General features: G+C 45.1%; 1 protein-coding gene across 1 annotated transcript; it reads right to left on the minus strand.

Moving 5' to 3' along the window:
• Positions 1–14,171: 14,171 nt before the first annotated feature.
• On the minus strand, positions 14,172–151,605 carry GDF6 (growth differentiation factor 6). The gene is made up of 2 exons (XM_069621396.1): positions 151,202–151,605; positions 14,172–16,416 (listed from the first exon to the last, which is right to left on the minus strand). Exons 1-2 carry the CDS (start codon positions 151,503–151,505, stop codon positions 15,548–15,550), a joined length of 1,173 nt encoding a protein of 390 aa, XP_069477497.1. The 5' UTR covers positions 151,506–151,605; the 3' UTR covers positions 14,172–15,547.
• Positions 151,606–288,358: the final 136,753 nt, after the last annotated feature.

Raw genomic sequence — 288,358 nt, forward strand, 5'->3', positions numbered from 1 at the left:
AACTGTGATCGAATCTTTGAGGCATCAGGAATGAACATTGGAACAGCAGTGATCATGGATCACTATTGGGCATGTGGATCTAGAGCATATATGAGGCTCCCCAAAGATTGGAGAGGAATATGCACACTGGTGAATGTTCATATTCCGGCATTGGTGATTCCTAAAATGATTTAAACCTTGACAGTTTCCCGAAAGCAGATGCTCATCTAAGGAAGAAGAGATCTGTGGAACTAATTAATAGAATGAAGAGGGAGAACTATTCTTCTGCCAAGTCAATAAAAGCCTTTGACTCCATCCCATATGAGCACAGACTGTTCAGCCAGACTTTGTCAGTATTTACATTGATCTTCATGCCAAGAATCCAGGTTGGAGCAAATACCAAATGGTTGCAGATTACCAGATGGGATTGCTGCAGACGATCAACACAACCATAAAGCGTTTCAATGATATCAGAGAGGAGAAGAGCGGAGAGCCATACGACTGATGACTCTTCAGAATAGAAACTTCCTGGACATGATCACAGCTATGGATGGAGGTGTTTCTGCAAAAGCCGGAGAATCATGTTGCACATTCATACCTTCTCACAATGACGAGAATGGCACCTTGACAGAGGTCATAGAGATGCTAACGAAGCTACACATCCAGATGATAGATGAAGTGGAAGACATTGTTGATGACAGCTGGTTTGGAGCACTCTTTTCTTGGGTTCAACAATGGATGGCAGGTGTGTTCAAGTTCCTTGGAGCCCTGATAGTGTTGGTGTTGCTTGGGTTCTGTATGATCAAGAGAATAATCACACAATGCAAGAAGACAGCAAAGAAAGCTATAGGGATGAAAATCATGATCGATGTTGAGTCAGGATGGAAGGCCAGAGACTTGACAGATGCAGAAATAAGAGACTTTGTGAAGGCCAGTATCCATGCACCTGAGGGGACGAAGTTCTTGTATCCAAAGAACCATAAGACGTATGTGGGAAGATGGATCTATTGCAGTCCAAGTGCACAGTGCATGCTCATGACTTGAAACAAGGACAAGCATGTAAAATTAGCTGGATGCCTGAAGGGAGTCATAAAGATATGGGGAGTGTAGAGAAGGAGCTAAGTACCCCCACCTCAATCACCTCGCCCATCTTGCCTATATGTTGGGAACCAGAGTGTGAGACACGTGCAGTACCAATAATGAAAATGTTACATGAAGCTGGCCAGTGTCGAAATACTTTAAAGATTTCAGGCCTGGACAGCTCCATGTAATGTTTCAACTGGGAAAATAAATGCATCTAAATGCTATCTTTTACATTTAAAAGTACATATCCATTGAAACTTGTCCATTCCTATATTCGATTGACAAGTTTCGATGGATATGTACTTTTAAATGTAAAAGATAGTATTTCGATGCATTTATTTTCGTTGCATTTTCTTCAATGGTTTTCCTTTCCGATGGTTCTTTTTCGATTAAAAGACCATTAACCCTAATTCTCCATACAAGATATATAGACTGAGGAGGAGGCATCAACCACTTGACTAAATATGTGAATCAGTCTCCTTAGCTCACCCAACCTTGGTTATTGCTTGCTGCATCTGTGTCACATGTTGTCTCGTGTAAATAACCCAGCACAAAGTAAGTGCATTGTCATTCGCCTACATATTGAAACATGTGCTTTAAAAGGCACCCTTTTGACCCATTATTTTAACATTTTCTAGAGGGGAACAACCCTAACGCCTCCCACTCAAGTTAAAGGGGTTGGGCTCACTGAAATTTCTGAGAACATTATGGGGCCACCTTGAAAGAATAGTCGAGGGCCACTTTTGATTCCCAGTCCACCACTGATCAGACCCCACAATGCCATCCCACTTTCACAGCATAGGACACATGTGTTGGAGCAGTTGGGGGGCTCCCTGCCCAATGGACTGGGGCAGCTGTTGCCTCAGTTCCCTCACAGACTGGGCAGTGCTCCCCAGCCTAGGAGCAGAAATGGTGGAGGGCACAGTAGGCACATTAATAAAGTTTGGTTAAAGAAAGAAAACTAAGGGTGGCCCTACTTTTCAGCCAGCAAATGTTTCTTTACTATGGCAATTTGTGTTTGTGAATTTACTTTTGGGCCTATTGGTGCTTGCAGCAGAAGCAGAGAGTTTGCAGCAGTTGCAGCTGTAGGAGTCAGCAGAAATGAAACACAAGTGAGAAGGTCAACAGGCAAGGGGCCGTGCTGCCCCAAATGCCTCACCACAGCCTGGCAAGAAGACAGTGATTTTGCTGATGAACTTTGCTGTCCCAAAGACAGTCCCTGTAGCCCGCTGCCCACCGACTCTCATCATGCTAAGCTGGACTGTGGTTATAACCCTCTAGGAGACGTGGGCATCCCCCTAAAAATCTGTAAATTCCAACATGAGTAGGTACGTCTAAGAGAAGACAGTGAGCAGATAGAGGACTCATTTTACAAATTGTGATGCCAGACTACTGACCACCGCTGTAAAGGATGGTCTAGTTGGGCTTACTGGTATTATGTGGGCTTACTGGGAACTGCAGAGTTGCAGTCTGTACTAGCTTTAATGAGATAATTTGCAAGTGGAAGGAAATGTAGTTCTGAACTGTGCTTAAAAGATACCTAGAATATCTATGCAGGCTGCTGGATGCTGCCTTTCCAGGTACAGCCATTGGGGGTTAATTATGAGTATGGTGGTGCAGGGAAAAAGGTGGCGGTAATGGAATTACCATCACTTTTCCCGCTCCGCCATACTACCAGTTTGGCCCTGGAGTGTTGGATTTACCTCCAGCATCATGCTGGAGGTAAATCGGCCCATGTTCCGCAGAAAATGTGGCAAAATGGGTGGAATTACTGCAGTAATAATTCTGCCAAAATCCCCAATGGAGTCCTAGGGACTCCGAATTAATGGGGACTAACATCGCCACCACCACTTGTAATGTATCGGTAAATCCGCCAGACCAAGTGACGGTAATGGTAATTTCATTGGGTGGTATTCCTTTTGATTTACGGCCAGAATACCACCCAACTGGTAATGAGGCCCATTGTCTTTTAAAGCTTGGTTTTATCAAATGTGTGTACTTGCCCTTAAAGAGTCGTTTTTGCCCATACACAGGTTCATTCAGTGCCCTCAAAAACCTTTGAAAGTATTTGTGTAGGTACTCTTCTAAACGTGGGCAGAACACTGGATTGTTAACTTTTATTTAATAGAAGCATGAGTAATTCATTGGGTGAATCTTTTTTTCAGCTTGTGTGCATCATGGCAAATAGAAAGATATTGGGGGTCATTACGGGTATGCCGGTAACCCAACTGTAATATTGGCCGGTTACCGGCAAACTGGTCTTACAGTTACCAGTGCCCGCTATCCAAGTGTCACTGCAACTGTGGTATGTTCCCATTCCATGGAGTCCTAAACTCCTAAAGGACTCCATGGAATGGGTTTGCTGCAATCACTGGCACTTGTAGTACTGGTGCCGGTGATTGCAGCAATTATTTGCCATTAGGGACCTGAACTCTTGGGATGTCAGACCTTCCACTAGTTCACTGCCCCTACCGGTAATCTTGGAGTGTGCCAGCCCGGATAAAAATACCAGAGCTGGAATAACCGGCATTCTTTCTGGCATTTTTACTGGGCTGGCACACTCGTAATGAGACCCATTACCTGGGTCAGAGTTTAGTAAACTAAGAAATAAAATGGAAAAAGAAAAAGCAAAACAAGAATAGTCTTTTCTTAAGTATTTTCGAGGTGATCCAGTGCAAGTTCCAGATGAAGATCATTCAAAAGACCCACATGACACTGGAGTTGAGATGGCAGATACTGCCTCACAAGTCGAAGAAGAATTGGAAGTATAAACTCTCAATGTAAAAATTGAAACAAATAAACAATTGGATGTTCAGGATTTGAGAAGATGTGAAAGTGCTGCTGCCTCCATCAACATGAGCTATAGTGATTCTGCTACTTGGGACAATTTTCCCTCCAAAAGCAGTGATCATGTCTGACAAATCCTGGTATAAAATGGGCCAGTACAGGATATGAGGTTTCTTTTACCTAAGGATGGCAACAAAAGAAAGTTTTCCACAAATCATTGCAAAAGGAGGCTTCCCAACAGAGATGATGTGCACGGTCAGTGGCTACAGCATTCCACATAAAAGGACACTGTGTGGTGCTTCTCTTGTGAGCTGTTTAGCAGTAATCCAACCAGTCCATTATATCCTGGTGCTTAAGGGTAATAAAACTGCAAAAAACAAGTCTGCAGTTCTAGCAGTGCATCAAAGAAGCAAGGAGCATTTAGACAATAATCAAAAGTGGAAGGAACTGGCACTGAAATGAAAAAGAAGAGAACAATTGATAAAGAAAACATGTGCATCATTAAGCAAAAAGAGAAGTATTGTCAGCTAATCTTAGAACGACGTATTGCTTGTGTAAGAGTTCTTGGTATGCAAAATCTGGCCTTTACTCAAGAAAAACTGCATACATTTGGTAAAGGAAACTTCCTGAAATTGGTTGTACATCTAGAATTGTTGGCCCACTCATGGATGGGCATCTTCAGAAAATACCAGACCAAAAGACACATATTCACTACCTCGGGAAAGATAAAGAAAAGAAAATTATTGATCTTTTAGCTACAACCATTATAGAGGTAATCCTTACCTCAGTTTGCGGTGCCAAGTACTTTTCAATAATTCTAGATTTCACACCACATGGCATCCATGATGAACAAATGACAATGATCGTTCCCTAAGTAACCACCATGTCAGTGTTGGACTCTGATCATTGTGAGCCTGTGTGCATGAAAGAAGGTTTCTTAGGATTTGTGCCAAAAGAGACAACTGGAGTTAATATGACAGACACCATCCTCCACCAATTACAAGAAATGCCATTGGCCATTGAGAACTTGCGTGACCATGGCTATTATAATAGAAGCAATATGAAGGGGAAAGAAAAGGGTGTACAACGATGTAAATCCACATGCTTTGTTTGTTCCTTGCAGTGCACATTCTTTAAATGCAGTTGTTAATGATGCAGATAAGTGTTGCTTGAAGGGAACTGCTTTCTTTCACATGGTACAACATATTTATGTGTATTTCTCTGGTTTGACACACTGTTGGGAAGTTCTAATGGGCCATGTTAAAAATCTTGCATTCAAACCACTGACTGACACAAAATGGGAAAGTCGAATTTATGCCTTGAACCCTCTCCGCTATCAGCTGGGTGATGTGTACGAAGCACTAGATGATATATCAAATGACACTACGGAAACAGGATCACCTGGTAATATCTCCCACATAGATGCCCAAGGTCTTGCAAAGGGTATTTCTAGCTTTGTAGTTTCCCTTGTTGTGTGGAATAACATCCTCTTTGAGATAAATGTGACAAGCAAACAACTTCAGGCAAAAACATTTGATGTTCATGATGCCATGAAACAACTGGAAGAAACAAAGAAACAAAGAAGTTTCTTAGAGGTTACAGGAATGATGAAGGGTTTGAGAAAGGGTTTGAGCAGGCAATTGTCAATACATGTCAACTTGCGACTTGGAAATATCTGTATGCTTTGAACCTGATCTTTTTGTCTGTATCCGAAGGAAGAAGAAGCAGTTCACATATGAAGCAGATGATGAGCCCACTGAAAGCCCCATGGAAAAATTTAAGTGAACATTTTCTTTGCGATCATTGACTCAGCCATTCAATCTGTAGAAGAGAGATTTACTCACATACATCACATTAGTTCTGTGTTTGGCTTCCTCTATAAACATAGTTGGAATAGTAAGGCAGCAGATCAAATCTTTTACCAATGCTTGAGGCTAGAGAAAGCTTTACAAAATGGAGACTCTAAGGATATCAATGCGTCAGATTTGTGCAATGAATTGCAAGTCATTGCAAAAATGGTTTCAAAATGCTCATCACCACAAGATGTAGTGAAATGCGTATAGAACAATAATTTGTCAGAGAGTATCTCCAACACATGTATTACTCTCCAGATACTCTAGACCCTGCCTGATTCAGTGGCAAGTGGTGCCAACCAGCAATATGCCTGGTCTAAGCTCAGGAAGGAGGATGAGCAGACTGGGAGCACAGCAAGACACATTGCTCTTAGATGGGTACATGTGTGGGCCCCATAGCTGCCGGTGCCACATTGCTGCAGCAATTGGTGAGGAACACTCTCTGACCCTACATGGAATTCAATTGAAATCTTCAAGAAGGAGATAATTTTGGCTTCTGACATTTCCTCAGGCATACTGAGGGCTATGGCCATGGGGGATATCTCAATCAACTAAGCCATGAGGCAGTATTGGCTCAGGCAATGTAACGGGGATGCCTCTCAGAAGGACATCTTAACGCTTTGCCTTTACTGGATCAGAAGATCTTCGTCTCCCAGGTCCATTATTTGATCAAGCAGGCCAAGGAGGACAATGCACTATCAGAACCCAAGCAGAAGCAGGACCAGCATATGGCACTGCATCAGTACCAATCTCAAGCTTCCTTTCAGGTGCCTAGAGGCTCTATTTGGACCAGAGTTAGTGGCAGAGGTGGGTTTAAGCACATCAAGCCAAAGGTTACTCCCCCGGCCACATTCCTGACTCAGCGAGCACGGGCCCCACATGTCATCTCCAGTGGGGAGCCACCTGCAATGGTTCAGCTCTTTGTGGAAAGAGGATGTCGGAGATTCCTGGGTAATGGTGACCCCATGGCCCAAGGATCCAGTGAAAAGGGTGGTGTCCGGCAGCTGCTGCTGAAGAAAGCTGTTCAAGCACTGCCCAGTTGGGAGAGGGAACTTGGGGTCTACACTATACTGTTTTTGTTCTTGAAGCCTTTGGGAGCGTGGTGTCCAATAATAGACCTCAAGAGGATGAACAAGCATGTCTGAAAGACCCATTTCAAAATGGAATTTCTTCAGGGCCTCGTCCCATTTGTGTACAAGGGTGACTTCCTCGCATCTTTGGATCTGATGGATGGGAATTTTCAAATCCCTATTAGAGAATATCACAGAAGATTCATCAGCTTTGATGGGGGATGACCATTTTCAGTTTTGGGTGTTGCCTTTTGTTCTCTGCTCAGCCCAAAGAGTTTTCACACCCATTTCCACACCCAGGACCCCTGTCTTTACCTCTACCTGATGACTAGCCAATGCACACCCTATTTAATACTGTAGTGCTCCAGAACATGATTGATGTATGGAACCTCTTTGAGTGGTACAGGTGAGTTAGGAATCTGGACAAGGCCCACTTGGCTCCACTCGGGTATTGAGATTTGTAGGGGGTCTTTTCAACACCGTGGAGGGAACGGTCTCCCCACCATAGGGCAACAAAGATACAGAACAGAGTGAGAGTCCTTTTGGACATAGAGGAGGCTTCAGCCCTTCAATGGTTGGAGGTTGAGGGAGAGGGAGAGTTGGCTGTGATAGTCTTTGTGGTGCCCTGATCAGGTTCCACTTGAGCCCATTGGTATTACACGTCATGGCGAATTGGAATGCATCTTCCTTGAACTATTCCGGGGTGATCAGGGTATCTCCTTATATCAGAGCGGAGTTACATTGTTGGATCGATGACATTCATCACTTTGGAAAGGTTGTCCAATTTTGCACAATCAGGTGGCCTAGGTGTATATAAATCGCTATGTTGGCACCAGGTCCCACTTTCTCTACCTGGTGGCTGATTACATTATAGCATGGGCCGAGGCCAATCTCTTGTGTCTTCAGGACTCTTATATCCCAGGTGTGGAGAATGTAAGGGCAGATAACTTGAGCATGGTATTTTCTTTCTCTGTGGGGTACTCTCTTAGTATTCCTGTCTTCAGGGAATTTGCAACAAGTTTAGGACCCTGTCTGTCCACCTGTTTGCCTCCTGTCTCAAGGGTTTAGGATCCGCTTGCACTGAGCGTGGATGCCCTATCTTCACAGTGGCCTCCTTGTCTGATGTTTACATTTCCCCCATTCCCTCTTCTTCACAAGGTACTATTGTGAACCAGGAGGGACAGGGCTCACCTGATTCTGGCTGCACAGGCATGGCCAAGTAAGTCATTGCGTCCTTTCCTACTACACCTCTCCAGGGGTTCCCTGTTCCTGGGTCTTTCCCCCCTGAAATGGCCCCACCTCTTCCAGCCCTGACTCTTGCCCAGCTGGGCTTGGCTTCTGAATAATAAGGCCTTGAAAGGGGGTGTTGGAATTGGCCCTTGCACTGGCTGTTCAGGTTTGCAGATGGTCTTCCACATTCAATGCCTCTGCGAGGCACTGGATTCACCTACTGTGTCAAAGCAGTGGTTGACACACTGTTGTGCAACCCAGTTAGGGTGTTAGAGTTCCTGCATGATGGTTCAGGATTGCGATTACCCATTTCACTCTTAGGTCCCAGTTTGCTGCAATCAGAGCTTTCAGAGCTCTGTGGTCCCCATTAACCCCATAAAGGAATTGGCATCCCACCTCCTTTGTGGTTGAAATTTCCCAGCCAAGGGTGTGCTCTCCATTCCCAACATGGGCAGTTCCTCTTGTACTTCAGGATCTCTTTGTGGCCCCGTTTGATCCTTTGGAAGAGGTTCCTATCAGTCTCTTGTTTTACAAGTGTTTGTTGCTGGTCACTATGACATCTATTTCTAGGTTGGGGAGTTGGGCCTTTGGTCGCTTATGATCCTTGCCAGGTTTGTGCTGGAGAGACTAATCATGCACCCCTGCTCCCCTCTTTCGGCCCAGAGTGATCATAGATTTTCACCGTCAAAAGGATCCTGCCCTCCCTACTCTTGGTGATCGTGATGGTGACCCTGGCCCTCCTCAGCCACCCGCCTCGGACTTGGGCAGGGGGTGAAGTTATACTTGGAGAAGAAGGCAGCCTCCAGATAATGTGGTTAGTAGTTTGTCACGTCTTGTCCGGGGCGTGCTGGAAGGCCACCGTCCATGGCTACCTTGAGTAGGTGGGTGAGAACGGTTGTTAAGATAGCACACATGCCTACGGGCATTCCCCCTTCTGAATAAGTACAGAATCAGCCCACCCATGCTACATCAGCCTCCTGGGCTCCATTCAATCTTTGTGTGGATATCTGCAGATCCACCACTTGTGCCGCCCCAGAGACCTTCCTTTCTCACTATAAATTGTATGTGGGTCTCCCAAGGCAGTCATTTGGTTTGGCGGTGTTATATTGTGTTAACGACTGAAATTGTTTGCTATTCAAATGTTTGGTATGTTGCACTGCGCCTACTTGGGGCCTTTTAGTGTGTTACCATTCTCCCTATTGATATTGGGTATATTCTCACGGTGTAAGGAAGGGGGTGAGAGGTAATGTTCATATTACTTTCTCCCATTCGTGTGAGTCTTTCTCTTTCTCGTCCTAGCTCTGGAACCGCTCTGCCCCACCCTTGGGGTAATTGGGATGTTCTGAAGTTTGACTATTGAACAAGATGTGTGATTGGTGGGGAGGCTCTTATCCTCGCCCTGCTTCAGCGAAGGGGCGAGGGTTACCCCACCCAAAGGGCAACTAGAAAGAATCCTGTCTCAAGTGCCGGAAGCCTTATGGTGTAAGAACTGGGGCGAGAAAGAGAAGAGCTCAGGGTACTAGGATTATCAGTAAGCAATCAGAACATGCACACGACATTAGTTAGTTTATCAGGGCCCACAAGATGGCCGACGCTAAACCTTCCTGTGGCAGCCCAGCACAAGGCCAGCCGGGGCATGCTCGCTGCACAGTCCATTTTTCATTTCAAAACGTAGCAGCCATTTTAAACACATTTGGTACAATAATCAGTAATTGTCTTCTATTGTTTCGTATGAACGTGTGTCGAATAAAGTAAAGACACGTTTATCTATGGGTATGGTTTATTTTAAACCTACTAATAATAACACATTTTGAGCCTGTGTGTATTCCTCCAGAGCTTTCTGGAAAACACGACTTTTTCCTTGATCTCTTCTGCGTAGCCCAGACTGCATCCCCTGCACTGTTCCTCATTGTTTTTTTAACTCCTTTGACACAGATCATAATTCGTATGTTTTGCGGTTTTGAAAAGAGCTTGTAACTGACCTTGTAACTGATTTTAAAAGTAAAGACGGGCGCCAGTCCTAAACGCGAGGAAGAAGATCTGGAGACCCCAGAAATCCGCGCAGGACGACCCCATCCCCTGCCCCTACACTGGCACGCTCCTGCTACGTCCTCCCGTGCACACCGGGCCCCACCTTCCCACTCTCCCTCGCGTGTAATCCTCCTAAAATGTCTATATTGTCTTCCTCACCCGAATTCTTCCAGATAATCTCGGGTGAGATATCACGGCCAGCGACTGTTCTGGTAACTCGCCCTCTATTCCCTTGTCATCCCGCTCCGCTCTCCCCCAGGCAGCCCCCCACACTGGACCTTTCCTTGAGTCGCCCTTTCTCGTTGGCAATTTCTTGCGTTGTTCTCTCCTCCTCTGACCCTTTATCCCTTTCCCCCTCTCTCGGCCTCTCCCCGGAGTCCGCCTCTTCCTTCGTGCCTTTTTGTTAGCTCCCACTTTGGTCTACTTTTATGTTTGTGACCGTCCCGTTTTTTAAAATCTGATCTCCCATCCTTAGGTGGACCCCCCCCCCTCCCATTGCTCTACCCCCTTCTTCCCATGATCTCATTTTCCCCCATCCTTATCCCAGTCTCGTCACCGTATGCTCCCAGGGGAGCCCACCCAGGGGAGCCCACCACGACCACCTAAATCCATCAGCAGAATTGCACAGTGTAATAGAAATGCGTGGATAGAGATGAGGTGGGTGATTTGCCCAGGGTCACAGAATCGAGTTAAGGAAGCAGGGGCCCACTGCCCACTGTTGATATTCGGTGAAATCCCTTCTTGGCGTAAAACAGCCCTTACCCAAAGGGTAAGCCGCCAGTCCCCTGCCCCTTCCATCCCGCGCGCCACTGTCTCGACATTCGTGATATGTATACCCATTGACTTTAGAGGAACTGTGCCCCTGGCATGGTGGGGCACAACTCAAAAACCGGGACAGGGCAACTAACATAAAAGTAGGACTAACTCTTGAAGTGGCTGTCAAGGCACTACACTTCAGTATCATTTAGAGGAGAAGGCGGTTTAAGTGTTACTGTTCAAGTAAACACATTATTGTAAATCATGTATCACAAACTAACACTATCTTAAAGTGTAAAATGCAGCATTTCTTCTGTGCGAGATTGTACATTCCTGCCTGCCCACCACGAAGACCTACTACCAAAGACTGGGACCACTGCAGTTTCCAATGGGAACATAATGTTGAGAAAGGGGGACAGAGCACCAGAACCGGGAGGTCTGGTCACCAAAGGCTCTCCAGATGTGTTGGACTACACGTTCCATCTTCCGCTGCCATTCGATTCAATGGAGAGGTGTTGTGGCGGTCGTAGTCCAAAACATCTGAAGATCCTGGGTTGTAGACCGGTAATAAGCCTCCCCCACCACCCAGCAGGAGTCCCATTGATGGGAAAACAGTCACACCTACACGTTAATCCCTGATGAAGAAAGCCCTGGCCCACAGGCCCATTTAAGCTTAATGCGTTCAGATCAGTGTAATGGTATATGCGCAGCCATTAGAAGCGCGCACCTGGGGGTCTCGAGCACAGGAAAGCAACTGGCCTCATCTGCAAGAGCGCTTTTCAATGGGAAATGCCTATTGACGGTACCGTGCGGTTCGAATGATGCCGGCTGCCTATGGGTATCGCTATAAGTGGCAGGTGCGTTTATCTCACAACCTCGTGATACTCATTCTCATGGAAAAGGAAAGGTCAGTTCGGCCTTGCGTCTCCCTCTGAGCCATCTGGCCACCCCTGAAGCAGGTCACATATCCCCTCCCGCAAGAAAAGGGGAATTATTTGAAGTGGGAGACGGGGCAGTTTCCTAAATGCACTCAAGGGTCTCCCAGGCCGCGTCCACGTTAGAAACAATCCCAGCACTGGGCGGGGAGCAACTGGCGAGAGTTGCAAAAGCGTCGCGTTCTTTAAAGGGGAAACATGTTTATTAACCAGCCAATGGCGGACCAGCGCCCCGAAGGAAAGGTGTGCTGTAAAATGCTTTATTCTTTCACCTCATATAACATTTGAGCTGCGGGTACTTGTATCATGGTGAGGTAGACAGTTAAACTCTTCGCAATAATTAGCACAATGGTGTCATATTTGCACGCATATTAAATGAAATGATATAGTGGAACATAACAATGTAGAAACTGCTGCTTTACCCTGTACAACACGAATATAAACTTTAAAAAAAAATATTACACATGATATAATTTCCGAGTGCATAAAACGTGTCCTTGGTTTGCGTAGGTTGAAGGCAGGCCTCCGGTGACCTACAGTTTGCACGAGCAGTCCGTTTAAATAAATATATACAGGCTTCAACTTTAACAACAGTGCATGAATAGAAAAATAGGTGCATTTTAAATTATGACGGCTGCTTCACTTTGTGGCTGGCAATAGCGCCTCTGGGTCTGTTCTTGCCACCGGATGTGAAGGTTGGGGGCCAGTTGTGCTGAGTGGGGGCCAGTTGTGCTGAGAGGGGGAGGGGGAGCCCCGGGAACAGCGCCTGGGTTTCCACGGTTGGAAGTGCTGTTTCCTTGGGTCCCAGTTAAGCCCCGAGTGGGAGGCGCTGGTGCCGGGGAGAGCGCCGGGCTTGCAGTCGGCAGTGCTGTCTTTCAAGCGCGCATGTCAATACTGGTGGAGCGAGGTGACAGCCCCTTCTCTGACCCTCTCCGAGGCGTCTGTGAAGTCGGAGTGGGGGCCGCTTCCAACCGCCCCTCTTCGTGCATTCTGTAACACTTTGCTCTTTTCACAGTTTTTCATTACTAAGTCTTAAAATGTACCTAACTGGTAATTACAATCTCCAACAATCCCTTTTCCCGTGTCTTTTTTTTTGTTTTTGGCCCCAGGCGCTTTCAGGCTGGTAATCTTGCAGGAATGTGAGAGGGTGAAACGAAATAACCCTTTTTAGTGAAACATCAGAGACGGGCAGGATCCTGCGCTCGCCTGCCTGCCCTCTGCCCCCCCCCACTCCCCCCGCAACCCAGCCCTCCCAATCTCACGACCTCCCTGTCTGTCTGTCTGTCTTGCATTCTGTCTCGCGCTATCCCTTGCTCCACCTTGCTGCATGCTCTCCTCTCTTCACTCGATGAATAGATATATATAGATTGACAGACCGATATAGACAGGTAGATATATAGATAGCGATAGATAGGTAGATAGATCGATTGATAGATAGACATAGAAAGGTAGGTACATATATACATAGATAGATAGATAGATAGATAGATAGATAGATAGATAGATAGATAGATAGATAGATAGATAGATAGATATAGATCGATAGAGATAGGTAGATCGATTGATAGATACATTTATAGAGAAAGCCAGACAGACGAAAGACCGAAAGATATATAGCAACAGAATATAGATGGATAGATAAAAACATCATTGATCTGATATACATGTACATATATATATATATAAGAATATATATATGTATATATATATATATATATATATATATATATATATATATATATATATATATAGGTGCGTATATGTACGGATAATTAAACAATATGTAGGCGCAACATATGCAATCCACACATGGATGAATACATACACAAAATTAGAAAAAGTGTGGGGGTATAACCTAAGGTGGGTGCACTATGACCTTAGTCTTTATGTTGTGTGGTATGCAGCAGCGTCAACTCTGTGAAGAAATCCCCAAACCTCCCTGGTCAAATTAGTACAGAAACTATGCTTATGCTGACGGCTTGCGCTTCACCACTCTACAATAATGACACTTGGGTGTAAACCAATGATGAAAACAAAAATCGAAGGTTTCTGGAACTATTTAATGGTGGCATCAATCACAGCCGACATGTGTTTCGACCCTCGGTCATCCTCAAGGCAACTCCTTCTGGTTGTTGGTATCCCTAAAAAAGCTGGTGCTTCAAAATGTGCACGCGTGTTTTCATCCTTTGGAATAGTCGCTCTTGTTCTCCACAACGCCTAGCAGTGCGAGCTGCAGATTTGGTTCCAGGGTATGTGAAAAAACACATGTACATTTTGAAGCACCAGTTTTTTTTAGGGATACCAACAACCAGAAGGAGTTGCCTTGAGGATGACCGAGGGTCGAAACACGCTTCGGCTGTGATTGATACCACTATTAAATAGTTTCAGAAACCTTCGATTTTTGTTTTGATCATTGGTTTACACACAAGTGTCATTATTGTAGAGTGGTGAAGCGCAAGCCGTCAGCATTAGCATATTTTCTGTACTATATATACACAGACATTTCAAATCCCTCCTAACAAACCTCGAACAAGAGAACTCTGCACCTGTAACATCCACGTGCATACTAGCACCACGGGTACACAAGACTCCCATCTGGGCACAAATGCCTCTATGCCCTCGACACACACCACCTAGAAACAATACCCGGCTACGACTGCGCGGCAGGCGTCAACACAGCAGCAAAGCTATCTTGCGTGACTATATCCCATTGCTAAACAGATGTGCGCATGCATGCATTGGTGAATAGAATGGAATATATAGACAAAGCTTGCACTGCATGCATATGCACGGATAGATTGATTGATAGCTAGACAAACACAGAGAGCTAGCCAGACAGACATAGATAGACACAGATAGATATAGTGCACACACAAAGATGAGTCCCATTCGCTCATCCTTGCGTGCCTGCTCCCTCCATGTTTACCCCCACCTCTCTCTCTCGCTGCGCGCGCACAGCATTTCCCCCTTGTTGCGTTAGTTGTTGAACACGTTCTCTTTTAATTGCTTTCATTTTTATAGGCCGAAAGCCCTCCGCTAAGACAGACGATAAATAGTAATACAATGGGCTGAGGGTCTTGACCTCCTGCCCCGCCGCTCGCAGCGCTGTCCGCCTGTGAGTCGCTGAAAGGGCCGGACCCAGCCACCCCTGGGACCTTCAGGGTGTGGGGGCTCAGTTTGAACAGGTGCCTGTCACTGCCTCCTGTGTACACTCCGAAAAACCAACACAGCCAGCAACATAATCCTGCTCTGTCCAGACAAGGCTCTGGTGACCTGATCTGAAGGGCACTGGTGCCATCGCACAAAGGGGGGAGCCTCGCCCCCATCCCCCACTCCCCAGCGCTGTGAGGGCATCCTTGGGCAAACGGAACATAACATCCACAAAGTAACTTATCAGGCGGTCGGATCAAGGCAGATAATGTGCGTGGCAGTGATCCTATCCAAAAGATCTCAGGGCGAAACGCTGCCAAAAGACTGCCCCCAAATCAGTGGCTTGGTGCACTTTATAGAGTCAGACTGGGGGGGACCAAATTCGAGTTATCAGACGAGTCTGTTTGATTTGCGGCCAACCGTGTTTTTAAAGCACTGCTGTCGACGTAGCTGGCGTGCACGTATTCTCTGTGCTCAAGGATGTGTTTCAGTGTCGTTGGCCACAGTCCACCCAGAAGCACACATCCTGGGTGTCTCCCCACTGGGCCAGGCGTCAGTGAGCCGGGCTCCAGTGTGTACCGTCTGCATTGCCTCAGAGAGGACCAGCCCGCTCCTGCCTTCACTTCATGTCGGCCTCCAGCCTCTCTGCCGTCCATGGCAAGCCTCCCCACTGCTACCTGCAGCCGCAGGACTCCACCACCATGTCCTCGTACTGCTTGTACACCACATTGTTGCCGGCATCGATGTAGAGGATGCTGATAGGGGTAAGCTTAGTGGGCACGCAGCAACTGGGCGGCGTGGAGCCAGGGTCCATGGAGTTCATGAGGGTCTGGATGATGGCATGGTTGGTGGGCTCCAGGTGGGAGCGGAGTGGGAAGTCGCACACGCCCTCACAGTGGTGGGCCTCGTACTCCAGGGGGGCTATGATCCAGTCATCCCAGCCCAGCTCCTTGAAGTTCACGTGCAGGGGTTTCTTACTGCAGCGTAGCCTGGACTTCCGGCCATGCCTCTTTCCATGCCGGCTGCTAAAGGCAGTCCTGCGCTTCCGGCGGGTCTTGAACTGCAGCCGGGTCTCCTTCTCCGAGTGCTGGGAGGAACTGGCCTGTTCCCTCATCTCGTGGTAGAGGTTCTTCCTCTTGGACTTGGTGAAGACCACGAGGAGCGCTTTCTCCTGCTGTGGTCGCCCCTTCCTAGCCAGCCCCAGTGCCCTGAGGTCCACTTCCCGGCCCAGGACGTTCCCAGAGAGTCGTAGCTCTAGACAAAGCTGCCTCCCGGCCCTCTTGGAGTTCTGGAGGCTCTGCCAGACATCAAACACCTCCCAGGCCGGGCTTCCGCTGTCCTGGAGGTCCAGAGTCCTGGAGTCCAGGAGAGTCCGAGACATACAGGGAGATAGCTGCAGGTGGTGCAGGCCCGGCCCGGGCATCTCTCCGGTGGTTCTGCGAAGGATCCTCAACTCGGCCCCCACCAGCTCCTCCTTGTCCGAGAGAGTTGATATATCAAAAACATACTTCTGTCTCCTGAAAGGATTGTGGGAGATATCATCTGCAAGACAAGAAGAACATAATTACTGTCAGTTTCACTGGAGGGTCTCCGAAAGACAACATCTACTGGCCAGATACTGATAGTGATAGTTGCAATAACAAAAGGACACAGCCTCCAACATTCTATTCCAACAGTCAACATGTGTCTTTTCAAAGTGATCAACTCTACACTTGACTGCTAAAACGAAGTAGACAATGGCTTCCAATTCCAGATAAACGTTATTTGGTTAAAGTGGAAGACCTAGAGAAAAGGAATGAAAGAAAGAAAGAAAGAAAGAAAGAAAGAAAGAAAGAAAGAAAGAAAGAAAGAAAGAAAGAAAGAAAGAAAGAAAGAAAGAAAGAAAGAAAAAGAAAGAAAGAGAAAGAAAGAAAGAAAAAGAAAGAAAGAAAGAAAGAAAGAAAGAGAAAGAAAGAAAGGAAAAGAAAGTAAGAAAGAAAGAGAAAGAAAGAAAAAGAAAGAAAGAAAGAAAGAGAGAGAGAGAGAGAGAGATCGGGATAAACTGAACGAGAAATACAGAAAAGGAAAATAGGAAAGAAACAAAGGAAACTAGAACTAGAATGGACCATCACAGGGAAAAAGAAAATGGGACAGAAAGACAAAAAGGAGAACAAGAAGCACGACAATAGAGATGGAGGGGCAGAATCAAGGGAATCCTAACTATTCTGAACTCTCCATGGGGTTACAAGCAACCTTCATTTATCTGTCAGCATACCCGACTGCCTTGAAATGTGTTCCCATTGTTAAATGATGGTAAATGACAGATCCTGCACACGCATTCCTTGTCCCTTTTAAAACCTTCTGTGGACACAGCACAGCATCACCTTGCATGAAGCACGAACAGCAAGCACACCGGATTCCCATGGCCTTTGCAGCCCGGGTAAACACACGCATTCCCAAAAGCCTGCGCTGCCCAGACCTCGGGGACGGCCGCCTCGGCCGGGCAGTGAACGCGTCGGTCCTGCGCCAGTTTGAGCTCATTTAGTAACTGCAGAGTGCAGTGTTCCTTCTAATACACACACGCAGGGCAGGGACAATTTCCCCAATAAAGAAAAGGCCTTTTCTGTGAGCAAAGGGGCGAGTCATTGGAGGTAACTGGGACCTGACGCGGGGACGCGTTTTCTGACCCAGGTCCCGGGCCGCATGAAATGCGGGACGATAGAGGGTCTGGGAGTTTAGGCGCGGGGTGGGGGAAAACGGCGCAAAAGCATAGCGAGGGGCGTCCAAACGGCCCCACAAGAAACAAAAGCCCAGGAAAGGGCAGGAAACAGCACCTGGGAAGGTGCGAAATATAACAGCCAGGGGTCAGGGGGGTAACCCGGCCACCCCCAAGAAGGAACAAAAGGCCGGGGGTGTATAAGTAAGCCAGGAAAAGGAGAGGCGGCACAAACCAGGTAAGAGCTCTCCTCTCTCGGGTAGGCTCTTAGTGCCTGGATAAGGGGAAGGAAAAATGTTTGCTCTTGCGGGCTCACACATTTTTCTACTTCTCTGATTTCATTCTAGACGCAGTGGCTACGGGTCGCCCAGTGGTGCCGGAGCAGGAGCGACCCAGAAGTACCAGCTGCGAACGAACAAAGTACCTTCGCCGTGGTCAAACGAGAAGCGTGGCTGACAGAATTCAGACGAGAAGGATGGCGGAAGGAAGAGCAAAAAGGGCCCAAGAATTCTCAGAATGGGCGAGAAAGGCAGAGAAGGAATATGGGGCACAATGGGTGCTGGAGATAATGCAGAAAGAAGAAAGGGCGAAGGCTATGTCACCTCTGCTGTTCATAGAGCACAGCAGCAGCGAAGGAGAAGACGAGGTACCGCAAGGACAGAAGAGGGGAAGAGCGGAGTCGAAGAGATCAGAGGAATGGACAGAGGCACCGACCAAGAGAAAGAAAAAAGATAAAAACAAAGGTACTGTGAATAATAATGTGGGGAATAAAATCGTAAAAATGTTAAAAAATTGCATCACGGTTTCGGGTAGGTCACCCAGAACTAATGGCAAGAAGAGTAGACGGGGAAGGGATCCAGGGAGGAGCAGCAGGGAGTTCCTCAACTGAAGCAAGCAGCGATGAAGAAGAAAGGGATCATCTAAGGGCTTGGGTAAAATGGAGAGGACTGGTGAGCAGGGAAAAACAGAGAGGGGCAGGGGGGGCAGGGGCAGAACCCAGGGAAACCCTAGTTCCGGCAACACAAAGGGCACCAGTAGTCCCGGTGCCGCAAGGGGCACCAATAATCCCGGCACCACAAAGTGCACCGGCAGGGCCAAACACAGTGGCAGGGGACACACCACCGGGGGCAGCACCGACGGTGGCAGCGGCAGAAAATGGGGGGCCACTCATGATGAAATATGGCAGGCCAACCATGGGTAAAGATGCACAGGGCAGGTCAATGAAATCAATGGCTTGGTACATAAATGACAAAGTAAAGGAAAAAATATGGAGGAAGGAATTGATCGACATATTTACATTGTTAGATTGTCAAAAGAGGGGGATGAATGTGGCCCCAGAGGACATGAAGGAGGACGAGAAAAGTTTACAAAAAAAGGGGCCAGTAGTAAGGAATTTTGACAACTGGATGTCGACCTTCACCATAATGTCTACAATTATATTACAAAAATTCCCGGAAGACGGGGTAGCATTAGTTGCATATCAACAGAGGGTGCTGAAGGTACACCAGCGTTTGGAGGTGACGCATGGCTGGAGTATGCTCACATATTCAGAAAGGAGATGGACTGCTTTCCGGATATGGGTTGGGATGAAGAAAACTTTAACCTCTACATATTTAATGTGCTAAAGGAGAAATGGGATTCCAAGGAGCGGAGCACAGGGGGGCAGCAGAGAAGGCAGTATTGGCAGAATGATTACAAAGCGGATTATAGATACAATAGCAGAAGGTACGAATCCAGCTATGACAGAAATAGAGACCAGAGTTCTCAGAGCAGAAGTTATGGGTCACAGAGAGGGTGGCAGAGCAGCCTGCCCCCGACAGCACGGGGGGGGCAGCGGGAGCACGGGGACAACACAAGCAGAACCAGGACGATGTCGGAGTTTCGAAAAGGGGGTACCCTGTAGCTGGGGATGGAAGTGCAAGTTTAGCCACAAGTGTGAGAGATGTAAGGGTGACCACAGCAGCGCCAAGTGCACAAGGGCCGTAGCTCCAAGTGGCAGAAGCGATGAGATGCAGAAATAAGAACTGGGGCGGGAAGGGGGCCACGCCGGTAAAAATTGAGAGGATGGAAAGGTGGCTCCAGAAATTCCCAGGCCAAGAAATGGCAGACCAGATCAGACAAGGCTTTAGAGAAGGTTTTACCATCCTGTTTACCGGGCAGGGAGCGCAAGACATTCCTAGGAATCTAAAGTCGGCAACCGAGAACAGAGATATAGTGACCAGTAAGATCAGGAAAGAGGTAGAACTGGGGAGGGTGGAGGGCCCCATTACGGCCTTACCATTCGAAGAATTTATATGCTCTCCGCTGGGGCTGGTGCCGAAAAAAGATGAAGGGGAATACAGGCTGATACACCACCTATCCTATCCCCCGGGGGCCTCGGTGAATGACGGCATCGCCCAGAGCGATGCAACAGTATCATATTCAGACTTCGAGGAGGCAGTCGAACTGGTCAGGAAAGCGGGAAAAGGGGCATGGATGGCAAAAGCAGACATTAAATCAGCATTCCGCCTGTTGCCAGTCAACAGCAGATCGCAAAGATGGTTATGTATGCATTGGGAGGGGGAATACTTCATCGACAAATGTCTCCCAATGGCGTGTGCCATCTCATGCGCATATTTTGAGAGGGTAAGTTCATTTTTGCAATCGGCGGTGACAGAAGACATGAGGGAGCCCATGATGGTACATTACCTGGACGATTTTTTATTCGTTGGGCCCAAAGGTTCAGAGCTATGCAGGGCAACCCTGGATACATTTGTGGAAATAACAAGCGAGTGGGGTTTTCCTCTGCGGAGGAGAAAACGATGGGCACAACGCAGATTATCCAATTCCTAGGAATAGAAATTGACTCAAACAAAGGAAGGTGTCGGATCCCGGAGGACAAGGTGACGGATCTGCTGAAGACAATAAAGGAACTACAAGGAAGAAACAAAGCGACAGTGAGAGAATTGCAAGCGTTGGCAGGAAAGCTGAACTTCGCAGGAAGAGTCATACCACAGGGGAGGGTGTTCCAGAGAAGTATTGAGCTGAAAACGAGAGGTGCTACAAAGGGGCTCCACAGAGTCAGGCTAGGGGGAGGAATCAAGAGAGATCTGGAAGTGTGGGCAGAATTTCTGAAATACATCAATGGGTCGGTGATATGACGCTCACCGGTGAACGAGGAAGGTAAAAGGGTGTTGTTCACTGATGCAGCAGGTGGCCTTGGTTTTGGTGCAATACTGGGGAAACAATGGTGTGCAGGCAAGTGGCCAAAAACATGGCAGGTGGCGGAATGGACAAAAAACATAACGCTGCTGGAGCTCTTCCCGATATGGGTCGAGTTATGCGCATGGGGGCAGAGCTAGGAAACAAGGAGTTGGCAGTATGGTCAGATAACATGGCGGTGGTGCACGTGTTAAACAAAGGAAATGCGTCATGCATAATAGTGTTGGAATTAATGAGGGCAATCACGCTGGAAAGCCTAAAAATTAATACATGCATAAAGGCGAGGCATATCGCTGGAGAACCAAATGTGGTGGCTGATGCAATCTGTCGCTTTCAGTGGGAGAAATTCAGGGAGCTGAGACCGGACGCTGACAAGGAAAGAACGCCCACGCCACGGAAGGCATGGGTCCCGTTGGAGGCACTGGAAAGGAAAGCATGGTTGGCCACAAGGTCGACTCAAAACAAGTGGAAGAAGAACGGAGAAAGGAAAGGGTCATTGACAAACTGACCAGGAACGCCCTAACGTACAAAACGGGTAAACAGTACGAAAAGCATGTAAAAGATGTGTTGGTGGAAACAGGTGGAAAAGAGGTGGAAAAATTTAAATTGAAAAAATGTGTGAATTTCTCGAAGGGGCATTTGCCAAAGGAAAAAAGAAAAAGCTGGTAAAAGATGTGTTGGTGGAAACAGGTGTAAAAGAGGTGAAAAAAATTCTATTGAAAAAATGGGTGAATTTCTCGAAGAGGCATTTGCCAAAGGGAAAAAGAAAAGCTGGTAAAAGATGTGTTGGGGGAAACAGGTGTAAAAGAGGTGGAAACATTTAAATTGAAAAAATTTGTGAATTTCTCGAAGGGGCATTTGCCAAAGGGAAAAAGAAAAGCTGGGCGGCGGCGCACCTAGCGCCGGTGGCAGATACCACAAAAGTGGCGGGCATACCGGACCCAACCGACAGCGCTAGAATAAAATATGCTTTGAGAGGATGGGCTAAATTAGAGGGGAAGGAACCAGATAACAGAAGGCCGGTGAGCTTTGGGAAGTTGATAATTCTGTTAAAAGTGTTGCGAGATACATGCAGCAGCACGGATGAAACCGCGCGGTTCAGGGCGCATTTTGCACTGGCATTTACGGGGCATTCAGGGTAGGGGAGCTGGTGGCCAGCAATACGGTGGCAGGAGACGGCCTGGCAAGGAGGGATGTTAGTATGGGAAACAAGGGGATGTCTATAATGCTAAAGAAAGCTAAAACAGACCAAACGGGGGAGAGCAATAGACCTCAATTGCATCAGAGAGAAGGACCACTGTCCCAGATGCATCACTCAAGAATTCCTAGACCTCCGACCAGAGGTCGACGGGCAGCTATTAATACATAGGGACGGCAGCGATTACATCCTGGTGGGGCCTCCCGGGGATGCATTGGGGGGACATTCACGACAGGCTGTCGACCTGATAGGTTTCAGGGACTCCCCCCGAGTACCTGGTTATACATCTCGGAGGGAACGACCTGGTGAGCACAAAAAGGGGTAAATTACAGAGGAACATTTGCGACTCGCTGCATAGCATAGCCCGCAGTTGGGGGAAAACCGAGATTTGTATGTCAGAAATAATACCAAGAAGGGTCTGGTATGGGCACAGAAGAGGCACACAATCGAAATAGCCAGAAAGAAACTGAATAAACCAGTAGAAAAGTACTACAAGAGCACAGGGCTGCACTTCATAAAACATGGTCTACACCGGAACAATCCGGACATGTTTCACCAGGATGGGGTGCACCTATCAAGGAAAGGGATGGGGATTTTTTCTGACAACATTTTTAGGGCACTCCAAGAACGGGGTTGTAGGTAGGGTGTTTTTGGGGGGGACCTGAACGGGCGTGAGGAACATCCGCTCAGGTGTGGCGGCATGTGCCCAGGAATGAAGGCCCAGGGATAACAAGGACTCAGGAGGAGCCTTGGGCAACTTCGGGACTGGACACAAGGTGCCCAAAAGCATATGGCAGTGTATTTATTTTGTTGTGTTGTATTTTCTGTAAGAAAATAAAATGCCTACGGCCTACAACTTTTCCATACACATAAGTTGTCTGTGATTTATTACTTAGGTAGGGATCTGGTAAGAGGAGCAAAGCGAGCCCACACTACACAGCCTATGACCCAGGCCCCGGGCCGCATGAAATGCGGGACGATAGAGGGTCTGGGAGTTTAGGTGCGGGGTGGGGGAAAACGGCGCGAAAGCGTAGGGAGGGGCGTTCGAACGGCGCCCCAAGAAACAAAAGCCCAGGAAAGGGCAGGAAACAGCACCTGGGAAGGTGCGAAATATAACAGTAATGGATCAGGGGGGTAACCCGGCCGCCCCCAAGAAGGAACAAAAGGCCAGGGGTGTATAAGTAAGCCAGGAAAAGGAGAGGCGGCACAAACCAGGTAAGAGCTCACCTCTCTCGGGTAGGATCTTAGTGCCTGGATAAGGGGAAGGAAAAACGTTTGCCACCCAACCCACCCTACAATAATAACGGAAGAAGAGGGGTGCAGGCAGGACCCGGTACGCCGAGTACTCTTTCGGTACACGGTCCAAAAAAGAAGGAGCAGGCAGAATTGAGGACGCTGAGTACTCTTTCGGTACACGGTCCATGAAAAGTAGGAGCAGGAAGAAGTGGGAACGCCAAGTACTCTTTCGGTACACAGTCCAAGACATGTCGTCGGTAGCATGTGCCCAGGAACGAAGGCCCAGGGATAACAAGGACTCAGGAGGAGCCTTGGGCAACTTCGGGACTAGACACAAGGTGCCCAAAAGCATATGGCAGTGTATTTATTTTGTTGTGTTTTATTTTCTGTAAGAAAATAAAATGCCTACGGCCTACAACTTTTCCATACACATAAGTTGTCTGTGATTTATTGCTTAGGTAGGGATCTGGTAAGAGGAGCAAAGCAAGCCCACACTACTCAGCCTATGACCCAGGCCCCGGGCCGCATGAAATGTGGGACGATAGAGGGTCTGGGAGTTTAGGCGCGGGGTGGGGGAAAACGGCGCAAAAGCGTAGGGAGGGGCGTCCGAACGGCACCACAAGAAACAAAAGCCCAGGAAAGGGCAGGAAACAGCACCTGGGAAGGTGAAAAATATAACAGCAAGAGGTCTGGGGGTAACCCGGCCGCCCCCAAGAAGGAACAAAAGGCCAGGGTTGTATAAGTAAGCCAGGAAAAGGAGAGGCGGCACAAACCAGGTAAGGGCTCACCTCTCTCGGGTAGGATCTTAGTGCCTGGATAAGGGGAAGGAAAAACGTTTGCCACCCAACCCACCCTACAATAATAACGGAAGAAGAGGGGTGCAGGCAGGAAACCGGTACGCCGAGTACTCTTTTGGTACACGGTCCATGAAAAGAAGGAGCAGGCAGAAGTGGGAACGCTGAGTACTCTTTCGGTACACAGTCCAAGACATGTCGTCATTGGCATGTGCCCAGGAACGAAGGCCCAGGGATAACAAGGACTCAGGAGGAGCCTTGGGCAACTTCGGGACTGGACACAAGGTGCCCAAAAGCATATGGCAGTGTATTTATTTTGTTGTGTTGTATTTTCTGTAAGAAAATAAAATGCCTACGGCCTACAACCTTTCCATACACATAAGTTGTCTGTGATTTATTGCTTAGGTAGGGATCTGGTAAGAGGAGCAAAGCAAGCCCACACTACTCAGCCTATGACCCAGGCCCCGGGCCGCATGAAATGCGGGACGATAGAGGGTCTGGGAGTTTAGGCGTGGGGTGGGGGAAAACGGCGCAAAAGCGTAGGGAGGAGCATCCGAACGGCGCCACAAGCAACAAAAGCCCAGGAAAGGGCAGGAAACAACACCTGGGAAGGGGCAAAATATAACAGCAAAGGGTCTGGGGGTAACCCGGCCGCCCCTAAGAAGGAACAAAAGGCCAGGGGTGTATAAGTAAGCCAGGAAAAGGAGAGGGGCCACAAACCAGGTAAGCGCTCACCTCTTTCGGGTAGGATGTTAGTGCCTGGATAAGGGGAAGGAAAAACATTTGACACCCAACCCACCCTACAATAATAACAGAAGAAGAGGGGTGCAGGCAGGAACCGGTACGCCGAGTACTCTTTCGGTACACGGTCCATGAAAAGAAGGAGCAGGCAGAAGTGGGAACACTGAGTACTCTTTCGGTACACAGTCCAAGACATGTCGTCATTGGCATGTGCCCAGGAACGAAGGCCCAGGGATAACAAGGACTCAGGAGGAGCCTTGGGCAACTTCGGGACTGGACACAAGGTGCCCAAAAGCATATGGCTGTGTATTTATTTTGTTGTGTTGTATTTTCTGTAAGAAAATAATATGCCTACGGCCTACAACTTTTCCATACACATAAGTTGTCTGTGATTTATTGCTTAGGTGGTGATCTGGTAAGAGAAGCAAAGTGAACCCACACTACTCAGCCTAAGGGATTGAGCTAAAAATCTGGCACTGATTTTCATTAAACCAAAAAGATTTCAGGGACCACGAGGACCTCTAGTTACAACACGTAGGACAGTCTGTGCTACTGCACCTTTTTTTTTATTTTTATATATTAGATGATACATGTTGGCAGGAGTCTCCAGTTACAGTCTGTTGTACTGCACCCATGCATATCAGATAATATGTGTTCGACAGGACCCTCAAGTCTGTGGTACTGTACCCTTGCCAGTCAAATGATACTAGTTGACCAGGAGCCCCCAGTTACATTCTGTGCTACTGCACCCTTGAATATCAGTGGATTTGTGTTGGACAGGAACCTCCAGTTACAGTCTGTGGCACTGCACCCTTGCACACTAGAGGATATACGTTGGACAGGGGCCTCAAGTGACAGTCTGTGCTAGTGCACCCTTGCATATCAGATGATACGAGTTGGACAGGAGCCTCCAGTTACAGTGTGTGGCACTGCACTCTTGCACATCAGATAATACGAGTTGGACAGGAGCCTCCAGTTACAGTGTGTGGCACTGCACCCTTGCACATCAGAGAAAACATCTACAGCCAAACCTGTTTTTCACAGAAATGTACCATGCCTATATGTATATTATGTGTATCCTAATGTATATTTACTCTATATGTGTTCCTCCCCGTGTGCCCGCTCCCTGTAACTAAGCTCCCTTCAAGTAACAGCGCCTCGATTCCCAAGGGCTGCTGTGTGCTATAAAAATGAAATAAATAAATAAATACATGATATGATAACTCATTTATAATGCGCCTGTACCAAGTGTTTCTAGGCGCAACAAGACAAGGGAGAAAAGACAAAGGGAGGACAAGACAAACAATCTTACTAGTCCTTATGTCATTCAGATCCAGCAAGTGCGAGAAGGAGAAGTGCAAGGGGAAAGGGAGGGGGTGAAGTGCAAGTGAGAGGTGAGGGGAAAACTGGGCAGCAATGCTCTGAGCAAGTGCAGCCAGGGCAGCGCCGCTCAGGGTGGTGCAAGTAGAACAAGGGACTGTAGGGTTACAGTTACAGGGCCTAAGTGCGTGGTAGGCCCGGAGGCAGTGTAAGGGTGACTGATCAAGAAAGAGCCTGGTACCCAGTGAGACTCTGAGGGTAGCCAAGAAACCAGTCGGTACAACAGACAGGTAGGTGATGTAGGTCAGCAGGGGTGGGAGAGAGCAAGCAGCGGAAAAGAGGAACGTTTGAGCTGCTTCCGGAACTTCAGGTGGTCCGGCTCAAGTTTGAGAGGGCCAGGGAGGCCATTCCAGAGTGAGGCACCTGCAGAGGCGAGAGATCTAACCCTCAGTTAGAGGAGATGGTAGAGATCAAGTGGGCCAAAGGTGGGCCACATGTTGGACAGGAGCCTCCAGTTACAGTCATCTGTGGTACTGCACCCTTGCATGTCAGATGATACGTATTGGACAGGAGCCTCCAGTTACAATCTGTGGCACTGCACCCTTGCATATCAGATTATACTTTTGGAAAGAGACTCAGAGTTACAGTCTGTGCTACTGAACCCTTGCCTATCAAATGATATTTGTTGTTACATGACCCTCCAGTTATAGGCTTTGCTACTGCACCCTTGTTTATAAAATGAGCCTTGTTATACAGGAACCTCTGACTACAGACTGAGGTGTAGGGTATTTACTCTGGAACAAGTTGCCAACTTAGATCATACTGTCACCCTCCATCCTACACTTCAGGATGGAACGGAATTCGATTATCTTCGAAGAACGTCTCACCAATCACTGATCTTTCCGCTGAAGCCTACTCCTCCTCTACCATAATTACCCGACCCATTCTAGCTACCTCTGCTAGCCCTGCATCCTCCCTGTAACACCTAGGTTTGCCCTGTATACAGCACTCCATTGTTTCGTGTCTAGGTTTGTGATTTATTAAACCAATACATCCATACATTCATACACATATGAAACCCCTAGTCTATATTTCTGTCTCTGATTGGAACATTCATGGTTGCATGCCATGACACAGTTTGTGGATGTGTCCCAGTTTTACATGCGCTATGTTCCATTTGCATACCCCATTACCAGCAATGCAATTCGGCTGAGGGTGGTAGATGGACCTCGCAGCCGGGGTGGACCTCAAGCAACAATGGACTCTGGAACAGAGATGGTCCTTGGGGTAGAGACTAGCCTTATGGCAGGGATGGGCCACAGGTTGGGGATGGAGCTAAGGCAAGACCTGATCTTGGAGCAGGGACAGACCTAGTTAGGGCAGGGATGTGCTTCATAGCAGGGATTTTGCTATTAATCTAGCAAGCGTATTGATGGCCTGTTTTGAGGAAGAGCACATTTACCCTTTGAATAATCCAATCTTCAGGAATGTGGACATTTGAAAATGATACATTGATCATATTTTGGTCAGGAAAACAAAAATGTAAGAATGCCTCCATATAAGGCTACTTTACATTACATTACATTTGGCATGGTAACCTAGAAAGTTTCAAGGATTTATTTGGACTGGCTCAATACTCAAGTAGAATCTCGGGTGTACGTTTCAGGAAAGAATAAAATCAGCATTCCAGGAGGGTTGGTCAGGGTCTTATGAGTCTTGGGAAAGAAAGAGCTGGTCTTTTTGAAAGATTTTTTCCATATCAGGTAGTACTTCCTCTACATATGCCAGATGTCTGGGGGTTACTACAAGCTTACCCGTTCAGCTACCCGGCCCCAACAACCCCTCCCCCCCAGTAACAAATGGAGGACTCAGCCAAGGGCAAGTTAGATTTGTCATTTTTTACACAAACTGACAGGGATCATACAGTACATTTGAAAATTCCCAGGCTCACCACTCCCAAGCCCGTGTCGGGCCCTTTTGTTGTCCCTTTTCGTCACAACATGGGCCCTTCCCCGAAAAACGTATCAGTCTTTTTGGCTGGGTGATTAGAGTGGTATCCCTTATGGATAAGCCCTATAGATCTTAGTTGATTGGTCCTTGCATGTCAGGTGGCTTGACCCTTCCCCTATTACATTGGTGCAGGATCACAGGATTACCATTGGCCCTTGCCCCCTGCTATCCACCCCTGGATTTCAGTCCCCTGATTGGCCAGAACTAGTCTGCCCAAGCCTGGGGCCCAGCTCTGTTCTCAGTGCTCTGTGCACCCCTTCAAGGTGACGAGAATGACTATGTTGTACCAATGTAACTGTGAGCAATACTACTTTTGCTGGGGAGAGTGCTCTTAACGTTGCAACGTTGTTAACAAGTCCATGTTTCACTTCATGTCTGTGTTGCTGGGAACGGTTTGTCTTCCCACAGCGGGTGAATGACCATTATCTAGCCCGGCTGCATCACGTGGTTGAGGACCATGAAATCGAGCCCTTCTGTTCTGCAATTTATGAAGATTTATTCTGTTTTTCTGCAGATGGCCCATTGTACTTTTAGGTTTGGAATGTGTTGCTTGTCTCTGACATTGGCTGCGAGCCCTGGCCTGCTGTGCATCCTGGTTCTGCTTTCCCTCATCTCTCATCCTGCAGCTTGTGGCCTCATGTAATCCTCCTTATGCTTATACTATGATTTGTACATATCTCTACTGTACTATGTTTCCCATAGGATAGTTGTATTTGGTCCTTCCAGGCTCCTTATGTGATCATGTAGTTCCATAGGGTTAGTTGCCATAAGCATCTGCAAGCCTGCTCTGCATCTCTTCGTTGCCTTGCATTCAGCGTTTCTGCCCTTAGCTAATGGGAAAACTAATAACGCTTTTGACAGTATATATGTATGTGTTCTATCTACAGAACTGTGTAAGCATGTTCTTTGTGTGTTCACGTGTATGTTTGTGTAACTTCGTGCATGACTGCAAGTGTGCTTCGTGACTAACGTTGCTATGATGTTAGTCACAGTGGTTTCTCGGCATTAGCCAACATCATCCATTGAGGCATTTAGGTCCATGACTAATGTTGATTGGATGAGGTGTGACTGGCTGTCTAAGAGAATATCGTTCCGCATACATGGATGTCACTTACCCTCCTGGGGGCTGTCTGAATAGTCAGTGGCTTTGTGCTTTTTTGACTCTTTAGGACATCATGTTCATGGGGATGACGAGGGGCATTCCAGGGGCCCTCTCTTCAGTCCCCCCTCTGGTCGACTTGTTGACCAAACCTCCATACTTCACCACTCTTGCTTTTGGTGTCCATATCTTTGTTACGCCTCCAAGATGTCCATAATCAATTGCATGGTCATTGAAACTCCAGGTTATATAACTGCAGTCCCCTTCCAGGTTGCACCATACCTATTTCCCCCAGTATCTGTTGTTGTCAAAGGGATTGTTGAATGTTATCATCTGAGACAGAAACAGTGGACACTCCTTTATCCTTGCACTCAGGTTATTTATTTCTTCTAATATCTTGTCCTTTTCTTCTTCCATGTTCACATCCACTAACACTTTCATCCCTATTCTCTTCTCATCAGGTTTGCAACACTGTGGAATGCATATCTTGACCACACACAGTCCTACTAGTACTAGTATTAGTGCTCCTAGTAATACTTTCAGTCCATCTGCTAACCATGCCGGCATCCACAACCATATGTATGACAACCAGCTCTGGTCTTTTCCTGTTCCTTCAGCTTCCTCCTCCATTTTGGCATGCATTTTCGATAACCTTGTCCCTGCTTCTGTCAGTGTGCCATTCTCTGCATCATTTACAGGCACGAACGTGCAATAGGAACTCCCGATCTTGGCGCAAACTCCTCCTTCCATTGCGGTGAGGAGATTTAGAACATATCTGTTCTGTAGTGCCATTAACCTTACTGCTCGGAGCGCTTCTTTTATCGCATTGAAGCCATTTACTGTAGAGTTTATCATCTGCATCAGCTCCCACCTTGTTATCTACAACCATTTTGCGTTTCTATATGTCTTTACGGCTGGAACTACTGATGGGAAAAACATCTCTGTCCTACTGAACAACCTGTGGTACATTGCCTAGTAATGTTTCTGGTGAGAAATAGTGGTCTCTTTTCACTCAGCTCACTTCTACTGACTGTTTCTTTCTTCCCTTATTGATCTCTCCTTTCTTTTATTAGTGTCCACCTTAGGGAAGTCGTCTATTTTCACATCCTTCTGTGGCCCTGCTAGTGCTGACAAATTGATGTGCACCAGCGAGCAAACTCCTCCCCATTTGTGTGGTAGCTTCTTGTATGCCTTGGATCCACATGCCCAATAATGATCCATTAATACTGCTGTGCCAACCTTCATTGCTGGATTCTTTTCTTTGTACCTACACTCTGTGTTTTGTCCAACCTTTACTGCAGTGTCATTTTGATAACATAATGCTGGTTTCTTCAGTGGTACTATGGGCATTGGTCCTACTTCATTGTCCACCCAGGTCAGTAACTTGGTACTCACATCCCATTCTTTCAGGCACTTGTCATTTCATACATATAATGTGTTACCGGTGCTTGTACTAGGGTGTGTGCCCTGCCACCTACTACTCCCTCTTTCTATCTCTCTGCTGTGTATACTTGGCCATACACGAGCATTTGTTGTCTTTCCCAACATCCTAGTTCTCCTCCTATTTCCTTGACCCCCCTCTTCAGGCAGGGTAATTCCTACAACATTATTGTTCTTGTCTCTCCTTTCTGTGGCTCTTCAGTTATGTAATGTATAGCCTGGTCTAATTTACAGTAATTGTTCATCATATCAAGGGTCTTTATATAACTGTCTTCATAGGGGAATGTTGCCTTGTACGTCCATCTCAATGTTGCCGTTTTCCCTTGCAATCTTCCTCGGGTTGGTACCATGGATAGGTACATAAGGCATTGGGCTCTTGCTGCTGGTATTTCAGTTGCTATACATGTTCTGGAGGCACTCATGGCATAGGGGATTAGTGAGCAGACATAGCAGTGGTTTCTTTGTCTACTTTGGTCATGTGTTTGTACCACATGTTGTTAGACACTTGAGCAGTGTCAGTGAGATATAGTTCCACCCCTCCTATGTCTGTATCAGCACTGCACTTACCGCTCCTTACTGTGTTCACAGTGCTCCCCTGTCCACCTGACATGGTCGTCCCACCTGCTGAAGTTGGGGCAATGTTAGTAGAGGCTACAGCGGTAGCACTAGATACAAGGGATATTTGGCAAAAAATGACAGCAACATAAGAGACAAGAGACAAGACAAGATGAGCACTTTTTTAATAACTGTCTCCATTACCTATGCTGCTTGGATTCTGGTGCAGCTTGAAGATATCAGTTGCCCGTCTGAAATGCGCAAAAATGGGTGCTATAGGATTAGTATTGTATTAATTCAAGCCCCGCGGACCATGTAGTCAGCCATGGCAAAAATGAATATTTGTTCGCACAGAGCTTTAAATCTAGGGTCATGGAATACTGCAACAACAGAGGGATTTTCTCTTTCTAGTTGTGGGTAAACCTGGGCCAGATATGCTTTGAAGACATTGAAATACAAATTAGGGTGACACCTCCGAGTTCTGTTGGATCTTCTAACAAATAGGACAAATTGGCCTTGGAATGTTTCAGGATGGGGCACAGTGGGAAGCATGGAAGAAATGCAATAAAACAGTCACACTTTCATGATGAATGTGTGCGGAAAGAAAAATAACAAACAGACAGTGTGCCCTCACTCTGGATGTGTAGGAAGTCCTAGCCCTAACTATGCTGCCAGTGAGCGAGTAACCATTGGGTTCCTCTGCTCAGCGGTGCTGATTCCAGAGTGTTGTTTTGCTCTTCCTGTTGCTGATCATTGGCCCTGTCGATGTCAGTGCTAAGAGAGGCCACTGCTTTGTAGGGCTTTATGACACAGAGGTGATTCCAAGTGGTCTTCCCAACTAATGTGACTGTTCTCTCAGTCACAAATTCTACTACATGTGGGCCTGTAAACCGTGGGGCATCCCACGCCAGGAAAAGTTTCTCAGGAGAACTCTATCACCTGGATAAAAGAGTGGCTGCTTGAGTAAATCCTCGTTGAAGTCAGTGCTGTCATTCTCTTCACCGGCTTCAGGCCTCTCCTGTTGTTTTTGAAGCTGGCGAGAAATAAATGAGGCACTAGCAATCAAGGAAGTTGTATACTCATACATTTCCTGACCAAATACATCAGACATATTTTCAGCATCCTTTATTGCCCTAGTGGGAGGAACAATGGGAAGTCACAGGCGCCATCCTGTCACCACTTCATGTGGGGTTAAATGGTGGTCAGACCCGGGCTTATTGCGCAGTGCAAACAAGGCTAGAGGAAGGCATTGTAGCATGTTTTTATTCAGGGTCTCCTTAATCCCTAACACTGGAGCTGTGCATATTGCTTCCTTCAGTTCGTTAAATGCCTGCCATTTCTGTTGTCCATTGTAATGTCCTCTCTCCTTTTTGTGCTTCCTTCATGCGCTCAGTAAGGGCCCATTTAGGTACTGCAATTGAATACCCATGCCCTGCAATAATTACATAGTCCTAAAACCTGCTGCACCTCTCTGACTGTTCCACAACAGGTTTTGCTGTCTTGCGCATTGCTTCTGCCCTCTCTGGTGTCACTCGTCTGCCATTTTGGAATATCATCTGTCCAATGTATAACACCTTTGCCTGGCAATATTGTAGCTTGGCTTTGTCTACTTTGTACCCCTTTTCTGTGAGTACTGTCAACATGTGTACTGAGTAATTTCTACACTGTTCTTCGGTCGTGCCGCAAATTCATGTCATCTACGTACTGTAGGACCGTGCTCTCCATCTCTACGTTGCCTAAGTCCATTTGGAGTAACCTGTTGAATATAGAAGGTGATTCACAGTACCCTTGAGGAAGTCTTGTATGTTTCCACTTCTTATTTCTATATAGAAATTAAGTTAAGTCCTGTGAGTCTGGGAATAAGGGTATAGAGAAGAATGCATTCTTCAAATCTATGACCGTGAAGTAGGCAGCTTCCGTGGGGATACTACCCAAAATTGTCACCGGATTCGGCACTAAAGGATATTTTGCTTCTACAATATGGTTAAGAGGGCGTACGTCCTGTATAAAATGCCGTTACCCCCTGTCGCCTTTTTGACAGGGTACACAGCAGGTTGCATGGTGATTCTGATGTCACAAGGATGTCCTGCTTCACTAGTGCTGAAATGGTCTCATAGATACCTTCGCCTGCCTTTTTTGAAAGTGAGTATTGATTAACTCATGGTAAAATGGCTCCTGGCTTCAGTTTTATCTTCACTGCTCCTATCCCCTTAAGAAGTCCCACCTCATAGGGGCTTGTGGTCCATAATATGCTGGGAACCTTTGCCAAATACTCCTTGAGAAAGGTCGGTAGTGCTTTCAGGGCCATCTCCATTCTCTGTGGTACCTCTCTGTTATGTATCCTCAACCAATGTGTGATGCTCATTTGGAACACAATCTTGTGATCTGATCTATCGTCTTTGAATAGTTCTTCGTCTTTGATTGTATACTTCTGCTGTGGTGATCACTGCTCGCCATGGTCGCCCTGTGTCATCTGTCCCATGCACTGCTATCCAGTCATCCCCCACGGTCACTTCCTATAATTCTAGTGGCACTATTGTCCCTTCCTTCACATCTAATGGGATCTCTAATCTGAATAAGTGCTCATTTGGTAGGAGCCACATTTTCCCCTGAATCCCTGGAGGCCATGCAATTATTATTTTAGTCCCATACTGAAAACAGCTCCTTGTCTACTGGCAACCCCTCTGTACACTTTTTTTGACAATAGCCTTGAATGATTTCTCTCACATTTAGAAGGTGTACCCCTGGAACACACTATCCCCTTGTCAGTAAATTAATGTTGAGGCTGCTAATGATGTCTCTCCCCAGTATGTTTACAGATGTCTGTTGAGAATAAAGTAGGGGTAAAGATAGACCATGCTCGCCTATAGAAAGTGCAATAACTTCTGTAAAAGGAACCACTTCTGTTGCCCCAGAGAATCCTTGAGCATTCATGGCATCGCCTGACATACTATGTTTCCCTTCCTGGATGCAGAATTTAGTCGCCCCTGTGTCTACAGGAAAGGAAAAAGTTTTGTCACCTATCATCGCCCCTATACATGGTTCCTCCGCTGGGTTGGGTGTGATCAATAGGATGGAACACGTCAAGTCCATCTGTGGGCTGTCTTATTGAGGCTATAATGCGATTCTGTTCCCTAAAAATTGGTTGCCCCTGCTTCAGTGACAGCCTCCCCAGTTTCCTAATTGGAGTCGTCATCATTGAGTCAGTGCATGCCACTGTCCAGTCGTTTGGTTGTGTGCTGTTCTGCATCTGCAGCATTTGCTGTGGAGTGAATGTATGTTGTGTGTTACCCTGCATCTGTGGCATCTGTGATGCCTGTGAATACTGCTGCATAGTTGCTTGCATTTGTGGGGCCTGTTTCATGGGCTGGTGTGTGTGTGGGTTTGTGTTTGGTGTCTGTTCTTGGTGTTGTGCTTTGTACTATGCATATAATTAACACTGTTCCCCTTGGTATGCTGGCCGGTATTGCATTTCCCCATTTTGCGGTGTCCCTACCCTGCTTCTGCATACCATCGAGACATGCCCTATCTGTCCACATACCCAACACTGGGGTGGTTCACTTCCTTGCCTCTGAAACCCCCCAGGAGCCACTTCTGGGCCCCCCTGCATTGGTTGCCCATATCCTCGAAACACCCTGGAAATCCCCCTTGGTTCTGCTGCATATGATGCCTGTACCTGCATCCCCTTGGTGGACTGCTCTTACTTGGAACCATGCTGTGCATCCACCACCCCATGAACCCCCCCCATGGGCAGTGGTGCATACTGTGTCTGTGGTGCCCCTTGTCCACCCAGTGCTTGTTAATATTGCCCCTTTCATGACGTATTTAGATAGCTTCTTCTGTACTAACTTTGCCTCCTCCAGCTTCCTTTCCTCATTCTTTTTCCTTGCATTCTCTTGCATTAACCTACAGTAATGTACTATCATGAGTTGTATTTCTGACCAAGTCTTTGCTTCCATACCCACCAACCTCTTAAATTGCCTTTGCACCTGTTCTGGCAACCCGTGGCATAGGATATGATAGAATAATGCCACTGTTTTGTCTCACGGTTCTCACGTTTCAAGGCACCAAATCTCTTGAATCATCTGAATATAGTGTAAGGGATCTTCGTCTTCCCCGATTTTGCGTGCCATGATCACACTGATGTTTGATGTGTCTGGGTACTGTGTCCGTAGAGCTTGCCATACGGACGCTCGGCAATAAGCGAATGGTAAGCCATCATGCAACATGTCCTGGGTGTTACTCCTGGGTACCCCACCCTTTTCCATACATCATCAGCGGCTTCCCCGAGGATCACCACTAGTAACCCCTTTATGTCTCCTACTGCGAATTTCTGTCGATCTGTCATCCTTTCCATTTCATATATCCATATCGCGCACCCGCGGTTAATGAGGGTAGCCTACATCTCAGGTTTTCCTTGTCTATATGCTTCCATGGTATGTACTGAGGCCGACCTGCTCCCTTTTCCAGTCGGGGCAACTGTGTAATCCCAATCTCCTTGTTTGCCCCTCGTGTCAGCCTGATCTGCCTATCTGGTCTCTCAGCATCTTGAATGTCAGTGGATGCCTTCACCGGCTCTACCTTCTTTCATCCTGGAAGGTCCCTAAGCCTCTGTACGTATAGGATTAGGTTATCCATACTGCGCAATGCGTCCCTGGACTCTCGTAATCTATTGTCCTTGTCCACCCTAGATCCCCTGTGTCCTTTCCTACTTCACATGTCAGGCTTCTATCTGTGCTTCTCCCCATAGATCAACCCCTGGGTCGCCCTCTTCCCTCGTCCTGACTTCCTTCTGCGTCCCAGTCTGAGTCGGTGTCCCCCATGTCACTGTCAAAATCGTCTGCGAAGCTTAGCCTCCTTGAGGTCATGTCCTCCCTTAGCTTCCCTTCAAAGTCAATCAAGTTCCCACTACCCCTTCTCCCGGAGGACCCCACGTCTGTCCTGTCCGATGGTGTAGCAGTCCTTTCCTGTGTGGTGCCACTCTCTTGCTCCATTCACCTACCTCCTCCCACTTTGTCATCTATTATGGCCATTTCCAACTTTGTCCTCATGTCTCTCACTGCGTGCTCTTCCTCATTCTTGCATTTGCACTTCTTTACAAGTTGCTCTATTTCCCACTTTCTCCGTTCCCTTCTTACTAAAACTTGCCTTTCCTTCTCGTCTTCCTCCCTTCGCCTCTCTAACTCTTCGAAATCCCTCCACCTTATCATATTTCGCTGCTCCCGCTAGTTCTCTTCCTCCATTTGCTTGTCTCTTTGCACTCTTTTGTGTCCCTCCTCTTCTTCCTTGTCGTTCTTTCTACTTCTTCCATTATCAACGCCCAGTCTCGCGCTTTGCTGCTCCCCTTACGGTCCTCTATTTTGTTACTCGCCCATGCTGATTCTCGCATTGTCTTTCCATCAAATTTCACAAGTATCTGCCCTCCTACCAATTCGTTCAATGCTATGCTGTCTAGCCCCTCCTTAGTGTTTGTCTGGATCTTGCTGCATGCTCCCCTCCCACCATCTGTCTGTCCAATGGCTTTAGCTCCTTTATAGGGTATAGCCCCTGTGCTTCTGCTGCAGGCCCTTCTTTTTTGTACTCAGGAGGAGGTGGGGGAGTGGTGGGCAGAGGGCACTGTGCTCAGTGTCTCTTGCTGGCTCAGCATCCATTGACACCTTGCTACTCCCCTCTCCTTCTCCTGGAACATTTTCCAGAGTTCGAATATCGGCATGCGACTGGACAACTTATTTCCCTTATAGGTGTCTTGTATGTGTGTCTGTAATGGTTTCTGCAAATTTTTGGATAAACTTCTGCATTGTGGCTATGGCTTAGTCAATTTATCGTCTGTGCTTTTTGTCCATTCCGTGCTATATTTACAAATCTTGGCCTTATATCGCGGAAGGGCCTTACATAAGTTCTGTAGGGGCATATCCCCCAGCACTTCCCTTGATACATTGCCTTATACTTACTTGACCTTAAATCAAGGCTTTCAATACTCCCATTATTATACAGGCGCAATGAACACTTGCAACTCAATATTGTTTTTAATTTCTCAAATACCAGTTCTCGACAATTCTTCTCGAGCCTCTCTGGCTCCCAAAACAACCTGTCAGGCGTGCTCCGTGCACCGCCCTTCTACAACTCTCTGCCTCCTCAGGCACACCCACCAATGTCACGCATGCGCCTACCATCCACCGCCACTGAACAACCTCCTCTGTCTGTTTTAAGTTCTCAACACCTACCTCTGTAACTCCTTGTGCTCTCCAAGACCTGTGCACAGACCTGATGGGTGACGTCACCACTTCCCTAACCAAGGAAGTGCTAGAGATCACTTACAATGCTCACAATGCTAATGTCCTGTTACACACACATTTTTGCAACCCCAACATAAACCCACTGCTGTCTTCCTGCCTCCTAACAGGGGATACCAACATTTCTCATGTTCGATCTGTACCAACAGCGTCGCCTTGTAGATAAAACTCCTCCGCGAGACTTAACCAGTAGGACACTTTTCCGCAATCTAGGCTAGCTCCCTTTTCTAAGCCTTTATACCGGGATACCATCATCGGCGACATGAACAAGTACCAAATGCACTATCACAGAATGTGTATATTGGATAAAAGATGGCCTTGGGCATCATCATCACCATTGCTGGCACTCAAGACCAGATGGTAAGGAGTGCTGTGAAGTGTGAGAGGAAGAGGCTACATGGAAGGATGAAGTCAAAGTGGGTGCGTTGATTCACATCAAATCAGCTGTAGTGGGATCGAGGAAAGGGAGAAGGAGAGGCTACAAGAAGATGTGGTGAAGTCAAAGCAGACAAGTTTTACATAGTGGAGACCAGAGTAGGAGCAAAGGGGATAAAGTTCCCAGGAGAGAAGAAAGGATTGTGCCAAAAGCCTGTGAGGGGAGAAGGTAGAGGTGAGTAGAACAAGAAGAGAGAGAGAAAGAGATAGAGAGAGAGAGAGAGAGAGAGTGAGAGAGAGAGAGAGAGAGAGAGAGAGAGAGAGAGAGAGAGCGAGAGAGATAGAGAGAGAGCGAGAGAGAGAGAGAGAGAGAGAGAAGAGTGGGGTGTATCGAGTGAGACAGAATAGGGTTCTATGATGGATTCTCAAGTTTTGACCAACACACACAGTTCTTCAATCTGGATATGTCCGAACAGGGTTTTCCTGGTTAGTTCCATGTTGTTTCTACACTGCCTTTGTCTCAAAATCTTCTCTCAATCTCCTCTGATGTTTCTGGGTATGTGGTCAAATGAAAATGTTTGGAAGTGGGATCACTGAAATCATTGTCCTTAATGTCATGCAAGTGTTGATCTTTTCTGGATTTCAAAGTACACTTAGTGCTCCCAATGTACCAGGGTTGACCAGACATTCCACGTAAACAACGGGGTCACATAGGGAAGGATACCTCTAACTTTACATATGGCAATCCAAAAAGGCTTGTCTCTGTACGTTTTATCTGCCTCCCCTAAACGTCACCAAATTTGGCAGACAACTCATCTGTCAAAATCCAAACATACATGCCATATTTTCATGCCTGCAGAAAGAAAAACATATTTTGCATTGGACTTTCTGTAGAGACTGAAAGATGCTCCATTTAGCCTAAAATACCTCTAAATTGCCGGCTTCTGTTTTCAAGATACTTGGCACACGCCTGGGACCCAGTCTGACGTACTTTGAAAAATCACATCAGACAAAATCCAGATATTCCTTTTCTAATGCCAAAAAGAAGTATTGATTTTTCTGGACATTTACAGTAGGCCTTTACCTCCGGAAAACTGGCTTTGTCTTATAGAGTAGAATTATTTTGTACATAGCTTTTTCCACCTGAGACACAGCTCCTAAAACAGCTCTCAAAGATGCAGAGTATAGGTATCCATTAAGAGTGACATTATTGATATCTGTGATCATGGCAGCAGTGAAGTCACAAGTGATATTATCAGTAACAGGATTAATAATTCCAATAGTCATTTTATATTTGATGTCATGTGTGATGACATGAGCAGTGCATGATGGAGCGATAACAATACTGACGAATCAATTAGCACAATAGTTCAGGAAACACTGCCCTTGTTAACCTTCAATGCACTGTGCTGCATATATATATATATATATATATATATATATATATATATATATATATATATATATATATATATATATATATATATATATGTCCTGCCCCATTACTACACGGGAGCAAATCATGAAATGTTGGCTGCGCTTTTCCCTACAGTCTACAGTTGGAATCATTGCGGGATAGGGGCGAACCACTGTTGGTATATAGCTCTTGACCAGGGAATAGAGGCTTACTGTGCCGTTACTGATGGGACTCAACTACAGCACCATATTTCCCATGTGTGTATATAGGGGCCTGTTCTCAAAAGCGTCCTCCATTTGGATGTGCTAAGGGCCCCTGTAAAATGGGGAAAGTTAGTACCTTCACCAGGTGCATCAATTTAGAAGTGTCAATCTCTTGCACATATGTGTGCATGCGGATAAACTACAGAATGTGTGTAGGGGACATACTGGGGGAGGACTCGTCCCAGAAGCAAGCCCGACCCTGATACACAGAGGGATGTCCTTCCAACTGCACCAGCCATAGGGCTCATTCCCGGTGCCCCGTCTCCCCTGTCCTGAATGTGCAATGTTGTCAGGGATCTTTTCAGGTTCAGTGGCTGCATTTTCATGCACAAAATGGAAACGCTCCTGCTTCACATAAAAATGTCTATTGTTTTACTACATTTTCAACTCCCAAACAGGTGAAACTATAATAACTGCATTAGGCAGTGTTCTGCTCTTTAAATCCCTATAGCTGTAAATGTGCTCATTGACCCCACATGGGTGAGGTCAGATCCCATGCCTTCAGTCGGGTCGAAACATTGATCCAGTGCAAAGCTAGGTGCCCAGAACATGCCAAAGCCTTAAGTATGCATGGAGAGGCTGGCTGCAGGTTCCTTGCGTCCGCAGGTAGACCCCCTACACCTGTTGCTAGGTGGGAACCATGGAAGAAGACTGCACCCACGTTTCTGAACGAAAAAGCTCTATAGTCCCAAGCTATGTTTCTTAAGGACCAGTCCTATGGGTGGGATATTTTAGCGTGACACGAATGTTTCTGAGATAGTCTAATTAAATATTTCACAGGTTTGGAATGCTTCCATATCCAAGCTATTGAGATATGTTAAGGCTTTTGAAGAAGCCCACGTGGCCTTCCGCTCCCTGACTGACACACAAACCCACAGGGACCTTTCAGCGTGATGCTAAACTGGCCCAGTGCAGGGCCGTTCATATCATAGGGAATGAGTGTCGCCCAAGACATATGATTACCAAGCTTTGCGAGCATTATGGCAGCTCCAGGATGCTTGCCTGAAACCTAACTTCATGTTCTTTCCAAATAGATGGGCCTGCTCTGCCAGAATCCTCAGCAAGAGTAGGATTTAGAATGCATAGATTAGTATTACAACATTAAAAGAATCAAGCAGTGCAGGTTTTGGTCCCCTCTTTACTCTGTCTCAGCATTCTGCTTGTGGCAATGTCATCATTTTTATTAGTAGTAGTAATAGAAGTAGTAGTGGAATGAGTAGTAGTATTGATAATAATAATTACACCAGTGATGCAAGCATTACTTAATAATTCTATATTGTTATTATCATGTGTTATATTTACTTGATAGTAACACTGCCGCTAATTCTCATGACATTGCAATCCCCGCTGCCAGCTGTATCAAGGGCGTGTCAATTTCACTGACCGATCTTCTGTTTTACAAAGGTTGAGTTCTGAGGTTATCTGGGCGCTCCGCCTTGGCCCCCCCATTAATTGTTCACTCTCGTTTTGTTTTCTGGCATTACATTTGCTGACGCGTTGCCATTTTCTGACTGTGAGCCAGGCAAAGGCAGCAGCTGCCATACCATACCCATGTATGGTGAATCCGACCCGAAGAGTTACTGATCACTTGGGGTCCAAACTATGGCTTTTTTAGTTAATCATGTCTATTATCGATAATTCGATATTTTGGAATAGTTTAATATAAAATTAAATAAACAATGGAGGAGAAAGAAATCGGCTCAGGAAAGGTGAATTCCTAAACATGATCATCCCGGTTCATAAAGGCTGCCTTTCTTTCATGTTTCCGTGTGATCCGGCGAGCACCAGTCTGGGCCCTGCGGGCATCTGTTTGGCTCGCCATTAAATCAGGCCTTTGACAGATCAGAACCTGTAATGCTCGGGCAGTTACAAGAGGCGGCTTTGGGCCTTTAAGATCTTTATCTGCTTATGGGTGAACAGAGTTAGCAGGTCTGCAGTTTCTCAGCAGTCCCTGGTGTGTTTGTAGTATTTTCATTTGAAGAGACCTCCATGCCTCGCTGGGGGTGTACTTGCGTGGGTTCCCAGTCCTCACATCACCCTGCCCAGGTTCTAGGGTAATGTGGATACTTGATGGGTTCATGTTTGCATGATTTGTAAATCCTGTGTTCTCAATCCTTGGTTTTGAGAACCCTGCATGTGTTGCTGATGTTATGTGAGAGTCACATAATGACCCCACAGAGGAGGCTGTATGTTTTCTATGGCTTTCGCGGCTAATATTTTGCCAGTTCTAGGGGTTTAGAGGCCTGTATATTTGTATTGATGTTCGGTTATTGCATTGCCCGTCCGCGTTTTTAAGCGTGCTCGTGTGGATTCCATGATTTTATATTGTAAGTTCATGGTTTTTATTGAACTGTTTTTTTGGGCGGTAGGGGGTTTGTTTGCATCGGTTCTCAGGTTTTATACTAACATTGCTAAGTTCTTAATCACCTGCATGCTGGATGAGCTTACATTTATGTGGTTCTAGTTCCTATTATTGTCAGTCCCTAGTTCTAAGTGCTTGGTAAGTTGCAATGGGTTCCAGGTTTTGAAGTGCATTGCATGTTTGGTAACGATATGTTTGCATGCATTCTAGGTTCCACTGTTGCTTGCACTGGGTTTAAATGGCCTTCATATTTGGTAAGCATTCTCTTTCCATGGGTTTGTTTTAGATTCCATTAGACAATTCTAAGTTTGTAGTGACCGCTATATCTTGGTAGGTTTCTTTTTGCATGCCTTCTAATTCATGTTATTTCTAATCTAATGGTTTTAATTCTATTTTTGTTTTGTATGGGTTCTAGTTTCTTATGTTTTTGCAGTACTGTACGTTTTTGAGTGTATGTTTGCAGGAGTTTCGTTTTTTTAATGCCACTCTTAGTAGTTTGGTGATGTGCTTTTGCGTTAGGTTTATGTTTGTATGCGTTATCGGTTCTTATAGTCCCAGGATTAGGTTTTAGTGGTCTTTGTGTACTGATGAATCTGTGTTGGAACTGATCATAGATTTATATATTTTGGGTCCTAGATTTCGAATCACCTCTATGTTTTGATGAGTTCATGTTAGCATGGAACCGTGATTCTTAGATTTTCCTTCTTAGGTTTTAAGTCTCTTATGTGTTTGAGCAACCTAATGTTTGCATGCTTTCTTAGATCTTGAGTTGCCAATTCTGTGTTGTTAATAGCCTGTACTGTTTGGTTCTTTCATGCTTCCTGCGAGTTTCAGTTCGTATTCTGTCCGTCCCAGTGTATTAGCGGTCTATATAGTTTGGTGAGATTATTGAGGCATGGTTGTTCATTTCTTGGATTGCCAGCCTGTGCTAGTTTAGTGACCTGTATGTTTTGCTGCATTATATTTTGATGTGTTTTAGTTCTTATATTGCAATTGTTAGTTTGTAGTGAACTGTGTGTTTTCATGTGTTTATGATTGCATAGCTCCGCCCTTCATGTTACGCCAGAACAGAGGCGTAGACAGGGTAGGGTCTGAGCGGGCAAGGCCCACCCAAAACCTGTAAATGCTGAGCATTCACAGAGGTTAATGTCACTGTGGTGGGCGCCACTACATTAGCTTCAGGCCCCACTTGCTAGACAATCCTGGCTATGCCTCTGTGTCACTCCCAGGGGTTTTAGCTGCCAGATACACTCATTTGTCAGCCAAGCATTGAGGTTGCAATTCTGCAGGGCAACATTGCATTTCTGTGTCCTGTAGGACCTGGCAGCAATAGCAGGTCTGGGCTGCCACCCTGCCCGGTCACTTTAACACACTGAGTGAACAAGTCGCCACAGAAGATTAATGAAGGGCTGGTCTGACCTATTAGCCTAAGATTCAAAATCACTTGCTGCTTAGCAGTTCTTTCAAAATGGCCAACCCATTAATTATCCCTGGAATTATAGCCTGATCTCGTTTATCTTGTGTTGGACCACTTGATTTTTATTCAGTGTCTACACATTCCATATCTACAGGTGCCACCAATTCCCAACTTTTTCATTGACTCCACCATCCCAAAATGTGTCCCAGCCATTGGTTTTCCAGAGGCAGGAGAAGCGGGCGGCTGGCCAGGGCTCAAGGCAGGGAGAGGCGTGAATCAGTCCCCCACATCAGACAGAGAACCATGGTTTGCCTTTCCCCGCTGGCCGTCTCCCCATGCATCCCTCCCTCGTGGTAGGCATTACTGCTCACACAGACGGCGTGAGAGATGTGCATTGCACGTGTGTGGTTGGGGAGGATACACCAGGAAGCCTTTTGCAAGTTAGGCATTATTATTTAAATCACTTAACGAATGCAGGATTCAAACTCGAATCTCCCGGCTGCAAAGCGCTCAGCTAACCTTTGTGCCACCGTTTTTTTCAGGTTAAGAACGACCATAGGTGTGTTCAGGGAGTGGCCTGGGGTGGCGCGTGCTACCCGTCAAATCTGATTGGCCACCGCATGTGCCACCCCCATTATGGGTGTGTGTGCACGCACTCATACTTCATGCCACCCATACATAAGTCAGTGCCCCACTTGGGCCACCGCAGTCAAAAGAGTCTGGATAGACCACTGAAAACGACTGATTCCCTATCAAATTAACATCCAATAGTGGGCAAAGGCGAGCAGCCCATTACAGCCCCTGCCACATGCAATTAGCACCTTTTAACATGCTAAATGCCTTATTATATGCAGGGCGCAGCCTTCCTTGGACAAGTTCTGACCATTAGGCGGCACACCTGATAAGGGGCAGGGGAGGCGGGGGGGCGGGGTAAGGGAGTCGTGCACATGTTGGGAGTGCCTTTTAGCTGTTGGCCTGGGGCACGATTGCAAGAGCAATCATGCGATGGACTGATGGATGGACGGATGGACGGATGGACGGATGGACGGGTGGGTGGATGGATGGACGGATGGACGGACGGACGGACGGACGGACGGACGGACGGACGGATGGATGGATGGATGGATGGATGGATGGACGGACGGAAGGACGGACGGAAGGACGGACGGACGGACGGACGGATGGATGGATGATGGAGGGAATGGACGGACGGATGGATGGATGATGGAGGGAATGGACGGACGGACGGATGGATGGATGGATGGATGGATGGACGGACGGACGGACGGACGGGTGGGTGGACGGAGGGATGGACGGATGGATGGATGGAATGGATGGGTGGGTTGATTCGTGGACGGATCACTCCTCTAGCTTCAGTGGAATTGCCTCGGCAGCAGTCCTTTCCCTGTTAATGTCTGCAATCGACGGCAGCTTAACCTTCTCTTGTCTGAAGCTTAAAGCAGTATTTTTATTACCACAGCTTTTTTTCCACACTGTGTCTTTGTCTGGCTCCAACAACTTTACACTCGCTCTGAACATAAACTCGCAGAATTGACCTGCCAAAAGCATCCGTTCTGTGCCTTTCTATTGTCTGGAACCCACAGCCGTTTCTGCACACTGTTCTCGCCGGGCTCATCAAACCTAACTGTCCAGGGCCCACTCTCTCCCCAAGATATGGCCTCCGAGGTGGAATCATTCAGTGTTCCCCCCTTTCCTGGACACTCCACAGTCTTCTGGAGCAATTTCTTGTCCTTATCTCAGAGTGGAGCCTGGATTTACCTCAACACATTATGTGGCACCTGCAGTCACTGATGGGCATTAGGCATGCCTGTCAGATTAGACCATTCCTACACCCGGCTATTGGCTACTGCAAACCCATGCATGTTCTTTGTTTAAAAAACAAATCCTGTAAGGCAGAGATGGCAGACTGGTGTTAGGCTTAACGCATGGTCATTGGCCAACACCTGCTTGGGCGGATTAGGCAGGTCCTTGTGAACTAGTTTTATGGAATAGAATGGCCCAATGTGCTTTAAAAAACACCATTTGTAAGACATTTTTCCAAAAATGCCACCCAATGCACTACCGAAATGGCTTCTGGCAGAAGCCCACAACTCCCTAGTATATGGATTACGGACAGAAGCAAGCCATTGGTACTCTTGGAGCTCCCTTTGGCTCACATTGTGGTAGCAATGGCCGAGCTCAAAATCTTTAGTTAAACAGAGGTGCTGCAATGTGCAAACAGTACAGATAAAGAGATAAAGAACTAAAGGTGGTGGAAGTGATATTTAATAAAGAATGCATTTTCTAAACCACCAATACTTAACACAAAATGAAATATGGGGAATGATGAGTAAAAAATAGTTTCCATTTACTATCCGGTTCACAGCGTACTGCAGCAGTCGCAGATTATGGAAGAAACACGCACTGTCATTCTTGCAGGGGCAATAGGCGGGGAAGGTCCGGCCTATTTGGGATCAATTCTGTCATTGAGCTGTGCCGGTTGGACAGGACACTTGTCCCAGGGTCTGGGCATGGGGCAACGTAAGTTACTCATAAGGCGTCCAGCGGGACACACATGTCCTGGTTACTAGTAGAACAAGGATAATTGCTCCTGAGTTGAGAAAGGGGCACCCTAAGCATGATGCATGGCCAGCAGGTCCAAACCAAAAATGGCCGACTTGCATTGTTGTGGTCGTCATGAACTGCGCAATGTCCCTAACAACCACTTGCATTCAAGATCTGCTAGAATAAGACATTCCTGAGACGAAGACCTCCTCCCTTCAGGGATGAGTTCTGAACTCATTTTTAGAGGAATTCACAAACCGCGTCTACGTGGTTTCATGTCAACACTTTAAAAGTGGATTCCTGGATTGTGACATTTTTATCATGGCCATTAAATCATTTTCACGTTTCGCAAATGGGGTCTTTCCCCAAACGCCCATATGTGCCCACCCCCTCTCTTACCTCTCCATTCCCCCGCCTGTCCCCTATCTATATATCTGTTTAGTCATGGCAATCAAATTGCTGTGACAAAACTGTCCACTTTATACTTGTAGGCAAAACAACTGCAGGCCAACACATCTTTAGGGCCAAAATCATGGAACATATAGCGTGCTGCATAGTGACTCTGCACTGCTCCAAAAGATCCATGAATCAGGCCCTTAACGCCCGATTCATGGACATTTTTGCACGGTTCACAGTGACATTGCACTGCTGAAAAGTGACTTTCCACTGCCGACACAAACCCTGATTAATGGAACTGTACAAAGTGTAGTTTTGCCTCGCAAAGTCAGTAGAAAGTCATTTGTGCAGTACAAAATGACTTTGCACTGACTTTGCACTGCAAAACTACACTTTAAGATCACAGGAAGATAAAGTTTGAGCTACGATTTGAAGAGCTCCACAGGAGGGATGGCTTTGATGGCTGAGGAGAGAGCATTCCAGTGGAATGGGGCACACTGGGTGGAGGGCTGATTGCTTGAGAAGAGATGAGGAGTTGCGAGTGTGAGAGGGAGAGTACAGTGGGATGCAGTCAGCAAGGTAGTGGGTAGCGAGACCATAGATAGATGTATAGACGAGTTGGAGGAACTGAAAGAGACTGTGTTTTTGCATGGGAGCCACCCATTGCAGTGACAGCAGCTAGAGGCGGATGGGAATCTAATAAGGATGAAAAGAGTGTAAAGTATACAATTGAGAACTTTGTTGAGAGGAGCAAAAGAGTAGGGGGTAGATTAAGAAGTAGGCTTACGCAGTAGTGTAGTCTGCTGTGAACAAGAGTAGAGAACAGTCTTTAAGTTAAGTGTGCGAGGTGTGGGCAGATTTTCCTAATGTTTAGGAGGTTGAGTCTAGCTGTGGTGGCAGTGGTCATGTTGAACAGGAAGAATTTCATGTTGCTTTCACAGTGAAACCCAAGTTTGTGAGCCATGGTTGGGGGGGGGGGTGAGGAGTTGGGGGAATAGATGTATTCAGCCTGTTTGCCAAGGCATCTCTATATATCATACCTCTGGTCAAACTCCAAAATGTTCATTCTGTGCCTGCCAACACTGAGTCAAGTGGGTCATAGCCAATAATAGACTGTGTATAAAGGTGAATGTTACTGGTAACAAAAGTTACGCGAATGGAGCAGACAAACTGGTATGGTAACATTGAAAATGCCTGGCACCTTGATGGCAAAGTGGATATCATTAAGTGTGTGATGCTAGACTTTATTTTAGTTCCTGGTGAGACAGAGTAATGCCTTCCTTGGCAGCAGGTGATCAAAATATAGTATACTGCAGTAAGGCTAACTCACTGGACTGAGAAGCAAGGTGGGGAGCTTTCAGGCTACAAACCAATAACATGAACACCAACGTGCCCAAAGATCAGCACTGAGTGGACTCTCAGCCAGCTAGTCAAAGTGGAAAGAATATGCAGGAAACACCAGTGAATGTGCTCCAAAATGGACTCACAAACAAGAGGAATTGGTATCTGGGAAGCTTGTATCCCTGGGATAGTAAAAGCCAAAGGAGGAAATAAGTTTGCAGAGGGAAGATGTGTTTAGGGTGAAGAGAAGTGGACCTAGGACTGAGCTTTGATGAAGACTAAGTGGGAGGGTGCTTGGGGCATGCTTGTTTTTAGGGACAATTGATAGTTGTCAAGCCACCAGCAACATTGTGATAGTCTGACTCCACTTGCCAATGAACAAGTTCCAGAGAACTTCCTCTCAAGTGTCATGGCACTTTCATGCTTAGAATTCCCCAGGGAGATCATTCCAATTGGCAATTCAGCTCACTAACTACTCACAGATTTAGTAATAGTCGGCATAGTTATCAGGTCTTCAAGGAAAGGCAATATACCTTCCGCTGTTACGCAGTCTCTGGTCTCTAAGACATGGCAGACCACCCCACAGGTAGTGTGTGTTTGGGTGCTGTCTTGCACAATCATGATGTTCAGTCATCAGAGCACAATAAACTAGCATCGCATCCATTCTCACAGTGAATCTTCTCCAAGGATTTCAACATGATGAGATGGTACATCTGGCATTCATGCTGAGATGGTTTTATGTGATTGGTGCATTTTCCAGCCTTCCGACTAACCAATGTTGTCCATTTCTTAGCTTGTGGTGTGCTGTTTTACAATCTACCTCAAAACATTGAAAAAATGACTATGTGTCCCGTTAAAATAATTATTTTTCTTTTACTCCTTTTCCTCGCCAATACTTGCAGGGGGAGACGCCCTGCACCCTACTCCTCTCCACACACCCCCTCACTTTAACTAAGAGCCCAAACGAACCCCCAATTTATATTTTCACTGAAAAGCAATACAAACAAACATCTTGTGGGATTCGCAGTAATATGATTCAATGTTTTGGTATGATACCCTGACTCTTATGGCAGGGTGGAACCCCACCAACTCTCTCTGATGATGGTTTCAGGCCACCCAATTTTAAGGGGCAACTTCAACTATAACCAAAATGACTATGGAGGGTATCCCCACATGTTCTGCTAGGCTACAGGGTCTCCTACTTGGAGTGGTATGCAACAGTAGACCAGGAGGTACTCAGTGCAAGCCCTCTCCTGTCTTTCCACCAGTGAATGTTCACACTTCCAGGAATAACTAATACAGACTCTAAAACTTGGGCTCTTCCCAAATGCACAGCTTTTGGCTAGAACTTTCCGAAGGGCCTAATACACCATCCTAGATTGGCTGGAGACATTGCAAAGTAAATCATTTAATATTAAAATCCCTTCTTGAATCATTCCAATAGATCATTCATTATTTGTGTCTAGCCTTGCTCCATTTCAGGGGCAACTTCTTGCTGACACCACTTTCATGATTGCAATCTTGCATTAAAGTTCACAAATGAATTTTACGTACACAGCACAGCCAGCAGGCAATGTGCTTCCAGCCAGTGACATATAACCGGGTCCATGTTTCAGCAGATATAGGCTACTACTGCATAGTAGCGTGACACAAAATACCGCCATCCCCAATGCAAGCCCTGCTGAGTATGTCCCTCTCAAACTCCCCCCACATAAGTGTACCCCATTAACCAAATTAGACTGCCCACCCCGACACTTATTCTCCATCCATAGTCATTTGTCCCACCCATACCTTGATGAGCATCTGCACTCATGCACAATGTAGTAACTTCAAATATCTAAGCATTGTTGTCAATGAATGTACAATGTATATAATACAAAATGTATACAGTAAGCATATAATTCATTTAATGACTTATGCTGTCCTATGTCAAAAATAAATGAAGCAAACAAACATAGAAGGGGAAGAGATAAAAAGTCCCTCCCAAGTCAAGGTCAAATAGTTATCATGCCAAGGTCAAGCACTGCTCATACACAGGGACAGAGATTATTTCAAGATGACCATGTAGAAATCATAAATTGAATCCAATCTTAAAACGGCCCAAAAAGTCTGTAATAACCCAGAGGACCTGAAGTCAATACAAACCAGACTCAAAGACGAAGTAGACCAAACGTGAGGCAGAATCCAGCTTTATTATTAGTCAAATAAAGCAGGGATAGCATACAAGCATTAACTTCTCGTCGCCCTTGGAGCATCCATTACAAACAACGATTTAAGTAGTACAACTTCATCAAAAATGATGTCATCACATTTGATCAGTTTCCAAAACCTAGGGGCAATGGGGATTGGTTAGTGGTGGTGGCTACATACGTACTCTATAGGGTTCAAACATCTAATTGGGTTATACTTGTTTGATGGCTCCGCCTGAGACCACCTCTATATTGATAAAGGTTAACCTATGTCAGTTCAATGACAAGGGGTTGTTTGGCACATATCTTGACGGGTGGCATAACACCAGGGACCCTGATACATTTGCTTTCTGCTAACCAACCTTGGACAATTGGCAGGTCATCAAGGCATGAGCCAAACAGGGAGTAGGGGGGACAGAGGTCCACTGATTACTTTCCTTCCAATAAAAAAAATACCATCCCTTATTTCTAGGCCATGAGCCATGGTGATCTCTTTGTATGTTTAGGGAGTACGGCAAGTGTTCTCTTCTAATTAATAGACAGTGTCTTCCAATTAAGGGTCAGGTGTGATGACACCGTGTTTCGAAAAGATTTATCCTGTATTTATTATTTATTAAGAATTTAGCTAAGTGTAAAGTAAGTGTTGTGTTTTCTGTTATCACCCGTCACACTCTTGAGTTATTTTTCATGGAGTCTATTGGCTTATAGTTTGACTGCACCAGGCTAAAGAAGATTGGTTGTGCTCTTTATGAACTTTAATTCATCTGGCAGTATACTGCTTGTGTCCTGGGAATTGCTATCTCATACCTGTTGTTCATAACTTGCCTTATTTCACTGTAACCTTGGCTCCGGTTGTTAGCTACTCTCTGAGCTCTGCACGGATCTGTATTTCTGTGAATTTAGCATTTTGAGTTCTCTAGAAGTCTCAGAGTCTTTAATTATCTAAAAGCATGCCACAGCTTTCATTTTTGAGACGATGGCTGCTTCATTATGCTTGTTTTTCTATGTTAGTGAGCAGTATTCATGTGTCTTTCATGTTGCATTCAGCTCATACATTGGTTATGTTAGTGTTTATCATGTCTAGTGGATGCTATGTTTGTAGTCTTCATGTATAAACGCATATTTTACCTATTGTACGTGTTCTTCATGTTGAGTGCACATTTGCTTCATGTCTAAATGCATGCTCATGTAAGATTATAATGTTAATTTGACTACTTTTGCCAACTTCAGCTTAAATTGTCTCGATGTCCTGCTGCACCTGCCTGTGATAAAGGTGGTACATTGTCTTAGTGAGTATTGTTGCTCACCTGTGTGGTATTGGCCCAGGGAGGGGGCAGAAGCTGCAGATGAGGTATTCTTCTGCCTCCCAACATTACCCCCTCTGGTCGGGTCCTCAACCACACTCTCCCTTCTGTCCTCCCCTTCATAGGGCTCTTTGGGTATCCATATTTTAGTCACCCCGTCAAGCTGCCTGCATGTCTCACATGGTTGTCCAAACTCCAGCTCATATATCAGCATTCCCTATTGGAGTCACAATATACCCAGTGCTCAGTATAATTGTGAGGGTCCTGAGAGCATATACATTTTGACCCTGCAGCAGTGATAGGGCTTTCCACGGCTTGGGTATGGGGTAAATCATCCTTTTGGGTATACTTGTGCATGTGAAGATCCACATTCGTTCACTGTTTTCATTCCTACTGCCTTCTCAGCTTGTTTTCTTGCAAGAACATATTGCCATTCTTAGAACACAGAAAGCTAGTAGTACCAATACCAATATGACTACTAGTATTTTGATGGCATTAGCCAACCAGGTGGGTATCCATGAGAGCAGGTATTAAAACCAGTCATTGTCTGCAATTTCTTCCACTTCCTCCACCATTCTTGTGTGGGTTTCTGTCAAGGTGGCTTTTTCCTCTTGGAGAGTCCCATTTTCCACATCGTCGGTGGGTAGGTATGTGCAGCAAAAAAGAAAATTGTTCGCACACCCACCCCCACCATGGCCGTTATCAGATCAAGAATGTACATGTTTTGAAGGGTCATGAGTCTTATTGCTCTCAACTCTTCCCTCATGGCATTAAAGCCTTTTATAGTCGTATATATGGTCTGCAACAGCTCCTACTGGGTTATTTGCAACCATTTGGCATTTGTATTGGCCTGAAACCCAGGAGTAAAGAATGTAAAGAACATCTCAGTTCTACTGAACAATGTATGCTCATCTGGTATGTTGTTATACGCCTTTGCCATTTTGGCTGAGTTATAGTTCTCCCTTTTTGTGCGCTTAGGGTTAAGGGACCTCTTGTTTCTTATGTGTGCATTCATCTTGGGGAAATCACCAATCTGCACCTCACTCTGGGGTACAACTAAAGCCATTGTACTTATTACCACCAGGGAGCAAAGGTCTCCCCAATTTGAGGAAACTTCATATAGAATTTTGTACTACAAGCAAAATAGACGTCCAATAATACAGCTATGCCTATTTTCATGCCAGGCACGTCAAAAATGCACTTGCGCCCTTCATTTTCCCCTACCTTTACTGTGTCATTATTCCTGAAGCATAAAGTGGCATTCTTAATGGGTATTATGGGTAGGGGACCTGCTTCATCCTCTACCGCCGTGAGTAATTTGGAATATTCAGTTCATTCTTTGAGGCATATATCATTTGCATTCTGCAAAGCCTCTCCAACCTCTATGGCACTGATAGGAGTGCTTGTGCTTTACAACCCATCGTTCCTTCGACCCAGCCTTCTGAGGTGAAAACATCTCTGTATATTAGTAACTGGGGCCTCTCCGAACAACCAGGATTTTCCTTCCCTGCTGAATGTATGCATTGTTACAACTTATGGCTCATTATTGTAACCTCTGCTCTATTCAGGGTATATTGGACCACCTTATTGTCTGTACTAGTGTCATCCATCATGGAGCTTTGTTTTATGTAGTGTAAGCAAGGCATGGTATCAAACAGTAAGACAGGGGCAAGTGACTACAGTTCAAGGGTGTTTATTGAACTTGAATTGGGTTTGAAAAATGCCTTTCTAAACCCAAATCTAAAGATGGGAGCAAGCTGCAACCATCAAATAATAATAATGTAGTCCTAGTGGTGTCTTGTCAAAATAAAAGGGCCTATACTAATAAACCTATTGCCAATCCTTACTTCTAAATACAAATAGTGTGGGAATCAATGTTATGCAAAAGAAAAGTGTTCAAGAAATGATATGTCAGGATATACAAGCCATTGGCTTCCTTTCCCCACGTTTACACCACATTAGCACAGTCTCTGGCTTCTATAGCACAAGGATGCAGTTCAAATCTCAGTATTAGGGCCTTCTGTGCCAACGTCTCTTGTCATTCAAAGTCTTTTACTTCAGAGGGCCTGATGCAACAAACAAACATTCAAAAGTTCCTTTCTCCTCTGGATTCTCATGTACAACTTCTTGGGTGATTCACCGGGCTCAGACCCCCTTTAAAACACAAAACCTTCTCGGGTGATTCACTGTTCATCCCGGATCCCCCTCTGCCGAGTTCAGACCCCCTTTAACACCAAGCTTTCAATTAGTCTCCCTGCACCGGGCTCGGACCAACTTGCTCTACTTTTTACAAACTTTCTTTACTTCAGAAATGTAAGACTTTCGATTGTGCGCAGGATTTTGCTCAATCCACCACAGGACCATTTTGATTACTCACTCTTTTCTTGATATGCTCTTGATATGCTCTCTTTATTACTTTCACTTAGCCAATTCTCAGCTGGATACCTTACAGATACTTTTGATTGAGAACACACGTGGTGCTGGACCAATCTGTCAAAGGTATTGTATCTTGGTTTCAAAGTTCAATCACTCATCAGCCATTTAACTTCACTTGCCTTTCTTATCACATGCGTTTTAGCAATGTTCGTTCCAGCGCTCTCCATACAATGTTGCTGCTTGCAATCTTGGCTTCAACACAGACCGGTTTTGTATCAGTCTCCTCAACTCACTGGCTGTGTTGATTTGCAGCTTTAAACTTGGATCCAAAGACAGTACCACAGAGGCTTGTGATTCTCCCTGCCTTGATTTCTGATGCTGGAGGGCCCCGGGTATCTCTGACACACAATGCAGGATTCTTCAGACTGTTTTCCTGATATTACAGTTTCTATCTCCGAGGTCTCTGGAAAGTAATGATCCCCTGCTGAAAGGGTCAAGGGAACTTCCCTACATGTGACCCCCTTCTGTTTCGCCATCTTTCTCTTCTTGTTAAACTGCCATCTTCGAACTGCTGTTTCCTCGTTTGCTTTGCTTTGCTCAGAGTGTGCTCTCATGCTCTGCCTTTTTTCCATGTGGGAAAGTGTACTTGAAGTATTGTGTGTGTGATGATCCGTAATTGCTTGACCTTGCCTGACCATTGTATTGGGACACATCAGGAAGATGGCTGGGTGTTAGTCCATTTTCTCTCATAGTGGGCTGTCTGTGAGAAAGTGTTGGTGTTGTAAAGGGGGCGGGGTAAGGTTCCTACATATCCTACTTGGTAGGATTGGGAAAAGGTGCTACAGGGAAGGGGATACTGCGTCTCAGGATCCAGTGTCCCACTCCCACTCACTGGAGACCCCTCACCCAGGTGACCCTCCCGCACTGGACCACCCCCAGGAACTGGATCCAAAAGCAATGGCCGTGTCCTGGGAACCTGGAAGACAGACCCCTGGGGACTAGCGGGTGAGACACCCTCTGGTTTCTCACAGTAGCCATCCTCATAAGGGAATGTTCTTTTTGTAATCCATCATAAGGTGGCACATCTTCCTTGAAATGACCCCTACTAGTGCTAAGTGCGTTAGGCAGTGTGCTCCGTGTGCATGTATTTCTGTGGCCACAAATATCCTGGAGTCACTCATGGCTTAGGGTATGAGGGAAGACACATAACAGCTCTCGTCACACATCTCTCTCCCTACTTTGCTCACGTGTTGATACCACAGATGGTTGGCTACGTGGGCAGAATCATCAATATACTTGCTCCGTTGCGTTGGGTCATTTAGCACATTTCTTTTTGCTCTCCACGCTGGAGTGCTCGGCTTATGGTATTTCCCAGGGACTGCTTCACTTAGTATTACTATATATATTTTACTGGTGTTAGCATCAGTGGTGGAAATGAAAAAAATGTGGTGAGGGATCCCTCAAGTTCCGGGTGGGGGTGGAGTTTGGGGGGGTGGTGCCCAAGGAGGCAGGGTTGGGGGGGCGGAGCTGGCAGTTGAACTCTGATCAAAGGAAATGTCCAAAATAAAAGTTTAAAACAGCGCAATTTCTTCATGTATCAATTCCACTTTAAACCACTTCCATGGCACTGGTGATGAGTTACTTCACTGTGCGGATAATAGTTCTGACCAGTGTTGCTGAGTAAATATTATTTAAAATACACAATTTGCATCCCATTTAATTAAAAAAACTCCCCATTGGGTACTATTCAAAAAGGGTGATTTCTGTTCACCAGAAGCAACGTTTGATTTTACTTGAACCACATCCGCAGAGCTCCTGTAGCTCCCCTCTGAAAGCAGTTGGGTGGCTGCATCGTGTGTAATTGTTTCAATGTTAATAGGGCTATTTATTTATTCATGCAATGTTTGTGGATACCTGCATATTTATTTATATATCACGGATACCTGCATATTTATTTGCATATCACGTCCTTGTGTGCGTCACCATTGGTCAACATCCATTGGTGACATCACATGTTCCGCAGAACACCAATATCATCGTTTTTATGTTATATGATTGAGTGATCATATTCTTCAAAGTGTTATTTGCTGAAATTTGAGTATCAAGTGGTATGTGCCTGAAATTCAGGCCATGTGTTTATGTTTGTTGTTTGTGTATCTGAGAGATAATTTAAATCCTTCTACCACCTGACAAAAAGCCCACCTTTAAAATAAAATGTTTATATGTGGTCCTTGAGATGTAACTCGAATGTCCATTACTCCATAAACCTGGGAGATCTGTGAGGCCTTTTTTTGGAGGAAAATCCTGCGATTACCAAATGCTGTACCTGTTGTGGTGATACGATTTGAATTAAGACTGCAATCTCTAACATCAGTTGTACTCTGGAAATCTCTATCATGTTTCGGAAATGTATCATCGATAATCCTCATGCTCTTTTTGAGGTCTTAAAAGGGATGGTTGCAAAGAAACACAAAAACCTCTCAAGATGGAAAGATTGCTGTAAAGAATACCTGATAAATTTGGGAACTGATTGTGATACTCTAAAGAACAACCCAATAAGGTAAAAAAGGCTATCTTGATAAGAGACTGAATAGGAACTATCGAACAAAAACAACAGAGTAAATTGTGTTTGCCTATCACCTGGGAGCGTCAAATGGTCAATGAAATACCGGGCTATTTGATGAAATTTCCTTTGCCCTACTTTAGAGATCTGCTTTAAAGGTGCAGGCTAAACATCGAAGCAACTGCTCCTAGCCAGAAAAATGATAACAGCCAAAGAGGCATCCTGTCATTTCTGTGTAAATCCTGATGCTATTGAAACTACTAAACATCTACTGCTGCTCTGCCCAAAACTAAGTCAAGAATGATGCACGGTTCTACACCATCTACAACCGGATCTTGATCGATATGGGGAAGACTTCACCTGGGAGAGAACTCTGCCGGCCACGAAAATAGGGCTAACAATTGACACATTGAAATTTCTTCATAAAATATTGAAAGAAAGAAAGGAAAAAACAGTCTTAAACTGCAATGATCTAGGAACAAATGTTTAAAGGTTGAACTTTTGGTCACAACCATTCAAAACATAATTTTTTAAAAAATGACTCCATAAATATGGTACCTAGTTTGTAATATTGATAGTGACACAATTGAAAAGTGTATATGGAGTTACTTGAGGTTTAACTCGAGTGTCAATTACTCCATAAATATGGTACCTTGTATGTCATTGCTGTGTATCATGTGCAATCATAGGGATATTTTCAGGTGTCACCCTCCTTCCTTCTTTCGATATCAGCTGCACTATGTATAGAACCTTGTAGAGGAGCAAGTGGGTATGCCATACTTAGCTCCTGCCACCTCACCTCTGTCGTATTGGAACAGCAGGAGAAGGGCCCTATGTGGGACACCAGGTATCATACCAACACCACATTGAGTGTATGAGAAACAATACGCACTCCGACAACCGTACTGAATGTACCCTTGCACTGAAAGGGTGGAAGGATGGCAGCATACACCATTGGACATCATAGAGCTATACATGAAATCTAACAAGGGCAGAGTGACACCATGAAGGGAAGACATGAAGATGCACTGAAAGGATATGTTAATACTTAAGAATAAAGATGTAACTGAAGTAACAAGAGAAACATGTAAATCAAATGCAAAGAAGTAATCTGCTGACTAATAAGTGTATGTACACAGAAACGCAAGGTAGATGAGACATATAGAAGTTTGCTGCAAAGGAAAAGATAACGTGGCTAGAGAGGCCACGATGGAAAGATGGACACTAGACTCGTATTAAAACCAATCAAGCTACCTCAGAGATAAACCAGGGCTGCAGAGTCAGGAGATGCTGGAAAAACAGCTTTTTTTGAGGAATAAAGAGGAGTTTATTGGCCTGGTATCATTGATGCTACTTCAGGGATTAATTGCAAGGCACAAGGGGGGTCAAAAGTATAAGCCATGTACATTAGACATAGTTCTCTTAGATTAAGCAAAGAAGAAAACATCTGCAAGAGACAAATATTGGACAAATAAAAGTGCAGAAAGCCTATGCAAGGTGGAGTGAGCAAGTGTCTAGAGGCTGAGAGGTGTAATGAAACCCCGTACAATTGAATCAAATAGCTGTAATATAGCTGTAAACAGAAGGTCGAAATGGAAACATTCGTGGTCTCGTCACATGTGATTCAGTAATCTCCAGATGAAGATAATGATGCTATACAATGTTGCAAAGACCAACCTGCTGCCATTTTTCCACTATAATCAGTATTATACCTATTTGGAGGTAGTTCGAGGTCTGCCTAATAGATAAGGAGCAGCCAACGGTGTCACTAACACTTATACATACTATAGGTATATATGTTCCCTTAACCAATCCCTCCCTTTAATAGTTTTTACAGTTTGCCACTTAGGATGATATCATAGCTGACGTACATTGAGGAATAAAACCTTTGCATCTACCTTGATCTACTATCAATCAATTTCATATAGAACTTCAGAAAAGCCCAAGTGAGCGCCCACCCACGGTGCGGATGGTCGAATTCCTCACAGTCACCCAGTTTGCTGCTGCTACAGCTTTCGGGGGGGGGTTGGTTGTCTTTGGACTGTAGGCAGATAGCAGACCTTTATTGTTGCCCAACTCGATTGGTACTCAGAGACTCCAGTGAGACTTCTCTCCACTGTCACTCCACTCCACCGTACCTGCCCATGTTGTCAGTCCCAATGTGAGCAAGTGGACAGAGTCAGGGGAACAGAGTGATAGCCGAGTCCTCTCCTAGCCCTAATTTGTCTATAGTATTGTTTTGTAGGAGAAAAGTGCTTTGCTGTTCTCTCTTTGGCAATCAAGTGTGCACCTGGGCATTATATGTCTATCCCTGGACATGGGTTTACCACCTGGATGGTTGACAAAAATCCCTGGAATGAGGTGAGTACTTGGCATCTCATGGACATCTCTGGCAATGGTGTCAGTGCCTTGCCAGTGCCTTGCCATTCAATGGCAATTCTTGTCAACGGGAGGAGTGCTTAGGCTTTGGATGAAAACAATGCTTGACAATGGCACCAATACGTGGGTATGTGATGGCAATCCCTAGCAAAGGTCTAGGTCCTCTCACTTGAGGGCAGAGCAGGGCATCAGGAGAGTTCCTGGAAATGTGATGACTATAACAGGCAATCTGGTGAGCACTTGACATTAATGGCAGTACCTGTCAATGGGCCAGGCACCTCAACGTTTTCTCCCAATGTTGGAAATTACCTGGGCACATTGCAGAAATACCTACCATATCAAAGAAATTCTGGACAATTGAGTAAGACTTTATGCATTTTATGGCAATTCCTGACTATCGTGTGCGTACTTAGGCATATGATGCTTGAAGTGGTGAGAGTACTTGGACATTTGGTAATATTATCTAGAAATTGAGTCAGTAATTGGAGATTAGATGTGAATGCTTGACAGTGGCAGGTGTATATGGTCTTGTAATGGAAATGACTGGCAATGGTGCTAGTACCTGTGGTTTTGATAGAAATGCCTAGAACTTGTATGCGTAACTGGGCTTTTTATGGAAAATAAATATCAATGGTGTGAGTATCTGTTGTTGTGCTAGTGACACTTGACAATGGTTTGACTACCCTGGGTTTGATAGCAGGACCTAGCAATGATGTTGGTACCTGCCAATCTCAGGGTGATATATGAGAGTAGTGCCATACAACAGCAATACTTGCCATATGATGTGACTAACAGAGCATATCATGGGAGTACTTGACAAATGACGGCAACACAATGGATGTATAATGGTAAAACTTACAAACAGTGCGAGGGACATGTAATATGAATGCATGGCCAAAAACCTCAACAAACCCAAAGCTATTTGTTTTTGCATATATGCTTTTGTTGTAGAATAGTATGTAAGATGGGTGCCCTTGAACTTTATGTGAACCGAGTAGTTCTGGGAGAGTTGTAGGTTTATATGGACCATGAGTGCTGCATAGGAAAAGAGGGCTGTAAGAACTGAGTGTAACAATCTGTAGAGGTTGAAAGGCTGCTGTAAAGCCCAGGGGTGGGACTGTGAGGTCGGGCGGTGGGTGGAGGATGTTAGGATGGAGCTGGATATTTGATTTGTCTGGTACAGTGGGGGAGGCGCAGGATACTCTGGACCTCACTGGGGGTTGGGCAGAGAGGCAGAAATGTGGTGGTAAGGAAATCCTGGGTGGACAGCAGGAGATTTACCTCCAGCTTTGAGCTGGGGGTAAATCTCCAGCTTTCCGTCCATTTCCGGCGCTATTACTGCAAGCGGTAATAGCACCGAAAAGCCCCACAGAGTCTTATGGAATCAAAAGAAATGGGGAATTACAGTGCCACTGCAACTCGGGATCCAGCGCAAATTGCACCGGACTGAGTTGCGGTAACGCTTATTGCATTGGCGGTATTGATTGATTGATTGATATTTTATTTCTATCGTGCTCGTACACAAGTGTTTCAGAGAGCGACAAGGCAAGGGAGGGGAACAGGGAAGAACAAAATCAGCGATCTTACTAGGCCCAGTGACATTGAGAACGCGCAAGTGCATGGGAGAGGGGGGAGGGGAAAGTGCGTGGAAGGGGGCAGAGGTGGAAAGTGCGAAGCAGAGGAGAAACAGATAAATAACAATAAATAAATAATAAAGGCAACAAACAGTAGTACTGCAGCTGGCAATTTGCAAGTGCTAGGTTTAAGGCAGCAGACAGGGTAGGTCTGATAAGTGCAGGAAGAAAAAGGGGGGCTGTATGGGTACAGATACAGACCCCAGTGCAAGGAGTGGCCCGAAGGCAGTGCGGGAGGGTGGCAGGATGAGCAGGAACCTGGGCCCAAAGGACAAAGGGTGGCCAGATGCACGGTGCCAAGAGAGAACAGATCAGCAGGGCAGAGGGGGAGCGAAGGCAGAAGAAAAGAGGAAGGTCTTCAGGTGCTTCCGGAACTGGAGATGGTTCTCCTCAAATTTTAGAGTGGCAGGGAAGCTGTTCCAGAGGGAGGCCCCAGCCGAAGACAGAGATCTACCCCCAGCTCGTTTCGTAGAAAAACGACTGACCCTGAGTGAGTTGGAGGTAGAGGAGCGAAGAGCTCAAGAGGGGAGGTATTTGCGGAGGGATAGCTGAAGGTATTTTGGACCCAGGCCCCAGAAAGCCTTGTGGACAATGCAGAGGGTTTTGAATGTAATCCTTGCATCCACTGGGAGCCAGTGGAGTGATTTCAGAGCTGGAGAGATACAATCCCAGGGCTTGAGGCCAAGGACAAGTCTCGCAGTCCTGTTCTGGATTAGTTGCAGAGGGCGGAGAGTAGAGGCAGGTAGATTTAGAAAGAGGCTGTTACACTAGTCCAAGCTAGAGAGAACCAGAGCTTGAGATACCATGAGCTTCTGGCGGAAGGAGAGGAAAGGCAGAGTACCTCTGAGGAGGTGAAGTTGGAAATTTGACTTTTTAGAGACTTCACAAATGTGGGCGGAGAAGGAAAGGGTGGAGTCAAAGATGACCCCGAGGTTCTTAGCCTCGCAGGTGGGGGTAGGAGGAGGGCCAAGGGAGGCCGGCAGAGAGTGAGTGGAAAGGATGGTGAAGGTGTGCCGATGAGGAGGAATCCCAGCGCAATTACCACCAGGATACCGCCAAGGCCCTGATGAGGCCCATTATCTGTTAGTTTGCTGTTAATGGGAATATTTGCTGTGTAGGTTCACATTTATGAGGAATTTGGTTATTGAATGCTTTGTTTTTCTAATGAATGGGCCCTTTATTGAGTCAAAATTGTGTCAATGTCAGGGTTCTGCCATTACACTCACAGAATAAACATTGTGTATCTGGCAGTTGACCGAATATTCCATTAGGAATTTGTCATCTCAAACGACCAGATAATGGCTGTCAATGGTGTCTCCGGGCGTAGTTCTTCCAGATGAAGGGGCAAGCAAACATGATTCTACTAGTGGGAGTAGTTTCATACAGACAGAAGGTGACAGAGAAGGCGGATGCAGAAACACAAACCTACATGCCAAGGGCGGGGACAGTCTGCTAAATCAGATGGAACCAGGTCAAGAGTGTAAGTTTCTAGACCACAAACTAGGATTGAACCTTGTTTGCACTTTATTAATTAATTCTTTCACAATTGCCCCTATGTTCTAGACATTTGGGAATATTTTACTTCGATCCTAAAGTAAAAACCGAAGTTCATTATCCATACTTTGCTGTCTTTGATTATTGATATTGAATTTTAGTTTCTGCATTTAAGTTGTGGCAAGAGATGTGTTTTCCAAAGGGTTCCTGCTCTGGCTTTGGCCGCCTTCCCATTTGTTCTTCTTGTAAGAGGGGGCAGCTTGTAGTGCTCTTTGTGAGGGAGAAACTGACTATGTTGCTCTATTGGCATTGACTCATCCACCTGGAACCAATGCTCCTTGACAGTGTAGGACGTAATGAATGAAACTTGTCAGCTGAGGTTTCGTTGGACTTCCTTGCGTACTTCCTGTGGGTGTTTGCTTTTTTCCATTTTCATGAGTTTTTGGAGATTAAGTAGCCTAGTCATCCAAACCTTACTTCCATCCCAGTTCTCCGAATGGAGTTGGAGTTAACACTTAATCAGTGAAAAGGTGACTCAGAATTATTGGCCAAAGCATTGCGCAAACTCTAATAGTATATTCATAAATTTCACGTTGGAGATCATAGAAAGGTTCCAAAGGGGTGAACCTAATGAGTGGAAGATGTTCCATGTACAGTTCCAGTGAATTGTATGTGAATGATGTGATGAGCTTTAAACATGCCCAAATAGGGAAGAAAAAGCTCCTGGGTGAAATACAGTGATGGAACAGGTTTCCAAATGAGTCTCATGCTCATATTGTACTTGATTGACGTGATACCTAAGTGTGAATGGCCTTATTTAAATAGTAAATATTAAAGATTAACAATATTTAAACAATGAATATTCAATATTACATTTTGGGTTAACTTCATTAGAAAAAGTGATAGTGCCTGTCAATACATTGTGAAATCGATCAGTTCAATATGTTCTTCATGAGCATCCAGATTAGGAATAACTAAGCAAGAGCATGTATTCCTTATTTGGCACAGATAATCAGTATAGTGCAATGTGGCAGATTTTTAAAATACTTTAATTGAAAGTATTTTGATATCTATAGGTTCACATTTCATTAAGTGGGTGTTTAAAATGAAAGATGCTTATTTTATAAATTATGAAGTTCAAAACATAATTTCTATTGAAAGTTTATAGATGTATATTCTGGACTATTTTGTCAATCAATTCCGTCTTTTATAAAGTATGACCATTTTTTCAAACAATAAAGTGAATAATTGCTTCTTGGTGTTTTCAGGTCTTCTTTTCCTATCTAGTCTTTGCTAGGCAAGGCAAAGTGCACCACGCAGCTGTGGCCCCTTACCCATGATGCTGCTCTCTAAGACGTTCAGCGTGATAGACCACAACTGCTCTGTTTTTGCTTATGAATCTGACTTAGAATTTGGTATCTGTTTCAAAAGTTCTGGTTGCAGCACTGTCTAATGCAAAGGTTAGACCAGTGTCAATGTTTATTGGAACTGTCACCAAAGAATAACTTGACAGTAAGAACAGGTAATGGTTCTGTAAAGGGCTGGGGGATAGAGGGTGCTGATTCAGGTCTGAATAGGTGGTGGCTATTGGTGGAAACTGAGGCTTCACAGGAACCCATCACCTGCCGGCAGCTGCAGCCTTTGCCTCACATCAATGAGATAGTTGCCATCCTTCACCTGGAGAACAAAAACGCACCTCGCACGGGCTTTAACAAAAGGCCCCGACCATTGCAGAGACACCTGGAGAAGTGTGGGCACTGCCCGCTTTCAGGAAGAGGGGATCATTCCTCCGGTTTGAAAGGGAAATGTGAAATCAGAGTGGGAAACTAGCAGTGTGTATCTTGATGGACAGAATCTTGCCCTGGGGCCCGTTATGAACGTTAGGACACTGAGATGGTTCATTCCCACTCACATCTCTTCCCTATCTTTGAAGGTTACCGTGGGCTGTGCCTGAACAGGAGGACAGGCCTGAAAATTAGAAATGAAATATTGGAGTCACACCAGCCCAGAGCACCCGTGTCCTGACAGTTTCAACCAACGTGTGAACCCGTTCTGGTGCCCACCACCAATGCCCTCCCAATGAGTCATCATTAATGGTGGTGGGTCCAGTGATCCTGGAATGCCTTCAATACTCATGACTGAGACCCTGATGATGTATCCTGAATGCAGCCCTGAGGAGGACGTCTGTCTACTGCAACCGGAGCTATGGCAATCAGGAGGATCCCATCCTACTCTGCTAACAGTGTGCCCCTCCACCTGGCCCCCATGAAGTTTGGAAGTAAGGAGGCACTGCCACTTTCATTGTAGCAGTGCATCATGCCTGCAGGTGTGGAGGTGTGCTAATACGCATGCTGTGCAAAGGGCTTGAGACCGTCTCTCTACCTGTTGAAACAATTGCAATCGACAATCACTGCACTCAGAATTAAGCCACCTTTCTGCCAACAGGATGTCTGAGTGTAAAAAGAAGATAGGATACAACTACCCTTTTTGTAGATCCTAGAATCACTGCGCAAAAGAATGTGATCTCCATAGAACGCACAATATCAAAGGACGATGGTCTCGTACACAACAGAACTAACATCATACGATTATTACAAGCGATTCCACAACTAAAAACGATACACTCAGCGGACATCAATCTTGTGGAATTCACTCACGTTGAAAGAACCTATCAAGTTCTTATTCATTTTACGACAGCTGACCTTTTAACAAAGGTCCTGGACCAAACAGCACAATTATTTAAACTGGGTTTCACATGTGTCATTGTCAATAAGAGAGATAAAAGAGGGTTCCCTGGATTTTTGGGGTAGACTCCCACTTTCGGTGGCCGGACGGGCAGGCCTCCTCAAGATGGTGGCACTCCCCCGCCTCTTACACAACTTCACCAATGTCTCTTTCAATATCCCCTCCTCCTTTTTTAGAGACATACACAAACTCTGTAGGAGATTCCTCTGGCAGGGAGGCAGGCATAGAGTGGCGCTAGAAACACTTCAAAGACCCTATGAGAAGGGAGGATTGAAGGTGCCCAACTTCGAATGGTACTACCTTGCGAGCCAGCTAAGGCATGTGATGCAGTGGATGGCTGATGAGGCTACGACAAACACCAGACTCATCCAACCCGCCCTGCCTCGATTATTACTAAGGGACTTACTTTGGGTCGAGGAGGGCGCAATACGACACTGCCCTTTCTTGGCCAAGCTGCGGATCCAGCTCTGGAAACGGGCCTGCAGAACAGTGGGAGCAACAGACCCATACTCCCCGCAAATCCCCATAGCAGCAATCATGGCCAAGCGTACATGGGGACAAGCGGAAGTGCGCGCCCAGTGGGAACCCCACAGCGTAGCTACATTAGGGGACATGGTTCAAGAACAAGAGATCTTAACGTTCGCCGAACTCAGCGAGGCCACAGGGCTACCCGCCGGACAGTTCTTGCTCCACAGAGCAGTAGTACAGGCCATGATGAACAGATGGCCAGAGGCCATCAATCTTACAACAGAACAGGAGACTATCAAAACAATGTTAGATGCGGCTGAGGGAGGCCACGAAACTTCAAGACTCTACAAAGCCCTAATGCAAGGCGCGACCAGAGGCGAACTCAAGAGCAGAACTAAGTGGGAAGGCGAATTAGGCCTCGAATTCGAAGATAAAGAATGGGAGAAGATATCCCATTATCACAAAAGAATCTCCAGAAATGCCCGTTTACAACTTATCCAGCTGTATATCATCAATAGAGCCTACCTTACACAGGTAGCCATATCGAAATTCAGGGGTGCAGGAACACAGGTATGCCTCGAATGCAATGAACCCGAGGTTGGAATGACCCACATGTTCTGGGGTTGTCCGGTGATAAAAGACTTCTGGGCACAAATAAAGGAAAAAGTGGCTGGCGCGGACATCGAATTGGAAATACATGGGCCAACGGCCTGCATTTTGGGCAGTTACAAGCGCAGCACAAAAAACAAGCCCCTAAACAAACTCAAAGACCTAATATATATAACAGCGAAAAGACGTATAGCCATGGGATGGAAGAGTCCCAAAAGCCTGAGCGAGGCACAGTGGTGGGGGCATCTTAAGAGGTGGATAACTGCCGAGACTGGAGCATGGGAAACTGCAATCCATGAATGGAGGCTGGACTCTAGCGGTGAACTACAGCGCTAGATAGCGCTAGCAGTACTGTTGCTTCATCCCAAGATGCCAGATAACACCTCAGACAGAATGGACAGTCCTGACCCAACAGCCGGCACTACGAGGACTGATGAAACGCCTGTGTTCTTGGGGGGGGGATGGGAGGGGAGGGAGGGGAGGGAGCGGAGGGACAGAGACTTGATGCATAATTGAGAACGCTTCATTGATTATGACTATGGTTTGCTTAAACTGTTAAAACCCAATAAAGATGTTTTAAAAAAATAAAAAAAGAGAGGGTTCCCAGAAAGAAGTGATCAAAGCTTCCCACATGATGAAACGCTTAGTCGAACATCAAACACTGAAAACAAAACATTAAAGCCACAAAGGTACCGTACTCCTATTAACCATCCAATTAGACGTGAATATGATGAAGTGGAAACTCAGGGATCCCTTATTGATAAACCGTCAGAATAACAACTAAGTAATAAAGGAAATTCAAACATATCCATCTGTAGTTGGAATACTAGAGGCTCAGGACATATGCTACACATCGAACACAATGACCTACAAGAACATCAAATTATATGTTTACAGGTAACGTGGCTATCAACTGCCGCAATCTCTGAAGGGTACGAAGTACACATGAACCCCGCAAAAACACAACCAAAGGGTCGTCTTGCCTCTGGACTTCTGACATTGGTCAAATTAGATGGGACATTTGAAACAATCCAATCAATAAATTCTAACTATTGGACCCAAATCACCATTGTCCAATATAAAATTGAGAACCAAACCAGGAAGCTGAGATCACAGAAGATAGGAATTTTCAACCTCTACTGGAACCCTGCTGCGATCGCACCAATTAGCTTCATTGATACTGTACTATCTGCTATAGATGATATCTGACTGAAATATAAAGAATTAGAAATCATTATTTGTGGAGACTTCAACATCCAGTTATATGCCCAGGACGGTGAACTGTTGGATCAGACAAAATGAACTTCACGTGCCAGAACATGGGCCAAAGAGATGGCTAAAAGACAATTTGTGCTGAGAAATTAACACCACATAGAACATCAACATCCAAAGCCAACATGGAGAGGAACTGATTCATGTGCAATGTTGGATTACATCTATGCATCTGACGGTATTACCGAAAACATAGTGAAATTTGTAAATAACCACAGTGATCACAGCGACCACAATAAAATATCAATTGAATGGAATGCGAAAATAGCCCAGCCGTACAAAATACAGTTGCCAAATTTGGAACTGAACAGTGGAATAACACGCCTAAGAATCTCTGGAAATCAAGTTGCAAGTCTACCCGACATATTCAAAAACTCACTATGACACGAAAGTGAGAAAATAAACTATCAATGAAGGTTGAAGCCATTTATGTATCCCAAGAAACATAACAGAAAAACATCAAACCATCATAACCACGCTTATAATATGCTTATCGTCTCAAAGAAAAGAGAACTTTGTAAAAACTTAAGGAAGGAGAGAAAATCTAATCCATACTTCCTAGTAAACATCAAAAAACTAAAGCAACAATATCATAATTGGCTTAAAAGCACAAAAGCAATTATATTGCGTAAATGACATGGAAACTATGCTCAAGGCAATCTGGAATCAAAATACTAGAAATGTATGGACATTGTTAAATGAAAACACCAATTGAAACGAAAAAATGATCCAGAATGTTCCAGAAACCATATGGATAAATCAGTTCTCACCAAGAGATAAAAACCAAATTGAGCAAGATCAACCAAGCAAAACTGTTCAATGGACAATAACATGGGACAACACAGACATTGTAAACCATATACAAAACCTTAATCCTTCAAGAGCCCCTGGCCCTGACAGGCTTAGCAACGCCCAACTCAAGGAAGGCCCCTTACCATGGGCAAATTTATGCATGTAAATGTTTAGAATAATTAACATCACCAACATGATTCCTACCACTTGGATAACAGCTGTCATTGTACACATTTATAAACAAGGAGATCGGACAAACCCTGGGAACTATCACCCAATAGAGTTATTAGATCCCCTGGGGAAAGTCTTTGCCTCCCTACTTTTGCAGAAACTTGTAGCATGGTCAAATTTGACCGGAAGATTTGACCCGAGACAACCAGGATTTGTTAAAAATGTGGGGACAAATATCAATTGAATCCTCCTAAATCTCCTAAAATTGGAAGCATACAAAGACAGAAACGTGACCCATGCAGTATTTATCGATCTTGAGCTTACATTCGATGCCATCAGCAGAGCCAAATTATGGAAGAAACTAGAAAACTGAAAGCTGTCCTGCGAATTTCCTGCAGCCTATAAAAGCACTATACACCAACATGTCTATTAAGATAGGTTTATCACAAGCAGGTCACCTGACAAAAGAAATCTCAACCGCTAATGACTTGAAGCAAGGCTGCCCTCTTGCAGCAACCTTATTCAGCCTCTACATTACAGATATAACGTACTCACAACCCCTTGTCTCTGCCAACCCCCCCAAACTTAACAACACACAAATTGTACATATATACTCTACGCAGATGGCCTACTAATCGTTGACAAAACACAAGTCGGATTGAAAAAAAGAATTAATGCACTAGCCTAATACATTGCCGCAAACAATCTTAAAATTAATGTTAAAAAAAACGGGTCATGACCATGGTCCATAACCCAAAACCAAGATCAAAACGATTAACAAAATTCCTCGAAGGCAAAAAACTTCTGGGAGTAGCAATAAACCAGTCAGAAACTGAAAAACAATGGGTCAACACCCTGAAAGAAAAATCACAATCCCTTTCCCGGGAAGGTTATATACTACATCGTAAATACAGTGTCTACTCGTTAAAACTGGTAATAACATTCCACAAACAGAAGATCATGGCTATCTTGACATATGGCTCTGAGACTATGCTAAATGCACCTCAAGATATGTGGATTAGTTTAGAAGGGATAATTTGGAGCAAATTTCTGTCCTTGCCACCAGCTTATCTGGCACCGCAAATACGCCATGAGTTGCCGCTACAATCACTAGAAACAGAAAAATCCTGCAAGTCTATAGCCCTATATAGAAAGACTCTGCTACAAGATGATATTCCATCAATCGACATATTACGTGAAAAGGAAACATCAATAAAAGCTGCAGTCCTGAACCTACAGACAGATGCTTGCCAGAAAATACTGGAACGGAAGGACATTAGCACGGAGATGTTAATACATCGACCACAAAAAGCAAAAATAAAAATGCAAAAGAATGATTGGAGTCGAACGATCCAACAGAATGCACAATACAAACGGTCAATAAGACATGTGATTGATGTCAGAGCATTGAATCAACTCCTACAATATCTTCAGCAATTTTCAGAACGAGCCATGAGGGACACTTTTCTGAAAATGTGTCTAAACATACTTCCAACTAGAGAATTCTTGACAAAGACAAAACAGTTTCCGGAATCCCAGCCTACTGTAGATTTTGCAAACTTGAGAACCAGATAGAGACTATATATCATCATCATGCAATGCAACGCGTTGGACGATAAAAGAAATGTGTTCAGAGACGTGCTGCCACAAGCAAAAATTCAATGCCACCCAAACCATCGATGGGCCTTAATACTGGCAGGAAATGATAACCTGTTAATCTTCCGGGTTATTCAATTCTGGAACTCAGTAATGGAATGAAATTAAATGGAACTGTAATTTTAGCCAAGGAAATGTAAATATGAGTTCAAATTTGTTCTTTCCCTTTCTAACTTTTAATGGACTAAAAAATGAATAAGGACTTAAAACTAACCTATAAAAGAAAGGAAACGAAATGTGAATGTAAAGTTAAATTAATTTACTGTCTTGTCTTCGAATGTTTTATATTAAAACTTGAGTGAAAAAGTTTATAAAAAAAACTAAAACATTCAATTAAAAAATAAAAAGTATAAAGAGAACCATCCCAGTGAATCTGGGCTGTGAGGGTATTCAACCTGCCCGCATCCTCACCTGGGTGCCTCTCGCCAGCTCCCGCTGATGCATTTACTCCATGTGGATTCATTTAAAGTACCAATGCAGGAATGGAGTACCTTCTGACAAACCGGCAGTACCCGTAAGCACATGGCTCCAACCAAGAGTTAAGGGGTTTCATAAATGTGGCGTATGCACACTGTGCAGATATGCACATACAAGTACTACAATATTCACAGACAAAAACGAACACAAATCTGAATCAATGACAACATTAACTGCAAATCGAAGTTTGTTGTGTATGGAATAATATTTATATGTAATTGCTTATATATATATATATATATATATATATATATATATATATATATATATATATATATATGTATATATATATATATATACATATATATCATATATATATATATATATATATATATATATATATATATATATATATATATATATATATATATATATATATATATATATATATATATATATATGCAGCAAAATAATAGAACTAAGAATCAGAATAAGGGAACATCTTGCAACCATTGGCAGCCAGGATCCTAAATTCCCTCTGGCATACCACTGACAAATGGCCCATCAAATGGGTAAAAAAATGATATTAGATTTATTAGTCTAAAGATATCAATATGGGAAAGAGAGGAGGTGACATAGAGAGGGAGCTAAGGCGAACAGAGCCTAGACTAGTCTGCTAATTAAGGGCAACTGAATTTGGATTGAACCAAGACAAAGAGATTGTCTCTTTCCTTTAGTAGCTAACACCCTTGCACGCACACTGGGGAATACAGTTTTCAATTTGGATTAAGTGAGGACCTTGTTTCACACAAGGAGTGGCCGACGCTTACATAAATAGACCTGAGGAATAAAGAATAGGCTATACTAGCCGGATACGCATAGCAATTGCGAGATATGATAATGTGCAAAAGATTAGCTCATCAAGTGTATGTAGGATAGAAGATAGCTTTAAATAAGCAGCACACATACATTAACACAGAAAATACAACTCACTAATTATGGCACATCCATAGAAACGAATTGGGTGCCAGTAGTAAGAGTTATTATTTTCTAAAGCGATACTTTTTAAGGTCAGATACTGCATCTAAATTGTAGTTAAAACAGGGGGAGCGAAAAACGAATAATGGGCTAGATATACGACACTGTCCGTTGGGATGGCATTCACACGTAAGGTATATTTGATAAGGAGGGTTCCCAAAACATGGCCGGCCATTTTGGAAGCGCAACGTGGATAGCAATTTTACGACGGGGTTGCTTAGCAACGACTGACAACATTAGAAGATGGCATCCCCTACTCAGTTTGACAGCACGAGTGCTGACGCCAACACGAGGGGACATGAAAGTATGCACGATGCGAAAGTAACTAAGGTAGGATATGCAACGCGATCATAATATCATCAGATGGGTAACTGCGTGCATAATAAGAAATATAGACTACAGAGATAGTGAAATGTCAAGGATGATGCTATACTTACCTATTTTTAAAAATGGGGGGCCAATCAGCAATGTAGTTAACGCTAATTAGATGTATCACTGGCTTCTAAATGTATAAAAACACTATTATTCCAGGAAGGGTTCATCACATGAATACTGAGGGCATTCGAATTGAGTGAGACGGGAAACAGACCGCAGAAGATTGCAAGGTGAGCACAAAGAATAGTACTATTAAGAGTGTAATAAGGGAAGTACACACTTTGGTGGAATGAGGTCAGCTTGTTGAACATGGTTATGTTAATGTAACGTTAAGATGAGAAACCAAGTTCATTAATAATTAATATTAGCTAAAGGAGAACATTTGGCAATAAGGACTATGAAATGAGATGACAATGCAATGGATGTATTTTAAAATATGGTTTTTGTTTCTTTTCAATCCCTAATTTTTCCTCCCTATCACTAACCCCTTTATTATCCGTCTTGCACCAACAATGCAAAGCACAATCTGTATTAGTTTTGGGTTGGGTAATATGTACTTATCGTATTTGCTACCTATATGAGCCCGGTTTTGGAAAAGGCACATAAGCCGAAACACGTGTCACCATGAAGAGCTAACAAAAACAACAAAAAACGAAAAGATTATCGTGTGGTGCATCCTTATGAGTAATTATAAATTACTGTTCTTACAGTAGCCTCAGCACTGGCATTATTGGGCAAAGCCATCATGGGTGTATTCTTCCAGTACTGGCATTATTGGGCAAAGCCATCATGGGTGTATTCTTCCAGTACTGGCATTATTTGGCAAAGCCAAGATAAGTGTGGTATTATTATTGTTGTCAACACTGGAATTATGGGGCAAAGCTATCACTGGTGTGTTCTTACAGTTATTAGGCCAAGGCAGTGACTGGCAGTAAAAGCCTTACTGACCAACGTGATCGTGGGTGTGTTCCTCCTGCACTAGCATTTCTAGGCAAAGCCGAGACAAGTGAGTTCTTACAGTTGATGGCATTACTGCCTTATTTGGCACAAGCATCATTGATGTGTTCTTACAGTTACAGTACTGGAATTATTGGACAAAGACAATTGGGTTTCTACAGTGGCTGGAGTCCTGTGTTATTAGGCAAAGCAAAGACAAATTTGTTCCTACAGTTACAGTTGCAGAGCCTTTTACAGTTACAGTACAAGCATTATTGGTGAAAGCCGAGACTAGTGCATTGTTAAAGTGATTGCCATAATGGCCTTACTGGGCAAATGCTTCATGGGTCTTTTCTTACAGGACTGACATTAGTGGGCAAAACCAACACAAATTTGTTTTTACAGTGGAAATACTGGCATATATTTTGAATCCTGGCATCCTGATAATAGGTTGGACAATGGTTCCATGTAGAGAGGGTGGCTTTAACACTATTGGATGTTTTCATGTGTTACCCTATAGAACTGATAAAGAAAATGTGTGTCTTTTTACACAATGTTTCAAAGAGAGTGTGGTGAACATTCACAATTTGAATCCCTTATTTTAAAGAATTGTCTTAGGCATAACCCCACACAGATCCACCCTTGGTTGTTTTGTGCTTCATAAGCAAGCTCAGTAGTTTGTGCTGATTATTCGGAAACATTTACACACATCCACCTTGAAATAATTTACCAGTCGTTGCAGGTGTTTGCTTTGTATCCCGTCTCATGTGATGAATCTAATGCAGGGGTCGGAGTGTTAAAATAAGGAGTGGAGGTATGTTCCCCTATGCCCTGCCCCTCTCCTTACCTCCACACCCCACAGAGCCCATACCCACCCTCACTACCCCAATACAAACCCCATCCCCGAGTCCTGACTATCCTCCATACCACCCCCCAACACTCTGTTTTACAGCAGTACTATCAACACTGGAATAAACTGGGAAAAAATGTGCCTTAAACGGCCACCATTAGTTTCAGTCATTAATCCCCACAGCATGCGGCTTTATGCCACTTCCCCTTTTTAATCACCCACCCTTCACACCTCTAAGGGGGCATGCTAAAAACTAAAGTCACCCCCACCCATTCACTACGCAAACAGCTCTGCCTGCAGCAATTTCATGTTAACCATTCTTAATTGCAGACGACAAACGATGATCACCCTTGTGCAGTGCTATTTTGTGGTTCGAGTATGGGTGTCATGCCCCAAGCAGGCCATTCAAATAAAAACAAACCAGCGCCTGGGAGAAAGCTGAGCACAATGTGAGACTAGAGTGTTCTGAGCAGGACCCAGGTTCAAATTCCCAGAAGGGGCTAAGCAAAAAGCAAAGGTGCCCTGCCCGTCCATCCAGCTAAGGTCCCCTTGGTTACAAAAGGAAAGGGAAAGATGGCAGATTTTCACAAAACGTAGAGGAACATCATACCCGTCATATCCTGCCCTCTTTGACCTCTGTGAAATCCTTTTACATGTCTGCATTATTTTTACTTTTGGAAAAAAATTAATACGGCTGATCACTCTATAGTTTGATAATGAGACTCTGCCTCATTTGAAACTGCTTGAGTCGGCTGTGTCCATCCCAATGGTGATACTACTGTACATTGAAGGCAAACTTGTTAGACCATGTATAGCCAGCCCAGCTGAAGGCCAGTTTCCTTATAAAGGATTCTGTAGATTCCCTTTGTGTATTTTTTGATGATGGTTCCAGAAACAATGCTTTAACTTTATATAGAACTATGTTTGATGATTAAAAGATCAATTTTGTTGCAATTACTTTTGATGCATATTGTTATTTTTATTTCTGTGTTGGTCTGGAGTGTCATACTGTACTTGGTGGCCTGGTCCCATTCGCGGCAGAGATGTGACCACGGGACTTGCTTCCAAGACACACACTGACATATAGAAGGGAGTTAAACAAACACTGTGTGTGGGGTTTAATCAAAGGCCCCAAACCAATAGAACTGAAGGGCCCACTGGATAAATGACCTGCCAGCATTCAAAAAAGAGAAAGCAGAAGAAAATAAAATGCAATCCATGTGCAGATTGGAAAAGCACATCACATTGCTGGCTGAGACATAAATGCTGCATTCTCACTGAAACTGCCATCCATCAAAAGGTGGTGCAATGTGTCAACTCAGACCCACATTTGCAGCATAAAAACGAATAGCAGATAATTAAAAATGTATTTTATTAATGACTGAAAGAAATCGCCCTGTACTTTCAACTTTCATACTTAAGAACCAATACTGTGTGAAAAGAAAGAAGAAATTCACTGATGCAAAAGCAAAATGAACCATGATCGGTAACATACACAGTATTTCAATGAACTAAGGCTTATGTTAGGAAATGCAATATGCAAGTTCTGTTCAGCCAAGGGCAATCAGTGGGTCTCTGGGAAGAATTCGCTAATGGCTTCCCCCACTGCAAGTTTGGCTCTTGTATCCCAGCTATTTATCACTGAAATACAGTGTGGTGTGCTCTTAAGGGTGTTGAAAACAATCTTTCCCCAGGCCTGTTGTCTCTTAAAGCTCAGTAACTTCAAACAACAGAATAGCAAATGGCCAAGCCAGTGTTTCACTGGAATGTGGGCGGGATCTATGTAATAAAGGGAAGCTGAACTGTGAAATAAATACAAGAAAATAGAAGGTTTTCAGATCAAAATGGTGGTCTACTTCAGATAACAGGACAGGATGCTAGGTGTCAGCAGTGCCTCGTGACATCACAGGACTGGCCTAGCTCATTATCTGCAGCGGGATATCTCTGTGTAGTTGATGCATCCCTGGTATTTACGACCTGCAGCCTGTCAACTTCAAACAACAAAGAGGCTAATAAAAACACAATCCAGGAAGCTGTGGTCACATGCTGGCCAGGAATGGCAAATGGCCTAGAGACAGGAACACTCCAATTTGCATACACATGAAGATTTCCCATTAGTTTAAATGGACTATATTTATGCATTTTACTCAGCAACCACAAGTCGTACTCCATTCATTTATGTGTCATCTTTAAGATGTGTTGCAGGCAAATTTGTTGAAATAAAATTCATCCACATGTGACTTAGGGAATTGTAATGGCAAGCTAAAATGTGTTCCTGGCTGCACTGAAAATTTCTGGAATTTAAAATGTGCTCGACTGGTGGACGATAATATTAAGTATTTGGAGAGTAAATTGTATGTTCATAACTATTATGCTTTTTGTATAAACGGTGGAAAATTGCCACAAGCCCGTAATATATGGTGCTGACCCGGCTGTCATTTTATTAAATTCCCCATGAATAGCTGAACCAGGATATACATTATGGCAGTTATTTGTAAATTATGAAGGTTTGCCAAATAACTACTTTTTGCCAAAAGGTTGAAATGGAAAAAAAGGGGATTTCAAATGGGAGTTGCCATATTTCTGTTTTACACTCCTAAACCAGTCCTTAGAGAGAGGCTGGGCTAAGGAGGAGAGAGAAGGGTAACTGTTCAATCCTGGTTGCGAGAATGCGAGGCACTGTCCAATATTGAAATATTGAAGGTGTCATTACTGGTATATAAAGTGGATAGACTTAGAGAGAAAGGGAAGCTGCTAAAAATGACCAACTGACAGCCGCAAGGAAACATCAAAGGTGATTTGCTGACATTGCATCTGGGTGGAGCTGTCTCTTGATGGGGAGGCCGTAAAGCTGAATGGGCACTATGGTGAAGAGCCCGGGAGCATCCTTGAGAGTGGTGTGACCAGACCCCTGCCCTGTCCCCAAAAAGGGTCCTAAAAAACAGCTGGATTTCCAGAACTTTAAACAGAGGTTTTCAATGTAAGTAGAATCGAACCATTTGAAAGCAAAAGGTGGGGGAATCTGCTTGCCTGACATTCTTTGCCTTTATAGTGTGCAAGGGTGAGGGGGCAAAACTGTATTTGACTGAATATTCATTTGATTAAATCCCATTTAGCAAAACAATGTGGGGTGATTTTTTGTTAACATTCGAAATTAACAAAGCTCATTCCCAGTGTACCCTGAAAACTATAGCCTGTAATTTAAATGGGTAATCCTATTTGTCCTGTTGACTCTGTAAGGAAGGGGGTGTCCTTTTCCCTAAACTAGAACAATTCCCAACTGTCAACTTCCACAACACAGGCCTTTAAGTGGAGTGGGGTCTGATAACCAAAATTCCTAACTCATCCCAAATTTTCTGTCGAACTTCCCCAACACAGGCCTTTAAGTGTGAGGAGGGGGAAGAGGTCTGAAATCCAAAATTCCTATATCACCCCAATTTTTCTGTCCAACTTCCCCAACACAGGCCTTTAAGTGGAGGGGGGTCTTAAATCCAAAATTCCTAAATCATTCCAATTTTTCTGTCTGACTTCCCCAACACAGACCAAAGTAGGTGGGTCTGAAAAACAAACTTCTGAAATGTCCCCATTCCCTAGACCTGGCCCTGGCCTTTGAATGGAATGGTGCTGCATGATGCTTGGGGTGGGGGAGAAGTGCTTGCAACAGCAAGAACTCAGGTATCCAACATTGTAAACCAAACTGCTAGCCTTTTTAAGCATGCAGGAAAATCGAAATTACACAGCACTGCACTTGTTCATTGATTGTGTTCATGGACCAGTGTTGAGTATTCCTTGAATTGAAATCTGGACAAAGTATAGTGACTTGTGTTTTTCCCAACCAACTTGGGTGATTTATTTATGTAAAAAGAAGTTTATTGTGTGCCACAAAGAAGGTAGTGTGTGTAGTTTACATGTGAGTCAAATAAAAATAAATATATTTCCTGTACACAGTCCTGGTGTTTGGCTCATTGGTGGCCCAGGGGGAGGGATCCAAGGGGCATGAGATGAATCTAAAATAGGGCTGAACAAAGAATTGACATTAAACGGTTTGTTGTGTGACACCTTGATTGGGGAGGCAAGGAACTCCCTATGTTGAGGGGGCCTCTCAATAAACTGTTACATGTGCTACAACACAGAGGGATAAGAATCTGAAAAGTAACAGTCTTGGAGGCAATGGTGTCTTGTATCGACCTTTACAGAGTGGGGCTGAGAGGACTGCAGACTTACACATCACAGGTACAGTTGTACAGGCCAGGGGATGTGGCTGTAAAGACAGTTCTCAAAGCCAGGGCCATCCTTGGTCATGGAGATATGGGTGTTTGCTCCAGGTGCCAAATTCATGTTGTCATTTACTAAGGGTGCCTTAGCCGCCACCAAGCCATCATGAGCCTTTGAAAAGCTTCTTTGTGGTGGCGCAGCAAAGGCACCCTATCAAAAATAAAGGCTCACCCATGCTGGCATGGGAGTGTCACCCTAATTAAATGGGGGAATATTTTACTTAAGTAGGGCATCAGTGCCACGCCAGCACTGGGGAGCCTTCGAAAAGCTTCCCCCTAGCTGGTGCAGTTGCGGTGCCCTATTTAAGTGAAAAGCTCCACACTCATGTGCTAGATCAGCTGCGTTAGCACAGGAGCAGGGCGCTTTTCTCTTGTAGGGCCTACCGCAAGGCCAGCGCGGGGGAGCCTTTAAAAGAGCGCTCCTAAACAGGAGCGGTGACACCACCCTATTTAAGTGACAAGCTCCCCACTCTCGTCCTGGCGCCGGCCACGCTGCCATGGAAGCCGGGAGTTTTTCTCTTATGTAGGGTGCCATTGTCACGCCAGCACTGGGGAACCTTTGCAAAAGCTCCCCCAAGCTAGCACAACAGTTGCGACTTATTATTGTCGAAAGATCCATGCACCCGTGCTGACACCAACCGAGAGAGTACCGAAGTGAGGAGCTTTTCTCCAGGGCTGGCTGAAGATGTGTCAGAGTTGTTGGCCCATTTCAACATGACCTTTGGACTCCCCCCTTGCTTTACACCTGGGAGGGGCCCGTGGGGTGTTTATATTATAATGAAGTGTAAAAATGCAGCAGGTGGTTAATAGCTGCAGATTGCTTTGTGACATGCAGCCAGCAAAGGACAAAAACGCGAAATGTCTGACTAATAACTATTAATTGCTCTTTGACAACAAGGTGCTAACTGCAAATTGGAGGTGAAAGGCTGATGGTGCCAGCAAAGGCAGCCTTTAACACCTGCGCTGCCCACGTTTAAGGTCCTGAATAAATAGAATATTTTCCTGTGTCACAATCCTGCTAACAAGGGACAGAAGCTGGGGCCCTACTGTGCCCCGGGGCCCATTTCAACTGAAAATGTTTAAATGCCCTGACACCATCCTTGCTTTTCTCTTACAAAGGGTGGCACCGCCACGCCAGCATGAGGAGCCTTTGAGAATCTTCCCAGAGCTGCCACAATGCCATGTTTAAGTAAAAATATTCCTTGGTCCCGTGCTGGCCAGTGTGGCCAGGTCGGAAGGAAAACATAGCTTTCCTCTCAAGATGTGAAAAATAGAACTACAGTGATATTCATTTAGCATAACATGTTTCTGTAATGATTTAAATGTTGTCAGATTGCTGCAATGTGTGTACTTTGCAAATAAACTTGATAAGACAGTATTATTGTAGGCCTTGAAATCTCAAACTTAAATTTTTGTATCAAGTAAAGCTTGGTAAGGGTGTGTACAAGTGTTTGAATTGAAAAGCGAGTTAAAATCATTGCTTCCCTGTTTAGCCAAAGTGTGTGATCCTCTGCAAATAATTTAAACTCACCCTGACTTAACTTAACAAAGTGAAGTCCTTATAAGTGACACTATGTGAATAAGACACCGCAACAATGAGGCAGATTTTGTGATTTCAGGGATAAAATGGTGCCCTCTCATGCTCCTCTGTAACCGGTCCAAGAGGCGGCCACCTGGAATTGCATTGCTATTGCATTATCCCTCCCTCAGTCCCATATCACTTGCTTTGGCAGGAGGATATATAGTCCAACCAATCATTCAGTGCACCAGAAATGTGCTGCAGAACCAACATTGGGTGTGGGTCTCAACTTACAATACCTGCTCTCAGCTCTGGGAAGCTCTTCCGCACATCCTTGTTTGGCAGGTCGTCAGAATACACTGCATACAATCAGGGATGGTCTCTCGCCATGAAATAAAGATTTCATAGACGCAGAACATGCCCCCTTTAATAGACAAGATACTAGTCCAGTCTTTGTTTTAACGTTGCGTTCTGGGACTTGTAGTCCTGCATTTCCCCATAATAAACCCAGGACCACAAGTGCCATGATGCAAAGTAAATTAGTTGGGTAGTATTTCCTCTATGGAAGGGGGCATGTTGGCATGTATGCTCTTATATTACAATTCTCTCACCTGTGTCGGGACAACTGGGCCGTACACATGCAGAAATCAGTGATGTTCTCTCTGTGATGAATCAACTTCCAGGGCACCAGTGGTCCAGGGGTGAATATCAGCTTCTTAACCATCAATTAGCCTCAAACCTCTAGTACACCAGATGGGATCCGAACAGACTGGAACACAAGTAAATGATACACATCCTTGTCCCATTTTTGGTAACGTGGGTGGAACAGCAGGCTTATCTCCGCAAGGTTATGGATCGTTGGTTAGTTGCAACACAGCGAAAATACAATTACTATCCAATGATAAAAGGGACTGTCAAGTCAAGGTTGTATAAAAAGATCTACTTTATTATTATTACAACACAGTTCTAGCACAATACAAAATACAACTTATCCTGTAAAGGAAGACAGAGGACAGACAATTTCACAAAGGAAAGGGATGCACTCTGGGTACTGACAGGAGGGTAATCGGTAAAGAAATCAGTCTTAACTGTTCGAGGTTATTTGGTTTCAGAACCAAAGGAGCAAGGGGTTGAAAATGTCACTAGGGGCCTTTGGAGAAGGACCAGGGGTACAGAACCACAGTATACCTGATGCTTGAGATGATCTTGATGCTCGACAGCGTCAAGTTGGTTCCAGGATGCTTTACAGCTCCTGCGACAGAGTTCAAGATGGGAGACAGCTGCGGGTATCAGACGGCAGGCAGTTCGGCAAGCGAGACTGGACGACAGCTGCAGGCTGGCCTAGACAGCATCATGGGGTCAAGAATTGTTGTTTCTGTGCTGGTTGGTGGATCTGGAACGCTGGTCGAGGCGTCTCAGACAGCTTTAGTCACTACATCACTACAGTCAGTGGTGCAGACGATCGTGGTTCGAGAGCTCGGCTGCATCGAAAAGGTCATTAAAAGATGGATGCTGGTTGATTCTTGTTTTGGCACTCCTCTTAGCTTCTTTGCAGGGCTTGTGTCATCCTTTAAGGCGCACAGCCCAAAGCTGAGGATAGTGTTTGCAGGCAACAACCTTGTCCTTTGTTCACAGACTCTCTGGCACATCCCACCTAGGAAGCTTGCTGGCAGAACCTAGCAGGGCACGCTGTGTGCTGGCTGGGTACCAGTTCTGGAGCTGCTTGATGGGTCCTCAGTTCGGTATCTTCTTCTGTTCCCTGGGCGATGTTTAGGGGAGGGATCTTGCTTCCCACTTGTAAATCCTGGCCTCCCTTCACTGGCAGAAGCTCTAAGGCAGACTGTACCTTCAGGCAGGGTCCAAATGAGTCCTTCTTCTTACTAATTTCAAAGTCGTTGGATGATTTGCTAATTGAGGGGCACAGCACTCTTTTAAAGCCAAATGGGCCCCAGTGATTGGTGCATGCTAAGCCTACCTCAAGCAACCAATCCTGGATCCCCACCAACAATCTTCTGTTATGCGTGAGGTCAGGTCCAGATGTTTTGCAACAGGAAAGGTAAGGGGTGACAACATGTACTCCTAAGTTCCACCCATATTGCTGTCTTTTGTAGATCAAAGTGTCTCTCTGGTTAACTGAGTCCTCTGTGACTACTGATCAAAGCGCAGGTCTCCCTTGAAGTTTGTGGCGAGAACAGTCTTTTTGTCTCCATTAAATCACATACTTCTTCCCTCTGAAAGGGGTCCTCTCTGCAGGGGTTGCCTACTGTAAACAGTAGTCCCAGCCATGCCATTCACTGCCAACAGAGGGATGGGAGCTAGCTTCAAGTTGACACATTGCATACCAAAAGGCTGTTAGGCCGTAACCTCTTTTGTCAGTGCTGCGATCAAGCCTGTTGCACGCCTGTTTCAATTAACTCTTATCAGTATGTGCTTCCACCAGCAGAACTATACAATAGAGAGGCAGATCCATGGAGCCTTTGATATATTTATTAGGCTGGCCATGCCCGAGGAAGGTGTCGCCTTCCACCTCTGAGGTGCTTTTGATGTACCCATGGCTGTCACATTCCAACTGAACATGACAGGGGAGGACAGCGCCTGCAGGCTGTGGCCTCCCGGAGTACACACAACTATGCTATGCATTTGTTGTGCAGTGAGCAGGGAAAATGTGTGCAGTATGTCCCACACATTTTCGGAGGTTGATCTCCCATCATTCATTTTCATTTCCAAAATTCAAAAAAGCTTCGGCGAGCGTACACTCCCTTTGTGGATTTTCAAATTCCTCACACTCCTCCTGTGAAATCTTCATTTCAATTGTTTTTGTTTGTACCTGATTTACAGTTTTTAATATACAATGCTAAACATGTGGTGATTCATGCACACAAATCATATATTTATTTTTTTACTTTTTATGTACATTTTTAAAGAAAGTATTACAACATCTTCCTAACTCAATTTGGGCTGTAGATGGTTCTCCTTTTCTGGCAATGCTAATTTGGGGAGCTATGCTGCCATTCACAATTGCCAAAGAGCTGCACTTTGACATGCACAGAGACATTAAGGCATTTGCATGGCCTTAATGCTAGATTTCAGTGAAAAGTGCTTTGACACAGTATCCTTCTATTAGATGTTCTGAAGGTGAATGAGGGCTGAAACACCTCCTCCAACCGCACCCCAGCAGAATACATACTTGGATAATCCCACAAGCAATATATGACTTCTGCAGGCCCAATTAAACCAACTTTTTTTCGAATTATTCTTCTGCCATAAAAAGTAGCCTAAGTCCGCCCACAATTGGGCAACTCGCACAAGCTTGTTTTTTCTTAAAAACATATTAGGGGGACACCACATTTAAGGCCTGATTCACAGAACGTTTTCCTCTGGGATTACACCATTATACAACGCTTCTGTGAATCAGGTCCTTTGTTTTTTTTTTTTTGTACACTGCCAGACCTAAGACTGACCCTGCTCAAAGTCGGTGGTGAGTGAGTCATTCGAATACACTCCTACAGGGTAGTAGCTGGGGAGGGAGGCTACGCATGCACCATTCTACATATCAGCAGAGGGACTTAACGACCACAATTGTACAGGTCGGTGGGTGGTGTAAAAAATGCCATGGGCCATGGGAGAAGCGGCTTTGCAGAAATGCTCATTCTAGTGGGGAAGAAGGACATACACAGTCCTACATGGGAGGGCTGAACTTCCACATAAGTGGAGGGTCTGTGTAGACGCAGTCCTGTGGAGACACACACCTGCTGTTCCGTGTTGAGTGCAGAGCGATGTGCAGGCACATCCCGGAAGCCTCCAGAAAAGGGGCCCTTATGAAGACAGTAGAAGACACATAGACAAAGTGTTGCCAATAGGGGAGCAAACACAGCCCTACTAGTCAGGGGGTTAGCTGTTCACGCATAATCATACAGGACAAGCTGTAGGTGGATCACACAGTCCTGGGAGTCAGGGGCTAGCTGTGCATGCATAATTCTACAAGTCACAGGTTAGGCGGATCACGCTCCTGGAAGTCAGGGAGCTAGCTGTGCACATATTAATTCTACACGCCAATTGGTGGGTGAATTGCACATTCCTGGGAGCGATGGGGTTAGGTGTGCACACAATTCTACACATCAGGGATTAGATGGATGACACAGTCCTGGGAATCGGGGGGCTAGCAGTGCACAGATAACTCTACAAGCAAATTGATGGGTGAATCACACAGTCCTGGGGCCCAGGGGGCTAGCCGTGCACACATCCTACAAGCCAAGCGGTAGGTGAATCACACAGTCCTGAGAGCGAAGGGGCTAAGTGTGCACACAGTTCTGCAAGCCAAGGAGTACATGGACAACACAATCCTGGGAATCAGGGGGAAACCTGTGCACATATCAATTTTACAGGCCAATGTATAGACGAATCACATAGTCCTAGAAGGTGGTGGGCTAGCTGTGCTCACATAATTCTACAAGCCAAGGGGTAGGAGGATCACAACCTCTTGGGAATCAGGGGGCTAGCTGTGCACACGTAAACCTACAGGTCAAGAAGTAGGTGGATGGCACAGTCCTAGGATTCACTGGACTAGCTATGCACCCATAATCCTATGAGCCATGGGGTAGGTGAATCACACAGTCCTGGGAATCAGGGTGCTAGCTGTGCATATGTAATTCTACAAACCACAGATGGGCTTATCACACATTCCTGGGAGTGAGTGGGGTAACTATGCACACATCATTCTAAAAGCCATGGGGTAGGTGGATTACACAAACCTTCGTGTCAAGGGGCTAGCTGTGCACACATAATCCTAAAAGCCAATGGACAGGTGTGTCACACAGTCTGCGAGACAGGAGGCTAGCTGTGCACACATAGTTCTACAAGCCAAGTGTGCAGTGTTTGTGAATCAGGGGCCTACCTGTGATACACATAATCCTACTAGCCAATGCATAGGTGAATCGCACAGTCCTGGGAGTCGGAGGCTACCTGTGCACACATAATCCTACAACCCAAGGAGTAGGTGAATCACAAGCTCTTTGGGGTTTAATGGCAGCCTCAGGATCAAATGAACCGAAAGGCCATGTTAGGCCCAAAATGTGCAGAAATACCTTCTTGTAATGGGAAGGCAGACTGAAAAGCCAGCATCAAAAAATTGCAGCACTGCTAATGTGCATAGTGAATTCAATGTACATACTTCTACAGTCGAAACAAGGAAAATGTGAAAAATGAAACCAAGATGTAGAAGGGAATTGAAAAGGCACGTTTGTAGTTGCCATACAAAAAGGCAGCATTTCATTTGCATCTGCCACATAACATAATGCTGTTTGTAAATAAAGAGGAATTCACTTACAAAATGGACCTTGCATGTGAAATTCAAAGCCATGTAAATACCTTTCATTACAGGTGAATGAGGGCTACTTTTATGACACTGGCAGCCTTGCTAATGAAAGAAAGATGCCTTGAAAATGCGGGCATTCTACGGTTTGAAAAGAAATGAACTGTATAAAAGTGAAACTCCCTGGCCTGAGCCATTCAAATGTAAATCATAAAGTGAAGGGAACATTGATGTCATGAGGAGAGATATTAAAAGGCTTCACATGAAAAGTAAATGCAACAGATTGAAAAGACAGTATTTCATTTCAGCTGCCACATTAATAAGCACTCATGTGCCCAAGGAGATGTAACCTTCACAAGCATAAGTGTCTGTTGCTAGAGGCATGACAGTACGTTTCTATTTCCTGAAAAGGGGTCAGTCTCTATTCAGGACACTCTACTGACCAACAAGGTATTTTATTGGGGCCCGTTCTCTGAGATAAGCATCAGGATCATCAATTAGCCTTGAGAGAACAAAGGCTAATGATTTTTCCCCAGGCTTAAGTCAACAATGAGGCAGCAGAGCCTGGAGCATATGTTTCAAGCAAAATGAAACCTCGAACAAGAACTAAAACGTAAACCATAAAATGAAGTTCAAAATCATTTGTATGTAAATATATGGCCATAGATTTATATTAGAAATTACATTTGGCCCATTAATTTTGAAACCATGATGCTTACAGAAATGATACATGTATTATTTCAAAGCATATTACGAGCACATTATGTTGATTTCAGTATTATATTATACAAATCCGACTATTGGAAACCCTATAACAATCTAAAATGTATTTCTAGCTCGTCAGAAAATGTCACAAGACCAAATGTTGGGGGGTAGTCACATCAGGAGTCATGTAACTGGGTGTAAAATTTGGTGATAATAACTTTTAATTATTGTGAGTAAAGTGCGAAAATACTCTAGTCAGACCTGCAACCTCCTGCTGAGATGGGAGTCATTTTTATAAGTCTGCAATGATTAGCGGAATCTAAAATACATATATATTACATGGCCTGTGGTAGCGGCCATGTAGTTATGGTTAAGTTGCTAAACCCATAGGAAGAGCACTTTCTGGGCGCTTATAACTTCGCTCCCCCTGGACAAATCCTCACCAAACTTTGCAAGAAAAGTATATGGCCCACTCTGACTTTTTTGCAAAGTCTGGTGAGGTTTGGTCAAGGGGGGAAAAGTTATAGGGGGTCCCAATATTTCTTTTTTTCCCCATAGACATAATGGGAAAAAACTTTGCTCACACCTATAGGCCAAACTGCTGGACGCTGCTTTTGTTAATTTGGTGTAAATCCGTCCAGTAGTTATTTTTTTAAAAGACCAAAACGTAAGGCAAAATAATTACTGATATCTATGTCCGGTCCGCGGACTCGCTTCCCTGTTCGGTCCGTGGACTGGTCTCTGATTGGCCAGAAACATTTTTTGCGTGGTCTGCAGACATCCGGCCGCGGCCGCTGATTGGGTGGTGAGAAACCATGAAATGCGTCGGTTTCCGCGAAACACCCACCATGTTGGATTTGCAGACTTTTTTGGGGACCGCAGACAGCGCAGCAAAACCATTAAAAAAAGGCAACATTGCACTTGTCAAACTCACAAACAATCTCTGGGGAGGTGGGGGAGAAGAGGATGGGATGGGATATGGCCATAAGAAGCCAAAACACGGGTTGTTTCACCCTTCGACAGTCCGCGAACACTGCAGATGTCCTGGGGCACTCCTCTGGTGTTCGCGGACACTTCAGATGTCCTAGGACATCTGTACCTTTTTCTGCATTACAGGGTTGGGGAAAAGTGATGACATTTGTGATGTCATCTTTGAAGTCCTGGGTGTTAGTCTTAGCAGTGCATGGTGGTGGCGCGAGTTATGGTTGCTAAGCTTACCATAACTCGTGAATTTCTGAGGTTTTTCAGTTTTACTTGTAACCATATCGTCCCTTTAACAAAGTTTTTTCATTGAATTTCATAGGTTTTCATAGGGTTTTATTAGTGCAACTTAACCATAACGTCCCTTTAACAAATTTTTTTCATTGAATATATATATATATATATATATATATATATATATATATATATATATATATATATAAACCCACGTACAGGAAGAAAAGTGGAAATCACAAAAACCATTCTGTGTAGCACAAAATTTGTGATATATGTAATCAGTTGCAGCTGTAACCTCTGGTACATAGGAAGCACTAAATTGGAAGTTAAAATTAGAATTTTGCAACATCTGAGAGCAATTAAAAACAATGATCCAACATATCCTCTAGCAAAACATTTTGCAAAAGTACACAAAGGAAACATTGAGTCGTTAAAATATTTTGGCATTGATCATGTCCAACAACATCCAAGACGCGGGGATAGAGAAAGACAGTTATGCCAATTGGAAAGTAGATACACAATTGAATACAACACCAAATCCCTGGGAGGACATAACAAGGATGAAGAGCTCTACACGTTTATAGGAGAATAAGTTTAAAGCTCACTCATGTACGGTCTATTTTAAGAGAGATTTGACTATGAGATGCTAGAATAAAATATGGGCAATTTACAATAAGTGGCTTGCATTATGAAAAGAAAATCCAATAAGGAATGGGGCTGCAAACTGAACAATTATTGGCATCATACCTAGGATTTAATAACTTTTTAAACTATAATGTATTTTTTTTATATATGAGTCCTTGATAAGTTTTTAGTGAGTGAGAAGTAGGTATATGCAATAATCCCGAGCACAGTATATGTTTTTATCACAACCATTTTTGGATACAATGGATTCCACAAATACACTAGACTCCTCTGGTAATGGGAAGACAATTATAATCCAGGCATGATAACCAACTGTGTTATAAAATTTGTGCATTGATGGTTTTCTGTATTTTTTAAAAAAATGTGATATATAATATGCATTATGATATCTTAATAGAACTATAGCAACTTTGCATTTTATTATATTTGATGCACTGAGCACTTTATAATATATTCTAGAAACATTTTTAGAAAATCATTGCAATTTTGCACTTTAAATCATCTAAGGCACTAAGCATTTTATCAAATACAGTAAGGACAGTTAGGAACATGCGCAACATTTCTTTAAAGTAAACAAATTAATATTAATTTCCATTACCAAAAATAGTAAGCTTAATTGGTTGCACCTTTGGCAGGTCTCAATATAAAGTCACATGGATTGTAACAAATAACATCAAGCTGCATAGCAAATATCCCGGCAAATATAAATATTCAAATTTGCATGCTGATCATTGCGTTTTTACAGATTAAATTCTGTGCATACATAATAAACATTCTAGTCTAGCAAGCACGTAGCACTTTATTGAGTTCTAGCACGTTGTACTTTATTAAGGTAAAGCACTGAGCAATCACATTAGTACAGCTACTATAGCAAAATGGACAATTTCGAACTGCAATATTTGCACAATGATAGTTCATTCAAAACGAATGATAGTTTATTCAAAACAAATGCGTTTGAATATATATTGTATGCACAATGTAGCAATATTATACAATTCTTTATATCAGCAAACAAAGGGATTAGAGCATGTCATTATGTTTATATTAGAGCCTAAGGGACATCCAATATGGCGGCTCTCAGAGGATAAGGAGAGTGCAATTAATTAGTAGTCTAGTGCTGTTAACCAAAGGAGAGCACTGATGAGTCATGGGTTAAATGCAAAGGAAGTCCAATGTTCCATTCACAATCTGACGAAGCCCATTTTGGGTGAAACGCGTAATTGTGTGTTTGTTTTCTTTATATGTCCACTTACTGATTAATAAAGGACTTTTATCACAGAGAAGATGGCCAAACGTGATTCTTTGGATCCAAAATGGAGGAGAGCCGCTGTGAACCGCGTAATTGCAGTTCTTGTTTTTTCTTCATGTTAACGTGTCCCAACATGTAAAACAGCAGGCACCCGTGCAGACCAATATCAGGTATTTATTGAAGTTGAGCGTGCTATTAGCAATTTGGGAAACGTTTTTTGTCAGAGGATCGAAGGTAGCGTTGCCGCTCATTTCTACACGAATCCCAAGGAAAAACGAAAGTGCAACGAGATAAACAACGCGGCAGACGGCGGATCACTTTGCCAGCAGCCTTTCAGCTTCCGAGTCGGAGGACCCGAAAGAGGGAAAGCAGATGGTAAATTGTGGCGCCTGTTTTGTTCGCGCTGCAATAGAAACATCAATTTGGAAGCACTGATTTTTCCTTTATAAACGGGTGGAGTAAATTGAAATGAAATGCACGTCAGATGACCCATTCAAAAGTGATTGAACACAATCCAGCAGTACTCACGCGAAGAGCCATCATTACCATTGTTAACATGAATAACCAGTAATAACTATGGTGGATAAAGAAAGCAGTTCGGATGCGGAAGCTTCTGCTTTGTTCAGTGGAGCGATAGGACCCCAAGTAACAAAAAAGCCAACACAACAAGGGCAACATAGTCAATCCAAATCAATACAACAAATCATGTATACATTAGAGAAACTCATAAAAAGGAAACAAACAAATGGTGGGAGATTAAGTCCCTCCAAAATTACATAGACAATAAAAGAATACCGAGAGGGCTAAGGATTTTAACTATTCCCACATACGAAGATCCTGACCCAGAAATGTTACAAGAATGGAGGGAAGCGACCAATGAATGTTCTTTCAAAATGCTGGGTACATTGGTTAAATATGCAAGAAGTGATAGAGTCAAAACACTAAAAAGTATAGAGGAATTGGAAACAACAGTCTACACAGGACCAGATGCGAGCATAGCTAAGGAGCTAAAAATACATATGGATAAAAACATTTCCAAATATGAAGATGAAATCAAAGACAGGAAACAAAGGAAGTTTTTACGTGACAAAGAGGATTACGCTACAGGACGTATATACACTTTTGCCAAAAAATATGACATAGTAAGAAAAGGCTTCCAAACTCAACAACAAGTGCAACAATCAGGAAATGTGGACCCAAACCAGAATCTGAAACAAGTGCAGGCTCTTCGACAGACGTATCAATGTCAAGCAACGGCGAAGAAGCACCAACAAGGTTGAATTTTTTAGAAGAGAAGAGGCTGTTGCACCAAGTGGGAAAAACAACACAATGAAGAAATCAATACAGGAAAAAACAAAAGCCAGCAACACAAACAAGAGGAAGAACAAACGAGGGCGAAGAGGACAAAGGAAATCCCAAAAAAAGAAGCCAATCATCAGGCCGTCAGATGCGCTCTGGGAAAAACAAGAAATAATACAAATGGATCAAAAATTGCAAGTGGTTAATTTGTCAAATAAATTATTAACCAAAATGGAAATGAAAAAGGACTGTCTTTCAGTTTGACGGGAAAGTATGACTATACACAATCAAGAATTGATCTGCATTGCTTTACCAGAAAACTAAGATTAGCAAAGTTCTTTGCAAATGTGGATGAGTCAAAACATTATGAAGAAGAAAGTAATGAGATCCCGTCAAAATTAACAATACAAGATATTCCAATGTTGCACACATTGGAAACATTGTATTCAGGAGAAGATGAAGGGTCCTCTGGTAATGGGAAAACAATTATAATCCAGGCATGATAACCAACTGTGTTATAAAATTTGTGCATTGATGGTTTTCTGTATTTTTTAAAAAAAATGTGATATATAATATGTATTATGATATCTTAATAGAACTATAGCAACTTTGCATTTTATTATATTTGATGCACTGAGCATTTTATAATATGTTCTAGAAAATTTTTTAGAAAATCATTGCAATTTTGCACTTTAAATCATCTAAGGCACTAAGCATTTTATCAAATACAGTAAGCACAGTTAGAAACATGCGCAACATTTCTTTAAAGTAAACGAATTAATATTAATTCCCATTACAAAAAATACTAAGGTTAATTGGTTGCACCTTTGGCAGGTCTCGATATAAAGTCACATGGATTGTAACAAATAACATCAAGCTGCATAGCAAATATCCTGGCAAATATAAATATTCAAATTTGCATGCTGATCATTGCGTTATTACAGATTAAATTCTGTGCATACATAATAAACATTCTAGTCTTGCAAGCACGTAGCACTTTATTGAGTACTAGCACATTGCACTTTATTAAGGTAAAGCACTGAGCAATCACTTTAGTACAGCTACTATAGCAAAATGGACAATTTCGAACGGCAATATTTGCACAATGATAGTTCATTCAAAATGAATGATAGTTCATTCAAAACGAATGCGTTTGAATATATATTGTATGCATAATGTAGCAATATTATACAATTCTTTATATTAGCAAACAAAGGGATTAGAGCATGACATTATGTTTATATTAGAGCCTAAGGGACATCCAATATGGCCGCTCTCAGAGGATAAGGAGAGTGCAATTAATTAGCAGCCTAGTGTTATTAACCAAAAGAGAGCACTGATGAGTCATGGGTTAAATGCAAAGGAAGTCCATTGTTCCATTCACAATCTGACGAAGCCCAGGTTGGGTGAAACGCGTAATTGTGTGTTTGTTTTCTTTATATGTCCACTTACTGATTAGTAAAGGACTTTTATCATGGAGAAGATGGCCAAACGTGATTCTTTGGATCCAAAATGGAGGAGTGCCGCTGTGAACCGCGTAATTGCAGTTCTTGTTTTTTCTTCATATATATATATATATATATATAGTTATGTTTGTTTGTACAACACACGTTTTTGTCACTTAGGAGTTTTTACATGCAAAACTGACATGTAATCAAATGTCCATGCTAGTCTGTGGATTCAGCCTTCTTATCAATTCAACTTCATAACTCCAGGGGCCTATCCACAGAGAGGGGCTGTACCTTGGGGAGGAGAAGAGAATATATGTCCAATGAAAAGTCAGGGCTAAGAAGTTAACAACTCCTGATTTTAATATTTCAGAGGAGTGTCTTAGAGGGGAAAAGGGTGAACTGCTTAAAAATCATCTAGATGAATACTGAAAGAAGGTGGCAAAATTTAACCTCGCCAGGACAGCTGTCTAAACATCACCTGGGCACCACTATTGAAAGCTGGATGGAGATTTAATATTACCTGGGAGCCAGCAATTGGGAAAGACTAAAGAGGTTCAGATGTTTGCGAGGAGAGCAAATGTTGGTGGTTATCTATGACTCAAGTGCCTCACCAAGTCCCACTGCTTCTCCGAGAGAGGGTCCTAAAACGGTGATGTCTTTTCCTCGGCGCCAAACCCAGAGATTTGCAATGTATGTAGCTTGTCCAACAGAACCAAGTGTGGGGATTTGTTTAATACCTTACCCTTAGTTAATGGGGGGTGAGAATAAGGAAGCAGATCCTTAGCATATTTGATAAAGAATAATTCAACGAATCCCCCTAAAGTAAAATTCCGCTGGGTGATTTTTTTAAAACATTTCATAATTAACAAACTTCATTACCAGTGTACTTTAACACCTTAAATGCTGAGCTCTATGAAAGTCTATGCTAATGGGACAAGCATACTCGTCCTTAACCCTTAAAGGGTTCAAAACTGTAGTCTGTTATTGCAATTGGATACACCTCTTTTCTTGTCAACCCAGACTTCCCTAAAGGAAAGGGGTGTCCTTGTCTAAAAACGAATTTCCTAACTGTCACCATTCCTCAGACCTGGCCATTTAGCAGAGGGATGCGGAATGTAATTGAAATCTGGATTTTCGGTCAAGGTAGAGAAATGCATTGATAAGTGAAACCAAGTTTCATTTCTAATTGAAAAATGCACACTCTTTCCCGAGAGTGAGAAAGTATTGTATTGTTTTGGAGGCTCTATCCAAAGCAGTTTCAAAGGTCTCTTGTGCTTTGAAAACTGCTAGCATTTTCAAGTGTGAAGGGAAATTGGACATCCAAAGTGCTGCATGTCTGAAATAGCTTTTGAAACTAAAGATATTCTGCAGTTGTTCTAAATTTAAATCTTATCAGCGAATGCTAATGCTCATGGGCCCTCATTACGACCCTTGCGGAAATCGACTGACCGGAGCGCCACAGCGTAAATAGCGTTTCCGCCATTGCACGAAGGAGCAAAGTGCGGCCCATTCCGACCCATCGGGCACGAGCACCACGGCATGGCGGAAGTGCAAAGTCCGCGATGGCGGAAAAGACCCCAAAACGGCCCACACCGCCGCCGTACGGCGCCCCAGGTGCAATACCGCCACCCCTCTTAGCGGTCACCGCAGTGTGCGCCTACCGGAAAGTACGGTGGCCGGAAATATACGGAAACGGAAGTTAAAACACGGGCCCGGAACGGGAAACATCCCGGCGTACACCTATAAATACACTAAAACCACACAACCACTAAAAACACTACCCTGAGACACACCCCACCCCGTCAACCACCCTAGCGAAACCAAGAAAAATGGGAAAAGCAGCGAAGAAAGCGTGCGACCGCAAGCGGCAGGTCCACTTCTCCCGTGAGGAACTCACCGTGCTAACAGAGACCCTCCAGGAGAATGCTGCCGTGGTCTTCTCCACGCAAATGACCAGGACGGCACTTGCAAACAAGAAGGCCATATGGGCTCTGGTGGCACAGCGGGTAAGTGCGGTGGGGACCGCACCCCGCACCCCACAGCAATGCCGCAAGCGATGGGACGACCTGCGGATACGCGTCCGCAGCATACTCTCTGCCAACCGCAACATTGCCACAGCCACCGGGGGAGGTCCTGAATCACCCATCAAGTTGACCCCCTGGGAAGAAATCTGTGCCTCCACCATCGGAATGGAGAGCATTGAGGGAGTCGGAGGGATGGAGAAAGGAGTGCAGACATCCGAAGATTCAGGTAGGTGGGCCAGATAAAACAATCCACACAGTCCATCCATGTGAAGTACCATGCGTCCACATAGTGCAACAGAAACACATGTCCAGGAGAACGTCCACAGACATCGGCCTGATAGCGCACGTTAAAAACCACAATAAATACATAAATAATTAAAAACCCCTAAAACACGCACTACACGTGCAGCAGGCACACCCTAACTGCAGGCTGCCAAACAACTGCACCCTCACTCCACACACAAATGAAAGCACCTCCAAGGCCCCGACCCAAATCACCCTCAGGTACCACCCCAAAGCATGTGATACTATGCCATTCCAATTCCCACAGACCCATCAATGACCCTCGCTCTCCTTTACTCCACCACAGGGTCCGATCCAAACGACGAGCAACAGGACACCCCTACCAGCACACCTGCAAAGAGGGCCAAGACCAACGGCCAGAGACCCTCCACCTCAGCTGCACGCATCAAGACACGGCAGCAGCACAAATCAGGTGGCAGCACACAGGAGGGAACATCAACAGGCACCCCAGCAGCCAGCATGCCCACAACACCACCACCACAGGTCCCCCCAATGGATGCCACAGAAGGCACTGCCTCTGGTGGCAGCAGCACCATAGGTGACACCCCATTGATGGCAGCATGCTCGGACACAAAAAACGGGGATGCCGAAGTCAGATCCATCCATGACCTGTCCCAATCCCCCTGTCTGTCCCATCCCGTACAACATGAGGATACCACGCAGGGGCACCCACAAGACGACGACTGGCCATCCCCCCCAAGCCCTGTGGGAAGGCAACATGAGGTCAACAGCCCCTCTGCGACACCCCCGCAAATGGCCATGGCCCAGCAGAGGCAACAGTTCCTCGACCAGTTGATCGAACAACAGCAGCAACTGGCCACACTCCTCAAGGACCATGCCGATGAATGTGGGGGCACCAAGGCAGACATAGAAACATCAACTGAGACACTCAGGGCAGAAATGGAGAGAGGCACAGAGACGCTAAGGTCACAAATTGAGAGAAGCACCGAGAGCCTGAGGGGGGAACTGCATGCGACGTCCAAAGACGTATGTGCCGAACTTGCCGCAGTGCGCCGTGTGCTCACTGAGCTCTCGCAAACCCTTAGGGACATGCATGGACGTGAGCAGGCAGACACATCATCCGTTGCAAGTTCCGTCCAGGGCAGCCCCCAACGTAGATCTGGGAGGACCCGGCGCTCCACAGGCAGGGGTGCCCCTGATACCCGCAGAGGGGGCATGCAATAGCGACAGCCCACTGACAATGAGCATCTTTGAACACTGGTGTTCGGGGGGGAGGTAGGAGGGTGGAGGGGGTGTGTTGGGCTCACTTGGGTGGCGGGTCGATAGGGTGTACAACATGATATCACATATGCCATAAACAGTGCACGATCAACCAATGAGATGTGTGGACATTGATCTTTGTGTACTAGGCCATCATAGGCGTACAGTCCATTTCGTGCATGTTCCAGACACACACAGTGCCACGTGTCCCGTGTCCATGTATCAGCCACCAGGCATGAGTGCTAGAAGCATACATCAATGAGATGCTGACGAATGTCACGGGCCTCCGGTGCCTCGCAGACTCCTTGAGGTGCTGCCACATCCCCACCCTCATCATGACCATCATCCGGTGCTTGCAGTTCTGCGTCAGGGGGCATGGGCACATTTCTACGTACGCACATGTTGTGGAGCATGACACATGCCATCACCATCTTTGCAACCTTCTCATGGCGGTACAGGAGTGCCCCGCCAGACCTGCTGAGGCAGCGGAAACGGCCCTTCAGTAGGCCGAATGCCTGCTCAATGACTACACGGGTACGTGAGTGGGCATGGTTGTAGTCCTCCTCATGCTGGTCCCGTGGGTTCCGGACTGGTGTGAGGAGCCATCTCTTCAGTGGATATCCAGCATCACCTGTATGTGGACGAGAAACGTAGGATGTGGGATGCCATTGATACGTACGCACACCCCCCCCCTTCCTGCCAGTACATTGCCAAATCACATACCCCACATCATCATGCATGCAATGAGACTCACCGAGTAGCCAGGATCTGTTCCCTGCGTGTCGCTCCATGTAGCGTGGTATGGTAGAGTTCCTCAAGACCATGGAATCATGGGTTGATCCAGGGAATCGGGCACAACAATGCGTAAAGATCCTGTTGGAGTCACACACCATTTGTACATTCAGGGAATGAAATTGTTTTCGGTTGCGGTACTGGGCCTCCATGGCATGTGACACGACCAATTCAACATGGGTGCAGTCGATGGCACCAATGCAACCCGGTATGCCGGCAAGTGCATGGAATCCCACTTTTGTGTTGGTTATTTCCTGCTCCGAGCGTGGTAGGGAGATGTAGTCGTCTGCGTGCTGCAGGAGGGCATCGAGCACTTGGAATAGTGTCCGTGAGAACAGTGGCTGAGAAATGCCATGCAACTGTCCGGTCCGACTGTGTGCTGGTAGGTGCCTGTGGCCAGGAAGTGGAGTACAGACACCACCTTCAGTAGGGGTGGGATTGCGGTTGGGCTATCTATCATGCTGACTAGGTCAGCCTGTGTCATGTCCACAATGGCGGCTATGGTGTCCCGGTCCAGACGGTAGAGGGTGTGGATCTGCTCATCAGTGAGGTTGAACGGATGTGCTCGGAGGCGTGGGATTGCGGGCTGCCTGCGTGGTGGTAGTGGCTGTGCTGCTGGGCCTTGCTGGCCCTGCCTTGGCCTCCTCCTCCTCCTGCGTCTCCTCCGTGCGGCTGGTTGTAGTTGTTGTTCGTCTTCTTCTTGGAGTCGGAGCACTTGCAGTGCTATCAGGTCCCCCAGGGCCAACATCGCGAGTCCTGCCGGTAGCATTTCGCTGTGGTTGTGGGAGGAGACTGGGTGTGCAATTTATGTGTTTCCAGGCTGTATGGCCTCCACCTGTGGTGATTGATTCCACCTGTGCAAACTGCTCTCCCCTTTGGCCGAGCATGTCCCGCGCACTACGCTGCAATTCGGGGAATGGTATCTTGCTATTGCAATCATGTATTTGTACCCGATGGGCGTGTAAGATTGGTTGATATGTTCATTCTGCTGTGGTCCCATTGTTTCCCATACTATCTGTGCAGTCGCGAACGGACTTGTGAAGGGTCAGTGGAACGTAGTACTCGAGTAACGGTGGGCCCTCATGCATCACTGTACCGAGTTGCAACGACGGGTGGGGCGTCCCATTTGTGGGTGAAGGCAGTTGCCATTTTCACACACAGCCGCACTCGATGGAATAATTAGTGATTTCAAACGGCCACAGATGCCTTTTCGACGTGATGTTGCAAATGAGGAATTCGAAGGGCGGCGCTTTCGGTTTCCAGCTAGCGGCGAGGAGATGCCCACAGGTCTGACTGCAAATATAACGTTCTATTGTTCTATGTCCTTGAGACAGGGCCCATGGCGAGGGAGCAATGATTGATATGAATAGTTTGGGATGCGCAATAGCTACGTGGGCGATGAGGCCGGCCATTCCCAAATACATGTTACTTCACAACACTGGATTTACGGGCTGGGGCACTGTGGATTTAGCAGGCTGCATTACGCACAGACTCAATGGACGTTTCTAATGTCATGTGAGTAATTATTCAGGCGATTTGATCCCGGGATGAGGGAATGATGAATGGATGCATGGGCAGGTGATTTGATGCAGAGTTTGCCATGTACAGGGCTTCTTGGGATCTATCCGCCTCCCCTACGCTATGTGATGCAGGGCTGCCATAGTGGGACCATCGTCTATCTGGCCTTGTTGAGCCCTCCCTGTCTCGACGCGCCCTCCGACACTTGTGTCCATGCACGTTAACATTCCCATCTGATGGATTCTGTTTTGGCAGACGCATGCACAGGTACACTCATTCGTGATGGTGTTTACACCTAGGTATAGATGGTTATGAGTCGCAAGTGGCTTTGGGGTGGTGATGATCCTTTGGAGTGGGCTAGCATGCATATGGCTGTGGATTTCGTGTGCTCATTGAAGTGAGTTGTTCGAATGTAGTTCTGATGGCCATTCTGTTCTTGTTCTTTTCTTTTGGTTGACAGGTATCTCCTCCCCTTTTGCCACTGCCATCTGTATGCCACTCCTGCAGATGGATTTTACTCCCGACACCTGCTGCTTCGTGTTAATCGGTGGAGCAGCATTACGATCTTATGGGACGATCGCCAGTGGCCCACATGCCCTTACGCAGTACTGGTGGCTCGGAGCAACATTTCGGCCTTTCAGCTGGACTAGTGCCTCCCCATTGGGACGGCCCTGCGGTTGTGTGCGCTTCCTTTTTGCCTTTTCGTACGTGATTGTGGCTCTGTGTACCATGATGGGACAGGGCGTCACACAAGTAGTGGCTGGTCATTTCTTGCGGATGCAGCCCACAATGGTGAAATGTGTTTTGGAGTTCATGGCCTGATGGCTGTATGGGCTTGGTGATTTTGTTGTGCATTAAATTTCTATTCTGATTTGGCCCGTGTAGCGTTTTTCTTTGCAAGTGATGTGGCATGTGCCTATATGTGGGGCGATGTATTGTGAGGAGATCTGCATTGGGTTCCTGCTTCGGGGTTTAGTTGCGTGGTACTGTGCTGGGCGCGTTTGCCTACTGAGCCCGTGAGGTCAGGGATGGGGGCTGCCTATATGACAGTTTGGATGTTGTCATGCTCAGGGGCGGGGGATTGGGTTTTGTGTGACAGATGGCGGTCAGCCAGGTGGACTGGTGGAATGATGTGATTTTCGGAATGTTGCTGGTCACAGGTGCCTGTGTTTGCGTGCGTTTCTTGGTGGGGGACTGTGGTCATGTCCATTGGGATGGCTTCTGTATTCGTGCCATCTGTGACCTGCAGCTCCCATTGGCCCCTCTTGTGTTGCTTTTGTTCGTTGGCATGCATGGGTGCTTTGTACATTTCACTGGTTGCATTGTGACTTCATTGCACCTACAGGGAGTTGTACTTTGTGGGCAGGGAGCGGTGTACAGGCACTCAGTGGGGCCGTTTACGGTTGATTCGCGATGCCGTACTTCTCGCCATGGCGGAATGGTCCATTCCGCCATGCCTGATGGCGTTAGGTACATGTCCGCTAGGGTCGGAATTGGCGTACCGTTGCACCATGGTGGTGTTTGCGGTTTGGCATGGCGCGCGCGCGCGTGCTTAGTGCAGTTAGCGTTGGCGTTCACTACGGTGTCGCTAATGGCTTCGTACTTTGCGGTGACGGGTCATAGTCGCACCGAGCGCTATTCGATGGCGGTATTGCATTTCCGCCATCGTTTTCCCCTTTCCGCAAGGGTCGTAATGAGGGCCATGGTCTTATAATGATCGAAGGTATTGGTTTAATTTTGACATAAAGGGGTTTTCGTAGGACAGGAGGGGTGAACTTTTTATTTAGCCTGTGCTCCATGTACATGAGACACAAAAGAGAAGTTCCCAAAAGGGAGTTTTTATATTGAAACTTTGTTTTGTGTCAAAGAGAAGGTGGTGTGTGTAATCATTTAGTGCAGATATTCATTAACTCTGTTATTTAATTAATATATATATATATATATTCTGTCTGTATCCCAGCCTGGTTCTTGGAATATTGGTGGCACGGCGGGGTGGAGAAGGGGGGGGGGGGGTCTATGTGGCTCTATATGAGTCATAGTCAGGGCTAGCCTGAATCAAAATAACTGATGTGTTGTGTGGAACCTTAATTGGCTGGAGGGGCTCCCTGAGTTGAAGTCTGGGGAGTCAGGGGGTTAACTGTGCAAAAATAATCCTACAAGCCAAGGGGTAGGTAGATTACATAGTCCTGGGAATCGGGGGACTACATGTGTACATATAAGTCTGCAAATAAAAGGGGTAGGTGGATCACACAGTCTTGGGACGCAGGGGGCTACCTGTGTACACATAATTCTACACGCCAATGGGTAGGTGGTAGGTGGATCACACAGTACCGAGGGCTAGCTGTGCACACATAATATGACAAGCCAGGCAGTAGGTGGATCACACAGTTCTGGAATGCAGCGGGCTACCTGTGCACGTATAATTCTATGAGCAAAGGGGTAGGTGTATGACACAGTACCGAGGGCTACCAGTGCACGTATAATTCTATGAGCAAAGGGGTAGGTGTATGACACAGTACCGAGGGCTACCTGTGCACGTATAATTCTATGAGCAAAGGGGTAGGTGTATGACACAGTCCTAGAAGTATGAGGGCTAACTGTGCACACACAAAATCCTACATGCCAAAAGGTAACTGAATCACACAATCCTGGGACGCAGGGGGCTACCTGTGCACAATACATTCTACAAGCCAAGGGGTAGTTGTATCACACATTCCTGGGAGTCAGCGGGCTTGCTGCGAACACATAAATCTACAAGTCAAGGGGTAGATGGATGGACAGCCCTGGGAGTCAAGGGGCTGCCTCAGCACACATAATCCTACATGCCGATGGGTAGCTGAATCATACAATCCTGTGGCGCACATGTGATATGATATTTCTTTTATTTATTTACATTTTTAAAGCGCTCACACGAGGGCATCGAGTAGCTGTTATAGGAATATGTCTTAGTTGCGTATTTATAACGCGCTTAATACCCAGAGGTTTCTAAGCGCGGACCAGGGATCGAACCTGTCTTGCTTTGTGTCGTCTTGTTTCCAAGGCGAGCACGTTGCCGCTGAGTTATCCTCCCTAGACGATGATATGATAGTTTATTTATATAGCGCCTATACACAATGTCTTTCAAAGCGCTGTGTACAAATAATTCTACAAGCCAAGGGGTAGGTGGATCACACAGTGCATGGGAGTATAGAGGTAGGGCTACGGGCTTATACTTCTAGGGACCAGGGGGTAGCTGGTTCACACAGTCCTGAAGATCTAGTGGGAGGGGCAGGGTAGACGCAGTTTTGTTGGCCTTGTGAAAGGGCCGTGCACGGTCTCGGGCTGTGCAGTCCAGCGTCCGAACCAGTGCATGGGACGTGCAGGCAGTGTGCAGGCAGTGCGCAGACAGTGCTCCTAGTGACGGAAGGCTGTTCGAGAACTGGCCTTGGGGGCCATCGAGGAGAAATGTTGTAGTAGTTGCGCAGCCCTCAGGTCTGAGTCCCCTGGGATCCATAGATGTGGCATTTTCCAGAAAGCACGTTTCCTTAATTGCGTGTACCCCCTGATCTATCGCTCCAATAATGCCCTGTTTAGACCCACGCTCGTAAACGCAAAGGGAAAGTCGGCGCAGCATTATTGGGAATCGTGGTTATTGTTGGTATCACCCCTGCGGGGCCTGGTCACAGGAATGCCCTAACTAGGCACGCGCAGCATGTGGGGAGGCCAGCAGCGAGGCCGGCCTCGGGGAGAGAGCCGAAGGGCACGCTGTATGCCTTTAAGTGAATATGGCTCTAATTATTCCAAACAAAATTTATTTGAGCAGGTCCAGTGACTAAGTAGAATTTAAGCAGCGGGGATGGCGGCCTCCTTTCTGCCCGTTGCGTTTCCTTGGCTGCCACCAAACAGTGATTTACTCTCTCTCTGCAGCTAGATATAATTGCCTGGGGGGGGGATGGTTTATTTTAGCTCCCGGTATTATGGAAGGGGTTTGCTGCTTGCCTGCTTCCACTAGCAAGCAGGCCTGAAATTTGACAAAACCGTGCAGTTAATGACGGTTACAGAAATGGCCTTTCCCAGGCCAGCTGGGCTGGGGGCCAAGTCTTCCGCTCTGCCACCTCGGCCTTACATCGCTTCTCGGTATAAGAGAACCGCGGCTTCCAGGGCGGGGAGAGGGCGAGGGCCCCCAACCATAAGCAAAAGCTACAGCCAAGAAACGTGCGCTTTTAAACTTTACACACAAAATTAGGTCTAGTCCACGTAGGGCCTGCTCCAACAGAGGCATGGACTAAGTTGCACCAGAACCAGAACGCAGAGAAGGGATTTGGCGCCATTTTGGTGCAGGAGAAAATAGGCCATATGTCGCAGTGATGATGCATCCCTGGACCATACCTGAGGAAAAAGCAGCGGCTCCGCCACACAAGGGTAGTAAGAACATGACCTTCTTCGTTCTGGTTTCACAGCTTGGTCTGTTGGCAGCAGGTCTCAGTCACCCAGCGGGGACTGAGGGAGGATTGCACTGGAGGTGGTATTTTTTGGTATGAACATTGTTTTCTCAATTTTAGTAATTTTAATCCGTTTGAAATATCTTTAAATAAATGCTCCACCACGCTATATCGCGTGCTGACAGGATTTGGGAGGGGGACGGGGGTGCACCTCGGTGAACCTTGAAACCCTCGCTAAATGTCTGCTTGGACCCTGCTGTCAGATGCAGAGTCAGCATATGTGCTTCATCAATGTTGCAAACACTTTAATGTTAGGGTGAGTATTGTGAAAAATGAAATCTTCCCAGTGTGCATTATGTACTTAGTACTTCAAGCATATAACCATGATATCACAGGTGCATTCATCAAATGTCCATCTTATATTCCAAAAATGTTCTTTGCTTTTATGCAAAGCATGATGGGACACTTACTGGTTTCATGTGACACCTTCCCCTTTCTGAAAGGAGTGTTTTGAGAGTTCAATAGGAGAGTAGCAAAGCTTTCGTCTTCGACTGATAACCTTCTACCAGAAAATAACGGATATTGTTATTCTAGATTTTGAGAATGAGCTTTGCTCAGTGAGAGAAGTGTGTCCTATTATGACTCAAATATATATTGGAATTTATAATTATGCCCTTGAAAGAATGTGTATGTGGACAAGACAAGTAGACAGGTTAAAATTTGCATTACGGTGCATTGGTCACGTATTACAAATCAAACCACACAGCACCACTTGTTGAGCATTTCTTGTCTGAAGGACATAGCGCAGATGACATAGTGTGGTGGGCAACAGAAAAAATGGTGGATTACAGTCCAGATGCAGTCGAAGCTAAGTTGCTTAATCGTGAACAGTTTTGGATATACCATCTGGAGAGTTATATAGATGGATTGAATTTACAGGATGCGTGTCATGAATTAGGCCTGAAGAATTTGCACTGTAGACCCATCACGAGATATATAGAAAATCTGGGTTGATATACATGAACATGGTGGGATAAGTAGTAGCTGGTCAAGTGGCACAGCGAGTAGAGCGCTCGCTTTGACCGCTGGTTCGAATCCCGGTGGGGCCAAACTCAGCCTTCCAAGCTCGATAAATGAGCACCACACACCGTGGGTAATAATAAGCAGCGCGTAGCGCTATATAAGTGCCAAATTATTATTATTAATTAGTACCATGTATTTTTCCAGCATATTTCAACATGAGACTGTTTATATACATGTGGCACACTTCATTAACGTTCATATGTTGAAGATAAACTTTGAAATTAAATCAGGTGACCATTGGAGATTCCACATGTATTCATTCTCTTGGGGGCGGTGATCATTGAGAGGGGCCTTCTGCCATGGCGAGACCAAAGTCTGTTGTTTATTTCGGGGATGCGTCCACACAGAACGTGTCCTGGGCATTGGTTTGGGTTGACGACCCAATGGAATGACGTGGGTACGAGCCTGTGATGCCCTGGTGTCATTATCAGAACACTGAGCGCCTCCACTAAGTTAGCAGTGTCCGACTGAGAAAGACGGTAGAGTACACAGGCTTGTGGTTGCTCCAAAACAAATCAGCACAGAGGTAAGCAAGCTCCTTGAGGAAGTTGTGCGCTTGTGGACGCGTGCAAAATATATAGCACAGTTTTTGTTAAAATAGCATTCCAAATTGCTGATAAAAACTCAATATTTACATGGAAATTCCTTATGAGTAATGTGGTGACACAAGTGAGGTAGCGCTCACTGACAGGAAGTGATGCGCTTTTTAGATTTGAGAGATGGATTTCTAAAATAACATTTGTTTTTGATTACAGCACATGGAATTGGGAACAAAAGCCCAGCATATGGACGTATAATGTCTGTTGAGTGATGGGACAATGCCATTGAAAACCAGTCCATGTATCCATTGGGTGGATCGACTATACTTTTGTGATTTCAAGGATTCATATCAACACAAAGATGAGAAGGTAACGAGGCATGTGTTTTCAGGGACCCTATGTTTAAGTGTATGCTCATAGATACATTTACATTGAGCATGGCACATGTGGTTACATCTTCCAGGTCATGTATACTACTTGGATAAAATACTTATCAGTGATTTAATTAAATGTGGGAATATACCTCAGGATTCATTTGCAGAGGTATGTGAACCTTCTCTCCCCCTGTATGAGCTGTTCTGAGACATGGAGCTTTTTATGGATTATTTGCATTGACATCTGCTTTGTTGTTGTTTGTGATGAAGATTTCATTATAACTGTCTTGTTCCTGAGGAAGACTGATGATAATAGGGATGTATTCATTGTGAAGTCGAAATTAGAACAGGAAGGCAATCTACTATTGGAATTTGGTATTCCAAAAGGACAATGTTGACTGGCTAGTAGACCAGTATATGTCTTGATGTAATTAGGCCGCACTCATGACACACGATGGTCGATATTATAGATGTGTTGATTTAAGGAATTATTAACACTATCCCTCAGTGAGGTCGTAGTAGCATTAGCACTTTATATGTGTGATTATGTTTACTATTGGGGGATGGTGCTTCTTAATGTGTTGTGTGGATGAATGGACGCACGAGTCAGGTGAGATGATGTACACATATACATTTGAGTATGTTTAACAATAAATTACATTTTCATGATGTATTGTAAGTATTTGTGTATGCTTTTATGTGTTTTTTGTTGAAGAATTGCTTAATGAAATATTTATTTATTTATTGTGTTGACTCCGTTCCCCTTGGATTGGCCCATTGTTATGAGAGAGGTTAGATTGATGGTTCAAATGTTGTATATACTAAAGTGAGGTGTTACCATTGATCCATATGTGACACCATATTAGTTGTAATTTATATGTTAGCCCAATCAAATAATTTTCTTTGCAAACCCCACCCCATCAAGATATCTGTTTTTTTTCCATCTGGCCAGCAGCGGCCAGCAACGGCTGGGCTGGCACTAGCGAATGGAAATCTGACAATGCGACTCTTGCACAAATAAAAAGAGACTGGAAGACATAGAGTGAGAAACAGATAGCCTGCCCTCATACTCACATTAGTGTATGGCCCATGCTCCCAATACTAGTGTATGACAGTCTTAGCACCCATATGGGTGATGAGAGCACATTTCTCAGTGGCGGGCACTTAAATCTCCTGTCATTGTAAAAAGTGAAATGCATAAACATGAAAAAGAGGGATATAAAAATGCTAGTGGGACAGTTTCACATGAAAAATGCATTAAAGGGTCAAGGATGACCCTCTTATGCATTGCACAATTCCTGTATCTATTCCAAACCAGGAATGGTGAATGTGTTTGTTTTCTGTGCACTAAAAAGTGCAATCTGTTTGGTAATTCCTGCTGTACTTTCAATGTACAGCAATACCCAATAGAGCAAGGGAGGAAAGGGCATTTGAATATGTGCATCCATGATGCACACATTAACATCTGCTTTGAGAATTCTGCACAACATTTTGGGGCGTAAATCAAGGATTTGTTTGTGCAAGCCCATTCCATAAATTGCATCAAAAAATGCTTTCATAATTCCGTCCAGGTCCACGTACACTGAGCATTTCCAAAAGTGCAATATCCAAACAAACTGCAGCGTTCTGAACAGTCTGACAGGTCCAGCATTTTCATACAGAACATGCAATTTAGCAAGCTATTCAGACTATCAAAGTCGTTGATCAGGATGTTGCACAAGAAATTCTCAAAACCAGAAATTTCCATTGGATGCTCTGTTGAGGGACAGATGAATATGTCATCCGTAGTAATTGCCCCACCCCCGTCCAAATACTGCACAGATGAGAAACCCCATTCCTTAAGACAACTATATTCCCCCAATCCTAGGCAGGTACAGCAAGGAGTGCACACGATATAAACTGAAGATGGGGAGAATAACCAAATTGTTTGAAAATCAGAATGAACACAATACCAACCCGCTTCTACCTAGACAAAACCAGACAAATTCCTCCAAAAGAAGACTTCTGCCGCTTTTGCTCAGATATCCAACAATCAGAAACCCTCTTCCACTTACTAATGGAATGCAACAAACTGTCTGAACAAAGATCTAGATTTGGCACCTACTATAAGATCGGAGAACAGACGATGGAGTCTGAAGAGAGATGGATGGAGATGCTTAACGGCAGATCGCATAAACTCATCCTTACAATATGCCAATTCCTACAAGAAATTCTAAGCCTTGGGAAACCTGTACGAATTAAACTTTTAAAAGTAAATCTCAGAAAACTGGAGACAAATGAAAAGTTTAAAAAAATTAAACTATAACATTTTAATAAATGCTAATGGAACCATACATATGCATCCACTAGACATGAAGCACATGTGCACTCACCATGAAGAAAACTCACTAGGGCAAATATGCATTTATACATGAAGAATATTAACACTGCAACCATAAAGGCATGAAGAATACTAACATAAGCAAGGTATACGCTGAAGTGTAAAAGTGTAAAACCTATAGGGTACATATAAAGTTATTAATATTATGCAATCCCATCACCTTGTAAGTTTTGTATTACAATGTTGTCATTCTGATGTGTATTTGATTTTAAAAATGTTTGTTTCCAATGAACATGTTGACAGCTCTGACCCTTTTGCTAGTACGCTGTGCCCGCTTTATTTTGAGTATTAATAAAGATGGGATTTGCCTTTCACTTTGTCTATCTCCGTGTCTGAGTCTATTTTTCTAGCACCTCATCCTTTGCATAATATTGGGGTTACAAGACCATCTTATCAGATTGTAAAAGAGCATGGTTGTCTAAGGATCTCAGATTGGTTAGGATTCCCTGCTGTGTCCTGAAGACTACTGGGTGACCTGTGGAGAGCAGTATCATGTGGTAACAGAGAGAGGTCAACATGAGCCCCTTTGGAGAAAATTCCTGATGGTCGACACAGGACGCCCCATAGGGAGGAGGGCGGCTGGTTGATTGAGGGAGACTCGAAACCGAAGGCCCTCAGCTGATCTACGGACATAAATATAGCAATGGTCTGGCAAAACGAGGGGGCATTTTTGTATATTGGGGGAATTGTGGTGAAGTTCAAGATGATGAGATAACGTCTGACAAGGTCAGGAAAGAATTTGCAGTATAAATCATTACGAGGTAATGATAAAGAGAAGAGTACCTCACCAGGAGTTGGAATGACGGCGTAGTGTATTTATCTGTGTATTGATTGCTGGCGCCAGCTTCAGGTTGTAAGTCAGTTTAGATTTTGTGAAGAGTGGATTTTTTGTGTATAGTGGTGTATATTGTGGAGGATGTGAAGTTGTGGTGTGCAGCAAAGGGTGTGGTCCAGTGCGGGAGCAGTGAACTGGTGCTGCATTGGGGTGTGAGTGGCGTATGTGGTGTCACTTTGGCGCATTGGGTGATGGAAAAGGTGTGCTCTCGAGGAGGGACACAGAAGTGTTAGGAATAAGAAAAGCATTGTTAGGGGAGAGTGTGAAAGGAAGGTAAAAGAGAGTAAGTTAGAAGTGAAATAGAGATTTTGTAAGTAACTGTCATCATAGGAGACACTCTCATTATTCACATACGTAAAGCATTATAAGGATAAAATAATGAAATGTCACACCCAATGGATAAGGGACACCGCGGGCAAGATGTTTATGCCCTGGCCGCAAAAAGTCACTCATTCGAAATCAGTACTGCAACACATGACAACATATTTACATGCCACATGAAGAATCAATTAGCCATTCTGGAACTATGGAAAATGTATGGGGAGGAGATGGAGGAACCACCTGTAAAAGAATGCATGCTTAATTAGCATGAAGGGAGGGGGCACAACACCCATGGATCTTCCTCCTCCTCCCCAAAACAATGATATGCCCTCAGAAGAACGGGGATTATACCCATTACAAGAATTAAAGGCAGTGACAGGATATACTAACCCCCACATATGTGCCACATGTAGATCAGTGATATTATACATGGAGAAAAAAAAGTAAGCAAAGATCAGTGTCTATACATGATGAATATAACGAACATTGTGAGTTACAGGCAAAATTGACAGAGGCAGAGGAAGAGATTCAGAGGCAGAATGAAAGGGCAATTGGGAGGAAATGCTGGTTGCCCCAAATTAATGGGTAGGAGAACAAATAAAGCTCAAATTAGATGGAAAGTGCATGGATGACTTTAAAGAAAGAGAAAGGGAAGTCAGAGAAAGACAGAAGAAAGAAGAAAAGCAAAGGGAACAGGAAGAAAGAGAAAGAGAACGGGAAAGAGAAGCCAGATAGAGGGAAAGAAGATATGAAGAAGAAAAGGGGTGAGAAAAGAAATGTGAGGCAGATAGAGAAAAGGAAAGAAAATGAGAAGAAGCGAAGGAAAAGGACAGACAGAGAGATGTAGAAAGCGAAAAGAAAGGAAAAAGGAAGAAGAGCGGGCCAGAGAGAAACAATTAGTGATGGAAAGAAGTAAGGAAAGATGAGGAAAGAAAATAGATGAGATTATCCGGGGTTGTACACCCCTGGACAGAGAGAGGGACAAGAGACAAGAACTGAGAGAGAGAGAACGGAGTTTAGAAAGATGCAATAAGGGGGTAGATGAGATACTTAAAAAGCATACTCTTTCAGATGAGGAGAAGGGGCCACACGAAGGAGGATTGACAATTTGTACAGAAGTAAGAGGGCTGGTGTAAGCAGGAGGTTCTCTGCAAGATGAGGGAAGGAATGTGTTGGAGGAGCTGATGAGTGGAACATGTATAACAGGTCCCCTTAGAAGACTAGATTTTTAGGACAGAGAGCACGATGAAGGAGAAAGGAGTGATGATACAATGTTTATAGATGAGGAGAGAAAGGAAGATGAAGAGGAAGAAGCCGCACAAGCCCGTTATACAAATAGGAGGATAGGGAAGGAGACCGCATAGTTAGATTTAATGACTTAGGGGTGGGTGACATAAAAATATGCTTGCTGCCAAATTGGGATAGTGGGAAGATTACATTTGGAAGCGGCAGGCTATTCTGGAGTGACAGCAGAGAACATCAATCATGATGCAGCACCTTTTAATAATTGTCAAGCTGACGTATGGAGAGCACTTAGGGTTCAGTACCCAGATTCATCAGACATGAGCCAAATCATGACTGGTAAGATGCACTTGCCACATGCTGGCCGTTTATTTATTTACGTATTGTTATCATTTTCCCATGTACTGGACTGTCCCTGCCCCCTTCCCACGCACTTGCGTGATCTGAATAACACCTGGCCTAGTAGGATCGTTGTCCGTCCTCCCTCTGTTCCCCTCCCTTGCCTTGTCACACCTTGAAACACTTGTGTATAGGCGCGGTATAAATGGCATATCATATCATATCATAAGATGCGGGACGAGGAAGATTCGACTGCTTATATTCAAGAGATTCAGGAAAAGTTATAAACGAGAGAACCGTGAGAGAGAAATATAACTATTTCTATCATATATTATGCCTGGGGCAGTGCAATGGCAAATGAAAAAGATTTTGGGAATGGAAGCAAAGCCATGGGCAGAGATTTAGCTGATAATAGTTCTCCATTGTCGGTTAAAAAAAGAGAAAGACAGAAAGAAAATTGAGGACAGGCAGATGGAGGAAGCAAAATTAGTATAGGAAATGTTTTCAATGTTCTCAGTGGAAGGGGCAGTGTTAACAAGTGGAGGGGAAGGGTTTACTACACAAAATGCACAGCAGGTACAACCAACAGCTAACGAGAATTTTGCAGAAAGGAGAGAGTATCTTTTTTTTGCTCGTGGGAGAGGAGGTGAGCCTAGAGGTAGAGGGTTCGGATTTCAGGATCCATAAGGCGAAGGATGCAATGGAGGGCAACCTAGGTTTGGAGGACAGACACAGTAATGTTGGACCTGTGGTAAGATGGGACACATTTCACACATATGTAGAAGCAGGGGAGGGATGCAACAACATTGGCCAGAAACTTATCTAAGAGAGGAATGAATATCCCTCATCATATAGTGCAGAGCCACCTGAATATTATGCCCAAGATCACATGCAGTACCAGACACAAGCACCACAAATGCAACCCAAACAGCAAGGAATTCTGACCCAAATGCAACAAGAACCAATGCAAGTGCAGCAAGCCCCAATGCAGACACAGTAGGTACCAATGCAAATCATGAAAATCAAGCACCAGCACAACAGAATGTAGTGGTGCCATGGAACGTGTCATGGAACATGAACATATTCCCACAGGAATCCACACCTAGGATAGTCGGTGTGACAGTAGTGTGAGGGAACCCTTTCACCAGCACAGGACTGGACTTATGTCCACAATAGGACACCCCATAGGAAGACGTGATGTGTTCCATCCTACCAGTTACACCTGACCCACAAGAGGAACTGAGATTCGGAGTAACCATAGATGACAAAACATTTTCCTTTCTTGTAGATACGTGGGCGACTCAATCTTGTGTTAGAGAAGGGATATTCCCAATGTCAGGCATGCCATGAATGTACAAGGATTTTCTGGGGTGACAACTATGGTTCCTTTCACAGACTCCTTACCTATCACCATGGGGGAACATGACATTTCCATGCCACTATTGTATTCCCGTAAAACACCAGTCAACATATTAGGGAGAGATTTGATGAGCAAATAAAAGATCACAATATAATTTGCTGATCAGGGAATAATATGTTCCACTCTAGAGATTCATTATGTAAATGCACAAGAATTCATAACGGGATTCTATGGTCAGAAAGTACAAAGGGGTGCGCCATTAAACACAGAAGTATTCATTCATCGGGTACACATATTATTAGCATGGCTTCCAAGAATACAAGACAGATTATTATGGTTACCCAGAGAGTTTTTGTTTCAACCAGAAGTACCCATGGAGGAGGAGGAAGGCCAGGTAATTACGATACAACTGGAAGCAGCAATAGTGAGGGGAGACAGAGGAATTTTGCACAGAGTTCATGACGAAAGGATAAATTGGCGAACAGGGGTTGCAATTAGGATTTGTTGACAAGGAGCAAAAAGCAGCTCCTGGGTATTGGGCATTAGGCAGGAGCTACCTCTGGGGAACAAGGAGCTAGTACATAGCAAATCTAACTTGTGCGCAAGATGAAACAACCATTCTTTCTATTAAATATTATGGAAAATACTTGATATGTCCCTTAGGTGGGTCCTTCATTCTTTTTTATACACATTCCCTGACCCTCACAAATAATATTACATAGCTATATTTGTATAGCACAACTTGCCAGGGGAGTCAAAAGTAGCTCCTGGTAGATGCTGGGTTCAGGCAAACCAGGCTCCCCTTGGCTATAGCCAGGAGCTAAATAGTACCCACCTTTTGGCAATTTCAAACCTTGGAGAACAGTGATAGCTCTTGAAGATGGATGTAGACTAATTGATTTAACAGATAAAGATTTAATTACAGACGATGATTCAGTTGATGAAGTGATGTTTAATATAAGTCTTACATTTCAGCTAATAATTGAAAACACAGAAATACCTCAGAGAATGTTGTTGGTAAAAAAGGTACCGTCTTTTCACCAGGAAGATTTGGCACAGGTACAAAGCACATTGTGGACCAGAAGTCCATATGATGCGGTCAATTGAAAGAAGTAGGGGCAGCCTAAATTAAATTGAAGCATGGAGCTATTTTGCCTCAGGTGAGACAATACTCAATGTCAAAAGCAGCTGATGAGGGCATTTATGACACTAATGCTGCCCTAATGCAACAAACATAATGGTTCCATCAGAATCCCCATGCATCACGAATCAACACGGCTGTGTACCCAGTGAAAACGTGACGGGGGTTGTGGTGATTTATTCTGGATCTACTCCCTGTGATGAATCAATAATGATTCCTCCTAGAAACTTGACCTGGGACCCTTCCCATGTGGCTAGGGAAAGGCAGAAGCTTCCTGATTCTGGGGTGGTGTACTGCAGGTGGATCACATGGGGGGACAGGCCAGGAAACCCCCCTGTTTAACATTCCCCGTAATCCCACACTTTGATGGCTATTTGCCAAACAGCAGAAATTAGAAAATCTCAAATTGTTGTAAAGGACTAGAAGTCCCATAATCCCAAGTCCTGTGATGAGGAGGAGGACTGAAGAGTTATGCTGTAGTAGTAGTCAGGCAATTAAGCCTAACAGCACACACCCGGAGGACCCTGGGAGGTATGAAAGGCCCCCTAAGGTGCAGGCAATTAGAAGGAGCTGGAAGTGTGAATTGAGTGTGTGCAGAAGTAGAAAGAAGAAGGCATGGTATTGGCAATCCAGAGAAGAGAGAACTGGGAGAACCAAAGGGATGTCAGACCATGAATGCAACAGATTTCACCTGCTTGTTCTGAGAACGTCCTGTCCCTTCAAACTCTGAAGTGCAGAGGTTGTGCAGCAGAAGGCCTGCAAGAAGGATGCCTTTCCCCATGTAAGCCTAATTACAGAGGTTGCCAGGCAAGAAATGTGCCAGAGACTGGGGTGAGGAGCTGTTGTGAAGCCATGGGTCTCAGGCACAAGAGGGGCTCCTTAATTGCCTTGCCAGACTGGTGACAACTTCAACGAGGAAGGGTGTGGGTCCCAAGGGAGGCCACAAGCAGAAGTTGTGCAGCATATGGAAAGTGGAGCACAGAGGCCATTGAGTCAAACCTGCCATTCTGATTCCTTGTGCAAGCATTGCTGGTAACAGTATCCAGCTCAATATTCACTTGCGTATGAGCAGAAGTTATTTGTTGAGTCTTTAACAAGGGAACAATGGAAAAGTAGCAGTTGTCTGTGATCAGGTCATTCTTATTTCACTCGTGTGAAGAGCAAATGCTGCAAAGGCCTTTGTTAAACCCTTAAACCCTACAAACCTTATGAAGAAGTAGTCACATGTCTCTCATTACGCAGAACAAGCATTGCGAAAGACATTCTTAAACATTGAACTTTTGCAAAACCTATTAAGAAGTGGGCAACTGTCCTTAATTTTGATATTCAAGGGAAGAATGAACTCTAGCTCTTTATTCACACGAACAATCATAACTTATGAAATAAGTTAAGTGGTTAAACATTTTATCTGCAGTTGAAGGGAGAGCAAGCATTGTCCAAGCCAAGAGTCATCCCCTATTAATACAGAAAGCAGCCTTTCTCAGAGCCAGAAAGCAATCGAATCAATACTGAGAGCCCAATAGAAGTTCAACCTTACCTATGATACCAGTGTGCAAGCATAACCTGAAGCCAAGAGAGCGGCACCAAGGCTTCCGGGTAATTACTTTGGCTAACAGTTGGCAGAGAGGTGAAGGCAAAGTTGGGGAAGTAAAACCTGCTGCTTATAAAGATTATCTGAAGTTGACGCAACCTATATTTTCAAATACTGTGAGAGAAAGAGAGAAGTGGTTCATAAAGGCAAACGTGGGTTGTTATTGTGGCAGACAGACAAGAGAGGCAAAGAGGCTGCCCCCTTTGTAGAGAGCTATTTAGAGGAAGAGTCCATTGCTTATTTGAAGGTGTTGAAGTACCTTAAAGGGAATCTTGTCAGAACCTGTCTTGAGTCACAAATTAATGAAGCTTTGGTGATATCACAAAGTACTGAAGCTATAGTGGTATATCTGCTTGTCAGTGGATGCAAGACTTCAGTGGTACAAGTAAAGTGGAATGCTATGAGGCAAAGGAGAATGTCCTCATGGTAACCTCTAGTGGAAGTAGAGTTGTTGAAGTAGAAGTAGCAGTACTGTGAAGTCATCCTGACAAATATACCTATTGTGAATCCTAATCTAAATGGAAGAATACTGACGGCTAACCAAGACGTGTATTTCACTGAGATTCTAGAAGGTGTATTTCTTTTGAACTGTGCTAGGTCTTCTTGGATAACTGAAAGTGGTGAAAAAGCATTGTGACTGGGAATAACATTGATGCTATTCTGAGGAAGTGGAAAGTATGTATTTCACGAAGAAGAAGAGCTCTGTTGTTGTTGGAACTTTGGTTAACCAACTTTATCTTAAAGATTGGAACCTCAAGAACCGAATTAAGACAGTGCTATCTATATGGAGTTCCTTCTTTTCTTTTGATGAACATTGGAGTTGAATTAACTTTGAACCCTGGGGACAGGATTTCACTCAGGTTATTGAAAAGGTTACCAAGAAACTGTGAATATCATTGTTTATGTTGATTGAACAGCCCTCTGAAGAATATTGTTGAAGCCGAGTTCCCATTGGTTCCGAGCCCAGCCACAATATTATGTAATATCCCATCGTAAGCTTAATATTTTACAGTGATTGATTTAAAGAATGCTTTCTTTTCAATACCACTATATGAGGAGTCTCAAGATTTGATCTTGTTTACTTACTGTGGAACAAAACTAAAACATACTCCTTTACCCCAGGGGTACTGCAAGTGCAAGTCACCCTCAGTCTTCCATTGAGTGTTACAGATGGACTTGGGAAACATACAATTAGACAGCACAGTAATACAATATGCAGACACCATTTTGGCATGCAGCGAGACAGAAAAAGAGTGCGGCAGAGATTCAAGAATGTTGATGACAAAATTAGCAGAGAAAGGGTACAAGGTTGACAGTGAAGAAGGCCTATACATAGGTCAGCTAATATCACAGGAAGGAAGGACAGCAACAACTGAAAGAGCAGAAGCAATCACGAAGAAACCCAAGCCAAACATAGTGAAAGGGTTACAGCAATAATTATTGCAGGGCATGGGTTTTTGATTATAGCACATATGCAAGGCTGCTTTTAGAAGGACTTAAAGAGGCATAGAGTGAAAACAATGGCATAGCCTGGACAGGCGAGATGATAGATGCCTTTGATTTGATTCAATAAAACTAGCAATCAGCATGGCACCCGTGTTAGGAATCCCTGATCATAATGAAGAATTCTTTCTATTTTCCCATTCAAACAGAGTAGTGGTGACAGTTGTCCTAGCACAAATAAAACACCATGGGGCATAATCCACTAGCATTTTACAGTGGGATCCTATATCCAGTAATGAGAGGTAATTACCCATGTCAATAAGCGTTGGCAGCAGCAGCCTTCACTATTGAGAAATCCCACAGTATAACGATGGGCTGTGCAGTAACATTATACGTTGACCATGCCCTATTTGCTATCCTTGTAAAGCCCAAAAGCACATTAGCCACACAGAGAGTCTGCAGTTATGAGGTGATTACAACAAACCCATTGATCAAAATTGTCAGGTTCAGAGTATTGAACCCAGCCAGATTAATAGCGGAGCCAGTATAAGGACACAATGTGCATGACTGTGCAACATATACTGAATATTATGATGAATTACCACATGTCAAAGACAATGCTGTAGAAGGGTGGATAATTCTTTTAATTTATGGGTCATCGTCAATAGACCAGGACACAGGTTAATGTCATAAGAGGACAGCGGTAGTAAAGGCAGAAGAAAATGACAGCTTTGAGACAGTGTTAAGTATGAGATTGCCATCACATTTCTCAGTACAAGCAGCAGAATTGGTAGCACTAATTTTGGAACTTGAAGCACATGAAGATGATGCAGTAACAGTGTATTCCGACTCTGCCTACATGATGTCAACGGTACACGCAGGACTGTCACGTTGGAAGAAGCAGGGCTTCTTACACGCAGACGGCATGCCAATGCAGCATGCGCCACTATTGGACAGGTTCATAGACTCACTCCAACTCCCATCGGACATTGCCATGGTGAAGTGCGCAGCGCACACTAGAGGTGCATACTTAATTTCTCACAGCAACGAGGCTGCCCATTTAGAAGCAAAAATAACAGTGTATTTTTCTGAAATATCTGACATTGTGACTGCACCGAACAAGTACATATGTGCACTCAATATGGCAATGAAGGAAGGCTTTAGTACACTACCCATCACTCAAATAACAGAATTACATAGAAGAGCAGCACTAGAAGAGCAAGAATTATGGAAACAAAGGGGGTGCTCATTGTCCCTGCCAGATGCAATGTGGTGGCAGAACCATATCGGGAAACCAGTCATGCCATTAGGACTACTCAAAGTAGCACGAGGCTATTGCACCACCCAACACATACATCAAGAGAGTGTCTTGCAGTTTGGATTTGGAGTACTGGTTTGTCCCAAACCTGGCCGAAACATGTCACAGAATTAATTGTAAACTGTCTGACATGCCAGTAGTTCACTGCTCGACATACTTTGCAAACAGTGAGAGGAGGAATGCCCCATTCTACTGAACCCTTTCAGCATTTGCATACAGACTATGTGGATATGATCCAAATTTGAAACAGCTAGTGGTACATGTTAGTAGTCGTATGCCCTTTTTCCCGATGGATTAAAGCAGGACCATGCACACATCCAGATGCCCCAAGTGCAGCGAAGTTCCTTGTACTCTAGTTATTTCCAAGGTGGGGAGTGTGCGAAGTGCTCAGATCTGATAATGGACCACATTTTGTAAATGAAGTATTACTGTCTTGTTTGGTATTAGACACACATTTTCCTCCGCTTTTCACCAACAAGTGAAAAGCCTTTGCGAGCCACCTCAACAACTTCCTAAAGAAGCAAATTGCCAAATTAAAAGTGACCCCAAAGAAAGCATGCTCCATTGCTTACCTTTAGCCCTATTTGCAATTCGTAATCAGCCGGACTCTCTAACCATCACTTGACTCTACATGATGTGGTGACGGATGCTGAATGCGCATACCCCGTGCTGCTCCCACTCAAGCTCAAACTGATGCACATAATATTGCTACTGTATTGAGAACAGAAATGCATGATGGTTTGACTGCTATGACAGAGTCAATTAAATGTATGTCTCGACAGCTAAGAGCGTGGCAGAGGGAGTCAAAGAAGACTGATGAATCAAATGAACAAGTTGATCCAGCAACAATACTAAAACCTTTAGCCTTGTACCATGGGGAAATGGTCCTCTCTAAAAGTTGTACTCGCCACTGGGATAGGCCACGGTTTGATGGTCCCTTTGTTGTTGCAGCAGTTACACCAAGAGCTGTGAAGGTGTACGGGAGGAGGGTCTGGATGCACCTAGGCAACATCAAGCTCTACAAAGGAGAGGCTGCCCTACCAGACAACCCTGAGCCTGAAGACGAAGAGGAGATGAGACAAGTTCAGACGAGATCCATGACAAGGAAAAAACAATATTAAAAAGACTTAGAGACACTGCTTTTACTCACAAACACATAAAAGATTTAGTCAGTGTTCTTTCGATGATGCTTGCCCAAAAAGTGAAGCGTGACACTTGTACAATGAAAAAGAAAAACAATAAATCTTTCCTATAACAATTATATTTTTTATTATTTTATCTTCTCTTATGTGCACTTATCCTTTGTTAGGGGCCTCGAATATAACGCTCACTGTATTGCTGTTCAATATGAAAGCAAATCTTATTTTTTAAAGAATTATTTTTACAAAACTAGCACAGTTTTTCTTTGAATATTTACTTTTTAACAAACAATAGGAAGGAATCTCTTTTGGTGAAAAAGATGGGATGATTCAATCATATTAGATATTTGCTTTTAGCAATTTGAAGAAATAACACTTCTAGCTATTTGCAAAAGGTGGTCATGTTAGCTATATTGCTTATTGCAGCATTGTTTACATTTAGTAGCCCTTATTTTATTATTCTCATGGCATTAAAAAAGTTGGTGCCTTACAATGTAGCTAAACAAGTATACCAAAATGTGACTAATATCACAATGGCAAGTGAAATCATAACAAAGGAACTCCCTGTAGTAAGCACACAGAAGAAAAGGCTGAAAAGAAGCATAGTAGAAAACTATGTATCTGAGTAACTACATGACTGGTACTGCCCACGTCACTAATAACATGTGGTACAAAACATGAGTATGGTGGGGAGAGACACGTCTGATGAGAGCTGCTGCGTGTGTTCCCTCACCCCCTTATCTCATGACCCCTTCTAGGACATTTGTAGCCACAGAAATACCAGAACATAAGAAACACTGCCTAATGCACTTAGCACTTTGTATGATCAGGGGGCAATTCCAAGACAAGTAGGTTACCTTGCAGTGGATGTAAAAAAGGATGCTCCCCTATGACCATAGCTATATAAAAACAAAAGCTATGATGGATGACCCAATAATGAATAATAAGGTGATACATTATACATTAGACGGCACGAATAAAGGAAAAGCCAAAAAAGTGCATCCTAGGTTATTACTCTTTACCAATTGCGCAAGGATAGAATTCCCTGGGAGGCCTGGATGCTGTGAAAAACCCCAGTTGCCGTATATGGACAGGTATTTACTTCAGAAGGATGGGTTACAGTAATGGGTGCAACGCACAAACTATCCTGTCAGTATCAGTAGGGGTGGTACAAAATGCAAATGATACGTGTCTTAAGGAATGGACTGAATATTCCAAATGACTTACATGGGCAGAAAATGAAACAGGTCCCGTAACCATAATACCCATAAAGAATGCTACCTCATGCAAACACATTCTTGATTTGCCAGGCATGAAAGTAGGAACAGCTTTATTAATGTACCACTATTGGACATATGGTTCAAAGTCTTGTATGCAACTCCCTCCCAATTGGGGAAGATTGTGTTCCCTAGTGGTAATAAGTACACCAGCTCTGGTAGTAGCCCAGAGAGAAGTACAGATTGGTGATTTCCCCCAGATGGATACACATCTGAGAAAGAAAATGTCCCTTAAAATCAAACGCAGTAAAAGGGACAATAACTTTTCGGTCAAGTCAGTACAAGCCTATGATGACATACCAGATGAGAACAAGTTGTTCAGTAAGATGGCAATGATTTTTACATCTATCATTGTTCCCAGATTGCAGACAGCTGTGAATGCAAGATGGCTAGAAATAACAAGGTAGGAATTATTGCAAACAATCAATGCAACAGTGAAAAGGCTTTAACGCCATAAAAGAGGAGCTGAGAGCAATAAGACCAATGACCCTCCATAACAGGTATGTCTTGGATTTGATAGCCATGGAGGGTGGCATGTGTATAAAATGTAGCCCGTCTTGCTGCACGTACATACCCCCCCCCCACAAACAGGAGAATGAAACCCTCCCAGAGGCCATATCCCTCCTAACAGAATTACATACAAAAATGGTGTAGGAGGCAGGAGATGAAAATGATGACTGGTTGTCTTACCTGATCTCATGGATCTCCACCTGGTTGGCTAACGCATTCAAAATACTAATAGCTTTTTTAGTACTAGTACTAGTTGAACTCTGTGTTTTGAAGATTGCAATAAACAGCTGTAAGAAGGCTGCCAAAGGAGCAGTTGGAATGAAAATAGTGATAAATGTGGATGCTCATGTACATGAGTATACCCAAACAGACAACCTACCTGGTGTCTGCATAAGGGCGAGCCCTATTGCCCCTCCACGATCAAAATTCACGTATATTCCCAGGACCCTGGTAATCACATTGGACGATGGGTATATTGTGATTCCAATGGGAAGTGCTGCTTATGGAGCGTGGATCAGCACATAAGATGTGCAGGCTCCTTGAGGAATGGTGGCTAAAATATGGACCCACAAAATACCTTATACAGTGCAGGGCAAAAAGGAGGGTGTGGACAAGGGCTTGACCAGAGTATATGTCATCCATAGCTATTGCCCATCCTCCGGCCAAATACCACACAGGTGAGAAACGCTACTCTGTACGATAACCATATCGCCCCTGTCCTAGGCAGGTACAGCAAGGAATGAGCATGATGTAAACTGAAGATGGCGAGAACAACCAAATTACTAATGGAACCATACATTTGCATCCACTAGCAAATATGCACTCGCAATGAAGAAAACAAACTAGGTCAAATATGCATTTATACATAAAGAATATTAACACTGCAACCAGAAAGACATGAAGAATACTAACATAAGCAATGTATACGCTAAATGCAACATGGACGACATGCAATTATAGATCACTAACACAGAAACACTATTATAATGGGCAGCCATCTTTTTCAAAATGGAAGCCTTAACACACAGCTAAGTAAATGAAACGTCTCAAGGCTTCATGAGAAATCAAAACACTGAAATAACAAAATATAGATCCTTGCAGAGCTCAGACAGTATCTCGTAGCCGAAGCCAAGGTTACAAAGAAATTATGGAGGGTCCGAGTGTCACAGGAAAGACACGAGATAATGATTCCCAGAAGTTTAGAAGAATACTCCCTGTTTAGTTAAAGTTTAAGAAGAACACAACCAACCATTGTTAGTTAGGTGCACATAAATTAAAAGCCAAAAAGTCAAATGAGTATTAAGCTCAATACTCTCCCCAGTGGTAGAGAAAACACTCCTATCAGTATTAGCTAAAATACTCATAAATGCAGGGTGAAATAAGTCCAAACGTGGTCCTCTCACACGTGACTCCTAATTCAAAAACACTGTCTATTCATTAGCAACAGACACAGATGAGACACTCGCTTCACCCCTCACACATATTCCTAGACACAAGGTGCTGCACAAGGCTAACTACAAAGGCGATCAGCCCGGCTCATGGTCTAGGAGAGGAGAGATGGTATTTTCTTGAACTGTAAAGCAGCCCATGGACATCTCTTCCCCTACTGCCATTTGGCTCATGTCTTGATGAACTGTCAATTGCACAAGGTTGGTTAGTAGATGCCAACCAATCGAAATCCTCCATATCAGGCTGCCCAATACGTATTAGGCAAACCAATGAATTATTGTACTTATGATGTGTTTTTGTTCTTATCAATTTAGAGGTGTTCCCTGGAGGAGCCAGTAGATAAGAGTTACCCAATTAAACATATAACACCTATAGTGTAAATATATCATTACTAATATTATCCAATCCCCTCACCCCATAGGTCTTGTATTATGATATCTTCATTCTGACGTGTCTTTGATTTAAAAACTGTTGTTTACAATGAACATGTTGAGAGCTGTGACCCTTTTGCTTGTATACTGTCCCCACTTTATTTTGAGTATTAATAAAGCTGGGTTTTGCCTTTCACTTTGTCTATTTCCGGTACTGAGTCTGAGTTTTTCTGGCTCTTTGTCCTCTGCGTAGTATTGGGATTTCCCAGACCATATTCTTCAGCAGTATTTGGCCATTCTTTTTATAATTGTTATCTGTGGTGACCAGTGTGTGAGAAGGTGACCTTTGAAGACTAAACCAAGGCTGGCTATGTGTATTGAAGGGTGCCTTTAGACCCCGCCCAATCACGAACTGTCGACCAATAAACTTAGACCTTTCTGATAACTAGTGTCCTTTACCAGACCACCAAAAAAGGCACAGAGGCAACGTTTGCTATTCACACCTTTGGCCATGTGCAATACGGTGTAGGCCTTGGCCAAAGGTTTTGGTCCATTCAATAATTCCACAGTGCAAATTCTCTGCAAAATTGCAATATGGTCACAAAAGTGCCCTAAAGCCTTGATATTGTAGGTGCTCCAAATCCCTCTGCAACAAGTCAATGCACTGCATATCTAATATGTCTTGACTGATGAGCATCACCAGCTCCTCCTCATATTAGAAGGGCAAAAAAACAGAGGAGATCAAGTGGCTGGAGAGGCAACCCTGTCCTCTGCTACCCACAGTTCTCTGTGATCACAAAAATAGAATAGGGAGTTACTCCTCAAACGTCTACAATAGAATCCCTCTGTGTAGACCACATGCCAGTGGTTATTTCTTACAGACTACTTTGTGTACACTGCAGCCTTGGCTTTAAGTGGGCAGGTGCTAGTCAGGCTCAATTCTAGCAGGGTCCAACAATCTCTCTACAACCCAGGCTCCCTGAACTCACTTTCCTCGCCTGATTTCTCTTTGTGCTAAAATGAATGAAAAGATGAGTGACAACACTCCTCTTGCCCACTAAAGGTCACTCTCACCCCATGTTCATAACCACATCACCCGTTTCATACAATTAGAGTTATCTTTTTTGTTTTACAGCACTCTGTAGTTGAAATATAACATAAAGAGTACAATGTTTGCTTTTTGCAGCATATTATATTAAAGTGTTGCCATTAAAGTAGATTAATAGATTTCAAAAACTACACTGAGAGCTGACGTATTGGTACCTGCATTGAACTATGTTGATTTGATTTCGTTTTTATATTTAAATATTTTAATTGTAGTCACTTTTTGACTGCTGATTAATTCTATTATATTTAATATACCTCTTAAAATAGATTTTGCTCTCTTTTCTGTAAGGTCTAAACACTCAACTATGTCTGTTAGGCCATGCCTATCATTGTATAGCCCATAGGTCTTTTAAAGATTCCTTAGGTACCTGCGAATCGTAGGCCGTGCCAGACTCCTATTGGGCCCCAGTCCCCAAATATTGTTCTGTACACATAAAGAGCATTGTTGATTTGTTTGCCCACATAAAGCACTGAATGCAGCCAACAGTAGAGGAGGGGTTAAGTAGTTCCAGCAAGGGCTTTATAAGAACAATAAAAACATGCAATGTGTGGAATGGAGGAGGGGAGCAGGGCACGGAATACCTAGAATTGGATGGGTGAATGTAATAACGGAGTGGTGTGGGTGCACTGATGGATGAATGGGAGTGTGCATTGCAGGATGGGTGCAGGACGGACAAGTTAAGAGATGAATGGGGGAATGATTAAATCAAGGAGGAAGTCTAAGGCAGTTTTTGGGCCCATACACAATTGGTGGGTTTGCAAAATAGAACACGTCACTCGATGAAAAATGCTACTCACTAGTACTACATGAGAAACCGTCCCCGCCGGGCCCTGGATGCGCATGGCCATTCTCTCTGCATGCCGCCCCTCATGTTATAAAACCAAAGGCAACACAATCAGGGCCATTTTGGGAGGTGCTCGAATACAGCTGAATGCACCACGGAATCAGCAAGAATTAGGTGGCAGAGCCACAGTCACTGCTGAAGGAAATCAAAAAGTGCATGTTTTGTCTGGTTGGTGGTCCTGGAGTTCCAGCATCAGTGTTTGCCATTGAGGTCTCCTCCGATGATTGTCGGAACAGTGGAATCCAGCAAAGTATCTAGATCTCCAAGGTCCAGCTTTGCTTTCAGAGGGCAGTAAGTTGCTATCAGCCAGAGTGGTCCTGCCACAGTCTTGACTTGCACTCCAGTGGCTTTGATGCTTCTAAGGGGTGGGAGCACAATCTCATGGTGGTCAAATGCAGTCTTCACTAGCCTTGCTGTTCCCCCTCTTTTGCCTCCTGCTAGTCAGTCAGTCCGGCACACACTGTGGATCGTTAGGCTCAGATTCTGGTTTCCCTACAGGTGGGACTCTGACAGCACGGCGCTACTCATGCTTCTCGTTTCCATCAGGTGAAGGAGTTCATTTGTCTTCTTCTGGATACGTTGGCGTTCCATATCACAATGGCAGAGCTGGGTTCAGATGCCATGTTGGGTAATTTCTTCTTCCTGGAATAGGCTCAGGACAAGCCTTGCCACCATCTTCACAGTAGAGTCCATGTTCAGCTCTACGACAACAGCTGCAAATTTTGCAACAATGGTCTTCCAGTTGATGGAGCTCGCTTCTCCCTCTTCCTGGCTGGGGTGGCAGATCGTGGAGAGTTGGGTGGCATCTTTAGGACGTCAGCATAGCCTGGATGTTGTGGGTGTCCTCTGGGTTTTTGCTGGGCCTTGGCCTGGTCGCGAGTGAGGCGAGTTGTTTCTCTGCAGGTCAGTTGTCATTTCTGGGTGCCAGTGGTGTGTGGTGCCTTGGTGTGGTAGGTGGGTTCTGCTGCTCCTCTGTATGATGGTGTTCTTCTGCGAGTCCTGTGCAGTAGCTGCTGGGTTCTGTGCTGTCTGCAGTGGTCGTGGTGCCCTTCTCTGCTGCTCAATCTGATTGGCCACTGGTTAGGGCCTGACATCCATGGTAGCTGGCAGGGTGAGGTCCGTTGCAGTTGGCGCAGTTTGCCGGATCGCTTTGATCTCGGGGGCTGGGTTGTGATGTGTGGTTCTCCCCACACTGCACGCAGCATGGCTCCTGGTGGCAGAAGACAGATGTTTGGACGACTGCGCTGGAAGTTGAAGCACATGATCGGTCCTCGTCTGCCCTTTGGTACTTCTGTGGTGACTATGCAGCTGCATAGCCATGCGGCCTCTGGAAGGTTGGTGGGTCTTCCATCATTGGTGGCAACAAATGGAGGGAATTCCCTCCTATTGTCCACCGGTGATGCCAGCAGTATGATGCTCTTCACTGGGATGCTAAGTTCCGCAAGCTCCTGTGGGATGTCTCCAGCGCTTGGGAATGGCTGCAGGGGTCTCCCCTTATTCAGGATCTGGGATGGAGTATCCCGGGACCACCAATGGCAAGGATATGCAACATTTAAACTGACAGGGACAGTCCAAGCCTGGACCACCTCTGCCCTGCATCAGACACTGGCACGAATGTGGACCTGGTTCAAACAGACCCACCCCCAAAATCTGGCCACACATACACACCGCTACTTAAGCTGCTGCTTTCCCCAGTAAGAGATTAATACATATGGAAAATCTGGCCACTCCAGAAAGGTCAAACTACAAGATGGCCGAAGGACAGGCAGAAAGCTTTATATAATGTTAGTATATATGGTACTCTAAATGGCATTAGGCAGCAAAATGCAAAAGCGCTGATGCTATAAAAAAAAAAGACTACATAAGTATCTGCTGCCAGCAGGCCATCGTGGACACATTCAAGTCACCAAAAAACTGTTTGTTCTGCACTGCATCCTTAAGTTTATACTTCACATTAAGGTGAAGTGCAGGAAAAATACATCAAACTTTACTATGCAGCAGTGTTCCCCTGTAGTGATGGTCATAAGGACGGATTGTGCTGCTAAAACAATTTAGCTTAACAAGGTAAGTGGAGCAAAAAGGCTCAACTTGCCTCCAGAAATCAAGAGAGGTACAACACAATAGCAAAAAGGGTATGCCATTAATGTCTATGTAAGGAAAGCAGTAAAAAGACAAATCTTTCCTAACTGTCCCTGCGCTATGGTACCATTAATTGGCCAAGGCACCCCCTTCCCTGTGGTTGTCCTTCTCCCCATCCTCCATTGTCAGCCAATCAACTAGCCCCTAATGGTTGAAGACTCAAACTTAAAATAACACAGTAGTAATTCTGGTGAATAAAGTATTGTGGTGCTTTTAGGCACAGTTTTCTACAGCATTCTAGTGAGGTGCCAATCTGAAATTTGACAAGTCATAGCTATGGCAGAATGGTTGGCCTTAAATCAAGGGAGAAAAGAATGCTGAGGGTTAGGTACAGTCGGTCACCCAGCAGACTGCTTAAGAGCGTGCACTGTACAGAAACTGAAACAATGCTTCTAAGGAGTTTGAATCTGCTTAGATTCACATGCTTTGCATAAGCCGGCATCTAGTGGTTGGCTCAGAGTATTCAATCTTGTTTTTTCAAATTGGAAAATAGGGCATTGACGGGTCATTCTGCTCACGCACCCTATCCTGTGTATAGGGACCCATGATCCTTCATGCGTGCACATACTTTGATTCCTTTTTTCCTTCTGCCATCAGTTCGGTTCAAGTTTGAGGGTTGGAAGAAAAATTGACCACCAAATGCCAGATTGCTCTTTCGAGGCTTAACAGCTGATTGACACCAGGAAGAAGCAGAAGAGAATTGAGATCGTTAAAACACTGGTGCAGTCATTCAGTATAGTGTTGGGGGTATTTTACACTATTGTATGGGAGAATGGTTGTATTCCCTTCCCCCTCCTTTCCCAGGGCTGCGCTCTATTCCTGCATCCCTAATAGGGAACACCCAGTTTAAAATCTGTCCTGGTCTAAATTCATTTTGAACGACACTTAGACTGTGTAGAACAGCCTTCAAAGGTACAATGCTGATGGTCGGGGCAGGGCATGCAAGCAATTCCTCCCCTAAACCATTAGCGAGCACCATCAAAAACACTGGCCGGCATATGCCATGCAATCTAAATTGGCCCAGAGACGGTTGCTTTGGTGCTGGTGCTTGACCTAGATGTTTTGGTCACTAGGGTTGACTGAGATCCTCGGCAGAGCCACGCAGAGGTGCCAGCAGGCAACACCTCACAGCCAGCCCTGAAGGCTTGACACCATGTACTGCGAAGAAGTCCCCTTGGCGACCGAGAGGCTTCACTTTCACAGAGGTCCAAACATACACTAACATAAGGGAAAGCTGCTCAGAGCGCCGGACAATCTGGGTCTACTCCTAAGCAGAAGGAGTCAGTGCTAGGCCCAGGCATTGAGTGTGGTTGGCCAACTGCATCATGACCTACGCAAAAACATGTGGAACCAGAAAAGGGAGTTCCAAAGGATTTCCCCCACTTCACAACCCTAACAGAAAAGACTGCATTCACTAACAGAGGACCTACACCTTTTTCGACCATGCAAATCAAGGGCTTCCTTGAATTATCTGAATCTGAGGAGGATTGGGGTGATGATGAAGGGAATGATTCCATAGACCCAGATAATTATCTGTTGGTGTCTCCAGGCGATTAAGAACTACATGTAACTACAGAGTACCAATCTCAATAGCTAGACCTACAAAAAAGGGCAGTAGAATGCTTCAGTGTCAGAGCCCTGGAGTCTGATGAGGACATATATATCATATATGTACTGTAGGAGAAGGTGTCCAACTGGATCTACTTACTGGTCTGTTATGAAGCGTATTGCACCTTATTTAATTAAACCAGTTTCAAAACTGGTTAATATCTGGATGGAAAGAAAATGTACAAATTCCCCAGGTTACCCAATGTACATGGTTGGCCCCTCAATGCCAGGCATTTCTCCAATAGGAGGAAGATTGACTTTGTGAACCCACACCTGGGAGGGGATCACCTGAGACAAGTGGGTGTGGATATATATGGCCTAAGGTTACTGTGTGGAGCTTGCGGGAAAACCACCCAACCTATCTCCAAGACAGATAATGTCCCATGAAAATCTAAAACATTTTCTAAAGGAAGTTGAGCCAATACTGCAAAAGAGTGCCATTATAAAGCAACCATGGCCTTTCTTAGCTTGGTTTCCTAGTACCTGAAAATAAATAAACCAAGGCAGGTGCTAGAACTATGGGCAGTTAAACAATCTGACTGCAGGATTTCTGGATGATCACCCCTCAAGAAGTAATCCCACTCCTAAAAAGAATGACTGGGTTGGTTAATATGGTGACATTTGGTATGAAAGATTCATACGTCTTGCCACTTTCATTTCAAGGGGCTTCCTTTTGAAATTGCAGTTGCAGTGGCACCGGTAGAATATTCTTGTTTACCCTATTTCTAATGGATTGTGTCCTCCCACAGATTCCTCATTTTAGATCTATTTGTATACTGCTTTGAAGTCTCATAAAACATTTTTGACAGTAGGGGGTGCTGTGTGACATCAGTGTCCATGTCCCACGATGGTTATCATTCCTGTGTCGGCACTTGTTGTCAATGATAGTACATATAGCATGCACCATGCCCTGTTCCTGTTAACTTCTGTTTTTCTGCATGCACAGAATAGTTCGACTCATCAAAAACCTTTCTTTGATGCATGTCGTACTTATGACGCTGTCTACACCTAAAACAGACTTCAAGAGATGTGCAAACTGTGATTCGAAGATGTTGATCACTCATCCGCACAGAATTTATCTCTGGTGCCTGGACAAAACCCAGGACTTCATAGAATGGCTCCTGCCAGTCAATGACTGGTAAGGCTTTGAAGGAGAGATCGAAGCTCATCTTAGGTTGGTATCCAAATCTTGCCATCCACACCTTCGGAAAGAAAATCCTCCGAAGCTAGGAGTTCTGCAGGAGACTAATACCCTGAAAGGATTTAGATCCAGGAATCATTTTCATTCTGCTATTCTGCTAAGGAGCAATGTCATCGATCTTACTCGTCTCACCAGCGTGTTTGCCCAAAATGTTTGCCTCAGTGGTTGAATGGGAGAGTTTTAGGATGGAAATGTTGGAGGTATTCTAGAAGGCGTTTCTATTGAACCCTCTAAAGAGCCAAAGAAGGCTGTAGATCCCATTGCGTCCTCCAAGAACTGAATGGAATCAGGGCTTTGATCAGTGATTTGACCCGCATGCTTAAAAGCCAGAGACTGAAAACCTCTGAGATAGCTACCCAAGTGCCATCTACATCGTTGACCACCAGCTGTGCATCAATGCAAAAGGTGGCATCGACATCCTCTATGAAGTAACCAACACAACGAAGGGACCGTCCACATCGGAGTCTATGTCCAGATACAAACTACAGTCAAAAACTGAATTCTTCACATCTTTAAGGTTCCCTTTTTGAAGAGGATAAAGAGTAAAACAGTTCCCTTTAGGTATGAGCAGAAGAACTTACGTTATTCATCATTTGGGCTCTTGTGGCTGCTTCCCTTTCCCGCCCTCTGCCCGCTGATTGGCCTTTGCAGCCCTGCCCCTGTGACCTGGAACACCTTATTTACGACACTCCCAGAGCAGCCTCCTGCCTGGGCATCCCCAGTAGCTAAGGGCCCAGAAGCAAAGGGCAGCTTCTACAGAAGCAGCCCCAGATGTTGTCTGCCGGGTGTCAGCCAGGGAAGCAGGAAGCCTGCAGCCGTCAATCAGCAGTGACAGACAAGGTAAGTGTGATGTGGACAGGGAGCCTGTCAATCACTGCTCCCCGCAAAACTGACCCACCTCTTATTTCTTACTTCCATGGTAGCCCACAGTGGTATGGTAATCATATCTGACTCTTAAACCAGTATGTTAACTAGCCATCCTAGACAACTCCTTAACCTACCCCACCTGTCTCACTACCTAATCATCCTACTCCACCAGGCACTCAACCTACCTATGTGTATCTGCCACAGTTAGCAATGACCTCACTTCTACAAGGTAGCCATCCTGTAAACAGCCTCATCTAGATAGATTTGTGGAGATTCTCATGTGTCACATCTAGATAGAAATGTGGAGATTATCATGCGTCACATCTAGACAGAATTGTGGAGATTAACATGCGTCACATCTAGATAGAATTGTGAAGATAATCATGCATCAAATCTAGAAAGAATTGTTGAGATTAACATGCGTCACATCTAGATAGGATTGTGGAGATTAATATGCCTCACATCCAGATAGAATTGTGAAGATAATCATGCATCACATCTAGATAGAATTGTGGAGATTAGCCTGCGTCTCAGCTAAACATAATTCTAAAGATAATCATGCAGCACATCTAGATAGAATAGTGTAGATTAGCATGAGTCGCATCTAGATAGTGTTGCCACTTACCAACCCTACTAGAAAAAATCACCCCTCTGCATACACCTCTCAAACTCTAACTAAACACAACCATACCTCAAAAACACAACAAACCACACACACTTCACTACAGCGCAACAAAACAAACCACACATAGCCTCACACAACAGCACATGACGGCTGCCAACTGAAAAGCACACCTAAGCTCAGCAAGCGGTGTTAACCGAACTGAAGTTGCCAAAAGCACATCATAGTTCTCTTGTACTTTTTCCACTCAGTCCCACTAACCCATCCTACCCTCTTTCCTTTCAGATTCACCAGAGCGCCAGGAGACCACTCCGGGGGGTGATAGCGCACAGTATAAATATCGGTTGCATGTGTTTACAACTAATCAAGAAATAGTAAATGAAATAATACAGAAAAGAATAAATATCACATTTTCTTTTTTTAAATTGGGGGGCACCTCCAAACCACCTGTTTCCCCATGCTTTTAACCCCATCCTGACCCCCCACACTTTATAACGCCTTATCCCCATGCCCCATATATTTATTTTTCACAATGTATTCAGTATTATTGCATTCGTTTTTTCCCGATATAATCACTGCATACATAAACATCCTTTAACATAACATAACATAACATGTTTGTGCAATCTGCCTTTAAAATGGTTACTTTGGCTCCGCTTTATTTCTGGTTCTGGTCATGGCTGGGAAATATAATGTTTGCCTTCAACAAGTGAGAAAGGGGTGCCTGGGATTCTGCCCCATCAAAGAACATGCGCAGGTGCGGTTTAGTGGGTTGAGAGGAGAGGCCGGTTTCGCAGCTTCATCGCCATGCTGGCAGTGGGCTGCGGCCACCTAAGACTCGCTGGGGGCCAGTGCCAGTCACTTTGACAAATGCACCCAGTTCAATCCAGATTAGAATGCAACAGCTACACCGAGGGCCGGACGACTGCACTTATCTGAGATACTTTCTTTCACCCAAACTTTAGATCTTGTAAACTACCTTTCGGGGTTACTGTGTGCTGCATTATGTAAATGCATGCAATATTGTGGATTATGTGATGTCATAAAATAATATATTATGTTGTGTCATTTTATTTTATGGTATGTCATGTTGTGTTATGCTTTCTTATGCTTCACAATTTTATGTTACTGAAGAGAGGCTCCCTGGAATGCCCCTCTTGACCCCCATAAGCATGACAACCGGAAGAGTCTGAGATGCAAGATGGCAGTCCCTGTTTGGACAGCCCCCAGGAGGGCCAGTGACAAATACATATGCAAACAGATATTCTCTCAGACAACCATTCAAACCCTATCCTGCTAACATCATCATGGATACAGGTGCTCCAACACTGGTCGTGGATCCAACCACCCCGATGGACATGATTGACTAAATTACAAATATCCTGCCATACTGATGTCATTAGAGACACCACAACGTAGTAATGTTAGCCATGAAGCACACTCACATCCATGCACAAAGCTACATGGACACACACGTGCACACATGAAGACAATGCTTACACACAGTTCTGTAGATAGAGGATCTATATATATATATATATATATATATATATATATATATATATATATATATGGTCGAAGGCCTTTATTATTTTTCTCATTAGTCAAAAGCAGAAACGTTGAACGCAAGGCAAAGAAGAGATGCAGAGCAAACTTGCAGATGCTTATTGCAACTAACCACATGGACTACAGAATAGTATAAAGAACCTGGAAAGACCATGATACTACTAATCTATACAATGAATAGCACAATATAGACATATAGCAATTAAAGCATAACTATAGTAGAGTTACATGAAGCCACAGGCCGCAGAACGAGAGATGAAGCAAAGCAAAATTAGGCTGCATGAAGCACCAAGCCAAGGCTCACAGTCAAGGTCAGAGACGAGCAGCACATTGCTAAGTTCAGAGCCAAGGAACCATCTGCAGAAAAACAGAATAAATCCTCACTAATTGCAGACCAAGAAGGCTCAGTTTTGAGGTCTTCATCCAAGTGGTACAGCTGAGCCAAACAATGGCCATTTACTCGAGGTGAGAAGAAGAGCAGTTCCCAGTGAAGCAGACACAAAATGATACACATGTTGTTTGACAATGTTGCATCTCTACATGCACGCTCAAAGTCAAAGTGGTAATACTGACAGTTACAATGGGAACACATCATTTTTGGACTTCTCATCAACTTGAGAAGGTGCACTGAGCACTGAGAACAGAGCTGGGTCCGATGCCTGGGGTGATCAGCTCCAGCCAGGGGTGTTGCTAGGTCTGGAAACGATACAGGGCTATGCTAATGTCAGGATTGTCAGGACTCGGGGCTAGCTAACCTTTTGGTTGTAGTCCCTGAGCTTCTATCCAAGGCTATAACCAAAAGACCGGGGCTATAGCCCCCTCAGACCGCTCGCATAGCAACGCCTCTGGCTCCAGCCAATCAGGGAACACAAATCCAGGGGTGGATGGCATAAGGCAAGGGCTAATGGTAATCCTGCAACACTGCAACAATGTAATGGATTGTTTTGAGGAAGGGTCAAGCAAGCCACCTGACATGCGAGGACCAGTGGAATAACATCTTGTGCCCGCTATAGCGGATAGCACCCCAACCACCCAATCAGGGGGGCTCTGATTTGCAATGTCACAACGTAACAAAAAACCCTGACATAGGTTTAGGAGGTGTGATTGCTGGAAACATTTTTGTGTATGATCCCTGTCTGTTATGGAAAATAAAGGACAGTTCTAACTTGCTCTTAGCTGAGTCCTCCATTTGTATACTGAGGGAGGGTGTGTTGGGCTGTGGGTGCTTTGAACGGTGAGTGCATAGTGTGAACCCTGGTCTCTCTGGCATGCCCATACACATCTTTGTATGACTTTCTTTTCTGCTGCATAATGCTGTGTGATTGTATCTAATTATGATATGGCAAGTGCTGCCACTGTTTGCAATGTGTTGTAGTGTTGTGTTCTTTTTAGTGTTGGCTTGTTTTATGTTGGTGTCACTATGCCAACTAAGTGTTCACTCTGCTAGGTTTCTGCTCCAGGTCCATTATGTATCTACAATGTTTTGAGGGCGTGGCACTTTAAAATGGAGCAGAGTTCTATTAGTCTCATGTTTTCACAAAACACCTACAGTGCTTTGAGGCTATGAACATGACAGGCGATATACAAGTGTGACATAATATAACACCATTGCAGGGAGGGTCCCGTGCAGCTCTAGGCCAATCAGTATGGATGCACAAGGTAGAGGCATGCCATGAGAATAGGGGAAGTGCTAGTTTGAATGGGGTTACTGGTCTCTTGGTAGAGCAGTGCATCTCACAGTGAGGGCCAGAAGCCCAGGTCTCACCTTATCAGTGGTGGGAGAGAGGGGGCAGGAAAGGGGACAGGAAAGGATAGGAGGCACTGGTGCATGTCCTCCGGCCTCTTTGGCTCATTAGTTGATGGTCAGGGGTGCTTCCTTTGCTTAGACCACCCACCCATTCTGTCAGTGAATTGTGCACAATTACAGAGTTGTTTTAATTTGTGGGGTGCTCAGACTATAGACACCTAGGTCTTAAAGTCTTGAAAAAAAAAAGTTCACCTGAAGAGTGAAAGGAGGATAGTCCATTTGAGGCAAGTCACACATTTCACAGTGCCACATATTAGCTATCGTGGAAAGTACTAGGTGGCGTTGTGGAATGTGTGGCTTGGCTCAAATGAACAATCCTACTTTCACATTTCAGGTTAAAGGGTTTTTATCAAGCCTTTTTAAACCCACCATGACTTTATTTGTCTTTTGTATACATGCTGCAACACTCCAACCAAAGACTGTCAAGACTATACTGCACCGATGATCCCCAATAAGGGTGAACCCAGGTATGTCATTTTCCTGACAGCCTTGCAAAATGTCTGCCTTGGGTTGATTAAACTATGCATAAAGTAGCACTGCCCTCTAAGACAAAGACAATTTCTTGGAGAAAGGGGGGAGCATTTGGGCTAATTTGCATACCCACAATGCCTTGCTGATGTGGCTCTGAACTGGAGGTGAACTTCCATCGATGGCTACTGAGTGGTGTTGTGGATTGTCAGCTCGGCTCAAATGGATTATCCTACTTTCACATTTCAGGTTATTTTTCTTTTTTTCACGCCCTTTTTAAGCCACCATAACTTTATTGGTGTCACACACACTCTCTCCCTTCCTCCCCCTCTCGCTCTCTCTCAGAAACACATACAATGTACTTCAGCAAAACGAATTATGGATTATCAAAAGCAACAAGATAGTAAAGCAAAAACTGTGCGTAAACCAACATCTATTTAAAATACAAGAGCAAAAGTATCGTACTCCTACAATCTGCTTACGCAATATTGATTGTGAAAAGCGTCTTCTGTAGCCTCTCGACAGTTCTAAGTCTCTAACAAGTCTCCAGTGAAGCTACAGAGCACGAATATTGAAGGATGTCCAGCTTCAGATGTGGATGGATGCCTCCACAGTGAGTCAGCTTGATCTGGTGCCAAGAAGAAAGCGTGCTCGCAAGCCAGAGTCCAAGGGTTTTCAAAACAAAGGTCACGGAAAAATCCAGGCATGTACTTAGGTATTCTCTGTGCCATTGAGTGAATTCCTATTATTCAGCAACACCTCGGCCAAAGGTCCAAAGCAGTATTCACAGAAAAGTGAGGCAGTGCACAGGCCTCCCGCAAGACTGTATCCATATAGCACAGCAAGGGGGTCGGGGAGTGCAAGGGATAGCATTCTATGTGGGCGGATCACGCTTTAGGTGACATTCAAAGTGAGGAAATATCTCACTAGGCACTTCAATGTCCTAAGCAACTTGTAAATGGGTGCTCGGTAAGGCAGGGCTCTGCACAGAGACGATTTTGCAAGCTCACCAATCGTCAGAGCGATTCAATTGAACGGCCCTTTAATAGGAAAACCAGGAGATGACTCTTCTTCTCCAAAGCCTTTCACGGACAACTTCAAATTTAAGAAGGCTCTCATAGGCAAGGGAACAGCGGTCAACAAGACAGACTTGATCTGAATTCTCAATATATATTCAGCCAGAGTTGTCTTTCGAAGGCATATCCGAAGTGTAGAGGTCTGTCCATGGCCAACTTCAGGATGCTGGCCTTCCAGAACCAGAGGAAATGCTACCACAGATCCTTGTGAACAGATGATGAGGCAACTTTGATCAATTTCAAGTCTTAGGGGGCTCTCATTGCTGTGGGAATGGAACACACTCATGAAGAAGCCAACCAATTAAACCTCCCCCATGAAATAATCATCATATCATAACAAGGGATTTTCCAGATAGGAAATGTCACTAATCACTGTGTGCACAACTGGATCACTAACATCCGTACATAGAAACATATGTAAACTTCTGACTGTGCAGTCTACTGGCACCAACAGCTGTGGCCACATTTCAGGAAAGTTTACACAGATCAGAGAAATGTGGACATGAATGACTGAATAGCCGTATCCAGGTACTGCATTTTATATGCATCGAGGTATAGGAAAACTGAACTAATATTAAAGCAGAGAATCTGCCCATCTTCTGAGGCCCATGCTCCACCAGGAACCACAACATCGCCAAACTAGAAACAGAACAACGCCGATGCAAGTGCTAAAAACTAGGAAACACCCTTTGAGTTGGTATGCACCCTGCCTGCTGAACATATGAGCAACACCGATCGGACTTCCACCTTCCATATTACACTTCAGGAAGGACCTGTAGACCCTTCCCTTCATGGAACATCTTGATAGTTGAGGACTTCACCATCCTTACGAGTTCTCTTCTGGGGCTCATCCTCTTCCTTGCACTCACTGCCTTTCCCAGCTATCTCTGCCACTCCTGCACTCTACCCGTAGCCGCTGGTTCTTTGCACTGCGTACAGCACTCGATTGCTTTTCGGATAGATTTGCACGTTATAAATCGCATTTGTACATAAATGCATATACAGTTGATATTTGGCTACACTGGCATTATTTGCACCGGGTTTACTAGGGGATCCAGTAGGGGAGTGCTACGCCAAGAAATGTGCCTTTGCAGAATGTGGTTTATTTCAGCCCTATCATACACTTCTATTGAAACGGTGTGCATTATGCTATATCTGAGGACAGGGCTATAGCTGCAACATGACTGCTGATTTGCAGATTTCAATATAATACAACAGATCTTCAAAGGATGTTTCTGTGATATGAGCAGAACTAAAATAATAGTAGCCAATCTCCTGCTTATTATTTAAAAGTCCTAAAATGGTCCCGTCTTTGATTGGAACTGAGCTAGTGTGAAGACGAGTCATCATGCATCCATTCCTCACAAAACATACCCCACGTGGCTTGGGCACAGCCCTGAAGGACCTTTCTTATCCCAGTGAGCAATTTTATAGTCTTCACGCACAGGAGAAGGGGGCACTTCTGAGTGTTGGCCAGGAAACAAAACAGACAATTCAAGTGTGACTAGTTCATGGGTGATAAAGGCAAAGCAAGGTCTTTGCATTCATTGTCGTTTTTTGCAAGAGCTGCAGAATATGGGTGAGGGTAAACCAGAAAGGGAGCTCCTGGACATGAAAGAGCCTTCCCCCATGTTATGAACCCTCTGCCTGCCTAGTTTCCGCTCTGAAGTGACTCCACTACGTTGTGGGAATTTCTGCAAAAGAGAGAGAGAGAGCACTCTGTTAGGGGATGCCTGTATTACACTCTAGCAGGAGATGTGTAAGCCATTAATCTCCTGCTAGGATTCCCTAATACATGGAGTAGGAGACCTGCACTCTCATAGTCCACTGATGTAGGTATTGATCGCTCAAAGTCTCCTTCCGTGGAAGTGAAGATACCTGCCCAGGGTAGGGAGAGAGGCTGTTCCCTTAACATATCTGGCCAACAGATTGGGCACTTGCTGTAAAGCACCTGGAGCTTGGCTGCAACTGGGAACCAGAGAACAGGAAACCTAGAAACCTCGAAGGCGACAGTGTGCCTGGAAGGGTCTCAGTGATCTTCGGTCTGACGGGAAGACGCGAGAGCAGACTTCCAGCACTCTGTAATCCTTAGGCGGAGAACCCCAGTCCCCAGAAGCCCCAGGTCAATAACTCTGCCAACTATTGTTACTTGGTAGACCAACCTGGAATTTGACACGACATGGAAATGTGTCAACATGCCTTCAAGCCACTGTTGAACCAGCACATCTCATGCAGGAACCCTCTGACATCATGCCAGTCTCAGAGATACCACCATGGCGGCAAGCTTGATGAATCACCTAATCACTTTTTAGACAACCATGTCTAGCCCATCAGTATGCACCAGTAAACCATCAAACAATGCCATCAAAGGAGAACATTGATCCTCCTGGCTCAAAGACAACCACTGCATCAAGCCATCTACTCAGAAGATGCATGCAGCAGTTACTGAGTGGTGTCCAGCCATCAAGCCATCAAGCCATCTACTCAGAAGAGCATGCAGCAGTTACTGAGTGGTGTCCAGCCATCAAGCCATCTACTCAGAAGATGCATGAAGCAGTTACTGAGTGGTGTCCAGCCATCAAGCCATCTACTCAGAAGATGCATGCAGCAGTTACTGAGTGGTGTCCAGCCATCAAGCCATCTACTCAGAAGATGCATGCAGCAGTTACTGAGTGGTGTCCAGCCATCAAGCCATCTACTCAGAAGATGCATGCAGCAGTTACTGAGTGGTGTCCAGCCATCAAGCCATCTACTCAGAAGATGCATGAAGCAGTTACTGAGTGGTGTCCAGCCATCAAGCCATCAAGCCATCTACTCAGATGATGCGTGCAGCAGTTACTGAGTGGTGTCCAGCCATCAAGCCATCTACTCAGAAGATGCATGAAGCAGTTACTGAGTGGTGTCCAGCCATCAAGCAAACAAGCCATCTACTCAGAAGATGCATGAAGCAGTTACTAAGTGGTGTCCAGCCATCAAGCTATCTACTCAGAAGATGCATGAAGCAGTTACTGAGTGGTGTCCAGCCATCTACTCAGAAGATGCATGCAGCAGTTACTGAGTGGTGTCCAGCCATCAAGCCGTCAAGCCATCTACTCAGAAGATGCATGAAGCAGTTACTGAGTGGTGTCCAGCCATCAAGCCATCTACTCAGAAGATGCATGCAGCAGTTACTGAGTGGTGTCCAGCCATCAAGCCGTCAAGCCATCTACTCAGAAGATGCATGAAGCAGTTACTGAGTGGTGTCCAGCCATCAAGCCATCTACTCAGAAGATGCATGAAGCAGTTACTGAGTGGTGTCCAGCCATCAAGCCATCAAGCCATCTACTCAGAAGATGCATGAAGCAGTTACTGAGTGGTGTCCAGCCATCAAGCCATCTACTCAGAAGATGCATGAAGCAGTTACTGAGTGGTGTCCAGCCATCAAGCCATCTACTCAGAAGATGCATGCAGCAGTTACTGAGTGGTGTCCAGCCATCAAGCCATCAAGCCATCTACTCAGAAGATGCATGAAGCAGTTACTGAGTGGTGTCCAGCCATCAAGCCATCTACTCAGAAGATGCATGCAGCAGTTACTGAGTGGTGTCCAGCCATCAAGCCATCAAGCCATCTACTCAGAAGATGCATGAAGCAGTTACTGAGTGGTGTCCAGCCATCAAGCCATCTACTCAGAAGATGCATGAAGCAGTTACTGAGTGGTGTCCAGCCATCAAGCCATCTACTCAGAAGATGCTTGAAGCAGTTACTGAGTGGAGTCCAGCCATCAAGCCATCTACTCAGAAGATGCATGAAGCAGTTACTGAGTGGTGTCCAGCCATCAAGCCATCTACTCAGAAGATGCATGCAGCAGTTACTGAGTGGTGTCCAGCCATCAAGCCATCAAGCCATCTACTCAGAAGATGCATGAAGCAGTTACTGAGTGGTGTCCAGCCATCAAGCCATCTACTCAGAAGATGCATGCAGCAGTTACTGAGTGGTGTCCAGCCATCAAGCCATCAAGCCATCTACTCAGAAGATGCATGCAGCAGTTACTGAGTGGTGTCCAGCCATCAAGCCATCTACTCAGAAGATGCATGCAGCAGTTACTGAGTGGTGTCAGGCTAATTTGAAGTGTCAGCCCATCAACTGAACCTGTGGAAAGAACCATGAAGTCCACCTTGATGCTGTCAATCCATCAACAAGAGACTAAGGTAGTGAACATGTAGGCTAGGTGTCATTCCAAGGCATCCTCAGTACGCTAATCCCCTGATCTTACATTGGGCCTTGAAGACTAGTTATTTCCCTGTTCCCTGCCTTGTTCAACAACATTTTAAATATAATGTTTTCGGGTTTCCCCCTTTTTAGACTATCCTTCCCATCCTGCAGCCCAAATTCCTAGTTATTCAACCTACCTATAAATATATATATTCTGCCTGAATTTCCTTTGTGTTTCCCCTTGCATGAGGGGGTTATTATTGTTTTTTTTTAAAAATATATTGAGTGTTTTTAGTAAAGACAGTGGACCTGATTCGTGAAATTGTTTGCACGCTGCAAAGGGACTTTTCACTAGTGCAAAGTGACTTGGCACTACCAACAAACACCCTGATTCATTGAGCAGTGCAGATTGTATTTTTGCAATGCAAAGTCCATTTGCATCAGTATGTGGTCACTTTTCACGGGGCTAAAAATTCAATGAATCAGGCCCAGTATTTTTTTTAATAAAGCCTTGATTGGACATTACTTTTATTTTAGTACACGCCGTGTTGTTATTGTTTGGAAGCTTCTCTGACAGCGCTTCCATCAGCCGATGTTACCAAAGTTTGTTTATTGTTCTTCTCTAGCGCCTTACGCCAAGGCGCTTTACACAATGGAATCAGTTGGTACAATAGCTGTAAGGATGGCATTTAGGGCCTGGTTCGTGGAATTTTCAGCACTGTGCAAAGAGACTTTGCACTGGTGCAATGTCTCTTTGCACTGCCAACAAACACCCTGAATCACAGAGCGGTGCAACGTGTACTTTTTGCACCAATGCATGAATCAGGCACTGTATAAAAGAAATAGAGAAAAGAAGCAGAAAGAATGGAACAAGAGAAAACACCAATTGAATGGATGAACCATGAAAACAGTCACTGTGAATGTCGAGCAACAAAATGAAAATGTTGCAAGGCAAAAAAGGGCACCCTCCACCAGAACAACAACTTTGGAGGGAAGACCGAAACATATTTAAAAGGTCCAAAGTGAGTCAAAGGAGGTATACTGCCTTCTTTTATCTCTTTGCCATTCTGATTTAAGCACCTCGGAGCTAAGGTCTGATACAAAGTGCACACAAGCCTTTGTTGCCCTCCTTTGCCACTTCTAGAATAGACTTTAGTCACACCTGCCTTCATACAGTTCACAAGTCTCCCCAAAAGCCCTCTCCTGGGAGTACTGCTCCTGATATGTCTATCTACATAACTGGTGTAGGAGGAGTAGTACAGGCGCCATTGGGGATGTTCTCGCTGTTACCAACACATACCATTACTGTAATGATATCTGCAGACACCGAAGATAACCTGACATAGCATAATGAGGAAAGGGTGTGCTCTGAATTGTGTGCAGTAGCCAAAAAGTTGCCAGTGGATCATTGTGCTTGAGTAACTTAAAAACCTGTTATCGTGCCCAGCATCTCTGTGATGTCAGAGATCCCCACAACACATAGATCTACCTTTTAGGTGCGCACGTGACTGATGTACACCAACAGTGGGAATGCTTTGGGGCCGAACAAACAACCAACCAGCACTCCACCCTTCTGTCCCACCTGTACATTTCTTTGTATTGTGCACAAGCACAAATGATGTGCTAATATGTGAATTTGTTGTGTGTGTCTGGCATCGATGTGTGATAGGCTCCTAGCACTTAAGTGGGTGCTGGGAGAAAATGGCATTATTATGGGACCTGAACAGTTCTGTCATTGTGAAATGTGTGGAAAAAACAAATATATATATATATATATATATATATATAGAGAGAGAGAGAGAGAGGAACACTTCTGTTCCTCAAAAGGGATGGCACACATGGGGAAAAAGGAAAACGAAACTCCAGGGAATTGAATTAACCTCGAAAATAAAGTTGCCAGACTGCAAAACCATCCATAAGATCTTCAGTTTTAATCAGCCATGCAGTCATACAAAGGAAAGAAACACAGTATTTATATATTTTTTTAAAGAAATTGTGTTTAGTTTAGAAATAAACGTTTTACACTTCAATACAAAGAACGAAAATAAAAAGGAATATCTAAACATATGTACAATAGATGGTACATTGAGAGTCATATTGCAGTTTCCATACAGAGTTCTCATCGCCTCACACCATGATGTCAGTAGAAAGCTTTCTCCAAGTTCTGTAGCTTTCCTTTTCCAAGAAAACTTACATCATGATCGAACCAATGTGGATATCCCTTGTGAGAATGTATGCATCGCGCACCAGCGCAAAGAGAACAACTTGGGCGGGCAGTTAGTCGCCCCATATCGCTCCCCAGTCTGCTTCTCCCTGCATCATTTTCTTACAAAGTTCCTGAAACTTTTCTTCTAGCAGTTTTGCTAAGGCTACTATGAGACCCTCATTAGTGGGCAACATAATGCTCGTCTAGAGGTTGTCTGACAGAGCCCAGGAGGTCGAACGGACGAACTTTCCTAGTGAACGAATTCTCTGTTCCCGAAAGACCGGGCATTCCAAGACCAGGTGGAACAGGGATTCGGTTGGGTCTAGCCCACATGCACGGCAACCTCGCATTTCCTTTGATATTAAGAGTTTCGGCCCTAGTACTTCCATTGTAGGAAGGACGTTCAAACAAAATCAGAAGTATAGGTCTCTGTGCTTTTCAGAAGGGCATTTTTGGACGCATGATCTTACGTTATTCGAGGGGATGTGTAGGTGCAGATTGCTTTTATATAGTTATAGCCTATTTAGGTCCTCATAATCAGTATTCTATCCCAGCGCTTTATTTTGTTTTTCATTATGAAGGTACTATCTGTTCTACCCACTTGGATCATGTTCGGATAGATTTTACAATTTTAATGACATGTTTGCATTAAAGATTTAGGCTGTGAGCCGCTACGTATATGTTCTTGAACATACGAGCTCAGGGAATGTTCCTCACCTTCCCCCATTTTAGCCAATAGAGACAGAGATCTTTTTAAGTATTTCGCCCGTGGCGAAATCAGGCCCAGTTCCAGTCTGATTGCACTGATCGGGGTGGACTTTGGTGAGATCAGCACTGCTTTCCAAATTTACCTACTAGTCGATCAAGGAAAGCCCAGCCCGCGAACAATATTACCTCACATCCATATAATATTGTTGCCGTTATCTTTCATTTATATAGGTAGATATATGTATATATCTCCTGGTTTTTTTGTAGACATGCAAGTGGTACAGCAGTGATTCACCCCACAGCTGTTCTCATGTAAAAATATGCACGGGAGGGTCAATGTCCCTGCCATGTCTCGCAGTAGCGCATCCAGTTCGTGAATTGCTCTTCTCTGGTTCGTGCAACTGTGAATGCGGGCAGAGCATCAGGATGTGTGCATCTTTTGGGACTGGGCTGCAGATCCTTCCCATACAAGTGGAAGGGATGCGCTACTGCATACCAACATTTGCGTTGAAAAGGTTTTGTGTATCGAGCGCAGTGCACAGAGCTGAACAAACAATGCTTGAAGAGATGCCTCTCCACACAGCCCTTTTTTGCTACATCATGTCACTTCATGTACTGTATTTTGTTACTTGTTTATGTATGCGGTTTTTCGGTGGTGTCATTATGTCATTTAGGGCTGGAATCACTGGAGCATTTTATAATGGCGCAATCCCGTTGGAAAACGCTCTGTGAATCAGGCCCCTAATATCATGTTTGTATGGTATGTGTATATGGGATTTATAAAGTGTGACCCTAGCTGGGAAGCAACATCTGTATCATGTCACATTCTGCCGTGCTGTGTTGCATGTTATGCAATGTTACAGACGCCACGTCTTGTTGCATCACATCATGTTGTGCCATAATGCTTGTTGCATTTGGGTTAATGCAGTTGAATGGGCTATGTCCACATTGCAGCTGACTCTGAAGACCTAGCACCTGTGGCTGCAGGATTACAAAGCCGACAGCTGTGGGCATTCAAAGTATCAGTCTGGTGGTGAAAGGTTGGACATGCACGCAGGAAATATGATATCACTGTATGCTGTGCAGCAGGCAAAGAGTAGTAATAATGTAATCCCTGTGCAAATATTCTGTATTGTGCAGAATGTGGAACCTCTGCAACGTGGATGTTTGCCGTGAGTCTAGTGGCCCCCAGGCAGAAGGTTTTGTAAAGTAGTGGTATCATGCAACATGCTTTTTTAAAAACGTTGATGTAATCACCAGTAGAACCTTGTGAAAAATCAATGAATAACTAAGCAATAAACCCTGAGGGCTGGGGGCTTTAATGGGCCAGGTAATGGCTGTGCCAGAGAGAAGCATGAGCGAAGTAAGGGCTTCAAGGTTAGACCAGGGATTACCTGAACCAGTAAAGCCCCACCCAGAAGTGTTTATTGATATTAGCATCCCGGCATGTTTACCAGGATGCCAATAGTATTTTTTTTGTTCGGGATAAACGGCACGGTTGCTTTATCTCAATTAAAAAAAAACTACAAATAAAGATGGCCGCCATGGATTAGGGAGAAGAGAACTACACACAGTCCCGCTCTCTTTCCGAGATGCGCCAGGAACTCTGAGCGTTCTCGGCGATGGACAAAGGAGCACATCGTAAGTGGGGTGGGGGTGGTTGAGGGATTTTGCAATTGGGGTCAGGGTATGAGGGAGGGGTACAAAGGTAGTGTGGGGTCGGGTACGCACTTATCTGTATCCCAGCAGGGAAGGTGGCAGCCTCCCGTTTCTGAGGAGCCTTGGATCAGGAGTTTTACCATGAGGTAAGGACCACTTTCGGAGCCTCCTGATTGGCTGCGAGACTGCCTCCCTCCAACCCCTCTCCTGCAGGTAATGATATCGAAAGTAACCTCCAAAAAAAGCACTAATGTTGACATTTGTGGGAAGCTAGTTTAGAATTAATATTTGCCACTAGGCGGTTAGTTATAAAGTAAGAAGAACAGATTGATGAGAAGTCTGACATTGTTTAGCTGATGCTACATCCTGTTTGAAAGTAAACACTGGGCTATAATGTATAACTGCAGGACACGGTAGACAAACTATATACAAATAAAATATCTATATAGGTGTGTGTGTGTGCAGAGTTGTATTGACAAGCCATTGGCGGTATCTGAGAACATGCACGGAGGTGTGTGAGTGTTCTTGGAGGTGTATGAGCATGGCATGTATGAACAATTATGAAGGTGTAGCTATACCCACAGAGGTATGTGAGCATGGCAGGATTCTCTGCACAGCTGCAAGTGCATGTGTGGTATGTGTGCCTGTGTGCATGCTCAGAGGTGTGCAGACATGCATGGATGTGAACGTGTGTAAGAGCATGCGTGCAAGTGTGTGTGTGTGCGTGTGTATAGGTGTGCAAGGATGCATGGTATCACTCATTCCACGTTTTGTTCCCTGAACTGTCCGTCTCTAGATGGTAACCCCTGGGTTTGGCAGCTGGGGAGGGCAATGTGTTCAGGGCTCCGTTTAATGACGTGGAGAGGTTGATATGCACAGATCCACATGTTAGGCTTCAGGGTGGGGGATAACGCTATGAAGTCAAGGCTGCAGGTGTGTGTTTCATCGCTAGAATGGTGCACTGGTGGTGGTAAAATCTATGCTTAAAAGCTGCAGGGGGCCGTGTGCACATGCTTCTTGTAAAGGATGTGTGGGGTGATGAGAAGGTTTCTGCTCCCCAAGCACTGAGTTCCATGCTCTCCTCGGACACTGGCTGCCCAATGCGCCCCATCTCACGCACTGTACCTCTTCTTCCAGTGCACTGAGCTCCATCTTCCCACTACACCCTGCCCCTTCTGCTGTGCCTTTGGTTACCTTCACCCCCTCTCTGTACTGAGTTTCTTATGGTGTACTCTGGCCTGGATCTGCTCCACGTGCTGCACTAAATGCCTGCTGCTCCCCCTACACTGAACTTCATCTTTTCACATTATGGACCTCCCATTGCCATTAACCCCCATGTGTACTGAGCTCCCTCTGGGCCAATACACTGAGCACCCCATGCCTCCCCTTGCAGTTCCTAGTTGAATCATCGCACTGTGGGGCTCCCGCACTGGGGATACTAAACCAGCTATCACCATCTGGGTTTTTAATTTGGCACTTTGTGTGCCAACAATAATTGCACCCATGGGCGTAATTTTAGGGGGAGGAGTGTTTGTCCCCCCTGTTGCATGTTAACCCCTCCTGGAAGCATGGTAGCTCCAAGGATGTTGTAATGGGTCACGTGGCAGTAGCCACGTGACCAACATAATAAAAGAAGCGAGCCGCTTTCGGCTCGCCAGTCACTCCCATCGAGGCTCTAGCGTCGTTCTTGGTGCACCATGCTGGTGCTGCGCTGCAGGCGCTGGGCCTAAGGACGGGGCCCAGCTTGAGGACGGTGCCCCTGCCAGGCAACGCAGCCCGGACGTTGCCCCTGCTGGGCAACGCCATCCTGTGTGTCCCCCCAGCCATGTGAGGCGGGCTGGGGTGGCGACCCCGGCCTGGGTGCCCCCAGAGCTGGGGCCGCGGTGAGCCGGGTGCCCCCGGCCACGTGTGGAGCTCCGGTGGTCCGGAGCGGGTGGGGTGACCCCCACCCATGAGTCTGCAGCATGAGGGCCGCACCAGTGGGTCCTGTCAGGTGCCCCCCAACATGAGTATGGGGCTGACCGGTGACTCGGAGCAGCCCCAATACCCCCTAACTTTCATGGCCCACCATTTTGTCCCCATTCATTTGGCTGGGGCACCTTTTCTTCAGATGTCATGTCCCCCCCAACATTTTCAGAAAAGTTGCTCCACTGATTGCACCGACTCCTGCCTGATCCGAGGAACATGTCAAAAAGGGACCATGTAAAGTTTCATGTGCATCTATTGCACACTGTGCGCATCGGCTAATGCAGCGCGGAGGCGCATCCGAGAATAACACGCTGAATCACCCATCCGCCCCCCCCCCCACCCCCCTTGGAGGCTGGATGGTTGATTTCGCGTCTGGCTTGTGGATTTTTTTTTTTGTCTCTCATTAATGGCCTCTCGGTAGAGACATATATGTCTGCCTGTTGATGGGTTGGTCCACTGATATGCCGCTCAGGGGCAAACAGGTTTCTCATTGGCTGTACTGCTCACAGACTCATTCGAGTTTTATATGTGGAAGCCCAATGTTCTGCCCCACGTGCAATAAAGCCCATATGAGCAGAACAACGTGGATTATTTTCTCACGCGCTGCTCCCCGTGCACGCAAAGCAGGTGAGCCTGGTGAGAAATAAAACGTGCGCATGAGCCGGGGCGGCTGGCGGGGGTCTCGGGCGGCCGCGCCTGGCCCTCCCGCGGGGCGTGCCCGTGCTGCATCGGCAGCCAGGCGGCGGGCGAGAGCCCGGTGTAATTAGGTCACTTTGGCGGGCCGGGCCGGGCCGGGCCGTGCAGGGGAGTGTGGAACCGCGCTGTCTGCCAGGAGACTGACAGCTGCCGCCTCCCCGCGCAGCCCCGCTCCAGGCCGGCAATTAACGGGCCGCCGGCCCCGCGGTGCCCCGCCACCGCTTCTGAGGAGAGGAGGTCGCCTTGACGCGTCCCCGGGCCCGGCCACATTGGCTGGTGCCGCTTCCTTCTGGGAGACTAGACAATATTTGATATGTTATGACATGCGCACTCATTTAGATCACCGAGTTCAAACGGGCCGGCGCGGGCCTGGATGCTAAGCAACCCTCGTTAGGCCCCGCGCGGGGTCAGAGCCGGTGACACATCGCATCAGGCTCAGGCCGGGGAGTGGGCCTTCGCCCTCATCCGCCGGGGACCCCGGCGCGCTCCCGAGGGGCTGCCAGGCAGCCAGGCCCGCCCGCCTTTGCTAAATGAACTCGCCCTGCTTTTGCGACAGTGGCGGAAAGGGGGCGCTGGTGGCGCCTGGCCATTTACTTTGCGCCAGAGTGTAACTGGTGGAGGGCAGGTAACCTGTGCCCCATGGCTGCCAAGAAAGGGGGAGGGCGGGGGCAGCCCCAGCACTGAGATTGCATTTTCTAGTCAGGCCCTCAGGTTCGACACGCACCAGTTCCTAAATATTTCCTGTAGCACACTTTAGCCCGGCGCCTAACTTCTGGCCCAGGCGGTAAACGTGAAGCAGGTCTATTTTCCAAACACGTTGCTAATCCGTGGAATTGGCGCAAAGGGTGGCGCAAAAACGTTCTCTACTGTCTTTTCCTCTTGATTCGGTTCGACTTTTTGGCACTAAGCTTCAAGAAAACTCAGATGTTTTCTCTGCTGCAAAACCTTGGTTAAATCTGCCATCCACGTTTCTCTAAATAGCGCAGTGCTTTGAGGGGTACCCAGGTGCATGGCTGTAAAAGAAGACTGGGGGCGCTCGTGTGCTTTGTATTTTATCTGGTAGGATGGGTGAGCGGAGCAAGCACCGCCTAAATTCACAGAAGCGTTTTATAATGGCAAAACTCCATTGGAAAACGCTTTGTGAATTTGCGCTCACGCTAGTGTTGTCCTGCAGCCCCCGAAGAGGCCAGAAGGCTCCGATTAAAAGAATGCAGGCTATCTAGGACACCACGGGCACTGCCTTGTACCTTCCAACCCTTACACACATATATATCGCGCCGGGAATCTGAACCGCGCAAACCACCGAGTGAGAGGCAGTTCGCTATTTATTCCTGAAAAATAATGGATTTTGATCAGCGAACAAGCCGGAAAATCATACATTAAGTAAATAATCGATAACGATATATATAGGAAATTCCGAATAAGTAAGGCGAGACGCACGCAGTGCCGGGTTTATATTAATGAATGCGAACTCCTTGGCTTAAAACAAATGTATTTTTTTAACTGCCCTAGGTAGTCACCAGTGTGTCCATCGAAATTTGCCAGGGGCCGCAGAAAATACACTCCTTTTACTTTTGGGAGAATAAACTTCATAGTAAGGGCCAGTTCCAGCTACGGGCACGCTCCCGAGCAAATCACGGGGAAAGGGGAAGCCCCCTGGGAGAGGGCCGCCTCAGCTGTGTTTTTATTGAAGTTAGGACTGAATAACCAGCTCATAAAACCGCTAAGGGGCCATGTGGGTTTTCAAAGCCGACCTGCGTTCTTGCATCAACATTTAAAATGTATGCGCTTGGTTTGGTCGCCGGGCATCCAGCAGCCAAAGAAGCACTTTAACCCAGCATAGCTGGGGGGTGTTCGCGGACCTCTCCTCCTGGCACGGGGTGGAGGGGCAGGTTCCATTCTGAGGACTGTGTAACGCGTTTCTGGCAACATGAAGGAGAACAAAATGTATGTGCACCCCTCATTAAAGGGAGTTAATTAGTCTCTCACTAATTCACTCGTGCGCAAGATGCCGAACCTTTCGTTGTCCGTAGACTTGCGAATCAGAGAGATGCGCTGCACATCAGTGATGTATTTAGGTATAAACCCGCTGGCGTGTAATATGCGCACTCTTTGGTTACAGGGTGGTTGTCTACATGGCCGTGTGGGGGCGAACGATTCTTTCTTTTATTTCACCAACCTATTCCTTTTATCCCGTATGTGGCCAAGCGACGAGCAGCTTAACTCCCGCTAGTGTCTTGACTTCTTAATTCATAGCTTGATCACGGTCGCCTCGCGGCGCGCTCCCGCAGCTCCTTCGCGGCAGTCTTTTCACGTGAGGCGCTATGGGGAATACGGGGCTTGGGTTTTTATTTCGGATATTGCCAGCAAGAGGGCTACATTTGAGGACGTGACACATGACCTCGCGCGAATACTCGCTCTCAGGAGAATACTTCACTTTCCAGCTTTCGTAGGAACTTGTTGAAACCGCCTTCACTGAAGTATTTGCCCCAGACAGGAGAAATCCCGGGCGTTAAGGCCAGACATGGCCACCAGGCCCAGACTTCTCGTCTTCCAGAATGTTGCAATGCGCTCTCTCTGGGAAAGGTCCCTCGCCCCTCCCCCCGCCCGCCCCCACCTCTCTATCCCGGTTCCGTCTTGATATGCCCCAGCATATTATGGCCACCACATTCGTGGTAGCCTTCCACAAGCATCGGGCGAAGTGAATAACCTGCACGTTTAGCAGCCACAGCAGACAATAGTCCCTCTGCTCTGCCCTGCGGAGTTCCCAAGGCACCGCAGCCCCGCCAGCGGAGCCTGAACAGACTCCAATGCAGAGGAAACCGCCCTGCTTGCATGCAATGCTTCCATGCGCCATACGTCACCGGTATGTACTTTACAGAGGTTCACACGCACACCCACCCGTATACTTCACAATGGTTGTAACGCACATTACTGCACCGGGATACTTTAGAGAGGTTACCACGCAGAATGCGTCACCCAGACGCTCACACGCATAATAGGTCACCAGAGCTTTGCAGAAGTTCTAACGCACACCACTGCACTGCTATACTTTACAGAGGCGTACACGCGCAATACATGCCCAGTATACTCAAGAGAGGTTCACACGCACAATACGGCCATGGTATAGTTTACAAAGGTTTTATCACGCACTACTCCACCAGTGTCTTCTACAAAGGTTCTAATGCACAAGTGGACAGTATATTTTTCAAAAGTTCTAATGCACATTTTTTCAGCAACATATTGGGCAAAGGTTCTAAGGCACACCACGATCGCCCTATGCTTTGCAAAGAATCTAAGGCAGAAAGAACCCCCTGCTTGTGTGCAAAGGTTCCACGTCACCAGTATATTTTACAAATACGTCACCAGTGTACGTTGCAGAATTTCTGACATACCATACTTCATCAGAATAGCTTACAACAGTTCTAATGCACAATATTTAACGAGTATAATTTACACCAATTCTAATGCACTATTTTTCACCAGTGTATTATCCAACGAAGGCACACAACCCCCCCCCCTCTCCCCACGCCACCCCCCTCGGACTTTACAAAGATGTGTGCAGAAACAATCCCACTGTGAGCAGAGATGCTAGCACACTAGGGCCTGATTCTCCAGTGTATTCGATAAAGGATCAGACCCACATAGGTATGCTTTACACAATGTCTAACCCAAAAGAACTCACCACTACATTTTACACATTTCTAAAGCACTTATATAAAAGTATATCTTCTAATGCGCAACCTAGCCGCTAAGATAGCGGCTGAGAGCTGTGCATGATGATGCAGGTCACAGGTCTGAATCCCAAACAAGTCCATCTCAGCCTTGCATCCTTCCACCGTTGCTTAGTCAATGAGTAACAACCGTGAGTATGCGTTTGCTGAGAATAATTGTATATAAAAATGTTATATGGGCGGTGCTTTGGCGAAAGCACTACATACATAAATCATTGTTCTTACGTCCCCAATATATTTTACAGGGGTTCCAGATCCCACTAAGCCACCTTTTATTACAAAGGTTCGCACGCACAGTACTTGCCAGAATATTTTGGGTTCAACACAATACATCACCAGACAATTTTGCAAAGTTTCCAAATTACAACACCTCACCAGTATTTCTTTAAAAAAAAGTTCTAGAGCAGAAGGCTTCACCAGAATATTTTAGGAAGGTCCAGTGCACAATACTTCACCAGATTATGTCACAAAGGTTCTGATTTAGAATAGGTCACCAGTAAGCACTTCATCAGAACATTTTACAAAGGGTCTAGAGCACAATGTGTCACCAGATTATGGAACGCAGGTTGTATGTAGCCAGAATATTTTAGGAAGGTTCTAGTGCAGAAAGCATGACCATATAATAAAACAGATGTTCTACTCTGTAGCCTGAGCAGTTTTAGAAAGGTTCTAATGCAGACAGTGTCGCCAGTTAATCAAACAGATGCTGTTCTACTCTGTAGCCAGAGTAGTTTGGAAAGGTTCTAGCACAGAACACATCACCAGTTAATCAAACAGATGCTGTACTCTATAGCCGGATTATTTTAGAGAGGTTCTAGTGCACAACCCATCTCCAAATAATCAAACAGATGTTCTACTCTGTGCCAGAGTATTTTAGAAAGGTTCTAGTGCAGAAAGTGTCACCAGTTAATCAGACAGATGTTGTACTCTGTAGCCAGAGTATTTTAGAAAGATTCTATCACAGAACGTATCACCAGTTAATCAAACAGATGTTCTACTCAGTGGTCAGAGTATTTTAGAAAGGTTCTAGGCAGAAAGTGTCACCAGTTAATCAGACAGATGTTGTACTCTGTAGCCAGAGTATTTCAGAAAGATTCTATCACAGAACGCGTCACCAGTTAATCAAACAGATGTTATACTCCATAGCCAGAGTATTTTAGAAAGGTTCTAGTGCACTACTTATCAACAAATAATGAAACGGATGTTCTACTCTGTAGCTAGAGTATTTTAGAAAGGTTCTAGTGGAGAAAGCGTCACCAAATAATGAAACAGATGTTCTACTCTATAGCCGGAGTATTGTATAAAGGTTCTAGTGCACGACCCATCAACAAATAAACAGATGTTCTGCTCTGTAGTTAGAGTATTTTAGAAAGGTTCTATCACAGAACGTGTCACCGGCTAATCAAACAGATGCTCTACTCTATAGCCAGAGTATTTTAGAAAGGTTCTATCACAGAACGCGTTATCAGTTAATCAAACAGATGTTCTACTCTGTAGCTGGATATTTTAGAAAGGTTCTAGCGCAGAACGCGTCGCCAGATAATGAAACAGATGTTTTACTCTGCAGCCAGAGCATTTTAGAAAGGTTCTAGCGCAGAAAGCCTGACCGGATAATGAAAGAGATGGTCTACTCTATAGTCAGTGTATTTTAGAGAGGTTCTAGTCACGCATCGCCAGATCATTTAACAGAGGTTCTACTCCGTGGCCAGGCTACCTAATAAAGGGTCCAAAGCACAACCCATCATCAGTATATCGTACATAGATTCGAACTCAGGCCACTTCAGCAGCCTAGTGCACACGTGCACGGAGTGAATCACTAGAACATTTTACGAACCGCATAATGCACAATTCCTCCCGGCTGCATTGTCCGCACGTTTCAGCGCAGAATGATGTGCTAATGTATTGTGCGTATTTTCCAGCGCAGAGTCCACACGTGAGTACGTCGCAATGGTCCGAACAGCGAGTAACTGACGCAAAACGTGTTGCTAAATACCCGACGTGAAATACAGCACCCGCGGCACAACCACTAACGCACGAACTCCACCTGCAAGCTTAGGGATGGACCACTTCGCTAGGATACTCTCCCAGGTTAGATTCGTCCACGGTTCCGATGCAATCGCTTACATTGTACAGCTGCTCTAGTGCAGAAGAGTGCACTTGTATGTTTGGCAGACAACCTTCTTGTTTGCAAAGGATCGATAGCAGACTACAAAGCGGCGCTCGTCTATCGCACAGATGTTCAGCGGAAAGGGGCTTTCGACGTGTGTGTTGCGGTGTTTTCAGGGTGTCTCGTGCGAACTTTCTCTAGTGAAACTTGCATCGCAGAGATTCTAGTACACACCATGCGTTCGCTTGTGCATTTCCCAGTATAATTGTTTATTCCGCGCTTAGAAACGTCTGGGAATTAAGCGCGTTATAAATAACCTATCATATCAGAATTGTTCACAATACACCTATAAAGGACATGGGCACACACGAATCCCATGCAAGAGTGCAGCGCCAGTTCGTTTTGCAGACGGTCTCCTTTGCAGGTTAAAGATTGGCAATTATTTGTCCGACACGTGTTGGCGCCGGTGAAGGCACTGCGACAAATTGCGCCGACACAGGTGCGACGTTTCTGCAGTAAGGGCTCGGATGCTGGTGCCCGATGTGCTTGATGCGGAGTTTGCAGGCGGTCCGGCTGAGGGGGCGTCATGGGAAGGCTGCGGCCCCGAGCCCCCGCGGACGCAGGTGACGGGCCCGCTCGCCAAACAGAGCCGCTCTTATTCCAGGTAGTCGCGATAAGAGAGAGGGGCTGCCTGATAAGGAGGGACCCGGCCATCAAATGTTTGCTCGCAGTCACTGGGAACTTTTCATTTCCCTGCTTCACGTGAGATTGCAAACGCGGAGTCAGCCTCGCCAGGACCCCGGGAGGGGGCCCCGTTCCGTCTCAACTCGCCCACGTAGCCTCAAGTACGGACTCCGTGAAACAAAACAACGCTGTGCACCCACGCGGCTACATAATGTGTATATATATAAAACGAACACAAGCCAACTCAGAAAGGTGTTATATTTGTACACGGAGGTTGTGTTACTGCCATACACTATTTTTTTTTAGAAAACGATATTGAAGTTTGTGTGCTCACAAGTGCACAAACCAGGACATTTCGCTGACCACCAGCACACCCGGACATTGGCGACCCCCCAATGCCTCACTGAGAATGCAACTTACCCCGGCCCCTATCCACGAAGCTAGTGATGGTGTTGGCGGCCCTGGACGTTTGGAAGAAGCTGGCGTTGATGCCCAGCCGCTCGGCGGTGGAGAAGGTCCGGTAGATGGACAGCATGTACTCGTGGGGCTCCACGGGACGGCTCTCCCTGCCCGCCGCCGCAGGCAGCCTGCTGCCCTCAGTGCGGGTCCTCCTGCCGCGCTTGTCCGGGGAGGCGGAGATGGATGCTTGCTGGAAACAGGGAAAATCCCAGAGCAGGAAAGTGATGAGCAGAAGGGCCGGCCAGAGGCTCCTGTGACTGGCCATGCTTGTCCGGCTGCCTGCGGTCAGGGGGTGCTCTCGGGGTCCGGCGCGGGGTGCTGGGACTGCGAGAGCTGCAGCGCTGGGCCGCAGACGATGCTGCTGCTCTTGGCCACTTTAGTTAAGATGGGCTCTGAGAGGCTCGGACAGCCAGGGAGGGAGAGCCAGGGGCCCGGGGAGCTGCAGAGACAGACACGCCCCCGTGCACGCCCTGCACCGCACCCCCGCAAAGCACAGGCAGCAGACCACAAGGCACAGGCATACAGGGGGCAGACGCTTCCCTGCGCAGGCATGCGCCCGCCCTAGTCACAGCATCACCCGGGCGAGAGGTTGGCACGGACTCACAGACGCCCAGGTATGTGTAGGCACAGACCCTGCTCTGCGTGGAAGGGGTTGGTATTCAGGGCACCGAAGAAGAGGCGCGTGATCAGAGACGCCCGTGGGACAGGTGTGGAGTTCCAGCTACAGGGAAGACACTCACCAGTTACCAAAACCAAGCGAGACCGAGAACCGGAAAGTGACACGGGACAGGTCCACTGCCATGCGACACACAGGGGTGGGGTACACTCACTGGTTCAGGGGGCTCGGGCGTTCAGATCCAAACTCAAAGCAGGCCCATGGGACACGCGCACTAGAAAAGGCCATCGTGTGCACTGACCCTGGAGGCATCTCCAAAGCTCGCATGTCCAGGTACCCGCAATATTTGCAGCCATCGCCATCATATGTTCAGGTGCTAAACACGATGCCGGCATCACAGAGCAGACCCTGCTTCACGCTACGCTACGGATATTGCCATCAAAGCCCAAATTGTCCAGTGACGCGGAATGTGGGGGCGCCCCCACTAGGCTAAAGGCCACGGGCCCTTAAGCTTGGGAGCTGCCAATGGAGGCACAAAGGAGTGATGGGAGAGAAAGAAAGGGGGCCATAAGGCGCACCCCCTACCTGTCCTCTCTCATGCTAGAGGTATAACAAAGGAGAGCCTGACAGGGAGGGGACCCAGACAGCAAAAAGTGCTAACGGGTGGTGGGGCGCCAACACCATTAGCAGCAGAGTGCTCCCCCTTCAAAGGGGGGAGAGAACAATAAAACAAAGGATGAGGGGAAAAAGGCAGGAAGCCACGCACATAGCTGCTAAGTGGCTGTCAGTGCAAGCTGGCCTTTTGGGTGACCAGGAGCCATGGAACTGACATGGCCCCAGGGTGTATTTGCCCTATAAAGACAGGACTGTTGGAGCAGCCCTGCAAATACCCTGACATATGCCTCCCTAGCATGGATGGCCTGCCATGAGCAACACCAAAAATGTCTTCAGATAGTCCAGCACAAGGCCCTGCGGAGAGCGTCTGGAGCTCCACTCTTCACAAGGATTGCTGACCTTCACAGACAACTGGGCATCGAGATGTTGGACGAACATCTAGGAAAGCTGAGAAAGAACTTTTGCCAAGGATTGGATTGAAACCCAAATCTTCTGATCAGAAGACTGCCACCACTGCAAACCCTTTCGACCGCTACCCGCGGCCATCACGGCAAAAGACCCTGTGAAGCCAGCTCTACTGTGACAGACACACAGACCATAAAGAATCTAAAGCCATGACTGCATACTCAACCTGAGAAGATGGAGTAATGAGGCTCAAGCCTCGGTATCCAATATCACCACTGATGGATACAATCTATCAGCAAGAAGAAGACAGACAGCAGCCCTGCAGAATGAACACACTGGCCGGACTGTAACAGGATTATGCGTTCGCAGACTCAGCTTCTTGTGGTTTTGCACAGTTTACTTTTAAGGTTTATTACACCCTGTGTGGGGCGGTAGCATTAGAAAGAGAACATCATGCATTTAAACTCAAAGAATTTCGGCATAGGTGGTTTTGCCCTGATCTGCTCTCCAAAGTGCTTTACACCCTGTCCGGGGATGAACACAAGCAGGAGTGGGTTGCCGCAGGTTATCCCACAAGCTAACAAATGCGGCTCCACAGAGCTCGCTAATACCACCCAGTTCTGCTTTGGCTCGGTTTAGAGGTGTTATTCACAAGCACCCGTTGCTTTCCTTGCAGTCTTCTTGCACTGTGTGATTATCATTCTGATCACACAGAATCCAAACATGATCATCACCAACAATGCTCTAAGAAACTTGAAAATATTTGCCATCCATTGCAGAACCCACAAGAAGATTGATGCAAACCAGCTGTCATCTGCAACATCTTCTACTTCATCTTCCATCTTGATGTGCAATTTTGTGAACATTGTTATGGCCTCTGTCAAGGTCCCATTCTCATCATCGTGAAAAGCTATGAATGTGCAACATGATTCTCCGATTTTGGGACAAACACCCCCATCCATAGCTGTAATCATATCCAAGACATATCTGTTCTGTAGAGTCATCAGTCGTATGGCTCTCAGCTCTTCCTTGATACATTGAATCCCTTTATGGTAGTTTTGATCATTTGCAGGAGCTCCCATCTGGTTGTAACCACTTGGCATTTGCCAACATCTGGATCCCTGGCATAATGATTGTTGTAAACACTGCTGACGTCTGACTGAACAATCTGTGTTCATATGGAATAGAGTCGAAAGCTTCTATCGATTTGCCAGAGAAGCAATTCTCCCTTTTTGTTTGATTGAGGAATCCACTTGATCTCCTTTTTCTCAGGTGAGCATCTGCTTTTGGAAACTCTCCAGTGTTCAGGTCACTCCTTGGAATCACTAATGCCGGAACATGAGCAAGCACTAAATAACTAAGTCCTCCCCAGTCTCTGGGCAGCTTCATATATGCTCTGGATCCGCAGGCCCAGTAGTGATTTATTATCACTACTGTCGCATCCTTCATTCCTGGTACATCGAAAATTCGATCGCACTGCTGATTCTCTCCAACTTATCTTGTGCCATTATTCTTGAAGCATAGCCCTGCACTTGCTAGAGGCACTATCTGCAACAGGCCTCCTTTGTCTTTGGCCTATGTCAGCAACTTTGCAAGCCACGGCCTGAGAGGTTTGCACCCTTTTTCCACACAATCTATAACTGGTTTATGATGTCCAGTTACCGCTACAGCTCTGCATACGACTATACCTTCTTCCAAGCCATCTGGAGAAAGTACTCTTCCCCAGATCTGCAGCTGGCCTCTTTCCATGCATCTTCGAATGTTTGACAGTTGAGCTTCTTGTTTATTTCCCATCAAATTCCAGCTCCCTTCATGCCAGGCTGTTCATTTTGTATCACATGATCTCTGGTGTGTGCTCTTTCTCTTGTCTTCAAATCTTGAACATAATCATCTTCTTCTGGAGCCAATCATTCAGTCACCCATACCAAGGATGCTGTAAGACCCTGGAATTGACCTCTTGTATGGCAGAGTGCAAGATGAGCCAGGCAATGAGCTGTCTGGACGTCTATTTCTATAGCTATGAATATCTTGAAGTTCCCCATAGCATAAGGTAGGAGAGCACATACATAACATTCCTCCTCAGAGGTTCTCTTTCCTACCTCTCTCATGTGTTGATACCACATGTTGTTCCCCAAATGTGCTGTGTTGTATAAATAATCATTCAACTCATAATCATTTTCCCTTGCACTCCTCTTAGGTCTCTTTCTTGCCAAATGAGCTTGTGTAAGAAGCAAGCTCAAGAAATACATCAAAATTATAGGAACTCTTGTCAAAGAAATTGGTGACTTTACATGAGTCACTGGTGTAGGGATAATCACACATGGCATTGGTCTTCTTGCAACATCTAAGTCTGCATATGTCACTGGAGTGGGAAGGATCAAAGGGACTCCTTCCTTTTTGGGGCCAATAAAGTAAACACTGTGGATCAGTAAGAGCAGAAAAACAAAAATAAATGCGGAAAACGCATATATTATACACCAATACATCAGACCCTACCATCGGTGTCTCTCCACACGTTGTTGAGTTTGTTCACTTTCTGGAGTTGCATTATTCTCAACAGACCACATTATGTCTGTATACCACTTTTAAGGAAGGAACAAATCTTTTTAATCAGGCAGCCTTGTTAAATGCTCATGTAGCTTCCGAATCTGCTCAATTATCGCTGCCAATAATCTTCTAATCGCAGGGCCATTCTTAGGATCCTGCACAAAAGTGCGTAGGTCAGTGCTACAGACAACAAGAGCACGATAAGCTCGGAGTATAAAAATGAAGACAGCGAGAATCTTAGTGTCCTCCTTCCTCATCATCGATTGAGTCTGCACGTGCTGATCTGCTTCTTGTCTTGTTTCTGAATCGGGTGGGGGTGTGACGGTCTTACCAGTATGCAGCTACACGTCACCCAGGTGAATCCAGGCACACCTTTCTTGAACTTTTACTGCTGACGGAGTGACATGCTCCACAATGAGCGGTCCACTAAAACAGGACTCATGCCACTTCCTAGTGAAGTTGTGTGTTAGAATGGAATCTCCAGCAAAGAGTTTAGGTATAGATAATTTTTCAGGTCCAATTGCTGAATGGTCTTCATCTGTGTCCTGAGACCGGCAACCCTTACGTTTGAGTTGATCTGAAATGACAGAGATACTAGCGGTCCTACATGTAAAATACGCACGCAGCTCATTTTCTAACAATTCTGCAGATGTCTGGGCATCACTTCTGCTAAGACCGTGTGCGCAAAAGGCAGATTACTGGAGTACCCGCTGTTGTGCTGTGGCTGCTGCACTGGAATGGATCAGCTGTTAGATGGATCAGCTGGCCTACCGGCTGCCCATCAGGAGAACTCGCCGGAATCGAGTGAGAAGGAAAAGCGCCGTCGCGCTGTTAAGCCCCGCTCCCTGTTAAGCCCCGCCTTGCAGGAAGTGGGCCCTCAAAACAACCTCCCAGGCACCCTTGCGGCGCTAAGCCCGTGTGCACAAAGGGCGAATTACTGGAGTACCTGCTGTTGTGCTGTTTGGCTGCTGGCTGTGGCTTCGGCAGCGATCTAACTGCACAACGGGGACCAGTGGAACTCAGACCCCTGCTAATTTGACTACGATCTCACAAGAGGAGCTGTACAATGAAATGAAGTCACTACCAGTGGAAACACCGACCGCGGTTTTAAGAACCTGTCTATAGGTAAGGCAAAGATTTACCTCTCTCCCAGAAGTAGAGGCCAATCCCGACCACCTACCCAGAGCAGTGCAAAAAGACCTGCCCATGCTTAAACAGACACGCCTACTATTTAACCCCAAGAAGCGAAAGAGCCTCTCAATGGGGGCAGACATATTTACTGAAAAGAACAGACCGATACCCTCAACCGTAGAGGAGAAAGTGGACCCTGCCAGAAAATCATTGGCCCCCCTAAATGCTCCAGCCTCCCCAATTTTAGCAGAGAGTACTAGTCACTCACTTCTTGTCATCGGTCAAACCCAAAGGGCTGTTGAGCGGCTGGGCAGCGACAAACTGGGTGACCAAGGTTGCAGCCACTCAGGGGAAGACAGCAGGATGGATAGGCCCTCCCCCACGAAAGAGCATCATAGCCCCATGGGCCAAACGAATGAGAAACCACGTGAGATCTCAGTGAACATTCCAGATAGGTCGACAAAAGTAACTGAGGAAGAGCGCATGGACCAAACAGAAAAACCAAGCCTAAGTAAAGATGACTGCTTTGACCCCTGCCCTTGAGGACCACCACAATCCCCTGATGAGGGTGAAGGTCTCCAGGAGGAGGGACACAATATAAAACCTATTAATGATGTCGAGCAGACCACTCCAATCAGGGATGTGATGCCCTCTCCAATCAAGGAAAATAAACCACGAAACGCAAAGGAAAACATCTCTGAGAAGGACTCTAACTTACCTATTGACAGCCTCAAAGGAGCAAAGGCCTCAGCTAGGCAATCCTTATGCTCAGCTTCTGCCTCAGGGGCACTATGGGAAAACACAGATCCCTGGGATAAGGCTGATCTAGGCCACTTGGAAGAAGCCCCACATGACTCATACCCGGTAAGGGCGAAAAACTTCCACCAACTCGAACCCACAGGGTTTGACATTTTCCTGCCTTATAAGGAAGTTAATCTAACTCAAGGAAATAAGTTGTCTCAACACCAACACCAGGAAAAGGTCAGGGCAGTGCCTAAAGAGGGGTGGTGTGATGATCAAACCCCGATGCTGGCAGAGAGCCCTAAATCATCAGGAAGTGCAAGTGAAAACGAAAGTGGAAAAACACCTGCAGCTAACTTGAGTAATTCAAGATTAGTGAATAAAATCATGCAAGATATAATGATCCTGACGGGGAAAATAGAAAGAGAAAAAAGGAAAAGTTTCTCCTTCATAAATAAGAAAATGGCAGCACTAGATAAAGAACAAGCTAAAAAGGATGCTCAGGGTGATAAAGCCCGGGGAGAAAAGAATCTAAATAAGCCTTACGAAAAACAACAACTAAAATCACTCAAACATCGGCTGTTGCAGACGAAAGGTCGCTTCATGGTGATCTGATGGAAGAACGAATCCCACAATTAATCAAGGGAGCCTGCAAAATTGAAAGGTTAAAGGATACTGAACACATCCAAAACGTGATCATGGTGTCGTTAAACATCACACTTGCCCCATTCTTAAAACTTTATGAGGCGATTAAAGACTCTCTACAAGAAGTAACTAGTACTAACCTACAAATTAAAGAGGCAAATTTATTAATGGAATCCTCCTTGCAGAGATTAGACATACAAATGAATAAGGAAGCAGAACAAACGCTACTCTGGCAAAACCGCCTTAGTGACTTAGGGAGAAAAGACGCAAATGATAAATCACTACTGATGGAGGCAGTCCTTGAGGACTGTAAATGGATGAGAAACCTCTGTAAAACGAACAACGAGCTGGACCGGCCAGGAGGCAACATAAAGGCGGGAAAGGGTCCAATGAGACTGAAACAAGGAGATGGCACGGAATTAGATCAACCGTGCAATCCCCCATAAGATGTTATCCGGATCTCTCCACAAAAGAAGGCTGATGAGAGAGGAGAGCCCGCGCCCAAACCGGACTGAACAAACTTTGCAATTTTCACAGGCAGTACTTCAAACAACCAGGAACATCAAGGGGGCAAGGCGGCATCGAAGAAAATGGAAAAGGAAAGAAAATCAAAAAATGAAACCTTAAAAAGGAAAGTCAACGGCTCCAGAGCTTTTTTGAGAAATCTAAGAACGCCGCCTAAAAGAGAAAACTTGCAACGTGAAAAGAAACCCAGAAGGGAAATGACACTTAGCGAGCTGGGCACGCCGGATGAACACAGAACAAATGGAACTAAAAATACTAGTGAAATCGACGAGGAGGACTGGGAGGAGATGGAGCAAACTGCTGACTTAAGTGACCTCATTGAAATAATAGACAAAAACACCAAAGAGGAGGAATGGGATAGTATTAGTTTATCCGATTGGCAAAACCATAGATAACTGGGAAACTGCCAACCCGGGAGCACAGTTAAAAGATATTAAGACGTCGAAATCCCAAAGAAAGAAACTTATAAAGAAGTCACTGAAACCAGATAAAAGACAGCCCCTATCCAGAGAACCCCGCTCCGGGTAGAGCAAAGAGTCCCCTCCCCATTTAAAATATTGGGACAAAAAAGGAAGCAGCTAGACATTAAAGAAAAAAAAGCCCAAATAGAGCCAGCAAAGCTCCAGTCAAAACCAAAATTAAAAAAAAACGAGGGGGAGAAAGTGGAAGATGATCAGAGCGAAGCCTCCACTCCCAGGAGTCCCAGGAGAGCAAGGCCACCTAAAGGCTGCCACCTAAAGCTGGAGACAACATCAAAAGGCCCAAGACGGGTAGTGCTAAATAGAAACTACGTGATGACTCTCTTCAAGCAAACTTCAATCTTACGCAAGATAACAACATAGGATATAAAAATTGTGGAATTTCCAGAAGAAAGGGGGATGGATCAAGTTATCCTACACCCAAACTCCAACAAAATCAAGCACACATTGCTGGAGGCTAGCGATATCCTGAGGAAAAAAGGCTTCCGATTAGAAACCCTCGAAGAAAGATCAACTGTAAACAATTCAAAAGAAACAAACAAGGATATTAAAGAACACAAGGAGGTAAAAAAAGCACAAAAAGAAAAAACAGATCCAGAAAAGAAACTCAGTTAAAAATCGAGACTGAAGTTAAAAAGGACTTAAGAGAAAGTGCAAAAGAACAATCGGAAACTCAGAGGAAAAGTCCTCTTACAATAAAAAAAAGTGTGGAGCAAATGAAAACCCTGAGGTTTACAGTGGATAACTCAGGGAATATTGGGAAGAGCAAAATCAACTTGAAGGAAGGAAAAAAGATCCCCACGGACTGGACATGGATGGCAAGTACTCTAAATACAAAGAAAAAAACAATATATTGATGTGGAGCCCCAAAGAAACTTCTACTGTGCCTCATGGAACACCAGAGGCTTCAAGCATTTGTTTACTAATGACAGTAGCTTTCTGGGCAAATATGATCTTATTTCCATCCAGGAATCCTGGCTTCAGGACATACCAGTCTGTGAGGGATACAAAGTGTACATAAACCCGGCCAGATAGGGGCCCAAAGGGAGACCATATGCGGGCCTTATGATGCTAAAAATACTAGACAGTGCCCTGCAAGTCTTGGAACATCTAATCCCAATCCCTATGTACACATTTTAAAAATAGCACTCCACTCAGAGGGGCATGAGGGCCCGTTGAAGTTGTTAGTGATAAACACCTATTGGAGCGAAAACATGCCAACCTGGAAGTCTACTTAAAAGACATCATGAATGCCATTGATAAGTCAATGATGGAGGACAAAGACCAGCTGATACTCCTTAGCAGAGATTTAAACATCAAATTGCTGGATAAGGAGGGGAAGATCAAAAGGACGGAACATCTAGTAGGAAAAGAGCAAAAATGGATGGAGGAAATGTAAATCCGAGATATGAGGATGCCAAATAGCCAAACGAGAGGCGATCTGACAGGAGCAAACACATGGCACTGCGGGAAAACCGGAGTTTGCCTGGATTATTATTTCATAGGAGGAAATACACTGGAATGGATAAACTCCTTTACAATTATGAAACAAATAAACAGTGATCATAGCTTACTGGAAACGGAACTCGCTTGGAAAATGATATCAACTCCGAAGAGAAAAGAAACGATGGAAACGGAAGTCTCCTGTGGAAGAAATCGATTAAGGATTAAAACATAGTCAATTCCACATCTGGTGCAAAAATATAAAAACTCCATTGGGAACAGAGAGGATGTGGTTGAATACAAATGGATGCTTAAAGCCTTTGAGGTCAAATACGATCCTAATAAGGTAAAAACCATTCAAAAGAAACATGCACATGATGAGCTCTTAGTGGCCAGAAGAAAACAATATAGATCAGAGCTGACACGCATTAAAAAGGCCAACTCTAGTGATAAAGTCGAACTTTGGAGGAAGTGTCATCAAACATATAAAAACTGGCTCCGCTCAACTCGATTTATGAGCGCTCAAGGTGACGCAGAGAAAATGTTGGCCACAGTATCAGCTAATAATGCAAGAAGCACGTGGGACATAATATCAGGGACCTTAACCAATCTGCAGTAGGTGTAAACCAAGTTTCAGAGGAAAACTGGTTTAAACACTACACCTCACTATATGAGGGGACAACTAAGGAAAAGGCGACAGTTAAGGCACCTGATGCAACTCCCTGGGCACTAGAATTCGACAGAGATGACATTGTGACGATGATAAAAAAATTAAGTGCTTCTAGGGCAGCGTTCCCTAATGGCATCCCGAATAAGATGCTGAAAGGCAGCTGCGAGGAATGGTCAGACCTAATCTGTACATTGTTTCTGCAGATAAGACGACGAAGACAAATCCCCTCCTCTTGGAGAGAGGCTACATTGTACCAATCTATAAAAAAAGGAGATAGAGAGAACCCCAGAAATTACAGACCAATAGCATTGCTGGACTCTATAGGCAAACTATTTGCGTCTGTTTTGTTAAGAGACCTAAAGAAATGGGCGACCCGGGCCAAAATCCTGGACGAGAGACAAACAGCCTTCATTAGTGGTGTAGGAACAGCTTTAAATTGTTCCTAATCAATCTCATGAAAGCAAATGCCCTGGAGGGAAAAAAAGCCATCTACTTAGCCTTTATCGATCTCGAACAGGCGTTCGATGGGATAAACCGGGAACGCCTGTGGCAGAAGAGGGAAAAATGGGGATGCCCGGTACACCTTTTTGAAGCCATCCAAGCCCTGTACACCGACACCACGATACAGGTCCAAACTAGTGCGAAGGGAGGGGTGACCAAAAAGATCGGAACATCCTGTGGAATCAAGCAGGGATGTGCCTTGGCTCCCATCCTTTTTGTTATATACATGGCAGACTTGAAGACGACGCAAGAACAGATCCGCGCCTTCACCCCAAAGATCAACGGGATGGACGTACCATAGATGCTGTACGCTGACGACGCGGGATTCGCCGACCAAACGCCCATCGGGCTACAGCGAAGGATAGAGGCCTTCAACAAGTACCTAATAGGAAACGAGATAAAAATAAACATCAAGAAATCCATGGTCCTGATAATGAAGTCCAGCCGCGGGAAAAGAGGCGTAATGAAAAATCACGCCTGGATGTTAGAGAATGAAAAACTGGAAGTGGTGGACACAACATTATATCTAGGTCTAAGGATTAACAAAAACTGTAATGAGGAACATCACTACGCACTGATGCGGGAAAAACTAACGACTTTAACTAATCAAGGGCTGATAATAAATCGAAGGTACGGAAAGTTCTTTTTGATGCCTATTGTAACTTTTTATAAACAAATGGTGTCAGCTGTAATCACTTATGGAGCTGAGGCTTTGCTTGGCCTGAGCTGGGAAGTATGGAACGTATGCAAGTCTTACTTCTGGCGGAAAACTCTACGCCTCCCAAACTCGCTGCTGATTGAGCTCATAAGAACTGAATTAAGGCTCCAATCCCTGGCGTCAATAGTGCTGTGGAAAACTCTATCTCTTTACCGCAATGCATTCTTGACAAACCACCACAGCCATATGAAATACTAGCCCAGTCTGGGCCATTAAACAGAGAGACGATAACTTCAACGCTGGAAAAAGAAATGCAAGGCTATCCTAGAACAATTTAACATCTCTGAGGAAACATTGAAATATAATCCGAAAAGGGCAAAAAGAACTATCCAGGAAAAAGACTGGGAAGAAACTCTAGAGAAGAAAGTGACAAGAAACAAGAGTGATAATATTATATGGGAACGTAAAGCATTGAACATCCTTCCACCATATCTAAAGAAGTTCCCATCAAGCTACTACAGAGACCTTCTATTGAGATGTAGACTGAACACCTGGAACTCTAGAGAGGTTAAATGGAGGAGAAAGCAACTTGAAAAATCAAAAGCATACTGCAGACATTGTGAAAACAATGAGCAACTGGAAACCGTTAGACATGTTAACGCCAGACAGCAATGGGGAGCTATACTCTCTGAATTTCTCCAGAAATGGAGGAGGAATATTGTGAGAGACTATTGACAGTTGAAAAGGTTGGCAGAACAATAGACACCCTAAAATTTGTGGAATCCCTGAAAAGGGGATGGGAGGAGGAAGAAATTGGAGAGGGAGGGGAGTAAATGGACTCATATTGCCTTCCTGCTAAAATGGCTAAGGAGAATAACATTAACATTATAGATAATCAAAATAATGATCTTTTGCCTGATGTGATGAGATGGAAAGATAATTAGAATAATTTGAAGTGATAAATGTTAAAAGTTTAAATGGGTTAACCAATAAAATATTTAAAAAAAATTTAAAAAACTTCTGCCCCTCAATGGAGGTGTCAGGGGCATTCTCATTTGCCTTCCTGTGACTAGTTCATGAGGTGTGAGGTGATCGTCCATCCGGGTTGATTCCTTAATGCATATAATGCAAGGGGTAGGCAATACAGCCATCCCTTCTTCAATGTTAATTTGAGTTTAGCTATCCTTTCTTTGAGAAGACCGTTGAGTCTCTCACATACACCGTTTGCTTGAATGATAAGTAGTAGAAAAAAGTATGTTTGATACTAAGCAATAGGCTGATCTGCTAGAATACCTCATTAACAAAATGGGGGCCATTGTCAGATTTTAGCACCTCACATAATCCCCATCTACGAAAGACTTCTCAAACTAAAAACTTTGCAGCGCGAGTGGCATCAGTGTGTGTACATGGACCAGCTTCAATCCCTCTTGAAAGGGGCACACCACCACCATCATATACCTATATCCACTACATACTTGCAACATATCAACATAGTCAATAGATAAATGCTGAAAATGACCATTTGGTCAAGGAATCACTCCTCTAATTGTTCGCAATGTGTGCCCAGCAGTAAACATTTGACATATGATGCAATTTACTACATAAAAAGCAACGTGTTCTAGCAGGTTCGGTACAAACCAATCCTCCGCAATAGCTGCTGCAAGGCTTTCCCTAGTTACATGTGCAGGTTAGTGCAGATGTACTAACACCACCCTACCCTTAACAATGCTACAGGCATCACCGGCTTTCCAGTGCTTTACTGTAACTCCAATGCTTCAGAGGGGGATAAAGAACACCACCTCCGTGTCCATAGCTCCTTCTCTTCCTGTGGAGCACTACCTGGAACTTCCATTAACTGCATCCTAGACAAATTATTAAACCCTTTGTGTACAATCATAATCATGACCACTTTGTCTTTTACATAAGGAGTATCAAAACTTAAAATATCAGGTGAATATGCAACTCTCTTGGTCTCTTTGTCTGCAGCTTCGTTCCCCCGTGAGATAAAATCAGTTCTCTTAGTATGTACTGCGCATTGAACTAATGCGATGGCTACTGGGAGTTGTAGTACCTTGATAAGCCTGTCCAATAATGCAGCATGTTGCACTGGAGTGCCGTCTGCTCGGAGGTAGCCCCTCCTTTTCCAACACGCTAGCCCTGCATGCATGGTTGATGTCACATAGGCAGAGTCACTGTACACCATCACTTCCTGCCCTTCGTGTTTCTCGAGCACTGCAATAAGTGCCACCAATTCTGCAGCCTGTGCCGAAAAGTAAGATGGTAGTCTTGCACCTGCTACTACTTTGAATTCCCCATTAGCTCTGTGCCTTACTATAGCTGAACCTGAATTCCTTTATCCGTTAGTTTCAAAGACCTGTCAATAAAGAGAACCCCACTCCGCCAGAGCGTTCTCCTTCAACCTAGGTATCTCGTCATAAAATTCTTCATAGTTAGAGAATTCATGCACTTGAGCATCCGCTGTCAATGGTTTACCTACAAACGTGGCAGGGTTCACTATTTTACACCTGACTATTTTGATTGCTGGATTCGATGTGCCTACCTCATATGCGGAAGCCCTATGGGCTTCTGGGATGTCATTGTACCTTTAGGTTTCTCCAATACAGCAAACAAAGCATGCTCAACAAATAAAGTCATGGAACACCCCATCACAATGCTGGTAGACTTCTCAATAGCGAACATAGCTGCTGACAGCAATTGTTTGCAAGGAAAGTGTCCTCTCATAACTGGGTCTAAAATCCCACTATAATATGCCCAAAAGGTTTGTACCCAAGTGTGGTCCTCTGTGTAAACAACACTGTCATAACTGTTCCATTTGTGTGCGAAAACAGGAAGAATTCCTTAGACTAATTGGGAATTCCTAAAACTGGAGCTGTATAAATATCTTTTTTCAATTCCTCAAACCCTTCCTCCATTTCCTCAGTCCATTCTATTGTTTCCTTGTTCACTTGGGCTTTCTTCAGCGCTTGCAAAAGGAGTCTTGTGTATGAGCTATAATCAAATACCCATGCTCTAACATAGTTGTATAATTTCAGAAACTGCTGCATTTGCTTTATCGGGTGCGATTTTGGTGTTTTCATAATTGCCTCCGCTCTTTCAGGTGTAACTTTCTTTCGCTCATGAAAGATCAATTGGCCTATGTACAACACCTCTTCCTGACAATATTGCAATTTCTCCTTGTCTACTATATATACCTTGTCTGCTAGGATAGTCATTAACTGAATCAAGTCTCGTCTGCACTCTTCTTCTGTTGTGCTACAAACTATGCAAATCAATGTTACTTAGGTCCATTTGCAGGACCCTATTGAAGATCGATGGAGACTCACAGTACCCTTGGGGCAAACGAGTACTCTTCAGCTTGATGAAACATGAATGACATAACATCTTGGGAGTCCTTATGCAACGGGATGGAGAAAAGCACATTCTTCAAGTCAATCACCATGAAATATCGTTCCTCTGTGGGGATATTACATAAATAGGTAGCAGGATTCGGAACTAGAGGAATCTCTGCCTCTACAATCTGGTTAATTGGTCTCATGTCCTCAGTGGTCTCCATGACCCCCCTTCGATTTTTTCACAGGATACACAGCCGTGTTACTCAGTGACTCTGACGTCACCAAGATGCCTTGTTTTTCATAGCTGATATAGGGCCTGATCACGACTTTGGCAGTAATGCCGGCGGTATTACCGTCGGTGGTATTAGCCCTACCGCCGAACTCCCCGGCGCTAATAGCGCCGGATCACGAGTTTGGCGGTAATGTAATTCCCCATTCCCCATTGAGCCCATTCGGGAATGCCCCATTCCCCATTGGGCTCAATGGGGAAAATTCGCGCTCTTACCGCCGGTGGATTTCCCGCCGGCGGTAATAGCACGAATTTTCAGCAGATTTCCCCCCAGCCAAGAGCTGGGGCAAAATCCGTCGAAGTCCTGATTTGGCAGACCCTTACATCTGGCAGTAATGGCGCGACTGCCGGATTTAAGGGTTACCACCAAAGTCGTGATGAGACCCATAGTCTTAAAAATATCCTCATCCACCTCTCGAGACATTGCGTACTGCCTTGCTCCAGGTAAAAGTGCTCCTGGTTTCAGCTTAATCTTAACTTTTCCCACCCCCCTCAAAAAGCCTACGTCACAGGGGCTTGTAGTACATAAAGAGTTTGGCACTTTTGCCATGTCCTCATCAAAAAATGCTGGGTGCTGCTTCACCATTCGCTGTTGGATTTCCCTTCTTTATATTCTAATCCAATCTGTAATACTCATTTTGAATACTACTTCATCGTTTGACAGATCATCTTTAAACATATCCTCGTCAGTGACATCAGTCAATCTATACCCTTCTCCAATGGCAATTACTGTTCTCCATGGCCTGCCCTCGTCATCGGTTCCTTCGAGCATGGCCATTTCCCCTCGTACCATGGCTGCCTGTAACTCTAGGGGAATAATCTGTCCCCATTCTTCATCCATAAGCACTTGAGGCCTGAACAAGAATTCATCAGGTATTCTCATAAACTTTCCCACTGAGCCGGGTAACCATGTCAACAAAATGCATACCTCATAGTGAAAGACTTCTGGCTCCAATGGCATTCCTCTCAGAGCCATTTGTCCTGTAAACACCATGATAAATTCACCCACGTTTAAATAATGTATCCCTGGAGTGGAACACACTATACCTTCGTCAGTAAAAGAAATCATCATATTTAACTTTGTCATTAAATCATGCCTCAAAATATTAACCTGTGTCTGTCTTGAATACAATAACGGTACAGATCTATCACACTCTCCTATGGAGACTGGTAATTCATTTGTAAAAGGAACTCTAATTGTAGCTTCAGAGAAGACTTGCGCATTGATGGCATTTTATGATAATTAATATTTTCCCTCTCGTATACATGAGCGAGTTGCCCAGTATCTATTAAAAAAAGAAAAAGATTTGCCTCCTATGGTAAAATCAACCCTTGGTTCCTCTTGAGGATTATGTGTCATTGATAGTACTGAACACATCAAGTCACCATGTGAGCTGTCCTATTGTGGGTACCTACTTATTCCCGTACCTGTAAAAGGACTTCCTCCCATGACAGTGACACCCCCGACTCTAGGTGTCATCAACTGTCCTCTGTTTGTACTCTGCTGTATCTGCATGGGTGCATGCTGTGACTGGCCTTGTGGCGGATTCAATGGTGCTTGCTGTGGTTGCAAAGCATGCTGCATTTGTGGCGCTTGTGCTTGATACACTGTCTGATCTTGGGCAACTCTGTCCCTATTTTGTGAGCTGTATGCTGGAGGATAAGCTGTCCCCCTTCCCGAGAATTGCACATTCTGCACATACCCTCCTTGGCTCTCACATGTTTGTGTAATATGTCTTGTCATTCCACATGTCCTACATACAGGTGGGAACCTTCTGATTTGCCCTCCTTGCATATTCTAATTGTCATTCTGCATATTCTGAAACCCGCCTTGGTTATTCTGAAAATTACCCTGATTATTCTGGAAACCACCCCTTCCTCTGAAATTAATTCCTCTGCCTCTCGGCAGAAACCCATTTCCTCCTTGATCTGATTGGTGTTGATTATTCGCCTGTGACATACCCACTGCCTGCTGCGTTCCCAGCCCTTCTCCGCTCGTCAATACCACTCCTTCTATGGCGTACTTTGGCAATTTATTCTGAACTAGCTTGGCTTCCTTAAGTTTTCTGGCATTCTCCTTATTCTTATTGTTCTCTTTTTAACAATCAGCAATGATGCGTGATAGTAAACTGTATCTCTGCCCATGGCTTCGCTTCCATTCCCACTAATTTCTTGAGCTGTCTCTGGACTTGCTCTGGCAATCCCTGACACAAAATGTGGTGAAATACTGGCACTGATTCCCCCCACGGCTCCCTCCTTTCCAAAGTCCACCATTCCTGAATACTTTCAATGTAAGCAAGCGGATCTTCTTTCATCTTATGTGCCATAATTGCACCCATACATGACGTATCAGGATACTGTACCCCGAGCGCTATCCAGACAGCTGCTCTATAAATATTAAATGGTGCACTATCATGAGCTGTGTTGTGTGCTGTGACAATTGAGCAGCCTTCTCTCATCCAAATGTCATCAGCCTTTGCCCAAGAATAGCTGCACAGAGACCCTTAATGTCCCCTATGGCTAGAGTATTTCCTTCTGTCATCTTCTCTAGCCCATAAATCCATTTTCCTGCACCCACCATTAAACTAGGGAGTTTATATCTCAAGTTATCCTTACCCATTTGGGGCCGGGGGATATACTGAGGTCTGACCCCTCCTTTCTCCAGCAAGAGGAATTGAGTGACCCCAAATCCGCAATCGGCTCCCTTTGTCTGCCTTTCCATAATGGGAACGATGGTTCCTGATTGCCTTCTGCCTGTGAATGACCTCAATCTGCTCACATATGGTGGTGATTCCCCCCCTCTCACTATGCGATCGTCCTTTAGTTCGCTCTGAGTACGCCATGGGGTCAGGCGTCCTATCTTTAGGTTGGTCTAAATCCGACCATCTCACTTCCTTGTCTGTCTGCAAATATCCCTCGGGACCGCATGCACTTTCTCCCTCGTCCCCACTCTGTCTTTGTCTGACATATCCAATCCGCAACGAGTATGGCTTTCATCTTTCTCATCTCTATTTAAGGTTAGGCTTCCCAAAGACAAGGATCTGTGCTCGAGACTAAACAGGCTCCCTTCCTTGTCTCGTGACTGAACAACTATAGATCGATCTTCTTTTCCCCTGTTTCTTGATTCACTTTTTGTTCTCATATCTTGATAAGCTTTATCGATCCTGTCTCTGATGCTTCCTATCTCAAAATTCCCATCTACGTGTACCGTAGACGGTCCTGGCATTGCTTCTTGCGACAGGAGATGGATGGGGATGCAGATTAATACTCTTGCATCAAATCAATAATGACAACTCGATAGTTTGGCAAAGGGAATCCGTTTAATGACAAGTACAAAAAACGAGGAGTTCATGAATATCAGCAATCGTTCGAACTTCCTTCTCACTTCAACTCCAATTAATTTCAGAAAAAACACATCATTTATGCTAAAAATTCACCATCACTGACGTGTAACGCTTAAAACTTTGTCATTCAATTCTATTGGTTCTAGGAAGGTAACTTTAATATAGTTATTATATCTCTATATGGTAACGGAGAGTGGGGATAGGACAAACACTGTCAGGTGGGGCATCTAAGCCCTTCCTTCAAAATGGCCACTGTAAATATCAGTAAATGTTCGCCGTCTCATTGGTTCTACTAACTATAGAACCCTAGATTACTCGGTCCATTATGATTGGGTTGGCAACAACCCCACTCATACTTTTCCACTTGCTTAGCAGCGGGCAGAAGAGCCGGCCAGGTGCAGGGAGTTTGTCTGCACCCCCAGCTTCCCTCCAATTATTGCTACAATCAATGATCACCTCAGTGGTCATGAGTCAATTATTTCTTTGTGGTTGGCCTCGAGACTGCTTCTTGGTCTGGAAAAGTTAAGGCGTCTGGGCATGGCACAGGTCCATACGTAGGTGTGAAAGTTTCATCCCTTCTAGCTCATCTGGTCACGTGATTCCTACACCGTGAAATCATCTTATTCTTCATGCAATTTGTGTATTTGATTAAATTCTGCCAGCCATGTGCCTTCTGTGGCTTATCTTGACCTTTCTGAACAGCATACTCTTTTTTTCTTTTCATAAATTGTATCCTCTGTTGGTCTATTTCAGCCGATACGACCTTGGCATCTTGGCACGATTTGCATTTGTCTGAGTTTCTCTCTGTCTTTAATTCTTGATTTTGTTTGCTGCAAAGCTCTCCTCTTGAGACCTTTAGTAACCTTTGGTTGATTCTGCTCTTGTGCATAGTGGTGGTATACTTATATATAGTGTTCCTTTTGAGGTAGATATGTATAGGTGGTGCTTGCCGCAATCTATCTTACCACTAAGCATAAGCAAGCCTCACAAATTCTTGCTTCTTGCTGTTCCTTGCATATGTACACGTTTAAACTAACTGAATATCTTCATTGCGCAAGTGGCATAATTTCTGATGTCTTTGACATTGATTATTTCACTTTAGGCTCAGGATGTCACTTATCCATGGTGTTTGGTCTCTTTTTCATCATTCTCAGGTCGTTATATCTTCTATATGTGAGTCAGTCCGGGTTCTTGTGACATCACCATTCGTCTTCCTTCAGTATCTTTTTAGCTTCTTCAGGGATTGCATTCTGACAATCGTCATTCTGTCTCATTTGTCAATATGGCTTTCTCAATGGGTACCTTACTGTCCAGGTTTTCGTAGGTGTCGGTACTTCAATAGGTGCTGTTCTTCTGATAGGTACTGGACAGTAAAACAATGATGAATACAATGCACAGGTACATGATTCCTCTATATGTTAACCTACAACACTTATTTCCGGGACAATGTGAGCATCTCTCCTCCTGAGGGATGACATTATTACTACTTTGGTTGCCCATCTCGATCATTTAAGGAAAGAAAACTAACATTTAATACATTATAGGCAATATTATCTCTGAATTCTGCTGTCTCTGCTCGTAGGTTGCAGGTACTGGAACGATTGTCCTTCTTTGCCCAAATAATAGATTGTCTCTTGCCTCTGGAAAGAGTTCTCTTTGCTGTATACGAAAATTTCAAAAATAAGCTAATAAGTTCAGCAAGTCTCTAGTTTGCATATTCAAAATAAACAAGCTCCCAGTCAATGCCTCTTATCTGTCTCACTCCAGAAGACATGTGTCCTTGTCAGCATAAACAAGAGTAAAGCTTTCTGGCAACACTTTCTCGATCTGTCCCTCAGCAGAAAGTCTTACAATCTTCTCTGGAAATTCTGATGATGATTAGAAAGTTCAACCTGCATTACAATACCATGCAGGAGCATGCTCATCTGTGTAGAGTTTGCTGGGTCTCTGATTAAAGTGAGGACTTCAACACCTGCAGGCCTTCCCACAAGTTCTGGAAAGTCCTCAATCAGGTTAAAGAAGATGTTGCTTGCTAGTCTGCTATCTTCTGGTGACAGGGACATTTGTCTTGTCCTTGCTGTGAAAGGAAATGCTTGGCAATTACAATGAGCAGCTTCTGTGGTTTCGATGAGCTTGAAGAGCAACCTGAATTATGATTCCGTTCCGGATTAAACTCAAAAGTTCTGTGTTCGCTGGATCTCGAAGAAATGTCAAGACGTCAGTGTGTCTTCTAACAATATCTGGACAGTCTTCAATTAAGTGAAAGAAGAGCACGTTGACAAGCCTATTCCCTGCTTCTTCTGCTGGGCACATTTGTCTTGTCCTCGCTGTATACCTGAGGCAAAAGAACTGCTCGGCAATCACAATGAGCAGCTTCCTTATTGTCTTTTCATTTTCCGGATCTTGAAGGAATTCAGGGATGTTAGTTAGACTTCCCACTAACGATGGGTACAATCTCAATACTAACTCGAAGTATATTAGAACGCCTTTAGTGATGTCACTGCTGTGGAACATCATACGTGAGTCCAAATAATGCACCTGTCCAAAACGAGTCTGGATACTGTATTTTCTTCTAATTTGTGTGTCCTCGATCAAAATTTGGCATATCCTTTTCTCATCAAGGCTTCAGTGTGCCTCAGTCTACAGTTCAAAGTCAATAACCTATGTTGTGGCTTTTATATGCAATTCCTTCTTCTTCTCCCTGCAACTAGGATGCACAGAGTGTCTGTTTTCATGTCCTTCTCCCCTTTTTTGCTCAGAGGAAATATCCAAATTGAGCCACAACTTTTGCACAAAAGTTCTTTGTCTTTGTTTTGCTGGTTATGCGCCCTCCTTCCTCGTCATGGATCTCGTCTGCACGTGCTTTGGTTCTATCCCGTCGTCTGTAGTCTCTACACGTTGGGGTGCGGGCAGGGGACCTTCTCCGTTATATGGCTTGATATCACCCAGGAATATCCAAGCTCTTCTTCCTTGAAGCTTGACTGCAGAGGGAATGACGTCCTCCACTCTGAATGGTCTGTTGAACCGTGGCTCGTCCCACTTTTTTCTCGTGTGGTTTCTCACCAGGACTGTATCCCCAGGGAAAACTGGTGGTAGACGTAAACCTTGAATTTGGTCTGTTGTAGTATCTCCTTCTGTGTTCTGTGCTGCCCTGCACCCTTTTTGTCGTCACTGCAGCTGTCCTGAAATTAGAGTAAGAGAAGATGTCATGCAATTCAAGTAATTTTGCATTTCTGATCCTAAAACTTCCCCTGTCGGCTGAGCATCACATCTAGCTCTATCTCGGGGTGTCAATGGTGTGTGCATCCTTCTGCCTGTTGCTATATCATGCGGCGTAAGATGGTGGTCAGAACCAGGCTGGTTTCTGAGCGCATACAGTGCCGGTGGAAGGCAGTGCAACCATCCCTTCTTTAGCTTAAGCTTCAACTTGGTTATCCTTTCCTTTAACACGCCGTTGAGCTTCTCCCATATCCCATTACCTTGTGGATGATATGCCGAAGAGAACTTGTGCTTTATACCAAGCAGCAAGCTAATCTGTTCGAATACTGCATTTACAAAGTGAGGACCATTATCTGACCTCATGACCTCACATACTCCCCATTTGGGAAATACCTCTCTCACCAGAAATTTGGACGCACAGGTAGAGTCTGGGTATGTACATGGACCTGCTTCTATCCATCTAGAATCATGTCGACATAATGGACATGCAAGTGCTGAAAAGGTCCATTGGGCCTTGGGATGACTCCTCTAATTACTTGTAGTGTATGCCCAGCCGTGAACTGTTGGCAGATTATACAGTTCACCATAAAAAATGCAATGTGCTCTGCTAAGTTCGGTATAAACCGGTCTTCAGCAATCGTCGCTGCTAGATTCTCCTTTGTCATGTGCGCTGGATAATGCAACTGTTCCAATGCTATTTTCAATAGGGCTATAGGCATCACCAGTTTACCAGTGTTGTCTTGTCACCACAAGCTCTCGGAGGGGTTTAAAGAACACCCTTGCCGCTTCCAAAGATTTTTTTCCTCCTGTGGTGCCTCCCCTTGGAGTTCCATTAACTGGGTTTGCCCCATGTTACTATAACCCTCAGATTCAATTTATGCAACAATACATTTCTCATGCACATCAGTTATTTCCACATTCATTATTATTTCGTCCTTGGTCACCACATGCTTGGCTTCCGTGTCTGCTGCTTGTTTTCCATGTGAGATAAAATCTGTCTCTTTCATGTGGGCAGTGCATTTCACGACCACTATGCCCACTGGGAGTTGTAGTGTCTTAATGAGCCTATCCAAAAAGGCTGCATGCTGCACAGGCGTGACGTCCACTCAGAGGTAGCCCCTCCTTTTCCAGCGTGCTAGGCCTGCATGCACTGTCGACTTCACATAGGCAGAGTCACTGTACACTGTCACTTCCTGGTCTGTGTGATTCTTGATAGTGAGGATCAACACCAATAATTCTGCAGCTTGCGCTGAATAATGAGATGGTAATCGTGCACTAATGAGTACTCGAAATTCTCCATTTACCGTGTGCTTCATCACAGCGGTGCCTGTATATCTTTGCCCATCATTTTGATCAATTCTCAAAGAACCGTCAACGAAGACAATTTCTCCTTCTGCCAATGCATTTTCTTTCACTCTGGGAATTTCATCATAGAATTCTTCATAGTTTGCGCAGTCATGGATTGGCTCTCCGTCAGTGACTGGATCTGCTATAAACATAGCTAGGTTCACTATCTTACTTCGAATGTTCTTAATAGATGGATTTGATATGAGTACTTTGTTTGCAGAAGCTCTCTGAGATGTCAATGTGCCTTTCGGTTTCTCTAGAATGGCAAACAATGCGTGCTCGACGAACAACGTCATTGAGCATCCCATCACAATGGTTGTAGCCTTCTCTATGGTGAACGCTGCAGCAGCTAAACTTTGTTCGCACGGGAAGTGACCCCTCATTACTGGGTCCAAACTCCCACTGTAGTATGCCAGGGGCTTGTACCCCAACGTGGTCCTTTGTGTGAGTACTGCTGTTATAACACTGCCATTTGTGTGTAGAAACAGGTAGAATTCCTCTGCATAATTGGGAATTCCTAGAACTGGTGCCGTGCAAATGGCTTTTTTGAGTTCAACAAACCCTTCTTCCATGGTTTCAGTCCATTCATTTTTTTCTTTCGTCACCTGTGCTTTCTTTAGGGCTTGTAACAAGGGCTTGGTACAAGAGCTGTAGTCAAAGAGCCATGCCCTGACATAATTGCATAATCCTAGAAAACTCTGCATCTGTTTTATCATGTGTGGCTTGGCTGTGTTTAATATGGCCTCAGCCCTTTCAGGGGTAACCCTTTTCCCCTCTTGTGAGATTAGCTGGCCTATGTAAAGCACTTTTTGCTGACAATATTTTAACTTCTCTTTGTCATACTTATATCCCTTCTCAGCCAATATAGTCAATAGCTGAATAGAATCGTGTCTGCACGTTTCCTCTGTCGTGCTGCATATTAAGATGTCGTCCATAAACACTCTCTAATGCAATATTGCTTAAGTCCACCTGTTGAAAATCGAAGGATAGAACACCTCAGGTTTCCTCGTGAGCTGCCCTAATCCATATATAACTTTGTCCCATGCTGAGTGAATGGACTTCCTCCATTACCAGTGTTATTTCACATTCCAGAATTCAGTACCTGTCCTGTGCTTGTTACCTGTGACAGTTGCACCGGAGACTGTTGGGACTGTCCTTGCAGAAAATTTGTCATATTCTGAGGTTGCAAGCTTTGCTGTGCTCCCGGCGCTTGCTGCTGCATTGTGTGATTTTGTGCAACTACATTTCCACCCTGCTGTACAATTACATGTGGATTCACCATCCCCACTCTTGTTCCTTCGTCATTTTGTACCATGCCTTGACTTCTGCATGTGCGTGCTATATGCCCCGTCATTCCACACGTCCAACATATTGGCAGTGGTCTGATTATTTGCCCATTTGACATGTCCCTGTTGTTGTTTTGCATGTTTTGGAAACCTCCCTGATTACTCTGGAAACCTCCCTGATTACTCTACCATCCTCTTCCTCTAAAGCCCCTACCCCTTGGGTACAACCCATTATTTCCTTGATCACCCTGCCCTTGATTATTGGCCTGCTGCATGTTTGATCCATCTGTGCCCCTTCAATGGCATATTTTGACAATTTTTTCAGCACTAACTTTACCTCTTCAGCTTTTCGTGCAGCCTCTTTTTTTGCAATTTTTCTCTTGCAGCAGCCTGCAATAGTGCGCTATGGTCAACTGTATTTCAGACCACGGTTTGGCTTCAATTCCTACCAATTTCTTGAGCTGCTTTTGTACCTCATCTGGCAGCCCTTGGCATAATACATGGTAAAACACGGGTATGGATTTCTCCCAAGATTCGCAAGTTTCCAGCACCCATGCGTCTTGGAAATTCTGAATGTAAAGCAAAGGATCCTCTGACTCCTTCATTTTACGTGTCATTATAGCTCCCATGTCTGAAGTGTTCGGTTATAGCAATCATAATGCGTTCCATACCGCGGCTCTGCAATTATTAAATGGCGCTCCATCATGCACAGTATTAACTGTAGTCACGACAGGGTAACCTGCACATGTCCACACATCGTCAGCTCGATCACCAAGTATGGCGCTAAAAAGACCCTTAATATCCCAAATAGCTAACGTGTTCCCTCCCGTCATTTTTTCTAACTCATGTATCCATTTTCTGGCTCCCGATGTTAACATTGGAAGCTTATTTTTCAGATTTTCTCGATCCATGTGTGGCCAGGGTATATTGTGTGGCCTTGTTCCTCTTTTTTCGAGCAACAGGAATCGTAACACATGGCACTCCTTTTCTTCTCTCATCCTTTTCCTATCCACTGCAGGGGTAATATTCCTGTAGCGCTGTCTACCTGGCAATGTCGTTGGTCTGCTCACATAGGGTGGTGGAGACACCCCCCTCTGACCGTAAGATACTCCTTCATGTCGGTCTGATTGTGTGGCTGACTCTGATGCCTTAGGTGCAGATCCACCAGAATCGGACCATCTTATTCCTTTTCCTACAGAGAAGTGTTTTTTACATCTACTCTCATCATCTTTTTCCTCATAGTCCTCTCTTTCTGCATCTGATATTGTCTGTGCCCAACTCGTGCAACTCCTCTCACCTTCCTCGTTTCTATTTAGCGTTAACCTATCTAGGGACAGCTCTCTAGTTCTGCTACTTTGGGAGGCATCCTCAGTGTCGTATAGCTGAGTGCTCTCCAGATGCTTGTCACCTCTTTTCCCTTGGGGTACCTGTTCTAGCCCCATTTCATCATATATCCGATCGATCGTTTCTCCGATGCTTCTGGTGTCGAAGTCATCTTCCATATTTGCCCTAGACGTGCCTGGTACTGAATCGTACTCAGGAAAGAACTCTTCTATGTCTTCCCAGTCTACTACTGGGTCGGGTTTTTTAACCTCTCTCTCTCCAGATATTCAAGATCCTGTGCTCTCTGTCTTCGCTAATGTTGTACGTCATCATCGAACTCTCTGCATTTCATCGCTTCCTCTCTGACCTTATCTTCTTCCTGTTTCTTCACACCTCTACGTTCATTTGCCCTTCGTATTTCCTCATACCTTCATCTCTTTTCTTTTCTCATATTTTTTGTTCTTCTTCTTTTATTCTCCTTTGTTCTTGCCTGTCCTGATCATTAGCTGTTCTCTGCTTATGATTGCGTTTCCTTTCTTGCTCTTTGCGATACAACTGCTCTTGTCTCTGTCTATCTTTTTTCCTGATTCTTTCATCTATCAATCCTTTTTCGTTTTCCTTCTCTTTCCTTTTTGAGTCGTCTAGCTCTCCCTTTTGTCTCATGTCCTCAATGCCTTTACCATTGAGTTTCAATAGACTCCCATCCATTTGTTCTGTGTGAATACCATCTCATCAGTTCTGTCTTCTTTCCATCTCTTTCCCTCTCTATCTGTATCTAGAGATGCACTTGGTTGTGCCTGGTCTCCTTTTTCTTTCTCACGTCTCCTCTTGTCCCTCGGGACTTTAGAGGTGATATCTCTATCTCTGTCTTTATCTGGGTTTTTATCACTACTTTGCGTGGGTGACTCATATGCCGGGTTGCTATATCCCGTGGATGCTTTAAATTCCCTCAATGGGCATAATTCTTCATCTTTACTGGCTTTGCTTTTTGTTTCAGAAGGGGTGGGTGGCACAGAAGGCGTTTCACCCCACTCTGTGCATATGTTAAGAATCCAATCTAATGGTGGCTCCTCCTATTTCTCCTCTTGGTACATCTTCCAAAGTTCTAAATTAGCTAGGCGTTTGTCTAACTTTTTGCCAGTGTATGTGGCGTGCAAATATGTCGTCATGTGTTGCAGGACCATTTTAGATAGCGATCGCCCTGGGGCCATGGCATGAACATTTTGTGGGCGGTTCCTTTAACCTATTCTGCACTGTACTTTTTCAGCTTAAGTGCATGTTTTGGCAACTTTTTGCACAAGTGTACTAACAGTGTAACGTCTTCCATGCTTAAATCTGTTTACCTTCTCCTTATATAACACTTTATTATGCTTTATGTTTCTCAAACAAACCCAAAAATATGAGCGAGCACTAATCAATCGTTGCAATCTCCAATCCCATTTTTCACAAAAAACGTCTTTTTACTTTTTCAAACAACAATCATCATTTCATGTCATACAACATCCTGGCTATACAATCGCACAATTTCCATGCTAATTCCCCCAAAAATGTTCTTACTTCGTGATGTCAGAAAAAAGAAATACACAAGACAGACGTGACAGACTAGACAGACTCCAGTCGGCTATATGAATCTCATGCCCCTATCACTATTCCGACATGGAATTTAAGCCCAATTCTTTCAGATTGTCTCTTTCATTGATTCTGGTCTCCTATGTCGTCCTTTTCATTCAGGACCTTAAATGCAGGCTTCTTCTATCGCTATATTAAAGTGTAGGTATCTGGGTGTATCCTCTAGCTCGGGTATCCTTCCTGGTATCCTCTCTAGCTCAGGTATCCTCCCGGTATCCTCTTTTATTGCTTGCGTACCTTCGAGTCAATATCTCTTTCCCCTTATATATACATTATACTCTTACTCTGACGTTATTTTTGTCCCACCTCCCTCCGTTACCTTCCCTTACTTGTTATAAGAAATGCAACTTTTTGCCAAAGTATTTAGTCTTTTTCACTCACCGTTCACATTTCATTACCTCCTCTCCTTGCTGTTCGCTCAATTAGCTGCTCGTAGAAGTGGGAAGGGGTTTGTGGGAGAAAGCACAGGTTCCTTCAGACCTCAACCTGCAAGGTTTACACTTTAGACTATCATCTATCTATAGGGAGCCTAAAGGACTTGTGATATTGCCGAGGACCTAGAGTTACTTATATCGACGACCAATGGGTGGCTTATCTAATCGATAATCGATAACTATCTATCTCTGCTACCAAGTGTGCAATAGGACCCCAGCTGGCCCAAAGAGGTGGGGGTTTCCCAATACCACTTTAAGATGAGCAGCAGCACCCGTGAGATGGATGGGGATGCAGATTAATACTCTCGCATCAAATCAATAATGACAACTCGATAGTTTGGCAAAGGGAGTCCGTTTAATGACAAGTACAAAAAACAGGGAGTTCATGAATATCAGCAATCGCTTGATCTTCCTTCTCGCTTCAACTCCAATTAATTTCAGAAAAAACACATCTTTTATACAAAAAACTCGTTATTACTTACGTGTAACGCTTAAAACTTTGGCATGCAATTCTATTGGTTCTAGGAACGTAACTTTAATATAGGTTCTACATCTGTATATGGAAACAGGGAGTGGGGATAGGACAAACACTGTCAGGTGGGGCATCTAAGCCCTTCCTTAAAAATGTCTACTGTAAACATCACTAAAAGTATGACGTCTCATTGATTCTACTAACTATAGGACCCTAGATTACTTGGTCCACTATGATTGGGTTGGCGAAAAACCCCACTCATACATTTCCACTTGCTTAGCAGCGTGCAGGAGTTTGTCTGCACCCCCAGCTTCCCTCCAATTATTGCTACAATCAATCATCACCTCAGTGGTCATTTGTCAATTATTTCTTTGTGGTTGGCCTCGAGACTGCTTCTTGGTCTGGAAAAGATAAGGCGTCTGTGCATGGAACAGGTCCATGCGTAGGTGTGAAAGTGTCATCCCTTCTCGCTCATCTGGTCACGTGATTCCACTACCGTGAAATTGTCCTATTCTTTATGCAATTTGTGTATTTGATTTAATTCTGCCAGCCATCTGCCTTCTGTGGTTTATCTTGTCCTTTCTGAACAGGATACTCTGTTCTTCTTTTCATAAATTGTATCCTCTGTTGGTCTATTTCAGCCGATATGACCTTGGCATCTTGGCACAATTTGCCTTTGGCTGAGTTTCTCTCTGTCTTTAATTCTTGATTTTGTTTGCTGCGAAGCTCTCCTCTTGAGACCTTTAGTAATCTTTGGTTGATTCTGCTCTTGTGCATAGTGGAAGCATACTTATATAAAGTGTTCCTTTTGAGGAAGATATGTATAGGTGGCGCTTGCCGCAATCTATCTTACTACTAAGCATAAGCAAGCCTCACAAATTCTTGTTTCTTGCGGTTCCTTGCATATGTACACGTTTAAACTAACTGAATATCTTCATTGCACATGTTGCATAATTTCTGATATCTTTGACATCGATTATTTCACTTTAGGCTCAGGATGTCACTTATCCATGGTGTTTCGTCTCTTTTTCATCATTCTCAGGTCATTATATTGTAACGCTCACCTGGTATCCACGGGGACGTCACTCAGCCTGTTCTGACCTCTTACGACATCGAACCCTTCCCTGGAGGCTATTCGACTGGAGACTGGGCCTGAAACACAGGATTGGTAGAGTTTAACTCCCTATTGTCTCTGTGTGCATGAACCCCTTCTTCCCCGGGGTCCAACCCTTCTCTTTGATCCACAGCTCACCTTGTTTTCTTGGATAGTGTGCTCTCCATCCTGCTTTCAGCGCAGGGGTGCATTGATTGATGCAGGCTCGTTGCTGCCTAGTTACTTCACTGGCAAGAGTCCGACAGGTAAGTATAATGAGTCTTTTGAACAGTTCTCTAACTTCTTCCTTTCCTTCCTTAGATGATGGCCGGCGTCCGGGGATGGCGGCGTGCTGCTCAGATGAGTAGCGCTGAAGGTGAGTGAGAGCGCGATACGCGATGCACCCCTTTCGTATTTGTATTGAACTGAGTTCTTTTTCTGTGTCTTTTAGGTGCCGCGACGTTTTCAGCATGGAGGCCGGTTATGAAGAACAAATGCGGCGAGTAAGCGCGGTATGCAGTGCCTCTAGATGTTTCCACGCGAACCCGGAGTGTCTTTTCCCTCTTGCACATGGATGAGAAGTTCCGGAGACAGAGTTCCCCCAGAGCGGCTGGGTTTCAGGTAAGCGTTTGAAGCTCGTACAGTATTTAAAAATAAGCAAAGATTTGCAGAATGCTTACTAATGCCTTTTTTCTATTCTTTTCCCTTTTCCTTAGGAAGCGGCGTGCCGGGATGGGAATGACGCCGCCGAAGATGCCCGCAGAACAGAAGGAGCGATGAATGATGGGCAGAAGCGCAGCAAGGTAAGGCTGTTCCTAACGGTGTTCTTGTTCTTGCAGGAGCTGAGCGCAGAAGATGCAGGCCTACTGGAGACCGATCCGAACACAGTGAGTGTCACGCTGCAGGTGCAGAAAACGCAAAGCATGTTTCTCAGCTTGGGCGTGGCTTAAAAAGTCTCTGGGTATCCCAGGTGTCTCTGGGCTGACCCACACCCAAAAGACTAGACTGCACATGCAGTTCTGGGAACCAAAATATGTGGGGGCATTCATCTTGTCCCCATCAATGCACTACATGTCCAATCCCCAATGTTATCCTATGGGAGTGAGTGAGTCTGGTGCCACAAGCGCGAAGTCTGACTCCAAGTGGGTCTTTGGAGGGATGAAGAGGCCCTTGAGGGCCATGTAGGTGATCGTGGCCTGGCTCCAGCCTGAAATCTTGGAGGGCTGGGGACATGAGGGGCAGGAATCATGACAGCACTCCCCCCCAAGGCCCCTCTCAAGGTGGCTCTTCTGTCTGGTCCTGGTTTGGTTGGATGGTTTTGATGAAATTGTCTAAGCAAGCGAGGTGCATGGATGTACTCACAAGGCTCCCATGTCCTGTCTTGTGGACCATACCCCTTCCAGTCTACTAAGTAGTATAATTCGGATCTGACGTACTTTGAATCTAGGATGTCCTTGACTTCGAATTCTGGCTCCCCGGTGACTACTACTGGTTGACTTGGCGTTGCTACTCGGGTCCCAGGTTGAACAGGTTTAAGGAGAGACACGTGGAACACAGGATGAATCTGCATGTTTGATGGCAAAGCTAGTCTGACCGCCACAGGATTTATCACAGAGTTGATGGTGAATGGACCCAGGTATCTTGGACAGAAAGTTCGGGTTCCTTTAATGGACACATGTTTAGATGCCAGCCAGACTTTGTCACCCACTTGGTAGTTGGGGGACTTTGCTCGGTGTTAATCAGCAAACTTCTTTTGACAATTCTTAGCTTGAAGTTGGTGTTCAGCTGCCCTTTTAAAGGTTTGAGAAATGGTCGTATGCAAGGTTTTGACTGCTGGCATTTCCAGGGTTGTAGGAACATCCAACTCAGAAGTACGTGGGTGCCTGCCATACATGGTATAAAAGGGTGTCTGCCCAGTGCTGGTGTGTAGGGAATTATTATAAGCATATTCAGCTATCCATAATAGGTCGAACCAGCTTCCTTCAGCTTGGTGTAACATGCAACGCAAATACTGCTCGAGCATCTGATTTGTCCTCTCAGTTTGACCATCCGTTTGGGGATGGTAACTTGTGGATAGCCGGATGTCGATCTGGACCATAGAGCAGCATTTTCTCCAGAAGTTAGATACGAATTGAGTACCTCGTTCTGAGACCAAAACTGAAGGAAACTCATGGAGCCGCACAAGGCCTTCAAGAAATACCTTTGCCAGAGAGGAAGCATTTGGGAGCCCCTTAAGAGGAATGAAATGTGTCATTTTTGAAAATAGGTCCAAGACCACAAGAATAGTGTTAAACCCTTGACTGGGTGGTAAGTCAGTAATAAAATCGAGGGACAACGTGTGCCAGGGTGCTGGTGGGATTTCCAATGGTTGTAATAGCCCAGCCGGTTTCTGCTTGGATGACTTGTTTTGAGCACACATTCCACAAGATAGGATGAATTGGATAATGTCTTTACGCCATGTGGGCCACCAATAATTTTGTTTTACCTTGGCTAGGGTTTTAGCGATTCCTGGGTGGCCCTCGATCAAGGAACCATGATAACCGGACATGACCTGTTCTCGTAGTTCTTGGTTTGGTAAGAATAAACGATTCCTGAAGTAAGGCAACTGATCTTTTACCATGTAATGTTCTCCTTGTGCACTCCATGCTTGTAATTGCTCAGGACTCATCAGGTTTTGGATTTCTTCATGTAATTCTTTCTGAGATATGGTTGCTGTGATTCCTAGGAGCTTGTCACTCGGGATGATTGCTATTGGGTCAGGGGTCTGATACCCTTGCTCTTCCACCCCCACACGGGTAAGGGCATCGGCCTTCCCGTTTTTTACCCCTGGTCGAAATGTAATCATGTAGTCATATTCAGCAAAAAAAAGAGCCCAATGTAGTTGTCGTGAGGATTGGGCTTTTGCTTTTAGGTACTGGAGGTTCCGGTAGTCAGTTATTACGGTGATTGTGTGTCTGGCGCCCAAGAGGTAGTGCTGCCATGCCTTAAAGGCTGACTTAATGGCCAGGAGTTCTTTGTCTGTGATAGCGTAATTGAGTTCATGGGGTGTGAATTTACGCGACCAGAAGACAACAGGGTGTAACTGGCCCGTTTCGGGGTCCTTTTGTGAGAGGAAGGCTCCCATAACCATGCTTGAGGTGTCCGTTTCCACCAGGTATGGGAGACCAGGGCGACGGTGGCGTAAGATTGGGGCAGATGTGAATCTTGCTTTGAGTTCCTGGAAAGCCTCCTCGGCTTCTGTTGTCCACTGGAACCTTTTTGTCGCTTTTCCTTAGTAATGACGTGATAGGATGCACGATTTGCTAAAATCCTGGGATGAACCGGCGGTAGAAGTTTGCAAAACCCAGCATACTTTGAACCCCCTTGAATGAATTTGGGGATGGCCAGTTCAGGATAGCATCTACCTTGTGTACATCCATTCGGATTCCATTCGGGCTGAGAATAAAGCCCAGGAATTCCACCTCAGAGACGTGGAATGAGCGCTTTTCGAGCTTGGCGTAGAGCTGGTGTTGACAGAGTTTCTCCAATACGGATCAGACGTGTTTAACGTGGTCCTGCTTTGATGCGGAATATACTAGGATATCGTCAATGTACACTAGAGCACAGACATCAATCAATTCCCGCAGGCCATCGGTCATGAAGTATTGAAATGCAGCAGGCGCGTTGCAAAGACCAAAGGGCATTACTTGATATTCGTACAAGCCATATTTGGTGCAAAAAGCGGTTTTCCATTCGTCCCCCTGTTTTACGCGAACAAGGTAATATGCCCTCCTCGGGTCTAGTTTTATGTAGATTTGGGCATCTTTGACTTGATCAAGCAATTCAGGGATCAGTGGCAGGGGGTAGCAGTTTTTTACGGTAATCTGGTTCAGTGCGCGATAGTCGATGCACGTTCTCAAGTCCCCCTCATTTTTCGGTACGAAGAATAGAGGACTGGCTGCTGGAGACTTCGAGGGACGGATGAACCCATTGGCCAGGTATTGGTCAAGATAGGCCTTCAGGTGCTGGTTTTCTGGTTCCGTGAGTGCGTAAATTCTCCCACAAGGGATTTGTGCACCGGGTATCAGGTCGATTTGGCAATCGTATGGTCTATGCGGTGGCAGGGTATTAGCCTGTTCTTTCTGAAAGACATCTTGAAAGTCCTGGTATTCACTTGGTAGGGTGCCGATTGCCACAGGGGCAAGCGTGGAGGGTCTGGTGTCTATTGGTTGTTTCTCTTGGCGATAACTTGTGTGGACGCAAGTCTATGGAAAGGCCAATTCTTTTGCTCGCCAATCGATTCGAGGATTGTGATCTACCAACCATGGCATTCCCAAAATCAACCGGAACTGTGGTGCCTTAATGAGGTCGAAAACTATAGATTCTTGGTGTCCATCCTGGCACAGAAGGGTTACAGCTGCAGTGCATTGGGATACTGGACCAGAAGCTATTTCTGTGCCGTCGACAGTGGTAACAGTGTCGGTGGTTGATTTAGGGCGTAACGGAAGCCCCATCTTTGCCGCAAGATCCTGGTCGATGTAATTCCCAATGGCTCCACTGTCTTTGTACGATCTTACTGCGTGCATCCGAGATGGTTGTTGGTGATTGATCAAGACCACAGATAGTGCAAAATGGGAGGTCTGTAGTTCACTTTCTTTGCTCGACAAGTGGACCCCTACACTTGCCGGGCTGGGGAGTTTTCCGATTCCTTGATGGTATCTTCCTTGTCCGTGGCCCCTCCGTCCTCCTCGGTGGCTTCACAGGGCACTCTTTAAGGAAATGACCTGACCTTCCACAGTACAGACATAACTGCTGCTGTCTCCTTTTATCCCTTTCCGCTTTAGTCAAGGGGGATCTGACCCCCCCAATTTGCATTGGTTCTCCTGAACCTTCCGTTGTTCGGGCAGTATTGTCCTTTGAACGCACATACATAGGGCGAGGGTCCGGTCTGGTTCAATCTGTTCTTCGGTCCTGCAACCTATGATCCAGTTGAACAACAAGGTCAATGAATTCTGAGCAGTCTTTTGGGGGGGTTCACTACTTGTGCGAGAACATCCTTGAGCTCCCCCCGCAACCCCTGATGAAATAACGTGGTTCTCTTCTCCACTGGACATTCTGCTTCAACTATGAGTCTATTGAACGTGGCTATGTATGTTAATAGGTCTTGATTCCCTTGGCATAGGGACAGAAGTTCGTTGTCTAATGCCTGCCAATGAGTACAACGGGCAAACAGCTTTTCCATCTCCTGCTGAAAGCCCCTGAAGTCATGCAGCAAAGGATCGTCTTGGGCCACAAAGGGTACAGAACAGTCCGCAGCGCTACCACTCAGGTAGGATAGCACAAAAGCGACCCTTGATTGGTCATTCGTAAAGGCCCCTGGCCTACAAAGGAAGTGTAGGCGGCACTGGTTCATGAACGTTGCAAACCTCTTGGGATCCCTCGTAAATCGTTCGGGCGGGGCCAAGGGAACTGCCCCAGGAAGGGTTATCTGAACAGGATTGGCTGATGGCGCTGGCATCGAGGGCACGCTTCCCGGCAATGGTGCATGTCCTGCTTGTGACTGGAGAAGTTGCCGGCTTAAATCATCAGTGCGTACTTTGGCTACTATCAGCTCCCTCCTCAGGGTGTTGGTCTCCTGCCTGGCTACATGTACTTTGGAACGTAGCTAGCCCAACATGTGGGCTAACTGGTCGGTTTCTGACGTTTCCATGACACCCAGGTGGATTTTGATGTGAGGCTTCGCGTTCCGTAACACTCACCTGGTATCCACAGGGACGTCACTCAGCCTGTTCTGACCTCTTACGACCTCGAACCCTTCCCTGGAGGCTATTCGACTGGAGACTGGGCCTGGTAGAATTGGTAGAGTTTAACTCCCTATTGTCTCTGTGTGCTTGAACCCCTTCTTCCCCGGGGTCCAACCCTTCCCTTTGATCCACAGCTCACCTTGTTTTCTTGGATAGTGTGCTCTCCATCCTGCTTTCAGTGCAGGGGTGCGTTGATTGATGCAGGCTCGTTGCTACCTAGTTACTTCACTGGCAAGAGTCCGACAGGTAAGTATAATGAGTCTTTTGAACAGTTCTCTAACCTCGTTCCTTTCCTTCCTTAGATGATGGCCGACGTCCGGGGATGGCGGCGTGCTGGTCAGATGAGTAGCACTAAAGGTGAGTAAGAGCGCGATACGCGATGCACCCCTTTCGTATTTGTATTGAACTGAGTTCTTTTTCTGTGTCTTTTAGGTGCCGCAACATTTTCAGCGTGGATGCCGGTTATGAAGAACAAATGCGGTGAGTAAGCGCGGTATGCGGCGCCTCTAGATGTTTCCACGCTAACCTGGAGTGTTTTTTCCCCTCTTGCACATGGATGAGAAGTTCCGGAGACAGAGTTCCCCCAGAGCGGCTGGGATTCAGGTAAGCGTTTGAAGCTCGTACGATATTTAAAAATAAGCAAAAATTTGCAGAATGCTTACTAATGCCTTTTTTCTGTTCTTTTCCCTTTTCCTTAGGAAGCGGCGTGCCAGGATGCGAATGACATCGCCGAAGATGCCCACAGAACAGAAGGAGCGATGAATGATGGGCAGAAGCGCGGCAAGGTAAGGCTGTTCCTAACAGTGTTCTTGTTCTTGCAGGAGCTGAGCGCAGAAGAAAGATGCAGGCCTACTGGAGACCGATCCGAACACAGTGAGTGTCACGCTGCAGGTGCAGAAAATGCAAAGCATGTTTCTCAGTTTGGGCGTGGCCTAAATAGTCTTTGGGTATCCCAGGTGTCTCTGGGCTGAACCACACCCAAAAGACTAGACTGCACATGCAGTTCTGGGAACCAAAATTTGTGGGGTCATCATCTTGTCCCCATCAATGCACTACAAGTCCAATCCCCAATGTTATCCTATGGGAGTGAGTGAGTCTGGTGCCACAAGCGCGAAGTCTGACTCCAAGTGGGTCTTTGGAGGGATGGAGAGGCCCTTGAGGGCCATGTAGGTGATCGTGGCCTGGCTCCAGCCTGACATCTTGGAGGGCTGGGGACATGAGGGGCAGGAATCATGACATTTATCTTCTATATGTGAGTCAGGCCGGGTTCTTGTGACATCATCATTCGTCTTCCTTCAGTATCTTTTTAGCTTCTTCAGGGATTGCATTCTGACAATCGTCATTCTGTCTCATTTGTCGATATGGCTTTCTCAATGGGTACCTTACTGTCCAGGTTTTCTTAGGTGTAGGTACTTCAACAGGTGCTCTTCTTCTGATAGGTACTGGACAGAGCCCAACTGCGGCTCTCTGCTGGTTTATTTGCTCATCATACGTCACATATTTTGGCGTGAACGTTCCTGGTACGTCAAGATGGACGGTTGGAGTGTGAATCAAGCTTGGCACCTCCTCTACACCTTAATGGATACAATCCTTCATCTTTCGAATTATCACCAGTTACTTAAGGCGTGATAAGGGAAGCAAAAGGCTCGACACCTTCCTCCCTACACTGATTAAGCATCCAGTTTTCAGGAGGCGGATCTTCCTGTTCCTCCTGGTACATCTTCCAGAGCTCTAAACTAGCTAACTTCTTTCCCAATTTCTTTCGTGAGCACACTACGTGCAACTATGTGGTCATGTGTTGCAAAAACACTTTTGACAGTGATCCCCCTTGCGGCCATGGCATGAACATTTTATGTGCTGTACCCTTAGCCCATTCTGCACTGTACTGTTTGAGCTTGGATGCATGTTTTGGCAGTTAAGGCTCTTGCACTATCTGAAATGTCACCAGGCTTAGTACGATAGTTAATTTCATATTCTTAATGTCTCAAGGCCTTTTAAGAATGTCATTGTAATTTTTCCCTTGCTCCCTCCCTTGCCTTGAAGTGCTTTGAAACACATGTGTGTATAGGACCTATACACATAAACTATCAATCATTCACGGAGCACTCAAAATGATCATGTCACCAAACTGCAACTGAATTTAGCCGTAAATCACTTGCCTATTAATAATAAAAATTTAAATGGTCTAATCCCAAACCTGCACAATACGCATACCAGCCAATAGGCATACCTTAACCACTTATGCAAGGAAGATCCACTATTCACCTAGACAAGGAAGGGTTCAACCACCTAGAGAATGTACAATCGGGTCTAAGTTAGATTGGTTCCCTCCCCGGGACTCTAGAAATGTAAACTCGGCTCAGTTCTCTCCCCAGCAAATTCTGCCCCACCAGGCATGCAGTAAACATCCGACTCATGATCTAAAAGACATGGCCAACTTTTGTCAACTTTAGGTAAGGACCTAACTCAACTAAATCAAACGACAGCCACATACAGACATTGTATTGAGCATACCCTTAGACTACCCGGGTACTAACACAAAAACCTTTTCTTCCTTCCCTCCTTTTCTTCCAATGGGACTTTGTAATCTCTTAATTTTGGTATACAATAATCAATGTATATGCCTATACCATTTTCAATCTATATGTTAAACATTAACACCAACATATGCAATTCTGTAACTAAATGACTTTCTTAATGTTTATTTGACTGTAATGCCCACACTTATCACCATCACCACAATATTCACTTATCTACATGTCTGTTAATATGCCAGCCTTGAAAAGGACCCGTAGGGGTCGAAACACATGTCGGCTGACCACAAACACAAAATAAAACCATGCTTAAGTTAAATCCTTTTGTGTAGATATCAATCCATCCAACAAACAGCTAAAGCTAACCAGGTACAAATTAGTATCAGTCAAATAAAGGGCCTACACATTCTAAGATCTTGTGACATTGAAGCAGTGGAGCTGCCTACTATGCACAGTACCACAAACTGGGCCATTGTAACATTTCTCTCCCTGGTGGCGGTAGAAAGGATTCTATCGGTAGCCACTGAACTTCGGAATTTGGGTTTTGAGGTTAAGGTTAGCCAGCGTGACTTGATAGAAAGTGAATTGTCGAACACTAGGAATCACAGGGGTGAAGTTGGCAATTTAAGATATATTCAGTATACAACTTTGACAAGTGACAGATCGCAATCCAAGCAGGAGCATAATTTGGGTCAGAGGGATATGGTCATTTGGCAGCCAGTCCAAGATGATTGCCAACATTGAACTAGGGCAACCAATAGCTACAGTGCTGTATTGACCTTTGTTGCTCATGCTAAGGGTATTGAGGCCCTTACCTCTTTTGACATTTTTCTTCTACAAGAAACATGGCTTAGTACAGACATTGGGCCTCATTACGGGTCCTGCGTTAACCCTGCAGGTGCTACCGGGAAGTCAGGCGACTGTAATTCTTTTAATCCCCATTCCCATAGAGTCCTATACTCTATGGGAGTGGGGACACGGAAGCACCGGCACAGTTGCTAAGCATATTGTGTTGGATGGATACATGGTTTTTACTGAGAATGCTTTATCCAGTCTTAGAGGTCGCCCGAAGGGGGGCCTTTGAATTGGTGTCCACTCTTCATTAGCTGCCAAACTAAGTATGGATGGGGAACCCTCCTATTGCATGTCAGTCTCTATATCCAATTACCCTACCAATAATGTAAGTACACTGATTACCAATATCTATGACCCGCTAAAGGTCAGGTTTCTTGCCGTTTAAAGGAGAGTATTCATCGCACCATCGAGAAATGGTGCAGCCTTTTTCCAGGGGGGGTATTGGTGGCAGGGGGTTTTATAATGCCACTGCTTAACATGTTGGTATCCACAGTTATTGGAGGGAGATCCATCCATACTTGATAAAAAAATATGCAGCATCCAGCTTATATGCATATGAATCAAGCAAGAGGGGGCTGTACGAGTGGATAATCTATTGCCTAGTGGTCAGTCTTCCCCTATGGATATTGTTACAAGGCCAGCAGGGGGCTCTAAATCTAATCTGGATTGTGTGTTTTGCACTAAATTGCTGCATTGCCTGCTTTGTAAGTATGTGATCAATTTTACCAGCTTCAGTGATCACGGAATGCTGGAAATTAGGTTTCACACTAACTTGCAAACTTGGCACATGCCGCTGTAGAGTAGGGCAGATTCATCAGCACAAGGTAATCAAATTAAGTGGTCTGAGGCAAACATTCAAATAATCAGCGAGAATAAAGATAAAATGGCTTGGTAACTATTAGGGCTGTACCGAACTTCGGCTTCGAGTCCCTATTCTGCCGAAGTTCGGCTGAAATACAGCTATCCGGCTTCGGCAGAATAGTTTCTGTTTAGGTACTCGAAGCCGAAGTCCACTTTCTATGATTAGCTGCCCTCTCCCTGTTAGGGAGATGACAGCCAATCATAGAATGTTTGACAGTGTTCAGGCTGCAGAAGCCAAACAAGCTGTTTGCCTATTGGCTTCTGCAGTCTGACCACAGAGGAACCAGCCTAACGTGTTGAAATAGGAAGCGAGGGAAGGGAACAGTTCTTCCCTTCCCTCGCTTCCTATGCCAACAGACGGATTCCAGCAGATGCCAGCACCCGGACCCAGAGAAATCACTAGGTAAGTGACCCACCCCCATACCCCCTCATCACGGTGAGGCCGCGGGGGTGCAGGGCACCCCCGCGGTCTCACCGCAGTAATTGCATGTATGCTGGTCGGGCCACCGGTGCAAAGCCGGTGGCCCGACGTTTATTTTGCATTGGGGGGCCGCTCCTACAGGAGCGGCCCCCCCAGACTCATGAGGCCGCCGGGGCACTTTGCCGACCCCGGCGGCCTCGATTTCCAATGTGCCCCCCCATCCCCCTCACCACGCTGAGGCCGCGGGGGTGCCCTGCACCCCCGCGGTCTCACCGCAGTACCAGCAGGTATGCTGGTCGTGCCACCGGTGCAAAGCCGGTGGCCCGACGTTTATTTTGCATTGGGGGGCCGCTCCTACAGGAGCGGCCCCCCCAGACTCATGAGGCCGCCGGGGCACTTTGCCGACCCCGGCGGCCTCGATTTCCAATGTGCCCCCCCATCCCCCTCACCACGGTGAGGCCGCAGGGCCTCAGGGAACCCCCGCGGCCTCACCGCAATAATGTTGTGTTTGTCGGGCCACCGGTGCAAAGCCGGTGGCCCGACGTTTATTTTGCATTGGGGGGCCGCTCCTACAGGAGCGGCCCCCCCAGACTCATGAGGCCGCCGGGGCACTTTGCCGACCCCGGCGGCCTCGATTTCCAATGTGCCCCCCCATCCCCCTCACCACGCTGAGGCCGCGGGGCCTCAGGGAACCCCCGCGGCCTCACCGCAATAATGTTGTGTTTGTCGGGCCACCGGTGCAAAGCCGGTGGCCCGACGTTTATTTTGCATTGGGGGGCCGCTCCTACAGGAGCGGCCCCCCCAGACTCATGAGGCCGCCGGGGCACTTTGCCGACCCCGGCGGCCTCGATTTCCAATGTGCCCCCCCATCCCCCTCACCACGCTGAGGCCGCGGGGGTGCCCTGCACCCCCGCGGTCTCACCGCAGTACCAGCAGGTATGCTGGTCGGGCCACCGGTGCAAAGCCGGTGGCCCGACGTTTATTTTGCATTGGGGGGCCGCTCCCACAGGAGCGGCCCCCCCAGACTCATGAGGCCGCCGGGGCACTTTGCCGACCCCGGCGGCCTCGATTTCCAATGTGCCCCCCCATCCCCCTCACCACGCTGAGGCTGCGGGGCCTCAGGGAACCCCCGCGGCCTCACCGCAATAATGTTGTGTTTGTCAGGCCACCGGTGCAAAGCCCTAGAATATGTTTGCCTAAAAAAAAAAACTATTCGGCTCACTATTCGGCCCCGGCCGAATAGTTGACAAACTATTCGGTATCCGGCCGAATACTAAATATGCTATTCGGTACAGCCCTAGTAACTATACGATCTTTATGCCCATTACAACAGACAACTAGGATTCCTTTTGCGGCTGATATGGCAGAGAAAGAATAAGCCGGTATGTGTCTTTCTATGGAAAGGCATTGGTACTAAGCCATTTGACATGGAGATACACGAGAGGAAAAAGGTATTAAGATGTGAGTTGGCTAATATTAGACACAACATAACTCTAACATCAGCCCAACAAGTATCAGAGTCGGCTATTGTAAAAATTAGACATAAGAACTGGTTGGGGCAATATAAAAGCAGTGTCCAAACTGCCAATTGGAAATTGGTGTTTAAACTAATTAAAACAATTGACTCATGCACATTTTGGTCCTTATATCAAACTCACATGGACGATATATCCCCAAAAAGAATTATGTGGGATTAGCGAATTATGGTGGTCACAATATTTCAACTCAATTTATTGGGGCAGTGTAGGCAATAGTCAAATGGTCATTAACCCTATATAAATAGAGGCAAGATGCGTAGTGATAATGTTGCCACAACAATTATGGGATTGAAATCGTCCCGAGCCCCTGGGCCGAATGTACTGGCTAATGTTTTGGTAAAATCGACCCCTTAGTTTTGGGCACAAGTTCTCCACCTAATGTTCAGGGACATACCGGTCAGTGGCAATATTCCAGAGAGCTAGTGACAATCAACTTTAATTCCTGTGCACAAAAGGTTCATACAATGACCCATGGAATTACCACCTGCTAGCAATGCTGGATTCAAGTAGCAAAGTATGTGCCACCATATTGCATAAGCTACTTGAAGAATGGGCAAATAAACATAAAATTCTTCAGCCTCAACAACTTGGCTTTGTGAGCGGAGGATAGCACAGGGGCAATGCGCTGGTCTTGGAAGCAAGACCACGCAGAGCAACAGAGGTTTGAATCCTGGATCCGTGCCTATAAACCGAAGTCAGGTATATATTAGATGCATTATAAAAAAACAATGAAATAAAAAATAAGTAGGAGTTGATGCTCTACAGTTTTAGCTATGTGGGCCCTGCAGTTGATATTTGCTGATGCCTACAATGGAATGGATGGGGCTCAATACATATGTTTTGTCTCAGAGGCATTTGACTCAGTAGATTGAGAATGCCAGTGGAACAAATTAGCCACTTGGCGTATCGATCCAAAGCTGCTATATCTTATACTCATTTTGTACACATCTACATTTGTCTCAGTATGAGTCTCCTAGGAGGGTGCCATAACCGTACCTGTCACCACTAAAAGAGGATTGAAGCAGGGTTGTGTTTTAGCACCCCTCTTATTCAACCTCTATATGGCGGATATGCGGAGGTCTTTGGCACAATGTGGCAATCATCCCCCTCAATTGCAGAGAGTACCTATCTCTTAGATAGGTTACGCGGATGACATTGTAACACTTGATCGCACAACCTGGGAACTACAACACTCTCTGAATGCCCTTGCACACCACACAAAAATAACAGCATGATAATTAACCGATAATAGACCAAGATATTACAAGCGCAGTGTAAGGGGAAGTTACAACTCGTGGTTAGATGACATTAAGCAGAATCAAGTCAAGAATTACATCTATTTGGGATGCCCATTTCCCGGAATCCCTTTTTCATCAACTGATTGGGTCCCGTGAGTACCAAGCTTATGCGCAAGTGGCAGGTTTTGAGAAACATCATAAAAGCTACGGGAGGTGAATCTATAGAAGGCCTCATTGAAGTTTACATTGAATCTGCTATTCCAATGTATTTGTAAGGCATCAAATCCGTGATGGGCGTCAGCATTAGCTGAACAAAATGGAAGGAAAAATGCTTAGGTCGATTCTGGGGATTCCAAAAATGGGCTCAGTCGAAGCCCTAAGAATGGAGTTGGGGGTGACTTCTCTCACCACGCTCTGGAATATGAGATGCAAATGACTATTTATGAAGACCTTGGAAGAAGAGTCTGGTGCAACCTCTAATCCATTTCTGTTGGTATTGGGGGCGCATGGTAAATTTAGACCTGACAATTCAGCTAATCATAGCTTTATGAATATTGTCTTCAAACATATAAAAGACATTCGCCTGCAAGCAGAGGACTTAGCTCAGCCTGGTGTATTTCTGTTTGAACTGAGGAAGAAATCACTGTTGTTGGATCAGGTTATGACTATTGATATATTTGTGCTGTGTAAACGCCTCTCTGAGTTTATTAAGCAGGCTTTTCCCTCGGGCAAACCATGTAGCTATCTTTAAAATATTGAGGCTTACCTCTAGGCCGCTTTGTACTGTACTTGAGTCTGAATATATTGCCAGTATGTGATGTGACAGGGGCTTAGATTAGAGAAGCCAGAGCCCTGAGATTGTGTCACATTTGTGGAGCCGAGGTTGAGACTAGCAGACATATTTTGTCTGGATGTCCTGAATTAAAAGGGTTGTATGCTAAAGAATATGATCGATTTACAGTTAAGTGTGGCGGCCATCAATCTGACAGGTTTTGGTCTATGCTCCTCTCTGTGGAACCACTGATGGTGGCAGCCGCGCCATCTTACATCTGGGCTATAGCTAAGACTATGTTGAACAAAGTGTGCACAAGGACTTGAAGGACAGAATTTCTTTGTATTATAACAAATTACATGTTTTATTTGAATGTATTACTATGCCTCAATTGTAAGGCTTCTTCTTTTATTTGTATAATGAGTTTTATGGTTGTTTTAAAGTTGTTTACTGTTATTTCTTTGTATTGTAATTTTTATGTTATGTGATGCAAAAGGCTTTAATTAGCCAAAAGCATAATACATTAAAAAAAATTAAAATATGTTTAGGAAAAGGAAAGTTTAAGATTGTAAATTGTGTAACAATTAATCTTTTTGTTCTTTTTTGGTTCTCGGTTCGTCAAGCATGAAGATGACAAACAGTATTAAAAGAGACAACTCAAAATTGTCTCATTTTATGAAGCTTGAGGAGGAAATGTTAAGAGGAAGATGAAATGTTGATAACAATGTTTTCGATAATGATAATGATGAGTTAAATCCCATAATGAATGCACATGGTTTTGCAGCTGACAACATACGGTATGGCCATATGAATAAGGCGGGGAGAGAGAGATATCCACAGAGTATTGCCACATCTGCTCTCTCATCCCCCATGCTTCTGGCATTCCTAGGGTGTTCATCCTGAGTGTGGGGTGAAATAGCCCCTGGATATGAGAAACATAGAGGCCAGAGTCAGTTATGTGGACTCACCAAATTCCAAGACCTGTACAGAAATAATATTGGACATGAGGCCTAGTGAACTCGAGCAAAAAGGAGAGAAAGTGGAGGCAAACTGCCTTTCATGAAGGAACAAAAACACACATGGACCTAATGCGTGAACCAATCTGAATATGTAAACTACCTTTCATGAAGGGACAAAAACACAAATGGACATAATAGGTTAACAAATTCTTGGAGAGCTGAAATAACATTCTCAGAAACAGCAGTGCAAAGAATCTTAAATGAAAATGCCAAGATTGTGTTTCTAGCAGCAGCAGTGACAATGAGAACTTTCTTTTATGAACATTAAAACAAATGCATGTAATGTCGTTTTTCCTCCTAAACTAAATATATGCTCAGAAAAGTGCTTGCCAAGCTTTCAAAGTATGAACATGGTTTCTGCATATCACCAGCTCAATTACAGGCACAATTTCAGAGCAAACCACATGTAATTTTGAAACTGTGTATTTTACAAAATGTCATTTTAAATGCCTTTAGGCATGAGTTACAGGCTGTTTGTTGCCGGTGATGGGATTTTGATTTCTTCAAAATGTGAAACCCAGCTCCCTTACCTGTTGCCGGGGTGAGAGAGGTCTGGCTGCCGTAATCGTCAGTGCCTTAGTTAATAATAGAATACAAGAAATACTTTTGACATCAAATTTGTGCTGGAAGACCAGATAAAGAGGTCTGCTCTGCTGCACTTCTTACCTCCGGATCACACAAACCCATAAAAAGTGCATTAGTGGTCATTAGCTCTTGAAGGGCTGAGCTAATCGAAACACAGACCCTCTCTTGACGCCCCAGCCATGAAGAGAAACGAAACTGGGAGAGCAAGGGTGGGGGCCAGAGGGCCACAGAATAGAAACTACTCCATTGCTTTCAAATGGGAGAAATACCTTTAATCATGTAAATTGGACAGTGTTCATCGCACAATAGTCATTCTAAGCTTGCATTAAAGGTGAAAGTTAACCCCTTCTCACCATATAAAAATTATTTTGGTGGGATAAACACAACTAAAGTTATAAATTAAAATGTGATTTGGGCCTTCCTGTGATTGCCAGGGATGCGAAAATTTGATAAAACATGCCAATCATAATTCCTATTATGTCCGTAAAATGGTGTATTTTTTACTGATATGAGTCCGGAGTAAATGAAGAAAATCTGTAGTTCTGCACAGGAATGGCATACAGACTTCTGAGTAGTGTCATTTGACTCTCAGTAAAATATAGGTGTCAACATTGTGTTCATACATGTAAAGTGTTGGAAGTTAAGGGTACTTGCAAGGTAGTGAGATTTTAAGTGCAAAAATATGACCATGCCCCCTGTCAAAGTGAGATGATTACGTGGTTTCCTACCCTAGCCAGTCCAAAGCACTCCCACATTCCCTGGACCTTTCAGCACATAGGTGGGAGTTGGGTAGAGAGCAATGACCAATCCCTTCCGTGGGAATTATGTCACATTTGTGATGTCATCTACCCTATAACTAGCCAACTTGTCTCAGAGCAGGACTTTTTCCACTAATCCCATGAGGTGATCTGCTGTCGAAATCTGGAGAAGCATCCCAGCAGTGAGAGGCCTAAATCTTGCAGAAGAGCCAGGAGATAGAAGCTGACTTGGGAGCCCTTAGAGGACCCAGAAGAGACCGTGACTAACCCCCGTTGGCTGTCCCAGCTGTTGTGCCCTGGCACTCTGACGCCCAGTCCAGACCTCTCCTGTATGTAGAAATACCCCAAGCTATAGATTGGATAAGCCCTATATTCTTTCAGTATTGCCCTAGACATTTCACCATTGAAAAAACTCATCCCCTATTAGTTTGTATGCCTTAGATATTTCCCCATTGCAAAATCCCCCGTTTTTCTGTATATTACATTCATTCCCCCATTGAAGAATCACCTCTTTGTCTGTATATTTCAGTCACTTCCCCATTGAAGAATCCCCCATCTGCCTGTGTAGATCCTTAGTCCTGTTTATAAAAGTAAATCAATTAAATCCCCCATTGAAATTCACGGATACTGAGCGTTGAAATTCAAAGCCAACAATCTTTTCCCAGTGTATTGCGAGCCCGTACAGTCCTAAAGATTTGCCAAAAGAATTAACCTCAAAAAGCCCTGTTTCCATGTGTGTCTCATTGTAAGGTGAAAAACAAAATTGTCCCTATTTTCCCATTGTAAGGTAAAAACAAATTCCCATTTGCATCTTTTTAAAACATCTTTATTTTTGTTGCACACAGTTAATACAAACACTTAGCTGTAGTACTGATATGTTCATGCATTATACAATTTCGATTACTTTTCTGAGTCTGAATGTTCTTGCTCGGCCTTTTCCAGCAGGTACAGTTTGTATCTTTCCCATATATTCTTTGGCCGGTATACAGGTAATACTGAATCTATGTATAGTTCCTCCATATCGTTTGCCCATACCATGTCCCTTTCCCAATCCGCCTTGGTTGGGGGATTTGCACTTTTCCATTTGATCGGGATCACCCTTTTGGCTAGGAGCAGACTTAAGTTCAAAAGTTTACGCCATATCGGGTTCATTTTCTCGACTACCCCCAACAGGCACATCCGGGGGGTCCATTCCACTGGTTGATCTGCAATCCCATCTAGTGCCAAACACACCTCCTCCCAATATCTCCTCAGTTTTACACACACCCATAACATATGGTAAATGTTTGCATCTTCTGTATTGCATCTCGGGCAGTTCCCAGACATGGTCAGATATATACGTTTGAGCTTCACAGGGGTGTAGTGTGTTCTTTGTATTATCTTATAGTGAATTAGCCTGTATCTAGAATTACATGAAATCTGCTTGGTAAGTGCACAGAGTTGGGACCATTCGTCGTCTTCAATTTGCTGTCCCAGGTCTTGTTCCCACTTGGTCTTAGTTGTGCGTTGCACTATCTGGCGTGTCTGGAGTATAATCTTATACAGTGCTGATGCCGTGATCTTTTGGGATCCCCCCGTGAACATATATCCCAATCCCATATTCAGCGATGGTTCATTAGGGAAGGCCGAGCATATATTTTGTATGACAGCTTGTATATGGTTATATTGTTGTCTGGTCCCGTGCGCATTCCCCACTACATCCTTGATATCCTCCCACTGAATAAAGTGCCCATCAGTAAATAGTTGACCCCTTTGTGATATGCCCCTGGAGGACCAGTGGCAGGCTATTTCCCCGTCTATACTGAAGGGTGTCTGGGGGTCGCCCCAGAGCGGCATACTCGGGTGGTATATTTTATCAGTGTCGAATATATCAACTATTTTAGCCCATGCCGTAGTCACCACCTTTGAGCGTTTTATGGCATTATAATGCTTGGGAGTTGGCCTCGTAATTTGGTGGAGCGCCAACGTGGCCTCCCTTTCGGGCTGGCTCGGTACAGGGCCCGCCGGGTTCAGAAATAATGTAGCCCATTTGGCTGCATATTGTGCCTGTGCCGTCAAATAGTATAGTTCCAGGTCCGGTGCCATCAGACCTCCCCTTGGATAGGTATCAGTTAGCACCCTCCAGCTCACCCTAGGGTGACCACCCCATACAAATGAGAGACATGCACTAGACATCTTGGTAAACAAGGCTCGCCCCGGCCAAACCGGCACCGTACTAAATAGGTAAAAGAGCTTTGGGAGAATTATCATTTTTACTAATGCGATCCTACCCATCATTGAAATGGGGAGAGCACTCCAACGCCTCATCTTAATACATAGAGCATCTGCCAGCAGGTTATAGTTTAGTGCTCGCGATAATTCAGCCGTCCTAGCAATACACGCTCCCAGAAACACAATATGTGTCGGGCACCACAGTAGGCCATGCAGGTCTCGGGGGTTTACTCATATTTTCTGTAATGGGGAATACTTCTGATTTGCTGGGGTTCAGTCTGTAGTATTCCTTGTTAGAATGTTTATTCCCCGCACTGCGTCGGCCTCAGAATGTTTAGGTATGAGGACTGTTGGGGTTCGAGTCAGTTAGAAAGGAGTGAGCGTTGAATGGAGGCAGACGCAGTGCGGGGCGCCGGGTTTGTTTGAAGCACACAATAAAGACTTGAATTGCAAGTACTCACGCTCGCCTCCGTGATTACTTCAGTTGGCGACGAGAGTGGGATACCGGTGGGTGGGATACCGGCGTCCTAGGACCCACGGGGTGAAGATAAGCAGAGAGCATCCGCTCCGAGCCAACGCGCAACGCTGCGCAGGCTTGTGCTGGTGTTGGTCAAAACGAAACGACGCTCCGAACCAACACGCAATAGTGTCGGTTCGTGCTGCTGTTTCCGGTCTCTGGAGGGACTGGTCGTGAAGAGCGGATGCTTCGAACCAACGCAGTGTCACGTTGGTTTGTGCAGAGTTAGTCACACTTGACATTCCATGACTGGTGGGTTAGTCACACATCAAGGGAAAGCGGTCCCTTTCTACAGATTCACAACGCTACATTTAACGATCACTGCCGGGCTTATGTGCGTATCATCGCAGCATCGCGCATATTAGAGAAAAGGACCCTCCCGCACATCGCGGTCACGTGATCTTGCACGATCAGGACCAGGAAGTCTGGGGAGGGTGAAGATTGGGCATCTTCATCCTCGTCCCAGTACTTGAAAAAAAAAATTCTCTTCTTTCCTCTATTTGCAAGGCCATAGTGAAACTGAATATTGCAATAGACATATGCATGTTGAAGAAGCCCAGTACCAGTACCAGATGGACATTTGATTTCACAATTCTGACAGTTGTGGAGTGACTCCTTTTTACCGAGTGTCACAGAACCTTTGAGAAAATTGTTAAAAAAAATGCTAAGTTTATATGGAATGATGATTGCAACAAGGAAGTAGATTGCATAAAAAGTGAAATCTGCAATTCTTTGGAGTTAGGAGGGTTTGAGTTTGGTAGAATGACTAAAGTCACAGTAGATGCCAGTGGAAATGGTTTGGGGGCAGTTTTGTCACAGATAGATGAGGATGCAAATGAGAGGATAATCAGTCATGCCTCGAGAGCCATTTCAGATACAGAGAGTAGATACTCAGTGATTGAAAAAGAGTTGCTGGCTTGTTCTTGGGTTGAGAATTATTTCAGGAAATATTTGTGGGGAACAAAATTTGTGATTCAGACAGACCATAAACCATTAATTGAAGTTCTTACGGTCAAAGGAATGTGCAGAGCCTCGCCGAAGTTAGCAAAACTTAGTCTTAAACTGCAGGATTATAATTTTTCAGTGAAATATGTGCCTGGAAAAAGGAATGTAGTGGCTGAGTTTCTATCGAGATTAACATTGGGAAATAAGCAGATGGCTGTGGAAGTGGATGACGAAATGGTAGCTGTTGTGTTTGAAGTTACGTCCAAGGATGCTTTGATTGAGGAGTTGGGCAAGGATGATGAGCTACAACAAATCGGTGAATACATGAAATCTGGATGGCCTGAAAACAAAGCTGTTCATTAAGCATGATTGAGATTCTGGGAGGTAAGGGATCAATTGTCAATGGAGGATGGATTCTTGGTAAGGGGAGACAAATTGATTCCCCCACGTAAGTTATATGATGAACATATTGAGAAAGCACACCAGGGTCATCCTGGCATTACGGGCACGAAGAATAATGTAAGATTGAAATACTGGTGGCCAGGTATGGATCTGATGATAGAAAGAAGGGTTAGGAATTGCTGGCCATGTCAGAACAGTGATAAGAGTTGCAGGATTGTAAAGTCAAAGCCTATCGACATTTATAAAGGTGAAGCACCATGGGAAATGGTAGGTATTGATATTGTTGGGCCATATGTGAAATTGATTGGTTAGAAGAAGTTTTTGATAGTCCTAGTTGATTACTATTCAGGGTGGCTTGAAGTTAAGGCAGTAAGTAGGATTGATAGTCATGAGATTATGAAATTCATAATGCAAATCTGCAGAAGGGAAGGATTCCCCAAAGTGATAATGAGTGACAATGGAGTTCAATTCAAAAGTAGAGATATAAGAGAATTCGCCAAGAGATCGGGAATTTAATGGAGGTTTTCAGCTTTGTATCATCCTCAAACTAATGGATTAGTGGAGAGATGCAATCGTGTGATAGTAGAAGCTGTGGAGTTGGCTTTGAGAAATAATTTGTCCGTGGATGAAGTTCTCAAGGAGAGGGTGTGGTGTAGTAGGATGTCTGTTAAGAGGGGAATGAATATTTCACCTTTTGAATTAATGAGGGGAAGGGCTCCCAATACTTTGCTTAATCCAGAATGGGTTAATCGTAGGAGAGTTGTGCATGATGAAAAACATAGTTTGGTTAAATATCAGACTAAGGATAGAATGTCTATTGAAGAGCCCAAGTTGAGAATCTCGCCAGGAGATTACGGGCAGATTAAGATTGGTCGTAGTTAGAGGAAGGGTGACTCTAAATACAGCAGTCCGGTTAAAGTTATACAGGTGTTCAGAAGAGCAGTTACAGTTACTGGAGGAGCGGTATGGAATTTGGATAGAGTAAGTAAATGGAAAAGGGGAGGTAAACATGAAGGATTTAGACATTTTGGTAAGGAGAGAAGAGCGACTGAATTATTTGGAGATGATATTCTGTTTGGAATGGAGAATGTCAGTGAAATGGAGAATGTTAATAGGGACTTAGCCAGACAAGGTGAGGAAATGAATGTGCGACAAGGTAATGATGATTCTGGACGTAACTTTCTGCGCAGTTCAAGAGAAAGGAGATTACCATATTGGTCAAGAGATTATGTTATGCAAAGTTAATATGTATAGTCCACAGCCTGTGGAGTTTGCCAGGTTGGTCCACAGATTATTTCATGGGAAGTTAAATTTATGTACGGTCCATAGGCTTTTAAAAATATTCACATGTGTTACATATATATATGTTTTAATATGCTTATATTTCTAAGTATTATTATTTTTCTTTGCTTTACAATGTTGATATAAAATGTTGTTATATAATATTGTAAGGGGGGGGGGTGGTGTAGTATTCCTTGTTAGAAAGTTTACTCCCTGCACTGCGTCGGCCTCGGAATGTTTAGGTATGAGGACTGTTGGGGTTCGAGTGGACCATGTATGGCATCAATGGTGTTAACCTAGTTGCAAGTATCTTTGCTAAGATCTTTGCACCTGTATTTATTAATGACAGTGGTCTATAAGACTCGCAGTCATCCGGGGGTTTCCCTGATTTGAGCAGTAGTGTTATTACTGCTTCTCTTGTAGTCTCGGGGAGCTCTCCCTTATCTAGGGCTTTGGTACACACTGCCAGAAGTCTGGGTAATAACAGATGTGTAAACTCCTTGTAGAACTCTGCACCAAGGCCATCGGTGCCAGGGGCCTTCCCGTTGGGGAGTGCCTCAATTGCCTCCACAACTTCCGCCTCAGTTATCGGCGTCTCCAATGACTCCCTGGTATCCTCCGCCAGTAGTGTCGTTGGGATTTGGGAGAGATAATGTTCAATCTCCGCATCTGTAGTGTCAGATTGAGGTGAGTAAAATTCTTCATAAAATGTGTGGAATGTGTCGCATATCTTGCCCTGATCAGTGGTGACCGAGCCGTCTGCTGTTTGTATACATGGGATATCTGTTGATCCCCTTTCTCCCCTCACTGCTCTGGCTAGCAACCTCCCCGGGCGTTCGCTTTCAGCGTAGCGGCGTGCAGCCGCAGGTTTGTCAAAGTAGCGGATCTCTTGGTCCGCTGTCTCAGTATACTCATCCAGCTCATTCTTTATATCTAGGGTGAGTTGTGGTGTTGGAGTAAGCACGTATTGGGCTTGTATTGATGCTATTTGCGCTTCTAGTCATTGCAATCTATTCCTAATGTCTTTAAGGATGCCACTTTCTGTTGATATGGATGTGCCCCTTATATACACCTTAAATGCTTAAATGCTTGCCACAATCTCACAAGAGAGGACACTGAGTTCTCATTGAGATCAAAGTATTCTTGTATGTGCTGGTCCATTGCGTTTTTATAGGCCAGATCTCGTAGCGCAGCCGGTTTGAATCTCCATGGGGGCCTACCCACCGCGGCACCAGGTATTTACAATGCCAGAAGTATGGGGGAGTGGTCTGAATACGTCCTGGGGAGCATCTGAGTGTCTGTGACCCATGATAATGCTGTGTTATCCACCAACCAAATATCTATCCTGGAATGCATATCATGTACTGTCGAGTAATATGTGTACCCTCTCTCAGATGGGTGTAGCGTCCTCCATGCGTCCTTCAAGTTCAAATCTGCCATTTGTGTGATAATTGTCTGTGCTGCTGTGGTTAACGCTCTCACTTGTGTCGATGTACGGTCGATATTCACATCAAGAATAGTATTGAAGTCCCCCCGCATATCAAATGGGCCTTGGGGAAGTTTGCCAGTTTCCCAAAAATTGTGGAGTAGAATTCCGGGTCATCTATGTTCGGCCCGTATACGTTGAGGAGGACTATCTCTTTGTCTTGTAGAATACCATGTAGTAACACATATCTCCCCTCAGTATCACATTCCACTTCTTTGCACGTGAACCGCAAGGTCTTGTGTATCAAGATTGCTGTACCTCTAGCCCTTTTCGAATAAATTGTGAAATATTGGTGTGTTCCCCAATTCGGAACCAGCTGCCCCTCCTGTTGTGGCCCTACATGTGTCTCTTGCAGGAAGACTATCTTGGGGGTCTGTCTGTTAATGTATGCTATAATTTTCCATTTCTTAACTCTGGAGCCCAGACCTCGAACATTCCAGCTCATTACTTTAATATCATCAATGCCTGTTTCGGCCATTCCACATGAAGTGATCATGAACGTTTGTTTGCGAATATTTTTTTACAATACTTTCAGAATTTCCAGTGTACATTACCTGTGTGCTTTTTATTTTCTTCCCCTCCATAACATAACTCCCACCCATCGTGTTAAAATCCCCCCCAACCCCACCCTCACAGTTCCCCTAACCTCAACTGTGCTTTTAGGATCCCAACCCTTCCCCACCTCCAACTGAGTGTGCACCTGCTGCAGGGGGGCCTGCGGCGATTCCCAGTGCCTATGCCTTCCTAAACCTTGAGTAGGGGTAACCAGTTCCATAAGTTGCTGACACACGTTGTTGTCTGCGGGGGACATTACAATGCAGCATACCACACTTATTGAAACATTCCCGCCCCCACATAGAGCTACCCCCAAAAGGGGGAGCCGACATTTCTGGACCTATGCTTCATTAGTTAAACATTCTGCTAATGCGCAACCGTAAAGACTACTCCTGTTCATTCACTACAGTGCTCCTCGACGGAGTGGGGATATGTGTCTCAATAAAGTTGGCCGCTTCCTCGGGGAAGGTGAAGAAGTGGATCTTGTTTTGATATTGAATTTTAAGTCTCGCTGGGTAAAGCATGGCGTACTGGACCTGTTGTTCCCGGAAGAGTTTCTTAACCCCGTTGAAAAGTTTCCTCTCTTGTTGTACCGCCAGTGTGAAGTCTGGAAAGATCCATAAAACGTTGGCTTCCCATCTCAGCTCCTGCTTTTCCCTTGCCGCCCTCAGTATCAAGTCCCTGTCCCTATAGTTCATCACACGGGCTATGATTGGTCTAGGATATGCTCCTGGCTTCGGTTTCGGGGCCAAAGACCTATGAGCCCGCTCAATAATGAACATTGGTGACCACCCTGGGTCCCCCAGCAGTGTGTGCAGTAGGGCCTCAACTCCCTTTTCCATGGAGTCCTTCATCGCTTCCTCCGGTACCCCCACTATGCAAATGTTGTTGCGCCTTGACCTCGCTTCTAAGTCCTCGCATTTAGTCTTCACGTTCCTAATTCGATCGCCATCGTCGAGACCGTACTTTTCAGGGCTTCAAAAGCATCTTCTGTGCCCGATATTCTTGTTTCTGCCTCCGTTATACGTGTTGTTGTTTTGTCCAATTTCGTTTTAATGGAGGCCACATTTGCGCTGATCCCGTCAAGTTTGTCGTTGAGTGCTGAAAAACCCTGTTGCATTGCACGGTAAACCGCTTGAGGGTCCATCAACGTAGCCGGCGGAGCCTGCTGATCAAGCAGGATCGTTACTTCCTCCATCTCGGGTGTTGAATCTTTCTGGATAGTTGTGGTGTATTTGTTGATGGCCCCCTTGCCCTTCTTGTGGCCAAAACTCTTGGGCATTATCCCCCTTTTCTGGTTGATTGTTCAGTAGGGTTAACAAGCTTTGCTTTCTCTTATCGAAGTATGGCAGCAGAGGCAAGGTGTGGTCGTGGCCCCCGGTATGTATTGCACACAGCAGGCCTGATCAGGTAAACACTAATTTCGTGACCCCCATATTCCGGTTCACGGCTCGTTTCTCGGTAAGTCTTATCAGCGGTGGGGGGTCGGTGTTGGTATACTTGTTGCAGGTAGTACGATTTCGATGTCGTGGCACCAGTGCCGCGGTGGGAGCTTGATACGGTCTGTCGCGTTAGGTCCCTTATCGCTTGTTGTGGAGATGCGGTTCTAGAGTGACCCTGAAAGGCCTCACTTCCCGCCTTCGTATACGCTGTCTACCGCGTTTGTTTGTAATTCGTTCCAATTATATTGCAGGGGCTGGGGGTTCATGTCTAGTTCAGTGATGCCACCTCCCTCACGCCGCCCCACTTATCTGTGTTGTGCCCGCCGAAGGCCCGGGGGTACCGCTCCTGCAATTCGTTGGTGGGTTCTCGTCGCCGTCCTTTTTTCCTATTGTAAGTAAACACAAATTCCCATTTGCATTTTCTTTCTCACCTTGCCATTGCGCTAAACATCCCAAAATCGGTTTTCCCATTCTGTTCCTATTTCCCCATTGTAAGGTAAAAACAAATGTCCATTTGCATTTTCTTTCCCATTGCTCATGTGTTAAACATCCCAAAATTGATTTCCCCTTTTTGTTCTGATAATAAACCTAAAGCCCTGTGTGTTATTGTCAGGAGTGGCAAAACACAATTTTTCCATTATATCTCTGTCTCCTCTATTGTTTTTGTGATCAAGTCTTCCAAAATCCGATTTTTCCCTTGTCTGCTGACTAATATTTTCTAAAGCCCTGCCTGTCTTTTTAAGTGTGACAAAAACAAATTCCCTTCCTTTTTATTCTTCCCCATAGCAGTTGTGATAAATAATTTAAACACCAATTTTTCCGTTGTGTTTTGAAAAACAAATTTTCCCTTTTCTTTCTGTATCCCATATTGTTTCTGTGAGCACCACAAAAAAATATTTTTCTCTTGTGTGCCCCACTACGTGCCACTGCCTTCCATTCAAAGGAATCAAGTTCAATTAATGTTTGGAGGTTGAGGGTTGCTGGCGGAGAAGTATAACTTTATTTCTAACATTGAGGAACTTTTTTGAGATATCATAGGCCTGTACCTTCGCGACCAAATCGGGGTTACTTGGGTGATTATTAGCCTTTTTAGGGTTTTTGTCTTTTGTGGTTGGTTCTTTGTCTCTGAATTCCTCTACTCCGTTTGTAAACTGTAGGAAAAGTTGCAACTGTGCCTACACTTATTTGCGCCAAGATAAATTACTGGTGTATTTCCTTTTGCTATGAATGACAAATCCAAAAGTTCTGTTGTATTTGATAAAGATTTTTATTTTGAATTTTCAGCCCCTCTTGGATGACACGTGTTTCGGCTTACAACCTGCGCCTTTTTCAAATCCGGGCCTTTAATGTGTCATTACGGTTCATACAAAGAATAATGTTCTTGTTGTAAATGAAGCACTTTTAGTCTTGGGCTCAATGCCACCTGTGGCCACCTATTTATCGTAGTGTGCTACTTACAAAAGGTTATTTCGTTTTGTGTTGCAACAATATTGGTGGCTGATGTAAGCTGTGTATTCTAATTTGACATGAAAAATAAATATCTTCTTAATACACACCAGCCTGGTAGTTAGTCCATTGGGGCACTGGGTATTTGTTGGGGTTGTGTGCGAGATGGGTTGGAGGCCTTACCAAAAAAGGATCTGAAATATAAAAATCCAAAGTGCTTTCTTGTGCGACACATTCATTGTGGGGGAAGGAGCTCCCTGATTTGGGTGTTGGCGTACAATAAACTGCGATACGAGTGAGATTGAGATAGCAGATGCGCTACGTCTAGTGCACTTAGCCCTGTGCAGGATTCAAGGGCAGTTTAAAGGGCATTCAATTGCAGCATCAATCATACCAAGTGACGATAATTGTTCAATGGCCGAGAGGACAAAACACACAGATATTAGGTGTACTCAAAGTGCCCAATTGATCTTGGAAGGAGCTATGTTTTCTACAACTCTATGGGAGCAGGGCGTGAAGAGAAGCAGAGCTGGAAGAATGAGGGGATTCTCAGAAGAAGGGGTGACACAAATAAACAAAGCGTGTGGGACAGTATGGAGGAATCATTTGCAGTATCTGACATGGCTCAAAGAGCTAGAAAATCTTGTTAAGATACAGACACATGCCCATTTTTCTCTATGTTTTAAGGGTGATGGCATGGTGCCCATTGGCATGAATGGGAACTGCAGTAACACTCTATGCACTGCAGATTTGGCTGGAGGTATGGCTACTCTTCTCAACAACTTTTGGATCTGTGGACAGAGTGCATACTGGTAATTGCCTCCAGCCTAGCAAGGTGTGTACAGTCTCTCTCCCCTTCATGTGCCCATCCTTCTGATCCCTGCAGAGCACCCAATTTGGTCCCATCCAATGCCTGAAATGACATCTGTGCCCCCTTCATCTCCTGTGCCCGTTGCGTCCTCTTCTCCACCATATATATGCAGATCGATCGGAGAGTATTTTGATGGCAAAAATCCCAGACAATTACAATGAAGAAAAAGGTCTAACTACCTCTCAGCAACATCATCACAGACCTTAGCAGATATTCCTGATTGATATCGGCTGTTTAGCCAAACCAAGGGCCTCATTCTGAGGTGGGCACAAAGGGATACCGGGCACCGGTAATTACACCAGTGCCAGTAATTTCTTTGCACCCTTTTCCGAGGTCCCTTAGCGGGTCCCTCCCTTAACGCCTGGTTTTACCAGGCGTTATGGACGGGACCCGTTAAGGGATACTGGGGTCAATGATGGTACCGCAATTTGCCTATGGGGACTCAAATGGGGAATGGCTTTTACAATGGGGACTTACCGGTCCTGCCAAGGTCGGACTGGACCGGTAAATCCCCATTGAATGAGGGCGGACATGGTCCCGTTATTGGTGCTAGTCATGGCGCTAAAAGCGCCATGACTAGCACCAACCTAGTAATGAGGCCCCAAGACTTTTTTCACCACCCTCCTGGCACCTGGCGTCCAAGCAGCGGCACATGCCAAATGGCTCCAGATGACAAGGTAAGAACTCTTGCTCTTTGTGAACACTTCTGAGTCAGCGTTTAGTGCCATTAAGGAAGAATTACGGGCTCTGAGGCTCAGAACTTTGCAAAATCGGTAAATACTCGACCTCTTGACAGCAATGGAGGGCAGAGTTTGCCAGACAATCAGGAGTACTTGCGGCACATTTGTGCCTCCAAATGGCACCGTAAATGGCATGCTCACCAGAACTATTGCTGCCCTGCATAAACTAAAAGTGATCATGGAAACTAAGGCGGGGATCGCCAACGACTCATGGATTGTCATGATGCCCGCTCCCGGGGAGCCGGTTCAAGCCCTGCGTCCCCGAAAGCGGACATCCAGTCCCCAAGGAAGGACCCAGCAACCCCATATAGGGGCCCTTTGGTGAGTGTCCTGGCGCCTATGGCGCCAGGCTCATAAAAGACATCAGTCCTGGCGCCATAGGCGCCAGGCTCATTATGGAAGAGCTTGGGTGCACTTACCTGATGCAGACCATGCTGCAGGATCCCGGCCTCCTTGAGGCCTGAAAGGAACTACTTTACCTGTGGGACTAATTTACCATCCGGGCGTGGTCGGGGAAGGATACATACCTGATTGGAGGAAGGATACATACATGGAACTTCTTCCAAGGCTATTTAAACCCCACCCGAACAGCCACACGTGCTTTGCGTTGTTGTGCATCTACCAGCTGGACGCTCACCATGTCTGCTCCTGCATCCTGACTTCTGCCACGCCTGCCAGCATCCTGGATCACCTGCAAAGGAAGAGAAGAAGAGAACAGAAGAAGGAAAAGTCCTTACCTGCTAAAGCCGCATCCCGGAGACATCTCGCCGACAATCCTGAAAAGGAAGACTTTTATTTAAAAGCTCATCGCGTCGATCGCTGCAGCGCCGCATTCCACTCACCTTTACAGGGTGCCTCCATGTTCAGCAGCGATCATCCGGATTCGCAGTCACGTCCCAGCACCTAGGGAGAAAAAGACCAGAACAAAAGATGAGAGAGAGAAGGGAATAAGGAAAGCTAAATCTCCATGTTAAGACTTACCTGTTGATTCATTCCCTCTTCATTTCGGGTCCGCGCCGCATCCTGGCATTTCTGGACCCCGGCCCCTAAGGGGAAAAAAGAGACATTAGCGTTAATGAGCGAATGAAAAGACATTACCAAAAAACGCTCATTAAAGACTTACCTGATTTCTACAAGGATTTCACCTCTTATCTCGGGTCGGTGCCTGTTCCCCAGCATTCCGTACCCCGGCCCCTATGGGGAAAAAGACACTAGCATTAGTACATTAATGCATGGACACAAGGGGAACCTCTTATCAAAAAACTTACCTGGAAGCCAAGCAAGTTTGGTTCTCACCAATCCGAAAATCCAGTGAAGTAACTGGATACCAACGCGCCCCTGCATCAGAAGCAGGATGGAGAGCTCGTCCTTCCAGACCCTAAGGTGAGACGCTACGAGGAATCACAGAAGGGTTTCGAGGAGGGTGAGAGGGGAAAGTGGGAGGCTGATTGCATTACCCCGCAGACAGTTAATCCCCTATTTTCGCCCACAGAAGGATACTTCTGCGAGCCAGACAAGCCAGATTTGGGGACCCGGTCCAGTCCGTCTTCCGAACCCTGCGCATCACCTTAGAAGAGGTCACAGCAGCGCGAACCAGGCCAGCACCTCCGTGGGAGTCAGGTGAGCGTTACAGAACGCGAAGCCTTCCTACAAATTCCCACCCAGGCGCTATGGAAAGTTCTGAGACTGATCAGTTGGCCCAATTACTGGGGGAATTACGGGCCGAAGTACATGCCGCTCGTCAAGAGACTAATGCCCTCAGGAGGGAATTAATAATATCAAAGGAAAGAACTGATGACCTGGCCAGACAGCTTTTGCAAGGTCAAGCTGGGCAAACTCCTCTACCCGGTTCCGGAGGGAACCCCGCTCCTGTGGTTTCCAGTAACCCTGTGCAGATTAATCTACCTGGAAACATGCCGCTGGCCCCACCCGAACGCTTTGCTGGGGACCCCAAACGATTCGCCGTATTCATGAATCAGTGTCGTTTGCACTTCCTATGCTGACGTGGGGCCTTCCCTAATGATCACACCAAGGTAGCCTTTGTATTGTCATATCTCAGCGGCTGCGCTGCCGATTGGTAAGTTCCACTGGTTACTCAAGATGACCCGATTCTCGGTGATTTTCAAAGGTTTCAAGCAAGCATGGAAAGGTTATTTGCTCGACACTCTCAGGGGCAGGCTCTGGATGATGAACTTCTATCCCTGCTACAGGGCAATCAGGACCTCCTATCCTATATTGCAAACTTTAATAGACTAATTGTGGAAACGGGATGGCCAGAGGATAAAAGAGTCACGTTGTTTTATCGAGGCCTACGCGGAGAACTTAAAGATGTCTTGGCCCAAGTTGTAAATCCGCCCCAAGAATGCACAGAGTATATAGACTTAGTGGTCCAATTGGATCACAGACTTCAAAACAGAAAAGCAGATCGGTCCAGGTTTGAGACCTGGGTGTTGGTCAAGACCCATGCTAATCCCAAAGGAGTTGATGTCTCTGAGCCTATGCAAATTGGAGGGGTTAAAGGACCCTTAACTCAAAAGGAACGTGAAAGGAGGCGGCAGTTAAAATTATGTCTTTATTGTGGGAATTCTGGACACTTTCTACGAGATTGCCCGGAAAACCCGCCCCGAAAGGCGGTAGGAGCCGCTGATAAAAACCATGAAGACTCTGTTTCGGGAAACGACTCCGCCCGACAAGTGTAGGGGTCCGCTTGCCGAGCTTGAAAACTAACTCTCAGACCTCGCATTTCATTGTGCCAATGGTTCTCGTAGATCCAGAACAGCCTAAGCTGTTGCATGCAATAAAGGCATACATCGATAGTGGGGCTATTGGAAACTATGTGGATCGTGAATTGGTCTCTAGAATTAACCTCCCTCTCCGTCCTAAAACCAGCAAAGATGTCATCACCACAGTCGATGGAACTGAAATTGCCTCTGGACCGGTAACACATTCCACTACTGAGGTGACTCTTATTGGTCCCGACGGCCATCGGGAGGGTGTTGTGTTTGATGTAATCAAGGCTCCACAGTTTCAGGTTATTCTTGGAATCCCTTGGTTAGAGACACATAATCCTCAAATTGATTGGCGAGCTAAGAGAATAACCTTCCCGGATTGTACACAAACCTGCTACCCAGAAAACCTGAAGATGAATCTAGCATCTGTAACCTCTGCCTCAATGCAACTACCTCCAGAATACCAAGACTTTCAGGACGTCTTCCAAAAGGAACAGGCGAACACGTTACCTCCTCACAGATCGTACGATTGCCAAATCGATCTGGTGCCCGGTGCACAACCCCCTTGTAGCAGGATTTATGCCCTTACCGAACCTGAGAATCTGCATTTGAGACAATATTTGGATCAATACCTAGCTAATGGTTTTATTCGCCCGTCAAAGTCCCCAGCATCCTCGGCTTTGTTCTTCGTGCCCAAAAAAGAAGGCGACCTTAGAACTTGTATCGATTACCGCGCATTGAACCAGATAACGGTTAAAAACCGTTATCCTCTGCCTCTGATCCCTGAACTCCTTGACCAGGTGAAGGACGCTTGCATATACACCAAGTTAGATCTCCTTGGGGCTTATCATCTGGTACGAGTTAAAGAAGGCAACGAATGGAAAACTGCCTTCCGTACTAAATACGGATTATTCGAGTACCAGGTGATGCCTTTCGGATTGTGTAACGCGCCGGCTGCCTTCCAATACTTCATGAATGATGTCCTTCGGGAACTCATCGATGTTTGTGTTGTCGTATATATCGATGACATTCTGGTGTTCTCCTCTTAGGAATCTGATCACAGAAAACACGTCAGGGCAGTACTTGAAAAACTGCGCCAACACAAACTATTTGCTAAATTGGAGAAATGTGTTTTCCATACCACAGAAGTCGAGTTTCTAGGTTTCATCCTGACGCCCAAAGGAGTCCGAATGGATTCAAGAAAAGTGGATGCCATCCTCAAATGGCCATCACCTAGCTCTGTAAAAGGGGTTCAAAGCATGCTCGGCTTTGCCAATTTCTATCGCAGGTTTATCCCGCAATTTTCACGCGTGGTACAACCCATTACTGCACTCTTGAGGAAAAATAAACGTTTTGAATGGTCTGAAGAAGCCGAGCAGGCCTTTCAGGATTTAAAAGCTAAGTTTACCCCTGCACCTATATTGAAACACCCGCGTCCAGATCTCCCTTATGTCGTCGAGACTGACGCATCCAGCCTAGCCATGGGAGCTGTCCTGTCCCAAAGAGATCCCGAAACCAACCAACTGCATCCCGTAGCATTTTGGTCCAGAAAATTCTCGGCACCCGAGTTTAATTATGCAATCACGGACAAAGAACTGTTAGCCATTAAGTCCGCTTTTAAAGCCTGGCGGCATTATCTGCTTGGCGCTCGACATACCATCACAGTGATCACTGATCAGCGGAATTTACAGTATTTGAAAACCGCCAAGGCTTAGTCATCACGGCAGCTCCGATGGGCTTTGTTTTTCGCTGAATTTGATTTCGTGATTACCTATCGACCTGGCTGCAAGAATGGCAAAGCAGACGCCTTATCCTGAATTGGAATTGGAGAATCTGATACAAACTCAGAACCAGTACCAATAATTCCCGAACAGAGGATTCTAGGCATGACTTCGTTACAGACGCTTGAAGACATTCAAGCCAGAGTGAAACCACTCCTGGACCCTACAACCTTACAGGATTGGATACAAAAGGGATCAGACTTTACCATAGATAATGGTTTACCTTATTTCCAAGGACACTTATTCCTGCCACATAAGGAATTACACAAACTAGTTATTTCCGGTTATCATGATGCATTAATAGAGGGACACCCCGGTATTGCCAAGACAGAGGAAAAGGTGAAACGACAATTTTGGTGGCCCTCTTGGCAAAAAGATGTTAAATCTTTTGTGATGTCCTGTGATGTTTGCGCCCAAAATAAAAGTCAAAAGAAAAGACCAGCCGGTCTCCTTCAACCTCTAGACATACCGCCAGCACCCTGCCACACCCTATCAATGGATTTTATTACGGACCTGCCTCCTTGTTCGGGGTACAATACTATTCTGGTAATTGTGGATTTGTTTTCCAAAATGGCCCACTTTATTCCTTTGAAAGGTTTACCTTCAGCTTCTGTCCTAGCCAAAGAATTTCTCGAAAATATTGTTCGGCTACATGGATTCCCATCTATAATAATCTCTGACCGGGGAAGCCAATTCATTTCCCACTTCTGGCGCAAATGTTGTCAAATGGCGCAGATCGACGTAAGATTATCGACCAGTCACCACCCTCAGCCCGATGGTCAGACCGAGAGGACAAATCAGACCCTTCAGCAATACTTACGGTGTATGTTACAACAATCTGAAAGCAACTGGAAAGACATTCTTTGGATAGCCGAATACGCATATAATAATTCGGTACACTCTAGAACTGGCCACAGTCCTTTTTATACTTTGTTTGGGCATCACCCTCGAACCTCAAACCTTGACTCACCTCAGAACCTCGGAATGCCTGCAGTAGAACATCTGCATTCTACAATTACCCAAGCCTTCAAAGAGGCAACTACGCATTTACAACAAGCCAAGAGAAAATACAAGGAGAATGCTGATCTACATCGGAGTGAAGCACCTCCGTATCAGATTGGGGATCAAGTGTGGTTAGCTACCAGACATTTACCACTCAAAGGGCCTCGAACTTTTAACCCAAAATATCTGGGACCTTATTCTATTACGGCAATAATTAACCCAGTGGCTGTTAAACTTGATTTACCAGCTAGTATGCGAATTCACCCTGTTTTTCATGTGTCACTTTTGAAACCAGTGGTACCCGGAACCCGACTACTCAAACCTCCAGAACCTATTCTAATAGATGGGGAGCCCGAAGTCGAAGTGAAGAACATTTTAGACTCAAAAATGTTTAGGTCAAAACTGTTCTACCTAATTGATTGGAAGGGGTACGAACCTCAGGAGAGGTTGTGGGAACCCAGCGACCATGTGCATGCACCTCGATTAGTCAGGAAATTCCACCGACTCTTCCCAGACAAACCAAAACCCCTGGAGGGAACAACCTTGGGAGGGGCCTTGGGGGGGAGTGCTGTCATGATGCCTGCTCCCGTGGAGCCGGTTCAAGCCCTGCGTCCCCGAAAGCAGACATCCAGTCCCCAAGGAAGGACCCAGCAACCCCATATAGGGGCCCTTTGGACAGTGTCCTGGCGCCTATGGCGCCAGGCTCATAAAAGACATCAGTCCTGGCGCCATAGGCGCCAGGCTCATTATGGAAGTGCTTGGGTGCACTTACCTGATGCAGACCATGCTGCAGGATCCCGGCCTCCTTGAGGCCTGAAAGGAACTACTTTACCTGTGGGACTAATTTACCATCCGGGCGTGGTCGGGGAAGGATACATACCTGATTGGAGGAAGGATACATACCTGAAACTTCTTCCAAGGCTATTTAAACCCCACCCGAACAGCCACACGTGCTTCGCGTTGTTCTGCATCTAGCAGCTGGACGCTCACCGTGTCTGCTCCTGCATCCTGACTTCTGCCACGCCTGCCAGCATCCTGGATCACCTGCAAAGGAAGAGAAGAAGAGAACAGAAGAAGGAAAAGTCCTTACCTGCTAAAGCCGCATCCCGGAGACATCTCGCCGACAATCCTGAAAAGGAACACTTTTATTTAAAAGCTCATCGTGTCGATCGCTGCAGCGCCGCATTCCACTCACCTTTACAGGGCGCCTCCATGTTCAGCAGTGATCATCCGGATTCGCAGTCACGTCCTAGCACCTAGGGAGAAAAAGACCAGAACAAAAGGTGAGAGAGAGAAGGGAATAAGGAAAGCTAAATCTCCATGTTAAGACTTACCTGTTGATTCAGTCCCTCTTAATTTCGGGTCCGCGCCGCATCCTGGCATTTCCGGACCCCGGCCCCTAAGGGGAAAAAAGAGACATTAGCGTTAATGAGCGAATGAAAAGACATTACCAAAAAACGCTCATTAAAGACTTACCTGATTTCTACAAGGATTTCACCTCTCATCTCGGGTCGGTGCCTGTTCCCCGGCATTCCGTACCCTGGCCCCTATGGGGAAAAAGACACTAGCATTAGTACATTAATGCATGGACACAAGGGGAACCACTTATCAAAAAACTTACCTGGAAGCCAAGCAAGTTTGGTTCTCACCAATCCGAAAATCCAGTGAAGTAACTGGATACCAACGCGCCCCTGCATCAGAAGCAGGATGGAGAGCTCGTCCTTCCAGACCCTAAGGTGAGACGCTACGAGGAATCACAGAAGGGTTTCGAGGAGGGTGAGAGGGGAAAGTGGGAGGCTGATTGCATTACCCCGCAGACAGTTAATCTCTTATTTTCGCCTACAGAAGGATAATTCTGCGAGCCAGACAAGCCAGATTTGGGGGCCCGGTCCAGTCCGTCTTCCGAACCCTGCGCATCACCTTAGAAGAGGTCACAGCAGAGCGAACCAGGCCAGCGCCTCCGTGGGAGTCAGGTGAGCGTTACATGGATTGACTCTTTATTTTTGTGGGTACCTCCCTGGTTGAGTCTTGGTGTGAAGATTCTGATGCCTATTTTTGTTTTTTTACTTATTCCTTTTTGTTCCTGCCAACTAATCCTACGTTGTTGTTCTGCCCTGGTACCAAAAGTTGCTGCCATGATGACCGTAACCCTATCCAAGACTAGAGCCACCACAATTACATCCCATAGGGTTGCTCAAACTGAAGCTGTTTTGTTTCCTCTACCGAAATGGCATGCTTGGGTAGATTGTGCAAATTTGGGGGGACGGGTTGGGTTGATTCAGCAGAGGAGTATGCCTATATTGAAACCGGGGTGAGAGATAGTTATAGAGATGTTCCTCAAGAAGATGATTATGATTTGTTAGTTAAAGTATTAACTAAAGCGGGAATGTCAGGGTGGCCAAGGAGTGTCCCCATCATTACAAGGGATTCATGTCGTGCACACCATATTAATGATGCGACAGCAGCTAACTGGGGCATTGTTGCAAATCCATATGAATCGAATGGAGTTCGTTATGTTTGGGATATGTTACTTTTAGTGTTACAATCATTTAGAATGTATACATATTAGATCGTATAAAGATAGAATATTAAAACTGCAAATGCAATACGAATACAATCCACCCAGTGGGGTGCTTTACTCCATGGTTACCTGTTGCATATGAATTCGAAGTTGCCGGGACATTCTTGATGGAAAGAAGAAAGAATTATATAGTAATAAGATCAGCATACGAACAGGATAAGGTTTACAGTCCTGCAAGGGAACAGATGTTATCTTGCCCTTTGTATTAAAATCCTTAGAGGGCACTAGTCATTTGTTTGGTGGTAATAAATATAAGGCCTGAGGCCAAGGTCCAGCGTTTAAGTGTTTTTCCAGGTCATCAGAGATTTTATGTGGCTGAATAAATTAGAAGGTCTTTTAGAGGCATCACGAGTTTGGGGAATTGAGATCGCAATCAGTAGTTCAATGAAAATCCTGTTTATGTAGACCTTCCTCTGTTTGCTAAAATACATAAGCGGGCCATGTGCAATTACACTTAAAGTGAAAGGCCTTAGGCAAGTTATTGCTAGCAATGAATTATGTTTTCAATAACAATGTTTAACCACGTTCTGACATCATGACCTACTATGGACGAATCCCAAGAAGAGGTGTGTTTTGAATATGATTTGTAGATGATAATTAAGATAAGACTGGTCAATGAAAATGTAAGTACTGGGAAAAGATGGAATTTCTTTGAAGAGGTTTTGTTCAATCATACTTAGGGGTGGATTGTAATAAAGTATCTGGGAGTGTTTTAAATTGTTGCAAAAAGTATATACGATGCCAACTGATGTTGTATTGTTGAGAATTGGGTTAGTTTGGTCTTGCAACACCATCTAACCACTCCCCGGAACATTGTACAATAAACTTGCTTCATGTGCAATCATGTGCTCACTTCTTAAGTGGTGGGCCTGCTTTGGGTTAAGATGATTAAAGGTCCATACCCACAAAAGGCACAGTGGGCAATATGTTTATGCCCTGGCCGTAGGAGGGCACTTTTTCGAGATTAGTGCTGCAACACATGACAACACATTTGCATGCTGCATACAAAGGGAGAACATTAGAGAAACGATTAACTGTTCTAGAATTGTGGAAGATGTATGGGGATGAGATGGAAGAGCCACCTGCGATAGAGTGGATGTTTATTCAGCATGAAGGGGAGGGACTCAGTGCCCTTAGCTGCTCCTTCTCCTCCTCACAGCATCGCTCCTTATTCCAAAATACAGGGATAATATTCATTGAAAGAATTAAAGGCAGCGACAGGGTACACTAACCCCACATATGCACCCTCTACCTATGGTATTTAAGATGTTAAAAATGGAGCCAAAATAAGTAAACAAGTCCAGTGTCTGCCCGCAAAGAGTATAATGAATGCTGCAAGCTGCAGACAAAATTGACAGAGGCCAAGGAGGAGATTCCTACACAGAGAGACAGTCAGGGTGATAGGGAAGAGATGGTGACTACCACTATGAGTGGGTAGGGAGGACAACTACTGCTTAAATTAGATGGAAGAAACATGGATGACTCTAAAGATAGAGAAAGGGAAGTTAGAGAAAGAAAGGAGAAAGAAGGTAGAGATGAGAGAACGAGAAGAGTTTAAAGATGTGAGATACACATAGAGAAAATGAGACAAAACAAACAGAAGAACAAGAAGGGAACAAGAGAAAGACATTGAAAAGAGAAATGGAAAAAAATGGAACGGGCATGAAAACAGAGAGAAAATATTGAGAGGGAGAAGAGACAGGAAGAAGTAAAAGAAACGGAGAGACAACAGGATGTAGAGAGAGAGGAAAAGGGAGGAAGAAAGGGACAGGGAGATAGAAAGAGAGGTGGAAATAAGCAGAGAAAAGCAACCAAAAGAAATCAATAAGATCATGAAAGGGAGCATGCTCCAAGAAAAAGAGAGAGACAAGGAGCAGGAGCAGAGAGAAAGGGAAAAGAGTTTAGAAAGACTTTGTAAGGACTTGGATAAAATACCCAAAAAGTCTTTCTGGGCAGATGAAAGTGAGGAGGAAGTAATGCAAAGGAAAATTGGTAATTTGTACAGAAGCAGGAAGGACAGTGGTGCCCATAGAATGAACCACAGTAGAGGGGGATCTCCCCAGAGGAGGGAAGAGAGTATGTTGGAGGAAGTGATGAGTGGATTGTTTAGGATAATTCCCCTGAAGAGGTTACATTTTGAGTACAGAGAAGATGAAGGAAGTGATGGAAGTTGTGTTACGATGTTTACGGATGAGCAAAGAGAGGAAGGTGAAAACAAGGAGCAGGAAGAGGGGCCACAAGCCACTTCTACAGGCTTTAAAACAAGGGAAGAAAGAATGTGGTTAGACTTGGAAGAATTATGACGAATGCTGGAGCCTGTCAAAAGCTCCAGGCTCCCAAAAAGGTGATCAAATAGCTTAGAAGAAGGAACGCCTTACCTGAAAAATGTACCATGATGGAAGAAAGTTAATTTGACTGATGTGACACCTAGAACACGAGGACTGACTGTGGGTGGACAGAACATAGAAATGACACAATACCCATTGTTAGAAAAGGGGAGAGGATAGCCGCAATACATACCATGGCCACAAATGGATAAAAATAATTTAATCTGTAAATTATCAATGTTAACATCAGGAGTGGGCAAGTGGATTTATGAATTAGAAAGAATGACAGCACGAATGACGCTAGCTATGGGTGACATGAATAGCTTGCTTGCTACCATAATGGGGGAGAGAGAAGATGGCATTTGGAAATGAGCTTGGTATTCTGCAGTGATGGCACAAAACACCACTCATGATGGTGCACCTTTTAACAATTGTAGCGCAACTGTGTGGAGAGCACTTAGAGTACAATATACAGATTCGTCAGACATGAGGCGATTATGACACACAAAATGCTTGATGACGAAGACCCAGTTGCTTACATTCAAGAGATTCAAGAACAATAGCAGCTTGAAATGCGAGAACCGGGGGATAAAAATATATCAGTTTTTTACTGCATATTATGCCAGCGGCTGCCCGAGGCACTGCAGAAGCAATTGAAAAAGAATGTAGGAATGGAAGTGAAGCTGTGACCAGAAATTCTGCTAACTGTAGTACACCATTGTTGATTGACACTAGATAAAGCCAGAAAGAAACTTGAAGAAAGAAAACTGGAGGAAGAAAAACTTGTTCAGAAAAAGTTATCAAAGTTTTCAGTGGAAGGAGCAGTGTTAATTGGTGCAGAGGAAGTGATTACTGAAGAAGCACATCAGGTACAGCCAATGGCTGCAGGGAACTTTGCAGGAAGAGAAGAATATAACCATTTTCCGCGAGGGAGAGAAGGTGTACCCAGAGGTGGATGGCTCAGATTTCAGGCTCCACAGGGAGGATGATTTAATGGGGTACAACCTAGGTTTGGATGACAGCCTCAACAGTACTGTACGTGTGGAAAAATGGGGCTCATTTCCTGAGCATGTGTAGGGGAGGGATGCAGAAAAATTGGCATGATCCAAAAGAGGCTGGGGCAGCATATCCTCCACATTATAGTGCAGAGCCTCCCAAATATTATGCCCAGGATCAAACACAGTATCAGACACAAGTGCCAAAAATGCAATCTGCACAACAGGGACAACCAATGCAGGTTCAACAAGCACTGATGCAAATAGAGCAAGCCCCCATGCAGGCACAGCAAATATAGATGCAACCACAAGTACCTGTACAATAGAATCCAATGACGTCTGTGGGGTACATTTACCAGCCCAACAGAAATCCCTGCATCACAAAACTGCATTTTAGCGATTACAGAAATAATGGCTGTGCTGTGGCTGCTTAGCACATATTCCCTTGCATCAAAACTGCATTTTAGCAGTTACAGAAATCATGGCTGCGCTGTGTCTGCTGAGCACATATGGGTTGAGATGTGGCACAGACACCCCGTGAATGGCTGCATTTATTTTCTTCATGTGCACCCAAAAAGAGGAATTTACAGGCAGAATGGCTCAGCGATGCTGTGCTTTCACCTCTGAAATGTAAAACTACAAAAGAAAATGCTCTGTGTTTAAAACGACCTTGCACAGGTGCTATTTTAATCTTCAAACATCACCCAGTTTGGTTTCAGTAAAACCCAGCAATGTCATCTATATTCAGGCTGAACACCATCAAATGAGGACCATTCCTCCCTGAACAGCATTGGTGTGTCAAATAAAGTCTATGAAAAGCAGGAATTATATTTCAGGCTGCATTCAACATTTACTTTGGAAACAAATTAAACACACGCACAGAACTTCAAAAATAAGCTCTCTCTCCCCTCTACCTGATGTCAGTTTCAAAGAACCCATTTCTTGAACATATCCCCGTGGGTAGAAATTGACCAGAGCTATGAAAGCAAAATGAGGGGAAACCCGCATTTTTAAATGGACATAAAAATAAAATGACCCGTGTTACTTTGCTTTACAGAGAAATGAAATGACATTATGAAAGCTAAATGGGAAAGAATACTATAAAATGGCCAGAAATACAACTGTACATTTGGGGAACAAAAGCTGCAAAAAGATAGGCGTAATTTACTCTCTGTATTTTACTTTTCTCCACACAAAGAACTTCTACAGCCTGGCTGAAACTCAGGCATTCGTGTTCGACCAGTTTGCAAGGCAGGCACTTTGAAGGTACCCAGCCCCCTTGGGAAAGGAAGTCCCTTTACTAATGTGAAAGGACCAATGGTGTGGGAATTCACAACCTCGTCAGACTGGCCGGCACTTTTGCAGCCAGGGACAATGGATAAAGGGAACTGGCTTTGTCACAAGGAAATGTGAATTCTTTTGACATCTCTCATCAGTTTCCACTGCCTGGGATGAAAGAGCGTCATGGTAACTCTGTAGTTCAGCTGACCAAAGAAAGATATTTTGCTGGGGGTTGGAAAGACTGCCCACTTTTGGGAACAAAGCCAACCCACTTGATTTAAAAGACTTTTTATATTAAGACATTTATTTCAGTAATCTGAATAAGCAGTAATGTGAAATTATGATGGGTTTTAATCAAATTTTTGTATCAGTAAGACAAGACTATGTGGGTTATCCTAGCATGTGGGGGATGTGAACAGCATTAAAGAGGCATTTCTCAAGAAAGTGTTCATGACACAGATGTAAAAATGTAATGGAAATATGCCTGACTTTGATAGGCTCATGTATAGACATTTGTAGAATTTTAGTTGAAATGTTCTCCATAGAAATGGCAAAAGAGTGCCAGAAGGACAAAACAGCATCTCACAAACTTGGGATTTGGTACAGCATATACCTTGTAAAATATGGGGTCTGCCTATCTAATTTTCATGATGATGACAATTGTAAATATAAGCATTTTGTTGATTTTGGCAAAAGTAACTGTGGCATAACAAAGCACATCATAAAAACACCCACACTAAAATTGATTTCACTTCCCTGGGTCCAATCTGCTTACAGGGTGGCGGTGACATCCACAGCCTGGCCTATCCCATCTTAGAGGTAGGTCAAGGTTATTTCAGCCCACATAGTAAAAAGCATAGGGAGAGTCAGTACACTCAAAAATCAACATCCAGAAATCCCAACATTCTACATTCACCCTGCAAGACTCCAGAGCCAGGCCAGAGGTAGCTGATCCTATCCAGGAAGAACCTCCTATCCAGGCAGAACCACCATCCAGAATGAAACCCTACAAAAATCCCAATAATTCAGGGAGAAAGGAGGAAAGGATGCGGACCCCTTTGGGAGAATCCAGTGACCAGACCTGTCTTTGCCCAGCTGATGCACCCGCTGTCCACTGAAATCAGACCCTGGTTGCCCCGGTATTCCCTAAAAGTAGAGCCCTGCCACTGCGTAGTGACCCGATCCTTGTCCCGCTGTCCAGAGACCCGGTTCGCTGTCCAAACTACCCAATTCAAGTGCATTTTGTAAGTATCACCCCTCCCTAATATCAAAACGCTGCATACACCATTCTGTTACCTTGCAATTTGTCCAACCCCATGAAAACCGCATAAATACCCTAGGTCATTTCTTAAATTGTTAGAATCATCTGTTTATCCTATCCTTAGAAAAATCTGTGTTAGGCTCCATGTGTTAGCGCAATTCTTTCCAAATCATTTCAGTCCATGGTGTAAGTCCTTAGTACCATTGGAATAAATTAATGAATTTCCCATAGAGATGGACGCGGCGTGAATAGGTTAACCTTGCATATTAACCTCCTTGCGTACCATGTCTTTCTTTAATAATGCAGCCATTAAAATATAGTTGCAGTAGAACAAATAATTTTGCTAACAAAACCAACTTTGCTGTGAAAGTGTTTCCTTTTTAAAATCCCAGTTTCCTTTCCTATTAAGAATCCCATACAGTCACCCTTTCACTTTAGTATCATACCTGTTATGTGCCTTTGTACCTCATCAGCAAAACCGATTTTCGATTCTGTCTGTTTAGCTCATTTCTGAAGTGTTTGCCTATTTTAAACCCGTGAAAACTAAGAAATTGCAATTTTGCCACATGTGATTCTAGCTGCAATGTTTTTCCTTCCCAAAGTCGATTTCCCAACCTGCATGCCTGGTGTTTAGTACCTTGACTTGTAGATTGTAAGGTTTCTTGTCTCTTTAGTACAGCCACACAAATTCCTGTCTTATCCATTCAACCGCACATGTAAAATAACCATTCAGTAATTCCGAGTTCCATTTTGCTCAATTTCAAGGGTTTCCAAACCGATTTTGGCCTCCCATTCAGGGGTGGTAGGTCTGATTTTCAATCTAAGTTTTGCCTATTATACCTGACCACTGGCTGCCCCTCTCCACCCCCACACAGCTTGGTTAAAAGGGGTTTGAGGGAGTGTTGCAAGGGAGAATGCACAAACATGGTGACATTTAAAAGTATTACCCAAAGGGGGCGTGGCTTCAAGCCATGGTGGACGGACAGGTTCTGTAAGAGCTCCCGACCGAGGCCACGCATCCACCGATAATGCCCTTGTGAGAGTGCACCCATACGAATGGAAAACACAGCACCCTGCTGCGGAAGGGGAGAGGCACATCAGGCTTGTATCATGAGCCCCCTCGTATAGATGATCTCGAGATCTCTATGAATCGGCGGTGGGACGGGAAGAGGTAATGGCCCCCAACAACAAGATGGCCACCGGCTCCATGTAGACCTGCACCAGCCGACGGAGGAACGCACCCCAGGAGCCGGGTGACACCGGGAGCAGGCGACCGACACCCGAGCGGCCCCCCCAAGCAACCCAGCAAATACCCGTGGCTCCCTAGCCCCCAGCTCAGCCAGCAGTGGTCTCAGCCACAGTGCAATCCGTGTGGGCTAGCCCCTGTTGGGGCCCCGGACTGCCACACCGCCTGACAGGCAAAGACGAATCGGGGCAGCGGCGCCCGCTAATTCCTCCCAGCCTTTCCGGAGGGCCCGCGGCCAACACCCCACCAGCCATGCGGGGTCCTGCGGCGGTTGCACTGTGCAGACCGGGAGGTGGGGGAAAGAAGCCAAGGCAGCCCGCCACAACGCATCCTGCCCCCGGCAACTGGCGCAATGAGAACTCACGCCGGGTAGAGCTGCCAGCCGGCTGCTGCAAAGACACAGCAACCAGAACCAGGGGGACCGCATCATGATCCAGAATCCCAGCATCCCCACTGTCACCTCGAAGCATCGAGCGGGGGATAAAGGACGATCCGAGGAGTGGGGGCTAATTAGCTGAGCCTCGGCACGGCACGGCGGTGCTCTCCATAACGCCAGTGTTCTCCCCGCCATAGAGCTGTGCCTGGTCCAAGGTTGGCCCCCCTGAACCCACCGCTGTCCAGGCCCGCGGCTGCCTGCAGGCCTCGGGCAGGGAGAACCATGGGGGTTGGACCCAGATCCCAGCTTCCCCTGCTGGCTCCATTCGCCAAACAACCCCGGCTGGGGAATTCCTACACCTGCAGCCATCTCAGCAGAACCTCCGGGAGAGCAAACCAGTTGCTTCCCCCACCCCACAGGACATAATCTAGTAGGAGGAGCAGCGCCGGACAGGCCCGGACCGGCCCCCCTTACCGACCCTAATCTCCAGCTCCCCTACAGATGCCCGCATCCACCGGCACGGGAACTCCGGCACCCACAACCAACTCAGGGGACCAGCTAACGGCCTCAGAGCCAATCCTCTGTCCCTATCCCCCCCTATGTAAGCAGCTAGAACAAAATTGCCCCCGCACCTCTCATACCAGGGGCTGGGCAATAACCACTCATAAACTCCTGCAGCGTCTGAACCCTCACTGGGACAAAAGGTAAGGTGGTACTTGCCACGCTGGGAGGGGGAGCACAGGCGGACACTTGGAACTTTGCCCTGTCGGGGGAGCCAGGGCAAGCAATCTGGACTCGGGGGCGGCCCGAGCAGGAACCCACGGTGTAGCCACTCCACCCACGGGAAAGTAGCATATACAGTAGGACTGGGATCTGCCGGCTAAACACTCCGGGAAGCGCATCCCCCGGGGACCACACCAATCCGCCGTCAGAGGCGCGACGGGGAAGCCAGCGAACCCAGAGCATGACAGCAACCAAGCTCCCCTAAGGTGCTAACCCTACCTTCAAATAACCCTGGTCGACCCACTCTACAGCAGGCATCCCACAAGGTGGCAATAAGCAAGCCGAAACGAAAATGAGCGCCCTCTGGGGCCCCACTGGACCAGGGCCCCCGTCGCACATCACTATGTCGAGGAACCCCAAGCCAACCAAGCAAACAGACATTGCAGCCCTGCTAACCAATGGCGGAGAAATCCATAAAACGGGAGCGCACCGAGAGCGCAATAGCAGGTTCCCCCCCCAGAAATGGCCCCAGAGCCGTCGGCACAAGCAGTTACAAAGGCAGATCACTAGGACCTTCTCGCAGCAATCACCAAGGAATACCAAAGGGGGACTGACGAATTAAAAAGCAAAATCACAATCCCTGGACAAAAGAGTAGGGGAAATCGAAGCTAGAATGACCGAAATAGAAACCACCATCTGCGAGCAAAGCTTTGACATTGGGGTCAGCTCAAACAGGATCTCTGCCCTGGAGGCCAGGTGTGAGGCCCTTGAAGCCAAGCAGGAGGATGCAGAAAATAGATTGAGACGCAACAACATCCGCCTGAGGGGGATCCACATTTCGGTCCCCGACGACGACCTGGACTACTACGTGAAAGACCTGTTCCGCTTCATCATAACTCTCCCGGACGAGGCCCCCCTGGAGCTCGACAGAGTGCACAGGACCCGGGCGAGACAAAACTCCACCTCTCCCCAAGACGTCCTGGCCCGCGTGCACTTCTTCCGAGTCAAGGAGGAGATAATGCGAGAGGCCAGAAGCTCAGCTCGAATCCAATTTAGAAACGCTACGATATCTCTGTACCAGGATCTGGCGTCCTCAACTTTGGCGAAATGGAAAGCCCTAAAGCCAATGGCAGAATGGCTCAGCGAGAAGAAGATAACATACCGATGGAGTTTCCCCACAGCCCTGACCTTCACCTGGGAGGGAAAACCACAACTGATCTCCTCCCCAAAGGAAGCAGAAAACTTCATGAACCCGAGGCCGGGAACGAGGAGTCCGACAAAGCTGCACCTGACCCCAGAGATGTCAGGCGAGAACCCTTAAACTCATGGTCGAGAGATGCCGCAGAGTACGCGAGCCTCCCCCCAAGAACAAGAAAGCGAACAACCGATAAGATGAGCCATAGGATAACTCAAAATCCTACAAGAACAATCCCAGAGAAGTACAGAACTGGCACTTAACCCAATAGAACTCAAACTCTACGCTGCTGGGTAAATCTCTCGCTACACTAGAGATATAAGAGGCACAGTCGCCTCCTACTTAGTTGGCTGCGTTGGCCCGTCACAGGCCCTGTTGGCCGAAGGCTGGATCGTAAGACCAAGTTTTTGTTTAAAGTGGGGGGATGGAGTTGTGGAGACAGTAAGCTTCTTCATAGGGATCGGGAGCCCCAAAAAAACAAGCTATACTACGAGGCACAAGCATCAAAAAGAGCGCTACCCCTAGTAGCAACCATACTCGACCCTTATGGCTACACCAGATAGGGAAATCACCATGGATACCTGGAATGTAAAAGGCCTAAACGCACCTAGCAAGAGGAAATCAGTGGAACGGAAACTTTCACAATTATCTGCGGACATCGTCTGTCTACAGGAAACACACCTACTGGCGGCCGACAAAAATTGGATATCTTTCCTCTGCTACCCAAAACGCTACTTTGCCTCCTTCAACCAGAAAAAGAGAGGGGTGGCCATTCTCCTGAGCCGCGACCTCCCACTGACTCAGATCACAATCAAAAGGGACCCGGAAGGCTGCTACCTGCTGCTGAAAGGCCTCCTCGTTGACCTCCCCATCACCCTAGCAGCAATCTAATGCTCGAATAGTGCCCAGGACCGCTTTCTTCACAACCTGCTACCAACGTTGACGGCATTCTCCAAGGGCCATCTTCTAGTTGGTGGAGACTTCAACTTAACACCAGATCCTGTTCTGGATAAATCGTTCCCCCCGACCAGAGAGGACTACACCAGGGCACTGGCCATGGCGGAGTTCTTGCGGGAAACCGGAACCGTGGACGCCTGGAGACTGTTTAGCAAGAAGGAAAGGGATTACTCATTTTTCTCACATGTCCACAGAGGCCACTCACAGATCTACCTGCTGCTGACCTCCAGCGAGCTCTTCCCCTGCATAGAAGACATCCAAATCAGCCTGCGAGCCATCTCGGATCATGCTTCAGTCGCTATGCGCCTGCGGACCTGGGGAATGCCAGAAGCACCGAGATGGTCCTGGAAGTTACAAGACCAGACCCTGGAGGACACCGCCTGCAGAGCGGAAATAGCCAAAGCACTCACAAACTATTCCGCGGAGAACACGTCCGATGAAACTCCAAAGGCAATCATTTGGGATGCCATGAAACCAGTGATCTGCTGGGTGGTGATCAACTGCGCAGCAAGGCACAAGAGGCTCAACCAACTACAGCAAGACAAACTGGAGGAAAGAGTCAAGGAGCTGGAGGATGCCTTCAAAAAGCACCAAGCCAAGGCCACCGGCCGAGATCTCAAGAGAGCGAAATCTGCATTGGAAATGCACCTGGCTGACCGCTCGGCTAAGGCCCTGTCTTACACAAAACAATTTTATTACCTAAACAGCAACAAAGCGAACCGCCTCCTGGTGCACAAGCTGAAAAAAGTACACTCACGAAATAACATCCAATGCCTGACAGACCCAAACGGCAACCTACGCTATACAAAGCCGGAAATCCTCGAACTCATGGCACAACACCACAGGGAAACCATGTCCGGACCCCCAACATCCAAACTGGCGCAGCTGAACTTCCTGGCGCCCGCCCAAGGAACGCCGCCACACCTGCAATTGGAAACACTGGAATTCCCAATTACGGCAGAAGAAGTAGGTGAAACAATCCACACATTAAAAAACACAGCCCCGGGCCCAGACGGCTTCACCGGCCAGTTTTACAAAAAATACACCAACATCTTGTCTCCCCAGCTAGCCACTCTATTCAACTCCTTCCTTGAAACAGGCTCCACAACCCCGTCAATGGAAGAGTTGGTGACGATCCTCATCCCTAAACCAGGGAAAGACCAGACCCAATGCACCTCATACAGGCCCATCACCCTGTTAAACAATGACACCAGGCTGTTTGCAAAGATCCTGGCAAATAGACTAGCCCCGACTCTCCCATGCATAATTCACCCGGACCAATCTGGGTTCATCCCGGGCCGCAGCACACACAACAATATCAGGCGAACGATCAACATAATCGAGTCAGCTAACAGAATGGGGTCGGAACTGATAGTCATGTCACTCGATGCACACAAAGCCTTTGATAGACTGGACTTGGGCTACATCCAGGAAACGCTGCGCCATTACAAATTTGGCCCGAACTTCTCCAAATGGATCCTATCCAATTACCAACACCCCTCCACATTTCACAGAGTGAATGGGAGCAAGTCCAAACGAATCAGCATCACAAGAGGAACCAGGCAGGGCTGCCCTCTGTCCCCCCTCATATTCGCGCTCTCGATGGAACCCTTCGCAGACAGAATTCGAGCGAACCTGAAGATCCACGGCCTTTCGGTCGGTGGAGAGCCCTACAAAGTAGCCCTGTACGCAGACAACGTACTCCTGACAGCGACTCAACCAGAAGAATCCATGCAAGCCATCTGGCAGGAATTAGAGCAGTTCAAAGAAGCCGCTGGATTCCAAGTAAACTTCACGAAATCAACAGTAATGAGAGTCAACATGCAGAAGAAGCGCAGGGCTTCCCTAGGGGCCAAATACCCAATCCCTTGGGTAGAGCAGCACTTCACCTACCTGAGTGTCAAGTACCAAAGAAAACGGAAAGAACCTACAAAATAAATGTATGCCCATTATTTGCAGACCTCCGAAAGGACCTGCCCAGATGGAAATGCAGGAAATCTCTTGGTTCGGAAGGATCACTGCCATCAAAATTAATCCAATCCAAAGACTATTTTACCATTGCCTGGCCCTCCCAGTAACAGTCCACATGAAAGCCATCCACAAGTTACAAACAGAACTTTTAAAATTTGTCTGGGAAGGGAAGAAGCCACGGATACCAAAGCGCATCATGCTCCGAAGCACCGCATTAGGCGGCCTAGGGGTCCCAGACGTTGGCAGGTATTGCCTTGTGGCCCAGCTCTCCCACGCCTTTGCGTGGAAACTGCAGGACCCCCGACCTCGTTGGCTGACACTGGAGGACAACTGGTGCCTGACGCCGATAGAAGGCCTACCCCACATCAGAAGTCCCGCCTACCCCACCAACATGGAACCACTAACGGCGACACGAAACACAGTGGCAAGCTGGAGGAAGGCAGCCCACCAATGGAACCGCAGAACCACGATACGCCCGCTCACTCCCATCTGGGACAACCCAGACTTCTCCCCAGGCATCTCCCCGAACAGCTTCGGCAAGTGGAAAGCGGGAGGACTGTGCGTCATTGCGGACTTCTTCGAAAACGGTAACCCGCTGAACTTTGAAGCCTTCAAAACCAAATTCCAAGTCCCCAAAACTGAAAGGTTCCGATACGCACAACTCAGGCACTCGCTGTCAAATGAAGGAGTCAAACAAAGCGGAAGCAGAGAACTATCGGCCCTAGAGAAAACCCTCACTGCCACCCCCCCCAAAGGCAAGGTGGCCACCCCGTACAGACTCCTGGACAGAACGGACCCAAACAAGAAGGAGCCCAACATGTTAAAATGGGAAGAGGACAAGGCAGAGAGATCGACCCGGAGGAATGGAACTGCATCTGGTCCTGAGCGCACAAGAGCACCAAATGCATAACCAACAAGGAAGGAGCCTTTAAGGATGGTATCGAACCCCTGAGATTTTCAACAAATGCAATCCCTCAATCCCATCGCACTGCTGGAGAGGATGCTCCGACAAAGGCACGCTATACCATCTACTATGGGCCTGCCCTAAAGCGGCCCAATTCTGGCGGAAGGTCCTCGACCAAATCAAACTAATCACAGGTCTCACAATTCCCTGGGACCCTGGAGTAGTCCTGCTGGGGGCATCAGGCGAAGGCCGATTCCCACTATCCGGCCGCCTAGCGGATCTTTGTTCGCACCTTTTAACAGCAGCAAAAATATCAATCACCAGGCTCTGGAAACATCCCGAGGGCCCATCAATCCCAATGTGGTGGACCAAATGCTGGGAGATAGTGGCAGCAGAAGAAATCACGGCAGTGCGCTTCGACAACAGAAGTAAATTCCACCAAATCTGGGCCCCGTTCCTAGACTACACGCAGCAATTCCCGGGAGTGGTAAAACAACCCCCAATTTTACGCTGGAAGGAGAAACTCAATTAAGGACACCCGTCGGAGGCGAGACAAAAGCATACCCCCGAGACCAAGCCGGATCCCAACACTGATAAACCTCCCTCCTCCTTGGTCACCACTCGAACCCAGACCTGGGGGTCAACCCCCATCCCAAGGCACTGCAGCAAAAAGAGACTCCCGTTACAGCTTACTGTGACCACTGATGTTCCCTTTGCCTCCTCTCCCCCTCCTCCCACTGTCTCTTCTTTAACTTCAGTTCTACTGTTTTACCAGTTGGTTGAAACGATACTTCAATGTCACCTTAGACCCGATGGCTTACTGGAAGCTGTATGTTTCTTCTTATTTTATGTTTGTTACTTTAACAAAATAATAATTTTAAAAATGTTTTGAAAAAAAAAAGCTTTACCCAAAAAGTAATCTTGCTTTCATTAATTTGTGCATTGATGTGTCTGATGTTAGAAAGTTAAATTAAGTGTATCCTATAATTTTACTGTGTAATTATCACCTCACTGGTGATTGCTGCCCTATATTGAATCTGTTGGTTTTCATTTGAATTTTTAAAATAAATAAATATTTCATTATTACACACTGGCCTGGTTCATGTCCATTGCGACACGGGCTGTACGTTAAGGGGGGTGTGAGATGGGTTGGCCGCCTTCTCAAAGCTGAATCTGAAAGAAATAAACTTGAAAGCATTTTTATTGTGTGCTACATCCCTGGTCAGTGGAAAGAGTCCTGGTCTGGAGTGTTCCATATCTTTAAATCCGTGACACGTCATCGAATGCAAATGCGTGCTCCAGATGCCTACACCCAGGATAGGGAGTGTGACCGTGGTGGGAGGGAACCATTTCTCTGGTACAGGGATGATCGTATATACATAATAGGACAGCCCACAGAGAGACATGATGTGTTCCATCCTATCAGTTACACCAGGCCCACAAGAAGAACGGAGGTCTAGGTGGCCATAGGTGATAATACATTTTCCTTCCTTGTTGATATGCGGGCGACGAAGTCCTGTGTTAGGGATGGGATGTACCCAATGTCAGGCACTGCCAAGAATGCACAATTTTTTTCTGGGGCAACAAGTATGGTTACTTTTACTGGCTACTTACCTATAAGTATAGGAGAACATAACCGTTCCATGCCATTATTGTACTTTCGCAAGACACCAGTTAACATACTGGGGAGAGATTTGATGAGCAAAATCAACATGACAATATCCTTCACTGACCAGGGAATAATGTTCTGCTCCAGGTATTTACTATGTTAACGCTCAAGAATTTATATCAGCGTGTTATGGCCAGAAAGCACAAAGAGGCGTGCCATTGGACCCAGAAGTATTCCTTTATGGAGAACACATATTGCGAGCATGGCTTCCCAGTATAAGTGGCACACTCTTGCAACTACCCACAGAATTCTTGTTCAGGCTGGAAGTGCCTATGTATGCGGAAGAGGGGCACGTGATTAGAATTGTGTTAGAAGCAGCAATAGTTAGAGAGGAAAGGGTGATTCTACATATGGTGGATGATGAGGGAATAAATTGGAGGACAGTGGTAGCCCTCGACGAAGGACCGAAATGGACCGATTTGACAGATGAAGAGTTGTTCACAGATGATGACTCACATGATGAGGTAGTGTTTAGCATAAGTCTTACCTATCAGCTAAAAAGTGAGAGCAGAGAAGTGCTGCAAAGGATGGCATTGGTAAAAAAGAAACCGTCTTTCCTCCAGGAAGATTTACAGAACATATTGTGGACCAGTAGTCCACGTTATGTAGAACTATTAAAAGGTTTAGGAGCAGTCAAAATTAAATTGAAGCCAAGAGCTATTTTGCCATCGGTGAGACAGTACCCAATGTCAAGAGAAACAGATTAAGGTATTTATGATACCACTTCTTCTCTGGTGCAACAAGGGATACTAGTGCCATCAGAACCCCATGTAACACAGCAGTGTATCCAGTGAAAACATTGACGGGATCGTGGAGATTTTTGCAGGATTTATGCCCCCTAAACTACATTGTTGAAGCAGAAATTCCCACTGGTCCCAAATCCAGCTACACTATTGTTCAACAGCCCATCCAAAGCTTAATATTTCACAGTGTTTCATTTAAAGAATGCCTTCTTTTCAATCCACCGTCACGAGGAATCTCAAGATTTGACTTTGTTTTCCTATTGTGGAAAAAAGTGGAAACGTACAAGGTTACCTCAGGGGTACTGTGAGTCCCCCTAAATCTTCAACTGAGTGCTCCAGATGGACCTCGGAAACGTACACCTTGACAGTATAGAGATACAATATGTAGATAATTATAATTGTTTTTTATAGCGCACTTAATACCAAAGAGGTTTCTAAGCACGGACCCGGGATTCAAAACTGTGTTGCTCTGCGTCATCTTGCCAGTGAGCTATACTACCCATGCCATTTTGGTGTGCAGTGAGAAAAAGGAACAATGCAGAAAAAACTCAAAACTGTTGTTGACAGTCTTGGCAGAGAAGGGGTACAAAGTTGACAAGGAGAAATTGCAATATTGTCAGGAAGAAGTCCTGTACATAGGTCAGTTAAGATCTCAAGAAGGAAGAAAAGTGACCCCTGATAGAGCATACGCGATTATGAAAACAGCCAGACCAAAAACAGTGTGAGAAATGCAACCATTTCTGGTTCTTTGCAATTATTGCAGAGCATGGGTCTTTGACAATATGCAGAGCCCCCGTGTTAGTAAATCCCTGATTATAGTACAGAATTCTTTCTATTTTCCCATTCAAATGGAGTAGTAATGACAACAGTCTTCACACACAAACTACAGTGGCAGACAAACCACTAGCATATTACATCAGTATCCTAGATCCAGTGATGAGAGCTTATTATCCATGTGAACAAGCATTGGCAGCAACCACTTTTGCAATTGAAAATTCTTTGAGTGCTACGATGGGCTGTACAATACCTTTATATGTTGGGGGTTGTTGCAAACAATTAAAACAACAGTGAAGGGCTTTAATACCATAAAGGGCAAACTGAGGACAATAAGACTCTTAACTCTCCAGAACAGTAATGTCCTTGATCTGATAATGGCCATTGAGGGTGGCATGTGTAAAAAGATTGGCCCGTCTTGCTGCACATACATTCCAGCCCACACTGAGGAAAATGGGACCCTCACAGAAGCCATAATACTGTTAACAGATCTACAGACAAAAATGACTGAGGAGGTGGAAGACATTCTAAATGATGACTGTCTCTCTTGCTTATTTTCTAGGAACCCCTCCTGGCTGGCCAACATATTCAAAATACTAAAAGCTATACCGGTATCAGTATTATTAGGTTTTTGCACCTTAAGAATATCCATAAGCCAATGGAAGAACACTGCCAAAAAGGCAGTAGGAATGAAAATAGTGATAAACATAAATGCATTGGATGATGGGTATTTTGTAAAAACGGATGGGGAGTGCTGCTATGTGATCTGGAGTGTGTGTGAACATATTAGATGTGCAGGTGATGTGAGGGGGTTGACTAAATATGGATAGCCAAGCTACCTTACATGGAGGAGGGCAAGAATGAGTGTGTGTTGAGGTCTCAACCAGGGGAGGATGTCGGAAGACAGATGAATATGTCATTCATGGCAACTGTGCCTCCCCCACCCTAAGATCCTAAAGTCTATAAACACTATTTACTAAGATAACCATATAATTTATACCCCAAGGTGTACAGCAAAGGATGGAACCTATGTGAGCTTAAGATGATGAGAAGAACCAGACTTGAGATTGAAATATACATGCGTTCAAAAGAGATGATGCAAAACTGCACTCCCCCTGAGTAAACATGAATATTAGTCAAATGTGCATTTAGACATGAAGAATATGGCTGCACCATAAAGACACGAAGAACATAATATTAGCAATGTATACACTGAAATGCAACACGAATGATATACGCATATAGCTTTCTAACATAGAAATGTAATATTAAGAAGCAGCCATCTTTTATAAAATGTACGCCGTAACCGCATTGGGCTGAATGGAAAGCCTTAAGGATGCAGGGAAGCTGAACCTGCTAAATTTAATGAAACAAAGATACATGCAGGACAGACAGTGGCTGCGCAGACCACTTTCAATGTTACTGAGGAAATTAAGAAGGGTATGATTGGCTCCAAAGAGAACAGGAGATAATAACACATATTTGTCTTAGATTACATAAGAAACAAACAGCTTTTGAATGCCACATGCCGATTAATTGTAAGCTTAAAGGTGTATAAAGAACAGATCGACAAAGTCTCCAGTGGTCAATGAAGGTAATAACACTTGCACTAATATTAGCTAAAATCAGAGAAAATGCAGGATGGAATCATTCAAAATGTTGTCTTCTCACACATGATCTATAATTCGAAGACACTGTCTATTCATTAGTTCCAGACACTGATAGGCACCTTCACTGACTCCCCACAAATTGCCAGAATAGAGGCACCCAGCAAGGCCAAGTACAAAGCTAAGCACCCTGGCTCATTGCCTAGGAATAAGGGATGGTATCTTCTTTAATTGAATAAAACCAGTCCGCTGGCCTTCCTCCCCTACTCCAATTCTGGCTCATGTGCTTATGACCTGTCAAGCACTCAAGGTTGGTAAGGTAGATGCCAACCAATCAAAACTCTCAACGTTATGCCACCCAGTACAAATTGCACTATCCAATTTCTTATTTGCAGAGATGATGTCTTTGTACTTTTATCAATTTAGGGATGTCTCAGGTGGAGCCATCAGATAGTTGTACCCAATGAAAAGACTAACCCCTATATTTTCTATGAGTGTACAATTCCCTTAACCAATCCCTTAATCCCATAGGTTTTTGCAACCAAGATTGTAATATGACGCCAGTAATTACCTTTTTTATTTATAATTTGTTGTTCTGTATGAGATCCTTTGAGAGCTCTTGAGACTTGTGTATTTATATGCTGTCCCTGCTATGTGTGGTTTGTTAATAAAGCAGGCTTTGCCATTTACTTTGACTGTTTCAGTTATTGGGTGCAGGATCCTCTGGCCTATCAATTCCACATAGACCTGGGCTTTCCAGTCTACCTTTACAAATTAAACAAAAGTGTTGACAATAACGAGCCCTGAGCAGCCCCGCACTCCAGCAGAATTGTATTAGAGTTGCGCCCTGCTAGTTTTACACACTTAGAGCGGTCCATTCAAAATGATTTAAACCTAGACAGTGCATGAGAAGAGACTCCAGCCATTGTGGTCAATCTGGACAGTAAGATGTTGTGGTCCACCATGTCAAATGCAGCGGAGAGGTCAAGCATGACCAGGAGTGTAAGATCCCCTTCATCCACGATATTAAGAAAATGATCCCACACAACCAGCAGAGCAGATTATGTACCATGAAGGGGATTAAATCATGACTTCAAACCAATAAAGAAAGTTTTAAAAAAACAAAGAAAATGTTAAGCAGGTTGAGCTTCTCCACATGACCCTAAAGTTGCAAGGTGACTATTTTTCCAGTATTTTAGCTGGCCAGGGAATACCAGTCACGTGTCTATAATTCGGTAAGTCCATGGGATCTAAAGATAGTTTCTTTGGTAGTGGGGAGATTGTTGAAACGTTAAATTCAGCAGGGATTATACCTTGAGATAAAGATAGGTTGACAAATGTAGTAATAAATTCAGTTTGAAATGGAGCAAGTGTTTGTGCTGCAAATGAAGGAAGGCCATAGAGCAAATTATTAGTGGGTTTTAATTTAGATAATAGAGACATCGCAATGTCTGACTGCATTGGTACTTGTCTTTGATCCTGTATATTTTTTATTTTGTCTAATTTTTAAGGATTGCTTACAATACACTCATCCTGCCGAGGGAGCGAGTGGAGTGGGGCTCCCTTATCTGGTTTAATACTATAGGGGAGCGCAACTCTGAGTAATGGTGGATCACCTTGATCCGTTCATGCCAAAGCAATCGGTGGGACTGGCGAATGCTGTCCTAGAACCAGTTTCTCTGGGTGAATGGTTGTGAGTCCCGGACAATACAATTTCAAAGAGGGTTCTGTAACATCCGGTACACTTGGTACTTTGGAATATATGGAAGGAGGGAAGACATGTTCTGGCTAACATTGTGGCCCTCCCAGCTGAGTTGTTTATGGGTCCCTACATTACAGGATTTGATCAACAAGCCTCTGGTATTCAAAAAGGGATTTAGGCCGGGCTGGAGAAAGCAGGACATATGTGGGACGAGGGACAGTTTCTATCCGTTGCACGGCTTGGTGAATGCTTATGGATTCGTGGTCTCTCTGTATTTCAGTATATACAATTGAAGGGGGTGCTTCTGGACCCCAGGTGGGGGGATAATCTTTGCAGGGATTTGACAGCCTTTGAAAAACTCCTTCTTTGCAGGGGGGACACTAATGGCCGGGTGTCTAGTATTTACAGGGGGCTGCTCTTGACCGAGCCACCGGACGAGGTTAAAGCTAGGGCTGGATGGGGTAAAGATTTGAGTAGAGAAATTTCAGATTCATTATGGACTGACATGGTGTGAAAACAAAATAAAAATATCCAGGCTGAGTACCCCAAAAGGAAATACACCGAACACGGGTTACAAAGGAACATACAAAGATCTTTAATTTATACTGAATCAGTTACAAAGAACATAACAAAATCAGATAGATTTCGGCCCTCAGTGCAACACAGCGAACTCCAGCGTGGTTCGGTGTATTCAGTGAGAGATGCTGTACATTAGAATTCGTTGCTCTTTTATACCATTTGCGAACACGATCTCCAACCCTACTTCGGGTTAATATTCCTCTAATACATTACTGATTTAGGGTTCATGCCGAGTTCACATATCCACATGTAACTAGTTTGCCTTTAATACATACATCAACAAGCTTACACGGCAACTGTGTGTTTTGGGATTTCCCTTACAGGTCTTCTCAAACATTAATACAATGTAGTTAAACAAGTGTTCTTAGTTCAGTATTTGAATACATTGTTCTTAACATATGCTCGTGGATTAGTTTCATTGCACGAGTAATCCTTTACACACAGGTCAACGAAGGACAAGGTCTCAGTTCATGACCTCAACAAGTGGCCTGCAGGCAAGTTATATATTAATTACACACAGAAGTCAAGACGGCCATGTTCTATTTCGAAATTACATCGTCCACCATTTTAACTCACAGGGTAACTTTACAAAGCGAACCTAAAATGGTGGATTGGGCTAAACTGGCGGCTTACATTGATTTTAAGGTCAGGACCTTGCAACACAGATTTTTCGCAGGTGACTTACAAGCAGCTTGGCGTAGGCCAATGTACATATATTCATTGCAATAGGAGGCACGATATAATTTCTCATTTGACAAACCCTCCTTTTGGCCTATGCCAAGTGCTAAACTACTTCAGATCTCCTTGCAAATAACTCCATGCATCATCGTCCATGCACCCTGAATCGCTATCAGAAATATCTATTGCCATCAGGTCATTCGCTAAAATTTCTTTTAACACATATTCCTTGGAAGTTTTATCTGGGGCATACCCTTTATGTCCTATCATACGTATCGCTTGTGCACAACATCCCCCTAGCATCGAACATATACTAGGTAGACACTGAATACAACAACAAAGGAACAACAGAATTCTCAAAATAATCAGTAAGACCGAAAGTACGTAAGATCGCAAGAAGTCCCAGAACCAAGCGCTAAGATCCCAGTTTCCCTCGGGAACATGCACTTCTGAACTAAGGACGTACAGATTCTGTATTGCCTTGAAAATAGTTGGGGAGGAATCTGGCACGAAAACACAGCAAGCGGACCCCACTAATTTACACGCACCACCACGTTCAGCCAGAATGACATCTAATGCCATCCGGTTCTGAAGTGCTACTAGTCTTATCGCTTTTTGTTCTAATGTCATATTTTAGAGTATGTCCGTGGTCCGGTTGATGGTTCTCTCCAGCACTCTCGCTAGTCTTCCGATATCTTCGGAATTCGCTATCTGCCCCCAAAATGGCACAACTGATTTTGCTATATCGCCCAAGATTTATGCTGGAGTGTCACTGTTCTCGTCCCGCCATGGACGAGCCTTTGAAACTTCTACTGTACTAGCTATGAACACCCCAGGTAACTGGATCCCTAAATAACAGGTTCCCTGCCAATCCCTGGGCAACCATGGAAATGCTATATTACCGGAAACAAAGTAGACAGGTTCACCTACATACACAGGTCTGTCTTCCTCAGTCAAATTTGCAACGTAGGCGCAACCTTTAAAATCTCCCATTGACTGAGTACTATTCCTCTGTATGCAAAAAGAAACTGAATCGGGGCTATGGTTAACAGTGTAAGAAGGAGGCATGGCATCCTTATTGCCTATTGGAGCCATCTTAAAGGAAATCAAGGATTGGAAAGGACGAGACAGTCTATCAGAAGGCCTAATAGAAGCAACGTTAGGCTTACTCCTATTTGCGAAAAGCGAGCATCCCAGGGGAGTCAAAACACATTTCTCAAAGCTATTCAAATTAGTGCCATAAAAGTTCCCCGAGATGCTATTGTTCCAACGGCCAAAGAACAGTGCTCTAAGAGAAGCATAACAAGCAGTTGTCAAAGGTAAAGGATGAATATACCAACCTAGCCCCTTATCCCCGTGTTGCGGGGGCAGGCATTGTAGTCTTCAAACGGAAACCCCCAATGTTCGTTGCTGTCGACCGCCCGGCCGCGCGACTTCTTAGTCATTCCACAACCCTAGCCAACAGAATCCCCTTTCTCAAATTTGGCCAAAAACAAGCCCTCGATGATCCTTTCCTTCTCCGAATCCACAGCCGAACCGTGCCGTAAGTCTATCAGATGCACAGCAAAACCGTGCCGTAAATCTATTTTCTTGGACGCAGATTATACCTTGCTTTTCCCGGTACTGATTGATCCGGAAACAATGTATCGTCACTTCCCGTTGGAAGCAACGTATCAGAGACAAGTGAAGATGGCGAATTTGAAACAGCAGTTTCCAGAAGCAACACTTTTGGAGAGTGTAGAGACAAAATGGCAGGCTTCTCAAGCCTCACAGGCTCAGAAAGATTCTCCGATACACTCTCAGTGCTATCTACTGCTTTGGGATCGTTGGTTGCAGTGTTAGCGAGGGATTCTGTTTCTTCTGTATCATGTGGCACAGGGTGAGGAAGTTTCTTGATGTGCGACTCGTGGATTCAGTTCTTTCTTCCAGAAACCCGCACCGCCGTTTGCGTGACCAACAGGACCAGGAATGGGCCCCGCCAGCGAGGTGCAAGGCAGGAAGAGCGCTCAAAAGCCTTGATGAGCACCCAGCTTCCAGGCCGTATGCTGTGGCCCGGGCCCTCGTATCGCACAGATAAAGCCTCTTGTACCTGGTGATAAATCAAATGCAGGTTTTTAGTCAACTGGCTGCAATAATCTGAAAGTAATACATTTTCAACATTTCTTAACAATCTACATTTAGGAAGGTTCCAAATATTGGCATGTCTCCCCATTACCACCTCAAATGGAGAGAGCCCAGTCTTAGTTTGAGGGGTTGTACGCATGGACAATAACACGATCAGTAAGGCGTCCGGCCATTTTAATTTAGTGCCGGCACACGTCTTAGCGAGCTTGTTCTTGATGATACCATTGTGTCTTTCTACTAGTCCGGCGCTCTGAGCGTGTCTGGCCGAATGGAACCGTTTGTCGATCTGCAATGCCCACATATCTGCAGAATTACAGCAGCGACAAAATGTGGACCATTGTCCGACCAGATGACTCTTGGTAGCCCAAATTGTGGGAAGTACTCCTTTAACATGGTTTTCGCAGTAGTCATGGCTGTAGCATCTTTGACAGGGAAAGCCTCAACCCATTTACTAAAAGCACAGATGACCACTAGTACGTACTTCATATTATTGCACCGTTCCATTTCAATATAATCAAAGTGGATGACTTCAAAGGGGACAGAGGGTGGCCCAAAACTTCCCCTTGTGGTTGCTGTCCCCTTTCTCACATTGTGTTGTAGGCAAATCATAAAATCCTGGACATAGCGTTGGGCAGTTTTTGAAATCTTGTCATTTACCTAAACTTTCTCTAACATCTTCATTACTTTCTGGGCACATACATGCGTAGGACCATGGGCCATGATGACCATCATCATTACATACGTGTCAGGGAGTAGCCATTTCCCTTCAACTACGTCCACCCAACACCCGTCATCATCAAGTTTCCCCAAGACTTCAGCCCACCTCTTGGATTCTTCTAACGTGGCATCAGCTTGGATATCCCGTACGGACCCAACACCCTCGTCCATTGCATAGGCATTTACAGTCTCCCTTGAAACATACATATCCGTACGGAGATCGGTAGCAGTTTGTCTAGCTATCTGATCAGCGAAAGCATTCCCTTTTCCTATGTCATCTGTAATCTTTCGATGCGCTGCACATTTCATAATGGCTAACTGAGTAGGGAGCGCAAGCGCTGAGAGTAGTTGTACTATTAGGGAGCCATGTTGGATCTTAGTGCCATGTGAAGTTAAGAACCCTCTCTCTGACCAAAGTCTCCCAAAGTTGTGAACCACCCCAAAGGCATACTGACTATCAGTATATATGTTTACTGCAATCCCTTTGGAAAGTTCACAAGCTCAGGTCAATGCTATAATCTCTGCGGCCTGCGCAGAATTATGCGTGATTCTCTTGTTTTCCACAACCGTGCTTAATGTGATGATTGCATAAGCAGCTGTGGATGTACCATCCGGAAGTTTAAAGCAGGAGCCATCACAAAACAGCTCTCCTTGCGGATTATCCAAAGGAGTGTCTTTCAAATCAATTCTACCCCTTGTCTCATGTTTGGTAGTATACAGACAGTCATGTGGCTCTTCATCGCCGCAAATAGTATCTTGCGGGAAAGGTAAGAGTTCAGCCGGATTAAGAACACAACACCTCTTAATTTGGATGTGAGGAGCAAACAAGATCAATTCATATCTCATCAACCGTGCGGACATGAGGTGTTGCGTTTGGGTTCGGTTCAGCAGAACATCTACAGAGTGAGGCACCATCAGGGTTAGATCATGGCCTAGGACCATTCCCTCACTCTGCTTTACAGACGCAGCAGCAGCAGCGACAGCTCGCAAACATCTTGGCAAAGCGCATGCTACAGGATCAAGGGCGGAAGAAAAGTAACCGCACAGTGTTACGCTCACCTGGACCCCACAGGGGTGTCGATCGGACCCGAATAGCTGCGGTCTCTGTCAACGTGATGCGTAGTACAGAAATGACTGTCTGGACTGGCCCGGCTAGTCTTGTCTGCTGGACCCGAAGAAGTATTTTCCTGCAAGTGGAGACAGGGATTAGCCACCTGTGGGTTTTAGTGATGGCCTCCCAACTGTTCTCGCTCTCCCCCACTAATCACCTCTGATATCCCCTTAGTAACCTCACCTTATGTTTGTAAAAGATGAGCTCTTCATCCTGCGTGTTTCTCAGGGGCGCGTAGATACCAGTTACTTCACTGGTTTGAAGGCGTTGGGAGAGTTCCGGTAAGCATTGACTCTGAAGTCCCAGGCGGGATTGGTAAGTATCAAGTTCAAAGAGTTCAATGTGCCCGATGTTCACTCTTGTCCCCTTCCTTCCTTAAGTTGCAACTGAGTTCATGAGAAGAAAGTCTCGTAGCTGCTGCTAGCGTTCAGGTAAGAGTCTGTGTTACCCAACGCAGTTCCGGTAAGTATTGCATGCGTTAACGTGTTGTTTTTCTCCCTCTTTACAGATGCGGCTTATGAAGATATGGAGAATAATACCGCCGGTGGTAAATCAGGTAAGTCTATGGTGGTAAGAGGTATTTGTTGATTCCCTTGGCTCACCTTGTTATTCTTGTGCCCCTAGGTGCCGGAGTACGGCGAAGAAATGATGGAGACAGTGCCGGATCTAAAGATGCTGTGAGAACTGGTGAGTATGGTGCCGTGCTGGAGCTGGCAAAGCGACGCATGCAGGACTGATGTACTTTCCAGGTCGGGAGATGAAATGGATCCAGAATCAGGTGAGGAATTTGAAATAAGTTTGTTTTCTAACCTTGTCCTTTTCTTCCTCTTTATTCTAGGAGCTCCGGATTCGAGGCGGGCATGGCAGAAGACTGGATACTGGCTGCAGGCACGTGGGCGTGGAAGTAGACTGGATGCTGGCTGCAGGCACGGTGAGAGTCACGCTGCTGGATGCAGAATAACACGAAGCATGTGCTGCTGTTCGGGCGTGGTTTAAATTGCCTCCAAAGTAGTCCCAGGAAAGAAGTTCCCGAGGACCACACCCGAGTATAAAATAGTCCCTGTAGTAAAATAGTCCCATCCAGGCCTCACGTTGGCTTGGATTTATTTGCAGCATGGTCTGCACGAGGTAAGTAATGTCTATGAGCCTGGCGCCTATGGCGCCAGGAGTGATTTTTATTATGAGCCTGGTGCCTTCGGCGCCAGGACTGAACCCAGACAGCCCCTAGCTGGGGCTGCTGGGGTTTTTGTAAATGTCTGGATGCCTGCTCCCGGGGCTGATGGGCTTGATCCGGATGCCCGGGGGTAGGCATCATGACAGCACTCCTCCCCAAGGCCCCTCCTAAAGTTGTTCTTCCCCTTGGCCCTGGTTTGTCTGGGAAGTTCCGATGGAATTTCTTCACCAACCGAGGTGCATGAACGTGGTCACTAGGCTCCCATGACCTTTCCTGTGGTCCGTAACCTTTCCAGACGATTAAATAAAAAAGTCTTGATTTAACCAACTTAGAGTCCAGGATATTCTTTACCTCGAATTCAGGTTCTCCCTCTATTAGGATGGGGTCAAGTGGTTTGGCAAGTCTTGTCCCGGGTTGAACTGGTTTCAGAAGTGAAACATGAAAGACAGGATGGATCTGCATATTAGAGGGTAATTCCAACTTGACGGCCACCAGGTTGATAATGGCCTTAATAGTGTAAGGTCCCAAATACCTAGGATTAAAAGTCTGAGTTCCTTTTAGAGGTATGTGTTTTGTAGCCAGCCAAACTTGATCCCCAATCTGATATCGTGGAGCATCGCTTCTATGTTGATCAGCATTTTTCTTATATTTCTCTTTCGCTTGTTTCAAATGTTCTGTTGCCTCCTTAAAGGCTTGTGTAATAGTAGAGTGTAAATGACTAACTGCAGGCATTTCTAAGTGCTGAGGCGAATCGAGTTCTGAGGTTCGAGGGTGATGTCCGTATATGGTATAGAAGGGGCTTTGTCCGGTTCCAGAATGTACTGAGTTATTGTATGCATATTCGGAAATCCATAAAATATCCTTCCAATTGCTTTCGGTCTGATGCAGCATGCAACGTAGGTACTGTTCAAGGGTCTGGTTGGTCCTCTCCATCTGACCATCGGTCTGGGGATGGTGACTGGTTGATAACCTCACGTAGATTTGCGCCAATTGACAACATTTCTTCCAAAATTATGAAATGAATTGACTGCCTCGGTCAGAGACCAATACGGAAGGAAATCCATGTATACGAACAATGTTTTCGAGGATCTCCTTGGCCAAAATTGAAGCGGAAGGTAATCCTTTTAAAGGAATAAAGTGGGTCATCTTGGAAAAAAGATCAACAATAACTAGGATGGTGTTAAATCCATTACATGGAGGTAGAACTGTAATAATGTCTAAAGACAAGGGGCCTCATTACGACCCAGGCGGTAAGGGGTTAACGGCAGCGTTAACAGCGCCGACCCTTACCGCCTGAGTACGAGGTCCCTTAGCGCCATGGCGCTTTTAACACCTGCTTTTAGCAGGTGTTAAAATCCATGGCGCTAAGGGACCATGGAGTTAATTACGCCACCGTAATTTACGGTGGCGTAATTAACGCCTTCCCCACTCCCATTATACCCTATGGGGCAAAAATGGGAATGGGGAAGGGTAAATGGGGATTGGGGACTTACCGCCCCGCCAAGGTCGGAATGGGGCGGTAAGTCCGCCAACCACCATGGCGTAAACGTAGTTTACGCCATGGTGGTAAAGTCACGGCCCAGGGGGTAACTTACCGCCTGGGTCGTAATGAGGCCCAAGGTGTACCATGGTGTAGGTGGAATATCCAAAGGTTGTAAAAGGCCAGCAGGTTTTTTCTTCTGGCTTTTGTTTTGGGCGCAAATGCCACAAGACATCACAAATGACTTTACGTGTTTTCGCCAAGTGGACCACCAGAACTGTCTCTTAATTTTCGCTTCAGTTTTTGCGATACCTGGGTGCCCTTCCATCAGGGTGTCATGGTAATTGGAGATGACTAGTTCTTGTATTTCCTTGTGTGGTAGAAATAGTCGTCCTTGATAGTAAGGTAGGTCATTGACGACTGAGTAGTCCGGGCCTTTCTTTACCCAGTCCTGCAGGGTTGCTGGATCGAAGAGTTGTTGGATTTTTGAATGAATATCTTCTAGTGTCTGTTGAGTAGTTATGCCAAGAATTCTTTGCTCGGGAATTATTGGCACCGGTTCCGGGTTTGCATATGCTTCTCCCATCCCTATTTGGGATAAGGCATCTGCTTTGCCGTTTTTGCGGCCTGGTCGATAAGTGATCACAAAATCGAATTCGGCAAAGAACAATGGCCATCGAAGTTGTCGCGATGATTGGGCTTTGGCTGTTTTTAAATACTGCAGGTTCCGGTGATCAGTGATTACGGTAATGGTATGCCTGGCACCAAGAAGGTAGTGCCGCCAAGCCTTAAAGGCGGATTTGATAGCTAATAGCTCTTTATCGGTAATCGCATAGTTTAACTCAGGTGCTGAGAACTTTCTGGACCAAAACGCTACTGGGTGAAGTTAACCGGTTTCAGGATCCTTCTGGGACAGGACAGCTCCCATGGCTAAACTGGATGCATCAGTTTCTACTATGTATGGAAGCTCAGGGGGTGGATGCTTTAAGACAGGTGCTGATGTGAATTTCGCTTTCAGCTCTTGGAAGGCCTTTTCAGCCTCTTCGGTCCACAAGAAGCGTTTGTTTTTTCGCAAAATTGCTGTGATGGGGTGTACAACATGGGAGAAGTTCGGAATGAATCTGCGGTAGAAATTAGCTACGCCGAGCATGCTTTGTACCCCTTTGACTGAACTGGGTGATGGCCACTTGAGAATTGCGTCCACCTTTCGAGAGTCCATTCAGACTCCCTTTGGAGTCAGGATAAATCCAAGAAATTCAACTTCCGTAGCATGAAAAACACATTTTTCCAATTTTGCATATAACTTGTGCTGGCGTAGTTTCTCAAGGACTGCATGCACGTGCTTACAATGGTCTGATTCTGAGGAGGAGTACACTAGAATATCATCTATGTATACGACGACACAGACGTCAATGAGTTCACGAAGGACATCGTTCATAAAATACTGGAAGGCTGCTGGTGCATTGCACAACCCGAAGGGCATCACCTGATATTCGAATAATCCGTACTTGGTGCGAAAGGCAGTCTTCCATTCGTCGCCTTTCTTGACACGTACCAGATGATATGCCCCTCGGAGATCTAACTTAGTGTAGATACAAGCATCCTTTACTTGGTCTAGTAATTCGGGGATCAGAGGCAATGGGTATCGTTTCTTTACCGTAATCTGATTTAATGCGCGGTAATCTATGCACGTTCTAAGGTCACCTTCCTTTTTTGGCACGAAGAATAAAGCTGAGGATGCAGGAGACTTGGAAGGACGAATAAAGTCATTAGCAAGGTATTGTTCCAAGTATTGCCGTAGGTGAAGATTTTCAGGTTCCGTGAGGGCATAGATTCTACTGCATGGGGGTTGTGCACCGGGTAGGAGGTCGATTTGACAATCGTATGATCTGTGAGGAGGTAATGTATTGGCCTGTTCTTTTTGAAAAACATTGTGAAATTCTTGGTATTCCTGAGGTAACTGCACGATTGGGTTAACGATTGTAGCCAAGCCTTTGTTCAAAGTTTTCTCCGGGTAACAGGTGTGTGCACAATCCGGGAAGGTTTTTCTCTTCTCTCGCCATTCTATACAAGGATTGAGGGCCTCATTACGACCCAGGCGTTAAGGGTTAATGCCGTCATTAACTCTTAACGCCTGATTCCAATTTTAACGGCTGCTTGTAGCAGCCGTTAAAATCCATGGCGCTAACCCGCCATGATGCTAATTACGCCACCGTAATTTACGGTGGCGTAATTAGCGCCTTCCCCACTCCCATTATGCCCTATGGGGCAAAAATGGGAATGGGGAAGGGAAAATGGGAAATGGGGATTTACCGCCCCACTCACCTTGGAATGGGGCGGTAAATCCGCCATCCACCATGGTGTAAACTTAGTTTACACCATGGTGGTAAAGTTGGCGTAATTACCGCCTGGGTCGTAATGACCCCCTATGTGTTTCCAACCATTGCATCCCCAGTATTATCTGGAACTGTGGGGCTTTGATTAGATCAACCACAATAGTCTCTCGATGCCCATCTTGACTCAACAGTGTCATCTCTGTAGTGGAATGAGTTCCATCAACTGTGGTGATGACATCCGAAATGTGGTCTTTTTGCAAAGAGGTAGATTCATCCTTGACACCAATTCGTCGTCCATATAGTTTCCTACGGCCCCCGCTATTTATGTATGCCCTTACTGCGTGCATATGTGATGGCTGCCTGGGATCAAGTAGGACCATTGGGATGATCAGATGCAAGGTCTGAGTGTCCTTCTTTAAGCTCGGCAAGCAGACCTCTACGCTTGTCGGGCGTGGTCGTTACCCGAATCAGGCTCTATGTGGCTTTTATCAGCAACTCCTACCACCTTCTTGGGTGGTTTTGTAGGGCAATCCCGTAGAAAATGTCCTGAGGTTCCACAGTACAGACACAACTGCATCTGTCGTCTTCTTTCTCCTTCCTTTTGAGTTAAGGGTCCTTTAACCTCCCCAATCTGCATAGGTTCAGATGCATCTGTTCCTTTGGGGGCAACGTTGGGTTTAACCAATACCCGATTCTCGAACTTAGCTCAATCAGTCTTTCAGTTCTGAAGTCGGTGGTCTAGCTGGACCACTAAGTCTATAAATTCTGTGCAATCCTGAGGTGGGTTCACAACTTGAGCCAAGACGTCTTTGAGTTCTCCCCGAAGTCCACGATGAAACAATGTAATTCGTTTTTCCTCCGGCCACCCGGTTTCCACCACCAACCTATTGAAGGTTGCAATATAGGTTAGCAGATCCTGGTTACCCTGTCGTAAGGATAAAAGTTTGTTATCCAGGGCATGACTCTGTGAGTGTCTGGCGAATAGTTTTTCCATGCTCCTTTGAAAACCCTGAAAATCCCGGAGAAGAGGATCATCCTGGTTGACTAACGGAATGGACCAATCCGCTGCGCTGCCACTAAGATATGACAATACAAAGGCTACTTTGGCTTGGTCATTTGGAAAGGCTCCTGGTCTGCATAAAAAGTGCAAGCGGCATTGGTTCATAAACACGGCAAATCTTTTGGGGTCCCCAGCAAAGCGTTCGGGTGGAGCTAACGGAATATTTCCTGGTAAAACCACTTGCACAGGATTGCTTGATGAAACAGGGGTTGGTTTTCCCCCATATCCAGGTAGGGGCGTTTGCCCAGCTTGGTTTTGCAGTAGTTGCCTAGCCAGATCATCAGTGCGCTCCTTTGAGATAATCAGTTCTCTCCTGAGGGCATTAGTCTCTTGGTGAGCGGCATGTACTTCCGCCCTAAGTTCCCCCAATAATTGGGCCAGTTGGTCGGTTTCCGAGGTTTCCATAACACCCGGGTGGGTATTTTTAGAAAGGCTTCGTGTTCTGTTACGCTCACCTGGACCCCACAGGGGTGTCGATTGGACCCGGACAGCTGCGGTCTCCGTCAACGTGATGCGTAGTGCAGAGATGACTGTCTGGACTGGCCCGCCTAGTCTTGTCTGCTGGACCCGAAGAAGTATTTTCCTGCAAGTGGAGACAGGGATTAGCCACCTGTGGGTTTTAGTGATGGCCTCCCAACTGTTCTCGCTCTCCCCCACTAATCACCTCCGATATCCCCTTAGTAACCTCACCTTATGTTTGTAAAAGATGAGCTCTCCATCCTGCGTGTCTTGCAGGGGCGCGTAGATACCAGTTACTTCACTGGTTTGAAGGCGTTGGGAGAGTTCCGGTAAGCATTGACTCTGAAGTCCCAGGCGGGATTGGTAAGTATCAAGTTCAAAGAGTTCAATGTGCCCGATGTTCACTCTTGTCCCCTTCCTTCCTTAAGTTGCAACTGAGTTCGTGAGAAGAAGGTCTCGTAGCTGCTGCTGGCATTCAGGTAAGAGTCTGTGTTACCCAACGCTGTCCGGTAACTATTGCATGCGTTAACGTGTTGTTTTTCTCCCTCTTTACAGATGCGGCATATGAAGATATGGAGAATAATACCGCCGGTGGTAAATTAGGTAAGTCTATGGTGGTAAGAGGTATTTGTTGATTCCCTTGGCTCACCTTGTTATTCTTGTGCCCCTAGGTGCCGGAGTACGGCGAAGAAATGATGGAGACAGTGCCGGATCGAAAGATGCTGTGAGAACTGGTGAGTATGGCGCTGTGCTGGAGCTGGCGAAGCGACGCGTGCAGGACAGATGTAATTTCTAGGTCGGGAGATGAAATGGATCCGGAATCAGGTGAGGAATTTGAAATAAGTTTGTTTTCTAACCTTGTCCTTTTCTTCCTCTTTATTCTAGGAGCTCCGGATTCGAGGCGGGCGTGGCAGAAGACTGGATGCTGGCTGCAGGCACGCGGGCGTGGCAGAAGACTGGATGCTGGCTGCAGGCACGGTGAGAGTCACGCTGCTGGATGCAGAATAACACGAAGCATGTGCTGCTGTTCGGGCGTGATTTAAATAGCCTCCAAAGTAGTCCCAGGAAAGAAGTCCCCCAGGACCACACCCGAATAAGAAATAGTCCCTGTAGTAAAATAGTCCCATCCAGGCCTCACGTTGGCTTGGATTTATTTGCAGCATGGTCTGCATGAGTTAAGTAATGTCTATGAGCCTGGCGCCTATGGCGCCAGGAGTGATTTTTATTATGAGCCTGGTGCCTACGGCGCCAGGACTGAACCCAGACAGCCCCTAGCTGGGCTGCTGGGGTTTTTGTAAATGTCTGGATGTCTGCTCCCGGGGCTGATGGGCTTGATCCGGATGCCCGGGAAAGGCATCATGACACACAGCCTATTTTTCCCTCCATGTTCCTGCGTTAATACAACCAAAGCACATCCATCACATTCATGCACAAACAACACAAAGGCCTTTTCATAGTTTGGTGTGCCCAAAACTGGTACAGAGCATGATGCACTCTTGAGCAAGTCAAACGATTGCTGGTGTTCCGCGTTCCACGGCAATGGCGAAGAAATGCCCTTCTTTGTCAAAGCCAACATCGGTTTGATCACTAGTGAAAAATTCGGGATCCACAACCTACAGTAAGAAGCCATACCTATCAAGGCTCTAACTTCCCTCTATGTATTTGGGACAGACATGCCAGAAATGTGTTTTATACGTTCAGGTGTCAATCGTCTTCCCTCCTTTGACAGGAGATAGCCTAAATAAGCGACCTCCTGGCAACAATATTGAAACTTTTTAAGCGAAGCTTTGTGACCATGCTTAGCTAGATGAATAAGCAATAATACAGTGCCCTCCTTACAGGCGTTCCCAGAGTCTGCAGCTAAAAGCAAGTCATCAACATATTGAAGCAATGTACAAGTAGAGGGCAATTCAAGGGTATCAAGCTGTTCTTTCAAAGCCCTACTATAGATGCTAGGACTCTCTGTGTACCCTTGAGGTGCACGAGTAAATGTGAACGAGCGTCCCCCTAAGGTGAACGCGAACAAGTATCTACTATCCTTGTGTATAGGAATACTAGAGAAAGCATTCTTTAGATCCACAACACTAAAGTAAGTAGCTGGAATCATGGTCAATATTGTCGTCACATCAAGTACAATTGGAAATTGTGGAGCGACGACTTTATTAATGGCACGTAGATCAATTATGAAACGGAATGCAATTGCATTATCGCCTTTCTTGTACACGGTTAAAATTGGATTATTGCACAAACTTCCTGAAATTTCCTCAATCATCCCGCGATGCACAAAATCGGAAACAATGCATTTCAAAGCTCGCTCGCCCTCAACTGAAATCTTATACTGGGGAATGCGTGGCAGCTCAATTCCATGTTTCAAAACTATCTTAACAGGCTCAATCTGTAAAACACAGACATCGTTGTCGTCAACAAAGCAAAGGTCTAGTCAAGAATTGCGAGACAGAAAATTGCTGTGGTGAAATCGTCAAGCGCACTCCATCAGAAGAACAATAAATCAATGCATTTAATTCTTTTAACAGGTTCAACCCCAGCAAATTCTCCCCACAATTCGAAGTCAACAGAAACGGACAGTGGTCCGTAAAGGGACCCAAAGAAATGGGTACCGGTGAAGAAAGCGGACAAACAACTGGCGTGCCAGAAAACCCTACAGAAACATTGGTTTGCCCTGACAGTGGAATGTTTGGAACCTGTGAATGATCAATGGAACACTTCTGTGCTCCAGTATCTATCAAAAACTGATGTTTCCTGTTTCCCACCACCATTTCAACATAGGGACCTTTCTGATTGACGGGAATAGGTGCAGGTTCCAAACCCTGCTTCGGGCAATCCTAACAAAACAGAATATCTTCGAAAGGAAGCTCTTCAGATAAATATGCAGCAGAAGGATGATCAAATATGTTCCTAGTGTCCGCACTCGAAGTCTGATTATCCTGTGAAAAGGTTTGTTGAGGATCCTGTACAAACTGACCTCTACCAGGGCCCCCTACACCCGGGCGACCTCTGGATCGTCTACCCATATTCCCAAATGTGTTATTCGACCTCTGTCGAAGGATGGGGCATTGTGAACGCCAATGACCCTCTTGTCGACAATAGGCACACTGGTTAATGTTCACAGGAACCAAGGGCACATTTCCTTGCGGAACATACTGACCTCTAATCTGTGAACTACCCCCTCTGAGGCCTCTAACAATTTGCTGTAATAGTACTTTAGTCTTTAAATCACCTTTTCGTTTTTCAACTCTATCTTTTTCATTATTGACACGATTCTCGTAGTAGTGAGGCATGCCAAGCGCTCTCAGAAGACATAGTTTGTGACTGGATGTCGGGCAGCAATCCACGCACAAATTTGTCCACAAATAACCTTTTCCCAGACTCTGTGCCTAAGTCTTGTCCGCTGAAATCCTAGCATACCTGTTCGAACTGATTAAAGAACTCGGTAGCACCCTCAGACTTCCCTTGGATACAGGCCGTAAGTTTGTCCCAAATAATTCTTTTCTCCGGGATTATGGTTTTTAATTTTGTAAAGATTCTATCAGGCAAGGTTAGTATCACCTAGGGCGGTCTTTCACCAGCTGGCCTTTCTCCATCGAATCTAGTTATATTCTGCCATGTATCTCCCAACCCTGGCACATCATCTATAGTCCTAACTTGTTTCCACAAATCTACGGGCAGGAGTACAGGAAATAATAAATCAATATCGCCTAAGGTGAACACTGAGGACTGCAAGATGGATTCTATTTCTTTATAGAATCCTGTCGGATTTTTCCTAATATCAGGAATAGATTGTCTAATAGTATTCACTTCTTCTCTTGAGAACAGGACATGAACAAACTGTGATATGTAATGTGCAGGAATGTTCACAGCAACTATACCCTGTGCAGCATCAACCGCAACCTCAACCTTTGGGACAAATGTCGGAGGAACCTCTCTCATAGGCAACTGAGAAGTAGGTGACTCCGAACGCTTACTAAGCAACAGAGCTAGGTCGAGCACTAAAGCAGTCGAAGAAGTGTCAAGTGAAAAAGCTCTCTTATAAATACTCAATAACTCTGTGGGACAACTAATCTTTTGTTTTACACAATCATCCTGTAGTTACTCTATCATTACCTGTATCACTTTCCTCTGCATTTCTGGCGTATACTGACTATATGTGACATATACCTCAACTGGAGTTATCGACATATCTGAAATCCATCTAAGCGCGTCTTTCGTACAAATTTGTGCTTCCTCAGATATCGATTTACGTCAAGGAAGGAACCATTTCTGTACATACATACTTTTCCCTTAGTCATCCTCATTCTATAACCTTTTCAACTCCTTTCTATACTCAAATAACCTTCCGACATGCTCGTTTACTTTCTCCACAGTCTCTCTTGAAAATGCTAAAGTATTTAGATCCCTTAACCCTTGCGGGAGATCTGTATTATTTAATTTTCCCCACATTACACATAAATGAATCCCTAAACCTTCAATAAAAACATTTTTCTCAGGAAAATGATCCATATTATAAAGTGTGACAAAAACATTAGCTTGATCATCCCTCTCCATACAATGCTTAGCCCATGCAATCAGCTCATGTTTCTTCTCTGGTGGTACAGTATTGCGAGTGACAACCTTCGACCCCACACCTTGATCGACTACAAGCGGCACAGGACCACTTGGAAGAGAGGGGGCAGGCAAACTCAATGGAGGTACTGTTACAGGTGCGATAAGAAGAGGTGGAGGAGCTGGAGGAAGAGGAACATTAGGAGGAGCAGGAACAACAGGAACAACAGCAGGTGGAGCAGGAATAGCAGCAGGAAGAGGCAAAGCATCAGGAAGAGGAAAATATGGAGGCTGTGCAGAGGCACCAGGCCTTCGTTCATTTAACAATTTGTCTATGAATTTGTCGGAAACACAAAGGTCTTTAGAAGGATAGATTTTCTGAATTCCAAGTGAAAAAGCCCTATCCATATTCCTAGTCGACTCAGAATGTTTATCTTGGTCATACAATAATGCTTTTTCGGGACTCGTTTTATGACTGCGTGCATGTTTTTCTCTACTCTTAAGTTGCTGCAACGCTTCTTTTTTCCAATTCTGCAAAACATCAAATGCTGCAGGTCTAGCCTTTTTCTTTAATAGAATCGACTCTAAATACTCAATACGAGGGATTTCAAAACTACCATTGATTGGCCACTGAAGTTCAGAGGCATGTCTGGTTTGTCTGTGCCAAATATCATTAAACACTATACTTCCAATGCTATGCTTACAGTACATAGGACACGCCGGCGACCCCTCCTGTGGTGCGGGACGACTAAATTCCAAAGATTGTCTATCGCTGCGAATTAACGCCCTGAAGCAGGTAGACAATTTCCCAGGCATATCAAATTATTGGTGTTACCTAGTCAATAATTGTGTCTGCAGATACAATACGCCAAAATCAAATTATCAGGATTATATTAAGAGTCGGGTCACGACTCACCTGAAAAAGCCTAAGGAGGTCCGATCGGATTTCAAAGAATCTTACCTAACTAATCTTACCTCGTGTGTGGTGATTTTGGCAAATCTGCCCACCTCGATAAGTGGACCCTCGTCAAGATGCCGTTCTCGGACCACAAGCTAATCATCCAGAGATCGGGTCGTGCAGCACTGCTGAGGTGTCGCGTCTCGGTCAGTGGGGCCCCTTTTCGTCACACCGTCCGATCCCGGTCCGATAGCGCGGGTCAACCTTTGATAATCCGGCATCAATCATGAGGGTACCTATTCGGGCACCAACTGTGAAAACAAAATAAAAATATTGAGGCTGAGTACCCCAAAAGGAAATACACCGAACACGGGTTACAAAGGAACATACAAAGATCTTTAATTTATACTGAATCAGTTACAAAGAACAGAACAAAATCAGATAGCTATCGGCCCTCAATGCAACACAGTGAACTCCAGCGTGGTTCGGTGTATTCAGTGAGAGACGCTGTACATTAGAATTCGTTGCTCTTTTATACCATTTGCAAACACAATGTCCAACCCTACTTCGGGTTAATATTCCTCTAATACATTACTGATCTAGGGTTCATGCCGAGTTTGCATAATCACATGTAACTAGTTTGCCTTTAATACATACGTCAACAAGCCTACACGGCAACGGTGTGTTTTGGGATTTCCCATACAGGTCTTCTCAAACATTAATACAATGTAGTTAAACAAGTGTTCTTAGTTCAATATTTGAATACATTGTTCTTAACATATGCTCGTGGATTAGTTTCATTGCACGAGTAATCCTTTACACACAGGTCAACAAAGGACAAGGTCTCAGTTCACGACCTCAACAAGTGGCCTGCAGGCAAGTTATATATTAATTACACACAGAGGTCAAGACAGCCATGTTCTATTTCGAAATGACATCGTCCACCATTTTAACTCTCAGGGTAACTTTAAAAAGCGAACCTAAAATGGTGGATTGGGCTAAAATGGCGGCTTACATTGATTTTAAGGTCAGGACCTTTCAACACAGATTTTTTCGCAGGTGACTTACAAGCATCTTGGCGTAGGCCAATATACATATATTCATTGCAATAGGAGGCACAATATAATTTCTCATTTGACAATGTGCTGGAAGGTTTCCCAGGGCATAGTCTCAAAGCAGTAGAGATGGCAGGCGACTAAACTCCTGCGTAGGTGTCATTTTCCTTCTCACAAATTGGAAAGAATGTATCCGGGAGTGAAACCAAATAGTTTGAAGTGTAATTATAAACAAGCAGACTTCTGGCACATGTGGTGGAAGTGCGAGAAGATGCAGGAGTTCCAGACTAATATTTTTTTAACCTATTTTATTCAGTTTATAACAATACAAATACATATTTTATAACTAGCAAACTTTCAAACATTGTCTTAAACAAACATTTATAAACACCGAACATTTTCAAGTAACCCCCCTCATTTTAAATGACCCCAGCAAAAAACTAAAATAATAATAATAATAAATAAATAAATAAAAATAGTTCACAATTAATCATTTCATTAAATCAATGAAGTAAACATATCTTATCGTCCAGAATCCTCAAGTTCGGGACTCATGTTATGTGCTGGGTGAGGGAATTAGACAGGATTCGGAGGATGTTCTCCCAATTGCTGATTCTACTGGGGGTTGGGGAAGATGGTGCAGAGGAGTTGCACAGAAACCACATGTCCCATACCCTGTTAATAGCGGCCAGGAGTTTTGTGGACCAGCAGTGGAAAAGATCTACAACCTCCACAAATAGTGGATGGCTTCAGAGGGTGAGAGACATATATTCTATTGAGTATCTGACATACTTGCTGGATGAATCGAGATGCAACATAGAGGAATGGTGGCTCAGCTTTTTTAGCAAGTATGGGAGGGCGTTCGGTTAGATGTCACTATATACTCCCTGACGACTAAGTCCATGCAGTACACGAATGTTGGTGTAAAACACTGTACCTATACATGAGGGAGGGGGGAGGGAAAGAGAGGGGATGGGGTGGGTAGGTGTTTGGGTAGGAAAGGACACGGTGGGAGCAGTAATACCATTGCTGTCAATGTTTTATAACACTAGTTCAGATGTATATGTATTTTCTCATTTAAAAAAATCAATAAATATTTCATTTTGAAAAAAGAAAAACGCAACACAAAATTTGCGTTTACACTTTATTCACTTCGTCAGTTGGTTTCTGCTTCTTAATCATGTTCCCACATGCATGTGTACGTGGCCGGTGCCTTCTGTGAAGGATTCACCCAAACATACCACTTTCCAGACTACTGCACACTATACCACCTGCGCACAATCCTCATAATCCAGCAGGACCAAAGATGGTAAATGTAGGGTACAAATCAGAATATACTAGGAACAACACATTTGCTTAGAATCAGAAAAGAAACGGCAGCATTGAAAACGGTATTTACAACCACATAGTCCACCAGTAGCAGCAGCATTAGTAACAGCAACTGTTCCAGTGTCAGAGCTTGCAGAAAAGTGAGGTCAGGCACCAGTTGATCTGATTCTATGACAAATGTAACCTTGCACCGAGTGCTGTACAACATCAGATTGCCATGAACCTCAGGGAGGAAATGGTGAGAAAGTATTCATAAGATCATTACTTCAACGTTTTCATTAGCTTAAATATTCATGAGTTGATTGATTGGTCATGGTGCATAAGGAACCAGACAGTCAGACACCCAGAGCAAACAGGGATCCCTTCAAAAAGCTGGTGATCAGGCTATAACAACACGTTGCCAATGCATCTGAAAGGTTCTTTGATTTAATTGTATCGTATTGTATTTGTTATTTATTTAGCGCTCTTTCCCCACTTGTGTGGCCTCAATGCGCTTTTTCCTTGGTTGAACGCCCTTGGTGACCCTAGTCGATGTGGTTAGATATTCTAGGGGATTAGCTTAGATGCGTGTGTGCATATCTGCCATTCTAAGACCTGGGTGGCCGGCAAGACTTGACTAAGCAGCCAAGTAGAGGTCAGACACGTGCGTGGGTGCTCTTGAAGGTTAGAGATCAAGTGCTGTTGTCGATAGAGTCTTTGTGAGGCCAGCTATACCGGGTTCCTTTCAGGTGGTTGTCGCTGTATGCTAATGGCAGAGGTGTTGTGGTACGTCAGGTGTTTCAGTCTGGACGGCTATGTGTGAAACTAGGCTGAATGTGCTTAGCGGTAGACATGTTCTATCATGCATGGATGTTTGGCCGTGTCCACGATAGTGGTGTGAGGTATACGTGCTGTAGCTGCGAGACTGCTTATTTGTCCAGGTCGAGATATAATAACAAACTAAGAATCACTTACACATTTTTTTCTAGTAAAATAGTAGACGAGTTTTCATTTTCCTTTATATTGAATTATCTTGCATTTGTATAGCGTCTCCTGCCATAGGTTATGGAGTCGATCCGCTTTACCTGTCAGAGAGGCAAAGGAGGGGTGTGCTAGAACCTCCAGTAGCGATAGAGAGGAGCAAAGACAGGTAGTACTTGGGATGAGGTCAGGCGAGATGAAATGCTCAGAAAGGCATGCAAGGAAAAGGTGGAGGAACTATGTGCACACTTGGACTGACTTTATTGTGGGACTCAATTGTATTCTATGGGGTGCAGGGTTGAAAGGAGAGATAGACGGAAAGCGATGTTTGCGGCACCAGGCGCCATGTCTGGAAATTGCACACCTCATGTTGAGCCTGGGCATGTTGAAGCCATGGTCCAGAAAACATAGATGGCAGGAAACATACTTCTACTTACTTTCCTAGGCACCCCCAGCAACATTTGGGAGGGGCTGCATGTCCGCAATCCGAATTTGCCTAGTTCACAAAATCTCCGTTTTTGGATTTAACTGTATTCTGGATTTGTACTTATAAGATGTATGGTGAGGATGTTTTTGTTGTTGCTTCTTTTCTATTTCTTTATTCTCCGTATCAGAAGAACACAGAGGGGGTGGGAGGCCGACAGTGTATGGGGACCCGTGCATGATAACTGATCAATATGACGCCATTGCCTTGTGTTCACCATTGTCTTGTGTCCACATAAACACGGGGAAAAAGTGAATGAATGAAATGGGGAAACGTCTTTGCATGTATCACACCACTGCGCCCTGTTTTATTATATCAGTAGGATGTCTGTTCACCTGTTGAACCCTAGTAGTTTCATTTTTCTTTAAATCGCAGTGGACATTTAATTCAGGGCATTCCCCGAGGCTACTTGCTAGTGCCAATGCTTGTGTAGGGAGAGTTCATGGGAGGACATGCTCAGTATAGTGCATAGAAGAGTGTGAGGATTAGCACTTTTCAGGCGTTTAGGCGCACTGGGTGAAGGACGCTCAGGCTTGCTAGGTCTGGAAAAGATCCGGGGCTACTCTAATGTTGGGACTGTCTGGACTGGGGGCTAGCTAGCCTTTTGGTTGTAGCTCCTGAGATTCTATCCGGGGCTACAACCAAAAGACGAGGGGCTATAGCCCCCTTAGCCCCCCCTAGCAACGCCTCTGCGCTCAGCCGTCAACTTTGGATGGCATCTATTACGACCAGACCAAACAATGAAGCACTGACTACCAGCGGGAGTATTCAAATGTGCGGAGGATCAATGCTCCTCGTCTGAGGAGGAATGGACCGGATGTTGCCAGTCCTAATGAGTTGAACTGGAAGTAGAGGCACAGGTTATGAGGTAAAAGATAGTAGGAACTGATGAAGGACTAAGTTGTAAAGGAGTCAAAGAAGGGCAGGGAGACTCAAAGTGGAAGTTATGAAAAGTAGTTAGAGTTTGAACCTATGGGGAGTTAAAAGGCGAGCTGAACTGAACAGAAGCTTGGGTTGGCCTGGGTAGCAGGTCGGGATGTTATGCTGTCTAAAACTTGTAGGTCTTGGAATAAAGTTTTGCTTGTTCATCCCATTTAGGACTAACTAGGTGATAATTTCTCTGTTTGTTGGTGTTGCGCGACACGGAAATCCAGTGGATAGACATTCCCACTGTCACAGAGTGGATATCACACATTGACACACCATAACCCAAAGTGTAGAGTGGCATCGGCTATAATATCAATTACCTAAACCAGGGAGTACAACGGACATCATTCGATGTAGCACAGCACGATCCCAATACATTTCATAAAAAACATAACTTTTATAGTCACAATTCGTCATCATTGACATCACATTATGTGGCAAACTACAAAAACCTACGGGGAATTGTGGTTGGCTTTAAAGGAACATCTAGGTATACGTTCTATATTGCCGGGAGTTGTGATTGGGTCATTAAGGTCAGGTGGACAACTAAACCCATCCCAAGTGAGAGTCATCTTCATCGTCACAAAATAGACAGCGGTTTATTGGTTACACAAACTATAGGGCTCTTTGATACGTGGCCCTCTACAATTGGATGGCACACTTTTTACCCTTCTGGAATATTCCACACGCTAGCAGCACGCAGGCTGGCAATCCCAGGTGCATGGAGGGTTGGCATGGTCTTGCCTCCCCACCCAATTAGCCCAACGTCTATCATCACTCCTACAGTGTGCCAGTCAAGTAAGGCTTTGAACTTGACCTTGCAGAAGTTTTCTGTGCCTGAGAATTAAAGGGAGTGTGGCATCGTCTTGTCTTCTGGTTTTGGTGTAGCTTGACTCAAAGCTATTTTGATCTTGACCACGTGACTGGAGACCACTTTATTCAAGGCTTTTGCTGCATATAATACTATTAAATGAAAGAACTGTTGATGCCTTCAGTGTTTTTTCATTCAGCTTCAAACAGAAGTTTGTTTCTTTCTCAAGTTTGTTGTAGCCTTTTGACAGGCGCCCAACTCACTTTGGCCTCAACATCTTGGTGCTGGGCCTGCCAAGTCTTTCTCAAATTTTTCCTTCGCCATCAGTTATTTTCCAACTGCACCACACTGAAATCCTTTTCCAATCATGGGGTTTCAAGCCTTGCTAAAATGCATTGTGGAGCATCCAGGTTCTATACATTCTTATGTATATACATTGGTGCATCCCCATAATCTATTTACTACATAGCCAGCCTTAAGATCACTTTGTCTACTTGCTTTACTGCATCTGTACAAGTGTAAAATGAATTTGCATTTTCTTCGGTGCTTCTTTGTACGAGCACCTTCATTTTGATCCTGAAATGTTGCTTAATCTTTGATACTTCATCTTCAGCTTTTATAGAGTATCTGTCTTTTTCTCATGTGTGTCTTTACAGGGTGCATCAGTTCTACTTCGCATGACATCACCAGTCTCCTTTCTCATTCTTTTTCACACTTCTTCCAGAACTCCGTCCAAAAGAACGGTATTTCTTTGTGCATGCATGTAGGTTTTTCTCAATGAATACCTTGTTTCAAGAATTCTTTGCAGTATAGGCACCCTCACCGGTACTGCACGTGTCATCATTTCTGGTTCTTAGCATATAGGCATCATGGGGTCGGAGCATTTGGTGAGGGTAATTGGCTCCTCCTGTACACTCCCCCCTCTGGGCAATTCATCAACCACTCTCTCATCAACCTTCACATCCAGACATCTTTGTCTGAAGAAATGCTTCTTTGGGACCCATATCTTTATGACTCCTTTCAGGCATCTTGCTGATTTCACATGCTCATCAACACTCTAGGTCATCAAACTGCATTGTCCATTGGGACTGCAGTAAATCCATCTTCCCACATACTTCTTGTGGTGTCTTGGATACAGGAACTTCATTCCCCCAGGTGCATGAACATTGGCCTTTACGTAGTCTCTGATTTCTTCAGCTGTCAGCTCTTTGGGCTCGACTCCCGTTTCTAACATCGATCACAATCTTTATTCCTACTGCTTTCTTTGTAGTCTTCTTGCATTGCGTGATTATTATCCTGATCACACAGAATCCAAGCATGATTATTAACAACAGGGCTCCAAGTAACTTGAAAATGTTCGCCATCCATTGTGGAACCCATGAGAAGATCGATGCAAACCAGCTGTCATCACCACTTCATCCAGCATTTTGACATGCAGGTTTGTCAGCATCGTTACGGCCTCCGTCAAGGTGCCATTCTCGTCATCGTGAGAAGGTATGAATGTGCAACATGATTCTCCAATTTTGGCACAAACATCTCCATCCATAGCTGTGATCATATCAAGGACATATTTGTTCTGTAGAGTCATTAGTCGTATTGCTCTAAGCTCTTCCTTGATAGCATTGCTTCCCTTTATGGTAGTGTTGATTGTCTGCAGGAGCTCCCATTCGGTTATCTGTAACCATTTGGTATTCACCATCGTCTGGATTCCAGGCATAAAGATAATACAAAAAATATCTGAAGTCTGGCTGAAAAATCTGCATTCATATGGAATAGCATCAAAGGCCTCTAATGATTTGGCTGAGAAATACATTTCTATCTTCATTCGATTTAAAAGTTCAGTAGACCTCTTCTTCCTCAGATGAGCATCTGCTTTCGGAAACCCATCAATGTTAGGTCACTCTTTGGAATCACCAATGCCGGAACATGAACAATCACTAAAGAACATAATCCTCCCCAATTTCTGGGTAGCTTCATGTAAGCTCTGGATCCACAGGCAAAGTAGTGATCCATTATCACTGCTGTCCCAACTTTCCTTGCTAGCGCATCAAAGATTCGACCACACTTTTGATTCTCTCCAACTTTTCTCATGCCATTGTTTCTGACACAGCTTTGCACTATCCAGATACACTATCAGCAAAGGACCTCCTTTGCTTTTGACCCATGTCAGCAGTTTTGCGAGTTTCAGTCATGAAGGTTTGCATCTGTTTTCCACACAATCTATAACTGGTTTGTTATGACCAATTACTACCCAGACTCTGCATATGACTACACATTCTTCCCAGCCATTTGGAGAAAGTACTTTTCCGTAGATCTCTATCGGGCCTCTTTCTTTGCAGCTTCGATTCTCTTCTTTAGTGTTTTGTTGACAATCGAGTCTTCCATTTACTTCCCATCTGATTTGCTTGATCATATCGTATCACATGATTCCTGGTAAATGTCCTTGCTCTTGTCTTCAAATCTTGGACATTTTCATGTTCATCTGGGCTTGACCATTCTGTTGCCCATACTGAGGATGCCGTTCAGCCAAAGAACTGACCTCTTGGCAGGCAGAGGCAATGAGCTGTTTTGACATCTATTTCAATAGCTATGAATACCTTACACTTTCCCATGGCATATGGTAGGAGTACACATACGTAGCACTCTTCCTCAGAAGTCTTTTACCCACCGCTTTCATATGCTGATACCACATACTGTTCCCCAATTGTGCTGTACTGTCTAGATAATAATTTATGTCATAATCATCCTCTTTTGCACTTGTCTTAGGTCTCTGCTTTGCTAAATGAGCTTGTGCATGATGGTCATAAAGCATATCAGAAACAGATCTTCCTAAAGGGGGATCACAAGGGCATTTGTCAGAGACACTGTTGCCTTCTCATGCACCACTGGTGTGGGAACAATCACATACGGCCTAGGCCTTTTTTGCAATATCTAGTTCAGCATTAGTTACTGGAGTAGGAAGAATTGAGGGAACTCTCTCCTTCTTTGGACCAATAAAATTCACAGTGTGAATTAGCAGAATCAGGAAAACATTGATAAACATTGAGCAAGCATATATTATGCACCAGTACATTATGCTCCACCATCGATGTCTCTCCACTCGTCACTGAACTTGCTCACTGTCTGGAATTGTAAGGTGGTCAATAGACCACATGATTGCCTGTAATTACTTTTAAGGAAGAAATAATCTTTTTATTCAGGCAATCTCATCAAATGCTTCCGGTAGTCATTGAATTTGCTCAATAATCTCCTTAGGAGCTCACATGAACACAGAAGTGTTATTGTTTTCCCAAACAAGATAAGGCTGAACTTGGAGCAAATAGTTAAAGATCGTGGCAATTAGTTTGTGGGCGACGTCGTTAGATAGAACCATTTGTGCACTCGAAAAGATGTCCAGGTAATTGTCTAATCTGGTCTTGAATTGCTGCCAGTAGACATCTAATCGAGGAACCATTCTTAGGATCTTAGATGAAAGTGCGCACATCAGAACTATGCCCAACAAGAGCAGGGTAAGCTCTGAGTATAAAAACAAAGACAGCAAGATGTAGGCTGTGTACATCAGCATCAGTGAGAACCATGTGGCCCACCAAAGAGAAGCTCAATAAGAAATGAATCAGGAAACTGCTCCGTCTTCCAATCGGCGAACAGAAAATCCAAATCGGCATTTTTTGTTTTGCTTCCAACCTCAACAGTCCAATGTCAATAAATTCCTGTGGCTCAAGAACAGTACCTTTCTCACTCCTTGCTGTAGCAATTACAAAGATTGTTTCAGGGGAGCCACAGTCCAAATGTACTCTTTGTCTATCTACCGGTTAGTCTCTGCGTTCTTTCTCCTCGTCATCGATCTAGTCTCCATGTGCTGAACTTCTTCTTCTTGACTTGCTTCCGAATGGCTTGGGGGTTTGTCAGCCTCTTCAGCGTAGACTTTCACATCACCTGGGTGTATCCACGCTCGTCTCCCTTGGACTTTGACTGCTGATGGGGTAACGTTCTCCATAATGAAAGGGCCACTAAATCTGGGCTCATGCCACTTTCTTGTGAAATTCCTAATCAGTATTTTATCTCCTGGAAAAGGTTTAGGTACAGTTAATTCCTGAACTCTGGTTGCTATATGGTCTTCATCTGTGTTTTGAGACTGACACTCGTCCGATTGACTTGATCTGAAATGACAGACATACAAGCCATCATACATGTTAGGTACTCACGTAACTTAGTTCCTAACAATTATGTAGTTGTCTGGCCATCACTACTAGTCCTTGTTGGAGGAGTTAGAGGCATTTTCATTTGCCTCCCTGTGACTAGTTTGTGGGGTGTGAGGTGGTGATCTGAGCCAAGCTGATTTCTCAAGGGACAGGCAATACAGCCGCTCCTTCTTCAGGGTTAATTTCAACTTTGCTATTCTCTATTTGAGCAGACCATTGAGTGTCTCACATATTCCATTCTCTTGCGGGTGATAAGCAGAAGAAAACGTGTGCTTAATACTAAGCAATAAACTTATTTGTTCAAACAATTCATTCACAAAATGGGGGCCATTATCTGATCTCAGCACCTCACATGCTCCCTATCTGGGAAATACTTCTTAGGCTAAAAACATTGCAGCACAAGTGGCATCAGGATTTGTGCATGGACCTGCTTCAATCCACCTTGAGAATGGGCACACTACAACTATCACATACATATAACCATTACAGACGTGCAGCATATCAGCATAGTCAATTTGTAAATGCTGAAATGGGATACATGCAAGACTCACAGACTACCTCCTTCTCCTGTATTTCACCAGTTTTCAGGCCCAAGTAGGTGACAAACAGTTGACGTGTGTCAACAGGCATAAACAAGACTCAAAATCATTTGGCTCTTACGGAATGAACACTGAATACATTTATTTCACCAAGTAGCTTCCTTATTGCAAGATCTATGTTAAAAAACATAAGTCACAACATACTTTTCACAAGTACAAGAGACAATCATACATCATTCTACATGGGTTAGTATACAAGAAAGACTGGCATCTGTAGTATGCCACCTAATCATGAATTCTACGCCAACAGAAAAAAGTTTTTTTTTAGAAGATTGCGTTAGTTTGTTTGGACTGGATGTTTTATCAAGGTTATATGTCGACACACTGCATTTCGGCCTATAGTGACGGGATAAACCTCATCCATGGTAGGTTTCCCTGATAGTTTGAGAGGCCTATGTCAGGACAAATAGTAGTTTCTTTAGTAGATCTTTAATCTTCTAACCCTTTATTTTGAGCACTCTTGTTCAGTAGGCAGGTACAGGGACATAGTTATTATTTCAGAGCCACTTTATCAGGCCAATATTTTGAACTCTCAGTCTTTGCAGAGTGCCTAATGTCACTGGGCACATCAGATGGACTGGGCACATCAGAGGGACAGAGCTCCCTCTTGTTGTTTGTCATCCGTATCAGTCCAGAGAACATCCACAACTCCAGGAGACTGTGGACTGATGCCATTCATCAAAAAATCAGACGCCAGATGATGAGTGTAGAACCCCTGCTGAAATGGACCATTCGATCGAGGAATAACTCCTATAACTGTTTGCAGCGTGTGCCCAGCAGTAAGCTTTTGACATACGACGCAATTTACTACATAAAAAGCAACGTGTTCTAACAGGTTTGGCATGAACCAGTCCTCCGCAATGGTTGCTGCAAGGCTTTCCCTAGTGACATGGGCAGGGTAGTGTAGCTGCTCTAACGCCACCCTTAATGAGGCTACATGCATCACCGATTTACCAGTGCTGCCCTGTCGCACAGTGCTTCATAGGGGATAAAGAACAACCCTTTCATGTCCACAGTTCTGTCTATTTCTGTGGAGATCCACCTTGAATTTCCATTAATTGAGTCTTTGGCAAATGGTTAAAAGCTTCTTTTATTATTACAGTCATGATTTCTCCCTTGCTTAAATAAGGAGTGTCAAAACTCAAAATGTCTGAAGAAGTTGCAACTCTTTTGGCGTCTTCGTCTGCGGCTTGGTTTCCACGTGAAATGAAGTCAGTTTTCTTAGTATGTGCTGCACATTTAATGATTGCTATGGCTGCTGTGAGCTGTAGTGCTTTTATAAGTCTGTCCAATAAAGCGGCATGTTGCACTGGAGTGCCCACTCAGAGGTAGCCCTTTTGACGTCACATAGGCGGAGTCACTGTACACCATCACTTCATCTTCTTCATGTTTTTCAAGCGCGATAATAAGCAGTACCAATTCTGCAGCCTGTGCTGAAAAAAGAGATGGCAGCCTTATGCTGCCACAATTTCAAATTCCTCATTCTCCCTATGCCTCACTACAGCTGTACCAGTCAGTTTCTTCCCATTGCTTTGATCAATTCTCGAAGAACCATCAATAAAGAGGGTCTCCCCTCCAGGTAACACATTTTGTACGTCTTCACATGACTCTTAATAACTAGCGCAGTCATGCACATGCTCACCCTCTGCCACAGGTTCAGCTACATGTGGCAAGGTTCACTACTCTGCACCTGACTATTTTGATGGCAGAATTCGATATAACCACATCATAAGCAGAGGCTCTTTGAGATGTCAGTTCACCCTTAGGTTTCTCCAAAACAGCAAACAATGCATGCTCAACAAACAATACCAAAGAACACTGCATCACTATGCTTGCAGATTTCCCAATGGCAAACGCGGCTGCTGCCAGCGATTGTTCGCAAGGGAAGGGACCCCTCATTACTGGGTCAAGAATCACACTATAGTATGCTTAGCGTTTGTACCCCAATGTGGTTCTCTATGCGAGTACTGCTGTCATAACTGTTCCATTTATGTGCGAAAACAAAAAGAACTCCTCAGAATAATTGGGAATTCCTAAAACTAGAGCTGTACAAATTGCTTTTTTCAACTCCCCAAAGCCCTCCTCCATCTCCTCGGTCCATTCAATCTTTTCCTTATTCCCCTGTGCCTTTTCAGGGCCTGCTACAAGGGTCTTGTTTATGAACTATAATCAAATACCCATGCTCTCACATAACTACACAGTCCCAGAAACTATTGCATTTGTTTTATCTTTTGCGGTTTTGACGTTTTCATAATTGCCTCAGCTCTTTCAGGTGTAACCTTCTTTCTTTCTTGCAAATTTAACTGTCCTATGTATAATACTTCTTCCTGACAGTACTGTGCTTTCTCCTGATCCACTTTATATCCTTTTTCTGCTAGGATAATCATGAACTGAATCGAGTCTCATCTGCACTCTTCGGCCCTCATTACGACCCAGGCGGTAAGGGGTTTACGCCGGCGTAAACTTCGCCGACCCTTACCGCCTGAGTAAGAGTTCCCTTAGCGCCATGGCGGATTTAACACCTGCTTTTAGCAGGTGTTAAAATCCATGGCGCTAAGGGACCTTGTTGTTAATTACGCCACCGTAATTTACGGTGGCGTAATTAACGCCTTCCCCACTCCCATTATGCCCTATGGGGCAAAAATGGGAATGGGGAAGGGTAAATGGGGATTGGGGACTTACCGCCCCGCCAAGGTCGGAATGGGGCGGTAAGTCCGCCAACCACCATGGCGGAGTTGGCAACTTAGCGCCATGGACCATGGTGCTAATAGCACCATGGTTCTCCGCCAAGGTCGTAATGAGGGCCTTCGTCTGTTGTGCTGCAGACTAAAATATCATCTACGTATTGCAGCACAACACTTGCCAAATCAACATAGCTCAGGTCCATCTGTAGGACCATATTAAAAATCGATGGAGACTCACAGTACGCCTGAGGCAAACGTGTGACTTTTCGGCTTCATCTGACGGAACATAAATGATGTGAGATCTTAGGAATCTTTATGCAACGGGATTAAGAAAAATGCATTTTTCAAGTCAATCACCGTGAAATATCATGCTTCTGGGAAAATACTGTATAGAATCATCACAGGATTTGGAACTAGAGGAAACTCTGCCTCTGCAATCTGGTTAATCGGTCTCATGTCCTGAAATAAACGTCATGATCCACTCTTTGATTTTTTGATAGGGTACACTGATGTATAACACGGTGACTCTGACTTCACTAAAATACCTTGTTCCTTCACAGCTGATATAGGGCCTCATCACGACTTTGGCGGTAACCCTTAAATCCAGCGGTAGCGCTATTACCGCCAGATTTAAGGGTCCGCCGAATCAGGGCTTCGGCGGATTTCGCCCCAACTCTGAGCTGGGGGGAAATCCGCCAAAAATTTGCGCTATTACCGCCGGCGGGAAATCCGCTGGCGGTATTAGCGTGAAGATTCCCCATTGAGCCCAATGGGGAATGGGGCATTCCCGAATTGGCTCAGTGGGGAATGGGGACTTACATTACTGCCAAACTCGTGATCCAGCGCTATTAGCGCCGGGGAGTTCGGCGGTAGGGCTAATACCGCCCGCCCTAATAGCGTTACCGTTACCGCCCAAGTCGTGATGAGGCCCATAGTCTTAAAAATCCCCTCATCTGCTTCTCGAGACATGGGATACTGTCTTGCTCGAGGTAAAATTGCTCCTGGCTTCAGTTTAATCTTAACTTCTTCCACCCCCTTTAATATGCCTACGTCATAAGGGCCTTTGGTCCATAAAGAGATTGGTATTTTCTCTTTGTCCTCATCAAAAAATGTGGACGTTGCTGCACTGTCACCATTCTCTGTGGGACCTCTCATCTTTCTGTCCTGATCCAATAAGTGATGCTCATTTCAAGCACCACTTCATCATCTGGTGTGTCATCTCTAAACATATCCTCGTCAGTGACATCAGTCAATCTGTATCCTTCCCCAATGGTAATCACTGTTCTCCATGGCCTGTCCTCATCATCAAATCCCTCAAGCATAGCTAGCTTCCCTCGTACTATGGCTGCCTGTAATTCAAAGGGAAATATCTCGCCCCCCTCTGCGTCAATGGGTATCTGCAGCCTTAACAGAAATTCATCAAGTACCCTCATAATCTTACCTACTAATCCAGGTAGCCATGTTAACAAAATGCATACCCCATAGTGGAAAAACTCAGGTTCTAACAGCATCCCTCGCAAGGCTATTTGCACTGTAAATGCAATGATAAAATTGCTTACATTTAAATAATGTATTCCTGGTGTGGAACACACTATACCTTCATCGGTGAAAGAAATCGTCATATTTAACTTTGTCATTAAATCTCGACCCAGTATGTTAACTGGTGTCTGTCTCGAGTATAATAATGTAACAGACATATCACATTCTCCTATAGAGACTGGCAATTTCTCAGTAAAAGAAACTCTACGTGTAGCTCCAGAGAACCCTTGAGCATTCATGGCATTTCCCGACAATGGAAATGCCCCCTCTTGTATACATGAGCGAGTTGCTCCTTTGTCTACTAAAAAGGAAAAGGATTTGCCTCCTATTGTAATGTCTACTCTTGCTTCCTCTTGAGGATTTGGCGTAACGCATAATACTGAACAACCCTGTGAGCTGTCCCATTGTCAGTGCCTACTTATTCCCGTACCTGTGAAAGGATTCCCACCCTCGATGGTGACACCTCTTATTCTAGGAGTCAATAACTGTCCTGTGTTTTCACTCTGCTGTATCTGCATGGGTGCGTGCTGTGACTTCTCTTGCGGTGGATTCAATGGTGGTTGCTGTGTTTGCAAAGCCTGTTGTGTTCACAGTGCTTGCGTCTGATGCACTGTCTGATCTTGGGCGAACCCATCCCTGCTTTGTGGGCTATATGATGGAGGATAAGGTGTCCCCTCTCTTGAGAATTGCCCATTCTGTACATACCCTTGGCTCCCACATGCTCACGCTATATTTCCTGTCATTCCACACAACCAACATACAGGAGGGAATCTCCTAACCTGCCCTCCCTGCATGCCTTTATTATCATTCTGTACATTTTGAAAGCCTCTGTGATTATTCTGAAACCTGTATTGTCTCGAATTATATCTTTTGGTGTGCTCCAATTTGGTACCTTTTTTGCTCGGGTGAATGTTATTAGAAAGAACACTTCATATTGTCCAAACGATAGTTGTATACTTCAATGATACTTTATTTTTTCTTATTCATCACTTTCACAGTAAATTGCATGTTACTGTGTTTCTTCCTCTCAACTCGTGTGTCACCTTGTATGTAACAAGGATCTTCAGGAGAGAGTTCTTTGTTCCCTTATGAATTTTTATGCCAGTTCTTGTATTTACTTTCTGTCTCTTCTGACGCCAGCCAGTAAGCTTTAACAGCTCACTGATTATTCTGGAAGCCTCCCCTTCCTCTGAAACCTGTTCCCCTGCCTCTCGGTACGAACTTGTTTCCTCCTTGATCCGACTGACATTGGTTATTCACCTGCGGCATACCTGCTGCTTGTGGTGATCCTGAGCCTTCTCCACTAGTTAACTTTGCACCATCTTTAGCATATTTTGACAGCTTCTTCTGTACTAGTTTAGCTTCCTCGACCTTCCTTGTATCCTCTTTCTTCCGATTTTTCTCTTGCAACAATCGGCAATGGTGCGCGGTGGTCAGCTGTATTTCTGGCCATGGCTTTGCTTCCATACCCACCAGTTTCTTAAGCTGTCTCTGTCCCTGTTCTGGGAATCCCTGACATAGAATATGATAGAATACCGGTATTGATTTTCCCCACGGTTCTCTTGAAAATGTTGAATGTGAGCAAGCTGATCTTCACCATCCTTCATTTTGCATGCCAATCTTTGCTCCCATATCTGACGTATACGGATATTGTACTCTAAGCGCTTTCCAGACTGACGCTCTACAATTTTTAAACAGTGTGCCATCATGCGCTGTGTTCTGGAAAGTGACACCAGAGTATCCTGCTCTTGTCCAAATATCGTCAGCTCTCTCCCCAAGGATTTCTCTAGCTTATATATCCATTTTCCCGCACCCAACCTTAAACTGGGCAATTTACATCTTAAATTGTCCTTATCCATTTGGGGTCACGGTATATACTGCGGTCTGGCCCCTCTTTTCTCTAACAAAGGGAATTGTAAAATCCCAAAATCGCAATTGGCTCCCATCGTCTGCCTATTCATAGTCGGGACAATGGTTCCAGATCATCTTCTTCCTGACAATGTCCTTAGTCTACCTACATATGGCGGTGATTCCCTCCTCTCACTATGAGATCGCCCTTTAGGTCACTTTGAGCATGCCATGGGCTCTGGCGTTCTTTATTTAGGCAGGTCCAAATATGACCACCTAACTTTCTTGTCCACATGAAAACATCCCTCTGGACCGCATGCACTAGCTCCCTCCTCCCCACGGAAGGTTTCCCTGTCTTTTTCTGACATGTCCTGTCCCCAACTCGTATGGCTGTCATCCTTCCCATCCCTATTGAGAGTCAGCCTGTCCAAAGACAAAGCTCTGTGCTCTAGCCTGAATGAACTTCCCTCCTTCCCTCATGACTGGGAAATCTAAAATCGATCATCGTTCCCTTTATTTCTTGATTCACTTTTTGTTCTCATCGCTTGGTAAGCTTTTGCGATTCTGTCTCCTTTATTTCCTATCTCAAAATCCTCCTCTAGGTTTATTCTAGAGGGTCCTGGCATCACCTCTTGCAGCGGGAGAAACTCCTCTATGTCCTCCCATGTTACTACTGGATTCTGTTCCATTAGCTCTTTCTCAATGTGATCAATGTTGCATGCTCTCCGTCTTCTCTTTTGTTCAGTTTCCTCATCAAATGCTCTTCGGTTCTTTGCTTCTTCTGTAACTCTTTCTTCTTCCTGTCTTTTCGCTTCTCTTCTTTCATTTGCCCTACGCACCTCTTCATCTCTGCGTCTTTTCATTCTTTTGTCTCTCAATTTCTGTTACTCATCTTCTTCTCTTTTCTTTTGTAGCCTATCTTGTTCTTCAATTGCTCTCTGCCTATTGTCATATTATTTTGTGCTCCTCTGCCCTTTCTTCCTTTCTTAACTGTTCCTCTTGATACATCTGTTCTCGTCTTTGTCTATACTGTCCTTTAGACTTATCTTCTTTCAATCGTTTCTCTTGTTCCCTGTCTTTTGTATCTTGCTCATCTTGATCTTCCCTTTGCCGCACTTCCTCAATGTTCTTTCCATCAAGTTTGAGCAATATCTGACCACCCATCCACTCATTCTGTATGAGGGCTATCTCGTCACTTTAGTCTTTTTCTCCGTTCCATCTCTTAATTTCTCTCTCGATATCTAAGGTCGCACTTGGTCGTTCACTTTTCTCTTCGTCCCGTGGGACCTTAGATATCACATCTTTTTCTGGAGCTCTCTCTGGGCTCTCATCACTGCTATAAGCAGGTGGTTCATACGTCGGATTACTATATACTGCTGCTGTTTTAAGCTCTCTTAGCAGATATATGCCTTCATCTTTTGCACTATCGCCATTTACTTCAGGTGCAGTCGGGGGAGCAAAAGGCTCAACACACCCCTGTTTACACTAGTTAAGCATCCAGTCTTCAGGAGGCGGGTCTTCCCTTTCCTCCTAGCACATCTTCCAGAGCTCTGAGCTAGCTAACCTTTTCTCCAATTTCTTTCCTGTGCACGCAGTGTGCAAGTATGTGGTCATGTGTTGCAAAACTGCTTTAGACAGTGATGCCCCTTGTGGCCATGGCATGAACATTTTATCTGCTGTGCCCTTAACACATTCTGCACTATACTGCTTAAGCTTGGGTGCATGTTTTGGCAATTTTTTACACAACTGTATGAGCGGAGTAACATCCTCCATTGTGACAAGTCTCAATCGACTGTTGATACTTACTGTTCTTTTACACAGAAAATACTTTTCAGATAAACAATACAACATGAGCGTGCACCAATCATCACAGCCTCTATGTCTCACTTAACTTCAATCTACCTACTCAGTCAATACTCTCAATAACTAAATTAATAAATAATTGTCACTCGCACCTTCAAAACACAATCTACTACTTGTCGCTCGTTGACATCTCACTTTTTTCTTTACACATAAAATACATAACACACAATACACATAGATGAACTGGCCGGCCTACATATATTTCTGCCAACACTCCTCGTGGCTACTTCTTGCCCCTAAAGTGACTCCTGATAGGGAGTTTGAATTGTTTCCTTTAACAGATCTATCTGTTTGTAGGCTAATATATCCACTTGGATTTTGAAACAACTCCTTCTAACGTTCCTGACCATAGGACTCTGGGCTTTCATATGGATCGCTCCTCGTCCATATACTTTACTTGGTGTTCTTCATCATTACCTTAATACTCAACCAACCCTGCATTACATTTCCCCATGCAATGCCTGTTTTTTTGCCACATTTCTCAATCTACTCACTATTCACTTTTCAGCTCCTGACCCTCTGGATCGTCTCCTCCATAACCGACCTTCATAGCCTTCGGTCTGCTCAGCTGCCTGTAGATACCGGGAGGGGAATTCCATGAAAGAGGGACCAGTCCCACCTCTCTTTAGTGACTTGTAAGATTTTACTATTGGTCGCTATCCACAGGGAGCCTCGAGGTCCTCCAGCTAAAGGGCAGAGGATGCCCAATAGTCTGAGACCCTTAAAAGCTTACTGGGTTGATGGGGACTTTAACCATGACCTCTGCTACCATGTGAGGTAGCAATACTTAGAGGTGGATGGGGATGCAGAAGTTACTCAAACATCAATAATCAAAACGACTCAGGAAATTGGCAAAACTTTGTTCTGTTTTAATATCAATTATCTAAAACAGAGAGTACAATCGACATCATCCGAGTTCGCACAGCACGATCTCAATACATTTAATAAAAAACATAACTTTTATAGTCACAATTCGTCATCATTGATGTCACACTACATGGCAAACTTCAAAAACATATGGGGAATTGTGGTTGGCTTAAAAGGAACATCTAGGTATACGTTCTATAGTGCCAGGCGTTGTGGGTCTCTAAGCTCAGGTGGACAACTAAGCCCATCCCAAGTGAGAGTCATCTTCATTCTCACAAAATACACAACGATTAATTGGTTACACAAACTATAGGGCTCTTTCATACGTGGCCCTCTACAATTGGTTGGCACACTTTGTACCCTTCTGGAATATTCCACACGCTAGCAGCACGCAGGCTAGCATTGCAGGTGCATGGAGGGTTGGCCTGGTCTTGCCTCCCCACCCAATTAGCCCAACATCTATCATCACTCCTACAGTCTGCCAGTCAATTAAGGCTTTGAACTTGGCCTTACAGAAGTTTTCTGTGCCTGATAATTAAAGGGAGTGTGGCATCGTTTTGTCTTCTGGTTTCGGTGTAGCTTGACCCAAAGCTATTTTGATCTCGACTATGTGACTGGAGACCACTCTTTTGAGCCTTTTGCTGCATATAATATTATTAAATGATGAACTCTTGACGCCTTCAGTGTTTTCTCATTCACAGAAGTTTGCTTCTTTCTCACATTCGTTGTAGCCTTTTGACAGATTCCCAACTCACTGTGGCGTCGACTTCTTGGTGCTGGACTAGCGAAGCCTTTCTCAAATTTTTCCTTCGCTCTCAGTTATTTTCCAACTGCGCCACACTAAAATCCATTTCCACTCATGGAGTTTCAAGCCTTGCTAAAGTGCATCGTGGAACATCCAGGTTCCATACATTCCTATGTATATACATTGGCGCATTGCCGCAATCTATTTACTACATAGCCAGCCTAAGGATCACTTTGTTTACTTGCGTTTCTGCATCTGTACAAGTGTAACATGATTTTATATTTTTTTGGGGGTTCTTTGCACGAGCACCTTCATTTCAATTCCGAAATGTTGCCTAATCTTCGATACTTCATCTTCAACTTTTATAGAATCTTTTTCTCATGTGTTTATTTCCAGGGTTTGTCAGTTCTACTTCGCATGACATCACCAGTCTCCTTTCTTGTTCATTTTCACACGTCTTCCAGAACTCCGTCTAAAAAACATTATTTCTGTATTTCGGGTTCTGTAGACAGACATAATAACACTGATCCTGTAGGCCACTGTTCTGATTCGCTTATTGCTTGATGGGCTTTGCACCTTGAAGTAAACTGCACTAAGAATGGGCATGTGTGACTGGCTGAGCTACCCCAGAGCAGACATTGGGGGAGGCAAGAGTTGGCGTTCTGCTGCATATTGAGACCTTCTGTGCTCTCTCCCCACCTGTCGCCTCAACCTGTCATGGTGCACTTTGTTGCAGTGCATTGCATTACAAATATCTTGGAAACCGTGCATCCTGGGGCCTGGACCTTGAGTTTTGTTTCTCGTTTCGGGACTAGTCCTTCTACAACCACATTGATGTTCTGCCGATTTCAGGCAACAGTCTCATGTGTGAAGGTGCTGAAATCCAGGCAAAGGGGTGGGGTGTCCAAATTTTATGTAGCCAGTAATGTCTAGAGGGTCCTAAGAGGTAACTATGCAAACTTTGGTGCAGTTTGGTGAAACAGTGTGGAATCGCATAAGGAACAATGCTTTGCCACACCCCTACAAACACATTTGGACTTCTGCGGAAATCTGGGGGAAAGGGTGGGGTGCCCAAATGTCATGTAGCCAGTATTTGATTTTATAATTGAATGTATTCTATTCATATTTATATTTGTATAGTCTCTTGTATGTTGTCTTTTATGAAGCTTTTGCTTCGAAATAAAGATGAATTCATTCATTCATGTAGCCAATAGTGTCTGGAGCGTCCTAACAGGCAACTATGCAAAATGTGGTGCAGATTGGTGAAACAGTGTAAAATTGTATAAGGAACAATGCTTTGTCACTAATCCTGTTAGTTGCGTTGCGGGACTCAGGGCGGATATAACATTCCTCCTTTATTCTAATTTAACTTAACATTTAACCACACACATCATCAGATATGCACATGCTTGAAAACACAACAAACCCCGGTGCTTTCCGCTTTAACAGTCCTCGTGAGGCAAACTACCACACATAGTCCTTGAGCCGAGCTGGCGGCTTGGTGGCGGTTATTTGTCCATATCTCCCACACCGGGAGCTGGGCCCCACAGTCTCATCTGGTTTCTCACCTTCCATCTCCGGCTCACCCATGTCCGGTTCGCTCCACTGCTCCCACGTTCTGTCACTCGCATCTTCTTCCCCCTGAAAGTTAGTGGGTTTGTCTTCAATCAGCTGGGAGTCTTCATCTTCTTGGGGACAGTCCCCGTCAGTCCATAAGTTGTGTGGCACAGCCTTGAACCACGACGCATTTCGTGTCACCTGACGGTGTCCTCTTTGCATGGTTATCATGGTCCCTTGTGTCTCGCTGACAGTCCATGGGAGAGACTCATAGCGGGAGTCCAGCTTGGACTTTGTCAGATTCCGCAGCATGACCACCTGGTCGCCCACCTTGTGGTTGGATGGTTTCGACCTCCTCTTGGCACTCATGTGGGCATTGGCATCTGTTCTCCTTCTTTCGGTGCGGTCATTGTCGAACTCGTCCGGGCTTCTGCTGGGGTGATGTGGAATGGAAGACTTTATGACGGTGCCGAACATGAGGTCAGCTGGCGGGACACCAGTCGTGCTGTGTGGGGTGACCCTGTAGTTTCGCAGAAAATGATAAAGGTCGATTTTCCACGGACTGGCCTTTGCTCTTGATAACCTCAGCACTTTGTAAATTGTTCTTATGAAGCGTTCCACATCCCCATTCGCCTGGGGCCACCTTGGCATGATGTGGTGATACCGGATGTTCAGTTCTTGCAGATAGTGTTTGAACTCCTCCCCTTGAAAGGGTGCGCCGTTGTCACTCTTGATCGTGGTGGGTAGTCCATGTGTTGCAAACATTTTCTCGATGGCCGGGATGACCACCTCCGCCGCCGTGGATTCAACCACCTTGACTTCGGGATATCGGGATCATCGTTGGCTACCAATGGGTACAGGCCTTCTTGTAGTTTACAAAAGTCGATGCTTATTGCGTCCCATCTGCCAGAGCCTCGTTCTGCTGACTGGATTGGTTCTGGATCAGGTGGGGCTCCGTTTATCAGGCATGGTAGACAGGTGTTGACTAGCCTTTCCACCTTTACATCTATTTGTGGAAACCACACTCGGTGCCGAATTCGAGCCTTCATCCGAGCCATCCCTTGTTGGCCTTCATGGGCGAGCGCCACTCTTCGGTCCTGCAGGCACGGCGGGATGATAATGCGATTTCTCCTGAGCAGCAATCCTTGCTCTGTGATCGACAGATCCTGTTGTATGGTGAACATCCCTGTGAGGAACGCCTTTGCTTCTGCAGTCCTGTTGTGGGTGTTCTTCATGAAGGACCTCCAGTCGCCTGAGATGATGGCATCCTTTACCAGGTCGCAACACAGGTCTTTGCGTGTTTCCTCTGCAATGTCATCGATGCTGACAGCCTTTGGCCTCATGGCCCGCACCACCTGGCAGATATGTTCCTCGATCTCTTCGGCCACCTGAACCTCCTGTGGCGTCGCCGCTCGAGGGTGTCTTGAGAGGAAGTCTGCCGGGTTTCCGCTTCCCGGCTGATATGCCAGCTCGAAATTGTACTGTTGGAGATGTAGCAGCCATTTGGCTATTCTGGCCTGCGGATGCGAGGAGGTGCCCATGAAGATTGGCAGGAGGGGTTTGTGATCCGTAATCGCCGTGAACCTTCTTTGGTGACCTGCATGAGGATGGCCCCCAGGCCGACAGGGCTGGCTTCCACAAAATGTTTAGTTGGAAGCGTAGTGTCGTAGTACACCATTTTCGTGTCCACGGTTAATGACTCTTTGATACTTTTAAATGCTTCCTGGCACGCTTTCCCCAATTCCCACTTTGCGTTGAGCTTGGTAAATTCTCGAAGGGGCTCAGACAGAGTGGCCAGGTTCCGGATGAATCTCCCACAGTATGTGGCCATCCCCAGGAAGCTGCGCACTTCAGTGGGTGTCATGGGCGGACTCGCAGCCTTTATGTCGGCAACCTTCTGGGGGTCTGGTGAAATGCTGCTGAACTTGTAGACAAAAAACAATATTTCCGTCTTGAAAAACTCACATATTTCCTTGTGGATGGTTAGGCCAGCGTCTTCAAGTCGCCCCAAAAGCATCCGTAATCTTCTCGAGTGTTCTCCTCTGTCCTGAGCATGGATCAGGATATCGTCACTCACATTTAGGACACCTGGTATGCCCCGGATGACTTCTTGAATTGTCTGTTGAAAAACATCCGCAGCCGAAGAGATCCCAAAGCTTAGCCGCTTGTATCTTCGCAAACCCATGTGTGTTGAAAAAGTCGTTATGTACCGAGAGTCCCTATGCAGCTTCAACTGGTGGTAACCTGCTTTCAAGTCAACCTTCGAGAAGACTCTTGATCCCGTGTGGTCAGCCACAATTTCGTCGAGGGTTGGCGTGATGTGGTGCTCCCGCTTGATGGCAGTGTTCGGGAGGCGCATGTATATACAGATTCAGACCTTTCCCGGCTGTTTGGGTTTCTTTGTGACCACTATCGGGGAAACCCATGGTGTCGGCCCCGTTACCTCTTCTATAATGCCAGCTTCTTCCAATGCTTTGAGTTCTATCTCCACCTGCTCACGCATGTGGAATGGGGTCCTCCGGTGTCTGACGGCCTTTGGCTGGACCGACTTATCAATATGGAGCTTGATCGTCTTTCCTTTCAAACACCCAATCCTGTTTAGCAGGTTGGGATACTGTGCAAGGATGTTTTCGACCTCTTGGGCTTCCTTGACTTGACTGATGAACTGTACTAGCCCTAGGTCCTCAGCCGCATCACCACTCAGAAGGCATTCGATCCCCGCATTTACTATGTAGATCTTAGACGGTAGCCTGTTTTCACCGTGGCTGAGGGTGGTGTGGAATCTGCCAACCACCGGTAGTGGTTTCCTACAGCCATATGCAAACAGAAGGGTGTCTGTGTTCTTGAGGTCCGGTCGTGGTTGCAGTGTTTGAAATGTGCTTGTGGGCATGACATTTACAGAGACTCCCGTGTCAATGGTCATCCATACCCGTTGGTTTTGGAGGGTGACTTGGCTATTGCGGTTCCTGAGCCCTTTCTCTGCGTAGCATGTCCACGATCTAAAGCTGACACCAGGTATACTTTTCTCCCTTTTGTCCGCTGCTCCCTACCAGAGTCTTGTTGAGTGCCTGTGATGTCATCCACTTCTTCCTCAGTAGAAGAGTTGGTTGTTTCGACTCGCCTTGCACTCGCTTGCTTCTTTTTCTTGGTCCCACTCTTCTCCTGGGGATTCTGTGGAGGCGGTAGTGGAGCGCCCAATGACCGGCACACCTTGGCATAGTGGTCCTTTCTGCCACATGCCCCACATGTTGTCCCTTGTGCCGGGCAGTTTCGCCGTCCATGACGCGGTCCGCCACACCATCCACACTCCGTAGGTCCCGGGATCCGTGGCTGCCATCTGGCTGGTGCGTAGTTGCCACCAGACTCATCTCTGGTGGACTGTCTATTGGTGACATGGCCACCATGGATGTCGCGAGGGCAGGCTGTAGTTTTTGAAGAGTCACTCCCATGTTGGCGGCCCTGGCATGTTCCAGCTCCCTTTGACGACCCAACTCCAGAATGCGTGTTAGAGAGATACCCTTCTCACTCAGCACCATCCTTCTTAGTTTCTCCGATTGGATGCCGTTGATGAGTTGTCTCCGGATTTCTTTCTCGACATCCGTGAACTCACACGAAATCGCCAGCTTCCTGAGTCAGGTGTGGTAGACATCCAATGTCTCCTCTTCTGCCTGAAATGTGGTGCAGAACATGAAGGTTTCATAATCCGGGTTGAGTTGTGGGAGAAAATGAGCCGACAAGGCGTTTTCCGATTGTTGGTAAATGTCCTGGCCATGAGCAATGGTTAGCAAGTTGAAGATCCGTAGCACCTCATCCCCCACATTTAACAATAGGTGCGATCTCATTTTCCTGGCGGAAGTTATGTCCTTGCAAACCATTGCCATTTCGAATTTTCGGATCCATAGCTGCCACCGGGGGCCAACTGATAATGTATCCATGAATGGGTCAAATGGCTGAATCATTGTAGAGGAGTCCCTTGTGAACGAGCTTGCGGTGACGACATCGACAGATTCGCTGCAAGTCTAGAGGCTGTACCGGGCCTGGGGGTGGACGTGCCGGTCACCATAGTGGGGTGTCACCGTCACTCGATGGTGTCTATCGTCCTCACCTCGGTGTGTGGTTTCAGGTGTCAGAGGCCGACCTTCGAAACAGTAGCCGAAGGGACCACTGCGTCGCTCCAAATGCCTGCTGTCGTGATCGCATGTGTGCACTGCGTGTGCGATGGCTTCACACGTCGTGTTGTGATGCCTCTGGCCCCTGGATGCCAGTTGGTTGTATGTCGCAGCGCCCTGGGACCGCTGTGGAAAACAAATACAACGATACAGCCGAAGGGATGGAGCAAAAAAAGTCCAAAAATCGTGCGTGTCGCTGCTGGAATTATCAGCTGGTAGGGCGTCGAGCACGTGTGCTGGGTCCCGTTTCCCTCGTCACCATTGTTATGTTCTGGCTCCGCGCGGCGACAGAACGTTGAAGGCCTCTGAAGTAGGCCGCGGTGGCGCAGCTCTGGCCGGAGCGAAATGAAACACGCCACATGTTGTTAGAGTCTTGGCCCGGAACTGCCTCCCATGCGCGGGGGCGGGGCTTTTATTGAGACGCCCTGCGTCACCGCGTTGCGGGACCCAGGGCAGATATAACAGTAGGCAAGGATGGATCTCCCTCCACCATCAGCGAACAGTCTGCACTAGATGGACTGTGAGCCAAGGTGAGTCCTGCCCCAACATGCAAACCTTACGTGCCGTGTGAGGTGCTTTGTGAGGCAGGACAGACAAGCTCTTACTGGTGGCGAGCGGATTTGCTCGCTTTTTGAGGACACTTGCTCCTGTTTGTGTTAGAAGCATGGTAAGGCACATTTTATGGTGTAAGACAGCTGCCCAACTTTTGTGAACTTTTGTGAATGAGATGTGTGGTGCATTTTGCGCACTTTTGGTGGGCACTCCAGTCTTGCATGCCTGATGTGGTTGGTGTACATGCTTTTTTCCACTTTGCGCATCTTTTGCGCTCATTTTGCGCTTCTCTCATGATGTGGCACATCTCTGAGAGGCATACTTTTTGCCCATACACTTAACGCAACATTTATAGGAATACTGTATCTCATCATGTTTCAGCAACACCACAAACAGTGCGGGGGATTTTGATCACCATCTTGCAGAAAAGGAAGAGCACATATTTGGATTTGAGAAATGTTTCATTAAAAAAGGCCTTGAAGTATAGATATGAACATGCAAATAATATCCTGGATAACACTAAGCACTTAATCATGATTTAGATGCACATCAACAACCCGATTACATCTAATCAGCATGACACAGGGTACAAAAGAGTCATTATATTGACTAAATAGGAAGAAGCCTTTTTTATGATTATGGTTGTTCTTAAATGTTTTTTTTTATTTCGTTAAAGAGACAATAAACATAATTTAATAAATGGATCTCTTTTTTGTAGACATTGAGTTGAAGAAATGCATTTTTTCGTTCAGCTGCATAACATTCTGTTCAAATATTCATGCAGTTTTCATAACATTTCTGAGGCTGAAGCCGCTCCCTGTCCACAGAGAAAACTCTAAAGCAGGGGGGGAACAATTGTACCAAAATGACCCATCCCAAGATCAGATCAGAGATCAGATTAGAGATCCTCGGTCCTCCCAGCACTCTTCCTTGATTCCACTTATCTCATACATGCAGAGCACTAGAAATCAGAACCTGGTCTTCCAGGAGCACTGCAAAGGGAACATTGGCAGGCCCCTTACTCCAGCATAAAGATTTGTTTTCAATGGCATAGTTGTGGAATTACTGAAGTGGGGAAATGGGCAGCAGAGAAGGCCCTTGAAAGAAATGACAGCCAACCAAGTGTCAAACTTAAAGTTTGATTTGGGAATAGATCGTTTTGCTGCAAGTCACAGAAGATTTAAAAAGTGTTCCATGTGTCTTTTTAATTGCAACGCGAAAGCACCAAAAGAACAATAATACTGTACAACCCTGCACAAGGCAAAGCACGTGCTACTCCCATTAAGGCATATCTTGTTATTATATTATACGGACATTTGCCCTGTATAGGTGGCAGCCATCTTGGCTATGCATACTCCTGTTTGCAATTGTCTGCATGAATTAGAGATTTTTGTGAGAAGGCACTGGTGTTTTAAAAGTGGATGTACTTGTTTGACTTAAGTCATTTCAAATTGACTTGTTTTCCTTGTTTATCCTACAGCTTCACAGTGAGCCAGATTCTCAAACCCTTTTCTGACGCAAATGATGAGATGTGCTAGTGCATGGCGTCATTTGTGCCAATAACAGACGAGCCCTAACCGCAAAGGGTATCAAGATTCACTTTCCCAGCTCTTTTGCCCATTTTAGCAACTAAGTGGGCATATCTGTGCATTGGAAAGTGCATCCCGAAAACTGAAATAAAACAGTGTCCCCTGCACCTGTACAGAACAGGTGCAGAGGGATAATGATAATGATGTGTTATTTATATAGCGCCTTAATTCAAGGCACTTTACAGAACACATATTTACATACAATATCACCCAACCGAAATTGGTACTCATTTATCGACCTCGGAAGGGTGAAAGGCTGAGTTGACCTTGCCGTGATTCGAACCTGCGACCTGCAGATCACGCTCAGATTGCGTCAGCGCGCGCTCAACCCGCCGAGCTATCTTGTGCAATGTGTTATTGTTTAAGTGGAACAACAGCAGTACAAACTGCTTCTGTTCCACTTGCTTTCCTATATCTCAAACCCCTAAAAGAGGGATACACATGTTTTTTTATTTATTTTCACATTTTCACAATGGCAGGCCCTATAGGGGCATGTCACTGTAATATGTGCTCTGAGCAGCAGGTGGGTGATGCAAGCCTGTCATACATTAGTGTAGGGAGCCTGCTCCCTACACTAATGTATGCAAGCAGTTTGGCCAGTGCATCATTTGCGATGCTGGCCAGCCCACTTGAAATGCACAGGTCTTCTTTGAGAATAAAGTGGCTTGAACATGTCCCGAAATCGTGCAAATGAAAAAAGAGCATCCTCTGTGGATTTTTATTATTTGTGCTACGTTTTGAGAATCTGCCCCAGTGTGTTTTGTTTATTTTGCTTTCATTCAAGGTTTGCTCTAATGAGCATTTTTACCCAGAGGCAGCGCGGCACTGTACACACGTTATTGAAACTACTATATATAAAAGTTAGTAAATTAAAAGCAAAAAGTAAAAATACATATAAAAATAAATACATACAAATAACTGTGCAGAAGTGTATTCCTCAAGGCAAGATTGGCTCCATGTCTTTCCATCAATGCATCTTCACATATATGCATCATTTGTTTAGTGGTTTAGTGCACAAACAGGGGAAAACCACCATGCCCCCAATTTTTTGAATTACCCTTTAGCCCATACCCCCCACACCTCTACCTAGTATCTGAATTTTTTTTTAAAAATGCATACCAGTTTAAAGACTTGCTTCCCGCAAGATCATATATGGAAAAATAACTTTAAATGCAGATGTTTTTTTTTATATTTTCCAAAAAGTCAACAGCAAATATTTGTTTAACTCTTTACTGGGGCCATGGCAGGGGCAATGAAGCCTGAAAGTCAATGATTTCACTATTGTAACTTTAGGTTTATTTGAAGGAGGTGTGATGCTTGGGGACAAGTTTCTTTATCTCTTGCTCACTGAGTGTCCAGCTCTGGGACCTGAACATATGACGAGTCTGGCCCATCTTGTATATGAGTTTGATATGATTAAACGCAATTCATTCTGGATATATTGTTTGAATTCAGAGAGTCAGGGGGTGCAAATTGCCTTATACCAACTGTGGTCCCGTATTTAAAAAAAGCGTAATAAACAAGTTGGCGTGAAAGACTTAGCACTATAAATGAGTAGCTAAACATATACAAAACCCTTAGCCGCCACAGAAAATGGTAAAGAGAGACTAATACAGGCGACTTATGGTTTTAATCGGATTGGAGGTTTTAGCATAGTATTGTTTTAAGCGGTGAATAATATTAAGTTATTTGTTTATATAATACACAGATTTAAGCTTGTATTAGACAACGGTGATGTGTTGCTGCACAGAAACGAACTATAATATGATGACAGATATGTAATAAGATACTATTAGAAGAGATGTGAGGAAAAAACAGTGAACACATGAAATGATAATTTGTAGTGTTAATGAAACATATGAAATGTAAATGTGTTATGTCATTTTGATATGATTTTAGATGATGTAATATACATTTGTAAAGTTTTTTTGATGAAACTAAACAAATAAATTTAAATAAAATAAATTATCTCAGCACATCTCGATAACAATCATGACTTACTAAAGGAAACATCTTGGAGAGACCCACTGCTGAAAGGCTTCTGAACTTATTCCAATCACCCTCTCCAAAGTGAGAAACTGGTGAAGATATAGGAGGCAAGGTCTCGCAACAATGTGCATAACCATATGTGAGACCTACAAAGTAGCACCAATCCTGGGGCATGGTGAATGTCACATGCACTAGGCATTCAAGACACTGACAACTAGGACTGGATGTGAGCGTGTCTGAGTATCTCATTACAGTCCTCCTGCTCTCATCTACTCTCATAAGACAATTAAAAGAAGGAATTGCTGGTTTTGGAGGCCTTTTATACATAAAGAGATGAATGATTAGGTGGAATGATGTATGCAGGTGAAGACAGCTTTAGTGCATTGTGCCCTCAGATTGTATTACATGTCTTGCTGTTTCTCTAAGAAATGTAATTCCTTTCATTTTGGTGGGCCTTTTTTTAATCATCCCATCACAAATCATAGTTTAGCATCTGAAGAGTCTTGGGGTGTAGTGGCAGGAAAGCACTGCCTTAATGCTGTGTTGTATTTTTGATGATTCCAGGTATGCTCTTCTACTCTGTGAATGCTGCAGTGTGAATGGCCAGGACTCTTTAGTTGTCAGCATTTAGCGTTGCACTGTTCATGGTCATACAGACCCGTTAATGTACATAGAAATGTCTGCCACCCACCAAACCAATCTATGTCCTCAGACATTGGTTGGGAGCTGGCACGGATTGGGGATTTGATTGGCAATTACAGCAACTTCAATATTGTAATGTCCTTTCATCATTTCATCACGGGACCCTTCGCGAGCTCCCGTGATGGAAGGGTGAATAGAACATAAAGACGTATGTTTGGAATGCTTGTTTCAAACGCGTCTCATGTCAGTTGCTTTCCACGGTCGGTGGGGCCAATTCACTTGTACTTAGCTATTAATATAAATAAATAGCTTGCCTATAAATCACGTCTCCCTGCGTGTAATTAAACACTTCAAGTGGCGACGAGGATCTTCTGGTCCCACCCCCCCTGTGTGTGTCCCAGGCTTTCATCCAGCCGTGATTTATGTGCGTGAGCAGGCCCTGCAGCTGTCATAAAAGCTGTGGCCGCTCCGCTCTGCTTACAATCAACTCGACTTCCAGCGACGGCTAGTCAAAGTCAATTAAGTGAGTAAATCCTTAATCCTGATTGTGTTTACTTGTAAATAATGCCGTCCGGACACGCCTCTTGGCCTGTGCTGTTAAGCTTACCGTATTCCACAGAATAGAGGTGTTTATTTTTTGTCAGTTACAAGTTTCCATCTACCGTAATTCTCAGTATAAAGGCACAATCACATGGAAAGAGAAGGTACATTGAACTGATAAGCGTTTAAATTTACAGGAAGTCATATTGTTGGCTGATAATTAACCATTTCAAGCCATCCACCCATATTCTCTACACTGTGTGCAAGTACATTGGAAAAAAAAAAGAAACAGAGAATTAAAGTGATACATTATTGTACTGCAGCAACTCCCTGCATTCGAATTTAAAAAGAGACATTAAGGAGACCGTAATTCACATATTTGGTCAAACCTTTCCAATTTGTGGCACATATATTTTGTGGTCAGCATGTCTTTCAATAGTGTACCACCGCCAATGTTTTTTCTTTCGGATGTTGGTGAACCAGCTATTCCATGGAAAAGATGGATTAAATCATTTGAACATTACGCTGGCGTTGTGTGTGGTCAGAATTGCAGCGTGGAGAGGAGGAAGTCTCTTTTAATGCATTGTTTAGGCCCGGCGGGGCAGGAAAAATTTGAAGATCTACCAGATCTACTTTCTGATGAAGATAATGACTTAAATGAATATGAGCGGTCAGTGAAGAAGATGGGAAAACATTATGAAAAGAAACTGAGCACTATTTTGGAACGTTATAAATTTGGGAAAAGGACTCAAGGAGAGGGTGAGAGCATAGAACAGTACATCACTAGTTTGAGAAAGCTAGCCAAGACATGCAATTTCAATACTCAGTTGGACGAGAGGTTGAGAGATCAATTCATGCTGGAGTGTAGCAGTAGCAAAGTAAGAGAAAGATTATGGGCTGAGGACGACCCCAACTTGGACACTGTCTTACGTGTGGCCAAGGAAGTGGAGCACACTGAGAAATGTGTTAAAGAATTAGAAAGCAGGATGCAAAATACTGATATTAAACATGAAATTTCAAAAGAGAAGCATAATACACTTGCTACAAGTAAAGAGAATGAACCCATTGCCCAAATTTCAGGAAATTCCAATAGGAGATACAAATCGGAAAGAAACGGGAGATTACCGTGGAATGATGATAAAAGGAAAAAACCAAGCTCCAGAATTTATAACAGTGATGTGAGAAAGAAAAGTCCACACAGGCGTGGAGACGACCCTAGAAGGAAGAACACAGGGAGATGTTTTAGATGTGATAGCATAGATCATTGGGCGGATAACCCGGAATGTCCTGCTTTGAAAATTATATGTGGAAAATGCAAAGGCAAGGGGCATTACGCACGATGTTGCAGAAGGCAAAACACTTCCACTAACTGGATAGGAAGCGATGAAAATAGTGATGAAGATGAAGAAGAATGTGTGTTTGTCGTGACAGACGAAGAAAATGAACAAGAAATAGAAAGCCCCAAGGCCGTAGTTTGTGTTGATGGAACCAACATGCACATGATGATTGATTCAGGTGCAAAATATACCTTGATACCACAAATTTTCTGGGACAGGAAGAAACATGAATACCTGCATGAACCAGACATAAATCCCAGAGCATATGGCGAAGTTAAAATAGATGTCATTGGATGGTTTTGGGGAGCACTCAAATTCAAGGAGAGGAAAGCAAATGGGAAAATATACATAACAAAGAAGGGGAGAACGCCTTTGTTAAGTTGGACCCACCAATGCAAACACAAAGTGAAGTTGGATGCTGCGTCGGATGAGTCTGTATATTCAGTTGAAAACAACGCTGGAAGACCTCAAGGAAACAAGGAAGTCGCCAAGGAAGCTGATATGGTGAAAGAAATTTTCAGGAAAGACATCGGATGTCTGCGTGGGTTTGTTCATGAGATCAAAATGAAGCCAGGACATGTTCCTGTTGCGCAGAAGTTACGCAACATCCCGCTTTCAATGAGAGAAGAAGTAAGAAAGGAGATTAAATTATTGGAAGATCAGAAAATCATCGAGAGAATAGATGCCAGTGAATGGGTTTCACCGTTAGTTGTATTAAGAAAAAAATCCGGAAAATTGAGAATATGTGTAGACATGAGAGAATTAAATAAGTGCGTGATCCCGGACAGACATCCACTCCCCAATATTCAAGAGATTGTATCCACTATTGGACCCTCGAAGTATTTTTCCACTCTGGATCTAACATCAGCATACCATCAGGTTAAACTTCATAGGGATTCTAAGAAACTGACAGCCTTTATCACGCCTGATGGGCTGTATCAATACAGAAGATTGCCATTTGGATTAGTGTCAGCTGCTTCAGTATTTCAGAGAATCATGCACAAACTATTTGAAGGTGACGAAGGGATTATTTGTTTTCAAGATGACATACTGGTACACGCCGTCAACCAGAAGGTGCATAATGAAAGATTACAACATGTCTACAAGAAGTTATATGAAGCAGGTATGACCCTTAGTAGAGATAAATGTAATATAAATCGTAGCGAAATCGATTATTTAGGACATACCATATCTGCTAGCGGCATAAAACCAAGGAAGCAACTTGCTGATGCCATAATGAACATGCCAAGACCAGAGTCAAAGGAGGGCGTGCGTACGTTCATTGGAATGGCAGAGTACTATTCTAAGTTTATAAAGGATTTTGCCATACATACTGTTCCGCTACGTGAACTTCTAAAGAAAAAGTCATTTGAATGGAACAGGGAGTGCGAAGAAGAATTTGAAAATATCAAATCAGAATTAAACAGAGCACCATCATTGAAGAATTTCAAGAGTGGGAGGAAGACTATAATAACAACAGATGCAAGCAACCTAGAGTTAGGAGCTGTTGTCACACAAGAAGTTGAAGGAAAAGAAGTTCTTATCGCGTTTACATCTAGATTGTTAAAGGGTGCAGAAAGGTCGTATGCTGCAATAGAAAAGGAAATACTGGCCATCAAGTGGGCAACAGAAAAGTTCAGGAATTTCATCTGGGGAGTGGAGGTGGAGATTCGCACTGATCACAAACCATTGATACATGTCATTATGAATAAAGGTTTGGACAATGTATCTAACAGAATTAAAAGATGGGTTGTACTTCTGCAAGAGTACAACTGTACAGTACGATATGTACCAGGAGTGAAGAATCGTGCTGCTGATTGTCTGTCGCGACTTACCAACAATTCTGAAGTAGACGGTGAAAGTGAAAACAATCCTGAAGTTGTCTTGAACGTTGAAGCGTTTTCCATATCCAAAACTGAGTGGGAAGAAGCGGAGAGACAAGATGATAGCATAAAACAGTTGAAACAAATTATACGAAGCAATGGAAGTTTAAAGAAAGTTATGTTTGAAGGGTCCGGTCTCATCGAATACTGGAGAGTTGCAGATGAACTCAACGTAGCGAGTGACAGAATTATGAGAGGAGATCGAATAATTCCACCTACAAGTCTAAGACAAAGAATCATCGATCTGGGCCACGAAGGCCATCAAGGAATTGTGAAGACTAAACAGAGAATACGAGATGATTTCTGGTGGCCAGGATGTGACCTGCAAATCGAGAGAACCATCAGAGAATGTATCCTTTGTAATCAGAGTGACAGGGCGTGTGTGAGTGCGAATTACCCTATGGTGATAACGAATATTCCAGGAAAAGTATGGGATGAAGTAGGCATGGACATACTAGGGCCTATTCATTGTGATGGTAAACAACAATTTTGCTTGGTGGTCATTGACCTTCTGACCAGATGGGTAGAAGTTTTAATCAAACCTCATATGAGTGCTAAAATAGTGATAGATTTTATGTCAGAGATATGCACTAGAGAGGGTTTCCCAAGAAGCATATTAACTGATAATGGTGTCCAATTCAGGTCAAAAGAGATGGAAATGTTCTGTACCAGTAATTCCATTGTGCACAAAACTAGTTCAATATACCACCCACAAACCAATGAGGTGGTTGAGAGATTCAATAAGGTGCTCAAGGATGCTATTCGGTGGGCTTGGTCAAATGGGCTCAACTGGGAAGAGGCAGTGAAAAGGAAAATAATTGCTCACCGTTTTACTCCCCATAGTACTACTGGTCTATCACCTTTTGAGTTAAGTAGAGGGCGCAGAGCAAACACCAAATTGACACCATCTTGGTTGGAGAGG

Source organism: Ambystoma mexicanum, chromosome 5q (assembly GCF_040938575.1).
Source record: "Ambystoma mexicanum isolate Mex_15411 chromosome 5q, UKY_AmexF1_1, whole genome shotgun sequence".
Classification (NCBI taxonomy): Eukaryota; Metazoa; Chordata; class Amphibia; order Caudata; family Ambystomatidae; genus Ambystoma; species Ambystoma mexicanum.

What these genes read in the sequence shown, in the direction of transcription:
- GDF6 (XM_069621396.1), bottom strand. Translation starts at nt 151,505, where the DNA reads ATGGCCAGTCACAGGAGCCTCTGGCCGGCCCTTCTGCTCATCACTTTC. An exon ending in CTTCGTGGATAGGGGCCGGG is followed by an intron (nt 16,417 to 151,201) that starts GTAAGTTGCATT and finishes CTTGTCTTGCAG; the next exon opens with ATGATATCTCCCACAATCCT.